Genomic DNA, 240,898 nt, shown 5'->3' on the forward strand with positions numbered 1-240,898 from the left:
TTACTTCATTTAAATTTTATTTCATTTATTTTTGTATTTATTAGAAAATTTGAACAAAAAACTAATATCAATATCCTTTTTTTATTTATTTTTACTTACAAACTACTTAAAGTTAGGTCCTTAAATAAAACTTAAAACTAACTTAAACTACCTATTCTACCTATAAACTACTTAAAACTAGAACAACCACAGCAGCAAATCTAACGTTTTCGTTTTTATATTTTATTGTCTTTTTTGTACGTTTTTTAATTTTTTTGTATTTTTTTGTTTTTATTTTTTTATATTCCATGTTTTTTTTTTTTTTAGTTTCTTTAGTTTTTTTTTTTTTTTTTTTGTATTTTTTTTTTTTTTTGTGCCACCATGCCTATTCTACTTAAAACTAAACCCTAAAACTATAAAACAAGTATGTAAGCCGGCCAAGGCTTAAAACCCCATCCCGACTACCCATTATCAAGTGCCGATTGAAGCCACCAAAACTGGTTCTCCTGCTTCACCCTATCAGTTCGGTCCCGCTCGGACACAGCCCTACTGAACCGAAGGAGCTCTGCTCCGCCTTGTGCCATGACGTCCCGATTGTACAGGAGTCGCCTATCCACGGTTCTTCGTCTGACGTGGTAGATTAACGGAACTGCCAATCTATCCTGTATCAGACCGCATTTATCTAAAAAGAGGAATGCCTCTGGGGGAATGAAGCCGCTCAAGCGTGCACTCTCAAAATACTCGTCGTTCGGATAGAACGCCCCGAAAATTAAATTGTTGGTCGAAGACATAGCTCTTGCAATGTGACCTCGAACGAGTTTTATCACGAAATTGTCAATTCTGTTGATTCGAGCCCCGTTGTATAGGACCTCGTTTGAATAGTAATGCACATAAGAAGATTCGGCTGTTCGATATAAGCCGGTACAGCGTCGTAAACACTGCCGCTCGAACACCCGAAACTTCTCCATCTGGGAAGGGGCAACGTTGAACCACACCGGACAACCATAAACGATCATTGGCCGTATGAGGGCCATGTAGCAAATTACCTTCACTCTGGGGTCAAGCCGACTGCTAAAAAACAGCCGTTTCGTCAGAGCGAAGGCTCCTCTGGCCCTGGTCAGAGCAGCATTTATATGTCTGTCGAAATATAAATACTGATCTAACCAGATACCGAGGTACTTCACTACACTTTTGCTCGCTAATGGCTGCCCGTGAAGATCAACGATGACCATCTTGCGCCAATTTTTACACGTATCCCTCGTGGCCCTAGCCAACGGAGTCCGGAACAGAATTGTCTCTGACTTCTGGACATTTATTTTCAGTTTCCAGTCGTCGCAATATCGCTGAATCTTGTCGAAATCACGCTGCAAGAGAATTCTAATAACCTCAACCTTTCGGGCCGTTCTGTACGCAATTAGATCATCGGCGTACGCAATTGCCTTTGTAAGACTACCTATCAGATCGCTGGTGTAAATGCTGAAGAGAATCGGCGAATTCACCGCTCCCTGTTGAAGACCATTTTTAATTGAGAATGTTGTGGTAGAAGTTACATTGCCACTTTTGACAACAAACTTTCTACCGTTAAGCATATCATAAAGTATATACAACAATGGCTTGCTTATGCCAAGCCTGCTCAGTTTTAGGTAAAGACCCTCTAACCATACGGTGTCAAAGGCCTTCTCCAAATCAACCAGAACAGCACCTGTGCATTGTTGTTTTGATTTATTCCATTGGATATCAGAAACGAGTTTAGACGCAGCATGAATTGTGTCATGACCCGCCTTGAACCCGAACTGTTTATCCGGAATTATTTTGTTGTCCGCAGCCCACTTAGTCAGAGCCCTATTAATGATCTTTTCGAAAACTTTGCTGATGCTCGGAAGAAGACTTATCGACCGAAGATTTGACGGGTTGGAGTTGTCCTTTCCCTTTTTCGGGAGAGGATGAACCACAGCGGTCTTCCAATGCGCTGGATAATATGCATTATTCAGTGCATTATTGAAGAGCGTGGTGTATATGTCAATTGCTTCCATCGGTAAATGTCTTAGTACAACGTTGGATATACCATCGACACCTGCTGACTTTTTGTTTTTTATTGAATTGAAGATGAGCTGAAGCTCAACCTTCGTCACTAACAAGGGACTTGGTCCCGTTTGCTCGGCGATTATGGCATTTGCCAAGGAATCGTCATTGAACCGCATGAAACCGCGGTTCTCAGATCGCCATTGTGTCATATCATTTCGAAGGTAAAAGTGATTAAGTAGGGCTCTGTTTTCCAGGTCGTGGTTGGGGCGAATGCTAACATTCACCTTGTACACTTGCTGGAAAGCAGCTCCCACCGCCTCCACTTTTTCCTTCGGGTCTTCAATTATATAAAAGTCATCGTCAAGGATGGCTTCTTCTGGATCTATTTGCGCTGTCATGAGTACGTCTCTGTTTTCTTCGGTTCTTTGGAGTTTCAGACTCGGAAGGTCATTGTCGTTCTTTTTTCTGAATATCTTGTTGATTTTAGGGAACATACTAGGGTCGCTCGCATTAACTGACCGGATCTTGCGGTCCCAGTACTTGTTAATTGATAACCTGTAGTTCTCGTTAATCAACAGATTGACATTTTTTATTGACGACTTCAGTGTCCTAACCTCCAAGTCGTGTGGGTCTGTAAGTCGTCTGTACAAGTTTTTGAGTCTTGTCAGTAAGCCACTCTTGTGCTTTCGCAGTGCGTCAATTGTCGCGTTTCTGTAAGCGTCCATTTGGTCCCGTTCTCTGTACTTTGGAATTGTCCGTTCCATCGTTCGTTTTATTGTTTCGTCCATCTGTTGTAAATGTTGGTCAATTTCTGTATTTGTCAGGTTTCTGTTGTTTGGTGGGGCTATGTCACTCGAACGAAGTTCTCTCGCTAAGGCGTTGGTGAAACGAGGCCAACGCATCTTACTGTAATTGTAAGAGTGCGTTGCCACGTATTCCTCCAACTCCACGCGTTCGTTCGGAATCTGCATTACAGCCGCCAGTCCGCAGTGATCACTGTCGTACTCGACTGTCTGTAAGCAGTTTCGAGGGTGATTACCCACTTTGTCTGTTACTGTCAGTCTAGTGTCGTACAGCAAAAGATCCAGAAAGGAGCCGCTTCTTGGATACGATGGCTTTTCGGTAGCCAGCAGGTCGACGCCATATTCAACGCTGTAAAGATTCATCAAATTAAAAAGATGATTACCTCTGGGATTACTATGTTGATTTCCCCAATCTTCATGTTTTGCGTTCAAATCACCGGCCAAGATGAAATAGTTTTCTTCCAAGCTCAGTTTCAGTTCCCTAAAAAGAATCTCGAGCTCTGAAGCAAAGTAAGTAACCTGCGGAGCTCCAGCCGCATAAGCCGCAATCATATACATCCGCTTCCCTTGAGTGAGAGAGATGCATACAACGCAAACTTCTAGCGTCTTGAGCTTTCGCAATTCATTGTTGTATATGACTTTATAATTAATGCCTTTTCGTATAAAGAGAGCGACACCGCCCCCTTGAGTGGAGTCGGGCCGGTCTCTTCTTACGATATTGTAATTTTTATGAGTCAATTTGTGTTTGTGGTTTAGCTTAGTTTCGCTAGCCATAAACACATCGGGACTGTAGTCTGTCAACAATTGGAACATATTGGCTCTTCGTTCAATCCTAATCAGTGAATTTACATTCACAGCTAGGACTTTAAGGCGCGTCTCCGGCAGCGCGCCCATTATGATCTAAATTGCGCCAGGCCAGGCAACAAAGAGTAGAGATGATCTACCCTTTTGCCTTGCTCCTTTATCTGACTTTGCAGTCCTGTTAGTTGACCTTGAATGCTCAACAACAAGGCTACAATGTCAGGCTGCACCTCTGGTGCCTTAGGCACAGGGGCCTTTGGGGCAACCGTTGGTGGAGCCTGTCTCGTGTTTCCACTCCCTGACACCATTTGGGCGTAAGAGAATTTGGGATCCACGAATTTTTGTGTTGGAGCCTGTCGAACTGTTCGACTTCTTTCGGCTTTTTGACTGGCCTGTTTTTGTTTAATTTCTTGGACCTTAGGGCAACCCCTATAACTAGCCGGGTGCCCTTGGTTTCCACAAAGGACACACTTGAGCAGGGTCAAATCCTCAACCCGCTCATTCCCCAGCTTGCACTCTCCTTCTTTGTGGGTTTCTCCGCACCTCACACAACGCAGCTGCATATTGCAGTTGGCATTGGCATGGCCAAACCTCTGGCACTTCGTACATTGTAGAATGTCGTCGTGCCTTTTTAATGTCTCCCAACGTACAGTTTGATTGTCGAGAGATTTGATTCCCTTGACACTATTAACACTGCTTTGGGGCGATAATGTTACGAGGAACATTGGCAGTCTATAACCCCCTCGTCTGGACTTCACCGTAGTGAAAGGCTTGACCCCGATAAAATCGAGATCGTCACTAGCTTTTTGGCGGAGCTCAGCTAAGAGCTCCTCCGGTTCCGTGCAGGAACTTATGCCCTTCAGAAGGACCGTCTTAAATTTCTCACATTTGGGCGTGAAGCTGAAGAACTCAGCTGTGGCCTCTTTTAATAACTCTTTCACTAGCTTGTATTCGGCCAGTGAGAAGCACTGCACCGAATACCGCTTTTCTTTTTCGTTCAAAATATTTAGTAAAAAATTCCCCTTAGTGGCCGACTTACATACCTGTTTCAAGTCCTGCAGGTCAACCTGATAGGTTCTAATTGGTGGCACCTTCTCCTTGGGCTGTGGTTGTTTCTGGTGTTGCTGCTGCTGTTTTTGCTGCTGCTGTTTCGGCTGCTGCTGTTTCGTTTGCTGCTGCTGCTGTTTCTGCTGCTGTTGTTTTAGCTGTTGTTGTTGCTGCTGTTTGGCCTTAGCCGACGTCGATGGGCCCTCAGCAATTGGGCCTGTCGCTGCTGCTGGCTTCTTTTTATTTTGCTCCGCTCCTGTGTTTTTGGGAGCGGGCTTGGGTGGTGGTTGTTTTTGCTGCTGTGGTTGTTGTTTTTGTTGCAGTTGGCGTTGCGCTGCCACTTGCTGCCGGCGCGCTTCCTGCTTGAGCTTAAGTTGACTGAGGAGTGGCTCTATTTCCTCCTTTAGTTTTTTCAGGCTTTCTTCAAATTTACTGATGGCGGCCTGTTTAGTTTGCAGTGCCTCCATCAGTTGTTTCTCTTCTTGGAGGATTTGGTCCACCTCCCCCTCCAACGCTTTATTTGTTGGCGGTTCTGGCTCCGATAGGATCTTGTTCCTATATTTCGGAGACCTAAACTGCCCTTCTCCACCCTCTGAGACGTAATCTGGGCTCCCAGAGTCGTCACTCTCTGATGTTTCGTGCTCTGACGTCACACCTTTCGTCTTTTCTTCCATTTTTTTTTTATTAGCGTTCCGCTTGGCTGGATTTGTACGCTTTACCAGATTTGGAGATTGCCTCTTTCTCTTTACAATGGCCCACTGGTCCGTTGAATGGTCAGATGTTGTTTCGGTGATTTTTTGTACCGCTGCTTGCACCACAGTAACATCACCTGATGTATTGGCAGAGGTATCTTTCGATACCCCTGCTTTCCTCTCCTTCTGCATTTGCTTTTTTTCCCAATCTATAAAATCGACGATTTCACGATTGTGAAAAAAAGCTTCAATATTTTTGGTGCGCTCCGCCCGGGATTCGAACCCACGACCCTTGGAGTTGTGTTCGGACGCCACCTCCACTAGGCTACCAATTAGTTAATAAAAACTGCGGCACAATGCCAACTTAGCAAATGCTCAACACTTTTTAAATTTAAATTGCAAATTGAAAAAAGATTAATGCACACTTCTTCACTCGCTGGAAGTCAAAGAACGAGAACCGATATTTTCATCGTGGTATGGTCGTTGGCGAAAACTTACCTACCTGAGTTCCACCTAATCAATCCTTATCAATTACCTTTTCTTAGAAGTATCTTTTACTTTTCGATTTCCCAGACATGGTTTTCCCACTGAAAACACTATTCTACCTGCTTACCTGTACGAAAATACAGACATTCAAAGCAATAAAATCACTTTTTTACCTGTTTACCTGTAGAAAATATAATTTTTACCTGTGTTTGCAGAAATTCAAGGTAATTTATGGTTTTTCAACTGAAAAAGCTGTCTTACCTGCCCATCTGTAGGAAAACCCGTGTTTCACCTGTATTTGCAGGAATTAAGGACATTTTCAACAAAACGTTGCATACCTTGAGGGGCACTGATAAGGAAAATTCAAAATTCATTTTTTTCACCTTTTTAGACCCTAATGTACACAAAAACCTCATATTTTCAGTTCCCATAACAACATTCATCGTTTGATAAGATTTCCAAAGCCGCAGTACCATGTACTCGCACACAAAAAAAAATACCTACAAAAATATTTTTTTTAATGTTGAAAAAACACCATTTAGCGTCGCTGGAATGAGGCCGGAATATTTTTTATATGCAAAATACTTGATTTGGAAGGTTTAAAGTGTGTGCAGAAGACCTTTCTGCAGCAAAAAGGCACGCGTGCCAACAACACGCGGTGTTCCCAAGCGGTCCCCCATCTAAGTACTAACCGCGCCCGACGATGCTTGATTTCGGTGATCGGACGAGAACCGATATTTTCATCGTGGTATGGTCGTTGGCGAAAACTTACCTACCTGAGTTCCACCTAATCAATCCTTATCAATTACCTTTTCTTAGAAGTATCTTTTACTTTTCGATTTCCCAGACATGGTTTTCCCACTGAAAACACTATTCTACCTGCTTACCTGTACGAAAATACAGACATTCAAAGCAATAAAATCACTTTTTTACCTGTTTACCTGTAGAAAATATAATTTTTACCTGTGTTTGCAGAAATTCAAGGTAATTTATGGTTTTTCAACTGAAAAAGCTGTCTTACCTGCCCATCTGTAGGAAAACCCGTGTTTCACCTGTATTTGCAGGAATTAAGGACATTTTCAACAAAACGTTGCATACCTTGAGGGGCACTGATAAGGAAAATTCAAAATTCATTTTTTTCACCTTTTTAGACCCTAATGTACACAAAAACCTCATATTTTCAGTTCCCATAAGAACATTCATCGTTTGATAAGATTTCCAAAGCCGCAGTACCATGTACTCGCACACAAAAAAAAATACCTACAAAAATATTTTTTTTAATGTTGAAAAAACACCATTTAGCGTCGCTGGAATGAGGCCGGAATATTTTTTATATGCAAAATACTTGATTTGGAAGGTTTAAAGTGTGTGCAGAAGACCTTTCTGCAGCAAAAAGGCACGCGTGCCAACAACACGCGGTGTTCCCAAGCGGTCCCCCATCTAAGTACTAACCGCGCCCGACGATGCTTGATTTCGGTGATCGGACGAGAACCGATATTTTCATCGTGGTATGGTCGTTGGCGAAAACTTACCTACCTGAGTTCCACCTAATCAATCCTTATCAATTACCTTTTCTTAGAAGTATCTTTTACTTTTCGATTTCCCAGACATGGTTTTCCCACTGAAAACACTATTCTACCTGCTTACCTGTACGAAAATACAGACATTCAAAGCAATAAAATCACTTTTTTACCTGTTTACCTGTAGAAAATATAATTTTTACCTGTGTTTGCAGAAATTCAAGGTAATTTATGGTTTTTCAACTGAAAAAGCTGTCTTACCTGCCCATCTGTAGGAAAACCCGTGTTTCACCTGTATTTGCAGGAATTAAGGACATTTTCAACAAAACGTTGCATACCTTGAGGGGCACTGATAAGGAAAATTCAAAATTCATTTTTTTCACCTTTTTAGACCCTAATGTACACAAAAACCTCATATTTTCAGTTCCCATAACAACATTCATCGTTTGATAAGATTTCCAAAGCCGCAGTACCATGTACTCGCACACAAAAAAAAATACCTACAAAAATATTTTTTTTAATGTTGAAAAAACACCATTTAGCGTCGCTGGAATGAGGCCGGAATATTTTTTATATGCAAAATACTTGATTTGGAAGGTTTAAAGTGTGTGCAGAAGACCTTTCTGCAGCAAAAAGGCACGCGTGCCAACAACACGCGGTGTTCCCAAGCGGTCCCCCATCTAAGTACTAACCGCGCCCGACGATGCTTGATTTCGGTGATCGGACGAGAACCGATATTTTCATCGTGGTATGGTCGTTGGCGAAAACTTACCTACCTGAGTTCCACCTAATCAATCCTTATCAATTACCTTTTCTTAGAAGTATCTTTTACTTTTCGATTTCCCAGACATGGTTTTCCCACTGAAAACACTATTCTACCTGCTTACCTGTACGAAAATACAGACATTCAAAGCAATAAAATCACTTTTTTACCTGTTTACCTGTAGAAAATATAATTTTTACCTGTGTTTGCAGAAATTCAAGGTAATTTATGGTTTTTCAACTGAAAAAGCTGTCTTACCTGCCCATCTGTAGGAAAACCCGTGTTTCACCTGTATTTGCAGGAATTAAGGACATTTTCAACAAAACGTTGCATACCTTGAGGGGCACTGATAAGGAAAATTCAAAATTCATTTTTTTCACCTTTTTAGACCCTAATGTACACAAAAACCTCATATTTTCAGTTCCCATAAGAACATTCATCGTTTGATAAGATTTCCAAAGCCGCAGTACCATGTACTCGCACACAAAAAAAAATACCTACAAAAATATTTTTTTTAATGTTGAAAAAACACCATTTAGCGTCGCTGGAATGAGGCCGGAATATTTTTTATATGCAAAATACTTGATTTGGAAGGTTTAAAGTGTGTGCAGAAGACCTTTCTGCAGCAAAAAGGCACGCGTGCCAACAACACGCGGTGTTCCCAAGCGGTCCCCCATCTAAGTACTAACCGCGCCCGACGATGCTTGATTTCGGTGATCGGACGAGAACCGATATTTTCATCGTGGTATGGTCGTTGGCGAAAACTTACCTACCTGAGTTCCACCTAATCAATCCTTATCAATTACCTTTTCTTAGAAGTATCTTTTACTTTTCGATTTCCCAGACATGGTTTTCCCACTGAAAACACTATTCTACCTGCTTACCTGTACGAAAATACAGACATTCAAAGCAATAAAATCACTTTTTACCTGTTTACCTGTAGAAAATATAATTTTTACCTGTGTTTGCAGAAATTCAAGGTAATTTATGGTTTTTCAACTGAAAAAGCTGTCTTACCTGCCCATCTGTAGGAAAACCCGTGTTTCACCTGTATTTGCAGGAATTAAGGACATTTTCAACAAAACGTTGCATACCTTGAGGGGCACTGATAAGGAAAATTCAAAATTCATTTTTTTCACCTTTTTAGACCCTAATGTACACAAAAACCTCATATTTTCAGTTCCCATAACAACATTCATCGTTTGATAAGATTTCCAAAGCCGCAGTACCATGTACTCGCACACAAAAAAAAATACCTACAAAAATATTTTTTTTAATGTTGAAAAAACACCATTTAGCGTCGCTGGAATGAGGCCGGAATATTTTTTATATGCAAAATACTTGATTTGGAAGGTTTAAAGTGTGTGCAGAAGACCTTTCTGCAGCAAAAAGGCACGCGTGCCAACAACACGCGGTGTTCCCAAGCGGTCCCCCATCTAAGTACTAACCGCGCCCGACGATGCTTGATTTCGGTGATCGGACGAGAACCGATATTTTCATCGTGGTATGGTCGTTGGCGAAAACTTACCTACCTGAGTTCCACCTAATCAATCCTTATCAATTACCTTTTCTTAGAAGTATCTTTTACTTTTCGATTTCCCAGACATGGTTTTCCCACTGAAAACACTATTCTACCTGCTTACCTGTACGAAAATACAGACATTCAAAGCAATAAAATCACTTTTTTACCTGTTTACCTGTAGAAAATATAATTTTTACCTGTGTTTGCAGAAATTCAAGGTAATTTATGGTTTTTCAACTGAAAAAGCTGTCTTACCTGCCCATCTGTAGGAAAACCCGTGTTTCACCTGTATTTGCAGGAATTAAGGACATTTTCAACAAAACGTTGCATACCTTGAGGGGCACTGATAAGGAAAATTCAAAATTCATTTTTTTCACCTTTTTAGACCCTAATGTACACAAAAACCTCATATTTTCAGTTCCCATAAGAACATTCATCGTTTGATAAGATTTCCAAAGCCGCAGTACCATGTACTCGCACACAAAAAAAAATACCTACAAAAATATTTTTTTTAATGTTGAAAAAACACCATTTAGCGTCGCTGGAATGAGGCCGGAATATTTTTTATATGCAAAATACTTGATTTGGAAGGTTTAAAGTGTGTGCAGAAGACCTTTCTGCAGCAAAAAGGCACGCGTGCCAACAACACGCGGTGTTCCCAAGCGGTCCCCCATCTAAGTACTAACCGCGCCCGACGATGCTTGATTTCGGTGATCGGACGAGAACCGATATTTTCATCGTGGTATGGTCGTTGGCGAAAACTTACCTACCTGAGTTCCACCTAATCAATCCTTATCAATTACCTTTTCTTAGAAGTATCTTTTACTTTTCGATTTCCCAGACATGGTTTTCCCACTGAAAACACTATTCTACCTGCTTACCTGTACGAAAATACAGACATTCAAAGCAATAAAATCACTTTTTTACCTGTTTACCTGTAGAAAATATAATTTTTACCTGTGTTTGCAGAAATTCAAGGTAATTTATGGTTTTTCAACTGAAAAAGCTGTCTTACCTGCCCATCTGTAGGAAAACCCGTGTTTCACCTGTATTTGCAGGAATTAAGGACATTTTCAACAAAACGTTGCATACCTTGAGGGGCACTGATAAGGAAAATTCAAAATTCATTTTTTTCACCTTTTTAGACCCTAATGTACACAAAAACCTCATATTTTCAGTTCCCATAAGAACATTCATCGTTTGATAAGATTTCCAAAGCCGCAGTACCATGTACTCGCACACAAAAAAAAATACCTACAAAAATATTTTTTTTAATGTTGAAAAAACACCATTTAGCGTCGCTGGAATGAGGCCGGAATATTTTTTATATGCAAAATACTTGATTTGGAAGGTTTAAAGTGTGTGCAGAAGACCTTTCTGCAGCAAAAAGGCACGCGTGCCAACAACACGCGGTGTTCCCAAGCGGTCCCCCATCTAAGTACTAACCGCGCCCGACGATGCTTGATTTCGGTGATCGGACGAGAACCGATATTTTCATCGTGGTATGGTCGTTGGCGAAAACTTACCTACCTGAGTTCCACCTAATCAATCCTTATCAATTACCTTTTCTTAGAAGTATCTTTTACTTTTCGATTTCCCAGACATGGTTTTCCCACTGAAAACACTATTCTACCTGCTTACCTGTACGAAAATACAGACATTCAAAGCAATAAAATCACTTTTTTACCTGTTTACCTGTAGAAAATATAATTTTTACCTGTGTTTGCAGAAATTCAAGGTAATTTATGGTTTTTCAACTGAAAAAGCTGTCTTACCTGCCCCATCTGTAGGAAAACCCGTGTTTCACCTGTATTTGCAGGAATTAAGGACATTTTCAACAAAACGTTGCATACCTTGAGGGGCACTGATAAGGAAAATTCAAAATTCATTTTTTTCACCTTTTTAGACCCTAATGTACACAAAAACCTCATATTTTCAGTTCCCATAACAACATTCATCGTTTGATAAGATTTCCAAAGCCGCAGTACCATGTACTCGCACACAAAAAAAAATACCTACAAAAATATTTTTTTTAATGTTGAAAAAAACACCATTTAGCGTCGCTGGAATGAGGCCGGAATATTTTTTATATGCAAAATACTTGATTTGAAGGTTTAAAGTGTGTGCAGAAGACCTTTCTGCAGCAAAAAGGCACGCGTGCCAACAACACGCGGTGTTCCCAAGCGGTCCCCCATCTAAGTACTAACCGCGCCCGACGATGCTTGATTTCGGTGATCGGACGAGAACCGATATTTTCATCGTGGTATGGTCGTTGGCGAAAACTTACCTACCTGAGTTCCACCTAATCAATCCTTATCAATTACCTTTTCTTAGAAGTATCTTTTACTTTTCGATTTCCCAGACATGGTTTTCCCACTGAAAACACTATTCTACCTGCTTACCTGTACGAAAATACAGACATTCAAAGCAATAAAATCACTTTTTTACCTGTTTACCTGTAGAAAATATAATTTTTACCTGTGTTTGCAGAAATTCAAGGTAATTTATGGTTTTTCAACTGAAAAAGCTGTCTTACCTGCCCATCTGTAGGAAAACCCGTGTTTCACCTGTATTTGCAGGAATTAAGGACATTTTCAACAAAACGTTGCATACCTTGAGGGGCACTGATAAGGAAAATTCAAAATTCATTTTTTTCACCTTTTTAGACCCTAATGTACACAAAAACCTCATATTTTCAGTTCCCATAAGAACATTCATCGTTTGATAAGATTTCCAAAGCCGCAGTACCATGTACTCGCACACAAAAAAAAAATACCTACAAAAATATTTTTTTTAATGTTGAAAAAACACCATTTAGCGTCGCTGGAATGAGGCCGGAATATTTTTTATATGCAAAATACTTGATTTGGAAGGTTTAAAGTGTGTGCAGAAGACCTTTCTGCAGCAAAAAGGCACGCGTGCCAACAACACGCGGTGTTCCCAAGCGGTCCCCCATCTAAGTACTAACCGCGCCCGACGATGCTTGATTTCGGTGATCGGACGAGAACCGATATTTTCATCGTGGTATGGTCGTTGGCGAAAACTTACCTACCTGAGTTCCACCTAATCAATCCTTATCAATTACCTTTTCTTAGAAGTATCTTTTACTTTTCGATTTCCCAGACATGGTTTTCCCACTGAAAACACTATTCTACCTGCTTACCTGTACGAAAATACAGACATTCAAAGCAATAAAATCACTTTTTTACCTGTTTACCTGTAGAAAATATAATTTTTACCTGTGTTTGCAGAAATTCAAGGTAATTTATGGTTTTTCAACTGAAAAAGCTGTCTTACCTGCCCATCTGTAGGAAAACCCGTGTTTCACCTGTATTTGCAGGAATTAAGGACATTTTCAACAAAACGTTGCATACCTTGAGGGGCACTGATAAGGAAAATTCAAAATTCATTTTTTTCACCTTTTTAGACCCTAATGTACACAAAAACCTCATATTTTCAGTTCCCATAACAACATTCATCGTTTGATAAGATTTCCAAAGCCGCAGTACCATGTACTCGCACACAAAAAAAAATACCTACAAAAATATTTTTTTTAATGTTGAAAAAACACCATTTAGCGTCGCTGGAATGAGGCCGGAATATTTTTTATATGCAAAATACTTGATTTGGAAGGTTTAAAGTGTGTGCAGAAGACCTTTCTGCAGCAAAAAGGCACGCGTGCCAACAACACGCGGTGTTCCCAAGCGGTCCCCCCATCTAAGTACTAACCGCGCCCGACGATGCTTGATTTCGGTGATCGGACGAGAACCGATATTTTCATCGTGGTATGGTCGTTGGCGAAAACTTACCTACCTGAGTTCCACCTAATCAATCCTTATCAATTACCTTTTCTTAGAAGTATCTTTTACTTTTCGATTTCCCAGACATGGTTTTCCCACTGAAAACACTATTCTACCTGCTTACCTGTACGAAAATACAGACATTCAAAGCAATAAAATCACTTTTTTACCTGTTTACCTGTAGAAAATATAATTTTTACCTGTGTTTGCAGAAATTCAAGGTAATTTATGGTTTTTCAACTGAAAAAGCTGTCTTACCTGCCCATCTGTAGGAAAACCCGTGTTTCACCTGTATTTGCAGGAATTAAGGACATTTTCAACAAAACGTTGCATACCTTGAGGGGCACTGATAAGGAAAATTCAAAATTCATTTTTTTCACCTTTTTAGACCCTAATGTACACAAAAACCTCATATTTTCAGTTCCCATAACAACATTCATCGTTTGATAAGATTTCCAAAGCCGCAGTACCATGTACTCGCACACAAAAAAAAATACCTACAAAAATATTTTTTTTAATGTTGAAAAAACACCATTTAGCGTCGCTGGAATGAGGCCGGAATATTTTTTATATGCAAAATACTTGATTTGGAAGGTTTAAAGTGTGTGCAGAAGACCTTTCTGCAGCAAAAAGGCACGCGTGCCAACAACACGCGGTGTTCCCAAGCGGTCCCCCATCTAAGTACTAACCGCGCCCGACGATGCTTGATTTCGGTGATCGGACGAGAACCGATATTTTCATCGTGGTATGGTCGTTGGCGAAAACTTACCTACCTGAGTTCCACCTAATCAATCCTTATCAATTACCTTTTCTTAGAAGTATCTTTTACTTTTCGATTTCCCAGACATGGTTTTCCCACTGAAAACACTATTCTACCTGCTTACCTGTACGAAAATACAGACATTCAAAGCAATAAAATCACTTTTTTACCTGTTTACCTGTAGAAAATATAATTTTTACCTGTGTTTGCAGAAATTCAAGGTAATTTATGGTTTTTCAACTGAAAAAGCTGTCTTACCTGCCCATCTGTAGGAAAACCCGTGTTTCACCTGTATTTGCAGGAATTAAGGACATTTTCAACAAAACGTTGCATACCTTGAGGGGCACTGATAAGGAAAATTCAAAATTCATTTTTTTCACCTTTTTAGACCCTAATGTACACAAAAACCTCATATTTTCAGTTCCCATAAGAACATTCATCGTTTGATAAGATTTCCAAAGCCGCAGTACCATGTACTCGCACACAAAAAAAAATACCTACAAAAATATTTTTTTTAATGTTGAAAAAACACCATTTAGCGTCGCTGGAATGAGGCCGGAATATTTTTTATATGCAAAATACTTGATTTGGAAGGTTTAAAGTGTGTGCAGAAGACCTTTCTGCAGCAAAAAGGCACGCGTGCCAACAACACGCGGTGTTCCCAAGCGGTCCCCCATCTAAGTACTAACCGCGCCCGACGATGCTTGATTTCGGTGATCGGACGAGAACCGATATTTTCATCGTGGTATGGTCGTTGGCGAAAACTTACCTACCTGAGTTCCACCTAATCAATCCTTATCAATTACCTTTTCTTAGAAGTATCTTTTACTTTTCGATTTCCCAGACATGGTTTTCCCACTGAAAACACTATTCTACCTGCTTACCTGTACGAAAATACAGACATTCAAAGCAATAAAATCACTTTTTTACCTGTTTACCTGTAGAAAATATAATTTTTACCTGTGTTTGCAGAAATTCAAGGTAATTTATGGTTTTTCAACTGAAAAAGCTGTCTTACCTGCCCATCTGTAGGAAAACCCGTGTTTCACCTGTATTTGCAGGAATTAAGGACATTTTCAACAAAACGTTGCATACCTTGAGGGGCACTGATAAGGAAAATTCAAAATTCATTTTTTTCACCTTTTTAGACCCTAATGTACACAAAAACCTCATATTTTCAGTTCCCATAACAACATTCATCGTTTGATAAGATTTCCAAAGCCGCAGTACCATGTACTCGCACACAAAAAAAAAATACCTACAAAAATATTTTTTTTAATGTTGAAACACCATTTAGCGTCGCTGGAATGAGGCCGGAATATTTTTTATATGCAAAATACTTGATTTGGAAGGTTTAAAGTGTGTGCAGAAGACCTTTCTGCAGCAAAAAGGCACGCGTGCCAACAACACGCGGTGTTCCCAAGCGGTCCCCCATCTAAGTACTAACCGCGCCCGACGATGCTTGATTTCGGTGATCGGACGAGAACCGATATTTTCATCGTGGTATGGTCGTTGGCGAAAACTTACCTACCTGAGTTCCACCTAATCAATCCTTATCAATTACCTTTTCTTAGAAGTATCTTTTACTTTTCGATTTCCCAGACATGGTTTTCCCACTGAAAACACTATTCTACCTGCTTACCTGTACGAAAATACAGACATTCAAAGCAATAAAATCACTTTTTTACCTGTTTACCTGTAGAAAATATAATTTTTACCTGTGTTTGCAGAAATTCAAGGTAATTTATGGTTTTTCAACTGAAAAAGCTGTCTTACCTGCCCATCTGTAGGAAAACCCGTGTTTCACCTGTATTTGCAGGAATTAAGGACATTTTCAACAAAACGTTGCATACCTTGAGGGGCACTGATAAGGAAAATTCAAAATTCATTTTTTTCACCTTTTTAGACCCTAATGTACACAAAAACCTCATATTTTCAGTTCCCATAACAACATTCATCGTTTGATAAGATTTCCAAAGCCGCAGTACCATGTACTCGCACACAAAAAAAAATACCTACAAAAATATTTTTTTTAATGTTGAAAAAACACCATTTAGCGTCGCTGGAATGAGGCCGGAATATTTTTTATATGCAAAATACTTGATTTGGAAGGTTTAAAGTGTGTGCAGAAGACCTTTCTGCAGCAAAAAGGCACGCGTGCCAACAACACGCGGTGTTCCCAAGCGGTCCCCCATCTAAGTACTAACCGCGCCCGACGATGCTTGATTTCGGTGATCGGACGAGAACCGATATTTTCATCGTGGTATGGTCGTTGGCGAAAACTTACCTACCTGAGTTCCACCTAATCAATCCTTATCAATTACCTTTTCTTAGAAGTATCTTTTACTTTTCGATTTCCCAGACATGGTTTTCCCACTGAAAACACTATTCTACCTGCTTACCTGTACGAAAATACAGACATTCAAAGCAATAAAATCACTTTTTTACCTGTTTACCTGTAGAAAATATAATTTTTACCTGTGTTTGCAGAAATTCAAGGTAATTTATGGTTTTTCAACTGAAAAAGCTGTCTTACCTGCCCATCTGTAGGAAAACCCGTGTTTCACCTGTATTTGCAGGAATTAAGGACATTTTCAACAAAACGTTGCATACCTTGAGGGGCACTGATAAGGAAAATTCAAAATTCATTTTTTTCACCTTTTTAGACCCTAATGTACACAAAAACCTCATATTTTCAGTTCCCATAACAACATTCATCGTTTGATAAGATTTCCAAAGCCGCAGTACCATGTACTCGCACACAAAAAAAAATACCTACAAAAATATTTTTTTTAATGTTGAAAAAACACCATTTAGCGTCGCTGGAATGAGGCCGGAATATTTTTTATATGCAAAATACTTGATTTGGAAGGTTTAAAGTGTGTGCAGAAGACCTTTCTGCAGCAAAAAGGCACGCGTGCCAACAACACGCGGTGTTCCCAAGCGGTCCCCCATCTAAGTACTAACCGCGCCCGACGATGCTTGATTTCGGTGATCGGACGAGAACCGATATTTTCATCGTGGTATGGTCGTTGGCGAAAACTTACCTACCTGAGTTCCACCTAATCAATCCTTATCAATTACCTTTTCTTAGAAGTATCTTTTACTTTTCGATTTCCCAGACATGGTTTTCCCACTGAAAACACTATTCTACCTGCTTACCTGTACGAAAATACAGACATTCAAAGCAATAAAATCACTTTTTTACCTGTTTACCTGTAGAAAATATAATTTTTACCTGTGTTTGCAGAAATTCAAGGTAATTTATGGTTTTTCAACTGAAAAAGCTGTCTTACCTGCCCATCTGTAGGAAAACCCGTGTTTCACCTGTATTTGCAGGAATTAAGGACATTTTCAACAAAACGTTGCATACCTTGAGGGGCACTGATAAGGAAAATTCAAAATTCATTTTTTTCACCTTTTTAGACCCTAATGTACACAAAAACCTCATATTTTCAGTTCCCATAAGAACATTCATCGTTTGATAAGATTTCCAAAGCCGCAGTACCATGTACTCGCACACAAAAAAAAATACCTACAAAAATATTTTTTTTAATGTTGAAAAAACACCATTTAGCGTCGCTGGAATGAGGCCGGAATATTTTTTATATGCAAAATACTTGATTTGGAAGGTTTAAAGTGTGTGCAGAAGACCTTTCTGCAGCAAAAAGGCACGCGTGCCAACAACACGCGGTGTTCCCAAGCGGTCCCCCATCTAAGTACTAACCGCGCCCGACGATGCTTGATTTCGGTGATCGGACGAGAACCGATATTTTCATCGTGGTATGGTCGTTGGCGAAAACTTACCTACCTGAGTTCCACCTAATCAATCCTTATCAATTACCTTTTCTTAGAAGTATCTTTTACTTTTCGATTTCCCAGACATGGTTTTCCCACTGAAAACACTATTCTACCTGCTTACCTGTACGAAAATACAGACATTCAAAGCAATAAAATCACTTTTTTACCTGTTTACCTGTAGAAAATATAATTTTTACCTGTGTTTGCAGAAATTCAAGGTAATTTATGGTTTTTCAACTGAAAAAGCTGTCTTACCTGCCCATCTGTAGGAAAACCCGTGTTTCACCTGTATTTGCAGGAATTAAGGACATTTTCAACAAAACGTTGCATACCTTGAGGGGCACTGATAAGGAAAATTCAAAATTCATTTTTTTCACCTTTTTAGACCCTAATGTACACAAAAACCTCATATTTTCAGTTCCCATAAGAACATTCATCGTTTGATAAGATTTCCAAAGCCGCAGTACCATGTACTCGCACACAAAAAAAAATACCTACAAAAATATTTTTTTTAATGTTGAAAAAACACCATTTAGCGTCGCTGGAATGAGGCCGGAATATTTTTTATATGCAAAATACTTGATTTGGAAGGTTTAAAGTGTGTGCAGAAGACCTTTCTGCAGCAAAAAGGCACGCGTGCCAACAACACGCGGTGTTCCCAAGCGGTCCCCCATCTAAGTACTAACCGCGCCCGACGATGCTTGATTTCGGTGATCGGACGAGAACCGATATTTTCATCGTGGTATGGTCGTTGGCGAAAACTTACCTACCTGAGTTCCACCTAATCAATCCTTATCAATTACCTTTTCTTAGAAGTATCTTTTACTTTTCGATTTCCCAGACATGGTTTTCCCACTGAAAACACTATTCTACCTGCTTACCTGTACGAAAATACAGACATTCAAAGCAATAAAATCACTTTTTTACCTGTTTACCTGTAGAAAATAAAATTTTTACCTGTGTTTGCAGAAATTCAAGGTAATTTATGGTTTTTCAACTGAAAAAGCTGTCTTACCTGCCCATCTGTAGGAAAACCCGTGTTTCACCTGTATTTGCAGGAATTAAGGACATTTTCAACAAAACGTTGCATACCTTGAGGGGCACTGATAAGGAAAATTCAAAATTCATTTTTTTCACCTTTTTAGACCCTAATGTACACAAAAACCTCATATTTTCAGTTCCCATAACAACATTCATCGTTTGATAAGATTTCCAAAGCCGCAGTACCATGTACTCGCACACAAAAAAAAATACCTACAAAAATATTTTTTTTAATGTTGAAAAAACACCATTTAGCGTCGCTGGAATGAGGCCGGAATATTTTTTATATGCAAAATACTTGATTTGGAAGGTTTAAAGTGTGTGCAGAAGACCTTTCTGCAGCAAAAAGGCACGCGTGCCAACAACACGCGGTGTTCCCAAGCGGTCCCCCATCTAAGTACTAACCGCGCCCGACGATGCTTGATTTCGGTGATCGGACGAGAACCGATATTTTCATCGTGGTATGGTCGTTGGCGAAAACTTACCTACCTGAGTTCCACCTAATCAATCCTTATCAATTACCTTTTCTTAGAAGTATCTTTTACTTTTCGATTTCCCAGACATGGTTTTCCCACTGAAAACACTATTCTACCTGCTTACCTGTACGAAAATACAGACATTCAAAGCAATAAAATCACTTTTTTACCTGTTTACCTGTAGAAAATATAATTTTTACCTGTGTTTGCAGAAATTCAAGGTAATTTATGGTTTTTCAACTGAAAAAGCTGTCTTACCTGCCCATCTGTAGGAAAACCCGTGTTTCACCTGTATTTGCAGGAATTAAGGACATTTTCAACAAAACGTTGCATACCTTGAGGGGCACTGATAAGGAAAATTCAAAATTCATTTTTTTCACCTTTTTAGACCCTAATGTACACAAAAACCTCATATTTTCAGTTCCCATAACAACATTCATCGTTTGATAAGATTTCCAAAGCCGCAGTACCATGTACTCGCACACAAAAAAAAATACCTACAAAAATATTTTTTTTAATGTTGAAAAAACACCATTTAGCGTCGCTGGAATGAGGCCGGAATATTTTTTATATGCAAAATACTTGATTTGGAAGGTTTAAAGTGTGTGCAGAAGACCTTTCTGCAGCAAAAAGGCACGCGTGCCAACAACACGCGGTGTTCCCAAGCGGTCCCCCATCTAAGTACTAACCGCGCCCGACGATGCTTGATTTCGGTGATCGGACGAGAACCGATATTTTCATCGTGGTATGGTCGTTGGCGAAAACTTACCTACCTGAGTTCCACCTAATCAATCCTTATCAATTACCTTTTCTTAGAAGTATCTTTTACTTTTCGATTTCCCAGACATGGTTTTCCCACTGAAAACACTATTCTACCTGCTTACCTGTACGAAAATACAGACATTCAAAGCAATAAAATCACTTTTTTACCTGTTTACCTGTAGAAAATATAATTTTTACCTGTGTTTGCAGAAATTCAAGGTAATTTATGGTTTTTCAACTGAAAAAGCTGTCTTACCTGCCCATCTGTAGGAAAACCCGTGTTTCACCTGTATTTGCAGGAATTAAGGACATTTTCAACAAAACGTTGCATACCTTGAGGGGCACTGATAAGGAAAATTCAAAATTCATTTTTTTCACCTTTTTAGACCCTAATGTACACAAAAACCTCATATTTTCAGTTCCCATAAGAACATTCATCGTTTGATAAGATTTCCAAAGCCGCAGTACCATGTACTCGCACACAAAAAAAAATACCTACAAAAATATTTTTTTTAATGTTGAAAAAACACCATTTAGCGTCGCTGGAATGAGGCCGGAATATTTTTTATATGCAAAATACTTGATTTGGAAGGTTTAAAGTGTGTGCAGAAGACCTTTCTGCAGCAAAAAGGCACGCGTGCCAACAACACGCGGTGTTCCCAAGCGGTCCCCCATCTAAGTACTAACCGCGCCCGACGATGCTTGATTTCGGTGATCGGACGAGAACCGATATTTTCATCGTGGTATGGTCGTTGGCGAAAACTTACCTACCTGAGTTCCACCTAATCAATCCTTATCAATTACCTTTTCTTAGAAGTATCTTTTACTTTTCGATTTCCCAGACATGGTTTTCCCACTGAAAACACTATTCTACCTGCTTACCTGTACGAAAATACAGACATTCAAAGCAATAAAATCACTTTTTTACCTGTTTACCTGTAGAAAATATAATTTTTACCTGTGTTTGCAGAAATTCAAGGTAATTTATGGTTTTTCAACTGAAAAAGCTGTCTTACCTGCCCATCTGTAGGAAAACCCGTGTTTCACCTGTATTTGCAGGAATTAAGGACATTTTCAACAAAACGTTGCATACCTTGAGGGGCACTGATAAGGAAAATTCAAAATTCATTTTTTTCACCTTTTTAGACCCTAATGTACACAAAAACCTCATATTTTCAGTTCCCATAACAACATTCATCGTTTGATAAGATTTCCAAAGCCGCAGTACCATGTACTCGCACACAAAAAAAAATACCTACAAAAATATTTTTTTTAATGTTGAAAAAACACCATTTAGCGTCGCTGGAATGAGGCCGGAATATTTTTTATATGCAAAATACTTGATTTGGAAGGTTTAAAGTGTGTGCAGAAGACCTTTCTGCAGCAAAAAGGCACGCGTGCCAACAACACGCGGTGTTCCCAAGCGGTCCCCCATCTAAGTACTAACCGCGCCCGACGATGCTTGATTTCGGTGATCGGACGAGAACCGATATTTTCATCGTGGTATGGTCGTTGGCGAAAACTTACCTACCTGAGTTCCACCTAATCAATCCTTATCAATTACCTTTTCTTAGAAGTATCTTTTACTTTTCGATTTCCCAGACATGGTTTTCCCACTGAAAACACTATTCTACCTGCTTACCTGTACGAAAATACAGACATTCAAAGCAATAAAATCACTTTTTTACCTGTTTACCTGTAGAAAATATAATTTTTACCTGTGTTTGCAGAAATTCAAGGTAATTTATGGTTTTTCAACTGAAAAAGCTGTCTTACCTGCCCATCTGTAGGAAAACCCGTGTTTCACCTGTATTTGCAGGAATTAAGGACATTTTCAACAAAACGTTGCATACCTTGAGGGGCACTGATAAGGAAAATTCAAAATTCATTTTTTTCACCTTTTTAGACCCTAATGTACACAAAAACCTCATATTTTCAGTTCCCATAACAACATTCATCGTTTGATAAGATTTCCAAAGCCGCAGTACCATGTACTCGCACACAAAAAAAAATACCTACAAAAATATTTTTTTTAATGTTGAAAAAACACCATTTAGCGTCGCTGGAATGAGGCCGGAATATTTTTTATATGCAAAATACTTGATTTGGAAGGTTTAAAGTGTGTGCAGAAGACCTTTCTGCAGCAAAAAGGCACGCGTGCCAACAACACGCGGTGTTCCCAAGCGGTCCCCCATCTAAGTACTAACCGCGCCCGACGATGCTTGATTTCGGTGATCGGACGAGAACCGATATTTTCATCGTGGTATGGTCGTTGGCGAAAACTTACCTACCTGAGTTCCACCTAATCAATCCTTATCAATTACCTTTTCTTAGAAGTATCTTTTACTTTTCGATTTCCCAGACATGGTTTTCCCACTGAAAACACTATTCTACCTGCTTACCTGTACGAAAATACAGACATTCAAAGCAATAAAATCACTTTTTTACCTGTTTACCTGTAGAAAATATAATTTTTACCTGTGTTTGCAGAAATTCAAGGTAATTTATGGTTTTTCAACTGAAAAAGCTGTCTTACCTGCCCATCTGTAGGAAAACCCGTGTTTCACCTGTATTTGCAGGAATTAAGGACATTTTCAACAAAACGTTGCATACCTTGAGGGGCACTGATAAGGAAAATTCAAAATTCATTTTTTTCACCTTTTTAGACCCTAATGTACACAAAAACCTCATATTTTCAGTTCCCATAACAACATTCATCGTTTGATAAGATTTCCAAAGCCGCAGTACCATGTACTCGCACACAAAAAAAAATACCTACAAAAATATTTTTTTTAATGTTGAAAAAACACCATTTAGCGTCGCTGGAATGAGGCCGGAATATTTTTTATATGCAAAATACTTGATTTGGAAGGTTTAAAGTGTGTGCAGAAGACCTTTCTGCAGCAAAAAGGCACGCGTGCCAACAACACGCGGTGTTCCCAAGCGGTCCCCCATCTAAGTACTAACCGCGCCCGACGATGCTTGATTTCGGTGATCGGACGAGAACCGATATTTTCATCGTGGTATGGTCGTTGGCGAAAACTTACCTACCTGAGTTCCACCTAATCAATCCTTATCAATTACCTTTTCTTAGAAGTATCTTTTACTTTTCGATTTCCCAGACATGGTTTTCCCACTGAAAACACTATTCTACCTGCTTACCTGTACGAAAATACAGACATTCAAAGCAATAAAATCACTTTTTTACCTGTTTACCTGTAGAAAATATAATTTTTACCTGTGTTTGCAGAAATTCAAGGTAATTTATGGTTTTTCAACTGAAAAAGCTGTCTTACCTGCCCATCTGTAGGAAAACCCGTGTTTCACCTGTATTTGCAGGAATTAAGGACATTTTCAACAAAACGTTGCATACCTTGAGGGGCACTGATAAGGAAAATTCAAAATTCATTTTTTTCACCTTTTTAGACCCTAATGTACACAAAAACCTCATATTTTCAGTTCCCATAACAACATTCATCGTTTGATAAGATTTCCAAAGCCGCAGTACCATGTACTCGCACACAAAAAAAAATACCTACAAAAATATTTTTTTTAATGTTTAAAGGGGGACGGGGGACCGCTGTGACATCGGATTTTAAAATTATAAATTCTTGATCTTAAAAAAACATGTCCGTGAGAAGACTGTGACATTTATTTTTAAAATAATAAAATGTGTATTTGGATAACATTTTCATGGGACCGCTGTAAAAATCACTAATCTCTAAAAAAGGATCACTTTGCCATTAATTTGAAAAAGGAATAAGAAACGATAGTATCTCTGGTTGCCAATGATGGCATGGAATAATAAGTCTTGTGATTGTTATTTAATTGTTTAAACGTGTTTTATTAACTTAACTCAAATGATTTTCGATACAATTTTACTTTTTTTGTATTGTTGTTCTGTACCATACTGAAAGAAACGTCATTATATCATGTTAATTTAAAAATTACATATTATCCTTAACAAGTATTCTATATTTGTACCTCCTCTTACCCTTTCAAAATATGTTATGGCTACCATTGCGTCAATCCCAAACTCTCAAACTCTTTAATTAACATTTTTACATAGGAACCAAAAAGATAATGATATTTAATCGTTTTAGTCCAAGGTGTATTCTGTCCGTTGATTTTGTTACCTATAAAATTGGAACATGGGATCTGAAATACAAAAAGAAACATTTAGTTTTATGATCAAAACCATTATGAACTATTTAGGGACTACATCTTTGATTTTAAGTCCAAGTCCAGTTCCAAAAACAAAAAAATATTAAATACAAAAAAATTAAGTGTAGTTATTCCGCTTCCACAATTAAATTTTCATGACATTAATTAGTCAAATATTAAATTAAAAATACTAAGAAATACGATAGTACTGCATAAACACAAGATTGCAAGAGGCATGGTGGTATCTTGCGAATACAAGGGCGGGCAATAACTCCGAGAGTCAACTCCATCAAAGCAAATCCCCTTCTATATGAATCACTCCTCCAGCTTATCGACAGATTGAGGTCACGACGTCTATTATTTTATTTAAATCTTAGATACTACAAGTTGCTAGAAGAGTCTAAATTTATTCTGCATGCAGGTAAAGGGTCTCGTCATTATGTAAGGCGCTCCACTAATACTGAATATCCCAGATACACCATAGAGAGGGTAAAACAACAAATATCATTGTTTGGGGCTGCTTTTCCTACACATGCGTAGAAATATTAAAATATTACGGACTACTGTGCTACGAGGACATGTTACTAAAACGGACATTCCAGCATGACAACGACACGAAACATACCAGTAAGTTGGCAAAGGAATGGTTTAGGGCGAATGGAATTTAGGTTATGGAGTGGCCAGATCAATTTCTTGACATCAATCCCATTAAAAAACCTGTGTGCAGATATTAAGGAAACAGTTTGGCATGCTTGGCCCAAAAACAACAAAGAGCTTTGGGATGTAGTTCAGCACGCATGGCAGACATTGAAGGGATGTGAAGATCTTATAGGCTCCATAAAAAGGCAGTGTAAAGCTGTTGTGGTAGTGCTATTAAATATTAAGTTTATTTATAAAAATAATTAAACAAATATTGTTTCTTTTTTAATAATGTACATATTACACTGCTCTTTAAAGTTAAGTTTAGTTGTAACATTTTTTCAATTTGTTTGTTTTTATTTATGAAAATAGTTGGAAAATTAACTACTCTTTCGAAATGCATTAATGATAAAAGACTTTTGTAATTTTACCCAGATCAAAGGTAAATGCGATTCCAGCACCCACTAATATTTTACTGCTCATTTGTGAAAAATCTGAAAAAATAAATGTCAATATTTGTACGCCCTGATCCACGAATTCTCGAGATGGAATCAACGGTGGCGTCTACAGTTCCAGTAAGGTTGAAGTACTTAGTGAACACCTTATAGGGCTTCTTCGACACATTCGGAGAGACAACAAGCCTCGGATACGGACGGATTCACTGTTGACAACCCACGCAAACGAAATAAGGACAACGAACTTCCGATATATACGTGGAATGTTAGGTCCCTTAACAGGCCACGTGCAGCCGAAGAATTAGCGTAAGCCCTAAACTGCTGCAAGGCAGATATTACCGACATCCAAGAAGTGCGATGGGATGGACCGGGCAAACGCAAATTAAAATGCTGCGATATATACTACGGCGACTACTACCGAGAACAAAGACAGCGTCTATTTGGGTGTGGATTTGTTTCTGGAACTAGACTCAGGCGAAAAGCCTTGAGTTTCAACAGTGTGAGCGAGGGCATCACGACAATCCGCATCAAAGCTAAATTCGACAACATAAGCCTAATATGCGCGCATGCCCCAACAGAGGAGAAAGATGAAGACACCAAAGACATATTCTTCGAGCTCTTGGACAAGACATATGAGCAGTGCTCTGGCTATGACATTAAAATTGTCTTAGGAGATTTTAATGAAAAGCTAGGAAGAGAAGACATCTTTGGTGGCATAATCGGGAGATACAGCCTGCACGACACCACCACCGACAACGGATTCAGGCTGATCGATTTCGCTGCGGGGCGAGACGTTCTGGTAGCTAGTACGCAGTTCACGCATCTCAATATCCACAAGGGGACATGGAAATCTATTGATCAATCAACCGTCAACCAGATTGACACATTTCGATCGACCCACGACACTTCTCCGAAAATTTCGCGAGGCCAAAACAAGGAAGTACTGTGAGAAGATTCGACGTTAGGCGGCTACAATCGCAAGAGACTGCCATGTCCTTTTCCGATCGAGTCTCTAATAACCTCCTAAGGAGTCCTATGCTTCCTGCATTAAGCATTGAAAACCAGTGGCAAAATTGCCTTGCAGCCATCAGAGATGCCGCCTCTGAAGAGCTAGGTTTCACACGGCCACCACAGCGAAACCCCTGGTTTGACGACGAATGCCGGCAAGCGCACGCAGCGAAACAAGAGGCATACAAAACGGCGCTGCACAAAAGGACTAGAGCTGCTCGCGAGCTCTACGAGCAGAAGAGGAGAGAGAAACACCGGCTTCTTAGACGGAAAAAAAGAGAGCATGAGAAGCGCGCGATCGAGGAGATAGAGGGATGTAACAACAGGAATGAGGTTCGTAAATTTTACCAAAAGGTAAAAAAAAACCTCCCAAAGGTACCAGCCACGAACCGAAGCCTGTAAAGACGATCAGGGGAACATTGTAGTAGAACCGCAGTCGATGCTGAGAATATTTAAAGATCACTTCTCCAAATTATATAACGGCGATTACGAACCGAATTCCGCTGTAAGGGAGATAAAACCACTCAACCTCAGCGACGCAGATCAACAATTCCGCCTTCCCGACCTTGACGAAGTGAAGATACCTATATCTTTTTTTTTTTTCATGCGACGTTGGGATCCACGCAGGATCCATCAAGTGGTCATACTGAATTGTGCCTGATACGCAGGCAGCACGTAAATAAACTTAAGGAAATTGAAATGAAGGATTTAACCCGGGTCAAATCGTCTGGTAGACCAGGTAGCTTCATTGAAAATCCTGAAGTACTTGGTAGTTCCTATTAAAACTCTAGTTGAAATTAGAGCTGTGTCTTTCTTTTTTGATCATGCCTAGATCAAGGAGTTCCTGCACACTTCTTTTTGACCAAATACCCCTCCAATTAAGTGTGGCCGACGTAAATACGATTTCATCAACATCTAATAGAGATCTAATTTCATTACTAACTGATACTGTATTATATTTCGCTATTTTATTCCTATGACCCAGATCTAGCGAATAAGAATCAGAAATCACCTGAGTGTCGATGACAATGGGTTGATTTCCGTCCTTAACCACCAGATCTGGTTTCCTAATTCCTTCGTTGGTAAGCACTCTGGGTTCTATTAGAGTGGTAAGTCCCCTTGTGTTCATACTACGCTTCAGAAATTTAACTACTGAGTCATGTCTCTCGATACGACTGGCATGGGTTCTTGGACATTGCTGAACCACATGGTTAAGGGTTTCGGTCCAAGGACAGCCTGCTCTGCATACACGTTCTAGGTTTAGTTTTACACGAGATGTGCGAGATCTCGTGGGTAACGCATTCATTCTTGTTTTTATGCAGTGCAGGAAGTCTCTACTTGAAAGGAGCAGTGTAGGCTCACCAGCCCACCGATGTGATTGCTCACAATCAGAAGCACCACTTAATCCAATTCCATCAACAGAGTTGTGAAGTTTGTTGGACCAGTAAGTATCGAGATCAGATTTACTTTCAATATTGATACTGCCTAAATTTAGTCTTCTTTTTGCCGCATCTATTTCTTTAGCTAAGAGTGTGTTGGCTTGTATCACATCTTCCAAATTAGGAAGCGTAAGCCGATTTAATCTATTAAGCCTTACAAAAAGAGCCGTCAGTCTCACAGCAGGAATGCCGAGACCGCCCTGTTTGACGGGTGAATGAAAATATGCTATGGGCGTGTCATTCGGCAAAGCAAGCCATCTTCTGACCTCGACTCTGATTCTCTTATCAATCTTATTAAGTGCATTAATATGTGCACTTCCTAACGTCAATTTGTGATAAAGCTGGGGAATAAGAACGGTGCGTACTATATGTAGACGTTGCTGGGGCTTCAGCGGTGCAGTGGTAATGCGTTGAAGTTTTGCATCTAATTCATTGTGGGCCTCTATTTTGCATTTTCCTTTAGGCGAAAATTCAATACCTAAATATTTTAGATGATCTGAGCGCTTAAGCGCTGGTAGTTGTTGATTATTAAGCTTGAAAGCCCTATTTTCTATCACTGTGGTTGTCTGCTTACCTTGTCCCTTAATGCTGATGGTGTTACATTTAGCGACGTTGATATGCATTCCACATGACGAAAGAAAGGCCTGAGTGTGGTCAAGCAGGCTTTGCAAACCCCGAGGAGTAGAGGCACACAGAATAAGATCGTCCGCAAAGGCAAGCGCATTAACCCTTGCAGACCCAATCTTACATGAAATCTCTTTGGGAAGAGATTTCAGAAGACGGTCGGTACCCGGATTGAAAAGTATCGGTGACAGTGGATGACACTGTTTGACACCATTTCTGGCGTGAATGGGACTCGAAGTCCAATTGTTTGTTGTTATTCTAGTCGAAGCCCTACTATAATACTCATCTATATATTTAACGAAGCTAAAAGGTGGAAAGGAAAGGAACGTAAAGTCCCTATTATGGTCGGGTAGGACACTGAATCAAACACCTTGGCGACGTCGATTGAAGCTAAGTAGCAGCTAGATAGTAATTGGTGTAGAGATCTTAGTAGTGGATCAAGCAAAGTGGTGTTGATAGCACATCCATCATCAGAAGCGACAAAGGCCTGTTGTCTTCGGTCAAGTACCACACCATTTGAAAGCCTTTTGGCCAAGATGTTGTAGAACTGACGTAGGACAACAGACGAGACCACAATAGGTCGAAAGTCGCCCGGATCTGATGCATTGGATGTCTTAGGAATTAGAGTCGTTTTAGACTCATAAAGGTGTTGTGCTACTTTACCACACCAAAAGAATAAATTAAATATCATTGCAACTACTTCCTCAGGAACACGGTTCCAAATTTTGGATGTGAGTCCATCAGGACCTGGAGATGTACCAGTCGATAATCTAGATCTTTTTATTTCAAATGTAGTGATAGGCATTGTCAAAGACAATAACGAGTCACCACAAGTTCTGTCAGGTGGTTTAGACAGCGAAGGATGTTCCATGACATTCTCCCAATAAGGGATCATGATTTCTTCAGGTGGCATCTGACTTTCGTCAGGGCCAGCAAGAATCGACTTGATACATCGGTCTTGATGTTTCGCCCAATTCCTTTGGGTAGCGCGATATTCATTTCTTCTTCTTGTTCTATGGTTGAGGCGTTGAGAGACAGGTGTAGGTTGTCTAGCAACGCGATTCGGCCTATTGTTAATCGGAAAAGTTTCGAGAAGAAAAATTCCAAGTCGTGCTATAACATTAATTGCTTGAGAGGCAATTTCATTAAGGATGGTGGTATTCACTAAGTCAGAATGACGAAGAGATTGGGAATTTAGAAGGTGAGTGTGTAACTCATTCACCCGTTCTGAATCAGATGGGGTGGTTATCGATGTTTGTGAAAAGGCATCAGAACCAGTATCAAGCACGTCTGAAGCCATTCATCAACAACCTGATTGGTCTGAAGCCACACTGACTTCAGACCAGGAAAGTCCACTATCGACCAAATATTCACACTACGGCAGATCTTGGAAAAAACCAAGGAGCTTGAAATCGATACCAACCATCTCTTTATCGATTTTAAAGCCGTGTATGACAGCATCTATAGGGAAGAGCTCTGCCGAGCAATGTCTAGTTTTGGCATCCATGTCAAACTTATCCGTTTGTGCAGAATGACGATGGAGAATGCACGCTGCTCTATCAAGATCGGAAAAGATCTTAACGATGCATTTGATGTCAAAAAAGGTTTTAGACAAGGCGATGTACCATCATGCGACTTCTTCAACATCGTTCTGGAAAGAATTGTGCAAAACTCAACTGTCAACACCAGAGGCACAATGTTCCAAAGGTCCATCCAATTATTTGGATATGCAGATGATATTGACATAATTGGAAAATCAAAGCGTGATGTCAGTGGAGCGTTTTTGAGCATTGCGATGAAAGCGAAGAAGATGGGTTTAGTGGTAAATGAAGGCAAGACCAAGTATATGCTTTCATCAAAAAAGGACATTGAAAAACGACGTCTTGGACAAAACGTCACCATGGACAGCTATAACTTTGAGGTAGTTAAGGACTTTGTCTACCTAGGCACCGCTATTAATACAGACAACGACACCAGCGCTTAAATCAAACGAAGAATAACTCTTGGAAATCGCTTCTTCTTTCGACTAAGAAGGCAATTGAGTAGTTATAGTCCTCTCTCGAGCATCTTAAATCACCATCTTTATGACACTCATCATCCTAGTTCTCATTTATTTCGCTGAGGCCTGGACCCTGTCAAAGAATGATGAGAGCGTCTCAGGATGCTTCGAGAGAAAAATTCTTCGGGTGATTTTTGGTGGCATAGATAGAGAATGGAGGAGAAGATATAACGACGAACTGTACGGGCTGTACAGGGACACTGGCCTTGTTGGCAGAATTAAAGTCCGACGGCTAAGATGGCTAGGTCATGTAGGGCGGATGGACATCAACGCTCCAGCCCGGAAGGTCTTCGAATTCAATCCCGAGGGACGGCGGCGCAGTAGAGGAAGACCGCGACTCAGGTGGCGCACCCAGGTGGGAGATGACCTCAACCAACTTGGCGTGCGAAACTGGAGACAGCTAGCTAGTAACCGAGCTGGCTGGAGACGCATGTTGGTTGAGGCCCAGGTCCGCCCCGGACTATAGCGCCACCAAAACAGAAAGTTAAAGGATAGATTTTTGTAAAAGAATTTTATCTAAAGAAAAGTTGTTTTGAATAAAATCACCCTGACAAAGAAAAGCCCTCCGGAAAAATGTATTTAGACGACATTTTCAAAATAGTATGGGTAAAATGATTTTTTTTAACACTTCAGAATTTCAGAAAGTGGTTAGCTTATAGCAAACTTCAAACCACGATCAGAGGCTCATCATAAGACCATGTGTTAGTTGTTAGTAAGATAATAGTTAGTATGATCATGGGTGGACTTTATAATCTTACTTCACTTGAACGTAGACATGACGAATGTACGTCGTTAATACACAGGATGAACAGAAAAGGGCCAAGATGACTTCCCTGGGGAGCACCAGATTAAGCAACAAAAGGTTCTGAAAGACAATTTCTAAATTTTAAGCAATAGGATCTGTTTTTAAGGTATCATTTGATAGAAGTTAAGAAAAATGGTGGAAAACCAATTGGCTATGTTGGTCAAAAGCTTTGGAAAAGTCAATGTATACACAGTCAACTTCATAACCTTGTTCTAAAGCGTTTGAACATATGTTTGAGAATGTAAGGAGATTAGTAACGGTTGATCTTTTTTTCAGAAAACCATGTCGCTGTTCGCAAATGAGATTTTTACTAAAAAATGCTACACTTTCACAAACAACTTGTTTAAACAATTTAGGAATGCAAGAAAGCTTTGCAATGGGCCTGTAGTTTGTTATATCCGCCTTGTTACCTTTCTTGAAAATTGGTGTTAGAAATGATTTATTGCATATTCTTAGAAATTTGCATGTTTTTAGAGAAAGTTTGAATAAGAACGTAAGGGGTTCAACTAAAGCATTACTACACTTTTTTAGTACTATCGGGGGAGTACCATCATCATTCAACGCAGATAAAAGATCAAGGTCAACTGTAGCACAGGGATGTGACGACAGCTAGTTTGCGAAAAAGAGTGAAGATTATGAAAATATGCTTTATCAACTTCTTCAGGGCTATTAAGAAAGGACTCACGGAAATTTGTCGCAAAAGCGTTACAGATATCAACAGTTTTATCTTATGAAAGGTTTTTGTAAGTGAAGTTAACTGAAAAGTCATCAGATTTTTTCTTTAAGTTTACAAGATTCCAAAATTTTTTCAGATTATCTTTCAAAGAAGTGTCCATATCAGTAACATAACAAGCGTATAAAAAATTAGAAAGAGACTTAAATTCATTAAAGAATTCAACATAAACAGAGAAGTTGATTGGAGACAGAGTTTTGAGAGACAAGTTTTCCATGCCTTATTTCTTTGGTTTCGAAGTAAACGCAATTTTTTCGTGTTAAAATTAATATTTCTTGATATTCTTAAAGGTAGATTTTTTTTAAATCAATTTTTAAGGATCTTAAAAAAATCGATGAAGAAACATTTTAAAACAATTCCGGCTCTTTTAAAAATTTGCCATAACGTTCCAAGTTTCCACTTAATTTTAAAAAGTATGCGTCAATAACTTAAGTTGGAAATAACTTAAGTTGAGATAAGAATTTCTGCGGGATTTTTTAATCCCTTAACTAAATTAAAGTTTTCTAAAGTTTCTAACGCGTTTAACTTTTTTTCAGCTTAATTGAAATATTGAAGGCGCTCAACAAAGAGTTGGAGTCAACTGCTCTGAATTCAAGTTGGGAAATAGGCGTTTCTTTTCATAAATTTGCTGGATTTAAAAGTTGTCAATACTACTTTTTACCCCTGAATCCTTGTTCCATAGTTGCTTGTGGTGTTATGGAACAAGTAAACTAAACCCATTGTTATGACATATTGACTATTTTTGCGATTAAACCGTATTTGATTGGCTGATCAATGAAATAGTTTGACAAAACTGTCAGTATGGAATTGCCATTCCAATTAACAACTGAAATTTCGTTTCCCTAGTCAAATGGAAAATCGGTTGATCCTCTACATTTTTGCTTTACTTCTTTTGGGCTTTGGGGGATTTTTTTGACATTATAAGTTGGATTATTTTTGTTCACGTTCACCTATACTACCTATAAATCTAATATATAAAATTCTCTTGTCACAGTGTTAGTTGCCATACTCCTTCGAAACGGCTTAACCAATGTCAATGAAATTTTGAATATACATTCGGTAGGTCTGAGAATAGGTTTTTATCTATTTTCTTAAATTCCCAAGTGATATTGTTTAATTGCATCAACATCGTACACGGTGCAACGATCTTACGATAGTATTTAGTGAAGCTGTGTATAATGAATCATTGATTGCTATATAGGGTATTTTGTATAGCCACTGTATTGAATCGTGAACTACAATACAATACTGGAGAAATGGCAGCGATTGTTGCCCCACTAATGAATGATGAACAAAGAACCATTTATGGCGACATCATTCTCGCAATTTCGGCAGGACAAGCCCGATTCCTTTTTTTGAATCAATGAGGTGTAACCGGAAAAAACATTCCTTATTTCGATAATTGTTGGTAAAATACGATCAAATAATGGTATCGCATTGGCTATTGCATCTTCTGAGATAGCGGCAATTTATTGGAGGCAACTCAGTTCATTCAGTATTGCCATTCAGCTCATTTAGTACTGTCAACAAATATTCAGAATAACCCAGACGCGGTGTACAATATACAAAAAAAAACAATAATTCATTGCCACAGTGCTAAAACAGTGTACAATTAGCATCTGGGACTATGGTACACAAACATTCGCTTGAGGAGTTGAACAGGACATTCAAAGATATAAAAAAGAACGACAGATAATTTGGCGGAACTCTTTTCAGGTGATTTCACTTCCCGTTATTCTGCTTTCAACGAACGCTAATGAGATCAACGCGTGCTTAAAATCATCGCCACTGTGGCGTAATGTTGAAAAATTACAACTGAAAGTAAATATGCGTGTTCAAATGCTCCGCTGAAACATTCTCATAGCAAGTGTTAGATATACATAGGCGACGGAAAAGTTGCTACAGACGAAACAGTATAAAGCAAGCTCATGGATTCACAAGATGATCTCATTGACCAGATATTTCCCGATGTACACAGAGAAAATACAGATCATGAGTGGTTGGCAGAAAGAGCAATTTTAGCAGAAAAAAATGTGGATGTCAACGAATTAAATCTAAAGATATAACATTTGTTACGAGGAGACTGACACCAAGTCTCCTCTATCTATCGATACAATTTGTGATGCTTCCGAAGCTGTAAATTATCCAAAAGAGTTTTTGAACTCATTGGATTTACCAGACATGCAACAGCATAATTTACAACTGTATCTGGATCTCCGGTAATTTTGCTGAGTAATTTGAACCCACTACAGATTCCGAGGTGAAAATAAATAAAATTACCATGAATCCCTATTATTTGGTGATTTGTTATTTTATCTATGCGATGCCTCAAGCCATAATCACTTCTATACCACATCCTTCCACACCTACAATAAGTTAGTTATTTATTTCTAGGAAACTATTCTCTAGACATTATTTATATGACAACACAATGTTTGTCGGGTCAGCTAGTTAATAATATAATTTATTAAATATTTTAATTTTGAATATTATAAATATTGTAAACTTACTGATTTTGACAAAAGTTAATCGTTCCGCGGTGGTTTTGGCACGTGCGTTGTCGTCGTACTGGAAACATGGCGATGCTTTTTTATGTTGAAATGTCAATTTGAGATATTGATACGCTGTTTGAAATCATTTTCTTTTTCCTGTGGCTTTTTAGCACGTATGTGCTTAAACAAATTTGCATTTAAATTCCATTTCACCACCTATAAGCTGAACACTATCACTTAATTTGTTTATCACGCACAGCATCATTTTTAGGTTGGGAAATTATAAATTTTAATTCCACAGCACCATTTAAATTTGAATTGGTTTCGTTTTCTAAGTCTGAAGTTAAAAAACTTTTTTGCAACACACATTGTTATTTAATTTAGATTTAAAAAAATCTATTGCTGTTTTTTTTTAATACCTACCCGAACATTTCCGAAATTTTTGTTTTTGAAATATGGATCCAAAATTGTTTCGATTCAAATAGTTCAATTAAATTTCGAAACATTTTATAATTAATTTAAATAAAATACAGATAAAAGAATTGTATTTAAAATTACTTTTTAATTATGATTTTTACTTTTGAATTTTAAAAGCAACGTAAAAGGAACTTGATACTTCAGAACTACTGTCACTAAAAATTATTCAGAACGAAATACAAATAGCAAAAATTTGATGTTTTGTTTATTTTCCGTATTTTTCACAGCCGATCTCAACACTTAAAAAACTTACACTGAATGCAACCGAAACCAAAAACAAAGCAATTTAGTGAAATAGAAGTATGATTTGTGTCGGTCCCATCATTTATAATTCTCGGTCGCAACTAATGTGGTTGTTGTTGCTTTTTTTAAAAATATCGCTGACCTGAATCGAACCCTTTTGGTGCGATCGTTGAGTTTTTCGCGGTCCGCTACCTAAGTTGTTGTTTTACATTTAACCTTTTGATGCGCTCCTTGGACTTGATCGCAGCCTCTTTATGTGTTTTAGCTCGGCAGCCAACGTCTTTAATTTTTGAAAGATTTGTTGATGAATGAATTGATTTTTTTCGCGAAGTTTTAAAGTTAGAAAAACCACAACAACGATTGCCTGCAGGCGCACAAGTGGGGCATGAATTTATAGTTAGTTTTAAAGTCTTTATAAATGATTAGCTTCTTCTTTTAAATATTGTAATTTGTAAATGTCTGATGTATGCTGATAATATGAAATTATTCACAGCAACATATTCACTTGAAGAATGATTATTAATGCAGTTGTGTAATACAAATTACAAAATGTTCTTAAATGGTGCAACTACAAGTACAACCATCTTTAGGAGAATTACTCGAACTGTAAAATTTGTAATGTATCTAAATCTTCATCTCTTGATGATTTTGAATATACAATTTAAGATATGATTTAAGTCTTGCGAGGCTAAATAAAGCAAATGATCCTGTTGTGATTTTTGATTTAAAGCTTGACTTAAGATCTCACGTTGATTACATTGTATCTAGAGGTAATTCACTTTTAGGTTTCTTAAAGCGGAACTCAAAAAATTTTAAGGATGCCTATACTTTGAAGACCTTATTAATATTTGTAGTTCTACCGATTTTAGAATATTGCAGTATCATCTGCTCTAATGTTTTGAAAACAATATTTTGAAAATAGGAACAGTTCAGAAAAGTTTCACTCTTTATACACTTCGAAAACATAACTGGATCAGGTCCTTGCCAGATTATAAATCAAGAGGCTTTTTTATAGATTTAAAAACGCCTAAATATCTGAATCAGAATAATCTCTTTTGAGATGTATTTAACAATTCTATTTCCTGTTTCATCAGGAGTTTTTTTGCAAACATAAATGAATTATTTTATCTTTCTTTTTCTAGAACTAATTAATTTCTAAATAAACCAATAACGCTGTCCCTATATATATTTAATACCTACGGTTTATAGTAAAAATTACCTTGTATGAATAGAGATTGTTTAAAAAAATAAATATGAAATATGTAATTGATTAATTATTTAATTAAAATATAAAACTAAAATTCTTTGTAAATATGTAGGTATAATATATTACATGGAATTTTAGTTTTAGAATTTTACTATTTTTTTTTGTAGTTGTTTTGTAACAGCAGTGTCACGGTAAAAATTACCGCGACAAGAACCATTCTCTCCGTCATCCAAATACTTGTTCCTCCCTCCTCCATTCCTACAGGTGTTTCCTTCAATCTACTGAGAGAGAGAGGGGCAGCCATGGTCCATCAGCCATCGGTTCACTCTCTCAGTACTTTGGAAAGAAACATAATCATTGATGTCGATTTTCTACTTTAACTAAGGTGACAGACGGGCGGTCTTGTCAAATACTAAGAACGGGTGACAGCCAGTCCCCAAAGAATGAGCATAATTACCACCATAAGTGTCAGACGGATGGTCTGACTGCAGCAAACCAAAATTGGCACGGTCGACACTTGTCTCCAAATGCCGAAGTTACTCCATGGGAGAATGGCTTCAAGCCCAACTTTTACACCCTCATTATAATTAAATGTACAAGATGGAACGATAACGTAAGTCCCTATTTCCCAAATCTGCGCGAAAGTCAAACGAAATAACTTAAAAACGCGTGTAGCAAACTTCTGCCACATTTCTCTTCCCACAATTGGTTTTAATCGAAACTTATTAATTTCCATCAAGTTTCCACAATTATATTTGTTTTTCTGGGAAAGAGAAAATTGGTTAAGGAAGGAAGGGAAATCTGGCAGGAGAAATAAGCTAAGTATAATAGTTTGGTTTATTTGATTAAAAAAAAAAATTTTCCGTTGAATCACATTATTTCGTTGTCGAGACATTGTTCAAAAAAAAATTATCGTTTGGCTTTGGCTGTTCGCTTTATTTCCGAAAATTACGGAACTCGTGACCCGCTTAAAATAAAACCGTTAACATTTTTTTTCGGGACTAAACGTTACCGGTCCATCTTATCTTTCCTGAATAACGATTTGTTTCTTTGTTTAAAAGATCCTGGGTTTTAGCCCTACTTAATTGCAAGGTTTCCCAGGCAATTTACTTAACAATAAATATTTTAAAAAATTAATTCCAAGACTTAATCTTTTATTGAAACTTCTTTCACCGTCGGTTTCGCTCCGAAGGTTTGCAATTTCCTTAATTATAAAAAAAAATTGCTGGTGCCCTATTTCTCAATTTCAAGATAGACACCCCTGTGGTCACCAACATTTTTATATTCTCATCAATTTAATTGATCTCCTACGATATCATCTCAATTATGGCTGAAACACATACACGCTTCAGTTTCGGCTTCGTCTGCGTTACGTTAGGCTTGCTTCGAGGTTGCTTTGAATGACATTTCTATTATTTCATCCCTCCAAAGAGCAAATATATTGTTTGTTGACATTTTTTTAATGCTGATGAGCTGTCAGGCAAAGCAAATGTTCAGAAAATTGAACTAGAGCTTCCGTTTGGAGTCACATTACGTTACATTACATTCTTTTTCTTACGATTTTCAAACAAAACGTGAGGTCGAAGCTACATTGTGATAGCATGCATTGAATTCCTATGGCTGAACTCGTAAACGTCAGGCGAAGCCGAAGCTGAAGCGTGTATGTGATTTAGCCATTAGGATATCAATTTATTCGCTGAACCCACCCTAAGCTGAGTGGCCGGAAATATCAGCATCATACGTGCTGAATGTGCTAAATTTTTTTCTACGACCTTCTTTACGTTATAGGTTCTAGTCTTCGTCGTAGGTTCGTTCGAGATCGTCGTGGTCGTAGTCGTGGTCGCCGTCGTCGTCGTCGTCGCGTCGCGTAGAAAAAATATAGCAACAGCAGATCTTCGATCAATTGATGAAATAAATAAATAAAGTTGAAAACAAAAAACGAGCTCACATGTCTAACATGTACATATATACCAAAAACCTTTTTGGAATGTTAGTTGGCATTGTCTTGAGAAAAAAACCGTGACTGCCACTTTTTAATTTTATTATTTTAAGCTTTATTCACTCATTAATTCATTTAAGAGGTTAGTAAAGGGTGTCCCAAAATTAACGCAAGATTTGAATTAAATAGAAAACGCCGTTTTTAGTCTTTTGATAGTTATATTTTCATTGACTCGTAAAGTACATAGGATAGGGTTATGTATGGGATAACACATCGGATAAATGGACTCCACGGCTTTGCATGCACATGCGCACTCTTTTGTTGAAATTTTCCATGACCATTCTGCATAACTGTGGCTGAATTTCGTTCATGCAGAGTTGAATCTCCTCCTTTAATGCACGGGTAGTTGTGAGCTTGCTGACATAGACTTGTGATCTTAAATAACCCCATAAAAAGAAGTCTAATGGTGTTAAATCACAATATCTAGGAGGCCAATTTTGATCACCGAAACGAGAGAGTACACGACCTGGAAATGTCTCATGCAGTAATTGAATTGTTTCACGGGCTGTATGACATGTGGCACCGTCTTGTTAAAACCACATATTGGACACATCAATATCATCCAATTTTGGCAGAAAGAACTGTGTAATCATGTCGCGATATCGAGCACCAGTAACAGTCACTGCTTGGCCAACATCATTTTCAAAAAAATAAGGCCCAATTATGCCTCCAGCCCAAAATCCACACCATACAGTCACGCATTGTGGATGCATTTGTTTTTCGACAATCACATGTGGGTTCTCCGAACCCCAAATGCGGCAATTTTGGCGATTGACAAAGCCATCAAGATGAAAATGTTCTTCATCGCTTAGGATGATTTTGCTCGAAAAATCAGGGTCCATTTGTTGATGTTCAATAATCCATTCAACGAACTCTCTTCTCTGTCCATGGTCATTAGGCTTCATTTGTTGTGTTAATTGAATTTTGTAAGCATGATGACACAGATCTTTGGTGAGTATACGCTGTAGAGAGGTTCTTGAAATTTGCAATTCTTGTCCACGACGTCGAATTGAGGTTCCTGGATTGTCAGCAACATTCTCACGCACTGCTTCGACATTCACATTTGAACGGCTTGTTTTTGGACGACCAGTGTGTTTGGCGTCTCCAACGGATCCAGTCTCCATGAATTTTTCAATTAATCTTTTCACATTTGACGAAGTTAAAACACTATTTCGACCATATTTTGTATAAAATTTTCGAACTGCAGCCGCCAAGCTTTCACTATTTTTGAAATATTCTTTAATAATGAAAACACGTTGTTCTATCGTGTAACGCTCCATTTTTAATAACCCTATACTGTTAGCTGTCAAATTGCTTTTTTTCAGGGTTGCCAACACTTCACTGCACAAATGGCTGCAAATTCAAATCTTGCGTTAATTTTGGGACACCCTTTAGTACATTTTTTGTTACATTAAAGATGGTCGATGATTTTTAGCGGCGGAAAATTTGAAAGTTTAAGAATTTTATTACAAATTTAGGATCTAGACATTTTAAGCTATATTCGAAATGATTTTTTATTTACATGTTAGAATGTTTAATTCAAGTTTAGACTTTAAGTTTTACATTTAAATTAAAGTTTAAGTATTAATAATATCAAATTGAAAATAATATAAGTTTTAAGTCAAAAGTTAATTTAAATATAGATTTTAAGTGAATTCAAAAAAATAGTTTAAAAAAATTTAATAATAGATTGATGAACTGCTTGTGATTCAACAGTTTATTTAACTAGTATTAAGTATTTATTCCTTTATATAGGCGAAGGCAAGTAAAATATGTGTTAAACAACCTTATTCGTAAAGAATAATATTTTAAAATTATATATACAAAAGTACCAAGATATTAATCCCTGATAGACACTTTAAAATAGATTGTTGATTAAACAATTCATATTCGTTAATCCGATGCAGTGGCGCATAGCATAGTTACAATAGTTATAGTTATAAAAATACATAAATATGTACCAAATGCATTAATTTGGATAAAAGATAGGAATGTTATTAAAATTTTGTCAAAATAATTTACTTTGAATAAAGTTAAAATAATTAAAAAAAATATTTTAAGATTCAAAATTTTACCCAAAAATAAATTTGCCTTCAAAAATTTAAATTCCATTTTATTAATAAAAAACCCTTGATTTCAAATTTTTTTTTTATATAAAATTTTTCAATTTCGTTCTAAAAATATTTTTAGTATGCAGTAACATTATAATATAACGCTATACATTTGAATTTCGTAAAAAACTGTTGACCCGTTTTTAAGATATCGAATTTTGAAAAAAAAATTCAATATTTTTTTAGAAATCCAAACAATAAAAAATTACAATTCTGATAATCAAATATTATTAAAGCAATAAAAGAGCTTATTCAGAATATAAATATTGAAATCAGTTCATAAGTTGCTGAGAAGATTAAAAAACAAAATTAACGGTTCTATGAGCGGTACCATTCCTAAACAAAACAAAAATATGATTTTCTTATTAAAAGAAGCCAAGTTCAAAAATAAAATTTTAGAGAAAAATAAAAAAAAAATCTATCGGTTTGTTTTTGAGAAAATTCGAATTTTCGTTTTTTGACCCAAAAAATGTATGGGGGCCACTGTTAGTTTTGATCTTAAAAAAAATGAAAAAAACGCCTAACGCGAATCTGCTTAAAACCTTAACTTCCAAGTTTGAACCCATTCGACCCAATAGTTTTGGCTGTAGGAGCGTCGACTTGTCTACCATCGTAATATCATGTTTGATTAAAATCTCTAGTTCGAAATTTTGCACGAATGCAAAACTTGCCATATAGTTCCTATATGTCGCAAGTAAAAAATTATTCATACTATCCTGAGGGTCATAAGTTAAGGCACGGTGTTCTTAGCTGAGCTCCATCAACAAGCAAATGACGATCGGGAGTTTATCGGGGTCAAGCCCTTAACTACGGTGAAGTCCAGACGAGGGGGCTACCATTGTTATTCGTCACATAATCGGCCAAAGCAGACAAGTCCCAAAGTCGTTCGAAAAATACCTTTTCTAACACATCAGGCGATGTTACTGTGATACCTAAAACCACCGCTAGAACACCAGATCAGGCATCTGACCAGTCAACGACAACAACACGCTAAAGTGAAAAGACATAACTCTGTTGAGCGGCGCGCTTTGCGGAAGAAGATGGTGGAGAAAGGTAATGAAGTGATAACCACAGAAAGTGAGTTCACAGGTAGGAAGGTAGAGAGGAGCTCTACTACTGGTCTAGAGCCGTCTATAAATAAACCTTTGCACGCTCTTTAAGCAGACAGGCAGCCATCAGCCAGTTTGAGGAGAGATTAAAGAAACTAAAAGAGGAAATTGAGCACCTGCTCTGCTAACTGAAGATGAAACAAGAAGCTCAAAAAAGAAGAACCTAATTATAAGAAGTGTTTAAGTTGTTTAAGTAAAAAGATATTAAAATTATTTTTTTTTTAATTTTCTATCGAATGAATAAAATTGAATTAAATTAAATTAGCTAAGGGTCGAAAGGGATTAGTATTAATTATTATAGTTTAACTTAGAGTGTCCGTATGTTACCAGCAAGTTAGTTGCAAGTTATGGTTAATTAGTCTAATATTACGAATTTTTGTCTAGTTTTAAAACAGTTTTTAAGAATGAATAAATAAAAATTATCACAAAAAAAGGGGTGTCCGAAGACAAGTCCAGATGGAGGGGGAAAATATTTTTACTTTTTTCCATAATCGTGAAAAAGTAGATTTTATTGATTGGGAAGAAAAGCAAATGGAGAAGGATAGAAAAGCAAGGGTATCGAAAGATACCTCTGCCAACACATCATCATCATAAGGCAAACAACCTCAGGTCAGGCATCTGACCAGTCAACGGCTCGGAAATACAAAACAAAGCCCAAATAAGGTTAAAAGAACCAATTCGGCTAAGCTGCAGGCGAACAAAAATGGTGGAGAAGGGTAAGAAAGGAATCAACACGGAGAGTGAAATCTCAGACTACGCTGAGTCTGAGAAAACAGAATATGTTTCCGAAGGCAGAGAGGGGATCTACAGGTCTCCGAATAGGTATTTAATCCTGTCGGAGCCGAGGAGGATGACCTCCAAGAGGAAACAGAACTGGTACAGGCCCTGCAAGCCAAACACGCAGCCATCAGCCAGTTCGAGCAAAAACCTCAATAAGCTCAAAGAGGTAATAGAGCCCTCCCTCAAAACACTAAAGCTGAAACAAGAGGCGCACCGACAACAAGAGACAGCTCAACGGCAACTGCAACAAAAACAACAGCCACACCAGAAAAAATCACAGAAGAAACGGGAAAAATACCACCAATAAGGGCCCTAAAGTTGACTTCCAGGACATAAAACAGGCAACTAAGGGCAATTTTGTAATAAATATTTTGAACGAAAAAGAAAAGCGGTATTCCGTACAGTGCTTCTCACTGGCCGAATACAATTTACTGGAGCCCAAGGACATGTACAGTTGGTAACCGATTTGCCAAAGATTAGTACATCCAGTGACGTTGTTGTTCGACTGGCGAGAACTATTCCCGACGGATTCAACTACAAATTATTCTTTGACAACTGGTACACGTCCTTATCGCTGTTGACTTATCTTGCAAAGAAAGCGATTTTACCGCTAGGAACAATAAAAGCCAATCGGATTCCGGGATATAAAGTTCCTACCGAAAAGGAATTGAAAAAAAAGGAAGACGTGCAACTGTGGAAAAAGTGGTGACAGTTGATAACCTGGATATTTCTGTAGTAACATGTTTTGACAACAGAATTGTGAACCTTGCTTCGACATATGTCGGCAGCAAACCGTCTTCTGAAGTCCAACGCTTCAACAAAAAAGAAAAGAGCTACCAAACTGTATCATGTCCAAAGGCTGTCATGGCATATAATCGGCATATGGGTGGAGTTGATCTGTTGGATGCTCTTCCTGGCTACTATAGAATACAAAATAGATCAAACAAATTTTACCACAGAATATTCTTTCACATGATCGACATGACAGCCGTGAATGCGTGGCTATTGTACAGACGAACGCTTGATATTTCTGAGGCGTGGCTGCCACTAGCAGATGTTAAGTGCGCGGTAGCCGAAGATTTATACCATGCCAGCAAACCAAGTACTACAAACAAACGTGGGCGACCCTCTTATGTCATGGAGAATAATCTACAATTGAAGAAATTGAAGGGACCTGTTGCCATAATGCCATAGCAGGACGTTATCGATTAGGTCAATTAGATCACCTTCCTGTTTGGACCACAAGATAGCGGTGTAAGGTTCGAGACTGCCCTGGAAGATCTTATGTGGAGTGCCAAAAATGCTAAGTAAATCTTTGTTTGAATGAGAAAAGAAACTGTTTCGCGATATTCCATACTACATAATTTTTTGAATAAATAGTTGATTTAATTTATTGAAAAATGTTTTGTTTCATTTCTGCTCAATGTGAGATATATGATCCAAACCGGAAATCTAAATTCCTGAAACACGTGTTTTTCAATTATAATTAACTATAACATATATTTTTTTCATGAAGAAAAAAAAAATCATGCAGTAAGGGGTTAAAGGAGTGCTCAAACAGGCCACCGCTGAGTTCTTCCTTGTGAAGGGCATAAGTTCCTGCACGGAACCGGAGATGCTTTAGCTGAGCTCCGTGAAAAAGCCACTCACGATCTCAATTTTATCGGGGTCAAGCCTTTCACAACGGTGAAGTTCAGACGAGGGGTTTATAGGCTGGCAATGTTCCTCGTTACATTATCGCCTAAATCTGTTTTGGTATTGTGAAGAAAATCAAATCCCTCGACAATCAAGCTGTACACTGGGACACATTACAGGGCTGCAAAGTCAGAAAAAGGAGTAAGTCCAAAGGTGAGATCATCTCTACTCTTTGTTGACTAGCCTGGCGCAATTTATACCATAATGCGGGCGCTGTTAGCAAGTGGCCACTGTTTCATGTAACTCATAGGTAGCCCAGTGGAGGTGGCGTCTGTAGACAGATCCATGGGCTGTGGGTTCGAGTCCCAGAAAAAGAACACTCATTCTTCTATCTTTCATAACCGAGGAATTGCCAAATTTATCAATTGGGAAAATAGGCAGATGGAGAAGGAGAAAAGAGCAGGGGTACCGAAAGGTACCTCTGCCAATACATCGGGCGATGTTGCGGTGATGCCACAAGCAGGAACAACTAAAAAAAGAGGAAGCTGAAGAAGCATAGCCCAAACATAGTGGAGAGAGCCAACTCCGCTAACCGGTGTGATATGCGGAAAGAAATGGAGTGGGGTAGAGGAGGAATTACCATATAGAGTGAATTCTCAGACTTCGCCGAGTCTGAGAAAACCGAGTATGTGTCCAAAGGTGGAGAGGGGCTCTTCAGGTCTCCGAATAGGGATTTAATCCTATCGGAGCCAGAGCCAGTCCCGTCGACAAGGAAGGCTCTGGAGGATGAGACAAAACTTGTAAAGGCCCTGCAAGGCAAACAAGCAACAATCAGCTAATTCGAGGAACACCTCAGAAAGCTCAAAGAGGAAATAAAACCCGTCCTCAGTCAGCTAAAGAAAGAACCGCGCCGGCAACAAGAGGTAGATCAACCAATTATGGCCTACCGGGTTGACCTGCAGGACTTGAAACAGGTGTGTAAGTAGGACACTAAGGAAAATTTTGTAATAAACATTTTAATTGAAAATAAAAAGCAGGTGCAGTGCTTCTCACTGGCCGAACACAATGTACAAAGAAGTGCTAAAGCAGGCAGGCCACTGCTGAGTTCTTCAGCTACACGCCTAAAAGCGAGGAATTTAAGACTTTCCTTCTGAAGGGCATAAGTTCCTGCACGGAACCGGAGGAGCTCTTATTAAAAAGGCACAATGACATTTTACAATGTACGAAGTGCCAGAGGTTTGGCCATGCCAAAGCCAACTGCAATATGCAGTTGCGCTGTGTCAGGAGCTCAGAAACCCACAACGAAAGAGAATGCAAGCTGGGGAATGAGCGGGTTGAGGATTTGACCCTGCTCAAGTGGGCAATGAGCTTGTTGATGATTTGACCCAGCTCAAGTGTGTCCTTTGTGGGAACCAAGGGCACCCGGCTAACTATAGGGGTGGCCCTAAGGTCCAACAAATGAAGCAAAAACAGGCCAGTCAAAAAGCCGAAGGAAGTCGAACAGTTCGACAGGCTCCAACACAGAAATTTGTGGATCCCAAATTTTCCTACGCCAAAATGGGAGCCTCTTTATTTGACTGAAAATTCTTTTGCAGTCAGATAAATGATAAATGCAAGACGAAATTGTTAATGATCAGAAGCGTCTCTTTCCTGACAATATTAACCCATTTCCGGCTAATGTTGCGAAAACGCGACGTCTCACGTTGGGTCTCCAGGGACTTAATTGGTACATTTTTTATAGCGTTTTAAAACTAATATTGGACGTTTATTAAATTATCTAATCGACCTGTTTTTGGATTTAAAAAAAAAATTGTTTCTGAAGTTTTAATATCTTCAAAATTTGCAATTTTAAAAATTTTTAGGTAATATTTTCAAACTTAAAAAAAAAAAAATTCAAAAAAAAACTTTACAAACATATAAACAAAGGTTGAAATTATATTCTAAAATTAAATTGAACCAATTTTTATGGGTAATTTGCCTCGCAGGTGAGATTAAACCTCTGCGTTGCGTTTACGCAACATTAGCCAAATGCAAATAATATTTTTCTTTTGTCCATTTTTGATATCATTAGATAACCAAAATGATTTTTTTTACAATATTAAAAATTGATGTGTGTGTAAAGCAATCACATACATGTTAGTGCCATAAAAAAATTCATTCACCAAATAGGTAAAACCCTTTGGAAAAACCGTTTAACCCATCCGCGCGAGATAATTCTTAGAAATGATTATAAAGCAGTAAAAATTGATTCCTTTTTTTCAAGACATAGTGTGCATTTTTATCTAAAAAAAATCATTCAACAATTCCAGGTATATTTATTGGAAAACCCTTTTCCCATTTCCTTAGATTTAGCACACTTTTTGTATTTACATTATAACCAGGTATAAAAAACGGGCTGCATATTAAAAAATCTATAATGTTGAAAATAAATATTTCGGGTATATAAGTACGTGTGACTCGTTCTAAATTTCACTTATTACGTAAAAATCGTCAGTTGTGCAAACAAGTGTTTTTATAAAAATATCTGTGTTTTAAAGTTTAAAAAAACTATTATGTATCGCCAGAGGTTTTTGTCGGCTAAAGAACTAGAAGATTTGTTAATGAATCCAAGTTCAGACGAAGATGATGAATTGAACCAGAAAGTAGATAAAGCTATTGAAACAAACGTGATTATTTTGCCTCCAAAAAATGATGCTTTGAGTGACCATGAAGAAATTGATGATAACGTCCAATTATTGGAAGACGTGAACATATTGCCAAATGAACTAGCCGGTGAATTAGAGCTGGAATGCATATTAGACGATCTACAATGTGAGCCAAATGATTCAGAAAATGCATCAACATCACAAAATATTGCATCAACTTCTAAAAAGGAATCGACGTCTTTTCAATATAAATTACCAAAGTGGTCAAAGAGCCATCGAGTTGGCTTTTCAAATACTCCAAAAGACGTATCAAGTGAAAAGATTCAAGCGATCTATAACAAAATAGGTAAGTTTAAAATAAAAATCACTCAGAACTTCCTAAGTTGAATCCAATCCTTTTTTCTTGTAGGCAGTTTCAATCCTCTTCAAATTTTTGAATTATTTCTTGATAATGAGATTATCAATTTCATTGTTGAAAGCACCAATACGTATGCTAATGCGGATAGAAATAATTTAACATTCAAGACAAATTTTAATGAAATCCGTACATTTATTGGAATAATGTATTTTTCTGGATTGCATACAGTTCCACAGTTGGATTTATATTGGTCCAATCAACCAGTCTTTCGCTGCAATATAATAAAAGAAGCCATGAGCCGAGACCGCTTCAAACCTATCAAATCGTTCTTACATGCCTGTGATAACAGTACAATTGATCCTAGCGACAAGTTTGCTAAAGTCACAACTCTAAACAACATGCTCAATAAGAATTTTATGCAGTTCGGAGTATTTTCCCATCACCTTTTAATAGACGAACAAATGATACCCTACTATGGACGTCATTCTGCAAAAATATTTATAAGAGGGAAGCCAATTCGTTTTGGATACAAATATTGGGACCTGTGTTCTCACGATGGATATTTATATCAATTCATTCCGTATGGTGGTGCAAGTGCTGATAATTCCCCTGGATTTGGCTTAGGGGAAAATGTTGTTCTGAGACTTCTTTCTAATATCGATGTTCCAGACCAACACACAGTTACTTTTGACAATTTTTTCACGTCGCACAAACTGATTTATCGTCTTTCAGAATTGGGTTACTTCGCAACAGGTAATTTTAACTTACCATTTATTTTTACTAAAAAATTAATTTCTTTTATACCAATCTATAGGCACTGTTCGTGAAAATAGAACTGGTAAAGCAAAGTTGACAGAACCCAAACAAATGAAGTAACAAAATAGAGGAACTATGGATTTTGCATTCGACAAGGAAAATGGAATTGCCGCTGTTCGTTGGAACGATAACTCCATTGTAACAGTTCTTTCAAATCATTTGATGGACCAACCAATCACTCAAGCAAAACGGTTTGATCGAAAAAAAAGGAAACACGTCAACATTCTCATGCCCAATGCAATCCATAAATATAATTCCACGATGGGAGGAGTGGACTTGTTTGATAATGCTATCAGCAATTACCGGATACGGATTCGAGGAAAGAAGTGGTACTGGCCACTTTTATCAAATGCATTGGATGCAGCATTGGTAAATGCTTGGAAAATTCATGGCATTTGCAAAAAGTTTGCAAAGGAAACACCAATGTCACAACTTGAATTTAGGACATATTTTGTAGACTCCTTACTGCGATCATCAAATATTCCGCCAACACATCAAAGGGAAGGAAATCCCAACGAAATGGTTCGATTTGATGACACAAAACATACTATAATAAAAATGGAAAAGCGTCTTCGATGTCGAAATTGTTCCAGTCAAACAATTTTTTGTTGCAAGAAGTGTAAGATCCCAATTCATCCGAAATGTTTTGATACATACCACACAAGGACCCATTCTTCATAATAATATGTATCATCATGAAGTTTAAAGCACACAACAACTAATAATATTTCCAAAAAAAAAATATTCAGAATAAAGCTTTTACCTAAATTTTAAAACAAAAAACTCGAAATTTTTTATTAATTCTGCTACCCCTTTCGGCTAATGTTGCGAAAACGCAACACGAATTTTCCGGAAAACTAGAAGGTTTTAAACTTTTTTTTCAGATTTCACTAAGTTCAGATATAAATAGACAGCATATGAAATTTCAAGCTTCTAGCTCACCTGGAACTAGTAGCCGCCGGAAATGGGTTAAGATCATAATTGGTGTACAATTAGAAATGTCCCAACAGATTATAGCTGAAACACAGAAATACAGAAAGACTAAGACTTTTCTAAAGGGTAAATAAAATTAATTTAATTTTTTTTTAATAATGTTAATTCAAAGAAATAAATAAAAGCAACTAAAAATATACCAGTGGTTTGTCTCGCAGACAAAATACAAATGAATCATAAATTACTTGGGTTCCGAGAAATATGTTGAATATTAAAAATAAAATATTAAATATATTTTTTGTTGTTTTTATTTTTATTTTTAATTCTGGAGGAAAAATATTAAAATAAAAATAATCTCGTGTCCCCTTTTATACAAATATTATTTTTATGACGCATAAACTAGTATTAAAAATATGGAAAATATTGAAATGTATAAATAAAAGGGGTAACATGTGCTACTTCATAAAACTTCCTGACAATCTTTTGTTCTTTTAAACTATTTCACAGCAGAGGTGAATATCGTCGGGAAAAAAGTCCAAATTGTGAAAGACTTGTTAATATTAAATGCATTTGTTGCAACATTTTTAAAAGGGAGTGATGTGTTTTTAGTGTATCTGGTTATCCATTTTGCGGCTTCAAAAGTAAACGTAGTACATAAAATACATAAAATATTTTGTTCATGATATTTCTTTTTTAATATAAAGTTTGAAATTATGACTTAATCCTTTTAATAACCACACGCATATTGTTGCATTCTTTTCGATACTTTTGAGGTAACTTTCGACCACATTTTGACACATATTGGAGTATGTCAGCCATAGCTTGACGAATGTTATTTTTTAAGTGGTCAAGAGTTAAAGAAAAAAAAGTGGCCTCTCTTTAATAAGTTGAGGTTTTGCAGAACCCCAAATGCGACAATTTTGTTTACTAACAAACCCACCGATTGAGAAATGTGTAATACATCAGGTGACAATAAAGAAGAAGAGGCATACTCCCAACTTGGTCAATCTAGCCAATACTGCTAAGCGAGGAGCCATGAAAGAAAAGCTGCAGCAAAAAACAAAAGACGTAACGTCGTCAGATACTGAAACCTCAGAGGATATCGGCTCTGAGACCTGAGAGCCCCGATTACGTCTCAGAGTATGAAGAATGGCGGTTTACGTCTCCAAAGAATAGAAACAAGATGCTATTGGAGCCAGAACCGTCGGCAAATAAGGCATTAGAGGTGAACGAAATCCTCCAATACGAAACCAAACTCATGCAGGCCCTGCTATGAGCTTAAGTAAACTAAAGGAGGAAATGAATCCCCTCCTCAGCCAACTTAATCTTAAGCAAGAAGGGCGCCTACAGCAAGAAGCAGCGCAATGGCAACAAAAACATCAGCAAGGGAAGCAACAATTCACAGTAGGTGAGCAATTTTAAAAGGAACCACCAGCAACAGCAGGCCTTAGTGTTGAGGACCCAACATCCAAACAACGGTTACAGGATAAAAAATAACTTGTAAGTCGGCCACTAATGAAATTAATATAATAAATGAAATACAAAAGCGGCATTTGGTGCAGTGCTTGTCACTGGCTGAATGCAATTTAGTTAAAGGGTTACTTAAAGAGGCCACAGGTGAATTCTTCAGTTTTACGCCTCAAAGTGAAGGGTCGTAGTTCCATGGTGGAGTCGACAAAAAATATTATTGCTTTTTTCACAACAGAAAAATTGTGGATTTTATAAATTGAGAATAGAAAAAAATGGAAAAGGAGAAGAGCGTAGGGGTACCGAAAGATACCTCTGCTGACATATCGAGTGATGCTACAACCAAATAATAAAGAAGTGATGACGTCACATAGTGAAGTCTCTGAGGGTGACGAGCAGTCGAAAAAAAGGTGTTTGAGTCGCATCTCCAGTGCTTCTCACTGGCCGAATACAATTTAGTTAAGGAGGTACTAAAAGATGCCACATCTGAATTTTTCAGCTTTACGCCTCGACGTGAAAAATTAAAGACGGTCCTACTGAAGGGCATAAGTTCCTGCACGGAACCGGAGGAGGTACTCAAAGCTGAACTCCGTCAAAAAGCCAGTGACCATCCCGAATTTGTCGGGGTCAAGCTTTTCGATGCGGTGAAGTCCAGACGAGGGATTATAAACTACCAATGTTTCTTGTAACATTATCGAAAGAAGCCCAATTGCTGAGGGCCCATCCACTTTGGTTAAGGCAAATCGGCAACAACAACAGATAGAACATAAGCCGCAGCAGCAGCAGAAACAGCAACAGGAGCAGCATAAAAAGCAGCAGCACCAAAAACAACCATAGGCTGGAAAATTCTGTAATATTGAAAAAAAAAAATTCGTCCACAAAGGGAAAATTTCTCATAACAATTTTAAACGAAAAAGAAAAGAATTATTCGGTCCAGTGTTTCTCACTGACCTAATACACGTTAGTGAAAGAGTTACTAAAAGAGGCCACAGCTGAGTTCTGCAGCTACACGATTTAAGACGGTCCTTCTGAAGGGCATAAGTTCCTTCACGGAACTGGAGGAGCTCTTAGCTGAGCTCCGTCAAAAAGCCACTGACGATCTCGATTTTATCGGGGTCAAGCCTTTCACTACGGTGAAGTCCAGGCGAGGTGCTTATAGGCTGCCAATGTTCCTCGTAACATTATCGCCCCAAAGCAGTTTTGATAGTGTGAAGAGAATCAAATCTCTCGGCAATCAAGCTGTACACTAGGATACATTAAAAAGGCATGCCGGAGCCAACTGCAATATGCAGTTGCGCTGTTTCAGGTGCTCAGAAACCCACAACGAAGGAGAATGCAAGCTGGGAAGTGAGCGGATTGAGGATTTGACCCTGCTCAAGTGTATCCTTTGTGGAAATCAAAGGCACCCGGCTAACTATAGGGGTTGCCCTAAGGTCCAACAAATGAAGCAAAAACAGGCCAGTCAAAAAATCGAAAGAAGTCAGTTCGACAGGCTCCAACACAAAAATTCGTGGATCCCAAATTTTCCTGCGTCCAAATGGTGAGCCCCTTTATTTGACTGGAAATTCTTTTGCAGTCAGATAAATGATAAATGCAAGGCAAAATTGTTATTGTTCGGAAGTGTCTCTTTCCTGCCACAATTAGATCATAATTGGCGTACAATTAGAAATGTCCCAACAGATGAAAGCTGAAATATAGAAAGACTTAGCCTTTTCGAAAAGGTAAATAAAATTAATTTAATTTTTTTAATAATGTTAATTCAAAAAAATAAATAAAAGTAACTAAAAACATACAAGTTGTTCGTCTCGTAGACAAAACACAAATGAATAATAAATTATTACGAGTAAATTACTTGTGATCCGAGAAATTATATTGAATATTAATTATAAAATATTAATATAAAATATTTGTCTGATTGATGAATAAATAAATAAATAAAATAAATAAATTAAGTAGGTATATTTTTTGTTGTTTTTATTTTTATTTTGGAAATAAAATAAAAATTATCTCGTGTCCCCTTTTATACAAATTTTATTTCTATGGCACTAAACAAGTAGTATTAAAAATATGAAAAAATATAGAAATGTGTATGTATAAATAAAAAGGGTTAAGGGTGCTACTTTATAAAACATTCAGAGTATAAGGAGTAGGCTGGGTTAAAGTGGCTGTTCGTGATGGAGTAGGACACACTTTGGGCAATTTAATGGGCAGTTGTTGTAAGACATGAATCTTGGGGCTTTCTGCGAGGTCAATGAAAACAAATTGAATTCTTTAAACGTGAAAGACAAATTGAGCTTTATATGTTTAAGATTGTTTCAATTGTTATTGAATAATTATCCTAGGATAGCTTCTGCAAAAGTCATTTAAGAATACGCCTAGCGTAGTGTTTAGTAAATTTTTAGTTATCTTATCTTAAAATTGATTGGTTAATTATTTTTAAAATTGTGATTTTTATTTTTAATTAAGGATGAACTATGAATCTTTATCTCAGATTCGCGCGAAAAAGTAACGTTCTTTCCGCGACAGACAAAAAAAGCAATAAATTATTCAGAGAAATTCTGGGAACTGAAAAGTTCTTTGTGGTCGTAGGGTAAGCATTTTGTATGTAAAATTTTATTTTAAAAATTTTAAAATGTAACTTAATTGTATAAGCGGTCGTTATACCAATAGCCTTTCTGAAATATCTAATAGATAAATTAAAAACAATTAAATGCATTGCATATATTTGCAAATTTTGTGTGTTTCTCAATTTCCCGGGGAGACACAAATTTTTCAAATAAATTAATAAATTTTTTGGTTTTAGAAAATTACTGTAAGCATTCAAGTTTTTAAAATTTTCGTTTCTTCTAACACTTTAAAATTTGATCACGAAGCACATTTAAAACTCTTAATGAATTTGCAAAAAAAAATATTTCCAGAGCAGAATTTTTAAATTAATGTTTTACCACCACCTCGTCGTCGTCACTAATCATTACTTCTGAAGACATTTCTTAGTTTGGTAGTTGATAGAAAACTCAAATTATTAGGAACAACGAAATAAAACAAATTATTTGTACAAATTATTTCCAACATATTAGAAAATGCTATTTATCTATGCAATGCCGTTGAGGGGAGGACGACCTTCATTTATTTTGAATTCCTGAACATTGATATGATAGGGAAAGATAGGGCTTGGCAAAGCATTCCACATTCGCATAGTACGGCCGAAGTTGGGCTCAAGGGTAAACTGATGGGCATTCCTAGAAGTGCGAGTATTACGGTTAAATTGTATAAGGGGGGAAGCAACTGGCTATTTCATAAGAGCAAAGTCCGTTAAATAACGTTAAAAAAGGGTAAGGCAAGAAACTTTACGACGATGTTCGAGTGGCGTAATCGTCTTGTTGATGTTAATGTCAGCAATCATTTTAATAGCTCTTCTTTGAATACTGTGCAAGATCCTTAAATAAGTTGGCGACATCGTGCATGTGATCGCTTAACAAAAGCTGGTTGCTGATGCACATTCTTAGGATGTCAAGATCTTCAGTTTCGTTGATGCAAGTGCCACTCATAGGCAGGAGCAAAGAGGGTTTATCTCGCTTTAACGATACAGCAATGGGTTTTCGAAGCATTAAATTCCCCACGGTTTTTATTCCTCATAGTACAATGGGGTTTAGGTCGGTATTTAAAGAGCTTATCATATTTTGCCTTTGCAGTTCCACATCCGAAGAGGAGGGTTGTGAGCCTGGAAACGAATATGAAAAGCAAAGAGTGCTATCGTCAGCAAAACAGTGTATTGGATTAGAAGTAGCAGACGGGAGATCATTTATAAAAATGAGGGTCGGAGACAAAACGGAGCCCTGGGGCACACCAGCATTCACTTTATGGGCTTCAGACTTGAATCCGTCCAAAACAAATTGTATTGAACGGTTCGAAAGAAATTTTCTAATTCAACGAAGAAGAGATTCGTCAATACCAAAAGCACTCAGTTTTAATGAGAGAGCAAGATGCCAAACATTATCAAATGCTTTTGAAATATCAAGTGGCATAATCTTACTTTTTCCAAAACGATGTAATGATTTGTTGCACAGCTCGGTGAGATGAACCATGAGATCACCAGTATACCTATAGCTACGAAAGCCGTATTGCCGGTCATTAAGCTGATAATTAATAAGCGGTTCCATGACCTTATAAAGAAGGGACGTTAGTGTTATTGGCTGACTACTCGGAAGGAGCCCCAGAAGAATAGAATAGATGGAAAAGCTTACGCAGTGGTTGTGCTAGCGTAAAAGAACACCTCTCCAGAATATTAGCGGGGATACCATCCAGACAAGCGGATTTATGAATGTTGAGATCTTTACGATACGAATACGAAAATAGATTGGTCCCATAGAATTATTTATGTGTTCAAGAAATGGGGGAGCCATGACACTGGTAAGATGGAGTTTTTGGCGAACTGCTTTGTAAACAAGTTAGCATTATCAATAGAGCTAACTAAAGGAGTGTCATTGACAACAAGCGTAGGAACCGAGGAAGAGGAAGAATTCCTCATGTTTTTTACAAATGATCAAAAATTACTGCCTTGGAATGGAGAAGCAACGAAGAATTGTGAACATTGAAATCGCCCGTAATAACGATTTCAGTGTGAAAATGCAAGGAGACAATTCTAAAATGTACATATAAAATTTTATTTATAGCAGCAAATTTAAAAAGTGATACATTTTGTTTCATTCCGTTGCTACAAATTTATTCCAAACAATACGAAAAACTTTGTAAATCAAAAATAAATAAAATTAATTTTAATATTTAATTCATTTTGTGGGGCTCGAGTAGAAACAATTAAAATTCTTATGATATATTTATTTATCTGTGAGATTAAGGGCACATATATTTTATTAAGTTCTTATAATAAGTAGAGTAATTAGGGTTCACATATCATTTTTTTGTGTGTCAGGCTTTTTTTCTCAAAGTTGGAATTTTTTCTCTAAGCAGTGCGGTCGGGGAGCTTTAAAATCTCAGGAATCGAAATAGTTTGGCCAGAGACAAAGGAAAAAAAATGTATGTAAGTTTAAAAAAATTTATTTTATTCGTGAAATAAAGCTCTAAGAAAAAGAAAAGAACAAAAAAAAAATAAAATTGAAACAAGGGCTATAATGTAAATTAAATTATCCATTCAAATAATCTATATACCCAACTAAAAGTGTCGGAGTAAAATTGTAATATTATACAAATTTCAATAAATTAAACCAAAGAAAAAATAAAACAAAATATAGTGGTGTTATAATATAACCCATACATAAAAGTGCTTGTCCTAAATCCCCCCCCCCTGCTAGACGAAAAAATTGAGAAAAAAAAGCTTGACACAAATGACTTAACCTACAAAAAAAAGGAAAACCATTTTAAAAACCTGGAAAAAAAATAATAAAAAAACTTATAAAAATCCCTCTACCCGAAGTTACTTACCTGAAGTCCTAAATTCGTAATTAACTGTAATACCGAATGAACCTAGACCTGGAGAATACAATATGAAAATACTTACCAGAGCAACACCCCTCTTCCTTCCTACCTCTTGAGAGCAAGCAAAATAAAAAAAAGTATATGAATATATGTAAAGTGTCCAAGTGTAATTAATAATGAAATAAATGAATAGGTAGATAAATAATGGTTTTTTTCAAAGTAGAAATAAAAAAATTATAAAATAGAAGAAAAAGATTTTGATAAGAAAAAAAAAGAAAAAAAAATTAAATTACATATCAAAACAAAACAAAATACTCTTAATAAAATTACAGCAATTCATCTATAGGATAAGGACTCCAAAGTGGTGCACCTCTTTGGTTGAACAACATTCGGATGGCAAAGTAAGCTTATATATATTTTTTCAAACACTATACTTACCCTTAAAACATTTTTTTGATTTGTTTTGTTACACGTATTTAAGTCAAGACTTTTTCAAAAGAAAAAATTGAATAGACAAAATTATAGAAATAGTTTTAATAAGGTGGCGCAACAGCCCAATGAGGACTAGGGCCTAGGGCCTAGGGCCAAGGACCTAGAGGCTAGCGACTTAAAAATCTCAACTATTCGTGTGTGCGAGTTATGTTGTCAGGGACGGAGGGGACCTACAGTTTTAAACCGAACTTGAACGGCTTATTTAAGAAAGTCCTTTTTATAACAACAATTATTCTTGACGGATTTGTTTATTCCTCGCAAACGACATAACCAGTGACAAGAACTTTTTAGATGGCATGACAGTCCTACGCTACGCACTAACCATCACGATACTTTCGCTATTTTTATTTATTTAATTAGCTTACGTTGAATAATTGGTTTGCTCTTCCTTATTCATATCAGTGAATTTGCAGTCAAATCTAGGGCATTTAGGTGCGACTCCGCAAGGGCACCTATTATGGTCTAAGTTGCGCTAGACTTGACCTTGTTTTTTTATCTGGCTTTGTATTTGTTAGTTGGCCTTAAGTCAGCAAAAATGCTTTTCCTCTTTTGCTATAGACCCAGGGGCTTGTAGTAGAGCTTTATGTGCCGCATTTGCATTCCTTAACATCATGATATGACATTTAAAAACCTCGCCCTACCTTTTTTATGTCTCAGATTATTATTAGAGGCTTAAAATGTCTCTCAGGCTTTTAAAATTAATTTGGGGCGATAATGTTATGAGGAACACCCTGGACTCCTGTAGGAGTGAAGCTGTAGAGCTCAGCCGTCACCTCTTTTAGAACCTTTTTAACTAATTTGTATTTGCCCATTGAGAAGCACTGTACCGAATATAATTTGAATGCAAAAATTACCATTAGTTGCCGACTGTTTTATATAAATCAAGGTTTTATGTCCTAATTGGTGACAACTTTTCCTTTTTGGACTTTTGCTGCTTCTGGTGTCGATGAATCTGTCGTAGTTCTTGCTTTTGCTTTTTTTGTTGCTCCAATTGACGGGCTCACTTTTTCCTGCTGCTGCTGTTGGCACTTATTCTACTGCAGCAGGGACTTCAAGCTTCTTCTCTTTTTAGGATAGAGCTTTTTTTGCTTGAGATGTTAAAGGAGGGTCTCCATTTTATCATCTGTCGTTTTTTTTTTAAATATTGTTGTTGTGGTCGTTGGATGTAACAATTTTTAAGGAATTTTGTTTTTATCAAAATAATCTTTAAATAACCGTTTAAATTCATTCAACTCACTAATTTAGCTCATCGAATGATTGGAGTAACATTTTAAACGATTTAGTAAATTGGTAAACCCATTTCTAGCGTTTTACTGGGCTAAAAAGGTGATTTTGCTAATTTCAACATCTTACTATCTCTTAACAGTTGTGTAAAATTAGAAACACGAAATCGTTACTTTAACTTTTACCAATTTTGCTTTTTCAAAAATAAAATATACTTTTTATGTTTCCATTTCTGTTAATGCAAAGAACGCTACATGATATGAAGAACTATCGGGCGTTTTTTTCATTATTTTTTTCGAACTCAATTTTCGGGAGTCTATTATTAATATCACTATCAGTCTGCTTACTCGCATTTTGATCTTAGTCAAAAAAACTTAAAAATGTTTGAAACTTGAATTTAGCCATGAGTTTAACAAAAGTGTCACTTTTGCTGTTTTTGGGACGTTTATGTTATTGAAATTCGTGTTTAAATCTCAGTTCTAGAGCATCCAAAGCAAATTCACTACAGAAGTAGATTATTTAATTTAATTTAAAATCTTTTGTATTGATCAGCAAATCAATTTTGAAAGAAATAAAATGCACGACTGGGGCGCTAGAACTTGCTAATTTCTTTAAAGCAAAGTCTGCTTAAAAATTTATTACACCAGCATTTATTTTATGAATTTCAGACTTGAAACCATTTAATGCAACTTGTATTGAACGGTTAGAAAGGTAATTTCTAATCCAACGAAGAAGAGATTCATCAATACCAAAAGCACGCTCGATAAGAGAGCTTGGTGCCAAACTCCATCAAATGCTTTTGAAATATCAAGTGCAATAATCTTACTTTCTCCAAAACGATGTAAAGATTTGTTCCACTGTTCGGTGAGATGAACCATGAGATCACCAGTAGACCTATTGCAACGAAAGCCATACTGTTGGTCATTGAGAAGCTTCCGTTCTTCAAGATATTTCTTAAGCTGATAATTAATCAGTGTTTCCATGACCTTGGAAAGCAGGGACGTTAGTGCAATTGGACGATAGTTTAAGGGGGAGGAGGATTGTCCTTTTTTTAGGGATAGGCTGGACAAATGCTATTTTCCATCCACTCGAGAAGAGTTCTGTAGAATAGGACAGATGGAAAAGCTCACGCAGTGGTTTTTTCAGCGTTGAAGAACACCTCTTCAGAACAATAGAGGGAATACTATCCAGGCCAGTGGATTTGTGTATGTTAAGGTCTTTTAGTACTCTTGCATCTGCACGAGTGCGAAAGAAGATTCGTCCCAAACAATCATTTACGCTCTCAAGAACAGGAGGACTCATGACAATTTACGGTAGCGTCAAATTAACAGCAAAATGTGCTGCAAGCAAATTGGCTTTATCAATCGAGTTTACAAAGTTTCGTTGTGGACGAGTTTTGGAACCGAGGATGATGTGATGTTTCGTACGTTTTTTATAAATGATAAGGCATTTTTACTACCTTTGGGACGATGTTGTATTTTTTGCCTTAATTTCTGATCATGCAAAAATTTGGTTCGACAAATATGACCATTGCATGTCTTTCTAGCTTGTTTGAACTTATTCCGGTTTTCCTCAGTCGGGTTGGCTTTGTAACAACGGAAACTTACATCTCTGAACCTTATAAATGTACATTTTACATTTTAATTTCGTTAACAAATGCTGACCCCTGAAATATCGAGTTTTTTAAACAAAATTAATATTTTGTTTTAAATAAAACAAATTTAATTTTTGATTATCAAAAATCATTATAAATTGCACAAAAAGAGAAGATTATTGAAATCGGTCCATTAGTTAATATGTTTTTCTTGTAGAAAGAAGCCAAATTAAGAGTACCAAATTTAGGGAAAGTTTTAAAAAAAATCACGTATGTTAACAAAAAAATTGTATTTGAAGTGTTGTTATTTTTCGTATTAAAAAATAAAAAAAAACGCCTTACGCTAATGGGCTTAAAAACCTTAACTTTAACCGTTTGAATAAAACTATAAAAAAAAATTAAGTTTTAAACGTATTTTATTATTTATATTATTTAAACAAATCACATAAAAACAAAATAAGCAAGAAATAATTTTTAATTAATGACATAACCTTAGAATTTAAACTTATTTTTGTGTCCAAAATTTGGCATTTCAACTTGTTTTTAATAAAGCCATCTCTAGAAGTAGGTTCAGTTACACTCTGCGATGCCTCTGTTACCAGTTTAACACATCTTTCCACAGATTAGGTGTGACAAGGTAAGTCAACAATTTCCAAACTCTTATCTTTTGCCATGATGTGAAGGTCTTCCAAAGAAATATGTCGAAGAACCGGGGGTGATGTTACCTGACATTCGTTCCACAAAATAATTTGGGTATAATCTTTAGCAGAGAGGTTGACCTTTGGTGATTTATATATCCTGCGTTTGTTGATATTTTGATCTTCCCTAGTTTTTTTTTATTCTTCGCAGTGCCAGCTCCCGAATGTGGTCCCTTTCATCAAACAACATACTGATAAGCTTTTCTGGATGTGCAAAATAAGCATTTCTTTCTATAACAGAATCCACAACACATCTTAAATTTTCGGGTAAATATCGAGAGTACATAATTAATTGGAAAATATGTTTGGCTCCATCCTTAAAAGGCGCCTATCGCTTGATTCCGAACCAAATTGGAGTGTATACTTTGACGACGTAGTTGACAAGCAATAGAAAATTCTCTGATGGACTCAGTACCAGCCACTGAACAACAGCTCACGGTGGTTCTACTTTCGCAATCAGCTAATTGCTTCCCAATAGGGCCAGAATATTCTCTAGGACCCGAAGTGCGACCATCTAATGTCAAGAATAAATGACGAAGAGGTAACTCATTGGAGTGAAGCATGCAAATACACCATTGCAGCGGTCTCTTTAAGAACTCCTCTAACTATTGAATGACGCCTCCCTTCCAACCAGTGTTAGTTGCAGTTCCGTCACATCCAAAGCAAAGCACGTCATCTAATTTCCAACCTTGAATCTCTAAAAAGGTTGTGATGGAAGGAAAAATCCCTTTCGCGGTGCCACGACCTGGTGTTGTGTGTTCCAAGTAAATTGATCCAGGTTCTGCCAAAAATTGAGATGTGTTCTTGAAAAATTTCTTTAAGGTGATAACGCGCCCCTATTTTCTCATTTATCAGGGTCTTCCTTCAAAATAAATGCTTTTTATAGCAATACCTCCAATATCTTTTAAAGCTTCTTTACGTGATTTCGATATATCTCGGTTGATCTTATTTTTGTCTGTAACAAGAGTTGATATTTGGAAGAAACCAAGCCGACATCAGCTAAAACAGCAGAAGCGACAGCAGCAGCAGATCGCGTCGATAAACCGTATCGATCACATACCTTGGCAACTGTTGGCAACATCAATCTATTGCGATAAGCTCTTGAAGTCGATGGTACCTCTGTCAAAGGGGGGTTTGTTGGGGCTTGTTCACTATTTATGTGTGTCAAAAAAATAATTAAAATAATAATTGGAGGCTAGTTTTTGGAATTTAAAGGCAACCTGACTTGTCAAATTGACGATCTCTTATTCAAGGTTTCTTCTTAAGAACCTGAATATTTGCTCTTTGCGTTAGAAACGAATTTTATAAAAATAATTTAAAGCATTACTAATATTTTTTTAAATTCTAAATTAAGTGAAAACACAAATTTTAGTTGTTTTTGACAGCAAACCACATATTGGTGAGTGTCGTTAAATTACTTACAAATTTTTAGATAAAATGGCTCAGCCATTTCAACAGTTGGGAATTACAATTAATACGTCCGTTTAAGTGTGTTCGCTTCGTTTATTTTTATGAACTGTCACTTTTTAGGCATGTTTGGTAGTTTGTTTTGTTAAAAAAGCCAATTAACAATTTACTACTTAGCTAATGTTTAAAATCTTAGTAAATTGATAATTATTTAGCAAATTGCTAACTAGTAAATTATCAAAACCCTTGACAATAGGTTTTTTAAAATTTTGCGCCTCTGTGTATAGAGATACAATTGAAACAACTTTAATTTAAAAATCGATTTTATTTAATTTTTACTCTAAAATAAAACATTTCTTTAGGTCAAATGTAATAATTATAATAATACAGCTGGTGGTGACAATATGAATACATATTTCTTATGAAAATATAGTTACGAGTTATAATAAGTGCTGACAATTTTATTTGTTTTATATTCATCTCTATTATAAATTTTGTCTAATTTAAAATAAATTCTTTTAGTCCTAATTGTTTTGATCTTACATAGTAATTAATAGAATTTATAAAGACGAAATTGTTCATGCATGCACTACAACTACATATCATATTATTTACGTTCTTAAATAAACTATACCAATATTTACACCCATCTGATTCTAAGGTACATTTAACAGTGATATCTTCCTTATTATATAAATATATATATGTAGGTAAAAAAGAAATTAGCTTATTTTTAGAATTAACAAATTTTTTTGGAACGCATCCATTTCTAATTTATTGTAATTTACAATTGAGATGAAATCCTGTTCCCTGAAAAATTCTTATAAATTTTCCTATAAACAATTTGGGCTTATACAAAGGTATCTACTTTATAAACTTATGTTAACTTTAAAAATTTGTCATTTATAACATTGATTTTATACTCCAATTTAAACTTAACTACATGATTTGATTTTGTTTTTTAATTTTTGTGGTCCATTTTTACAAATCTACATTAAAGTGCAGTTTAAAATTCTTTCTTAAGTAAAAACTAAATAAATAAAATAAATATCTACAATTTTTGTGCCTATTATGGATTTGATGAGGTTTTTGGCGAAGGGGTCCTATCAATGTAGTCCAAGCTTTCTGGTTGTTCCTTCGAACATGAGGGTACTTCACGTTCTTTTATTGGAGCCAAACTGTTGACAATGGAATTGGCCATTGCCAATTCGAGTTCCTTTTGCCAGTCGTTTTCTTTCTTCTCCATAGCTTTTCGTTTTAGTTCCTTATAACGATTGTAGACTATGAACTCCTTGACTAAGATTGTTTCTGGATCACTATCTCGTTGAGCGGAACGCTGTTTAGCTAGACGCTTCTTCTTTTTGTGCAAAGGTCTGGTCTCGACAATCATCTCTTCTAATTCCAGACAAGGATCGCAATTAAGATGGTCTTCAGGTGGCTTAAACGGTGGTTTGGCTTTCTTTTCTAGGATTTTTTTGAAGTCAATTTGTCGCAGCAGTGGAGTTTGTTGGAGTTCTTGTTGGGAGCTTATTCGACCACCAGGATGAACGCAAAGGAGCTGCAAAAATAAAAAAATGTTTTTAATTAAATGTGAAGCGACAGTTTTCTGCTTAAAATATATTTTTTCAAAGTTCAGGTGCATGAATTTCATAATTATACGCCTGGCAGTTTTGGACTTATAAAACCTCAACAACTCATTCAAGTGCACATTTTCCTTTATGATGTTATATCAAAGGGACTTCCTGTAATTTGTTTCTAGCACATTCGTTAAATCTGAAAATCCCTTGAATCCTTTAAGCTTCAAAAGTTATTCCATTCAACTTTGCCCTCTTTATGGACATCACACAGCTGATGCCACAAGCTAAAACTTAAATAAGTTTTTATAATTGTTGAATCAAAAATAAAAAAAAAAATATATTAAAAGTTGAAATCCCAAATCAAAAGTTGAAAAAGTGCTTACAAAGAAGATTAAAAGACATCGCATGAGGCATTTTTATTCAACTTTTGCCATATTAAGTTAGCCCGCACACAAAAACTTTTCCTTTGATGCTGATGATAAATAAATAAAACAAAAAAATAAACCTCCAGATAGGTACAGAAATACGAAGTGAACACCACCTCCGTTGAATATAATTAAATTTTAACTTTATCACGTGGTGACTGACTGACCCATCACATGCTATCTATAAAATTTTATTTCAAAAAGATCTTTTGTCAGATAAGGTTATTTTTTTAGTGCAGTAAAATAAAGTATTGCACATCACAATGAGAGTGAAAATTGGAAAGTTGGAAGTTCACTTCAAAAGTGTTAACTGATAAAGAACTAACTTTTAACTAGCTTAACCTTTCTATCCCATGCCGGGGAATAATTTTGGTTTCGTGATTTCCAGGAAATCTTAAGTATACCTTATCATAGGTGAAAAAATTGTCGGTTAACTTAGGAAAACTTTGACAGATAAAACGAGTTAACTAGGTAACATTTTAATAAAGTAAATTCATAAGGTTTTAGTTCTAAGGGTTGTTTTGTATTTTCAGTTTTTTTTTACATTTGATGATATCTGCTAAAAATAAAATGAATATAATATAAAAATGCAAAATATGATAAGAGGACTACAAATATTTCGAAGACTTTTTTGTACGCGGTTTAGCTTATAGCAAAATGAATGCGAGGGTATGAGGTTAAATTGTTTAAGGAGAGGAATGCAACTGGCTATTTCACTAGAGCATAGGCCGTTAAATAACGGTAAAAAAGTACCAGCCCAGAGATGAGAGTTATATTCAAGTTTCGGACTTATTGTTTTGTAGATTGTAGCCAGATCAGACGGAGGGAAAACTTTCTTCCAAAGTCTAAAAAAATCTAGAAATCTTGCAGCATTTTTGGCGATATCGCGTATGTGATCGCTCCACAAAAGGTGGTTGTTGATGCACATTCCGAGGATATCAAGATTTTCAGTTTCGTCGATGCAAGTGCCACTGATAGATGATGGCAAAGAGGGTTTATCTCGCTTTAACGATACAAGACAGCATTGGGTTTTCGAATCATTAAATTCCACACAGTTTTTTTTTTCCCCATTGTACAATGCTTTGTAGTTCGGAATTTAATGAGCTTATCATATTTTGCCGTTGCAGTTCCACATCATAAAAGGAGGGTTGTGCTTCTGGAAACGAATATGAAAAACTAAGAGTGGTATCGTCAATGTATTGGATTAGACGCACGAGACAGGAGATCATTTATAAAAATGAGGAAAAGGGTCGAAAACAAAACGAAGCCCTGGGACACACCAGCATTTATTTAATGGGTTTCAGACTTGAATCCGTCCAAAACAACTTGTATTGAAAGTTTCTAATCCAACCAAGAAGAGATTTGTCGATACCGAAAGCACGCATTTTCGATAAGAGAGCAAGATGCACTTTATCAAATGCCTTTGAAATATCAAGTCCAATAATCTTACTTTCTCCAAAACAATGTAAAGATTTGCTCCGCTGTTCGGTGAGATGAACCATGAGATCACCAATGCACCTATTGCTACGAAAGCCGTATTGCCAGTCATTGAGAAGATTCCGTTGCAAAGGTATTTCTTAAGCTGATAATTAATCAGCGTTTCTATGACTTTGAAAAAGAAGGGACGTAAATGCAATCGGTCGGTAATTAGAGGGTGAGGAAGATTCGCCTTTTTTGGGAATAGGCTGGCCAAATGCGGTTTTCCATCCACTCCGAACTAGAACTGAGGAGTAGGACAGATGAAAAAGCTTACGTAGTGGTTTTGCCAGTGTTGAAGAACAACTCTTCAGAACAATAGCGGTTATACCATCCGGACCAGCGGATTTATGTATGTAAAGATTTTTTAGGAGTTTAAGACAGAGGGAGTGCGAAAAAAGATTGGCCCCATTGACAACGAGCTGTCAGTCATTCCACAATTATTTGAATATCATGTCTGTGACACCCTTTCTTTTAATTGCTCTTCTGCCTTCTGTGATAATCCGCCTTGTTTTTTTTTTAAATCGACAGTAATAAATCTTTTTGAATATCCACATTTTGCATTAACGGCTGCGAAAAAAATCTACGAGTTGACTGCTTAATTACGGATTAACTAAGCTATACTATGTTTTTAAAAAAATTGTAGCAAATTTGACACACCGACAAGATTTTTTCTCGGATGTTATCAAGCTTAAGTGACAGATATTACAGGCTTTTTTTTGGAAATTTTCAGTGAACTCTGATGTTCCACAGGGAAACCAACTTAGTCCACTGTTATTCGTTTTATTTATAAATTACCTTCCTTCCATTTTAAAGAATTTAAAGAATTGTTTCGACCAGTAATATCTTAAACTAATTGTGAACTAATTCAAACCGACCTTAACTATGAGAATGGTACAGTACTAATCTTTTGCACATTGAGAAGTGCAAAACGCTAAATTCGACAAAATTAGAAAAAAACTTACTATTTTTTCGGACCTAGACCTATGAATTATTTAAGATCAAAAATTAACTTTTACTGACCATTTTAGTCACATAATAAAAATGGTTAGTAAAATATTAGGTTTTATTGAACGATTCATTGAAAGTGGTTGTATTATTTGGGTCCTTATTACATGATACATATAAATAGACTAGGTGTCGAAAAAAGATTTCTTAGGTTTGTTTTATGTTTGTTCCAATAGAAAAATGTTGCCACCTTCTGATAGATTTTAACTTATTGGTTTCCCTTGATTGGCCGATCACAAAGAGTGGGAATCTTAAATGGTCGTACTATATAATCCTCATAAGTCTTGAATCGCTTTAATGTTACTGTTGGCCTCGTTTAGGGATTTTTAGAGTATATGGATCTTCAAAAGATTTAGAATTTCTAAATATAAGCGAAAAACTCATTTTATATTCAAAGAAAACTCCAAGATCTTTTTGCCTTGCCTTGTAATGGATTATTATCAATTTTGTAATTGTAATTTAATGGATATAGTATCTCAAGAAATGTAAGCACCCCTCATTTTTTAATATTGAAAGATAAACTATTAATAGTACACCAGTTGACAATTCAGTCACTATCTGTTTGGAGATCTTACACAGCTAAAAATCTTGAGATCATCAGCATATAAGAGACACTTTGCATAAGAAATATAATTTGTGCAAAACATTAATAAAAAAAATAAAAAGGAGTGGCCCAAGGTGGCGGCCTTGAGGAACACCTGAAAATTGTTTTATTTTATTTGATAAAACAACACCAATTTTAACATATTGACTACATCCAACCAAATAACTTTTAATCCAATCAAGGAGAGCAGAGTGCAACCTAGCAGCTTAAGTTTTGAGGTCAAAAGCCTCCGACAAATTGGTGTAAATAACGTCGACTGCAAGCGATTTTCTAAACTACAAAAGACAATAATTCGTAAATAATGATAAATTGGTTGCTGTCGATCTAAGACTCACAAAGCCATGCTGATGCTAAGAAATATGATTTAGAACTTAATTATACAGTTCATTTTTTACAATTTCTTCAAATAATTTTGGAATTAACTGAAGTTTAGCAATAGATCTATAATTTTCCACACATGCGTTTGATCCAGACTTATGCTTGAGAAGTAATCAGAGAATGTTTCCAAGCATTTAAAATTATAGCTTGTCACAAAGACATGTTGAAAATAGAACACATAGGAACTGCTAAATTGTATTTACAAAATTTTATAAGAAGTGGAGGAACATTATGTGACGCAGAGGAGAAACTGTTTTCCAGAGATGATAAAGCTAACAACTCATCATCTAAGCATAAACAAAGTCTACGAGCATTTATATTAGAATTAAAATTATTAAATCTTAATCATAATTAATTCCCAAATCAGCAAAGTTTGATTGAAAAAATAAGGCAAAATTATTACAAATATCACTTAAGTTCCCTGTTGTAAGATACAATAGGTGGAACCCCAATTAATTTTCTTTTAGTATTCAAAAATGACCAAAAAACTTTTAAAATACTCTTTATTTTCGACTCCAGAGACCTAATATACTGTCTATAAGTAAATCTTTTTAAAAATTCATAATCTTTCTATTTCTATTAAATTGTTCGCGAATTGAGACAGAAATTTTACTTTTTTTTATGAAGTTCTGTTTCTTTTCGCCAGTTAAATTTTCTATTTAGATTTCCAATTAATGAAAAATAAAAATCAATTTATTTTATACTTCGTTATAATTACTTTAATTCAAAATTCGTTGGTATTTCAAAAAGTGGTGTCGTGTTGAATATAATAAGAATCAGAATTAGAATGACCTTCTTTTTATTCAAGAAGGTTAAAAGATAACGTTTATAATTATAACATTATCAATTAGTTTGACAAGAAATGTCACATTGGACTAATATCATATTGGGTAGTTCACAATAGTAGGTAATTTTCATTTAAAATGTTACACAGATTTAATTTTTTTTTGTAATATAAATATAAATTTATAACATATATGTATATGTTAAACAAGTTCAGTAATAACATTTTAACGCCTCGATAAACTTTTATTAAACCAAATCGGTCTTTTTGAATTTTTAAATTTCTTTGTGGGAACAAAATAAAAACAGCCTGATCCAATATATTCCGAAATATTTCACTATGTTATCTCCAAGTTATTGCAATTTAAAATTATTTCCCAATTTACAGATTCAAAACATCTATTCATAGAAACAAAATCAGCATTTTTAACAGAAAAATTAAATTTAATCTCAAGTGCTTAATCACGTAAAATGTCATCTGCTAACTTTAAGCTCATCTAATTGAGCTTCGAGATTTTTAGCAATAAAAACTAGATCTAAAATATGTCAAATAAAATTACAAATTATATTAATTTGAAACAAATTCAAAGCCATTAAACTATCTATTAAATTATACTCAAATTCTTTAGACAAGTTATAAGGAAAATTGTTTTTCATCATTTGTAAATAACTATTTTACATTAAATAAATTAATAATTAATAAAAAAAAAATTAATAATAAAAAGGGGTCTTGGGTTCAATCCCTGCCTGTGCCACCTTAATTTAAAAAAAAAATCGCGGGTACTGCCTCTTGCGAGGAATTGACAAATCCTTCAAGAGTAATTCTTGTCATTAAAAACTGCCAACGGAAGTTATTCTAATGGGTCCGATTTGTCAAATTCATTTCTCGACGTTTCAAGGTCCCTAGAGTCGAAATAAAAGATTTTTAGAGAGATGTCTGTGCTTGCGTGTGTACGGAATTTCGTACTTCCGTACGTTCGCGAGGTTTTTTTCGTCGTCCATAGCTGAAGAGCCAGAAAAGATATCGATTTCAAATAAATTTTGTTATACAGATAATAAGGCAGAAAGATGCAGAAAGGGCTCTCAAGAAAATTGCGTGGGTGTTTTTTTTTACTATAGCAGATTGAAAAAAAGGTGAAAATCTTGGTTAACCCTAAATATCTTACGAACCAAAAACGCTAGAGACTTGAATTAAATTGTATATAATATATTGTAACGTGATATTAAAAAAATACATTTAAACTATTTTTTTTAAATCAAAAAAACTGAACAAAAATGTGATAAAATTTTGAGAAAAATCGAATTGACAGTTTTTTTTTTATAAGAAATAAAAATCTAAAAAAAACATTACTGCAAGTTAGTAAAAATTGAATATCGATTCAAATATCTTTTCAAAAACTTGAAATGAAGGCTTCAAACTTATTTATCTTATAAGAAATATTGTTTTTAACATTCCGAAAATCGAATGGACATTTTTTTTACAAAAATAAAAGCCTAAAAAAAAAATTCATAAAAGTTGATAAAAATTGATTTTCGACTCAAACATATTTTCAAAACTTTGAGATATTGGCTTTAAACTACTTTCATCTTTCAAAAAATATTGTTGTTAACATTCAGTAAAATTTTGAACAAAAATCGAATTGACAGTTTTTGTACAAAAAATTAAAAACCTTAAGAAAAATTTAACAAAAGTTGGTAAAAATTGATTTTCGACTTAAATATCAGTATTGACAGTATTTTTTACAAAAAATAAAACTCGAAAAAAACCATACTAAAACTTGGTAAAAATTTACTTTCGACTCAAATAGCTTTTCAAAAATAAAAAATATTGGCTTCAAACTTATTTTATTTCACAGAAAATATTGTTTTCCATATTCAGTAATTTTTAATATTTATAAAAATCCAACAGTCCGTTTTTACATAAAAAATAAAATCTACAAAAAATAGTACGCAAATTTGGTAAAAATTGATACGAGTACAAATAGACAAACTTTTAAGCAAGACAAATCGATAGACGGGATCGGAAGTTATCAGTGTGGGTCACATCCCAGCCTCTTTTTGAAATTCTCCAAGAATTACAATAATAATAATCATTAATATTTTTTATGTGAGCATCAGAAATTGAACATTGAGATAATGGGGAAGAAAAAAAATAAATATGAATATTTTGCTAAGATAAAATAGATAAATCTACACATATGTACACACATTTGTTCAATATTAGTATTAGATAAAATAATTTCGCTACTTATACAAATATCAGATCGAATAGCAAATTAAACACCTCCTCCTCTATTTTTATCCCGTCTGTACGGAGCAGCGATCTTTTCGAAAAACATATAATCAGATGTGAAAAATTCGGTTGAAAGAAAACTCATCATTTAACCATGTCTCTGTTAGAGTGACAATATGATAACAACAATCAGCAACAGAAATAAAAAAATTATTCGATTTTGTTCTCATACTTCCAACACTATGGTAAAAAATCGTAAACGATTCATTTTTTTAATAATAAACGGGCACTCAAGGGGTTATTAATACCCTTAAAATGTTGAAAGTTTAAACACAGTACGAGCGTTAGGATTAAAGAAGAGATACCGATGCACATTGGTCTAAAAAGTTTTGAATATCAAAATTATAGAAAAAAACAGATTTGGGTAAAGCATTCCACATTCTCGATGTGCGGTTAAAAAAGAATCTCTATACTTGACAGTACGTCCGAAATTGAGCTCAAGGTTAAACTGATGTGCATTCCTAGAAATACGAGTATTACGGCTGAATTGTTTTAGGGGTGGAATGCAACTGGCTAATTCGATAGAACACTGTTTGTAAAAATATTGGTAGAACAACGAAAGGCATGAAACATTGCGGCGGTGTTCAAGTGACCTAATTGTTTCGGTTGTAGTTCTATCGCCTATCATTTTCAAAGTTTTTTTTTGGATCCTATTCGAGATACTTAAACTTGTTTTAGGGGCTCCTGCCCAAATATGCGAGTTTTATTCAAGTTTTGGACGAATGAAGGCTTTATAAATTAGAGCCAGATCAGAAGAGTTGAAAAATTTCTTGCATCGTTGGAGAAATCCTAAGCACCTAGCAGCATTTTTTACAATATTGAATATGTGATCATTCCATAAGAGGTGATCAGTGATATTCATACCGAGTCCTGAAAGTTTATTAGTTTCCTGGATGCAAGTGCCGCTCATGGATAGCGGCATCGGGGGTGGGTTACGCTTTAACGACAGGAGACAACATTGAGTTTTCGAAGCATTAAATTCTAGACGGTTTTTTATTCCCCATTATACAATGCTGTCGAGATCAGAATTTAATGAGCTTATCATACGCTGTCGTTGAAGTTCCACATCCGAAGGACAAGGATGAGAATCTAAAAATGAATATGAAAAGCTGAGGGTACTGTCATCAGCGAAAGAATTTAGTGGTTTAGAATTTTCAGACAACAGATCATTTATAAAAACAAAGAAGAGCGTCGGAGACAAAATGGAGCTCCTGGGCACACCAGCATTTATTTTGTGAATATCAGATTTGAACCCGTCCAACACTACTTGAATTGAACGGTCCTAAAGGTTATTTCTAACCCAACGAAGAAGAGATTCTTCTATACCAAAAGCACGCATTTTTGATCGGTTTTCTTCTGTTTGTTTGGCTTCAAAACAACGGAAACTTACCTTCTTGATCCTAATAACCTCTTTACAGCTTGCATCGAACCATGCGTTTTCCTAAGGTCTGATGCTTTTAACCCTGTTCTCATTCCCAAGAGAATCAAACTTGTGATCATACTCGTATATGCGCTGGCGTCAACGTCACTATCGAGGAAGCATAGTGACCAGTTAAAGATCCTTAAATAACCGGCCCAGTTGGCTTTCTCGTATTTCCAAACGGTTCTCCTAGGAGCTCTTTCCTTAACTGAGGAGTTTTGACACGAGAAATTTGCAGATATAACATAATGGTCAGATGTGCCTAGAGGAGATAGAACACTAATAGCGTACTAATCAGGGTCAATGGTAGGAAACAAGTCAAGTCGTTCTAACAACGAGGAAAGGACGAAACAATTCTTTGGATGGAATCAGACAAAGCATCAAATTCACGAGAAGTTTGATATTTGAAAGCCGTTAAATTAAAAAAAATATCGTCATAACAATGAAAATGGAGGAGAGGCTGGTCGTTCTAGTGCAGAAGGAAAGATAATTTAGAAAAAACTAAATGCATATAGCATTTTTATGAATCAAATTTATTTTAAACGTCAAATGTACCAACGCCCATGATAGTTTAGTGCTCAAGTTGTTTCATAATTAACTCTGAGAGCTCTGAAAATACTCTGTTCAGAACTCTACTCTACTCAACTCTACTCAACTCTACTCTACTCTGTTCGCTCAGACCCTGCTCAGAGCTCAGCTTTGAACTAACAAAGAAAAACGCCAATAGATGGGGGGATCTACAATTTTAAGCCGAATTTGAAGGGCTAATTTGAGAAAGAACTTTTCATTTTTCAATTCCTCAGAAGAGGCAATATTGGTGCAAAAACTTAATATGTCTGGTTTGAACGCAGTCCAATACCCTAAATATCACTTCGCAGAAATTCATATATAAGTGTCTACAAAAAACTTTCGGTTTTTTTGATAGAATCGACGATTCCATTGACAATACTATGCGAAGACGCATTGGAGGGCAGTCAAAACAGTAGAATACAATCATTCAAGATGACAAAGAGTAGGGAGACCGCGAAGCATGTGGAGTAGAACAGTTCAGAAAGAATAGTGCTTTGTCCGACAAGTGGTCACCCATGGACGTAATAGACCTGGAGAAGTAATATTTTAGTTTTCAGAGCGCATTAATTAGCTTAATAAAATGTTCGAGTAATTTATCTATTGGAGAATACCTGTAATTATTAAGAACTGCTTCTATATCACTCTGCTTTAAATAAATTGATATTAGATCTTCGTTAATTTAGAATTTATGGTAAACCTTAATACTTTTCATAACATACTTATATCTGCAATCACGTTTCACAAATTGAGTAAATAATTTGATTTTATTATTATTATTTTTTTTCAAGTACATTTTTAAAACGTAAATAAAATCAACACATAATAAAATTAAAAAGAAAATTAAATTAAAATTAATCAAAAGATAAAATTAAAACACATTTTATAAGCACAATTTTATACCAATGAATCAGGAAATTATGTTTTTTCAATCGATTAAGGTCATTAATAATTTTAATTATTTGTTTTCATTAAACAAACAACGAAAAAGCAATTATTTAGAGTTTTATGCATAAAAATCAAATGTTTTTTTTAATTAAAATTTGTTTTTGTTGAAAATCAATTAAAAATTCTTGTGAAGCTTATACAATTTTTGTTCAATTAAAATAACAACATCCAACTTCCGACAACATAAGTAATTCACTGCTTTAAGAGTCTAATATTATCAACAGTTGGAGTAACAGAGTGAGGCTCTGTCTTATCAAATTTGGATTTGCTCGTTTTCTATTGTTTTCTTCGTGTTCTCTTGGTCTTGTCTTCAAAGCTCTTCTAGTCTTTCGTATGAAGGTTAGAAGTATTGCAGTCTTTTTTATAAACACTACATAGTTCAAGTATAGGTATAGAGCCTTTAGTGGAAACAAGAGATAAACGAAGTTTGTTATTGAATGCCTTTTTAACCTTCTTGAATATTGGTATCAGTTATGATTTTTTCCACATAAGGGGCTGTTTTAGGCAAATGTTTGAATATGAAAGTGAGGCCTTTAACTAAGTTATTTCTATACTTTCTTAATACTATTGAGGGACCGGCTGAGCAGTCATTAGTCAACATGCTAATTATATCTAGCATCATACTCTGTGGCACCGACCGGCGCGGCGGCATGTGACTACAGCTACAAAACAAAAATATTCTTTTAAACTAAAGGGTTTTGCAATAAAGGCGGGAAGTGAGGAATAAACAAAATTATTTTTTATTTGAAAGGCGTACGTTGAAGAGTCGACTGCGAAGGGCCACCACGTCTAAAAAAGTTTTCCAAAATTTTGTAGAAATATCTTGAAAATGGTGCTCGTATCAGTGCAATAACTGCAATAAAAATTCATAAAAAAATTCAATATCGAAAGAGAAGTTACTAAGAGACTGATTTTCGATGTAAGTTTTCCTGGCTAAAGTCCCTAAATATTTTTTTATGAAAACGCTTGTTCAATATAATGTATAATATTATAACAATGAAATTACAGAAATTAATAAGGCATCACACTCTAACTAGACACTTTAATTTCTGAATCCAAAATTCTAAACGAGTCAAAGAAATTACTGTATTCAGTAAGGTGATTATTCCAAAGAAAAAAAAATGGAAAAGTGGGGTTATCAATATTTGTTATCCCTGATCTACATTCTTCAACACTTGTAAAAATAGTGTCAAAAAAATACAAGAACTATTTTAGAACTTGGGTGCTGTAATTCAGTAAAAAGACTTTTAACGAGAAAAAATGGTTTACATTTTATGGGTACGAGAACTGAGAACACCTCCACTCAATTACTGTGCATCCCTTTTTTTTATTTTCGAAATTGCAATTTTCTGGCTTAAAAGTTTGAACAGTATAATTAGAAATAAATTTAAACCAATTTCAACTTTACTGTTTTTGTTTTTCTAAGTTCTAATTTCAAATCTATCAAATATCAAGACAAACTTCATTTTGTGATAATAAATTATAATGGAGCTATCCAAGTGATCGCGTTGGTTTTTGCTGGTAAAATGAAAGATTCCAAGTCAACCAAAAGCTCTCAATGCCACAAAAGAATTGTCGGCAATAACAAAACTCTGAATAACAAATTAACATAGCGATGCAAATGGATTAACAAAATTACCTAAAACAAACAACAGGGGATTAAAAGATTATAATAGATAAGGTATTATAAGATATGTTTGGCGATTGTAACTAACATTATTAATCACAAGTTAAGAATTAATAAATAAAATATTCAATTTCCTTTTGAATAATATTTACAACAAATTTATATTGGAATTTAAGGATAATTATACGATTAAATCTTTGTACTGCAGTATTGTGCGTCCTGTTTTTAAATATAAATGTGTTGTCATTTTCATAAAAAGAGAATTGCAAATTTTCAAAAAAAATTCTTAGATTTGCCCTTCAAAATATTTTTGAAAACAATGTAGAAGGTTTAAATCACTGTTGTAGTTCGAAATGCCTATTACTTGGAATACAGCAAAAAATTTATTCAAATTTACAAACAAACACAAAAAAAGAAGCTGGGATGCGACCCACACTGATAACTTCCCATCCCGTCTGTCAATTTGTCTTGCTCAAAAGTTTGTCTAGTACTCGTATCAATTTTTACCAAATTTGCGTACTATTTTTTGTAGATTTTATTTTGTATGTAAAAACGGACTGTTGGATTTTTATATAAAAAATAATAAATATTGAAAACAATATTTTCTGTGAAATAAAATAAGTTTGAAAGTAAATTTTTACCAAGTTGTATTATTTTTTTTTTTTTTTAGAATTTTAGTTTTTGTAAAACAACTGTCAATTCGATTTTTTTCAAAATTTTATCGAATGTTGAAAACAATATTTCCTGTAAGATAAAATTAGTTTGAAACCAATATTTCAAATTTTTGAAAAGATATTTGACTCGAAAATCAATTTTTACCAACTTTTGTTAATTTTTTTAAGATTTTTAATTTTTTGTACAAAAACTGTCAATTCGATTTTTTTTAAATTTGACTGAATGTTACCAACAATATTTTTTGATAGATAAAATTAGTTTAAAGCCAATATCCCCAATTTTTGAAAAGACATTTGAGTCATAAATCAATTTATACCAACTTTTATACATTTTATTAGGTTTTTATATTTTTTGTAAAAAAAACTGTCAATCTGATTTTTCTCAAAATTAGTCCTAATGTTAAAAACAATATATTTTGTAAGTAAAAATTATTAACAAGCGATTATCTCAAATTTTTGAAAACATATTTGAGTCGAAAATCAATTTTTACCAACTTTTGTTAATTTTTTTCGGTTTTTAATTTTTTGTAAAAAAACAGCCAATTTGATTTTTTCAAAATTTTACTGAATGTTGACAGCAATATGTTGTGAAAGATAAAATAAAATTTAATCCAATATCTCAAAGTTTTGAAAAGATATTTAAGATATTTGAGTCGAAAATCAATTTTTACCAACTTTTGTTAATTTTTTTTAGGTTTTTAATTTTTTGTACAAAAATTTCTCAATTCGATTTCTCTTAAATTTTTAGAATATTGAAAACAATATTTGTTATAAGTTAAAATTAATTGGAAGCCATAATCTTAAATTTTTGCAAAGATATTTAAGTCGAAATTCTATTTTCACCAACTTTGTATAATGTTTTTTTTAGGTTTTTATTTTTTATAAAAAAAATTGGAGATAAAATCTTTTCGTATTCGTAAAATTTTCGAGGTGAAAAATTTTTTTCCAGTTTTTTTGATTTATAAAAAAACCATTAGTTGGATTTTTTTTCAAAAAATATACTTGTTCGGTATTACGTTAAAATATATTATATACAATTAAATTCAAGTCTCTAGCGGTTTTGGTTCATGAGATATTAAGGGTTAACCAAATTTTCCACCTTTTTTTTACAATTGGTATGGTAAAAAAACCACCAACGAAATTTTCATGAAACCCTTTCTCCATCTTTCTGTTTTATTATCTGTATAAATTTCTTAAGTCTGGTTCTTGAGCTTTGGACGAAAAAAAAACTTCGCGAACGTACTAACGTACACGCACGCACAGACATTTATCTAAAAATCTTTTATTTCGACTCTAGGGACCTAGAAACGTTGACAAATGTCAAAACTATCAATTTGACAAATCGGACACATTACAATAACTTCCTATGGGAAGTTTAAAAGAGGCTGGGATGCAACCCAAACTGATAACTTCCCATGTCGTCTGCCGATTTGTCTTTGCTTAAAAGTTTGTAGGTTTTCGTGTTGAGTTAAAAAGGTTGTTAGTTGAATTATTCTTAAAAAATTTAAAATTACCAACAATATTTTTCATATCAACAAATAGTTTAGTTTGATGATCTAAATGTGTTAAATAGATTTTTAGTCGAAAACAAATTTTCAACAACTCTGCGTACTATTTCTTGTAGATTTTATTTTTTATGAAAAGTTTGAAGACAATAATTTTAATTTTTGAATAGCTATTTGAGTCGAAAGTAAATTTTTACCAAGTTTTAGTAGTGTTGTTTTGTTAGGTTTTTATTTTTTGTAAAAGAACTGTCAACTCAATTTTTCTCAAAATTTTTCAGAATGTTGAGAACAATATTTTTTATAAGTTAAAAGCAGCTGGAAGCCATAATTTAATCAAGTTTTAGGGGTGAGTACGATAACTCAGCGACAAAGTTTAATGACGGATTTGTACAGTTAAAAACAAGCATTTTTTACTTGTGGAGATGGGGGTCTATTTTCCCCCGATTAGGCGGTAAGGGCAGTTTAAAAAAAATATGAACGTAAAATGGAAAGAAATTATTAAAAAGAAAAATAATTAAATAAAAATATTTGTTTGTGGTTATTTTCACAAAAACTGAAAATCATCTAGTTTTCAGTTTTTGATCAAAAACAAATAAAAGCAATTCATTCTTAAATAGAAACAATAGTAGATAACCTTCAAGTATTGAAAAATTACACTTTAAACCTTTTTTTACTCAAATTTTGAATTTAAAATTAAATTTTTAACAACTTTGCATAGTTTTTACTTGATTTAAAAACTGACTAATAGAAGAGAATGTTGGCCTTAAAAAAATGTGTAATATTTAATTGCAAGTATTACCGTTAGTACTTTTTTATTTTCATTTTATTTACTTACGGTGGCACTACAGTCCCGTGTTAACTAGGGCCTCACCCAACAAGTAATAATTTTTTCATTTTAATTTTAGGTAATGATTTTTTTTTAAATAGCCCCTGCTGCCTAAAAGGGAGGAGATAGACCCCCTTGAATGCTTGTTTTTAACTGTTCTTAAAACATCCGTTGCAATATCTTGTCGCCTGAGTTATCGTACTCTTGCCAAGTTTTAGTATTGTTTTTTGTAAGGTTTTTAGTTTTTGTAAAAAATGTTAATTAGATTTTTCTCGTAATTTTTCAGAATATAGAAAACAATATTTCTTATAAGAGCAGCTGGAAGCCATAATCTTAAATTTTTGAAAAGATATTTGTGTCAAAAATTAATTTTTACCAATTAATTTTTGTAAGAAAACTGTCAATTCGATTTCTCTCAATTATTTTTAAATGTTGAAAACAATATCTTTTGTAAGTTAAAATTAATTGGAAGCCATAATATCAAGTTTTTTTAAAAGATATTTGAATCGATATTCAATTTTTACCAACTTTGTGTAATGCTTTTTTAGGTTTTTATTTTTTATGAAAAAAAGCTATCAATTCGATTTTTCTCAAAATTTTACCAGATGTTAGAAACATTATTTTTAGTTGCACAAAATTGTTTTGAGGATCATTTTTGTATTCGTAAAACTTTCGAGGTGACAAATTTTTTTCCAGTTTTTTTGAATTATAAAAAATCCGTTAATTGGATTTTTTTTTTCAAAAATATATTTGTTTGTTATCACTTAACAATACATTTGTGTTTTTAGTTCGTAAGATATTTAGGGTTTAGCAATATGTTCACCTTTTTTTTAAACTGCTATAGTAAATTAACCTCAAACGCAACTTTCTTGAGAGCCCTTTCTGCATCTTTCTGCTTAATTATCTGTATAACAAAGTTTATTTGAAGTCGATATCTTTTCTAGTTCTTGAGCTATGGAAGACGAAAAAACGAAGCAAATGATTTCTAAAATTCCTTTATTTCGACTCTAGTGACTTTGCAATCTCAAAATTTTCAATTGGACAACTCGGACCCTTTACAATAACTTCCTATGTTAAGTTAAAAATTAAATTAAAATAGTAGTTGTGGATATTTTCAATTTCTCAAAAACTAAAAGACATAAAGTCATCTAGTTGTCAATGTTTGATTGATCATTAATAAGAGTAACAAATTATTGGAAAAAAATTATTTATAAACTTACAGTTTTAAAATATTGAAATTTAAAATTTTTAAAACTTTTTTTACTCGAATTTTAGTTAAAAATGGAATTTTGCAAAAACTACGCATAGTTTTGGCCTAATTTAAAAACTGGCTAAAAGAACAGAATGTTGGCTTTAAAAGAAAAAAACGTTTAATACCTACTTACTTTAAAGTATAACCGTTATTTTTTTTAAATTTTTTTTCCATTTCAAGTAATATTTTTTTTTAAATTGACCCTCCTGCCTAAACGGGGAGAGGTAGGCTGTTAAAAAAATCGGTTGTAATAACTTTTCGCCTCTGTTATTGTACTCTTGCCAAATGGTTTCAATATCGAAAATAGTTTTAAAATTTTCTACGAAGTTAATTTGAAATTACTCAATCATCATTCTGAGAAAAGGATAATTGAATAATGTGTGGAAAATTATTAAACATTTGATTTTGTTTTCCTAATTTCTTTACTTAAAAGGTCTTATTTTATGATTTGGTGTAAAATTACAATAGAAGAATAATGGATATCCACCGGGCGTATACACACTTTTTTAAAACTGAATTGTATTCGCCAGTGTTATGAAAGTTTATAGACGCACGTTAAAAGCTGAGAAACGTCTGCAGGTCCTTTAAGGCATCTTCATTTATAAAAATTTTAATGATGAAAATATTAAACAAATAATTGAGCTACCTGCATTTTCAGTGTAGAAGTATTTAATATAATTCATCCATTGAACCCATAACCCAGAATTTTCCAACTTAAATATTCGTCGTCGTCGTAAAGTTAATTACATTCAAAACGTTTTGAATTTGAAATTAGCAACACCAACAAAAACAAAAATATAACGATAAAAAGTAAACTCTCTCACCTTAGTAAGTAGGTCAACTAAACTGCTATTCCAATGCCTTGGATAATGCAGAGGACTATGCAGGATATGTTTTACTTCAGTTAGTGGTGTATTTGAGTGAACGATAAAAGGCCGGGAGCCAGATCTCATTTCGTATCCCACAACACCCAATGACCACCAATCGACCGGAAAACTGTAACCAGCTAGAAGGATAAGTATACATATATATTTACGAGTAGAGTACAAAAGGTAATATGGTTTAACGGCTTAATAATTAAATACAAACGGTGGGGACTTCACACTGCCGATCGATGCCCCCAAGTTCCGATGCTAACTTACCGATTTCATCCAAAGCGCACATAAAGATCTCTGGCGCCATATAGGGTTTGGTCCCTGACATACTACAAGCCATTCCGTCCTTTTGCAGTTTCGTCGCTATGTTAAAATCAGTCAAATGTGCGTGACCTGTTAAATATATTATCCAGATGGTTAGCTTTATATTTATGTTTATGACATATGTTTTGGCTTGAAAGTAAATATAAATGGGAGGTTGTTTAAATGTTAAAACGTGCAAATTCTGAAATAAAATGGTTGTGGCAAAACTTTTCAACTTTAATCAGGCAAAGTATGTTCGTTGTTTCGTTGCTTCGTTGAATTGTTGCTTGCCATTTATTCACGAATTTTGTTTAAAAATGGATCCTAAACACGTGATAAGTTAGCGTCAAACAGAAAAAAATAACATGACATGACGACGATGAACGAAAGAGTTTATGGGAATTTCGTTCATTCTGGCACGTTTTGCAACAGTTTAAATTATGGCTCTTAAGATTTCTTGTATATTTCTATCTTTTTAGCTAGAGTCATGCAAATTTAGGGCAAAATAATATTAAACAGTTAATTTGATATGTGAAAACGCATTTAACAAAACGAGGTTAGCTACAAAAAGTTATTTATTTTTGTTGTGTTGTATCAACAACACGCACGATTCAAAAGCACTTCCTAATAGGACGCCAACACTACCAAAATAAATTCAGCTGAATCAAACTCGGCCCTTAACCAGAAAGATGTGACAAAAACAGGAAAATAAAAGGTTAAATAAAAACTTTACGACTTTATCGCAACGCACGTGCTTGTTTGTTCCAACTATCGGAAGGTATTAAGTGTCAACTACATGAGTCAAAGTATATAAATGATAAATAAGAACTGCCAAACTTTGGCAGTTTATAGCGGTCATATTGTTGAAACTTCAGATGTCAAATTGGCTGTCATTTATCTTTTCTGTTTTGCCAAAATATAAAATGACATACACATATAATGTTCAATAACACTTGAATATAATAAAACTGTTATTATCAAAATGGGTGTTCTGGGTATTAAATGCACCAGTTATCAGAACAAATAGCTGTGTGATGGATGTATTTTGGTTTATCAATTCAATAATAGAACAACCAATATTTGCTCATCAACGAAATAAAATAATTATACGCCGTAATACCATACCAATACCGATGGATGCAATAGTCGTAAGTAAAGAGTTCAGTACTAAGGATAGCAGTTTTGAGGTTGGTTTTGGTAAGGGCAAAGATGTCATGAGGAAGGTTTTGCGAGCTATTAAAGACGGCAGATGTTTTAGACCTAGACATTTAGGTTTAGTCGTGTTCACGTTAGGAGCGATAGTATTTCTTCGTATCTGCATATCAGGATTTCAAATCCGCATTTTTGGAAATGAGATAATCGTTTTGAAAAGATAAAGGACGCAAGAGAGGTTAGGTCTTCTCTCACTTTTTGAGGAGAACTTTCAAGGCCATCACGCAAACTAAAAGACTGCGATATATACTACGGCGACTGCTACCGAGAACAATGACAGTGTCTATTTGGGTGTGGATTTGTTGTTGGAACTAGACTCAGCAAAAATCCTTGAGTTTTAACAGTGTGAGCGAGCGCATCACGAAAATCCGCATCAAGGCTAATCGCCAACATAAGCCTGCATGCCCCAACAGGCATAAGACAAAATTGTCTTAGGAGATTTTAATGGAAAGGAAGAGGAGACATATTTGGTGGCACAACCGGGAGATACAACCTGCACGACACCACCTCCGACAACGGATTCAGGCTGGTCGATTTCGCTGCGGGGCGAGACGTTCTGGTAGCTAGTACGCAGTTCATGCAGCTTAATATCCACAAGTGGACATGAAAATCTCCTGATCAATCAACCGTCAACCAGATTGACCATATTGAGATTGACGCACGACACTTCTCCAGTACACAGGACATCCGAAAATTCCGAGAGGCCAACATTGACTCGGACCACTACCTTGTTGTAGCCAAGGTACGGCTACGGATATCCCGATCCAAGCCAAAACAAGGAAGCACTGTGAGAAGATTCGATGTTAGACGGCTACAATCGCAAGAGACTGCCATGTCCTTTTATGATCGAGTCTCTAATAACCTCTTAAGGAGTCCTATGCTGCCTGCATTAATCATTGAAAACCAGTGGCAATATTGCCTTGCAGCCATCAGAGATGCCGCCTCTGAAGTGCTAGGTTTCACACAGCCACCACAACGAAACCAGCGAAATAAGAGGCATACAAAACGGCGCTGCACAATGGGACTAGAACTGCTCGCGTAATGAGGTTCGTAAATTTTACCAAAAGGTAAAAAAAACCTTCCAAGGGTACCAGCCACGAACCGAAGCCTGTAAAGACGATCAGGAGAACATCGTAGTAGAACCGCAGTCGATGTTGAGAATATGGAAGGATAACTTCTCCAAATTATATAACGGCGATGACGAACCGAATTCCGCTGTAAGGGAGATAGAACCGCTCAACCTTGGCGACGCAGATCAACAATTCCGCCTACCCGACCTTGACGAAGTGAAGATAGCTATATCTAAATTTAAGTCAAACAAAGCTGCTGGAGCTGACGGCATCGCTGACGAATCTCAGCATAGTGTGCCCGATACATAAGAAAGGAGACCCTCTAAACTGCGCCAACTACAGAGGCATCAGTCTCCTTAACATTGCGTATAAGATCTTCTCTGCCGTATTATGTGAACGTCTGAAGCCATTCGTCAACAACCTGATTGGTCCTTATCAGTGTGGCTTCAGACGAGTAAAGTCCACTATCGACCACACTACGGGAGATCTTGGAAAAAACCCAGGAGCTTCAAATCGATACCCACCATCTCTTTATCGATTTTTAAAGCAGCGTATGACAGCATCAGGGAAGAGCTCTTCAGAGCAATGTCTAGTTTTTGCAATTGAGAAGTAAAGTCCTCTCTTGAGCATCTAAAATCACCATCATCCCGGTTCTCATTTATGGCGCTGAGCCCTGGACGTTGTCAAAGAAATATGAGAACGTCTTAGGATGCTTCGAGAGAAAAATTCTTCGGGTTATTTTCGGTGCCGTACGCATAGACGGAGAATGGAGTAGAAGATATAACAACGAACTGTACAGCTCGAATAACAAAAGAATTAAAGTCCAAGTCCATGTAGAGCGGATGGACATCAACGCTCCGGCCCGGAAGGTCTTCGAATCCAATCCCGAGAGACGGCGTAGTAGAGGAAGACCGGGACTCAGGTGGCGCACCCAGCTGGGAGAGGACCTTAACCAGCTTGTCGTGCGAAACTGGAGACAGCTAGCTAGGGACCGAGCTGGCTGGAGACGCATGTTGGTTGAGGCCCAGGTCCGCCCCGGACTGTAGAGCCACCTTAAGTAAGTAAGTAAGTTTCAAGACCATCATGAAATTTCAAGAATATTTCCATAAGTGCATCACGTTTGGTATGGAGGTCTTCTTGGGAGATTAAAACCTTTATGTTCGTATTTGTTTTACCTTCAAAGCAAACAGGATCTGGTTTGTCGTGCAGGAAAGCTAGGTAAAGACAAACATTATTGTAAATTTAGTGGTCTCTAAGACGGGACATAACATACCGATCATTAGTATTGGCCTCAGATAAATGTTTAGTTAACTTGACATTTGGATGGATCATTGGGTTGAGGAATCCTTGTGGTTCTTGGGAAACTGATGAAGAAGAAGTAGAGTTAAGAGTGTGAGAATGGATGAAATTTAAATACTCGGTTTTTTTGGCAGGAGGATCAACCATCGGAGGGCGAACACAAAGACCCGGATGAGAAGGGTTAAAAGAAACTCGTTTGGATGGAGGCTTTACAAAGGTAGGTGAAGTTTTCCGTTTAAGGGACGAAAGTTTGTTAGAGAGAGAAAAGTTTGGAAAGATTTGTGTTTTAAGAGTACAGTTGGTTTCAATATTTTTTTGGAATTATGTTTGGGGTTAGGTTTGGAAATACGTTTGGGATTATTTTTGTGTTTGTTAGACTTAATTAAATTATTATTGTTACTCATTTTGGAAAGCCGCATTCGACCAAGTCGTATATATCTTCTTTGGTGATGAAAAATCTAGTTATATTTGGATGGAATCAGGAACTTGAATCTTCTTCCAGTCAATTGAAGATATTCGCAGATATTGACACAGAATTCTCGTTTAAAATAGGAGCATCAGCATATCCGGGACAATTATTCAGCACGAACCATGTGTTGTTAGCAGATTCAACCCTGCTGAGTCTCAAATTCCAATCGAATAACTTGCAGGAATGGCCACATTTGTTGATTTCTTCGTCCGCAATGGTATTTACTGAGGTGGTTCGTTGAAGATGTCGTAGAGAAGCGATTCAATTTTGTGTGATTTAAGATTTAGGCTTTCAAGCTCACGATACACACTCGTATATTTCTGTTCTTGATTGCTTATATCGTAAGCAATAGATATTAGTGCGGTTGAAACCCGAGAAAGTATACAATTAATAAAATAACGAGTTTAACGTTTGTAACATCACTCAATTGATTGGAAGAGGGGGAGAGCCGAGATGACGAACTTTGCAAACAGCAATCAATATCCGATTTCAGTAGGTTTAACTGGTCAGACAAGCTTTTTTCAGATCGTTTGCCGACCAAGTTAGCACCTTTAACTTATCGTCAATGTCTAAACGAAGAGAATTCAACCCACCGATGACGTCACAGTATTGTTCTTCCAGAGAACATATCATGGAAAGGCACTGAGTTGACGATTGTTGACATTGGATGCTTGAGTCCTCAACAGTGTTGCAGACGTGATCAAATTTCTCGGAGAGATTAGAAATTTGATCTTGGCAAACGGAATGTTCATTAGACAGGGATTCCCTAAGACATTTAATTGCAATCATAATATCCGACACGGATATTTTATTGCATTCATCGCAATTTCAGGTATACACTTGCCTTTCTGGCCAAGCCAACACAAGAGGGGTGAAGGTATTGCTCACAAAGGCCACTGCACCTTAATAGTTCCGTGTTTGATTCAACGATGACACACATTTTATTAGCGCACGACATACATAATTAATTATTTCAGCAAAAAAATAAAAAAATATGTTTTTTTGTTTAGGTTTTTAATTTGCTTTTTTCAGTTATTTTTAATGTTTTCTATAATTTTAATACACAAGAAGAAATAAAATGCACGACTGGGTCGCACGAACTTGCTCCTGTATGCAAAGAGTCTGTTTAAAAAAGTACTTATATGAATTGTCAAAAAAACCGAACGATCTTTGTATATGAAAACCATAGTACTCTCATGAGCAGAAATTTTTAGGGCGACCAGATGCCGAGTCGTTGGCGTGGCGTTAGTTTTGAAAGTAGAGAAATTCAGCGGGAGCGAGAGAAAAATATTATTCCCATTCCCATAAGCAGCCAGCAGAATAAGGGAGATAATTAATTTTCGACCCAAAAAGTCATCACAATTTCCTTCATTTTATTTGAGTCTATCCTCATATATGTTTTCAAGAAAAGAGCTTCCATATGAAGGTTGATAAATTTGTTTTTGTTTTATTTATATCAATGTACTTTATATAACAAACAAAATGGCTTCATATTGTATCTAATAAGGGGATGAAACAAACTTTTGCATGCTTACGTCAGCTGTTTAGGATCTTTTACCGATATTTTTTTTTTTTTTTACATTCACAAGTCTGCTTTTACTTGTGTACGATCTTTGTATATGAAAAATGGTTTCTATTATGTATAAAGCTACGATGCGATTCATATAGATTCAACTTGTTCCTTAAAAGCTTTTTTCCTTTAGATAACTTTATTGTAATTTCATATTAGAAGAACCAGGATGGAAAATAAATAAGATAAGAAAGAGGCAGACCATGAATGTTTAAATTGTAAGGCGATCGCCTATTGGTTGTGTAGTTAGGTAGCAGGTAGATGTCTAAAACGACCATAGAATAGTTCACTTGGCGTGCTTAGCTTTATGCAGATAGATAGATAAGGACATGTTTATGATGATAATAAAGGAATGTTATTGGTGGCTAGAAGGTATATACTACATTCCTTCTTAAGTTTTCAGCGCAAACATGGAGTTATTACGTTCAATTTATTTTTTTCACTAAAGTTTTAAAAAACAAGCATACGAACAAGTACAAGAAATTGCTGTTCATGTGTTGTTAACAGTCAAGCTCTTGTGAGTGACACGTAAGCAATAAGCAGTAGTTGTAGAAGTTGTACGTAATACCTTTATAAATAGGTACAATGTGTATGCGTTGAAAAAGTGATTCTAATAGAAAATACATATTCTCTCTCTGGCCAGTTTCTTTAACTTGTAGGTACTAAGTATTTATTTTTTTATATAGGCGAAGGCCAGTAAATCATGTGGGAAACAACCTTATTCGTAAGGAATAATATTTTAAAATCATATATATACAAAGTTACCAAGATAATACTTCTTGATAGACTCTTTAAATGTGTACCAAATGCATTAATTTGGATGAAAGATAGGAATGTAATTACAATTTTGTTAAAATAATGCGCTCTTTCGGGCTCATGCACACTAAAAATAATTTAAAAAATAATATTTTAAGATTCAAAATTTTACCTGAAAAATAAGTTTGTCTTCAAAAATTTAAATGCCATTTTATAAATAAAAAAACCGTTGATTTTTCAAATTTTTATTTTGAAAATCGTTAGAGCGGTTTTTTTTTAAATTAATTTTTTATATATAAAATTTTCCAATTTTGTTCTAAAAATATTATTGGAATGCAGTTGTTTAGTGATTGTAAATATACGTCTTAAGTTTGAATTTCGTAAAAAATTGTTGACCCGTTTTTGAGATATAGAGTTTTGAAAAATAAAAATTCAATATTTTTTAAAAAACCCAAACAATTAAAAATTGCATTTTTGTTAATCAAATATTGTTAACGCAATATAGGAGCTTATTGAGAAAAAAAATTATTCAAATCAGTTTTTAAGTTGCTGAGAAAATTAAAAAACAAAATAACGGTTCTATGAGAGGTACCTTTCCTGAGCAATACAAAAATATGGTTTTCTTATAAAAAGAAGCCAAGTTAAAAAATAAAATTTTAGAGAAAATTTAAAAAAAATCCATCGGTTTGTTTTTGAGAAAATTCGAATTTTCGGTTTTTGACCAAAAAAATTGTATGGGGGCCACTGTTAGTTTTGATCTTAAAAAAAAAAATGAAAAAAACGCCTAACGCGAATCTGCTCAAAACCTTAACTTCCAAGTTTGAACTCAATCGACCCAATGGTTTAGGCTGTAGGAGCGTGGACAGACAGACAAAACCGACCGGACGGAATCGCGGGACCCACTTTTTTCGACTTCTCTACCATCGTAATATCATGTTTGATTAAAATCTCGAGTTCGAAATTTTGCACGAATGCAAAACTTGCCATATAGTTCCTATATGTCGCAAGTAAAAAATGGTAGTGTAATGGGAAACGGCCGGCGATGGGCAGTGAAGTGGGTCGGGTAAGTAAATCACACGCACTGCGTGTAAATTGATAGTTTTTTTATTTGTATGATAATTGTTTATTTGGGGTCGATAAAAAGGTGGCAAAGGACAACTGCAAAGCGAAAAGAAAATGCGACTGCACTTGACGAAGGTTGTTCCTTATTATTTTCATTATTTTATCATAAATGATTTAACTTTTATGTGAGACAGGTGAAAACTTATGACGATTTTTGGAAATACTTTAACTGAATTTTAAAGATATAGACTAAAGATACGGAAAACCATAACGAATGTCATTGAAAAACAAACTTTTCAATGAACGTTGCCTCAAAAAGGATTTTATAAGTTGATTTTTCGAACTTTGAAACGTAATAATATTACGTTTACTTTGAATGAAGACTCATAAAGCCCATCGAAAAAGTAATTTTAACGTTAGGAAAAAAATATTTTCGACCAGTTTTACATGTAATTATTAGTAATTACAAGTGCAAGTGATTGCAATTTGATTGCAAACATTAATTAATTATTAATCAAAACAAAATGTATTTACAAATTTATTTAAGTCAATTACATTTTACGCGATATTATAAAATAATTTCTTTAAGTGCTTAATTAATTCATAGGAGTTATTTTAAATTACTAAAACTATATTTGTATTGTTTTTATAAAGTTTTTGAAAATGTATATTTGTAGTTTAAATTTCTCAACTATTTTTTCAATAGTTACGTTTTATTTAATTTAAAATAAGAGGCTGGAACTGACAGTTCCCATTCTTTTTCGTCTGTCGATTTTTCTTTTAAAAAAATATGAAAAGCAACTTTTGTGTAAAATAAAAAAGATTTTATGTCAATATCATTTTTTGTGCCAAAGAAAAAACAATTTTTTTCAATTTTTAGTTGTTTTTGCAAGTTTTAATTTTTTTCCAAAAATAACTGTCTGTCAATTGAATTTAACAAAAAGAGGCTCGGATTTGACCCACACTGATAACTTCCCATCCCGTTATCTATTTGTCTTGCTTAAAAGTTTGTAGGCTTTCGTGTTGGGTTAAAAAAGTTGTTAGTTGAATTATTCTTACAAATTTTTAAATTACCAACAAAATTTTTCATATAAAGAAATAGTTAAGTTTGAAAATACAGTTTTGTTAAATAGATTTTTAATCAAAAAAAAATTTATGTAGCATTTCTTAAATTTTTACAAATTTGATGAATTAAATGATTTTGAGGGATATCAAGAACCGAACATCAATTTTTACCAAATTTGCGTACTATTTTTTGCAGATTTTATTTTTTTATAAAAAAAATACTTATCGAAAACAATATTTTCTGTGAAATAAAAAGAGATTGAAGACAATATTTTAAAGTAGTTTAAAGCCAATATCTCAAAATTTTGAAAAGATATTCGAGTCGAAAATCAATTTTACCAACTTTTATTAATTTTTTTGTTTAGGTTTTTATTTTTTGTCAAAAATCTGTCAGTTAGATTTTTCTCAAAATTTGTATTAGAATGTGGAAAACAATATGTCTTGTAAGTTAAAATAAGCTGCAAGCCATAATCTCAAATGTTTTAAAAAGATATTTGAGTTTTTACCAACTTTTGTTAATTTTTCTTTTAAGTTTTTAATTTTGTAAAAAAAGTGTCATTTCGATTTTTCTGAAAATTTTACCAGATGTTACAAAACTTTATTTTTCGTTGCACGAAATTGTTTAGGACATAATATCATTTCTTATTCGTTAAATTTTCGACGTGACAATTTTTTTTTCAGTTTTTTTGATTTATAAAAAAACCCGTTAATTAGATTTTTTTCAAAAAATATATTTGTTTTTGATATTAAGGGTTAACCAAAATGTCAACCTTTGTTTTAACTGCAATGGTTTATCGAATTGAAAACATCTTTTGACGTTTCGAGGTCCTAAGAATCTAAATAAAAGATTTTTAGATTGATGTCTTTGCGTGTGTACGTGTTTGTACGTTCATCATCCATATCTCAAAAACTAGTGGAGATATCGACTTCAAATAAATTTGGTTAAAAAGATAAAAATGAAGGAAGCACTTGCAAAAAAATGTTGTCACAATGTCTCACGAATAAATAACGTTTTTGAATTGAATTAAAACTGATATAACATTAAAACAAAACTCAAATAACGGTTTCTTTCTTTAAAAAAAAAACTGTCAAATTTTATTCACCTCGAATAATTTTACAAACAAAAAATGATGTTATCTATAAAATAATTCTATACGTTATTACGAATAACATTTTTGACATCTAGTCAAATTTTGACACCTAGAACAATCGAACATATACAAAACATTACTTAAAGTCTGTAAAAATTGATCTTCGACTCAAATATCTTATCAAAATTAGGAAAATTGGCTTCAAACTAATTTCATTTTAAAGAAAAATATAGTCATCTACATTCAGTAACATTTCTATAAAAAATTGCCAGTTTTTCCATTTAAATTAAAATGTACAAAGATTATTACAGCTAATTGGTAAAAATAATAGAATTCGATTATCAATATCTTGTAAATAAATGGAGGTATTGCCTCTAACACGATTTCATTATGTGTTAAATTTTGTAGTGAACGCAGATATTGTTCTTAGAAAAATCTAATCTGTATTTGTTTATAAGAAATAAAAACTTTCAAGAAATGCTACAATCATAAGTAAGAATTGTTTTTTGAATAAAATCTCCTTAGCGTTAGATTTTAAAATCTTTTAGAAAATTCGACTGACAACTTTTTTTGAAAAACACGAAAACCTAAAATAAACATCAAGTAACTTTTTTGGATTAAATGTAAAACAAAGTAAGATATTGAACTCAAATTATCAATCTTATACAAAATACTGTTATAAATATTTTGTTAAAGTTTTAAACAAGACAATTCGAAAGACGCTTTTTAAGTCTTAATTGTTTGTAAAAAAAACTGTCACTTCGACCTTTTAAACTTTAAACCTTTTACTTTTGAATAGCGTTCCTTGATATATGACAGGACTTTAAATTTTGAACACCCTTTCTATATTGGGTTGAGAACAACATTGTAGTACTGAAATCATGTTGAAGCTCAAGGCCTACATTAAGCAACGACTTTAGTTAATTGGAGAAACCAAAGCCACTACGAATTTAACCGGTTAATTTTATGAACTTCTGCTACCCACAATCCACAGCGGTTATGGTTATAAATTAAAGACCTATTTAATAAACATAAATATATGCATAGATTGATGCATAAATGGTTATTTATATAAAACACTTTTATGCTTGTTTGTGGTATATACTCCTCACTTCAATATTTTACCAGACGGAATTATTAATAATAATTATTATTAATCCATTGACTTTGTTAATTTACGTCTCTGCTTCATTTGTTCATACACAAAAGGGAATCGTAACATTTATGTTTGGTAATAAATTACTTATAAAAGCTTCGGTTAGCCGCAAAATTATTTTTTCGCATTATAAAATCCGCATCTTTAAATAAACCTTTGAGTTTATATTCGAGTAATACGTACAGATAAAGAACATACTAAGCCCATAATTTTCAATTGTTAAATCGATATTTAACATATATTTTGCTACTAAATAAACTCACAATTATTAAACATGTGACAAATCCTTTGGTAAAGAATTTATTTGTGATTGAAAGTATATTTAAGCCCCTGATTAACAAATATACGGATATATTGTGAGCCTTTTTCGACTTCGAAATTGAGGTGTTTTTAGACGTATCATCATCAATTGTTTGCGGGAGGTAATGTAACTGGCTAATTCTGGTTTTCTTCAGTCGGTTTGGCTTTATAACAACGGAAACTTTACAACTCTAATCAAACCATGAGTTTTAATTGGGCTTAATAAACGGTGATATTTTAAGAGCTTGAGAACTTAAAAAAAAAAAAAACGCATACAATTTGCAAAATTTCATCGATTCTTTATTTGAAACGTTAGATTGGTCCATGGCATTTACTTTTTGAAGATAATTTCATTTAAATGTTGACCGCGGCTGCGTCTTAGGTGGTCCATTCGGAAAGTCCAATTTTGGGTAACTTTTTCGAGCATTTCGGCCGGAATAGCCCGAATTTCTTCGGAAATGTTGTCTTCCAAAGCTGGAATAGTTGCTGGCTTATTTGTGTAGACTTTAGACTTGACGTAGCCCCACAAAAAATAATCTAAAGGCGTCAAATCGCATGATCATGGTGGCCAACTTACCGGTCCATTCCTTGTGATGAATTGTTCTCCGAAGTTTTCCCTCAAAATGGCCATAGAATCGCGAACTGTGTGGCATGTAGCGCCATGTTGTTGAAACCACATGTCAACCAAGTTCAGTTCTTCAATTTTTGGCAACAAAAATTTTGTTAGCATTGAACGATAGCGATCGCCATTCACCGTAACGTTGCGTCCAACAGCATCTTTGAAAAAATACGGTCCAATGATTCCACCAGCGTACAAACCACACCAAACAGTGCATTTTTCGGGATGCATGGGCAGTTCTTGAACGGCTTCTGGTTGCTCTTCACTCCAAATGCGGCAATTTTGCTTATTTACGTAGCCATTCAACCAGAAATGAGCCTCATCGCTGAACAAAATTTGTCGATAAAAAAGCGGATTTTCTGCCAACTTTTCTAGGGCCCATTCACTGCAAATTCGACGTTGTGGCAGATCGTTCGGCTTCAGTTCTTGCACGAGCTGTATTTTATACGGTTTTACACCAAGATCTTTGCGTAAAATCTTCCATGTGGTCGAATAACACAAACCCAATTGCTGCGAACGGCGACGAATCGACATTTCACGGTCTTCAGCAACACTCTCAGAAACAGACGCAATATTCTCTTCTGTACGCACTGTACGCATTCGTGTGGTTGGTTTAATGTCCAATAAAGTAAACTGAGAGCGAAACTTGGTCACAAACGCATTAATTGTTTGCTCACTTGGTCAATTATGTAGACCATAAATCGGACGTAAAGCGCGAAACACATTTCGAACCGAACACTGATTTTGGTAGTAAAATTCAATGATTTGCAAGCGTTGCTCGTTAGTAAGTCTATTCATGATGAAATGTCAAAGCATACTGAGCATCTTTCTCTTTGACACCATGGCTGAAATCCCGCGTGATCTGTCAAATACTAATGCATGAAAATCCTAACCTCAAAAAAATCACCCTTTAGATTTTTCCAGGATAAAATTTCGCAATCTGCAAAGAATTAAGTTTTGAGGCGTTGGTGTTGCGTTTGCAAAGAAAAAAAGTTTACGTGAACGTTTTTGTGTTTGGGGGATGATGTAGTAAAGCTATGCTAGTGAGTGACGATGATAAATTCTTCAAATTGAAGACGTTTTGAAGAGGCAAAGCCAAGCGACTTAATAATGTTCAGCACGTCTACTGATACCAGTGAAATAAGCAAGCTAGAGGGTGATTTTTTAGCTATTATCTTTTTGGCAACACTGGTTTAAACAGCTGACATATGTTTCATGTTTTGTTTTACTATCAAACATCTACAGTTTGATATATAATTTAATAATGAATCGTCTTACAAACGAACAACGCTTGCAAATTATTGAATTTTATTATCAAAATGTCTGCTCTGTTAATTAAGTTCATCGCGCGCTTCTTCCATTTTATGGTCAGTTTAATCGACTCACTGAAGCGGGTGTTCGGGCTTTTGTGACTTAATTTTACACCAAATTTACATTAAACCACTAACACGCTTACGTAGAGTGCGAACTGAAGAAATTATTGCAACAGTTTATTAATGACCACCAATTCACTAGTTTACACTACATCTGTTGCCAAAGAAATTTTAGTTTTTGCTCACTACACATGATATGATATTTCAAAAATATAATTAAAATATTTGTATCAGCTCTAGTTTCTGCGATTCAGCTTTGTAGGTATCAAACGGAAAAAACACTCATATATTAAAAAAAAACTTCATTAGAAAGAATTAATCGTTGAGTTCTAAAAAACTTAGTTTTAAAGCTTTTCGGTGATGTGTAGACTTTGTAAAGTGAAGTGAATTACCAACAATAGTCGGACATCATGTTCTTATACCAGAAACCCTGGTACCGCTCTTCCATGACGCGTAAGTCTTAATTCATATCTCATATCTCCTAAATTTTTCCGGAAACCTGTCCAGCTGACTGTAGAGCAAATGGAGTTTTATGCTCATAGTGCACCCCATATTTTTTAACTGTAGAAGAAGGTCTTCTACGAGTTCAATATAGTTTCCGGATTTTTTATTTCCGAGAAAATTTTGAAATACAGAGACGAAAGCTGTGCAAGCCTTTAGTTCTAACTCAGTCATAGAATTTATAAATTGGGTATCTTCCGTCAGTTGTCTGATTTGGGGGCCATCAAAAATACCGGCTTTAATCTTTTCCATAGTGACCGAGGAAATTTTTGGCAGATGAAAGCAAAACATATCCCGTCTTTATCTAGTGATTTAACAACCTGTTTCATGATACCCAGTTTTATATGTAATGGTGGAAGGATGTCCCAAAGACATATAAAACAGGGAAATTTAATAACCACTTTGTTGACCGAGAAGAATGTTCAAAATTTTTAAATCGACACAAATTTGGCAATTATGGTCATTGTATTAAATTTTGTTCAGGACTAGCGAAATGTTAAAATATTCTTCCTTCAACTTGGTACTGTGGGCAATAAGTACCCCAGCATATTTGTTTCCATTATGTAAAAGAATACATTTTAGGGTTCGTTTTGAGTTGTCAATGAATAAACGCCAGTCTTTTGGTTCGTATTTTTCAGCCCATTTTTAACAATAAGTTTTTGATATATGTACATATTCTTCGAAAAAATAACCCCGTAATTCTTTATCTCTCTCACGATTAAAAGTTTTTTTAGTATCTGAGGAAAGCAAATTTTTTTCTTTCAATCTTAATGCTAGCAGTTCTGAAGCTTGTTTAGACAAACTTAAATCTCTTACAAGATCATTTAACTCCTTTTGGGAAAAGCATTTTGACTCATTTGACATACCTTGAAAATCAGCATCAGTATCATTTTGTGATGAGCTTTGGTCCTTCAATGTCTTGTTTTAAGGGTTCAGGTATATTTTCAAGCACTGAATAGTCAGGTGAACGCTGCCCTGGACGTTGAACACAACTAGTACCGTGTACTGGCATTTAGCTCAATTTTTAGTGTTTAAACCGTTTATATTGACGCTACAAAAATAACAGACCTCGAGATGATTTCGTCGAGCTCCCCAAGTTGTCGGTGTTTCAAACTTGAAAGCACTTCTTTTACCACTTTTTCATAAACTTAAATATTCTACACACGACTTACAAACAGAATTAAGAGCCCAACACTTTTCATTTTTATCCAAGACTATGCCAAAATACTCAAAATAGGTATTTTTACCAAACTCTGATAATATCAGATATGTGTAGCAAAAATGATCTGGGTTATTTAAAGAACGTCTTTTTGAACTACTCATGACGCAAAAACTTGAAATAATAATCTAAACACCTTACAATACGTCTACTATCGATTAATACACAGGCTTCAATGATAAAAATCAGAACCAAAGTCACGCGAGCTGCTAAAAAATTTTAACGGTACATTTGAAACAAACAAGTCATAAGTAAGTACTTTCGACTACAAAATTTGCGGTGACAGACAAAAATATAAATTTTGTAGACTATCGATTCGTCGCCGTTCGCAGCAATTAGACCTCTGTTACTCAACAACGTGGAAAATGTTGGGAAAAGATTTAGGTGTGATGCCTTTCAAAATACAGCTGGTTCAAGAATTGAAGCCGAACGACCTACTGCAACGAAAAATGTTTGGTGAATGGGCTCTTGAAAAGTTGGCCGAAGATCGACTTTTTTTTTTACCGAAAAATAGTTCTCAGCGATGAAGGTGATTTTTGGTTCAATGGGTTCGTAAAGAAGCAGAGTTGTTGATTTTGGAGTAATTATCAGCCAGAATCAATGCAAGAACTACCAATGCATAAAGAAAAAATCTCAGTTTGGTCCGTTCTTCTTGAAAGATGATGAGAATCGTGAAGTAACTATGATTGGTGAGCGCTACCGTGAGAGACATCCAACTTTTTTTTTGCCCAAGATGAAAGAGCTTCACTTGTATGACATATGGTTTCAACAAGATAGTGCCACATAGCACGCGCAAAAATGGGCTTATTGAAAATTTTGAATAACACATTGAGATGAGTATAGTACGATGCATAAATCCAGCAAATCAGCATTAGGAAAAGAGAAAAGGGTTGGGTAAGTGTGGTTTAAATTAATTGTACATTCGTTTTGTACGGCTAAAGAATGATTATCTGTGCTTCAAAGTACGAAAGAACCAGCCCAGATATGGGAGTTATATTCAAGTTTTGGATGTATATAAGTCTTTTAAATTGTATTCCGATAAGAATGAGAGACAAATAACTAATATATTAGTGATTGTGGCACTACTCAATGCTCAAAAATAAACCATTTAAGTTAGATCAGTTTGAAATTTTTGTCAAGGTCTTCATTGATATTAGAAGAATCATGGCTAATGAGTCTAAAAGGACAAGTCGTCGGCATACAGTTTTTGATCAATCTTGGAAGCTCATTTACGACATAAATACAGAATAGTAGAGGACCCAATATCCACCCTAGAGGAACACCGAACGAAGTGTGTGGGTAAAAAACTGGACAAACATTCAATAATCCGAACTGCTTGTTTCCTGTTAGTTGAATAAGAATATACAAAATAAGCGGAACTTGCAGAAAAATACAACTGCTGCATAAGTTTTGTACACATAATAACATGGTTGACAGTGCCAAAAGAGTTAGAATAATCGATCAAGACTAAGAAAGTTACATCGTCCTTATCCAGCGCTTGTTACATTTCTTCAGTCACGCAAAGGAGTGCTGTTGTACAGCTGTGCTTTTTCCGGAAGCCAGATTGATTTGGAGTACGCAAAGAATTCTTGAAAGGTCCGAAAAAACTCAAGACATCAAAATAATATTTAATGCATATGTAATGTATGGCAGCAAAAATTAACAAAATCATTTTGAAAAATGATTACAACATCTGAAGAAGGTGAGGGATGTGAATCTGATGAAATGATCAAGAAGTTTGGAGACAAAATGGAGCACTGAGACAATCCAACATTTATATAAAGTGTTTTAGCTTGAATCCGACTAACGGTTTGAAAGAAAATTCCAAATCCAACGAAGATGGAATTTGACGATGCCAAAAGCATGCAGTTTCAATAAGAAAGCAAGATAGCTTGAAAATACAATATTCTTACTTTTTTAAAACGATGTAAATATGTGTTTTACTGTTCGATGAAATGAACCTACCGCAACAATAGTTGACCTCTTGATACGAATGCCATACTAATGGCAATTAAGAACCTTTCGTTCCCCAAAAGGTTTTTTAATCTGGTTTAAGCAGGGTTTTCGTGGCTAAGGAAGGAAAGGACGTTAGTGAAATCGTTTCTGCGAAGAAGATGCACCTTTTTTGGGGATGGTCGAACAATTGCTGCTTCCAGCTATTCTGAACGAAACCAGATGATGGAATAGTTTACGCTAAGTTTTTGCTAGGGTGGAAGAACACCCTTTCAAAATAATATTAGGGATACTATCTGGAAAAGGATTTATGTACACTAACTATCAGGTAACGTGGAATTTATGGCAAATTGCTTTGCAAGGAAATTAGCTTCCTCAATATAGTTAGCTCAAGAAGTGTTATTGACAGCAAGCGTATGAACCAAGGAAGAGGAAAAACTCCTCATTTTTTTACGAATGGTCAAAAATTCTTACGTACCTTGGAACTTATTCGGATGCTCCGTTATTAATTCAAATAATTAGAAATATGCTAGTTAATTGCATAATATTTAAGAATTAGTTCTTTCAAACGTTTCTTGAGATCTTACATATTCTTTTAGGTTCCTTTTTGCTATAGTCCAATGGAATGTTAACACTCTTTGTTATTTTTCGTCTCTGTGTTCTTTTTTTTTTTTAAATAGGCCATTCTTTAAGGTTATAAAAGCAATACATTTTTCCAGAAATCGAGTTAAACTTTCAAAGAAAAAAAACACACAACTTTAAATATTAATACAAAATTTTAAGAATTTTCAAAATGAATATTTAAATAATTGGATTAATAAAATTTTCTTGATATCGAAAACAGCACTTTTGTAGAAGTTTAAGCATGTTTTTCATATTTAAAGTCGATATAATTATAAAAAATTAAAAATGTAAAAAAAAACACAAAAACTTTGCGTCTGTTGAAGGATTCATAGTTCAATTAAATTAGTTCAGTACAAAAAAACGTTAAACGTAACCCTTAAAATCAGTTTCATATCCCTTTTACCCGTTAAAACAAATCACACACAAAGTTGAACCGTCGTATAAAGGGGGGCTGGGTCGTGAATTTAAAGATTTAGAAGGAAGGCCCATTACATTTTTGAGTGTTAAATGATGACGACGAGCGACGACGACATCGTTAAACTTTTTTAACTCTTTTACGTAATAAATTCTTCTGTCATAAGATCTTTACAACAAAAAAAGGAAGTGAGGAAAGAGGAGAAGGAATTTAAGAAAATTAATCTTGATTTTAACTCACCAGCATCATCCAGAAGAATATTGTCTGGTTTGATATCCCTGGAAATAAACAAATTTAATGAGTAACTTTATATGAAACATTAATTCTACGAAATGAAACCCAAAACCAAATTTAAATTTTAAATTTTGTCAAACAATATTCAAACTCTGTTAAAAAAAATATTAGCTCTGACTATTGGAGAAACAATCAATTTTGATACTGTTTCGGAATAGTAGAACAGAACGGTACGAATTTAACTGCATTTCCGGAATTGTTGTAACCCAAAACAAACATGTACCTAGTTCTTGTATTCCAAATGGGGTCAGGAGCTATCAGAATGTCCATTCCATGTCATCATATAAAATGATTAGGAATGCTGCATCAACGTAGTCGATACTTAAATGCTTTCCCATAACAACCCAATAAACAACAAGGTGATGTGGTGTTTATAAGAATGACTGTAATTTAGCTCAAAAACGTTCCAAAACACTGACCAAATCCATCGATTTTAAGTCAATATGTTGGAAGTCAATGTAGAACAAGTTGTTCCCATTATGTTCTTAAAATTTCTATAGCTAGCAATTTTATTACCTGATGTGATGTACATTTAGGTCATATGAACCATAATTTTCTCAAAACATTGATGGCAGGTCATGGTGTGAATAAGGTGATGAAGTAAAAACCACGACACGATTCAAGGGAATTTGTGTAGTTGGCAGTTTTACAACGTCCCTTTAGTCAGCTAAAACCCTTCTGACATATTTAGTGTAAAACTTTTAAACACCATACCTATATGGAGATATAACTAACTTTAAATGAAATTCTCATTAAGTAATTTAAATTTTTAATTAGCCTGTCACTTCTGTGCATAGTTTAGGTTTTTAGACTTTAATACGTTTCACTTATGTATATTTCATCATTTCAAAGGTAAAATTCATTTAGTTACAAAATAAAAGTTAAGAGGAAAAATTTAAATTGCTTCACAAATTTAGTAAAAAACATAATTTTTAGGCTAAGCTGATTTTTTATTTGAATCCTATTTTGTTTAAAAAATATGTATGTCTATAGTAAATTAGTTTTACCTTTGGATCGACGAAAATATGATGAAAATAAATTTACCTATGTACTACTCTTTGTTTTTGTAGATATTCTAATGCTGAACCAAGTTCACATATTAATAAGGCAACGCTTTCCTCAGAAAATTCAACCTGTAATTAACAAAAATATAAAAGAAATTTAATTAAGATATTTGCAAATATATTTCATAACTTAGACTATAAGTTTTATTGTATTTTGTGGGCTTATAGATTAAATTTTATAATTAAAAAAAATCAATTTATTTTTGATTAAAAGCTGTCAACACGCAGATTGTGTAATTTTGTGTTTTTATATCTATTAACTTTATTATAATGGGTGGCAAAGAGACAAAGTAAAGATTTTTTGAACAAAAATAATATTTAATTATTGTCCCATCAGAAGCAAAGTAACACAAAAATATCAGTTAAATTTTAAACTTATATTAAGCTTACAAATAATGATTAAATTTAATGAAAACAAAATAATGCTTTTTAAATTCAATGGAATCAAAGAAGAACCGATTTTAAAGTGACCAAACAAAATGTACTTTTGCCACTATAGGCTTCTGAAGGTATTTCCAACCCAAAGAAACATTTCAGAAAGATTTGTTTTTAAATCATATCGTTTATAATATCGCAAACAATTTATATATGTTTTTAAAATATTTTTTTTTTTTTAAATAGGAGACATTTCAAAACAAATTTTTAAACACTGTTTCCTGTGTGGGCACACTCTAAAAAGGCTATAAACTTTTTGTTTTTGACTGTGGTTTTAGTAAAAGTAGGGTGTACAACAAAGAAAAACTCTTGTTTCAAAGAGAAAACATGGTAAAAATGTAAACAACTTACCAATTCTATTAATTCGTGCAAAAAAGGCTACATAGGCAAGTTTAACTTACAAAGTTTTTGAAGATTCGGTAAGGATTAGACCGTTTTTAAAATTGAAAAATTTACTAGGCAGTGTAGAAAATCTTCTAATTTTATTGCAGATTTGAAGGGGACAGTTTTCGGGTGGGGAACAGTTCATGTAATTGTGGGAAACTTTCAAGTAATGGTGAATTCATAAGAGCTAGTGTCATAAAACCGTGGATATTTCATTTAATTTTTTTATTGTTCTTGTTGATATTTAGCTGTGGAAAAATTTCACTTTCACTTTCGATTTCTATTTATTTTTTTTGTCTCAAATAAGTTCTGTACTTAGTATTTGTCTTCTGTGACGCCCCCATATAAAAACTATTCACATTAAAATGAATTTAGCTCGAAAACTAATTATTTTCTTAACCAAGGCTAGTCGGGCCTGCGGCATGGCAAATCGGGTAGTGGGTGATTGGCTTAAACTTGGCTTAGGCCAGCAATGCAGCTTTCTTGTCACTATATCGAAGTTCTTGCTTTACCTCGTCGTGGTGGCCCGCGTGCAATGATTTGTATTTCCCTATATACATAAGTTAGCTAAAATTGCAAAGGCGAAGTTTCCTGACTCTTCAGGATAGGTTACGGAGATTAGCACTCTTCGTAACTGAACTGCATCCCGCTATGGAAACCGAAAATGCGGCTCGGATAATTATTGATAACTCTTTGACTACTTTTGGCTATTGTACCAGCACAAGGACTGGTTTCTGGTATATGAGGATGCTTTTAGACGCATAATGCCAGATTCCTCCAACAGGTATAGGAAAGATATCTTAGGGTTAAGCAAAGTGCCATGTTTGGGATCGGGCAAATACAAGTCACCGTCGGGTAACACTGTCATGCTCGTGGAACCACTCGGAAAGCTAGAGTTGGGTTCCTCTTTACAAAAACGGCAATTAGGAGCCTTATTTCGTGGGAGCCCGTTGGGGAAAGGCTTATTAAAGTTAGGTTTCAGAGTAGAGTATGGCCCGTCACCATTAAACACTGTAATACGCCCCGACGCGACGGAGCTCGCATCTAATGAAGAGAAAGAATGTTTTTACAATTAACTAGGATCCGCCTACAACAACACACCCCGTGGAGATATTATTTGGGTTATGGGAGACCTCATTGCTAAGGCTGGCAGTAACAACGTGGGACTATAAGGCATGTGATGGGTGTTCACGGAGTCGGAGGCTATGGCAATGACTTCTGCAATGACAATGGCCTTGTGATTGGTGGCACTATGTTTGAAACAAACTGTGCTATAAAATTAGCTGGGTGTCGACGGACAGGCAAGCGCCTTAAAACCAAATTGACCAATTCGCAATTAGTGGACGCTTAAGAAGCAGTCTCTTGGATGTCCGAAACAGAAGATGTGCCGACATGGGACTTGGCCGTGACCACCACTTTATGATAGTTCGAAGATCTAACTGAATAAAACGAGCCCAAAATTTAACATCTCTTGACTAAAGGATCTCAGGACCCGTCAACAATTCCGGGACCACCTGTCTCACGAAATGACAACAATCAGTAGCACAGTACATGACTACATCGAAGACATTGGAATACTGTGAAAAATGTTTTCATTTCAGGTGCTGGCAAAAAAGTCGGTCAGAAAGAAGGAAGCACCTGGCTTTCAGAATAATCTTGGGCAAGGATCAATGAACGCAACCAATTAAGGGCTCGAATAACTGCTTTACAAGGGTGAGAAAGAAATGAGGAATCCTCGTACCACATGAAAAAGAGAAAGGTTCACTGCAGTATGCACCGTAACAAGCGTAACTACATCAACGCATTGGAGCAAGAAGGAGAAGATACTGCATACAGATGCCACAGCAGGACCGTTTACAGAATAATTAAAGAGCAGAGTAGACGGTACTTTGCTTAGTGCGGTAGATGAACAAGTCATAAGGTGAAAAGAACACTTTTCCTCGGTTTTAAACCGCGTGTTTGCAAACATCGTGCAGCCGAGGGCTTCTGAAGCGCCCCTAAAACTAATCCCCAAATCCGCACCGAACTTCCTAGTAAAGATGCGATCGTTTCCGCAATTAAAGCACTTAAGAACAACAAATCGGTAGGACTTCATTGAATTCCCGCACAGTTTTTGCAAGCAACGCCAACGTCATCAAGCGAACTGCTTCATTTGCTCATTAAACAAGTCTGGACCAGAGAAAGATTCCCCGATGAGTGAAAAAAGGGAATGATCGTCATGCTCCCAAAAAAATGGGATTCTTAAAAGTGCGAAAACTGTAAAGGAACTTGCGTTCTACCTGACTTTGCCAAAATAGCAGCAAAAATCATACTGCAATGCATCAGAGAACACCTTGATGCCTCAGAAAGGATGACGCGCTGGATCCTCCTGTATTGGTCATATCAACACCCCGCGGATCATTATTGAACAGTGCGTTGAATATTGAGCACCACTACACCTGCTGTTCATTGACAATATATGACGTTCTGCACGTTCAGAGGATTTTGAAATCCATAGCGGAGTCAGACAGGTCTGTATTCTGTAGTTTTTCTTGGTGAAAGTACTGCGTGCAGCTTTGTCCGGTAGTGGTGGGATCCAATGGACTTTGACATCCTATTTAAAGCACTTGGATTACGCGGACAATGTTTGTTAACTCTGTCATAGAATCATTGGTCTCCATCAAATGAAAACAAGTGTGGAGAGAGAAGCTGAAGTCGTGGGGCTGAAAATTAATTGCAAACAAAAAATAATCAGCCTCAGAACCCGACCATCCACTCAAATAAATATTCCCTCGCAGCAGTTGAAAAAAGTAGAGAGCTTTTAATACCTTGGAAGTATCGTCTCCATTGAAGGCGGAATAGAAAAAGACTTCAAAGCAAAAGTGTCGTTCGGTATGCTGTCAAAAATTTGGTGGAATGACTCTATTAGCCTCAAAAAAACTGACTGCGACTTTCCCACAAATGTCGAATCTGTGATTTTGTATGGGTGCAGCACCTGAAAGGTTGCTTCAACCATTACAAGAAAGCTTCAAACCTTCGTGAATAGATATCTTCGAAACATCCTAAGGATTTTCTGGCCAAACCGAATATCTAATGAGGTTCTTTAAAAAAGGACAGTTTAGCAACTTATAGACTCTATTATACGAAGGCGTAAGTGGCCAAGCAATGCTCTAGAATCCGCTCACACAAGAAGGAAGAAGAGCTGGATGACCAAGAAGCACATGACGCAGGACACTCGAGGCATCAGTCCGGAAAATCCACCAGCTTTTATCAAAACAAGCAAGACTGGTGTAACTTCATTTGAGGGAATTTATGTATCTCAGAAATGACCAAAGAAAATGAGTTCATACAAAATTGATTGTAAGACCTTTGGGACATTTTTTGGACCGTTAAATTTAACAATATTTGTGCTTTTAAAAGTGTTTAATTTGCATTAGATCAGTGCAAAGGCAGGTTTAATTTAACTTAAAATGATGAAAGAACTCATGATCATTGCCATAACCTCTTAAGATATATATGTAGGTTCAAAGTCTTTGTACACAGAATATGAGGTTCTCAGGCCGTATTTACACAATATAAACATTTAATTGCCAAGCTTGCAAGTATACAAAAGTAAGCTATAGGGCTCATAGTATTGTCTATATTATGTCTCAATGGAGTTTTTTTTTTTTAATTCAAAACAACTTCATTGTTATTTTTCGAAACTTGGTGAAAGCTGTTATCGAATCTGCAGTTTTTTCCACAAAAAAAGAAGTAAAATAATCTTATGGAATTTAAAAAAGGACTGCATACGAAGTAAGAGCTAAGGCATCTTTCCATACCCCTGAAAATAAATCAGATGATGTTGATGGTGTTTCCATATCAGCGGTATATTCGAACACCGAAACAACATCTTCGAGTACAACATAAAAATTAATTTAAAAAAGACAATTTAACTTAAATGGGTTCATAAGAGGGCAGACATTCAAGGTTCAAAACATGGTCCATTTTTGTAAAACGTCCGTTCGTCATTCATAATAAAAAAACTCCATAAGTTTATTTCTCTACAACAAGGATAAAAAGAAAATCAAAGTTCTGAGAAACTTCCAGAATCATATGCTACTCCGTTTTCTGATTGCATAGCAAAAGATTAGAACTCCCTTTTCGCTCGAGTAATATCTATATAACTATTATTATATTTAAGTTTATTTTGCAAACTTTATAAACAAAGTTCAAAAAAAGTAATAAAAGAACAAAACGCACAAATTGTTTAGCAGCGATGGAAAATCATTACTTAACATTATAATACCACTTCAAAAGCCTTTTTATTTTTGTCAATGTAGTGGATCTTAATTTAGCATTAATAAATGAAATTAAACCGCTCTATTCAATTATTAAATTTCTAAGAAATTTATTTTTGTTGTTTATTTTACATCAGACTTACCCTTTGTTGAAGGTGATATCTGAGATCTCCTCCAGTGAGTAAGTCACTCACCATAAATAAGTCCTCCTCATCTAAAAAATGCAAAAAATAAATAAATAAAAAATCATTTCTACCATAATTTCACTTGCAGAAAAACTGAAAACTGAAAGTATTAAAAATGCAAATATTTTCTGTGCTCATTTGAAACTTATAAATTCTGTAAATATTCATATAAGTTCAAGCACAAATGTTAGTACGTAGGTGCTCAACTGAATGACTTTCTAAGCACAATAACACTTCAAAAATATTTATGTGAATTTTTTTGCAACTGTATAATATGATGCATAAGAACTTGACTTATGTATGTACTTTACGACAGTTTAGTATAAAATGAAAATATAAAGTATACAAAATTCTTCTTTAAAGAAACAACTTACCTTGAAAAGAAAACCATAAATTCACCAAAAAAGGATGCTCCAATGACGAAAGTAATTCAACCTCTTTGATAACACCACCCAAAGCCCCGCGGTTCTCACAAGCTCCTCGACTTACATATTTCATTGCATATAATATTCCAGAATCACGTTTCTGTACGATACAAACCTGTTGACAGAAATATACAAAAATATAAAAAACATAAATGTAAGTCACATGTACATTGTACAAGTGAAGGTGAGGCAGGAGGTAGGTATGAAAGGTATGCTCTTAAACTGTTTCATCATTTATTTTGAAAGGAAAAATGTCCCATATATATACATAGCTATTTGCTTGAACTGACTCTTTTTTTTAATAGGGGCTGTCGACCTGGAAACAGATTTCAAGGCTACAGGGTTGCCAGATGATGGGGGCATATGCATGGATGTTTGTATTATGTATTATATTTGGAGCGTAAATAAGAATGGTTTCTCTTTAAAGGGGACCAAAAATAGTGACAATTATAAAGAAACGAGCTTATGTGTCGTATAAGGACTTGGTAATCACCACCCCACGGGTTTCATGAACCAGAAAATATTTTAAAAGACGAGTAGATTTGTTTTTCATAAATTACACATCGGTACAATAACGCATTATGGTGAATTTCTGCAGAACTAGTCTTTTATGTTTCCGTACGACCCATCTATGGATGGGTCGTATATGTGAAATGACGAACTCACTTTATCCCATCAATCAAGATGGAATCGGGTTTGACTTAGCGCAATACGGATTAAACCAGTATTCATAACACTGAAATTCTGTGAGTCTCTTCAGTATCGGCCCTGACCTTTAATTTAAAAAGAGGCTGGGATGCGACCCACTCTGATAACTTCCCGTCTGTCGATTTGTCTTGCTTAAAAGTTTGTCTATATGTACTCGTTTCAATATTTACCGAATTTGCGTACTATTTTTTGTAGATTTTTTTTTTATGAAAATACGGAGTGTTGGATATTTATATAAAAATTACCGAATAACCAAAACAATATTTTCTGTGAAATAAAATAAAAAGTCGAAAGTAATTTTTTACCAAGTTTTAGTATTGTTTTTTTTAGAGGTTAATTTTTATAACAAAAACTGTCAATTCGATTTTTTTCAAAATTTTATCGAATGTTGAAAACAATATTTCTTATAAGATAAAATTATTTTGAAGCTAATATTTCAAATTTTTGAAATGATATTATAGTCGAAAATCAATTTTTACCAACTTTTGTTAAATTTTTTGTACAAAAACTGTCAATTCAATTTTTTTCAAAATTTTACTAAATGTCGACAACAATATTTTTTGAAAGATAAAGTAGTTTAAAGCCAATATCTACAATTTTTGAAAAGATATTTGAGTCGAAAATCAATTTTTAACAACTTTTATACATTTTTATTTTTTGTAAAAAAACTGTTAATTCGATTTTTCTCAAAATTTGTCCTAATGTTGAAAACAACATTTCTTATAAGTAAACATTAGTTAAAAGCTATTATCTCAAGTTTTTGAAAAGATATTTGAGTCGAAAATCATTTTTTACCAACTTTTGTTATTTTTTTTTCGGTTTTTAATTTTTTGTAAAAAAAGTGTCAATTCGATTTTGTTCAAAATTTTACTGAATGTTGACAACAATATTTTCTGAAAGATAAGTGAATCGATATTCAATTTTTACCAACTTTTAAGTAATGTTTGTTTTTAGATTTTTATTTTTTATACAAAAAACTGTCAATTCGATTTTTTCAAAATTTTATCAGATGTCAAAAACATTATTCTTCGTTGCACAAAATTGTTTTGGAGATGAAATCATATTTTAGTAGTAAAATTTTGGAGGTGTCAAATTTTCTTTTTCAGTTTTTTAATTTATAAAAAAGAACAGTATATGGATTTTTTTCAAAAAATATATTTCTTTGATATCACGTTACAATATATTATATACTATTTAATTCAAGTCTCTAGCGTTTCTGCTTCATAAGATATCTAGGGTTAACCAAAATATTCACCTTTTTTTCAAACTGCTATGGTAAAAAAACCACCTACGCAATTTTTTTGAGAGCCCTTTCTGCATCTTTCTGCCTTATTATCTGTATAACAAAATTTATTTGAAATAGATATCTTCTTCTGGTTCTTGAGCTATGGACGATGAAACAAATTTCACGAACGTACGTACATACACCTGCACAGACATCTTACTAAGAATTTTTTATTTCGACTTTGAAACGTCGAGAAATGTCAAAATTTTCAATTTGACAAATCGAACCCATTACAATAACTTCCTATGGGAAGTTAAAAACTAAATATTCTATTTTGATTCCTTTCATTTAGCAGCAGACGGGCCACATTTAATTTCACTTAAAAGCATTTTTGGTAAATATTGTAATCTTAATTACTGCATTTTTAAGAATAAGTTGGAGAGAAATTAAATAAAAGAAAAGTCAAGGGTTGGTCGTTTCTGTCTTTTTACTTGCGACATATAGGAACTATATGGCAAGTTTTGCATTCGTGCAAAATTTCGAAATCGAGATTTTAATCAAACATGATATTACGATGGTAGACAAGTCGAAAAAAGTGGGTCCCGCGATTCCGTCCGGTCGGTTTTGTCTGTCTGTCCACGCTCCTACAGCCTAAACCATTGGGCCGATTGAGTTCAAACTTGGAAGTTAAGGTTTTGAGCAGATTCGCGTCAGGCGTTTTTTTCATTTTTTTTTTAAGATCAAAACTAACAGTGGCCACCATACAATATTTTTGGGCAAAAAACGAAAATTCGAATTTTCTCAAAAACAAACCGATAGATTTTCTTTAAATTTTCTCTAAAATTGCTCAGGAAAGGTACCGCTCATAGAACCGTTATTTTGTTTTTTAATTTTCTCAGTAGTTTATAAACCGATTTCAATATTTTTTTTTCTGAATAAGCTCTTATATTACTTTAACAATATTTGATTATCAAAAGTGCAATTTTTTATTGTTTGGATTTTTAAAAAAATATTGAATTTTATTTTTTCAAAATTCAATATCTCAAAAACGTTTCAACATTTTTTTACGAAATTCAAACGTATAGCGTATATTAACAATCTCTAAACAACTGCGTACCAAAAATATTTTTAGAACAAAATTGAAAAATTTTATATATAAAAAATTAATTTAAAAAAAAACCGCTCTAACGATTTTCATAAAAAAAATTTGAAAAATAAAATGTTTTTTTATTTATAAAATGGCATTTAAATTTTTGAAGACAAACTTATTTTTCGTGCGAAATTTTGAATATTAAAATAATTTTTTTTTAATATTTTAACTGTGCGTGAGCCCGAAAGAGCGCATTATTTTGACAAAATTGTAATTACATTCCTAGCTTTTATCTAAATTAGTGCATTTGGTACATATTTATGTATTTTTATAACTAAAATTATTGTAAATACCAACGATGGCCGCCCATGTAGCGCAACTGTATCGGATTAACGAATATGATTTATTTAATCAACAGTCTATTTAAAAGTGTCTATCAAGAAGTATTATCTTGGTAACTTTGTATATGTGATTTTAAAATATTATTCTTTACGAATATGGTTGTTTCACACATGATTTACTTGCCTTCGCTATATAAAAGAATAAATACTTAGTACAAGTTAAATAAACGGGCCAGAAAGAGTATACGTATTTTCTATTAGAATCACTTTTTCAACTTATAGGTACACATTATACCTATTTATAAAGGTATTACGTACAACTTCTACAACTAATGCTTACGTGTCACTTCATAACTAAAATCCAAAACGCACAAGAGCCTGACATCTACCTGCTACCTAACTACACAACCAATAGGCGATCGCTTTACAATTTAAAAATTCATGGTCATGCCTCTTTCTTATCTTATTTATTTTCCATCCTGGTTCTTGTAATATGAAATTACAATAAAGCTATCTAAATGAAAAAAGCTTTTAAGGAACAAGTTGAACCTATATGAATCGCATTGTAGCTTTATAGGTAATAGAAACCATTTTTCATATACAAAGATCGTACCCAAGTAAAAGCAGACTTATGAATGTAAATAAAAACAAATATCGGTAAAAGATCCTAAACAGATGACGTAAGCATGCAAAAGTTTGTTTTATCCCCTTATTAGATACAATATTAATCCATTTTGTTTTTTATATAAAGTGTATTGAAATAAATAAAACAAAAACAAATTCATCAACCTTCAGATGGAAGCTCTTTATGTGAAAATATATAAAAGGATAGACTCAAATAGAATAAAGGAAATTGTGTAGACTTTTTGGGTCGAAAATTAATTATCTCCCTTATTCTGCTGGCTGCTTATGGGAATGAAAATAATATTTTTCTCTCGCTCCCTCTGAATTTCTCCACTTTCGATACTAACGCCACGCCAACGACTCTGCATCTGGTCGCCCTAAAAGATTCAGCTCATGGGAGTACTATGGTTTTCATTATGTACAATTGTACATAATGGCATTTATATCTTTGAAGACAAACTTATTTTACAGGTATGTATATTTTTAAATCTTATATAAGTACTTTTTTAAAAATACTCTTAGCATACAGGAGCAAGTTCGTGCGACCCAGTCGTGCATTTTATTTATAGTGCGCTTAAACTTAAACTTAAATCTGGCTGCGGATACAAAAATTTAGATTTTTTCGAGTATCGGTTCTCGATCGGTGAAAAATTAAATTTCTTAGGATGGTAACTCGGTTCACCGGGTAACTCATAAAATCTCGAGGGCTATGTTCGCAGAGTACAACACACTTTAAGTGCGTTCTTTTATTTAAGTTTATTTTGAAATAATATTGGAACGCACAAATCAAGGAATGTGTCACACATAGTTGTTCTATGGTATTTAATATTTTTCGTTTTATATTTGCGAGATTGAAGATATAACTACAACGGCCACTTTTTGTAAAAAGTGGGAAATTTACAAAAATACACTTTTTTTTCTTTTGTAGCGCCATTTGAATTTAAAAACAAAAATCACAAAAATAATTTTTGACGTCAAAAAATAAGCTTTCGATTCGAGTCAAATTTGAGAATCTGCAAGGTGGTAAAGTAAGGAAAAAGCGGAAAAATCTCAGACTTCATGATCTATTTGAGACTTGAGATTCAAAAAAAATAAAAATTTATAGTTATATTTTCATCGGACTGAAAAAAAACAAAATATTTTAAATAGAAAGTAAGCAATTTCATTTTTATTTACTTTTTATCTTAAACACACAAAACGAAAACTTTTGACAAAATAAAACATAAATTAGTAAACTTAAAATGAATAAGTCCAAAAATTGTATATTTAGCCCAATTATGGATATCAGTTTTCCCTAAAAAGAACAGCAAAAAATATTCATGAAATAAAATGTTCTTTGGGCAACTCTGCTTTAAACGTCAAACAATTCCCAAATCTGCAACCACACAACATGGAAAACACAAATAAACTGTAGGTAATTTGTAATCTAGCTCGTATTATTCATCAAAGTTGATTTGATTTTTAGGCCAAGAAGAATCTGGAGGGCAGAAGATACCAAAACGTTTCTAGATGCTTATTCGAAAAGAAAATTTGAGTTTGAAAGTGCCAGACTGAACAAATTTTGTTTTGCTTTATTTTGAAATGTCACTTTTTAAACAACGAATTTGACACTGCTACTAACCTTTCAATAATAATATGATGATCCAATTCTTCCACATTTTACATACGAATTTCAATTTCGATCTTTTGACCCAGCATATAAATGGGTCACCTATAAGAAATTTTCATGAACGACGACTTACTGCGAACATATACCCCAATGTGTCAAAAACTTATCCGAAAGCAAAACTTAAGTAACAAATCAATGTTTGAACAAATGCAGATGGATGTACAAATGAAAAATCAGGAAAAAGGTGAATTAGCATTTATTTAAAATTATAAATCAGTTACATAATAAAATTCTTTCTTAAAATATGCAGCAGCAAGAAAAAAACCTGGACAAATGAGGAGAAGGAGGCCTTGCTGGACCTCTACGCTTATTTTCTAACAGCAAGACAAGTCTACCAACTTAAAATAAACTAAAACAGCTGCAGAGAGTGTTTTTCGGGAAATTGAATTTGGCAGCAGGTGGCGATTTCAAAAAAACACGCCTTGTGTTGACGTTCAGTTGCGTGTGCCATACATAATGTATAGATTTTAAAAGTCTTTGTGATTTGCAGCTTACTCGTAAGAAATACAGACTTCAGAAAGCTCAACAAAATAAAATCTAAGGTTTAATAGCAAAAGCTACCTTATTTTCAAGATACCTGAGTCAAAACCTATTTTTTATCTGTTTTATTATTTTTGTAAGCTTTGGTTTTTTTGTAAAAAAGTTGTTAAATATTTCGTTTATTATAAGAATTCAAGTTCAATTCAATATCTATTATATAATAATATCAATTTTGAACAGTTTGTAGACTTGCGACATATATGAACTACAACTATGGGAAGTATTGCATTCGTAAAAACTTTTGAACTCGAGATTTTCATCAAACATGACATTACGATGGTAGAGAAGTGGTCAAAAATTGTATTATTTTCAAAAACAAATCGAAGGATTTTTATCAAAGTGTCTCTAAATTTTGTTTCCTTAGTTTGCTTCTTTAAGTTAAAAACATATTTTTGTTTTGCTCCAGAAGGGTTCACGAAAAAACTCATCCTATAGACAATTTTTTAAGTCAAATAGTCAATTTTTAGCCGATAATCGCGATAGTCAATAGGACAATTTTCGGCTGTCAATTTTGGAATCCGCAATTTGTTTACAACTTGGTAGTGAATATGACCACTGCATTTTTAGCTTCCACATAAGATCTTTGATTGTAGTATGGAACCTTACACCGCTGTCTTGTAGTCCAAACAGAAAGGTGATCTAATTGATCTAATCGAATGTCCTGTGATGGCATTTTGGCAACAGATTCTTTCAATTTCTTCAATTGTAGATTATTCACCATGACATACAATTGCCATGCATAAGTTTATTAGTTGCACTTAGTAGATATGCTAGCATGGCATAGATAATCGGCTAGGTTAGGTTAGGTTGGAGTGGCTATCCAGATGTCATTGACGCACTTAGACCTCAAGGGTCCATTGTGATACCTCTAATGAGGTTACTCATGGGAGGGTAATGAACTTAAACAAACCATTTCGTACTTTTAATAAAGTTAGAGAGACGTTTTGTGTCAATCGTTGCCAGTTCACTGGTGTTATCTAAGAAGGGATTACTGAGAAAGTTATTCCTTCTAATGGAGAGTGCTGCACATGTACATAGAATGTGTTGGACCGTTTCCTCTTCCTCCTCGTCCATGCAGCTTCTACAGAAGTCATTTGTGTAGACCCCTAGCCTCAGAGCATGTCTTCCTATGAGGCAGTGTCCCGTTATTACTCCAATTGTAGAGTTTATACTTTGTCTGCTCAGTGATATCAAGCCTTTTGACCGTTTTATGTTAATACTTGGCCATATTTGCTTGGTTGATAGGCAGGTGGTACTCTGTGAATATCTAGCATTTGTTGTTTCTAGAGCATGTAGCAAGTGGTTATGTTTTTGTCTAACATGAGGCAGAAGTGTTCCGTTTTTGGCGAGCTCATCGACTTTGCAATTTCCCGGAATGTCTCTATGGCCCGGCACCCAAATGAGGTGAATGTTAAACTGTTCCGTCATCTAATTCAGAGATGATCGAAAATCGTGGACTGTTTGAGAGTTTGTGGACACAGACGCGAGAGATTTAAGAGCGGCTTGGCTATCTGAGAAGATTAGCATATCCTTACAAGATATAACGTTTTCTTTGAGCCAGGATAGTGCTTCTCTAATCGCCATTACTTCGGCCTGAAATACACTGCATTGATTAGATAATCAGCTACGGCGGACTTGAAATATGTCTCAGAATCATTAAGCGATCATGTGGAAGAACATTCTATGGTAAATTTCTTGTATCTGATTTTTATTCTATAACATAACATCCAAGCATCCAACAGATCAACTCGACCCATTTGCTGATTATATGTCATGACTGCCTCTGGGTACCTCTTTTTTTTTGTTGAAACGTTGGACTTCAGAAGACGATGTTCTGTCGACGAATGTCGAAGCAAGGTTCACAATTCTCTTGCCAAAACGTGTTACCGCAGAAATATCCAGGTAATCAATTGTTATAGAATTTTTCAAAGTAACACCTCTTTCTATTTTTATTTCAATTCCTTTTCATTAGGAGCCTTATAACCCGGAATCCGATTGGATTTTATTGTACCTAACGCTTTTTTTGCTAGATTAGTCACCAGCGGTAAGGGCGTTTACCGGTTGTCAAAGAATAATTTGTAGTTTGATCCTTCGGGAATAATTTTCGCCAGTCGAACAACAATGTCATTGGATGTATCTACTAACCTTTGGCAAATCCGTTAACAACTGTACATGTCCTTGAGCTCCAGTATAAAGTTCAAAATCTTAGTTGAACTTAGGGCTACAACTGAGAACAAAATTTGTACATCCCCATTTCTGTGGTTTTTCTGAGTTGTGTTGCCGGTTGCTATAATTTGTTCATCTACTGCTATACATGCTTCTCTTGGGACAGTAAGGATTTTTTCCATTGTTTGGTCCAATAATTGTATGAACCTTTTTATTTCTTCGAACCGGTTACATGCAGTTCCAACAAAACCTAGTTGATGGGAACTGTACGATGGATATGTAAAGGCATATTCCAAAAAATTGTTCAAGTTCCATTGCCGCAAACTTTTTTGGCACTTTTTTTCACAGGAGTATCTGATTATTTCTTGGTCTATATTTTTGAAAATTTCGTCCGTAAACAAGTACTTGAAGAATTGTATTGGGGTATCCAAGCTCCCTTTTTTCTCAGGTAATGTCGTTCAACCTGTGAATACGGTTTCATTATCATCTTTTTCCTTAAATCATCCCGCTATCGGGATTTTTCAGCACTCGCACTTCTACTTGAGGGCGGTACCATCTTTAGTAGAGGGATCTTCTAATTCCCAATCGGATTCATCAGACTCTGGAATATATAGGGTAGAAGTATAGACTTTTTGGATACATGAGCTAGTCCAGCCGACCCAGTAGTTTATTTTAATTTGTTGGGTTTTTATATAATTTGTTTTCGATGTTCTTACAAATTTTATCTGATTTCAAAAACGTTACCTCACGAAGTGTTGTCACGTTTTTTCAATTTTTTAGTTATCTTCATTTTTTCGAATGTAATCAAGTTTCTTATCACGACGCAAGGTATCATATTATAAAATTTGATTGAAGTCGCAAGCGTTATTGGGTTGGGTTGAGAGATATTAAGGCCTAAACGAATTTTTTCCTTTTTATTTCAAATTGCCAACGAAAAATACACTAACTCAATTTTTGTAAAGTTCTTTCTACATCTTTTGATGTTATTATTTGTAAACAAAATTAATTTAAAGCCCCCCCTCCTGGCTCTTGCGATATGGCCTAAAGCTGAAGAATATAACTCTACTGGTTCTTGAGATATGGCCGACAAAAGGAACTTACAAAACGAACACACTGACATTTCTGTGACAAATCTGACGGATGACGGTAATAAAGGAAGTTATTTAATGACAGACAATGTGACTGTGTTTTAAAAAAAATTGTGAAATTTGTAAATATTATTAAATATGTTAAGAGAAATTAAACAGTAACTACGTATTAAGCGAAGTTGGGCTTAATAATTAATTTAAAAATCGATTCCTGACAGTGTTATTGGCAAAAGCATGACAGACCCTTAATGGCAACGACTACACTACAAATTAAACATAATTTCATTTGTTAATTTTTGCATTTGACTTTAAATTAATAGTTGTCCTAATTTAAATTTCTGGTCGTCACCATCGGCTTCTCTCAAAAAGTATCCATTGTGACTTATAAAAAAGGTCAAGGATAATGTTTATAATTTTTAAAAAATAAGAACACTATACCTTTGCAACAGCAACGACAAACAAAAAACGTAGAAGAGGACGACATCGACATCAGAACTAAAACAAAAGGAATTAACGAAAACAGCTCACTTCTTACTCTTCTTATAACAAAAAGCTGTTAAAATGACATTTACACGTTTCATTTCTTCGTTTTATTTTTCCAGCGAAAATCTGCGACAAAACCTCCATCCGCATTTTGTGCTTTGTTTTTCTTTTTTTCGCTTGCATAGAAGATTATTTTTAAGAGGGTTGATGTAGAAGGTACCTTACCTAAATGTAGTGTAAGTTAGGGTCGGAACACAAGTAACGAAACGAGGAGGGATAAAGTAATTTTAATGTCTATCAGCATCACCCTATATAGAGTTCAGTTCGGTTTGGTTCAGTTCGTTCGGTCGGCTGGTTGGTGGGAGAGAGAAGAAAAGCAAAATAATATGATTATTTTCTTATTTCCTCTCTCACTCGCTCTTGAAGTGATTTTACCTCTCGACAAAACTCAAAAGCACTCTCGCAAATGAAGAGATTAATAATTAAATATAGGAAAAGACTGTGTTGAGTGTTTTCACTTCACTTACCTTGCCAAAGCTTCCCTTTCCGATGGCTCTGAGAATTTGAAAATGATCGAAATTGACTGAAAATGAAATAGACAAAAGAGATAAATTAGATGATAATATAAATTGAAGCACATATTTTTAAAATTTTATTTTTTCAGTTTAAAAGACTTAGATGGAAATATTCGAGGGTGCTGTAATATGATTTAAGGCGTTATCCTTGAAAATGCGAACATATATTATGTTAATAGACTCACAGAATTAGTAACGTCTCAAGGGAATCTCCTTCTTTTTTCCTTACATTGAATTATGGATATAAAAATGTTGATTAAAGCTTTTTATTTAAAATATCCTCCATCTCATGTCTTTCGTTGAAGGTTATAATAAAACGTGTCTCAATTATTAACGTCAAAATTGATTTGGCGTCGTTTGGATAGTAAAACGTAAACATTTGAGAACTGACTGTTTGATTTTCTGCCATTTTGAAATTAATATGGGTGCAGTAATAAGTAAAATAACATTTTGACAGCCTACTGTCATTTTTTGAAAAAATAAAGCATTTTGGGAGGGTACATATTTAGTTTTAAAACAGTATTTTCTTCAAAATTAGGCCAACAGTACTAAAAATAAACCATACAAATCTGTAAACAGGGTGCTCATTTAAACCTTAAAGAATCTGGTAACTCTTGGAAACATTGTATTTATAGTTTAAGGAGGTTGTCTTAAGTTGTTGTCTTAGTTGTCTAAGTGAGGTACTATTTAAACAAAAGTGAGACATTAAAACTATAATATAAATAAACTAAAACATCAACAGCCAAATAACACTCGAAACTCTAAAATGTATTTCTGTACAACCCAAAAAATATTAATTTTTAAATGATTATAGTAAATTAATGAAGTTTTTGTCAATGTGAATCAAATGATTTGACAGATGAAAAAGAAACCATATTTTGGCTTACTTACTTAAGGTGGCCCTACAGTTCGGGGCGGACTTGGACCTCAACCAACATGCGTCTCCAGCCAGCTCGGGCCCTAGCTAGCTGTCTCCAATTTCGCACGCCAAGTTGGTTGAGGTCTTCACCCACCTGCGTGCGCCACTTGAGTCGTAGTCTTCCTCTATTGCGCCCGTCCTTCGGGATTGAATTCGAAGAACTTCCGGGCTAAGCCGTTGGACTTTAATTCCGCTAACTATAGGTCAGTGTCGTTATATCTTCTCCTCCATTCTCCATCTACATATGCATTCGGGACCAAAAATCACCCGAATAATTTTGCTCTCAAAGCATCCTAAAACACTCTCATCTTTCTTTGACAGTGTCCAGACCACAGCACCATAAATGAGAACTAGGATGATGATAGTCTTATAGATGGTGATTTAAGATGCTCGAGAGAGGACTATATTACTCAATTGCCTTCTTAGTCCAAAGAAGCAGCGATTTCCCAGAGTTATTCTTCGTTTTATTTAAGCGCTGGTGTCGTTGTCTGTATTTATAGCGGTGCATAGGTAGACAAAGTCCTTAACTACCTCAAAGTTATAGCTGTCCATAGGGACGTTTTGTTTAATGAACTGCATACACGATTCAATTTTATTTTCAATTTAGTTGTCAACTAAATTGATGCTTCGCCACGCACTACATAAACGTTGTTGAAAGACTTCTGCTTCAACTGTCATATTTCTCTTCTTCTGTACATTTTCTATTTGAATTATCAATTGAACTGGTATGTGTAAAGATAATGGAACAGACTAAGAGTATTTTCATTTTAAACGTTTATAATCCTCCAAAAAGGTTAGAGTCTGTTTATAACGAACTCTCCTTAGCATAAGACTTTGTTATCAGTTTGTCCTGCGCTGACACCAATATTTTACTTCTAGGTGATTTTAATTTAGCACACAATGACTGGATTCCACCGGAAGACGAATCTTGCATCGAAGCCTCTCTCTCTTCTTCACAATTGGAACTAACTTTTCTCGATAAAATCATTCTTACTGACTAACGGCAAACAAGCTGCATTAAAACTCAAAAAATCGATATATCGATTTAGTATTTTCTTCTGGCGAAATCTAGATCAGGAATTACTAATATTGATAAATACTACCCCCCTTGGACATTTTTCTTGACTTAAGTAATCACCTTACTGAACGCAGTAATTCCTTTGATTGCTTAATTATATAATTTTTACTTTAGAAGACCTGATTTCCAGTTGTTATCTGAAGATTTAACCATTTCTAGAATTGCTGATACTTTAGAATTTTCTATTATTGACGAAGCAGTTTCAATTTTTTATAAGATCCTAAATAATTGTTTAGAAAAAAATCTACCTTTTAAGAAATCAAGAAATACTAACTTTCACCACCCTTGGTACACGAAAGAATTGCATAACAAAAGAAATAAGGCATGGAAAACTTATCTCAAAACTCTGTCTCCAATCAACTTCTCTGTTTATGTTGAATTCTTTAATGAATTTAAATCTCTTTCTAATTTTGTGTACGCTTGTTATGTTACTGATATGGGCACCTCTTTGAAAGAGAATCCTAAAAAATTTTGGAAACTTGTAAACTTAAAGAAAAAATCAAATGGCTTTCCAGTTAACTTCACTTACAAGAACCTTTCATTAGATAAAACTTTTTATATCTGTAACGATTTTCATAATCTTCATTTTATTTCGAAAAATAGCTGTAGTCACATCCCAGTGTTACAGAGTACGGTTCTTGATCTTTTATCTGCGTTGAATGATGACTGCTCAGCCGGTCCCTATGGTATTCCCCCGATAGTACTAAAAAAGTGTAGTATTGCTTTAGTTGAACTCCTTACGTCATTTCCAACACCAATTTTCAAGAAAGTTAACAAGGCGGATATAACAAACTACAGGCCCGTTGCAAAGCTTTCCTGCATTCCTAAAGTGTTTGAACAAGTTGTTTGTGAAAGTGCAGCATTTTTTAGTAAAAATCTCATTTGCGAACAGTAACATGGTTTTGTGAAAAAAAGATCAACCGTTACTAATCTTCTTACATTCTCAAACATATGTTTAAATGCTTTAGAACAAGGTTATGAAGGTGACTGTGTTTAAACTGAATTTTCTAAAGCTTTTGACCAACTTAGCCACAGAATTACTTAAAGCTCTTGGTTTTCCACCACTTTTCTTAGATTGGATCAAATAATACATTGAAAACAAATCCTATGAGGTAAAATTTAGCAATTGGCTTTCAGGACCTTTTGTTGCTCAATCTGGTGTTCCCCAGGGAAGCCATCTTGGCCCTTTTCTGTTTATCCTATCTATAAACGACGTACATATCATCATGTCTACACTCAAGTGAAGTTCTCATTTTTGCTGATGACATGAACTTTTTTAAGATTATAAAGTCCACCCATGATCGTATCCTTTTACAAGCCGACATCGATAGTTTCACATTTTGGTGGAGGAAAAATAGCCTTGCCCTCAACCCTTTAAAATGCCAAAAGATAACTTTTACTAAAAAAATAATCAGTAGCGTATTTGACTATTGTATATCACCGCAAAAACTTTGTCGCGTCTCCACATTTAAAGATTAAGGTTTTTATTTCTGTTTCAACATAGAATTTACACATCACATTAATTTTATTGTCAATAAGGCAAGTTCTATGCTTGGTTTTATAAAACGCTGGGCAAAGGAGTTCAATGATCCCTATGTTACTCTTTCTTTGTACAATTGCCATGTTCGTCTTTAATATGTATCGCAAGTATGGACTCCTTATTACGAAATTTATAGAAAACGTATTGAATCAATTCAACATAATTTCATTAGCTTTGACCTAAAGAGTCTTCCTTGGGAAGATCCTTATGATCTGCCTCACTATGAACATCGTATTCAGCTTCTTCAATTGCAATCTCTCCATCAAAGGCGTGTTAATAATGATTTAATATTTCTTCATCAAATCATTAACAGTGAAATTGATGGACCTTATCTTGGGTACATTTGAAATACCGAGGTGGAACTCATCACCTGCGTACATTTGATTTTATAAATATTGACTTCCATAGAACTAACTATGGGAAAAATTAAGCTTTTAGTCGAATGAGCATTTTACATAACTTAAACTGTTCATCGATAGATTGTTAGGCTTTAATTGTATTATTTTCTTACTAATAACTAACACTTGCACTTATGATGAGCCTCTGATCGTGGTTTGAAGCTTGCTATAAGCTAACTACCTTCTGAAATTCTGAAGTGTTAAATGCAATCATCGAGAAATTATACCCAACAACGATATCTATGATAGTAAGCAGCTTTAACTTTGAGGTATGTCTATGATTTAATCTAGGAAGCTCGTAAACTCGGGCAGCACTGTTCGACAGTTCTTAAATCAAACAGACAGTTTTCCATTGTTTCATAGATATAAAGTTCAGAGGAAATTTGACTACCCGAAGTCCCTAATGTTCAACCAACACTAATTTCACTTGTGTGATTCTTCGTTTTTACTGACTGTCATTTGATAACTTTTTTGGTTTTATTTAGAGTTCCTTAAGGTCACACAAAAGTAAGAATAACTTTAAAGGCTTATTATAATCATAAAATGTAATTTTTTGTTATGAAATGTACCTCTAGACCCTCGTTCTCAAAGCCACCAAATTTTTTTTTTAAATAATAAAACCAAAGCACATAATCAAAGCCCAAAAACAACTTAAGGCATTTCGTGAGGATGTGCAGTTACAATGCACATCCTCACGACAAGAGTTATGTGAGTATCTGTTTTTGAAAGATATAACAATTTTTTCTAAGTGTCATTGCCTGTCAAATAAAAACTTTACCTGGATACAATGAAGGTTATAAAAGACTCTTGAAAAAAATCAAATTTCCTGACTTCAAGAAACATTGAGTAGGTGCACTTTAAAAAAAAAAATATAAATATTTTATGTTATCGTTAAAATGTTATGAAAACAACTTTGGACAGCGTGTTGTGTTGGGTCAATGACAAGTTGTGTACATGATCTATAAACTTCCAAATAAAAATATAAAATACCTATCAATTCCAAGAACGAACAACCAATCATTGCATACAAAGTTCATAAACCTACACCAGTAGCTTTTAAGATATTTATTTTTGCAAATAAAATGTTTTTATCGCTAAGGGTTGTATGATTTTTGAAAAGGTCGTCGAAGATAAATACATACAAATGCAAAAATATGTAGGTGAACATTTTTATAATCAATTTTTCAAAATATTCTTATTTTTTTGTATCATACTTATGAAATAAAATTCCAATGAATTTTTTCCATGCAATCGAAAATGTGTAATGTAAGGCAACAAAAAGTAGCAGTTAGTTGCACATGAAAAAATGTGTTCATTTAAATGTTGGGGTTACAGTTATAAATGGCCCGGTTTGGAGTTTTTGCTGCTCAAAAATGTAATTTCACCAGAATGTAGGTGTCAATTCCATTCATTCAATTGAACTTAATTAAAGTGAAACCATATTTTTTATTTTCATTGGAAGAAGTTGTTAAATGTTTGTATTTATAATCTTAAGTAAAAAAATGCATAAATAGTTTAAAGCATCGTTTTTTAAATTTTATCCATACAGGGTTGGCACACTTAACTATAAAAATTAAGGCAACATTAGATATATAACATGTATAATTTAAGTTACAATTAAAGTTCTAAGCATTGTTAAAATTGGTTCATGGTTTTAAAAATCTTTTAAATAAAAGCTAAGCTTTTCATAATTTAGTAATGTTTTACTTTCGAAGACTTTTAAGCAATACCGTTTTGTTAAAACAAAATAACCTAAAACTAGGGAATGTGATACACTTCATGTCATGAATTTTTTTATTTTCCGTTTTTTTGGAAAAACTCAAATATGGAATTGATGTTTTAAGATTCTGAACAGTAATAATAAAAATTAGAACAATTTTATAACGATAAATTAAGCTTAGCATTTCAACACCCCCACTAGATTTGTATACTCTTATACCATTTAGGTAACAATAGTTGTTATGTTTTGTAGCAGGGAGTCCTTTGGTTAGAACATCAGCAGGCATCTCTTCAGTTTTCAAATATTCTACTTTTAATTTATTATCTTCTATAAGATATGGAATGAAATGATTCTTTATATCGATGTCCTTTGAACGTGTGTGATAAACGTTGTTTTTAGATATGTTTATTGCACTCTTGTTATCGCATTGCCAAAGTGCTTCTTGAGATGTTGAGTCTAAGCCATATACTCAGCCTTTGTGGTGGAGAGAGCGACAGTAGGTTGTTTCTTTGCATTCCACGAAATAGGTCCTCCTTGGTATTTAAAGAGATAACCTGTAGTTGATTTTCTGTCATCTGAGTTACTAGCCCAGTCAGCATCCGAACATCCTTCTAAACATCCTTCAATGTCTCGAGTGTATTCTATCTTGTAATTTATTGTTGCTTTTATTTAACGGAAAAGTTAAGTTTAAACGCTATCCAATGAGATTTTGAAGGATTATTATTAAATCTTGATAAAGCCCCCACTGCAAAGGATAATTCTGGGCGACTTACTTGTGATGCATATAAAATGCTTCCAATAGCTTCTTGATATGGAACGGTTTTCATGTAATCAGTTTCGTGTTTACTTTGTTGATGTGTTTCTTTTATAAGCTCTTGGTTAATATCTAACGATTACAATCCTCCATGTTGAATCGCTTGAGAATATCCTTTAAGTATGTCCGTTGGTCTATCCATAACTTTCCCTTTTCTCGGTCGCGAGTTATTTGCATACCAAGCACAAATTTAGCTTCTCCAAAATCTTTCATCTCGAATGACTTAGCCAAATTTTCTTTGATAATTCCTTTTTTCATTTTTGTTATTTGTAAAAATCAGTATGTCGTCTACGAAAATAGCGACGAAAGTTTTACCTGTGCTGCTTGTCCTCTAATAAACACACGGATCGGTTTTTTGATATTTTAAGCCCAATTTTCTTTAAAGTTTCATCCAATTTCTTATTCCAAACTCTGCTAGCTTGTTTGAGACCGTACAGTGATTTCTTGAGTTTACATACTTTATTTTGAACATTATCAAAACCTTCAGAGAGATTCATTTAAATTTCTTTGTTAAGTTCACTTTGCAGGAAAGCAGTCACAACATCCATTTGATCGATATCCAAATCATATCGTACAGCCAACCTTAAACGTACCCTTATGGACGTGTACCTTACGACGGGAGAAAATATTTCTTGATAATCATTCCGAATACCCCTTTACGACCAATCTAGCTTTATATTTTTCGACATTACCACTTGCATCTTTTTTCGTCTTAAATGTCCATTTGGAATATATGGCTTTCTTTCTTTGGATCTTCATCATTGTTGCGGGCCACGTACGATAGATAACCGTATCTTTCAGGTGGATTTCTTATTCTGGTAGATTGTCTTAACCCTTAATCATTCTTTCTGCCAACCCGTTTTGTTGTGAAGAATATGGAACCGTTGTTTGATGTTGAATGCTGCATCTGCTGGAATCTTCTTCATCTTAAAATTGCAATATTCCTTTCCATTGTCGCTTCTAATGGCCTTTATTTTGTTACCAGTCTGATTTTCTACAAAATTTTTGAACTCAAGGAACTTTTCATCTACCTCATTCTTGCTTTAAATGAAAAACAGAAAGAATTTTCTTGAAAAATCATCAATGAATTTGTTCAATCGGAACACGAAGGTCTGTGTGTACTAGCTCTAATATTGATTCTGCTCTAGTGCCAATTGAGTTAAACGGCAGGCGTGCCATTTTACCTTTGATACACGTGATGCAATTGATTTTTGAACTATATCGCAATCATTATTCTGCACCACTTTCCGAATCATAGCTTGTGTGGTTTCAATACTTGGATGTCCAACACGCTTGTGCCAAAGTTCAAAGTGTGAAGCTATTTTTTTTTTAACATATGCACTTTGGTGGTCTGTTGAGTCGGAACATATTGTTCATGAAGCTTGCAGTTGCAACAACATTACCCCTTTGGTCTTTCACTAAACATCTATTCTTTGAAAAAATCATTGAAAAACCCTCCTGAACAATTTTCCAGACAAATAAAAGATTAATGCATAAGTCAGAAACGTGAAGGACTTCTAAAAATTCAACCTTACTTTCTTTGAATTTTCCAATAGACACCTTCATATCGACTTTACCTATACCTTGGACTTGCATTTTTGAATTATTTGCAGCAATTACTATGCACTATTTGAGCACATGTGAGCTGACGCTCCCGAGTCGAAATACCATTCTTTTTTGTCAAGAGCCGTGATGGAAAACATCCTAACATCGCATTCTTCTTTTTTTGATGGTTATATTTTCTTTTTTGGACATTTAGCAGCAATATGGTTAGATTCGCTGCAGTTGTAACATTTAGGACCTTAAACTTCTTATTCCCAAAGTTTTTCTTGTTCTTGCCAACAATAGCAGTATTTTGACTTGCAACCAAATTAAGGTCTTGAAGAAGTTTGGTTTTAATACTGTCTCCTGTAATAAGAATCCCAGAACTTTGGATTCCCATTATCATTGGCTTGTATTCTTCAGGAAGACGAGCTAAAAGCATTGATCCTATCCATTCTTCATCTAGGTTAACACCAACAGGACTGTGCTTGTACGATGTATTTAAAACGTTACGTTAACGTACGCATCCACGATAGAGAAATCTTTCAATTTTGTAGAACAAAACTTTTGGATGAGCCGAACTCTCCTCACAAGACCAGAATTTTGAAACATTTTCTGAAATCTCCTTAGCGATTTTGCAATTTCTGAGGATAAATGGATCTTTCAACAAACAATATAAGCTCTGATTTTGCGTTTAAGAGCTTCGTTGCATCCTTCTCCGTCTCACTACCATCAGAAACAGCCTTCCAAAGTCCTTTCATTTGGAAATAAGCTTCAACTTAAAATTTCCAGTCTTCGAAATTTTCGCTACCCTCAAGCTTTTCAATACTGAATTTCGTTTCAGACATCTTTTCTCAATACAAATTTCCTTATTATTTTATATTTAGATCGTGATAAGGCCCATAACCTGATGTTTTAAGATTCTGAACAGTAATAATATTTATTTTCAATACATCAAACATATAAAAATTAGAACAATTTCATAACGATAAAATAAACTAAGTATTTAAAAAGTACCTGATCTTTTATGGCACATCAATAGTTAGTTACAAGATCGAAATTTGCCTATTAGCGTCTTTTAAATCCGGTAGAAGGATACACTGATTGGTTGGGAGCCTAGTACGAGTAATAATTTCTTAGATTCTGGAAGTATGGGAAGGGATAAGAGTCTAACCAATAAGGAAATAAGCCAAATTCAAGCTTAGTGGGATATCGGCAAAACCATCCGATTTATAGCCAGCAAAATTAGAAGAACTTCAAATGTTGTACATACAACTACCTCAAGGACCCAGAGAGGTATCGAAAAAACCACAAACGAATAGTCAAAATGCCACATAATTTCATGAAAGATGGTCGATAGTGAGAGCTGCTTCAAATTCACGACTTTCCAAAAGCAAAATCAAGGCAGAAGGTGAGGTAAATGCTAGTAGATTGATATAGAAGTGAGTGATACAGATCGCAGGCCATATACGACACCGAAAAATGATGAAAAATTAAAATTTAAATTTTGCAACAAATCACATCAGGTGAATTTGAGCTTGGCATACCGTCGTCTTTTCCGATGGAAAAGAATTAATTACAGCTAAATCCATCAGTTAGCTGCTATTTTCATAATTTAAGAAAGGAACAAATCTATCTTATCAAAGGGAACAGCAAAGGAGGCTGTGTAATGGAATGGAAAGCAATCACCTATCACGGGATAGTGGAGCTGGATTTGTAATGCTCTAAAATGAGGGCAATCACTCAAAATCGATTCAAAATTTAGACATCACACATTTCCAATTTTTTTTAATAAACTTAATAAAATCAATGTTATTTAAATTGTTAAAATTATTGTTATTTAAAATAATCGTAAAGGCAAATTTAAATCTTGTTCCTCTCCATGCGACAAAAAGGGACTTTTCATAATCTAAGGGTTTAACAAATATCGGCAAATAAAAAACGAAAAAAGCTTGTCCCTATTCATGTAACACGAAGAGTATGTCAGAAATAACTTTGCAATTTAACAAATTTGAGATCTTACAGTTTTAAGAGGTTTAACGATGCTTTTATTATTTTAAAATAGCAAAGTCATCAATTTACCTTAGTTACTTGCTAAAACGGTGTTAACATCAAGCTTAGTTATTTACAATTTTTTGTCAATTACTGAGAAGAAGAAATTTTGTTTAGAGGGATCACAGATATCATAAGGATTCATAAAGATACTAAAAGTTAGAGTAGCCATTACATGCTTTTAACATTGTAAAAAAGTAAGGAAATAGTAAGATATTCAAATCTTTTAAAATTAGCTATTTTTAACTTTTTAGAATCTCAATTTAAGCGTTCAGATTTGGCATTGGAATTGTAGTTCTACTCAATCCCTGACTCGCATACAGAAAAGTTCAGAGTTGAAAGTATTTTTCAATGTTTTTAAGACACTTGATCCTGCAACGTCAGGAATCCGAGTTGGTTCGTTGACTAACTGACCCAGATGGTTTAATTCAGACAAAATCTCAACATACCTTCCTTCGGATTTTACTTACTTAAGGTAAGGTACTACAGCCCTCACCCAACAAACTTCTCCATCTAGCTCGTTCCCTAGCTAGATGTCTCCAGTTTCGCGTTTCAAGTTGGTTTAGATCACTTTCCACTTGTGCGCTCCATCTGATCCGCGGCTTTCCTCTAAGCTATCCTGTGGGTATGGATTCAAAGATTTCTGCGCCAAAGCATTGGTTTCCCTGTGCTCTATCTAAGTCATTGGACTTTTACCCTTCTGGATAAGACTTAGTCGCTGTACAGCCCGTACAACTTGTCGTTCCATATTCTCTCCCACTTCCCATCTATGCATATGGGACCGTAGATCACACGAAGAACTTTTATCTCGAAATGGCCCAAGGTGCTTTCATCCGCTTTTGTCATAGTCGACGCTTCTGCACCCTATAGCAGGACGGAATGATGAGGCTCTTATATAGAGACGATCTGATCACTCGACAACTGGATTTGCTACTCTATGGCTTTCTTAGCCTCAAGAAACAGCGGTTAGCAAGAGTTGTTCTTCGTTTGATCTCACCGCTGGTGTTTTATGCGTTCATAGCGGAGCATAAGTAGACGTCGTCTCTACAGATGTTGTAGTCTTAACCGAGACGTTCGCCTTGTGAGTTCTTTCTTGACGAAAGCATGTGCTATGTTTTGCCCTCATTAACCGTTAAACCCATTTTTGCCGCCTCTACCTCAATACTCACAAAAGGCCAAGGATTATGTAAATGTCATCAGCACATGCTAATAATTTGACAGACTTTTGAAAGATAGTGCCTCCAGTGTTGACTTGGGAGCTCAGCAATATTCTTTTAAGAACAATGTTAAAAAAATCGCATGACATTGTCTAAAGCCTTTTTTGACATCTGCTCCAGCGGCTTTGTTAAACTTCAGCTTAGATAAGGCAATTTGTATATTGCCTAAGTCGGAAAGACGGGATTTTTGACTTTCGTCGTCTATGTTGAACGGATCAAACTGCCTGACAGCGGAATTCAGTTCGTCGACGCCGTTATACAGTCTGCAGAAGTGTTCCTTTCACATCCTCGGCATTGAATGCGGTTCGAAGCACATATTCCTGGTGTTGTCATCCTTCTTTTCTGTGGAGGTGTGCGCGCAAATAAGGCTAATGTTGCCGAATTTAGCCTTCATGCGGATGGTCATGAGGCGCTCGTCAATGCACCAAATAAGTGCTGTCGGTTTTCTCGGTAGCAGTCACCATAGTAAATATCACAGTTTTTCATCCTCTTTTTGCTCGGCTCATCCCATCGTATTTCCTGGTTGGCAGTGTTCGGTTGCACGTGGTCCAAAGTTCGTTGTCCTTAATTTCGTTTATTTTTCCAGATAAATATTAATCAGTTCTAAGAATCCATTATTGGAAATATTTTTGTTTTTCAGAACAAAATATTTTCAACGTCTGTCTACTTGTTGACAAGTTAGTTATATACACAATCCTTCAAGGAAAAAAATAAAAAAATCTATGTGTAAATTTTTAATGATGCTTTTATTTTTATATGATATTTTTATTCCATTGAATTGTTTTCTTCTGAATAACACATATTGACAGAAACATAACAAAAGGTGAAATAAATTTGCAAATTGAAAAGTGTTTACTATTGTGTTAAGGTTTCAGTTCCTTGTTTTTATTTTTACAAAATACATTCTATTTCATGTGAAATAAGTGCTTTTTCCATTCCATTTAATTTGACCTTAAAAAACAACACTATACTTTCATTGATATTGCGAATGTGTTTTTGCTATTTTGAATTTTAGCATACATAAGTGTATGGTATACCAAAACTATAGAATAAAACAAAATCTATTGGACACCTGACATTTTAGGAGCACGTAGGTCGAACAATTTGTTATTAATCAAAAATACTAAAGGTTAAAAAGATATGATGTTCCTGGAATGTTGTGCGGCTTTTAATATCAATTTAGAATATTTTAAATTAAAAGTATCGATTCCATCTAATTGAATTGTTTTGCATTTTTTCAAATATTGTTGAACAGTTTCAATCACAGGCTTTTCATATCATTACACATTTTTTTTCAAGCACTAGCAATCCTCTATGGTAAACAAAATCTTGTAGCGTGGCAGGTAAACTAAGTTACTCGCGTAATTATAACTTGTTAAGTATAGTATACCATTATTTAATTTATCTAAACCATGGAATGGCTTCCTGAAAATAAAAAAAAACCTCAACTTCGACTTCACTTTTGTTTACAGGGTGCTCAATGGTCCAAACTGATTATGATGAACGGTCAGGTCATGAACTTGACGTATGAAGTCTTAAAATTGTAGCGTTTGAAGCAAGTGTCAAACTACGATCAGAGGGTGCCTGTGTTAGTTGTTAGTAAAAAAATAATACAATTATAGCCTAACACACGCACAAAATACAAAACATAATTAACATTTAACTATTACAGATTCTTGCCATAGTTAGTTCTATGGAAGTCCATACGTATAAAATCAAATGTACTAAGGTAATAAGTTCCGCCTAGGTAATTCAAATGTATAGAAGATAGAAAATAAGGTGCATCAATTTCACCATTAATGAGTTGATGAAAAAATACTATGTCATTATTAAAACGCCTTTCATGGAGAGATTGCAATTGAAGAAGCAGAATAAGATGTTCATAGGGAGGCAGATCATAAGGATCGTCCCAAGGAAGACCCTTTAGGGCAAAGCGAATGAAATTATATGAAATTAATTCAATACATTTTTATAAATTTCGTAATAGAGAGTCTATAGCTGCGAAGCATATTCAAGATGAGCATGAACATGATAATTGTACAAAAAAAAGATTGAACATATGTTTGAGAATGCGAGGAGATTTGTAACGGTTTATCTTTTTTTCACAAAACCATGTTGCTGTTCGCAAATGAGATTCTTACTAAAAAATGCTACACTTTCACAAACAACCCCTTCAAACACTTTTGGAATGCAAGAAATCTTTGCAATGGGCCTTTAGTTTATTATATCCGCCTTGTTACCTTTCTTGAAAATTGGTGTTAGAAATGACTTCTTTCGTATGCTGGGAAATTTTGCCTGTTTTTAGAGAAAGCATTAAGGCATTACTACACTTTTTTAGTACTATCGGGGGAATACTATCGGGACCGGCTGAACAGTCATCATTCAACGCAGATAAAAGATCAAGGACTGTACTCTGTAGCACAGGTATGTGACTACAGCTAGTTTGCGAAAAGGAGTGAAGATTATGAAAATATAGTTTATCAACTTTCTTGGGACTATTAACAAATGAATCAAGGAAATTTGTTACGAAAGCGTAACAAATATTAACAGTTTTATCTGGTTTTTTCTTTGAGTTTCCAATATTTTTCAGGATTCTCTTTTAAGGAGGTGCCCATATCAGTAACATAGTTTATTGGAGACAGGATTTTGAGGAAAGTGAGATAAGTCTTGTTTTAAATATTTAACTGAATATTAGTTTTCGATAAATTAGTCTTGAATTACAAGTGTTTTTCAGTCAATTTTTCATTTAAAGAGGCTGGATTGCAACCCACACTGATAACTTCCCATCCTGTCTGTCTGTGTTTTGGTGTCAGTTAAATTATTATTATAATTTTTAAAATTATAAACAATATTTTGTATATGATGAAAGTGTTTCATTTTAAAATCTAAATAAAATGTACCACAACAAGCTTCACTAGCCTATCTAATATCCTTTTTCCTTTTTTAACCTTCCTTTCGTCATTGCGGCTCCAAAATATTTTGAGAGTTCAGCTGAATCCTGCTTTCCATAAGTAAGTGTGATGATCTTATTGTATTTCGAAAAAGCAAACAAAACAGGTTTTTCAGTGGTAATGCGGAGTTGTGTGACGGAAGGTCCAAATTTTATTTTACTTTAAAAATTTGTGACGGGTGGGCACAAAATGCATAATTGTGTGACGGACGGTCACAACGACGGTCTGCACGGAAGTCTTAGGGTTTAAAGTTTGCCATTCTCCAGGCTTTGGGAATATACCTCAACCTTAAACAGCTTGTCAAAATGATTTCCAATGGTGGAATGATCATGTCTGATCTTTTTTGTAGTTCGCCGGAATGATTCCGTCTGGTCCTGGAGATTTATATAGATCAAAGCTGTCTACGTCCCATTGCAGTTTTCCCGCGTTATTAGATCAACTAAATCGCTTGTAGAAGCTTGAGACTATGGCGTTAAGTCTTTGAGTATGTTAGAGCTACCTGGAAAGTTGGTGTCTAATAACAGAGTAAGAGATTCATTGAAGGCTTCGGTGAGATGATTCACAGAAAGGTCTAGCTCATCTTTACTGGAGAAACTTTTAAGAAGGTTGTGATCAAGCAGTTGTGCTAGTACCTTCCGTATATGTATTTGCCACATCTTTGAGCTCAAACTGAATGTATCTGTGGTCAGAGAAGTAATTCTCTTTTGAGACATGCCAGTTTGAAATCAGATTGTTCATCGAGTCAGAGGTAAGTGTAATATCAAGTATCTTTCCTATTCTTGGTTACCAAAGCGGGTTCATTACCAATGTAACTTATGAGTAGGTTAGTGTTTAGTTAGTAATCAAATAAGGACTCAAACTGTAGAAGAATCAGTGCACTTAAAATCGCTCGCAAAATATTCTCTGCCATTATATGTAAACGTTTAAAGCTTATGATCAACAACCTGATAAGTCCTTATCAGTGTGGTTTATAACAGGGAAAGTCCACAGTCGTATTCACATTACGGCAGGTCCTGGAAAAAGCCCAAGAACGTCAAATCAACTCCCAGTATCTTTTTATCGATTTCAAGGCTGAACATCGTACTTAAAAAAATAATGCAGACCTCCCAAGCCAAAACTGGATGCACTATCAAAAGTCTGTCCAATTACTAGAATATGCTGCTGACATTGACATAATCGGAAGAACTCAGTGTGATGCCAGTGGGGTATAAATAGCAAACAAATTCTCTAAAGCCAGTACTAAGCTGATTGCAAAATATATACAAAAAATACATACAACATTTTTTATCTCACATGACAAGACGAAATAACTGTTTTTAATTATTATAAAGATTTATAAAACTAAAAAATATAAGAAAACCCACAATTTACCCAGGCTATCAATTAAATTCCACAAAAGTAAAATCAATAACCTAACCTTGAGAAATGTTTCTTCCTTAATACTTTTTCCTCAACAAAAACCTCCTTTTTCTTCTTGACATAGTTTCTTGCATTTTTGTTGTTGTTCTTCTTCTTAACTGAATTGAATTGAATCTTTGCCAAAAACTTTGAGTGCGCTGTGGCAATGTTTGAAAGTCTGAATTATTTTCTGATGGGTAAATCCTTAATGGTACATTTAATTTCAGAACTGAAATAAACTCCGTTAAGTTGAGGTCAGGAAATGGTGGTGGTAAATGTAATGCTTCTTATTTTGGTTATACTTTAGAACAACGCAACGCTTTGGTAATTTTGGTCGTGCGTTTTACATCAACATTTTGGTGGGAAGTTTCAATCTCTTGCGTACTTTTGTTTTTCTTCTTTTAAATCTTTTTTTAAAAACATTCCTAACTCCCTGGGTGGTGATAAACGGGCATCTTATGCCACCTACTGCTCCTCTGAGACTATTATAAGTTATGAGCTTTTTTTTGGCATCATTATGTATTACTGCGTGAAGCAGGATTTGAATATTCACAATAAGACAATCATTTTGCCCCTAATTGCTACATTATGCATGCCAGACTTTAAAGGTCGCTTATTTTGTATTTTTTTGTGAATGTTTATTTCTTTTTTCTTTTATCATTAAAAGTTCCCAAGGTTCCTTTGAAAATTACAAAGTTATTTGCAGTTCCTAAGTCAAGAGCATGAAACACCATAAGCTTTAAGCAGATTTTCTTTGTGCGTCATTTTCATAGACCATGAATTTTTAAAATTGCTAAACGAAGCGCAAATTTTGCAAAACAACGCATCCTTTAAACAGCAGACGGATATATGTTACAGGGATTATAAAGGGTATGTATATTGATGGTTCCCATAAACCAATAAGACCTTAAGCTCCCTCAGGATACAAGGGTAGCTATTTTAACTGAGAAAAAAACTATTATTAAAACTATCTCTTTTTGAATGTCTTTGCTGGAAGGAGGTGGTGTCGCCTGTATCTATAAATAGGTCTGTAGGTGAACCAGAAAGCATTTTAAACACAAGAACAGTTTAGAATGGTTCGCAGGAATAAGTCGGAAAACGGGGAAATAATCCCTTTTGTACACAACACGTTTTCTGCGTATCGTTGCTTATGTTTGGATTGCTCTAACCTCACCAGCCACGCCATCACCATACCGATTCGGAGAAACAGTTTAATCATTTGTATTTAAGTGGAGGTGTCGTGGTCGTTGACGCTATGCTTTATTGGGATTGTTCAAGACTCACATCAGCTGGGAAGATTGGTCCTATTTCACTGAGTTTGTATTGTTATAATTTACACTGTATCGAATTATGAAAGTTTTTGTTCCTCCTTATTAAAAGCCTGTTGAAAAATTTAAATACTGAGAAAACCCCTTTTCCATAAATACCCTTATATTTGTCATCCATGTCAAACTGAAAAACCATAGATAACGATGAAACGATGGAATGGACCTGTAATTTTCTATTAAATGAATAAAGTTGCTGGTAATTGATCCCCAGACATCAATCTTCTACTCATTAACCATTTTCTACACTGCAAAATAGAAGGAAGGTTTTATGTATATTAAGCTTACCATCTTCATCGGAAAGTAAACTGGCGTCCGTGCGAGAGGATGAAGTTGCTCCCATGGTGCATTAGTTCTTAGTTTTTTATGTATTTTTTTTATTAGAATGAAACCTTCAATTATTATTATTATCCACTCGTTTTTGTGTTTTTGTTATAGCTGAACAAACCATCATCTTCATCAGCGAGGCCGATTGGTTGCAAAAAAATAGCGCTGCTTTCTACTTGCAGTAATGATACTCAACATTGATGCGGCTTATTTTAGCAGCTATGATCTCATTACGTTATTATAATATGCTGCAGGATATCAAGGAGTAGAACTGAAATAATAAAAAAAAGTATGTTATTATATTTAATAGGTAGTATGAAAAGAGTAGGAAAATATCTCCTTGTTGGTTTATATAATTTGCTTAAGGTATTGTATAGGTAAGGTACTATCTGCGGGATGGTTACTTCGTTCATTTATCATGTGCAATTTGCTTGACTAGAATGATTTCGAATATATAATTATGGATATGTATTGCTTCTAGATTTAATCTGCATTTACACGGACTGCATTTTTTCGGACTTTGAAAAGAATGCAATCTTTTGAGAAAACAATCTTTTAAGACTTCATTGTTTTTACTGAAAGATTGGCACTTACAATATTGCAATACCAATTATTTGAACCTTCACGCATTTTTTGTATTCACTTGAAGTCTTTAAATTTACTTGAAATCTTTGGATTCTCTTGAAATAACGATTGCAAGCAAGGCCCTGATAAAACTCCACCAATTATTTTGAAGAAATGTGCACTTGCTATATCTGAGCCCATTTATTTCATTTTCAATGCCTCTCTTGGGAAAGGTGAATTTCTTTCAGTGTGGAAAAAATCATTTCTTTCTCAAATTCATAAAAATGGTCCTAAGCAGGAAGTAAATAACTACCTTCCTATTTGTAAATTATCAAGTATGCCAAAACTCTTGGAGAAAATTATGTGAAAAGTTGACATTTCTCCTTAAGGAGCATATTTCACCTTTTCAACATGGCTTTATTGTAGGAAGATCCACTACCACTAATCTTTCTATCTTGTCCAATTTGGTTTTCACTCAAACATGTTGAAATGGTTGGAGTCATATCTAAGGGGTCGTGTACAATTCGTTTGTATTAATCAAGTGCTCGCTAGTCCAATCATTGTTACCTCGGGTGTCCCGCAAGGAAGCCATCTAGGTCCCCTTCTTTTTTTAATATTCATCAACGACCTGGCTGAAATCTTCTTTAATTCTAGTATTTGCAGATGATTTAAAATTTTTAAGATGCATACATTCTTTAAATGATTGTATTCTTTTGCAAAATGATCTCCAAAAGTTAACAGAATGGTGAACAACTAACCAATTATTCTTGAACGTTAAAAAATGTCAATTTTTTTCTTTTTGTCGCAAATTTTCGAAAATTTCTTTTGATTACAAAGTTTATAACTTTGTTCTTGAAAGAGTTTTGGGGAAAAAGAACCTTGGCGTATTGTTTGATTCAAAACTAAACTTTAGCAAGCATATAGAATATATTGTAGCTAAATCCAACTCAATGCTAGGTTTTATTAAAGGTTATTCAAAAGACTTCAAGGATCCTTTTGTCCTTAAATCCCTATTTAACTCCTAGGTTAGATCAAACTTAGAATACTGTTGTGTGATTTGGAATCCTTACTACAATATTTATTTGAATAAAATTGAAATGATAAAAAAAATGTACAAGGTTTATAATTCAGAAATTAGGTCGTACTCGACTAGATGTAAACTTCTTGGAACTCAGTCACTTGAAAATAGAAGGAAAATTTTGTCAGCAATGTTTATAAGTGACATTTTGTCGCATCATATCAAATGCCCTTTCCTTTTATCGTTGATAGATTTGTATGCTCCCTCGCGTCAAATAAGAGAACGTTGCTTATTCCGAGAAAAGGAACATAGGGTAAACTATGCTTGCAATGAACCTTTAAGTCGCTGTGTTAGAGAAACTAATCTCATTTCAAATCATATTGATTTTAATTTTCATATGAACAGATACTCTTTGAAAAATAATATATTTTTTTTTCTTTTCGAATTAATTAATCAAACCATGTTTATATAATTGTTATTTTAAACACTTAATGTTTTGTATTATTACGCCTATTTTGTTTTTTGGTATAAATGATTATTTATTTCTCGACCCTTTGTAATCTAATTGTAGATGTAAAGATCTCTAATTTATGTGAATAAATAAATAAATAAAGTCTTTGAATTCACTTAAAGTCTTGGCTTTTGTTTGCATTTTTTAGCGAAATGACACTAAACACTTTTGAAATTTAAATCAAGGATTTTAGGGAGATGTGTTTGTAGTGTATCCGTACGTTTCGTCGTCCATTTTTCAAGAACTAGTAGAGATATAAAATTCAAACAACTTTCGTTATACAGATTACACAGAAGGATGATTTTTTACGATAGCAATTTTAAAAAGGGTAAATTTTGATAGACCCAAAAATATTTCACAATCAATAGTGAAATTTTGTAATATAACGTATTATCCGTTTTAAGGTTTTAAAAATATTTGGCTGGAATTTGATATCTGTCAAACTAAATTAGTTAACTACTTTTTAAAAGTTGAAAGTCTGAAATTTACGAGAATTTGTCGCTTAACTATCGCACAACGATGAACATTGCGGTGGTGTTCTAGCGATGTAAATGTTTCGATTTAAGTTCTATCGCCAATCATTTTTAAAGCCCTTTTTTAAATTCAATCCCAGGGTTTTAAACTTGTTTTAGGAATACCTGCCCAGATGTTCGAATTATTTTTAAGTTTTGGGCCGATGAAGGCTTTGTTAATTAGAGCCAGAACAGATGAGGTGACAAATTTCTTGCACCGTTGGTTTAATCCTAAGCACCTTGCAGCATTTTTGACAATATCGATTGTGTGATCAGTCCATAAGAGGTGATCTGTGATACATATTACAAGTACTTAAAGTTGAATAATTTCCTAAATGCAAATGCCACTCATAGATAGCGGCATTAGGGATATGTTATGCTTTAACGGCAGGAGAGAATATTGAGTATTTGAAGTATTAAATTCTACACATTTCACATGCTGCCAAGATCAGAATTTAATGAGCGTATCGTAAGCTGCTTTTAAAGGACAATAATGTGAATAAAGAAACGAATATGAAAAGCTGAGGGTGCTATCATCAGCGAAATAATTTAAGGGAATAAATTTAAATTTGAAGATAGTTCCAGCATTTATTTTATGAGTTTCAGATTTGAAGCCATCCAATTCAACTCGTAATGAATGGTTAGAAAGGTAGTTTCTAATCGAACGAAGGAGAGATTAATCTATACCAAAGGCATGCATTTTCTATAGAGAACTTTTTGCTAAACTCTTTCAAATGCCTTTGAAATATCAAGTGCAATAATGTTACTTTCTTCAAGACGATACAAATATTTCTTCCACAGTTCGGTTAAATCAACCATCAAATCACTGGTGGACCTATTGCTACGAAAGCCAGTTTTTTTTGGCAACGTTATTATCCGGGATTTGTGAACATCAAGGTCTTTCAGTGATCTTGCAACTTGAGTGCGAAAGAAATTTTGTCTCATAAAATCTTTGAGGCTCTCAAGAATAGGACAAATAATGACAATTAACAGCAAACTGCAATCAAATTGGTTTGTCACTCAAGGTTCATGAGGACTTTTATTGTGGATGAGAATTGGAACCCAGGATGACTTGGTGTTTCGTACAATTTTTATAAATTACCAGAAACTTTGTCTATACCTTTGGGTGATTTAGAATTTTGTCGTTATTTTTGGTCATGCAAACATTTGGTCCTGATCTTTTTACAGTTCCCTTTGGATTTGATGGATTTTATTCTATTTGGGATAAAATTGTTTATTCCATAAAGAATTTAACGTGTAGCCATATCTGCGCTGGAATCCACGTCACTATCAAGTAAGTATAGTGACCAGTAAGAGTTCCGAAAGAATTAGGTGAGACCTTTCCAGTTGCCTCACTCATACTGCTGAACGGTTCTCATAGGTGTATTATCTTTAACTGACATAAGGAATTAGTAGATACGATGCAAACGGCTTGATGTGTCTAGCTGCGTTAATACTCTGTTTGCGTATTTATTAGGTTAAGTCTAGGTTGTCGCCGGATTGAACTGCAACGTCAGAAATTCAAGTTAGCTCGTCCACAAATAAAAAAAATGTCTTAAATGTTCAAAGCAAGAAAGAGTTGGCTAAGTTTTGTTCTTGTAAAAGCATACATTTACTTTTCCAAAGTTAGTAACAAACGCTTTCCTTAGGCTTCAAATAAACTGTTAAAATCCGTTTTACACGAAATACAACTAAGGTGGAAGTATTTTCCAGTAAAAAAAAGAAAATTTTTTGAAATTTAAATAGAATGTTTAACTTATTAATATTTCAAAGTGTAGTATAAATAAATTAATAATCGTCATTTTGTTTTAGAGACATCTATCAAATCTTTTGCCTTTCGCAGACTTCAACATGGCGAATTTGCCATCGGGACTTGAGCATACAACAGTACAAGATCCAACTGACCTAGGAGCTTAAAGTTCATGTCCAAAGACAATGTTTTTTGTAACCTGACTGGGCTTCGAATCGTTTAGAAGAAAAATCATCTTTAGTGATGGCGTGTCACATTTTTGGATGAATGGTTCTGTCTTGACAAGCAAAATTGTCGTATATGGGACGACACCAAACCACATGAGGTTCACAATGCATCCTCAGAAAGTTACCGGTTGGTGTGGATTTTGGGCCGGCGTCGCAGCGTAATTGGTCCGCACTTTTTTGAAAACTACGTTAGTGCGGAGGTCACCGTCAACAGCAAATGATACATAAGGATGATAACTAATTTCTTATGGCCCAAATTGAACCAAATGGATTTATGCGACATGTGGTTCCAGCAGGACGGCGCTAACCATTGGCATTTGGCATGAACGATTTGAGGCACGGGTTATGTGATTTGATCACCAAGGTCATGCGATTTGATCTCGATAGACTTTTTTCTATGAGGTTTCTTGAAGTCGAAGGGTATGCAAATAAACCACAATAGAATGGTGCCCTAAAGGTGAACATCTCACTGGGCATCGCTCAAATTCAGCTGGATCTATGTGGAAGAGTGATTGATTGATCCGTGCCACCATAAGAAGCTGGAGCGGGCATTAGAATGATGTCATATTCCACATTTAATGGCATACATGCGCCTTTCAAATGAAAAAAAAAATTATTTTGTTAATACATATCTTGTTTTATTCCTTTTAAACATCTACCCGCCCTTATTGAAAAATCCTTTAAATAACTTAATTTTTAAAGTTCAAACTTTCCAATTATTAAAAAATGTGCTAAGATTATAAACAAAATGTAATTGACAAGCAAATCTTATGTAATGCCAATTGAAAGTAGAAGTGCGAAGAAGAAAAAAAAGTATGGCACACTTAGGCGTATACGTACTTTTTTTAATATTATTTTTTATTAAGTATTAAAACACTTGGTGCAAAATTTCATCAAAGTTAAAGAAAAAATTTAGATAAATACGATCTAAAATTTTCATGTTAAATACCTACAGTCAATTCAATCTTTATATGAGTCCAATGAAACAAACCTCCTTCCGCACTCCACTGACAATTATCCATTTTGTCATATTAAACAAATTTCACAACGAAATCAAATGAAACTTTTTGTTTAACAAAATAAATTGCACTGAGACCACTTATTGTGTGAAAAAAAATTACATTTAATGTAAGTTCTTATTTATTTTTCTTTCTTTATACAACAATAAATTCTGAGTTGTTTTTAACTTCTTTTTGTTTTATTTTTATTTTGAATAAATGTAACTTGTAATGTTGGTGTGTTTTCTCAAGCATTTCGTCGTATCTTATTGTTAAAGTTTTCGCTTCGCATCAGGAGCGTTTTACTTGGCTTATGAAGATTTTGAATATACAAAATACGGTTTGAGTGAAATTTTCCCATGGGTGAATATACATTCATAATTATCAGTGAAAATAAAGTAGAACAGGGCTGTTGACTATATTATTTAAGTAAATTGCTCATGTAAAACGAGAACTTACGGTGTTTTCCCACTGGAGACGAAAAATCTTATTTGGAATACAAATTTAAGTGCTTTCACGAAACCTGGAAGGAGTTTTAATAAAAAAAAACAACACAACTTAATCTAAAATAACCCTTTCGACACTAAATTAACTGTCGAGGAAATTTATTGTTTCCAAAAAATCTATTTTTCGACTTTCTTAGAATACTGTGCACAAACATAGAAACGAGTTGGAGTCGGATTCCAAAAAAAAATCAAAATTCAGAAACCTAACATTCATATAACATAACCGGCATGGATGTAATATACACTGCTAATTTTCTATTCGTGCCAGCCTGTCGATATTTCTAAAAGCTTTATAAAAAATTTTGTTTCGGCTACAAAAAATTTGAAGTCTGCACATTTCTTTTTTTTGATAACACTTGAGTCTAAACCTATTAATTAGCAGTTTTTGTTGTTTTTCCAAGTTTTTTTCTCTTGTGAAAAAATTGTACATGTATTTTTTCTGAAAACTTAGTACAAAGTTAAAGTTAAAGTTACGATCAAACAAATTTTATTTAAAGATGTTTTCTAGTGTTTTTGTAAACCAGAAATCCATTTGGCCAAATTGTTTCTTTCTAGCTTAAAGCAAATCTACGACGAACGACGAACTGTACGGGCTGTACAGCGACGTAGATTTATCCAGAAGGGTAAAAATCCAACGACTAAGATGGCTATTGGCTAGGTTACGTAGAGCGCATGAAAAGCACTAATCCGGCCTGTAAAGTCTTCGAATCCACACCCACAGGATAGCGCAGTAGAGAAAGACCAAACTTTGAGCGCAAAACTGGAGACTTCAAGCTAGTTACCGAGCTAGATGGAGAAGTTTGTTGGATGAGGCATTAGTTCACACAGGACTGAATCTGAATTTTCCATTTTTTCTCACACAATATTTTGTGCTCAATAAATAATTTGAAGTTAATACATTTTTTTAGTTCTCCTTATACTTGAGCATTATATATATATTTATTTGTATATATATATAAAATATATATACAATAACTTGAGTCAAAAACCATTTTTTATCAGTTTTGTGTCGTTTGTGTAGGTTTTTGTGATTTTTGGGAAGGGTTGGCATTTGAATTTTTCTAAAGAAATTACTAGAAATTATCAACAATATTTTAAACATGATGAAATAGTTTGATTTCATAATTTATTTTTGCTGACGAGAAATTTAAATTAAAACCAATTCTTACCAAGAACTGTCAAAATTTTCAATTTGACAAATCGAACCGATAACATTAAATTCCTATGAGAAGTTTAAAAGGTAGAATTAAAAATTATGGGAAGTATGTGATCCAATATTTCAAAAAGATTTGAATAAAAACAAGCTTTTAATACTACATACATACTTACATTATTATGTATTTTAAATTTATTCGAGAAAAGTGAAATCTAGAAAACCGAAGTGAGGCAACTCTTAGCAATTAAATTTACTAAACGTTATTACTTACGTAAAATTATGCCCTGTTACTGATATATTTATAAAAGGTTCAGAAGATGACTATCTTTAGTGTTATCATGCAAAGATTAATATAAGGTTTACCAAAAAAACAATTCAGGCAAAGTGGTTACATAAAACACTTTCATCTTCTTTTTTAACGAGGATTTATGGCCTTAAGTTTCTAACTTGGCCCAGGTGAAGGATACACCAACCAATTTGTAAATAAAAACACATAATTTAATATATGTATAAATATTTGCTCTTGTCCAATAAATATTATGCTCATTTCGTAAACGTTAAGATTTAAAAAAATGTATGGAACGGAGGCTTTTAAATTCCCCGTTGTATTGGTTTAATATGTCATACTTGAATAATTCTCTTAAAATCATATTTTCTTGAATTGAAAAATTATCAACTAATTCTTGAACACAAAGAAAATCTTTATCTTTTATGTATCTTCACATTATATTAATTCAAGACACGCTTAAATAATGTTTGTTTTTTTCTGAAATGTTGAGTTGAGTGGATTCCTTGAGGCACTCTTGTTCAAAAGCTAAAGACATTTTTCCATTCCTTTTTTGTTTTGGGGAACTTGGAATTTCTTATAAATGTAAAAAGAATATATAATACGAAACAATCTGTGTATAGGCATCAGGAAGGTGAAGATATCTTGTTTCCAATTCCATTGTCGTTCATTTATAACTTAGATATACTTTATATTATATGTATGTACTCGTCTTAGGTACCTTTCTTCAATCTCTTACTTTTGTTACGTGTCAGTAAGTACGAAATTATATTTTGTTGATGGAATGCTTATAACTTCATTAAATGAATGTTATAATAATTATATTAGGTTCTGCACTCCTGCCCATGCTCATATTACATACCTACTTACTTAAACTTATACACAGGCAGAACTTTTAATTTTGGAATTTTTGGGACGAACGCTTTATTTTTCAATTTCTTTTTCAATTTTATATTTATTTAAGAGGAAGTGTAGTATTCAACACGTTAGAATGTGAACGTAATAAATATAAAATACAAAAATCTTTAACTTTTATAAGAATAAAGAATAAATGAAAGGAGTTTTTTAACGAATGGAGGGAATATTCCCTCGCTTTTCTTGTTATACACTTCAAAGCATGGATTTGGAAAAGTATTTTTTTAACAAATTTATCTCCCAGTCTTCAATGTCATATGTTTGTTTGTGTTTTCGATATCGTAAGTATAAAAACCATAAAAAATTACAAAACACTTAAAATTTTCTTAGTGGCGCTTAGCCTAAATGTCCAATTTTCACATGACTCTGGTTTAAATTGAACCATTGCATGAGGAATGTTGGATTTAAGGGCTGTTATGATTCGTGGTTTATTATCATAAGCCTGCGAGTTCAAAAGATCTCGGTGGAATCATTTACATTTAAGATGAACTACACAATATAGAGACCATTTCGGCATGCATTTACCTTTCTTGGGTCTTATAACTGTACATTGGTATCGTTTGAAATTAAACAACTGTGTTAATTTCCCTGATTGTCTTCCTGCCATTTTCAATTTTTTTCTATTTTAATACATCTATCTTACTTACTTACTTAAGGTGGCGCTACAGTCCTGTGTGAACTAGGGCCTCACACAACAAAATTCTCCATCTAGCTCGGTCCCTAGCTAGATGTCTCCAGTTTCGCGCTCCAAGTTGGGTGAGGTCACCTTCTACTTGTGCGCGCCACCTGATCCGCGGTCTTCCTCTACTGCGCTGTCCTGTGGGTGCGGATTCGAAGACTTTCCGCGCCGGAGCATTGGTTTTCCATGCGCTCTACGTGACCCAGCCATCTTAGTCGTTGGACTTTTACTCTTCTTGCTAAGTCTACGTCGCTGTACAGCCCGTACAGTTCGTCGTTCCATCTTCTCCTCCACTCCCCTTCGATGCATACGGGACCGTAGATCACACGAAGAACTTTTCTCTCGAAGCGACCCAAGGTGCTTTCATCCGCCTTTGTCATGGTCCATGCTTCTGCACCGTATAGCAGGACGAGGATGATAAGGGTCTTATATAGCAACACTTTGGTCCCTCGAGAGAGGACATTACCACTCAATTGCTTTCTTAGTCCAAAGAAACAGCGGTTAGCAAGAGTTATTCTGCGTTTGATCTCAGCGCTGGTGTTGTTTTCTGCGTTTACAGCGGAGCCTAGGTAGACGAAGTCCTTGACTACCTCAAAGTTACGTCTGTCGATTGTGACGTTTTGACCAAAACGTCGGTGTTGTATCTCCTTTCTAGACGACAGCATGTACTTTGTTTTGCCCTCATTAACCGTTAAACCCATTTTTGCCGCCTCTGCCTCAATACCCCGTATCCGAGGCTTGTTGGTGCTTCGCAACTTTGAAAGCTTTTACGTGGCCAGGAAGTCACCCCGACGCACAACCCCTAACCTGGAGGGCCAGATAATACACCTATCTAAAATTTTTCAATTATCACTATCTCAAGGAACATTTCCTAAAATATGGAAAAATCTTTTAGAACTCCAATTCTCAAGAAAATTGCTAAACTTTCTCAAATCCTGAATATTTTTGAAAGCATTCGATATGAACTCCTCAGCTTCCGTAGAAGTCTTCAACTACCCCAGCACAGCACGTCACGAAAATGAAGTTAAAATGGTTTCCACTGACTTCAGAAATGCTTATGACAAATTTTTTTATAATCTTATAGCCTTCAAATTCTCTTCCATAAGTTGTGAAGCTTTTTTTTCTGAAATGGATTACTTCTAATCTGAAAATCATGAATTTAAAATTCCAAGGTAATCATTTAGGTCCTCTCCCGTTTATCTTTACAATCAATGACGTTAATATGTTCATTAAGCATTGTCAAATATGATGAGCGATTACGTCACTTTACGTGACATTTGTCCGACCTCAGGTTTTAATATATTTTTAATTTTTGAAAAGCTATTTGAGTCGCAAGTAAATTTTTACCAAGTTCTAGTATTGTTTCTATGTAAGGTTTTTGTGTTTTGTAAAAAAAAACTTTTTAACAATATTTTTTAATAAATAAAAGTAGTTTTAAGTCAATATATCAAAGTTTTGAAAAGATATTTGAGTCGAAAATGAATTTTTACCAACTTTTATTAATTTTTTTGTTTAGGTTTTTATTTTTTGTAAAAAACAGTCAATTCGATTTTTCACAAAACTTTCCGGAATGTTGAAAAGAATATTTCTTAAAAGAAACAATCAGTTGAAAGCCATAATCTCAAATTTTTGAAAAGATATTTGAGTCGAAAATCAATTTTTACCAACTCTTATTAATTTTTTTGTTTTCAATTTTAATTTTCTCAATATTTTACCAGATGTTAAAAACGTTATTTTTCGTTGCACAAGATTGTTTTGGAGTTAAAATCAATTTGTATTTTGTATATTTTCGGGGTGACAATGGCTATGGTAAAAAACCACAGACGAAATTTTCTTTAGATCCCTTTCTGCATCTTTCTGCACTATTATCTGTATTAAAAAATTTATTTGAAGTCGATATCTATTCTGGTTCTTGAGCTATGGACGACGAAAAAAACGTACCGAACGTTCAGACGTACGAACGTACGTAAAGTACCCAAGCACACACAGACATCTTTTATTTCGACTCTAGAGACCTTGAAACGTCGAGAAATGTAAAAAATTTTAATTTGACAAATCGAATTCATTACAATAACTTTCAATGAAGAAAGAAGTTAATAAACTAGAATTTCATACAGAAAAATGCTTTCGGCTGGAACTTTAAATCATTTGACCACTATTTGTAAATAGTTTTAGCTATCTGGTATTCACGTGCCGGTATCAGAGTATTCCAGTATTATTTTTAATACATTTTAACTTAAATTGTTAGTTTTTAAAAGGAAAATTTCAATAAAAAAAAAAAAGAATGTTGAAATTTAAAAACCAACTATTGGAAAATGAAAATGACAGCTGACTTTAATTTCGAAATTAATGTTTATTTTTCAAACTCCATCAGACAGCTTTAGAAATAATTCTACTTAGTTATTACAGTTCTTCTATAGTACAACAGAATCATTTATTTTTCAGAACTATCAACATTAAATTTCCGTTGAAACTGAAATCTTTTACTCTTAATGTTTGTATGCACTTTTTTGTTTTATGATTATATATTTTTGTTATTAAATAAATAAAGAAGAAAAATTGCTAGAATGAAATAATAATAGATGTGCTCAACTATTCAGGAAGGAGTTTCATTTGCATTAATATTTTGTTCGCAGATAATATTGCATTGCAAACTTAATGATAAAGTGTGAATTTAATTTAAAGAAAAATAAATAGTATTACTAAAATATGAATACATTTTGTTGGGGATTTTTTTAATGTAAGCAATACCTTTAAAAATTTAAACCTTAAGTTAAACCTCTTCTACACAGAAGAAAAAGTTGTCATATTAACAATCGTCTAAATAGTCAATATGGCAATCGTATTCTAAAAATTGACTAAAGAACAATAGAACAATTTTTGATTGTCAATTTTGGGTCAGTATGACAACGAACGTAGCTAATAGAACAATTTCGATAGTCAATATAACAATATGGTCAAATTAAATTACGATTTGTCATATATACTACCACATGTGTCATATTGACTACTGCAGTATTGAATACCGCAGTTGTCGTATTGACTATCACATTAGTCAATATAACAACCGTAGTTTTACGAAGTTTATTTCGTCGTAAATAGCTCAAGAAATAGTAGAGATACCGACTTCAAATAATTTTTTTCATTCAGATTATAATGCAGAAAGATGCGGAAAAGACTCTTACAAAATTGAGTGGGTGGCTTTTTTACCATACAATTTAAAAAAAGGTGAACATTTTGGTTAAAACAATATATATTCTACGAACCAATACATTTTTCGAAATATATTTCAAACATAAGATGATTTTATCTCCAAAATAATTGTGTGTTTTTAACATCTACTCAAATTTTGAGAACAATCAAATGGAAATTTTTGTTTATAGGTTAAAAATAAAAACCTAAAAAAAACATTACTAAGAGTTGGTAAAAATTGATTTTAGACGCAAATATCTTTTCAAAAACTAAAATATTATCTTGAAACTAATTTTTACTCACAGAAAATATTGTTTTCGACATTCAGTAATTTTTTTATAAAAACCCAACGCTCAACATTTTCATTAAAACAATAGTACGCAAATTTTGTAAAAATTGATGATCGGTTCTTGGTATCGCATGAACAATAGACGGTTTTGACTTCAAATTAATTTCATTTTTAAATTTGCATTTGTTAATAAAGAGTGATTTCTTAAAAGCTATAGAAAAGATGTTAGAAAAACACATACAATTCAGAAAAGTGCATACAATCTTTATTTGAATCGATTGTACGGTCCATATAATTTAATGTTTAAAGATTATTTTATGCAAAAATTGATCTTGACTGCGCTTCAAATCGTCACTCCGCTTAATCCAATTTTGGCTTACTATTTCCAACATTTTAGCCGAACTCGCCTCTCAATAAGTCCGTTGTTGCGCGCGTTGTGTGGCATGTGGTACTGTCTTTTTGAAACCACATGTCACGTAAGTCAAGCTCTTGCATTTTGGTGGCGCTCACCTTTAAAATAACGTTACGATTCGCATATCATCTTTGAAAAACTACGGTCCAATGATTGCACCAGCCCTTAAAACGCACCAAACTGTGTCTTTTTTTTGATGCATTGGTAGCTCTTGCAATGCTTCTGGCTGATTTTCACTTCAAAATCGACAATTCTGCTTATTTACTTACACGTTGAGCCAATAATTAGCTTCGTCGCTGAACACAATAAAATGGAAAAAGTGCGCGATGAACTTTTTTAACATTTTGATAATAAAATTCAATAATTTGCAAGTGTTGTTCGTTTGTAAGACGATTCATGGTTTAATTATAGGAAAAACTGAAGATGTTTCACAGTGAAAAAAGACACGAAACGTGCGTCAGCTGTTTCAACCAGTGTTGCCAAAAAGATAATAGCTAACGAACCCTGTATAAGAAATAAAAACTTTTAAGAAATGCTACCAAAATTGGTATTGGGGTAAAAATCTCATTAACAAAAATAGATTTTAAATCAAACTTTTTCATTACATGCAAGAAATTGTAGGTAATTTTTAAGAATAATTCAACAGAAAACTTTTCAAACAAAACACGAAAACCTACAAACAAATTGACAGACGGAATGGGAAGTTATCAGTATGGGTCGCATCCCAGCCTTTTTTTATTCTTGTTTTCCAATAAAAATTACTTAAATCCTCGATGTAAAATCTAGTGAAAAGTACTCTAGATATAGTAGCAAATGACTTATTTAAGTGACATCCTTAGTTCCAAGTCAGAGACAATTTCACAAATTATGAAGCCTTGTCATTAATCTGAACCTCCATGTACAACTTTTATCCTATTATGAAGACCTAAACTAAAACATCGACTAATTACTTCAAACCCAATTCAAGCAATATTAATTTATGAACATTAAATGATGTTAAATGCTATCTCAGTGATATGAGTATTTTTGCTGTTCTGTATGTACGTTTGAACTTATCATGTATTAATTACCTCTCGAGCTATGAAACATTAGCCCTTTAGCTAATTCGTGTTGCACAAATGATATTATTATGCTTATTCAGATTCGAAATACCTATCCATACAGACAATATGTCGATGCTTATATAGCAAAACTTCCATCGTTAACGAATATCCCAATCCAATAATCCTTTCGTTATACATCATATTTGCAGTATTCAAGGATTGTTTGATTTGCTAAAACCAACATTACGTTTCCATTGATGTTCCTTTATTTTCCGTTTTTACAGACATATATGATGTTAGACACACATCAGGCCCTCTGGCGGTTTAATTTGAATAAAGTTTTGTTCATGCTTTTGGATTTTTGCAGAATGAAAAAAAAGTAAAAGCCTAGAAGCCAGACATAAATTCAACAAAATACGTAGAACAGGAAATCTACATATGAGAATTATATAAGAATTTGAATACTTTACTTTGTCCTTGCTATTAGGAATATTGTATGTATTGATTTACCTTGTAGCAGGATAATAAAACAACAGGAGCGTAACAAAAGGGGTTGGGCGTGTGTTTATCATGTATTAAATATCATTTTTTCTTGAAACTTGAAATGTATAATTTAAAATTATTTATCTTTGTACATTTAAGTGACTTTTATATTTATAGCTTAAGAACAATGACTTTTTTTAAATTAAATCACTTGCTATGTACTAGTTAGTTGGTTAGTAGTTCGATAAACGTTGTTTTCATTTCTCATATAACTTGTTTTAAATTCAATATTTCAAGAACTGTCAGAATATTTCATTGACGAATAACACTAGCTACTTCAATTACATTTTATAAAAACAAGCTGGCGAGAATAAAATTTCTTCATGACCACATCAACTGGACCGTTTGAAATGGAGGAATATACTCTGTTCGGACGAGTCCAAGTTCAATTTCAAAGGTTCACATGTTTTCCGTCGTCTTCGCAGAGTCCCAAATCTACGTTATACCTTGAAAATATAATGCTGCCATAATCTGAAGATCAGTTGCCTTAGAAATGAACATTTCAGCAGGACAACTACCAAAAGCACTCATTTAATACGGTTAAGACGTGGTTTAAAAAAAATACGAATTAACGTGTTATAATGGGCAGCACTGTTCTCAGATCACAACACCATAGAAAATCTATGGGATATTGTAGATCGACTAATTTTAAGGATTTATTGCAAAAAACCGATCTGCTTGATCAAATTTAATTGAGTGGGGAATGTTTCCCAAACAGCATTATAAGTAATTTAATTGACTCCTTGCTTCGAAGATGTGATGAAGTGATTATAAACGATTGCTTTTCTACCAAATATTAGCAGTATTTTAGTAAGGTTTAAAAAATACATGTATTTTTTAAAAGTTGCTTTTTTGACCAGGCTAATAATAACTAATTGTGCTATATTTAATGAACTATTACAAAAATGTTTTTTATTTTCCATTAGTTCCCATTGTAAATATTTATTTAAATTTAAAAACAAAACAAAACTGTACAGTAATTGAATCATAAATTTGTTTTTTGATTTTTTAATAATCGAGGCAATTGAATTTGCTTTTTTTTTTGCTAACATTACCCCGAATATTTTTCGAACAAACATTATATTGCCTCCAAATAATCTTACGAGTATGTATAAACGAATCACGGTTTTGAAAAATTTTAAGAGCGATCAAATTGACAATTTAAAAAAAAAATAAAAACCTAAAACAATACGACTAAACGCTTTTAAAAATTAATTTTCAACCCAATTGTAGAAATTGGCTTTTAACTTTTTTTTAACTTCCCATAGGAAGTTATTGTAATGGGTCCGATTTATCAAATTGAAAATTTTGACATTTCTCGACGTTTCAAGGTCCCTAGAGTCGAAGTAACAGATTTTTAGAAAGATGTCTGTGGGTGCGTGTGTACGTACGTTCGTACGTCCGTACGTTCGCGACGTTTTTTCGTCCTCCATAGCTCAAGAACCAGAAGATCGATTTCAAATAAATTTTGTTATACAGACGTCCGTACGTTCGCGACGTTTTTTCGTCCTCCATAGCTCAAGAAACAGAAGATCGATTTCAAATAAATTTTGTTATACAGATAAGATGCAGAAAGGGCTCTCAAGAAAATTGAGTGAGCGGTTTTTTTACCATATCAGTTTGAAAAAAAGGTGAAAATTTTAGTTAACCCTGAATATCTTACGAACCAAAAACGCTAATGACTTGAATTAAATTTTATATAGTAAATTGTATCGTGATATCAAAGAAGTATATTTTTTGAAAAAAAAAAATCCATTTAACGGTATTTTTTATAAATCAAAAAAATTGGCACCTCGAAAATTTTACGACTAAAATATGATTTCATCTCCAAAAAAATTTTGTGCAACGAAAAATAATGTTTTTGACATTTGATAAAATTTTGAAAAATCGAATTGACAGTTTTCTTACAATAAATTAAAAACCGAAAAAATAAAATTAACAAAAGTTGGTAAAAAATGATTTTCGACTCAAATATCTTTTCAAAAATTTGAGATAATAGCTTATAACTAATTTTTGCTTATAACAAATATTGTTGTTAACATTCGATTAAATTTTGAAAACAATCGAATTGAGAGTTTTTTTTTACAAAAAATAAAACTCTAAAAAAATGTATAAAAGTTGGTAATAATTGATTTTCGACTCAAATATCTTTTCAAAATATTCGCTTCAAACTATTTTTTTCATATAAGAGATATTGTTTTCAACATTGGATAAAATTTTTAAAAAAATCGAATTGACAGTTTTTTTACAAAAAATAAAACTCTAAAAAAAACAATACTAAAACTTGGTAAAAATTTACTTTCGATTTAAATAACTTTTCAAAAATTAAAAAGATTAGCTTCAAACTTAATTTATTTCACAGAAAATATTGTTTTCGATATTCAGTAATTGTTATATAAAAATCGAACAGTCCGTTTTTTCATAAACAATAAAATCTAACATATATCCAAAGAGTCTGTTAAAAAACAGTAACTTTGTTTTAAAACTGAAAAATGTACCTGCAAAATAAGTTCTTCTTTAAAAAGTTAAATGTAATAAATTTATAAAAAAACCTTGATTTATCTTTTTTTTTCAAAAATCGTTATATTATTTTTCAAATATTTTTGCATTAGTAAATGAATTTTTTTCAATTTTTCAATACACTATTCACATTTAAATTTTGTCCAAAAAATATGAAATGTTTTTAAGATGTCGAATTTTGATATTATTTTCACATCATAGGAGCTTGTTTTGACAAAAATCACTTCATTCGGTTCTGAAAAGATTTAAAAACAAAATAACTGTTCTTTGCGGTGTACCCTTCTAAAGAAATACAAAACTATATTATTTATATTGAAAGACTCCAAGTTGATAAAAAAAATTGTATACAAATCTATTCGTCGTTTTTCGGAATGTTCGATTTTTCACCCAAAAAATTGACTACTATTATTTTTTGTCTTAAAAAATATACCAACAAATGAACGCCTTACGCAAATCTGCTTCAAATCTTAATTTCCAAGTTTAAACTTGGAGTCGTGGGGACCACTTTTTCGAATTCTTAAAATGTAATTTTTAACATCCCCTAGAAAGTTATTGTAATCGGTCTGATCTGTCAAATTGAAAATTTTGACATTTCTCGATGTTTCAAGGTCTTTAGAGTTGAAATAAAGAGACTAATTATTAATTAATTAAATTTTATATAATGTATTGTAACGTGATACCAAACAACGTTCATTTTTTATAATAAAAATATTTGTCATCTTTTCTTATAAAAAATAAAATCCTAAAACAACCATTACTGAAAGTTGGTAAAAATTGAATTTCGACTTAAACGTCTGTTTCAAAATTTGAGATTATTTCAACTAATTTTATCTTTTAAGATATATTGTTTTCAACATTTGGAAAAATTTTGACAAAAATCGTATAAAATCCTAAAACATAAATTAATAAAAATTTATTTTCGACTCAAATAACTTTTCAAACCTTTGTGATATTCGCCTTAAACTAATTTTTTTTTTAAATATTGTTGTTAGCTTTTAGTAAAATTTTGAGAAAAATCGAATTGACGAATTGTTAACATTCAGTAACATTTTGAGGAAAACCGATAGTTTTTTTTACAAAAAATTAAAAACCTAACAAAAATTAACAGCAGTTATTAAACATTGATTTTCTACTCAAATGTCTTTTCAAAAATTAAAAATCTTGGCTTTAAACTAATTTTATCTCACGGAAAATATTGTTTTTGACATTCATCAATTTCTTATAAAAATCCAACAGTCGGCTTTTCCATACAAAATTCAAATCTACAACAAATAGTTAGCAAAAAATGAAAGTTGAAATAAATAAAGTTAATTATAGTGTATACACTTAAAAAATAACGCGAAGTCTGAAATAAATAAAATTTAAAGGTACGTATACGCCCTGTGTACCATTCAAATTTTTTGCAGTGAATTTTCTAAAGGTAAAAATTCGTATGTTCCATCACAATTTTATTTTGCATGAATATTGTAACACCCTTTATTTACTTAACACTACTATTATTAATTTCTTAGAAAGGTATTACTCTGCCATGCCTTTGAGGTATCACAAATGGTGTGCTTAACAAAACAATACATTTATTTTTGTGTTTGACAGAATGACATATGGGTCATTAAATTCTTTTGCCTCAAGGTATTTGGGAAATCCATCAAGAATGTCACTCGATTTATTTATACAGTATTAAATATTATATTCTATATGCTCCTAGTCGAGATAGGAATTTAATAGAGTGTGTGCTGTGAAATGGAATATATACAAATAATTTTTAATAAATGAATGAACGAATCGACCTTAAATTTCTCAGACTTCATTCTATGACAATAGAAGTTGAAAAAAAGTATTTTTTATTAATTTTAAAATGACACGCCTAAGAAATTTTCGGAACGACAGATAGAATTCATAAGAATTTATGCGACTTTATACCTTGTGATTGAAAAAATCCAGAATATGCACAGCAAAGTCAAACGTAATAATCTATACAAAAAATTGTGTTATGGGGAAAATCTGAACACGAGCCCAAATACGTATTTTCTCATTTCTGCAGTATTATCTATACATAAAGCTCCTTGTGACGTCAGAGATATGATATTCTTTAAAGTCTACTTGAAGTCTACTTGACATCAAAAATTAAATTTTTTAAACCATTTTCTAGTAATGTCACTCCATTTCATAATTCTATTCTGTGGCATAACTCAATATTCATCGGAGAAAATATTGGTAAACAAATTTTCCTACAACTCCAAGAATTCAAAAATAATAAAACTGGGGCCCTTTACCAGGAACTCTTATTTTTTTTTTGTGAAATTTTCAATTTGTGATAGTTCAAAGTGTACTGATGTTGCCGACACCGACAATAAATATGCTATATAGGAAAATCTGGAAAGTCACATTTTTTAAACATAGAAGGGATGAACAATGTTATGGAATTCGGGAATAAAAATTCGTGCTTAACAAATATTTGACTACCTTTTAAGTTGTGTGATGACAGTTCGATGGAAGAACATTTAAAAAAAAAATACTACATACATTTTTCCTCTTCAGGCCTTTTACATCATATGCAGTAAAATTTTATCAAAATAAAAATTTGTCGTTTCTTTTGAACTTTTGCGATGTTATTGCAGCCTTACATTTGAAAAAAAATTATATGTAGTTTATTTTTATTTGCAGTTAGTTTTCCAAGATACACATTAAAGTGATTTGAAAATGGAATTACTTATTGGGCGCTTTTTTATGAGCTTGAGAATTTTAAATGAAAAGAGGCTGGAATTCGACCTACACTCTGATAACTTCCCATTGATGCCTTTCAGGTCGATACTTCTACAAAATATTAATAACTAAATTGTTTGTAAGATGTTGAAGTAAATATCTTTCTATGTTCTTAAGATACTTTTTTCGAAAACCATTTATTTAGTTGTTTTTGTAGGTTTTCATTTTGACCTTTCTTTAAGAATGAAAAGTTATCCAATAAAATTTTCTAAAAAATTGCTTAAGACTTAACAAAAATATTTTACATATGATAAAAAAAGTTGGATTTGAATATTTGCTTCTTTTTAACCTCTGTTTTTTCAAAACGTTATTCATTTTAATTCATAGAATTTTTTGAAGATTATTTTGTATAGAATTAAATAATTTTGAATTCAATACAAAAGAAAAGGATCTTTGCTTTCGATTAAATACCTTTTAACCTATACATCTGACCGTATGGTGGCAATGATGCAGTTAAAAATTGACATCCAATGCTTCAAAAGTTTTTGGATTGTCTACGTAAGGCAATGAATTGTTGGAAACCCACACAAAATAATTGAGAGGCGTTAAGTCGAAGAAGGAGGGAGCAATTAACAGAACCACTTCTGAACATTAAGTTGTCACTTTGCATGAAAAGGTTTCCAAAACCAATGCCCATGTTTAGTTGATTTATTTTTGGAAAGAAACAATCAAGCAGCCTTCGCTATTGACCGCTGCTTTCTCATCCTGGAAAACATAAGGACCAATAATTCTAGTAGCTTGTAAGCCTTAATTCAGTTTAATAGACACACTTGTAAGTCCTAAACAGTTTGGGGATGGTCCTTAGTCGAAATGCTGACATTTTGTTTATTGATGAACCCATTTAAACAGAAATAAGCTTGTCACTAAACCCAATTGATGGAATATCGAAAATTGTTCACTATTCATCAGTATTAAGTTTGTTATCATATTCATTACCATAAACTAAACTTTCCTCTCATATTGGAAAACCTGATCAGATATATGAATTATTTCGTGGATTAATTCATAATACAGATAATTGTTTCAATAAGTATTAAATATCAATTTAATGAATTAATTTATCACGCTTTGCATAATTATAAAATTATAGTGATTCCGTTTAGCAATATTATAATTGAATCATATTCTCATCATCAGTGCGCCAAATAATTGCTTATATCAACTCACAATCCACATGATATTAATGCCAAAGTACATCATGAATCCGTTCTGTATTATGATAACAAAAAGCTTGGATAGAATGACTAAAAACTGATGTCATAAAAGCAAATAGTTTCTTCAAATGTAATTCTAATAAGATACAAACATAATTACCAAGAGCATTACATTTATGAAAAAAGGGTTCCGCGTCGTGTTAATATTCCTCAAAGTCTTAAAAAATAATAACATCAACATTTTGTGTAAGACAAAAAGAGTTTGAAGTCAACTATGTATGTATATCTTTCCTTATTCTCAAAGTTACAAATCTTGTTTTGTATAAAATAAAACTACACGTTTTTAACTTTAAATAAGTTTATTTTTCTACTACTAGAAAATTACACACTTACAACACTTCGATATGAAATGGTCAGCTTACAAGAATCGACTAGACTTAAAGCTATGCGACTGTACCAAACATCGCTTGTTCTTTTTGATTTCAATCAAAGACTTGATAAGAGCTCTCTCTTGTTCAGTTTACGGTTAATGCCGTTTTTTTGTCATTTACCAAATTTGCATTTATGGAATTAAAATCAAAGCTGTTTCTTTGAGTGAAATCATTGAGAACAAATAGAAATAATGATTGGGGTGACCAGCTGTCATAACTTTTCCCCTTTTTAAATGAAGACGTCCTCGTCTTTATGTTTAAATAATTATTGTACACTTATAAAAAAAAAATGTATAATGATAATGACATTGGTTTTTAAAGATATTTTTCAAAAATTTGGTTTATATATTTTAATATTTTGATTTAAAAAAAAATTAATAGATACTTCTTGTTCTTAATAATTGCGATTAGAAACAAATTTTAAGTTGAGAGAAAACAAAATAAATAGAATTTTCGCCTTAATATTTTAATCAAAAATATTTTCACTAAACAAAAATTGTCATCATCTGTGAATTTATCAGATTTATCTAATAAAAAAAAATTAATTAGAGCAAGGATCTAAACATTTTAGCTCTTTCATGACCAGCTAAATTTCAACTTTGAACAAAACTTTTGATGAACACCTATTAACAAACATCTATCTCAAATTTTCCTTGTGAACCAATTTGCCGTCGATTAGAACCTTTGTTCCCAGATCCTTTTGAACTATTTTTTTAATAAACAGTTTGCGAAACTTATTTCCAACTCGCTTATTTGTTCTAACGAAAACTTCGTCACCGGGATGATAAGTCAAAGTAAATCTTTTTTTGTTATGATAAACGAGATCTTTCCGTTGAGTCTCAGATATTCTTTCTTTAATTTCTTGTTGTAAATGAGGAGAAATAGAGTGAATTACATCAATCGGTCGATAGGTAGTTACTGAGTGAATCGTCCTATTGTACTTGACCGTGGCAAGTAAAAGGAGTTCAGAAGTATCAGTAATATCCTTTTCTAACTTTATACACCTTGCTATCTCAGATAAAGTGTTATGGAACCTTTCTACCTGTCCATTTGTAACACTGTGAAAAGGTGGTGTATTATACATGGTTATTCCAAAGTGATCTCTTAACAGTGATGTAATACTTTCAAAAGTGAATGCTTTTTCATTGTCACAAACAATTGTTTTTGTATCCTTAAACAAATTTAAAATTTCTAGGATAGGTTCTTTTACATCAATTATTGCTCGTGATTTGATTCGTTTTATCACAGCCAATTTGGAAAACTTATCTACACATGTCAAGAAATGAGATCCCGCTGTTGAGTAAATATCGATGTGAATAATTTCACCTGTATAGGTAGGTAGAGGAGTTTTCCCTATTTTCGGTTTTGGTGGGTATCGCTGGTACTTTGCCTCCTTACATATCGCACAACTAGATACAATTTCCTTTAGTCTTTTACGAATGTTTGGAAAATAATAGTCGGTTAAAATCTGGCACTCGTTTTCACGAGCAGATCTGTGCGCTCGATTATGTTTAGTCGAAAGAATTTCCGCCTGATCATTTGGGTTGAAAATGTCATTAACCATTTTCTTGGTGTGTACAAATTTTACAGACGGAAACATGGATATAAGTTTGTCTTGAATTTGACCGAGTACAGGCAAGTCACAATGGATGGCATTGACACAATTGGGTTTTATTACTTCTTTCAACAAATTAATTAGATTTTCCATATTGTTAAAAGTGATGGAATGCCTCAATTGAGTTTTAAAAATAATTTTTGTCGTTTTAAGTAGGTCCTTACTTACAATTAGCTGGTTGCGAAAACAGTTGAAAGGGTTTTTGACACAATTTATTGTTTCAGTACAAGAGACTTCACTATGAACTGTTGATGCATTGGAGTTTTCTGGCTCTTGAAGTGTGTTTAAATACTGCCTGGACAACGCGTCCGCAACGAAATTTTCTTTGCCTGGCTTGTAATGAAACACTGGTGAAAATTCTTCTACAAATGCCCGCCACCTCTTCAGTTTTGTGTTTGGTATTTTGTCCGATATAGCGAAAGTCAACGGCTGGTGGTCTGTGTAGATGTTAAGTCGATTGACTCCGTACAAGTAGTGTCGCAATTTTCGCAACGACCAAACAATGGCTAATAGTTCTCGCTCGTTGGTAGCAAAACTTTCTTCCGTAGAGGAGAGAGTTCTAGAGATCATAGTGATTGGCGTACCATCCTGGGATAGGACAGCTCCAATCGCAAAGGACGAGGCCTCAGTAGTCAAATCAAAAGCTTTGTTGAAGTCGGGATATAAAAGCAAAACGTCTTCTGAGGCCAATATTTGTTTAACTTTTTCAAAGGCCTCAAGTGCTTCGGCGTCCAACTCAACCTTTTTATTTTTTGACTGATTTTTACTAATATTGCCATTCTCACCCCGTAAATACCTTGTAAGAGGCTTTGTGATTTGAGCATAGTCACGTATAAACCTTCTGTAATACCCAGAAAGTCCAAGAAAAGACTGCAAACTGCGAAGGGTTCTAGGAGTTTCGTAGCCGACAATATCTTTTACCTTATCAGGACAAGTTTTAATGCCTTTGCTTGAAGCCTAAAAATTCTACTTCCTTTTTGAAAAATCTCGATTTTTCTGGTGCAACTCGCATGTTGTCCTTGTAAAGCAATTGTAAAATGGTTTCTATGTCTCGAAAGTGCTGCTCTTTTGTTTCTGAAAAAATTATAACATCGTCTATGTACACGTGACAACATTTCCCAATCTCTTTTCTCAAAACATCATCTATTGCTCTTTGGAAAATGCTGGGTGCATTTTTGAGTCCAAATGGAAGCCGACAAAATTCATATTTTCCGTTATTTATAGAGAAACCTGTTTTTTCTCGATCAAGCTCACAAAGATTTATCTGATGAAATCCCGATTTCAGGTCAATAGTGGTAAAAAAAGAAGCCTTCCCAAGATTCGCTAGAATACCAGCCGCATTTTCCTTTTTCCATTTTCGTCATTCCCTTTTTTGTCAACAACCCACACGGGATTGTTGTATGGGGATCGCGAAGGTCTAATGATACCGTTCTCTAACAAGTTTAAAATTTCTTTATTTACAAACTCGGATGCTGACATGGGATATGGATAGGATTTGGAATAAATAGGGTAATTATCGGTGGTTCGGATAGTAGCAACAATACTGGTATTAAATGGTAGAGATTCATTGGCGTTCTTAAAAAACTTTGGAATTTCGAGTTAATAATTGGGAAAGTTCATTTTCATCCATAGGAGTATCTCTGTCTTGTGTACTATTTACGTCTCTACAGTAGAGGTACAATCATTTTTCTTCTCCCCCATTATAAAACAAAATTCCCTTAGACACGTTTAGTTTTGCTTTTATTTCGTTAAGAAAATCAAATCCTATAATGCCATCGAATGTTTCTAGCGTGGGAAGCACAAAAAAAGTTGCATTCCTATTAAAAATATTCACAATACACTTCGACGTAACATGGCTCGTCCCATGAATGGATTTTACAGCAAAAGGTTTATTTATAGGTACGATACCTTTCAGTGAATTGATATTTCGAATATAATTTTTTGATGCACCTGTGTCTACTAAGAGCTTTACTTCTCTACCTGCCAGGGTGCGACCTACATAGGGCAGGAGAGATTTTCCTCTAAAAAATTAATTTCATCGGATGACTCTTGATTGCAACACACCTTGTCATAACCCGTCTGTTCATCTTCATTTTCCGACAACCCGTTTCCGTAATGGTTTTCAAAGAGATCATTATCATCATCATACTGTGGCTCTGAATCATAATCGTATGCATATGCTCGGCTTTCTGCACTAATTGTAGGCCGACACTTGTTTTGGTGAATGTGATTAACTCTTTGAAAATTTGGTTGTGTTTGTCTGTCAGAATCGCGATGTCTCTTTAGTTAGAAACATTTAGAATTTCAGTTTGGTAGTTGTTGAGATCGTGCTTGATTATTGTAAGCCATTCGGCCTTGGGATGAAGCTTGATTTTGTAATGAAGGTGTTATTATATTGCTTGGATTTTTATAGTAGGAAATAGTCGGATCTAATTCCATTTGAGTTGGTTTCGATTGCAAGTGGCTAGAGGAAGAAGGCTTATAATGAGGAGAATTAAATGAACTATAGTTGTTGGCATTGCTGTATTGTCATGGTGGGAAGTTAATTGAGCATTCATTTCTGTTAGAGAAAGAGCTCGCGAACACATATCGCGCTTGATTTGACTCTAACTCTTGTGCTAGGGCGAGAGCTCCTGGCATATCAGTAGGCTGTGATGAAAATAAAATGTCGCCAATTGGCTTTCTTAACCCGGAAATAAAAATTCTTAACACATCTTGGCGATATTTCTGGCTAAGTGAATCAATTAAGCTTGTATTTCCTTGGTGAACCATTATAGTTTTGTTAATAATTAATGTCAATTTCTTTTCTACTTCGTCATAAAATTCTATTATTGATAATCTTCCCTGACGTAAGGTTGACATTTCTTGCTCTATCAAATATACCGGTCTCTTGTCCGCATATGTAAAATCTAATCGGGACATAATTGCTTTAAAATTTAATACAGTATTAAAAGAAGACAAGACTTGATCCGCAGATCCAACGACCTTATTCCTTATAATAGCAAATGCCTGGTAGTGCTTCGAGCTTCCCTCAAACCTCTCAAACAATTTATAAGCTGCAAAAGCAGCTTGACGCCATGAAATGTATCTCACCTGCTCCCCTTTGAATTCAGGTAAAGACTTTACGAGGTCTAACGACTCATCACAAGTTTTTCCTGCCTCAATCCCTACTGGTTGATAAACTTCTACGGCTCTTGGTGTTTCTAGCTGCCTAAGTCTCACTGTCAGTTCATCAATTGTATTGTTAAAAGTCTGCCTCGTTTGCTCTGTCGCAGCTTGGACAGCAGCACTTATGATGGCATTCATTTATTCAGAATTCATTTTGGCACAAGTTTTAGAATTCATATATTCAATAATGTAAACAAAAAATTATTTAGCAATTTGTTATATTATAAGTTATAACCATAGTAAAATTAAAGAAAGGTGGGAAACGAAATAGCAAACCAAAAATGTATTCTTAAACTAAATTATGAGCTAATTTTTAAATATTCGGTTAGTTACAAAATAGATAATTTTTATTTTTTTTTAAATTACAAGTAAATAATTTATAATTATTTTAATTAGTTGTTTAAGTCAATGTATGGATGTGCTACGCTCTTCTCTTTTTATCTTCTTAGGATTGTTTGCTGCACATCAAATTTTCTTCACGCTTTCGCTGGTAAATTTTGTACGATTCTTTTACTTTTAGAACTTGAATGAGCTCTTACTCATTTCTCCATCAAGTTCTCAAGCGTTAGAACTCTAGGGTAGTTCGGCTAAGGTAATAATTGACTATCATATTTTTGATATTCAAAATGACTATCATTTTCATTTCGTCTGTGTTAGATAATTCACCTCAATTCAATTCGATTAAACAATTTCAGAATATAATTGTCAAAATTCATTGTTGCCATGGTGAAATTTTAAATTGATTTCTATAACTTTTCTTAATAAAAGTATCAAACTGGCTGTGCTTCATTAACATTTTTACTTTTCTGGTGTTTTTTCGAATGTCGTTTCTACACGAAAATAGGTAAAACAAACATTTTCTATTCGTTGGAAAATGTTGGAAAATTACAATCAAACTTTTTTTTGTGACAGATCAAATTCGATTATTGTCATTTATCAATAATCGCCTTAGCCGATTCAATCCCTGATTTATGTCTCAGTCTGAAATATAACTTTGATTTAATAGACCCCCAACAATGTTTTTACTTGTACGAGATAAAAGTTTAAACAAATCTGTTTGTAGAAGATAAGACGCCTGTTTTGACATTATGTGTAAACTTTTATCAAAAATGTTTGCTTTTCTCATCTCGACAATAATCTTTTTATTGAATCTTTCTAACACACGATTTCTTGAATGGTGGCTCTTCACAGTCGACTCTTCAATGTTTGGTGGCCAAATTTAAGACAACCGATCTAGTAAATTATCAGCCAATACCCGGACGTTTAAGAAACTTAAAATCGGACGGGAACATCGCCGCGGTCCATGAAAGTGTACAACAGAACCCGAGCCAGTTTATTTTTCGCAGCACCGTGAATAAGAATTCGGCCTTTCGCAGACTTCAACTTGTCGAATTTTGCGATCGGACTTGGGCCTACACTCGTACAAGATTCAAAGTCTAATAAATAAAAGTTTTCACCTCAAAAAATACAATTATCTTTGAAGCAATTTAAATTTTTGTTTTCAAACTTTAATATGTCACTTTCTGTAAATTGCTATAAAAGAAACGACTTCCGCAAAATAAAACTTTATAAAATATAAAACTGGTCTTTTATTCCTCACGTTACAACTTGCCCCCAGCCTGTTACAACTAGCCCCAATCACGGGGTAAGTTGTAACACTCGTCATTTTTTTTTTAAATCGTTTCTACAAAAAGTCGTTACAGGTTTGATTACATTTTTTTTTGAAATCGATATTTAAAAAGTTGTAAATTGGAATGGTATTGCTAGGTTTCCTAAAAACGAAACAAGTAAGCTTTCAGAGCCAAAAAACAAAAAATTGTTACAACTAGCCCCCCGCTCCCCTACTCCACATTTTTGAAAGGCCTTTTTGATTCTTTTGATGTTATTATTTGAAAAACTAAATTTATTGTAAAACGGCTCTTAAGATTTGTCCGACTTAAAAAGGCATCTTTTAAAAGATATTGCTACAAACTTTAGATTCTTAAACTTTAAAACATCGAGAAATGTGAACATTTGCAATTTCACAAATCGTATCGACTGTAATAACTTCCAAAACTATGTTAATATTATTGAAAACTTATTCAACAGATTTTAATTACACTAAAGAATAATTCACCTGTTATCAAAAATGTTCGCAAATGTTGATGATTCTTAGTTATTTAATTTCATTAATTAATTAAATAAAGCATTATTTTTGGTACATGTTTTAGTTCGAATAAAAGTGAAAGCCAAAAAAACACAAATGTAAAGAGTTCTCCATCATCGAATATTTATTTTAATTGAAAAGCCCGACAAACAAAGTCTTTTCGCCACACCCTATACAAGTAGTTATAAGAAGATAGATGCTGAAAAAATGCATTTCCAGAAAACCAATTTCATGCTCATGCATTTAATATCCCGCTGCATGTTATTTGATGAATTCTCTAGATTTTAAAATCTTCATTGCGTTATATATGTATGTATGTAAGTACCTTATAGATATAGTAATAGTAGTCATCAGCATCATCATCATCATCATCATCATCATCATCATCATCAACTGGATAAATAATATTTCCTTAAAAAATATACCACAACTTGTAAGTATGCCATTCAATTTCGATTCTTCGTTATTGAATTCGGAATTGAAAATGTAATCCTTGAACGTAGAGTATATATTCGTTTCGTTTTCGTAACTTACCTACCGACACACATACATAAATACATAATATTATATCGATTGATTTATCCTATGCACCATGTAGCTTTCCATTTTTCATATCAATACGTCTTGTCAGTCAATGTTGATTTCACATTTTTCATACTTTGGTTGGTACCTTCATCACAGAAGCTTCTATAATGTAATATAAAAATATGAAAATGTACGTATAAAAAATACATCTTATCATAAAATATGAATGGAAACCCTCTCTTGGGTGTTAAATTAACATTCAACTCACTCACTCAAGTGGAAATCGTTTTTCAAAAATATAAGACTACCAAAAAACGTAACTGTCATAAATTCAACAACGTCAACATAAATGCTTCTGACAATTTTCTTCGGTGTTTTTACTTTTTACTTTTTGTTTTTCAAATAAAGTAATATATATTACTTTATGAAATCAAAAAAATTCTCAAAACCTATAAAACCATGATAGAAAATGAAGTTGATATGAACTTATGGAATAAACATCCATACAGCGTACTTAAAGTATGGATAGATAAAGGTTTCAGTTTCTATTGTTTTATTATCCTCAAGTGAATCGATTTTTGATGTAAATACAGATTTATTTCTGATTTATTCTTGATTATGGATAAAATGAAAGGATTCAATCCTTTATCGTGTTGTTTTTTCTGTTTTTCTTGTTTCATCTGATAAAAGGATGTTCATGTTGATTGTGAAGATGAAACAAAAAAGTTTTATCCTTTGAACAGTTTTGATTTCAATTTTGTTTTTGTTGAATGAGAGTAAACCGCCAAAAATTCAAATGAAAAGTTGTCAGTAGGTAGGCAAGGTACACGTATTTTCCGTGGCGATATAAAATTACGTAGACAATTGGAAAAAACCCAAAAGTTGAAAAGAATTTTCAATTTTTTGTTTCGGTTCTGATATTGATTGCGTGTACAATTGTTTGACTATTTGAATGGAGGAGAGTAGGTCTAGGTCTTCTTTCCCTATATTTTTTGTTTCAATCACATAAATTCGATTAGGTTCGTATGTATGTTCGGTAGGTCTCTAAGTTCAATATTCTTACTTTACATGTAGGGAGCTTATGAAGTAAAAAGATACCTGCGAAATGACAAACGACTATGAATGTGACAGTGACAAGCCTTTCAATTCAATTTGATTTGATTCCCTTTACATCTTAGCAAAGTTTATTGAATAGAACATGAAATGGAATTTATTTGAATAGATTTTAATAGCTTGAGTATTGGAGGTACGCGTTTGGACTTTGTAATTGTTAAGAACATTCATAAATTCAACAGATTCAATTTTAACGTTAACAAGAAATTTTGAGGTAAGAACTATGACATACAAAAATATGAAGATTCTTATTTAAAATACTTAAGTATATTACTTCATTAGCTTCTTGTAGAAAAAATAAGTAGAATTTTCGTTACAATATGTTTCTTAATTTGGCTTCTTTAAATATACAAAAAAATTTTCGTAGTGCTCCAGAAGGTTAGCCCCCATAGAACCTGGTTTTCTTTTCTAAGTTTTCTCAATGAAATTGTTTTTGTTTTAGTTTTAAAAAAAAATAAGAGGCTAGGATGCCACCCAAACTTATAACTTCCTATCTAGTTTGTCAATTTATCTTGCTTAAAACTTTAATAAAATGTAAACAAAAATATTTTGTATAAGATAAATAATTTGAAGTCAATATTTGTCTTTGTTATCTTAAAACTTGAGTCAAAAACCATTTTTTATCAGTTTTTTTGAAGGTTTTCGTGTTTTGTTAAAAAAAGTTGAATTTTTCTAAAAACTAATTCTTGAAATGAGCTTCGTCGCTGAACACAATTTTTTGACAAGAGAAGTGGATCTTCGATTAATTTTTCAGGAACCCAACTCGCATTTGAGGTAGATCGTTCGGCTCATAACTTTGCACCAGTTGTATTTTGAAATGGTTTACACCGCCATTTTGTTGCTGGTTAGTGGAGAGGAGAGGAGCGTGAATAAAGCAGTGAAACTACCATACCGTCACAGGAACATCTGGAAAAGAAAAGAGGAACACCAGGAAAAAGGGAAAGAGTGTCTTCTCCTGAGAACGTGGACTTCAGCTCGTCGGAAGTGGGGGGGAGGGGGATTTTGTTCCCGGAATTAAACGTCACCTGCAGCCAAAAACATAAATCAGGCCGGTTAACTAAAAACAAATTTCAAAATTTGACGTGGACGGACGTTAAGCACCCCAAGGGCACTGCCGATGTTAGTGCAGTGTGGCCTTTACCCACCAACCATGAAAATCCTTCGGAGATTTTCATAATTGCGTTGTCGTTCCAGTGGAAATCAGGTTCTTACCATCGTTGAAAATCGGCTACCATCTAGACCCCTGAAAATTTCTTCAGTGAACCATCGTTTCATTCAGGTGAAACAGAAACAAAACCTAAATAGGAGTAACAGAGGCAAACGGCTCCGAATTGAGAATTCACCGGAATTGCCACCTCTGCTTCAATTCTTACAAACGCCCCACTGACATAGCACTTAGTTCTTTAGATTATGTCATTAGCATTTGCTAGTAATTGAACGGACTTTTGAAAGATAGTACCTCTAGTTTTGACGTAGGAGCTCTGCACTATTCTTTCAAGGACAATATGTGAAGGAAATCGCATGGAAGCGCACCACCTTGTCTAAATTCTTTCTTGTCATCGAAAGGATCTATTAAGTAGTTTCCAACCTTAATGGAGCAGCCCAAATTTTTCATGGTCATCCTGCACTAATGGACGAGTTTGTCATGCCAAAGCTTAACATAGCTCTATAAAATTCGTCTATGTAGATGTGTTCATATGCGGCCTTGAAATCGATGAAAAGATGGCGTTTGTCAATTTGATGTTCTATTGTTTTTTTCCAGGATAAGTTTTCATGTGAGAATTTAATCGACTGTGGACTTTCCAGTTTTAAAACCACAATTATAACGACTTGTCAGGTTGTTGAAGAATGGCTTTAGACTACACATATTACGGAAGAGAAGATTTTGTAAGCAATGTTAGGTATGTAGATTTGTTCAGTATCTGGCAAAAAATACTTAGGTTCCATTTATCAGGCATGCTTTCTTCCGAACGTATTCCACAAATCAGTTGGTGCATGCGTCTAACCAAATTATCTCCAGCTGCTTTGAAAAGCTCTGCATTCAAGTTTATCTGGTTGCTTTGTTAGGCAGTTTTTACTTCGACTTAGTCGGGAAGACGGGATTGTTAGCTTTCATCGTCTATATTGAATGGAAAATCCTTCCTGACAGCGGAATTACGGTTGCAGAAGTCTGCAAAAGTGGTCCTTAATTATCCCTAACATTGACTGCGGTTCTACAATGATGTCTTCACTTTGGGTCTTCGCAGTTTTCGGTTCAAAGGCTATTTGCATCTTGGCAATGTTGCCACTGGTTCTCCAATCTCTATGTTGGTGGCAAAGAACTTCGAAAGAGGTTAGTTTTGATGTTGGTGGCAAAGAACTTCGAAAGAGGTTAGTTTTGACTCGATTGGAGAAGGATTTGGCAATGACTTGTAGTTTTTTGACGTTGTATCGTCTCCCAGCATCTTACTATTGTTCCTCGGGTCTGGAAACCCAGAGTGCTAGGATGGCAACAACAAGTCAAGGCGATGTTAGCTCCTCAAAAGAGTTCGAACATCTATGAAGCTGGGAGAACTCCAAGTTCTTTTGTGGATGTTGAGGTGTGGAAAACGCGTACGTGCTTTCATGACCCGCAGCAAATTCTATGAGATTAAATCTGTTATCGGAAGTGCTGTCGTTCAGGCTGTTCTTCTGATTTCAAAATCAGTATTGCCAAAAAGAATGTAGCAAAAATAACCTATTAGTTTAAATACAAAAATACCTTTTTTAAGGTTACAGCATTTTTTTGATATAAAATTAAGATAAGCAAGTGATATTTTGACATTAATTTTTTTTCTTGTACAGCATTTGATGTACAGTATTGTAAATTTGCAGTGCTTAGCCTAATTTATTTAATCAAAGACTTACAGCATTATAACCAAAGAGTATTCTTCTGAAAAACATTATTTCGAACCCTTTTCTTTAAATAATTTTTCTATAGCAATCTCGATTGACCGTAACATTTTGCCCTGCATCGTTTTCAAAGTAGAACGGTTCAAGTCAGGCACCTATAAAGCACTACTTAATAGAAGGTTTTTGAGAATGTACCTGCGTCTCACCATACATTTCAGAATTATCACCACTCCAAATATAGAAGTTTTGTTTATTGACGTCCATTAATTTCAATAATCGGTGAGCCATTTAAAAACTATCTAAACTCTTGAACTTTTTAAGATGTTAATAAGTAATTCTTATCCTCTAATTTTCGGCATATTCGTAAATTAAAATTAACTATGTTAATATTTTTGTAATCATTGAAAGTCATTACATAAAGATAAGTAAATATTGGGTTATGAAAGCTTTTTACATTAGAGGCTCTCAGTCGGCTTCTCTGAATATGGGTGGCAACAATGACATATACACAAGCACAGTAAATAGTTTTCCTCAAGATGAAACATTAATTACGAAATGGAATTCGCATCCAAGTTAATTTCCATAAAATTTATTTCCAAAATAATACTAAAAGTGTTTGCTTCAAAAAGCTTATAAACTCGTGTTAAAGAAGATTGAAAATACATAAATGAGTATAAACTTTCTATAATTGTGGCTGAACATTTTCTTCTTCAGTGACTATGCGATGTGACCTGAGGGAACACAATAAACAGAAACTAGTACCACAAATACCATGAATTACTTTTTCCCCTTTAAATATTTTAAGAGAGGTTGTTTAAAATCCGCTTAGGGAGTGTACTGAAACTATTGGAATACTCTATGTTATGCTAATTACTAAATTTAAACGAAAATCGATGTAAATTCTTGGTTCTATTTAGAAAGGATTTTCAATTCATATTAAAGGGATATTTGTGTAAACGTTTTTGGTTGTAAATTTATCAATTTACGATGTAACAGAAAATAATAGTAGAACTTGGAAAATAAATCATATGGTTCAAGGATGGATTAAGAACATGAACTGTTTTAACATATATGGTATTTTTAATGTTTTTTGATCGCAATAAATAAATGTATCTTCTAAGTAAAACAATTACAATCTTTGTTTGAATAAAAAAAACTACTAATGTTTTACTATTCTATGATTTTAAAGAAAAAACAAACACATGCCAATTGTTAATAACTAGAAGTTGTTCTTAGCATGTGGTTAACAGATTTAAGCTATGCTACAACTAGTGCTAGATTTCTGTGGCAACTTGGCCTTCACTCAACAAACTTCTCCATTCAGCTGGGTGTGTAGCTAAGCTAGATGTCTCCAACTGCGTTTTTAGTTGGGTGCGGTCACTTACAACTTATGTTCACCAATGAGATCTATTTTATTCACATTTACAACTGCTACAGGTGACAATTAATTATTTTACAACATGATGATTGTCAAAATTTGTTCCATAAACAATTTGGAAATTTGTAGAATTGTAGAAAAATACGCGACAATTGTCTTCTTTTAGTTTCATAAAGGATTTTCAAGTATTTTCTCACAGTTGTCAGGAATTTTTTGACAAGTTCTAAATTTGGTCTCCTTATAATAAGTCGCAGTGCCGGTGGTATCGAAACGACTTAGAATCGTTAATTAGCCTTATTTGGAGAATTAGGTTCATGTACAAATTATCAATTTGATTAAATTTCATACACGTCACTTTTCAATAATAAAACACTGCGTTCTGTTATTTCTAACATCAAAAAAATTGGTCGGGCAACGATAAAAATTAAAACAAAATGATCGTTTTATAGTCACAACACATTTCAAGGCTATTAATTGAAAAATTGTAACAACAAATTTCTCCGTAATATTGGTAAGTATGTCAAGTATTTGTCATGGTATTTGTCTGCCAAACTTGTCACCAGTCCATATTTTCGAAAATACGGTTTTGTCAGACAAGAGTGACAAATTTGTAGAACAGTCACCTGTCAATTTTTATGAAATAGGGCCCTGATTTCTGGTCTTCGTCTGCTGCACTATCTCATGGGGGTGGATTCAAAGACCTTCCGGGCAACGTGGGTTTAATTGCGCTCTTTGTAACTCATCTATCCCAGGCGTTGGTTTTTTTCGTCCTTTTGACTTAGTCTACGTCGTTGTACAGAGCGTATATCTCGTCGTTTCATATTCTTCTTCAATCATATTATTCTACACATCTTAGATACCTTAGATCACGCGAGGAACTTTAGTCTCAAAACATCCTAAGGTGCTTTCGTCCTGTTTTGTCATAGTCTATCTTGATGATGATCATGGTCTTTCATAGTAATATTTTGGTTGCTCAAAAGAGGGCTTTGCTACTCAATTGCTTTCTAGGCCAAAAGAAGCAGTGGATAGAAAAAGAGTATAATCTCAGTTTGATCTCAGAGCTGGGTCCCTTTTTACTAAACACTTTTCACTATGCATTTTTGCCATTACCTTTCACTAAATGCAAATTTGCAAAGTGGAAATTATTGAATTGAAAAGTTTTCCACTTTGCAAAATACGTTTTACAAAGTTTTGTTATTTTGTCAAATATTTGTTCGTTTTGTTTCACCAAACATTGCAAATTATGCTTAGAATTTTGAAAAGAAAATTGTAATTTGTCCAATTTACCGTAGAACATGAATTTTTAATTTTAGGGTTAACGTGTTGTTTTATCTTAATTTCAAAAATATCTGATTTTGTAGGTTTTTTTTTTAACCCATAGACATCGTAGCCATTTTTCAATGGAATTTGTAGATAAAATCAAGAAGAAATAAAACTAAAAATTAAATTTGATACCAGAAATGATTTTGCGACAAAAGAAATTTTCGATTATCGAAAAGTACCATCAAATGTATGTTGTCTTAAATTATAAATAAACTACAATTCAATAGAGACAGGAATATGTGTTAAATTCCCTTGCAAACACTTGAAATGACGCCAAATATCACGTTGTTGCATCGGAATAAGCAAAGCAAACATCTTCAGAGAAGTTCATCGTCATTCATGTCACAAAATTGTTTAGACATAGCCTCACAATATTTGTTTAAGAAGGATCTTAGTAAACACAATCCAAGATTTAATTTGCTAATTTTTAAATTGCGAAGTTGTATTTTAAATTGGTGAAACACTTATACTTTTCACTTTTCAAACAAAGTCTGAAATATTGAAAAGTGAAATGTCTTTTAACTTTGCATTTTATTTTGCGGGATATTATTTTTTTGCAAAGCTGCAAAGTGAAAAGTGTTTGGTGAAACAGGCTAATGGTTTCGGCAGAGAAATTACCTCACGTCACGAAAATATCTACGTCTGTAATAACAACACGTTCTTTGTTCTACCCTAATTAACCGCTAAATCCATGTTTGCCCCTCTGTTTTAATGCTGATAAAAGGACCATTGACGTCACACTGTGCTCTTTCGATAATTTTAATCTCCCTAGCATATGCGAGCTATTACATTGATTTAAAAAAAAATTGAATTTATTTAATTTTTAGTCAAACAAATCAAACAAATTAAAAGTAAAAAATAGAGACATTTTTCTACGGTACTGTAATTTCCGACGGATGTAGCTTTCGAAAGTGAGATTACAAAAGAACGTAGGTGACAAGAATAGCACAATAATACTAAGCAGTACTTTCACCAAAACTGCGTTTTATATAAAATAAAATGCTTCTACTGGATTTGATGACAATGCAGCCTCATAAGGGAATAAAATAAAAACTCATTCATAATTTATTTTCATTGAGTAAACAAAAAAAGAATGGATTTTTTTTTTAAATTCTATGTCATTTAACTTTAACGCTGCCATTTGATATAATTTTTTTTATCATATTTATCGATTGAAGTAACAGGTGAGTACATATATTTGTAAACGATTTATTAAATACACAAAATCAAGTTTAACTTTCACACACAGTTTTGTTAATGCCTCATATGCATAATACTCTGTATTTATTTTGTACAAATAAAACTGAAAATTTTTTGGAAATAAAAACTTATTGAAATATTTAACATAAAATCTGCACCTAATCCCGGTCATTTCAATGGCCAGATTCCAAAGTGAAACCGCGAACCAAATCTGAAAAGCTTTAATTTTATTTTTTTCCTTTACAACTTATGTTTCGACACAACCCACAATGTACAATATTTTTTCATTGATGGTTTTTTAAATATAGTTCGCAACTCATATAGCAAAAAAGATGTTTTAACCGTCATACATAGATTTGTATTTTTATATTACATTACGGCACCGAGGACTGGGCCACGCCAAGCTGAGCCGAGTACCGACCTTTCATTTTTAATTTGTATGGTATTTTAACGTAAAAAAAAAACCAAAAGACCTTGAATCAAGGCATCATTATATGGTATACGCTCCCGCTCATAACTTCTCTCGCTATATTCCTCCGGCTTCTTAATGAGAACATTCATAACTTATCAATTCATAATTTTTATTTCTACGGCAGCTATACATAAAAACGTAGTAATGGTGTAAGCCATAGAAATATTTAATCATCCTAATTGGTTCCTGTAAAATATGCAAATTTAATACAAATTAACATATTTATTTGTTTCCTGTAGGTGGTGAAATCAAATGAATGTAATTTTAATTCAGTGTTTCTGTTTTGCTCTTTGCAAAGTAAAAAATAACAAAAACAAGAAAAATAAACGTAATTTTGAAAACAAGTACGTAAATTAAACTTAATTTATGTATGTATGTTGATTCAATTAGACTGTAATTGTAATAGATTTGTATGAGATTTTGAAATAATGTTATTAAGGTCTGTTGTAGGATAGTCCTGTGTGAAGTAAATACTCTGGCCAACAACACTTTTTAGTTCAGGGGACGCAGGATGTTTGTGTTTTAATCAGTTTGAATTATTTATTTTGTAAACATGTTCTTATTGTATTTCATTTATCATCGAAAGGTGCAGTACTACATGCATATATCAATTTGTTATAATGATTTTATTTTATATTTTGAAGGAACTTTATTTGTTGCATATAAGATTTGTTTATTAATGTGAATTGAACTTTTAACTCTTCTTAAAATTCTGTTTGTTTAAAACACTTCACATTTCACTTTTTTGTGTAGGATATTTTCTGAATGAGAGGTGTCTATGGATTGGAATTTTAAAATGTCAAACTGTGTTGACATTTCTATTGAATAAGGTTTTGCTATTTATTAAGATAAATCTGTTTGTGAAATTCATAGACCACTAAAAGTTGTTAAGTGATGGAGCTCAAATAAAAAAGCTTGAAATATTTGGATTTTATTCAGATTTGCTTCGTTGGTTATTTTCATATATTATAGGTAGAACCCAATAAGTTCAGATAAATAATATATGCTCTAAGGACATTTTAAGCACGTCATGGGTTCTGCAAAGATGTCACCTTTCAATTATTTTTATTGCTGATATTTTAAACTTCCCAAAGGAAGTTATTTTAATATATCCGATTTGTCAAATTGAAAATTCTTGCCATTTCCCGACGTTTCAAGGTCCCTAGAGTCGAAATTAAAGATTTTTAGAAAGATGTCTGTGCATGAGTGTGTACGTGCGTTACGTTCGTACGTTCGCTACGTTTTTTCCATGTCCATAGATCAAGAACCAGAAGAATCATAATGAAAAATGCAGAAAGGGCTCTCAAAAAATTGCGTGGTCGTTTTTTTTATTACCATAGCAGTTTAAAAAAAAGGTCAAAATTTTGGTTAACCCTAAATATCTTACGGACCAAAAACGCTAGAGACTTGAATTAAATTTTATATAATATATTGTAACGTGATATCAACCAAGTATATTTTTTGAAAAAAAAATCCATTTAACGGTTTTTTTATAAATCAAAAAAACTGAAAAAAAATGTGTCACCTACCAAATTTTACGACTAAAATATGATTTCATCTCCAAAACAATTTTGTGCAACGAAGAATAATGTTTTTGACATCTGATAAAATTTTGATAAAAATCGAATTGACAGTTTTTGTATACAAAATAAAAATCTAAAAAAACTTTACTCAAAGTTGGTAAAAATTGAATATCGATTCAAATATCTTTTCAAAAAGTTGAAATTTAGGCTTCAAACTAATTTTATCTTATAAGAAATATTATTTTCAACATTCAGTCAAATTTTGAACAAAATCAAATTGACAGTTTTTGTACAAAAAATTAAAAACCTTAAAAAAATTAACAAAAGTTGGTAAAAATTGATTTTCGACTCAAATAGCTTTTCAAAAAGTAAAAATATTGGCTTCAAACTTATTTTATTTTACAGAAAATATTGTTTTCGATATTCAGTAATTTTTATATAAAAATCCAACAGTCCGTTTTTACATACAAAATAAAATCTACGCAAATTTGGTAAAAATTGATACGAGTACATAATAGACAAACTTTTAAGCAAGACAAATCGACAGACGGGTTGGGACGTTATCAGTGTGGGTCGCATTACAGCCTCTTTCGCGCAGACATATTTCTAAAAATCTTTTATTTCGACTCTATGGTCCTTGAAACGTCGAGAAATGTCAAAATTTGCAATTTGACAAATCGGATCCATTACAATAACTTCCAATGGGAAGTTAAAAAATATTAAAATAAAATAGGTATTTTCAATAATTAGAAAATGTCGACCAAAAAAAGAAATTCAAGAAAAAAACATCTCCTTCGATAACAAAATACCCACTTGCTTTATAAAATTCGAACCATATGCAAAAGACAACAACAAATCTACCTAACTAGCCATACAAAAAAACCGGTTTATCATGCAACGTTGTTCTATTTCTTATTTCTTTGATTGGCTGCTTGTGCTTGTGCGAAAATATATCCCTCGCTCTGAGAGACAAAAAAGATCAAGAGGCAAATATAGAGTAATTGGAAATTCAAATTTTGAATTTGATAATGAAGAGAGTAACGATCTTTCACTAATACATTCAAATTCATTTACATGAGTTCTGAGTTCGCTTCTGCGGGAGACATACCCTTAATATTGTATCTAATAAGGGGATGAAAGACACTTTTCCATGCTTACGTCAGCTGTTTATGATCTTTTACCGATATTTGTTTTTATTTACATTCATAAGTCTGCTTTTACTTGGGTACGATCTTTGTATATGAAAAATGGTATCTATGTATGTATAAAGCTACGATGCGGTACAACTCCTTCCTTCAAAGTTTTTTTCCTTTAGATAGCTTTATTGTAATTTCATATTAGAAGAACCAGGATGGAAAATAAATAAGATAAGAAAGAGGCAGACCATGAATGTTTAAATTGTAAGGCGATCGCCTATTGGTTGTGTAGTTAGGTAGCAGGTAGATGTCTAAAACGACCCTAGAATAGTTCACTTGGCGTGCTTAGCTTTATGCAGATAGATAGATAAGGACATGTTTATGATGATAATGAAGGAATGTTATTGGTAGCTAAAAGGTTCATACTACATTCCTTCTCTACTATAAGTTTTCAGCGCTAACATGAAGTTTTTACGTTCGGTCTATTTTTTTCACTAAAGTTTTAAAAAACAAACATACAAACAAGTACAAGAAATTGCTGTTCATGTGTTGTTTACAGTCAGGCTCTTGTGCGTTTTGGATTTTAGTTAAGAAGTGACACGTTGTCGTTGTAGAAGTTGTACGTAATACCTTTATAAATAGGTATAATGTGTATACGTTGAAAAAGTGATTCTAATAGAAAATACATATACTCTTTCTGGACCGTTTCTTTAACTTGTACTAAGTATTTATTTTTTTATATAGGCGAAGCAAGTAAATCATGTGTGAAACAACCTTATTCGTAAAGAATAATATTTTAAAATCACATGTACAAAGGTACCAAGATAATACTTCTTGATAGACACTTTAAAATAGATTGTTGATTAAATATATCATATTCGTTAATCCGATAAAGTTGCGCTACATGAGCGGCCATTGTTGGTATTTACAATAATTTTAGTTATGAAAATACATAAATATGTACCAAATGCACTAATTTAGATAAAAGCTAGGAATGTAATTACAATTTTGTCAAAATAATGCGCTATTTTGGGCTCATGCACAGTTAAAATATTTAAAAAAAAACTATTTTAAGATTCAAAATTACGCCCGAAAAATAAGTTTGTCTTGAAAAATTTTAATGCCATTTTATAAATAAAAAAACATTTTATTTTTCAAATTTTTTTTTATGAAAATCGTTAGAGCGGTTTTTTTTTAAATTAATTTTTTATATATAAAATTTGTCAATTTTGTTCTAAAAGTATTTTTGGTACGCAATTGTTTAGAGATTGTTAATATACGCAATACGTTTGAATTTCGTAAAAAAATGTTGACCCGTTTTTGAGATATCGAATTTTGAAAAAATAAAATTAAATATTTTTTTAAAAATCCAAACAATAAAAAATTGCACTTTTGATAATCAAATATTGTTAAAGCGATATAAGAGCTTATTCAGAAAAAAAATTATTGAAATCGGTTAATAAATAGCTGAGAAAATTAAAAAACAAAATAACGGTTCTATGAGCGGTACCTTTCCTGAGCAATACAAAAATTTGTTTTTCTTATTAAAAGAAGAAACGTTAAAAAATAAAATTTTAGAGAAAATTTAAAGAAAATCTATCGCTTTGTTTTTGAGAAAATTCGAATTTTCGTTTTTTGACCAAAAAAATTGTATGGCGGCCACTGTTAGTTTTTGATCTTAAAAAAAAAACGCCTAACGCTAATCTACTTAAAACCTTAACTTCCAAGTTTGAACTCAATCGACCCAATGGTTTAGGCTGTAGGAGCGTGGACAGACAGACAAAACCGACCGGACGGAATCGCGGGACCCACTTTTTTCGACTTCTCTACCATCGTAATATCAAGTTTGATTAAAATCTCGAGTTCGAAATTTTGCACGAATGCAAAACTTGCCATATATGTAGTTCCTATATGTCGCAAGTAAAAATTATTATGTAATCTCTTTCCCAAGGAAAACTATTTGCTCTGAAAAAAGTTCAGAGAGGGTTCACTTTAAATATCTAAACAAATGCGTTGGATCTTTTGTCCAGAATATAACACTAGGTGCCAATTATTTGTCATATAATTTCTGGAATCCCGTGGGAAAGTTCAAAGTGTAATGGGTATAAGAGATTTATACTCTTGTATAACATAAAATGTCCATCACTTCTTTCTTCTTTAATTCAGAAACTAAATAAATAAATACAAAAGTTCCGAGCTTTTACGCTGACGGAATCAACGTTAATTACTCTTTCAAAATGATTGAATGCTATTGAGCCATGCATTTCCAGAAACCCAGTAACTAAACATCAACAATATTTGATTTTACAAATTACAAAATCAAATTGGTAACAACTTTATTTCCCGAACTGTTTCTATCAAGTGAGACTATGTTAAGTTAATAATTTATTTCAACAAATCAGCAACTCTTAAAGCATTTGAATCCAATATTCCATGCCATAATATTCACAAAAACCAAAAATACTCAGTTTTAAAGAATCATTAAAGAGTTTTACTATACAAAACTATATGGGCCTCCGCCACCATATGTGCGAAGTTTGTGGCGCACAAGGACGCCAAACCTCCTAGGGGTGGAAAATTAAGAGATCGATCTAACTCATTTTATAGAGCATGCTCCAAGTCTACGAAAAAAAAAACAATTATTTTGACAAATTCTCCAAGAGTAATTGTTGTTATGAAAAGTGTAGGTCCCTTCCATTCCTGACAACAGTACTCGCACACGGGAATGGTTGATAGATGTAAGTCACTAGGTCCTAATTCTCAACGGACTGTTGTGCCATCCAATTTATTTTATTTATTAGTCCAACGTGTTTACATTTGACCGTTCAGGACGACGTAGTGCTTAAACACAATCTACTAAAAATCTGAATATTTTTTTCAACATTACTTATTTTATCGAAAAAAACGTAAACAAACCTCCTTAACACCTAATTTCTTACATACACTAATACAGATTTGATTTATCCTAGACAAATACCTTAGGTTAACAACAAAATTTAGCACATAATGAAATCATTTTAGAGTCAATACCTTCATTTATTCACGAGATTTCGAAAATGGAATATCAATTTCTACCAATTTTGCGTACTTCATGTTATGTGTGAAATAAAAATTAGTTTGAAGCAAGTATTTATATTTCTTGAAGAGATTTGAGTCAAAAATCAATTTTGTTTTTTTTTTTGGCCAGATGTCAAAAACTTTATTTTCGTTGCATACAATTATTTTGAAGATAAAATAATTTTTCGTTCGTTAAAAATACAATTATTTTGTTTTATTTTTTTTATTTAAACAAAAAAATAATTGAATTTTGTTTAAACTTATATCAGTTTGGTATCACATCAAATTTTATAATATAAAATGTCGCTAGTGTTATTGGTGCGTAAGATATTTTGGGTTGACCAAAATGTCCACAATTTTTTTTAAATTGCTACGTTTAAAAAAACCTAAGAAAATTGCATTTTCACTTAATACATGTTACGTTGCTACAAAACATTACAATTTTTCACAGAATACAGAACTTATAAAAACATTAGATACCGAAATAGATTCAAATCTTCTATGTGTGGTTTGAAAAATACCAACTGTACTTATTATCTCTGTTGCCAATTAAAGATTAAAATTCCTTTACTTTTTGCGATTTCCTTTAAAGGAATTTTGCTATCATATATTTTTCAGTATTAAACAAAAAATTGATCTCACAAACAACATCTTTCGGTTCGTTATGCGTATTAGTGTTCTTTTTGATGTTGTGTATGGTTTTTTTTTAAGAACAAAAAGGTTTTTTTTTGTATCCCGCACGTGAATGTAATACTCTTATAGGAGAAATTAAAAAAGAAAATTCAAAAATAATCCCCACATACATTCAAGGCAACCAAATACATACAACATATTTGTATATATAACATGTAGCTACGTACCCAAAACCCAAAAAGTTGCACAACCTATAAAACCAACCAAGTATTCCAAATCTGCTTACTTTACACAAAATGTTCTCTAAAGAATTTGTGTTCAGCAAAAATGTGCCTAAAGGTGAAAATGAAAACAAAAAAAAAAAAACAAAAGCTGCTATAAAATATTTATAACATAATTGAACTTCTATAGTCTTCACTTGGGTTCACAAATAATTCATTTTATAAAGTACCAAATTACCTAAAAATTGTTAAGGGTTTATGCTGAACAGACTATAGATCGATTAAAATTCATGATTTGGTTTACCCACAAGGAATATTTAATTTTACCTAACATTTTTGGTTGAAATCAGTTCCTATCTGTCCTGTATATCAATAACAAGGACCAAGGATTTGGTGTGCGCTAGTTTCCAGTTCCAGTTGCTGCACTATTAACCCCATTAATTTTTAAACAAGATTTATTTTTGATCCTTTATCTACTTTGGCTAAATGTACGATATAAATGTGTATGATAAATCTTCAAAATTTGAATAATTTAAGGTTGAAAACACATTAAATTTGGGTTAAGTGGTCAGTCGAAATGAATTATTAGATCTAGATTATAATATAGGACCTAGATTTCAGGATGAATGTATACCTACTTCACGAAGGATGTTGGCTATATGAAGAAGGAAGAAAAAGTAAAGGAAATATAAATCATTCTTTGAATTCCTTAAAATATCATGAGATATCTTTTTTGTTAGTTGTTTGGAAATATATAAGCACGCGAATAAATTTCTATAGCGATTTTACTTTCATTTTAAAAATATAACCAAATGTAATATTACCAAGTATCTTTTATCCAACAGACCGTGAGTAATTAAAAATTACTTAATTTTACTTAGTCCCAAAGTTTTGAGTTTGATATTTCTTTTGTCTTTATATGTTTAAAGTTAAATTATAATTGAAAATTGTAAAAAGCATTTCATTCCTTTATTTAAATAAAAAAAGATAATAGAAACAAAAGTAACTAGATGAAATAATGAATATATTTTAGTCAGAGATTTTCTAAAGTTGCATTCAGATATTGACATGGAAAAATCTAAGAAAAATTTAAAAAATATTCGTCCAAATCGGATTCTTTGTTCGAGTAAAAACAAACAGACGGATCTGCAACGAGCTATACGAGTAGAAAAAGTATGTCTTACCAAATGCAAAGGCTTGAAGCGTTGAAAAGAACTTCATACGACAGTTTTTATATCTCACGACACGAATTAATTTTTAACAAGCAAACAAAAAAGCAATGACACAGAATCATACTCTTTTTTATCATTATAATCGAAAAACACAAGAAGAATTGAGAAGAAAAATAGTAAAAAAATAAAAAAAAAAAGATAATAACTACATCAGTACTGTTTTTATTATTTAATGGCAAATTTAATCCTAGAGCAAGAGCATGCATCCATAACCTTATTTAATATGCATAAGGTAGCATAGTTGAATGCTGCTGTGCGACCCTATGGATGGTTAAATTAAATTTCAAACTAAAAATACGTATAGCTCCTACGAATAGCTTATTTCACAACTCTTTAAAAGAGAAATAAAGAAACAGATGAGACAATTAATATTTATATTTTACTTGAAGCGAGTTCAGAAAATTAAAAATTATAATGGCTGATAATTATTTGGTCTCATACTCCAATGGCGCTTTTTCATGATGTGCGGACATGATTGTTTTCTAGCTTGAAGTGTTTTTTTTTAAATGAGTCATCAAACTAAAGGTCAACTCTTTAAGCATAAGTGAAACCTTCTTTTATTATATTTTGAAACTGAAAATTGACACATGGAACAAAAAAGTGAATGTATAAAATCAAAGTATACCATTGGCGTTTTTCTTTTTTAGTATAGAGCAGAGCTCAAACTGTCAAACAAATAATTGTGTTTCTTTTGAGCTCTGATTGTTCAGAGCTTCAAATTTGTGTTTCTTTTTTAGTTCTGAACATGTTCAGAGCAAACGGAGTAAAATGCTGAGCACAAAAAATTTGATATTTGAAAGCCGGGAAATTAAAAAAAATCATCTTCAAAACAATAAAAATGGCGGAAGAGGCTGGTCGCTCTAGTGCAGAAGGAAAGATAAAAAACTAATTGCATATACATAGCATTTTTATGAATTAAATTTATTTCAGGCGTCAAATGAACCAAAGCTATGACTGTCTTATTTAATAAATTTAATTAAAGAACATTTTGAACGATTTCAAACAGACGACATTTGAAATTATGACAGTTTAGTGCTCAAGTTGTTTCATAATTAAATCAGAGAGTTCTGAACATGCTCTGCTCAGAAATCTACTCTACTCTGTTCCCTCAGAGTCTGCTCAGCTCTGAACTAAAAAAGAAAAACGAAAAATAACTAAAATCTATGAAAAAGGTACGTATACGCACGAGTTTACAATTATGATTTATTTGTGAGCAATATGATATTCATTATTATTCAAATTTTTTATTAAAGCATCAAAATCGAATTTAATAAGAACATTTGCAAGATTACTTTGAAATTGTAAAATAAGGCTTTAAAAACGTTAGCAGGATATCAATATAGGTATGAAATAAGAAAGATAAACAATTTGCTTCTAATGTTATAAGCTGTGAGTTAAGATTTGAAATACAAACTCATGCTTTGTTTTGCCAATCGTGCACTCTGGTGTTTTTGGTACTCTTTTTTTGGAAAAGGAAAATGGGGTTTTAGAAAACGGTATCTGCAGTAGTAAAGCATTCGACATTCGCATGGTACTGCTAAGGAACGTATATTTGTATCTGAATAAACAATAGAAGTTGGTGTGATTATTATTTCCGGAGGTGCGAGAATTACAATGCTCGTAGGTGTAATTAGCTGTTAAACGGATGCACTCAGCAAATATTAGTTTGTGTGACAATAGAATCGAGTATATAGTTTAAACCAAGTATATTTTTTGAAAGTAAAAACGTCCTCACCGGGCAAAGATAACGTGGGGTTTTGTAAACCGAGACTCTATATTGAAGTTGTTGCAATCGGTCCGATTTATCAAATTTAAAATGCAGACGTATCTCATAAACAATTTTTACAAGAATTTCTGTGCGTCTCTGTGCTCGGAAAGCTATTTTCGTCGTCCATGTCTCATGAATCAGTAGAGATTTCGTCTTTAAACAAATAATGTTATACAGATAATAATGCAGAAATTTTCAGGAACGACTCTCAAAGAACTTAAGTGAGTATTTTTTTATCATAGTAATTTAATCTTCGGTCAACACAAAATATCTCACGAACCAATGCCAGCATCTTGACTGAAATTTTATTTTATATGTTGAGACGTGATACCAACAACAATATTTGGCATATGATGAAACAGTTTAATTTCAAAATCTTTTTTTAACTTCTTAAAGGCTGCTTCGAGAGAAAAATTCTTCAGGTGATTTTTGGTCCCGTACGCTTAGATGGAGAATGGAGGAGAAGATATAACGACGAACTGTACGGGCTTTACAGCGACACTGACCTAGTTAGCAGAATTAAAGTCCAACGGCTTAGATGACTAGGTCATGTAGATCGGATGGACATCAACGATCCAGCCCGGAAGGTCTTCGAATCCAATCCTGAGGGACGGCGCAGTAGAGGATGATCGCGACTCAGATGGCGCTCCCAGGTGGGAAAGGACCTCAACCAACTTGGCGTGCGAAACTGGAGAGAGCTAGCTAGGGACCGAGCTGAATAAATGAATAACTCCAAAATGATTTCTTTCTGTGCTTAATTTTGTTTTTGACGTAAAAGTTCATTCTGAGAAAAATCCAATTTGTATTTGTTTATAAGAGATAAAATTTGTTTAAGAAGCAAAATACACTTTGAATTGTTAGCAAAAATTGATTTTGAAATCAAATTACACACGGGATTTGAAGCAATAAATTTTAAATTTAAAAAATAGACAGTTTGGAATACTTAACATTAACGTGATCATTTCAGATAAAAATACCATAAACATTAAAGAGAGCCAAACGTAGCAAACAAAGACGATAATATAGTTAAAATTCATTGATCCACGACCACAAAGTAAACAGAATATCCAAATACTTAGGCAGACGATAATTTGCCAATTTTGAAGTTGTAATCTTTTGAAATGTAGTACCCGTGGCATGATGGTAAGTGCGTTTGACTGTCATGCAAGGGGTCTTGGGTTCAATCCCTGCCTGTGCCAGCTTAATTTAAAAAAATAATTATCGCGGGTACTGCCTCTTGCGAGGAATTGACAAATCCTTCAAGAGTAATTCTTGTCATGAAAAAGTGCTTTCTCAAAATAGCCGTTCGGATTTGGCCTTAAATTGTAGGTCCCTTCCATTCCTGACAACAGTACTCGCACACAGGAATGGTTGAGTCGTAAGTCACTAGGCCCTGGTTCACAACGGACTGTTGCGCCACCCCATTTGATTTGATTTGAATCTTTTGAAATTTGACACGTTAAACCTACTCCACTGCAAAAATATGTACTTTATAAAAACAAAAATATTGACAATTTTGCAGTGATAGTTTGCAGTTGCCAGTGTTGTTTCCTGAAGAGATCTTGTTATTAACACCTTTAAACTACTTTCTCTGGAATTCTTAAATATATCGTTTAAAAAATTATATTTATTTAAATAAAAAACATATAAAGCTGCAAACGTATTCGTGTGGGCTATTGGTTGATATGGTTTTCTATTGTCAATAGAATACTTCTTACACTTAAACATCTATTTTATATATTAAAATAAATTTCCTCCGCAAAACCCTGAATGTATTCTTAAAAACAACCAATTGTTAGCATTATATAACAATTTAATTCATAAAAATGGAAGCATGCCTTTAAAGTTTTATTTTTTTTTTTGCAGACCAGACCAAGCGGGTTCTTATTTTACGTTTATGTTTTTGGGGGGATATGATTTGTCCAATAAAACTCACAGCCTCTTTCAAAGAAAAAAGATGTTTCGAACATATTTTCTCCGTAAATAACTATTTTACGGTAAATTACCAATAATAATTTTGTTTGAGGTGTTCATACAAATAATTTTAGTTTATGATTTGTTAAAGCTTAGTGAGACAACTAGATCCTTAAAAACTAGAAGAAACTTTTCCACTACAGTCTCAAATAATTGTAAACTTCTCTAACTACTCTAAGACTACAGAGATCAAACCAGAAGTGATGATTTTGATGGGTCACAGGCAAACTGTTTGATTTTTGTTAAGTAATGGCCACAAGTGATGGTTAAATAGGTAGTTTGATTTTCATTTTTATTTCAAAAAACATTCCTGTGACTAAAAAATTTTTATACAAAAATATGAAAGAGTAACGATATTATAGATTATCATTTAGAAAGTTCACTATGGTAATCATATTAGGACAATTTTTAAGAAATATTAAAACACAGAATGATAGCTCGGTGATAAATCACATTTGGCCATCAAAACTTTGACACGCCACTTATCACTATAGCTGATTCAACACCCAAAAGTAATGCTTCGAACGAAAAGGAATTCAGAGAAATAATATAAATGGGTTTCGAAGTGAAAAATAAAAAAATTATTTCTGTCTTGAAAGATATACACTTATCTATTTTTACCATGTCACCTTCTTTTTCTTTTTAAAAATAACTATAAACGGGTAAAGTACCTACATTTTACAAAAATATTCACCTTTTTTAGCCTATCAATCTTTTTAGTCTTGACATTTCAATTACTCTGAGAGTCAACTAAATTAAAGGCCATATAATTCTGTCAATTTGTTCCTTCATCAATATTGAGTGAAGAAAAAGAATCATTGTTTTTTCTTTATAATATTTCTAATATATGTAAGAGGATTTCGTTCACAAAAGCCATTAACTTGTCATTCAAAGTGCCTTTTCGATCTTTTCGAATGGGAATCTCCTATCTCTTGTGGATAGGAAAAACCGAAATAATAAAAAAAAACCTTTAACTTAATTTTCTGGACCACAGCAATATAAATATAGCATAGGTCCATAGGTACCTAAATCGAATTCTATCTATCAATTGGGTAAAAATAAACGTCAGGTGGATATCGATATCGACTTGTGAAAAATTGTTGTGGTTCTTTTTAATTATAATATGAATCAACCCTTAGCCTCTGGGTGGATTTCTCAGGTGGATTTGGAGTTTGTGTTCCGAGTAACTCCTGGATTAAATAAATGGTATCCACGTAGGTTGGCAGTGTTTTTCTGGCATCTGCCCCTCTGGAAACGATTTGTATTCATTGTAGATCTTCTTTTTTTTACTGTAGATTTTATTTGCAGACAAATAATTTAACTTGTAAATTTTATTTTGTTTTCAATTAACTTTTTTGTTTTATTTTCATGAACAAACAGGTGCTTTTAGGTAGAATATTATTTAGTGTTAAAATGCTAAGTGTGCAAAAAGAAGTGTGCCGATTTGTACCTTACCTCATCAATAATAAACGATAGTAATGGGAGATTTGGCATAGTCCACTTGAATAATTAAGAATTCAAGTGTTTTGAAAAGAAAAACAAGTTGAACAAGAAAGTAAATGGATAAAATAAAGATTAAAAACCATAATTTGTGTGGATACAAGAAAGAGTGAAAGGGTTAATATTTTGCTCTTTAGAACACTGGTTTGAACAAAATTCTAATTCACTCAATAAACAATTTTGTATTTCGAAATTCTGGTAAAAGTTTCTGAATTTTTAATGTTAGAGTTTCTTGTATTTAAAACCTAGGACATTTTCATTCTGCCTCTTAATGTTGCATTAATATAATTTTACTAAGCAGAAATGTATGTGTAAATTTTGATTTCTTTGCATAACTTCATATTCATATTTTTTTTTTTCAAACAATCTACTCCCAAATCTAAGTTATTTTTGGTATTTTTGAAAGTTTATGAAATATAAATTATTGATAAATAGAATTTTTTTTTTCAGTGAGAATTAATTTCCAAATAATTAAAAAACGATAAAAGTCAAAAAATGTACATATTTTTATTTATTTCCTTCAGAAGAAGTAGTATTATAATTTCGTTAGAATTTATATCAAATTCACTTTTAAACAAAAGCAATGATACATTTTTCTATGAAAAGTGAAATTGTTATACTTGTCAAATATTTTCAAATTCAATGATTAAGATTCTTAGGCATTTAAAATTGAACTGGGAATACCAAATATCTAATAAATTGCTTTTATTCGTTGTAGGATTTTTAAAAAACAACACTCATAGTATGAAGAATAATAATGAATATATGTCACAAACGTGATGGTTGTAACTCTTTCTACAACTGATAACAAATTAGACTCAGATAAATGGTGTCATAAATTTTGTTTGCTAAAAACTTAAATCGTGATTAAATAATATAATAGGTAATGTAAGGTTACAACATCCACTTTTCAAATATTTGTATATTCGAAAACTATATCCAGTGATATGTTATAAACTACACCAAATGATCCTAAGCAATTCTCGTAGTTCATTTGTATCACACTTCAGAATATTCTTCTAAAAATAAAAGAAGTTGAAATATGACTAACACTGATAGCTTACTTTAAAATTGTCATTTAAAGATCTTAATAAGAAGGTTTTTATTTTTGGTGAAAAAAAACTGTATATAATAATTTGAAGTAAGAATTTGAAAGTATTGGACTGGCGCAGCACCAATTAAAAAAATTGATCCGATTGAAACGCTTAGGCAGAAAAGAATTTGGTAAAATTATATGTTGTAGATATGCGATTTTGAAAAAACGTTTTTCTCATTCGTAATTGTTCACTTTTCATGGTACGTACTCTCGTTGGTAACAAAATTACGAATCACTAAAAAATTCACCACATCAAGGGCGCTGTATGGATTTTTTCATGTAAGAAAATGAATGAGAATCAACAAGAACGAAGTTTATAACTATAATACTTGAATATTAAATTTGAAGAAGACCGTTAATTTTTTTAACTTCCCATAGGAAAATATTGTAATAGGTCCGAATTGTCATTTTGAAAATTTTGACATTTCTCTACGTTTTAAGGGCCCAGTTTAGAAAAAGATTGACATTTTGGTTAACCCTAAATATCTTACGAACCAAAAACGCTAGAGACTTGAATTACATTTTATATAAAATATTGAAACGTGATACAAAATAAGTATATTTTTTTGAAAAAAAATCCAATGAACGGTTTTTTTTATAAATAAAAAAAAATTGGCACATTGAAAATTTTACGAATACAAAATGATTTTATCTCCTAAAAAATTTTTTGCAACGAAAAATAAAGTTTTTGACATCTGTTAAAATTTTGAGAAAAATCTTCAATTATTTTTATAAAAAATAAAAACCTAAACAAAATATTACTCAATGTCGGTAAAAATTGAATTTCGGCTCAAATATCTTTTCAAAATTTTGAGATTATGGCATCCAACTTATTTTCACTTATGTAAAATATTGTTTTTAACAACGAGAAATTTTGAAAAAAATCGAATTGACAGTTTTTTCTACAAAAAAAATAATAAAAGTTGGTAAAAATTGATGTTCGACTCGAATATCTTTTCAAAAATTTGAGATTATGGATTCAAACTAATTTTAACTTATAAAAACTATTGTGTTCAACATTCAGTACAATTTTGATAAAAAATTTTGTAAATGGACAGTTTTTTTACAAAAATTAAAAACCTAACAAAAAAAAACAATACTAAATTTTTGTAAAATATACTTTCGACTCAAATAGCTTTTCAGAAATTAAAAATGTTGTCTTCAAACTTTTTTTATTTCACAGAAAATATTATTTTCAATATTCCGTCCTTTTTTATATAAATTCAACAGTTCGTTTTTTCATAAAAAAAATAAAATCTACAAAAGATAGTATGCAAATTTGTTAAAAATTGATGTTCGGTTCTTGATATCTCTCAAATTAATTTCATTCATCCAATTTGTAAAAATTAAAGAAATGCTGCCTAAATTGGTAAAAATTAGTTTTCGACTAAAATCTGTTTATTAATACTAGATTTCAATTTAACTATTTATTTATGTGAAAAATATTTTTGGTAATTTTTTAATTTTTAAGAATAATTCAACTAACAACTTTTTTCACCCAACACGAAAACCTACAAACTTTTAAGGAAGACAAATCGAGAGACGGGATGTAAAGTTATCAGTGTGGGTCGCATTCCAGCCTCTTTTTTAACTAGATCTGATTGGCAAAATGAAGAGCACAAATTCGCGAATAAAAAAAAAGGTATACAAAAAATATGTATTTCGAAAATAATTCAATTCGTGCAAGAAGTCTTCATAAAAAGATAGAAACTTTTAATTTCAATTTGCAGTGTCAATGCTGCGTTTTTCGTTGTGTTGGGTTACATACGATTGGGTAAAGCATACAGTAGGTTCGTTTAGGAAGAGTTGATGGTTGTATAATTTTTTCCTTTCTGTATCTTTTGATGTACTTATTTGTATTATTTGAAGTCAATATATCCACCGGTTCTTAAGATATGGCTGAATGAGTTATTATGAACGTACAGCCTAACGGACAGACGGACACAGACATCTCTCTTGAAATCATTTTTTTAGATTCTAGGGACCCTCAATCACCGAGTAAATGTCGACATTTTTAATTTGAAACATCAGACCGATTACAATAACATCCCATGAGAATTTAATGAAATGATTTTTAAAGTTTTTTAAAAAATATCTACAAATATGCGATTTAAAATTTTAATCTTATTTTAAAAGGAATATCATTGAAATATATGTATTTATGTTAAATATTTAAAAATGTATTTCATTGAGTAACAAAAAGTGAGAATTGCTTTAAAATTCATCAGCACAGTTTACAGATTAAATTCAAAAGTTTCTGGGAAAAGATGAAATTTTCCACGCAATTTTAAATTAAAGACAAATATATGTAGAGTACATGCTATGAGAAGAAATTGAGTGGGGTTCATATCATAAAAATAACAGTAACAAGATCCTTAAAGTTATTTTTTCGCTTTAAGTTTAATGTTTGCATATAAAGCTCGTTCGCATTAATTTCTTCTTGGAATAGGTAGATTAAGTGAAATAATTGGATTTAACAGCTTTGTACTAGTACACGTACGTGTGGAGTACACAATTTAGGTGATGATGTTAATGTATGTATTTCCAAAAAATGTAATATTGCATACACCTTAGATACAGTAAGGAATGGTTTCGTGTTTAGATTGTTATTTTTAATAAATACACAATTCCATTACACGAACTAAGTCCTTTAGTTCAGAGTGGACCAGTCAAGTTTAGAGGAGCTATTGTTAAAAATAAAATATTGTTTTTTTATATTAAAAAAAATTGCGATTTCTGGTACCGTAATGATAAGTGCGTAGAAATGTCATGCCAGAGGTCTTAGGTAACGCCACTTGCGAGTTATTGACAAATCCTTCAGTAGTTATTCTTGTCAAGTAAAATGTTTTTTCAAAACAGCCGTTATTTCTCGCACACAGGAATGGTCACTAGGCCCTGGTTATCTACTATCTATTGCGGCACCCTTAATTTACTTATATTATTTAATGGTAGCTCTTGGTCTCAAATAAGGCAATTTTGTTTATTAACATATACATCGAGCCAGAAATGGGCGTCACCACTGAACAAAAAATCACTTTATAACACCAGTATTTCAAAAAGAGGCTGGGATGCGAACCGCACTGATAACTTCCCATCCCGTCTGTCGATTTGTCTTGCTTAAAAGTTTGTCTATATGTACTCGTATCAATTTTTGCCAAATTTGCGTACTATTTTTTTGTAGATTTTATTTTTTATGAAAAAACGGACTGTTGGATTTTTATATAAAAATTACTTGAATATCGAAAACAATATTTTCTGTAAAATAAAATAGTTTTCAAGCCAATATTTTTAAGTTTTGAAAAGCTATTTGAGTCGAAAGTAAATTTTTACGAAGCTTTAGTATTGTTTTTTTTTTAGAGTTTTATTTTTTGTAAAAAAAAACTGTCAATTCGATTTTTTAAAAATTTTACCAAATAATGAAAACAATATTTTTTTTATGAGATAAAATTACTTTGAAGCCAATATTTAAATTTTTTAAAGTGATATTTGAGTTGAAAATCAATTTTTACCAACTTTTATAAATTTTTTTTTAGGTTTTTATTTTTTCTAAAAATCCTGTCAATTCGATTTTTTTCAACTTTAATTTTATGTTGACAACAAGATTTTTTGAAATATTAAAGTAAATTAAAGCCAATATCTCAAAGTTTTGAAAAGATATTCGAGTCGAAAATCAATTTTTACCAACTTTTATACATTTTTTTTTAGGTTTTTATTTTTTGTAAAAAAACTCTCAATTCGATTTTTCTCAACATTTTTCAAAATGTTGAAAACAATATTTCTTATAAGATAAAATAAGCTTGAAGCCTAAATTTCAAGTTCTTGAAAAGATATTTGAATCGATATTCAATTTTTTACGAACTTTGAGTAATGTTTTTTTTTAGATTTGTATTTTTTATAAAAAAAACTGTGAATTAGATTTTTCTCAAAATTTTATCGGATGTCAAAAACATTATTCTCCGTTGCACAAAATTGTTTTAGAGATAAAATCATATTTCAGTCGTAAAATTTTTGGGGTGACACATTTTTTTTTCTTCAGTTTTTTTGATTTATAAAAAAACCCGTTAAATGGATTTTTTTCAAAAAATATATTTCTTTGGTATTACATTACATTATATTATATAAAATTTAATTCAAGTCTCTAGCGTTTTTGGTTCGTAAGATATTTAGGGTTAACCAAAATTTTCATCTTTTTTTTCAAACTGCTATGGTAAAACAAAACCACCCACGCAATTTTCTTGAGAGCCCTTTCTGCATCTCTCTGTCTTATTATCTGTATAACAAAATTTATTTGAAGTCGATATCTCTTCTGGTTCTTGAGCTATGGACGACGAAAAAAACGTCGCGAACGTACGGACGTACCGACGTACAAACGTACGTACACACGCACGCACAGACATCTTTCTAAAAATCTTTTATTTCGACTCTATTGACCTTGAAACGTCGAGAAATGTCAAAATTTTCAATTTGACAAATCGAACCCATTACAATAATTTCCTATGGGAAGTTAATAAGTTTTTCCAAAAGCTTATTTACTGAAAATACGATGAAATGTCAAGTCGCCTACCAAAGGATATGTCAAATAAAGACTTTCAAAAATTAAATCCCAGGATGAATTATTTGTTGTAGTTCACTGAATTCCTAACAAACAAATATTTTAAAGCATTTTCATAGGATTGATAATTCTCAAACCATTTTTTTGTATCTCAACTTTTTTGTTGTGCTGTTAAAAACCTTTATGTATGTACATGAAATCATGAATATTTTTATTTGCTTTCGTTAAAATTGGTTAACCATCTTTAATTCTAGCGCAAGACCTATATTCCACTACCCTTTTCATAGTCTGTGTGTTTTTCAAAACACAAATCTTAAATCTTAGAAATTACACTTTGAATTAGATATTCAAAACAAACAAACTTCAAGAAACTGTGTTCATAGTATTTGGCAAAAGTTTACATGTGAATTTCATTTTACAATCCAACTTAAAATCTTAACTTCAATTACTACTATTTGTTAAGCTTCTCATCAGTAGGATATATTTACATACGTACGAGTATATCAACTTAAATAAAACTTCTGTAAAACTTTCAAGTCAACTTCAGAAACTAATATTTTAAAAACTAATCGGTACTAAGTTTTCCATACTAAACTTTAACTTCTCAGTTTAATCTACAAGGTTCTACAAGATTTACCAACTATGGACGTTCCTCATATATATTTATAAGCGATGCATTTCCGAAAAATGATTTTTCTTCTTGAAATATTAACACTATACTAAATTATGTTGGCTCACATATCCCCAAAACTTTATTGTTTTAACACGTTTATCGTACATGTGTTGGTACTTATACTTTAGAATATAATACAGGAAGGGCGAGGAAAGACGTACATATATTTCACCTACATAATTTATAACATGTCTTGTCTTTATCTAGATAAAAGTTTAAACTTTTCCAACGACGACGATGTTCTCAGCTCTTTTGAGATCAAAGTTTTGTGTGAAAATTCTAAAGTAAGGAACTTCTACTTTTGTTAAGATGGTCCATAAATGTTGAACACAATGTACCAAATCAACTGAACTGAATTCGTTACCATGTAAATTAAGACATTTTATAAAAAAAAGTAAGTATTACAAATTTACATCTTAAGAACGAAGGCACAAACAAATAAGGTACACGTCTTCAAGATATCCTCACATTATTTTTTGAAAGAAATCATTCAGAAGTTTGTATCATTTTGAACATTTCTTACAACAAAATATTTGATAAACAAATAATTATATGTGATTAAAGATGTATACCTATTAAAAAAACTTAATACCCACAGGAACCGCTTATATGAAGGTTTTATTTTGAGAGCTTATTAGAGCAGGTGCTTACATAATCAATAATTTTCATACTGCTCTTACATCAATGACTGTTTTATTTCTCAAGCTAAAAATTCAACTTACAAAACAGACAGAATTTATAAAAAAACCATTTCAATAATTCCCAAGTTAAAAAAAGCAAAAGTAGGAATCACCCTAATCTACACACATTATTATGTGAGTGACAGCCTGCGTGGTAAGTAGGATACTTGAGCAAAATAATTTAAATATAATTACTCATTTAAGATGGAAGCTTGTGACGTGTTCCAATAGATCTTAACAGAAAACTACCGAAGGTCAAAAGGGAGTTCAGTAGTGCTACTTATTTCCTTTCTTATCAATGTAAGATTTTATAGATGAAATAAACAGTGATGGTGTCTCTATAAAATAAAATAAATTATCCTGGCAAACACTTACGGCAATACGGTCTATTTAAGTTTATTCAGAGTTTTTATAAAGGTTTTCAAAAAGTGACTCATAGAATTTTCAACTCCTTTCCAAGGATTGAAGAATAATCCATGTAAAGCCTTGGATTGAAATAGAATTGCAGACGATGGCTTTTAACCAAGCGTACGAAATAAAGTTACATGAACATTTGAACAATCTTGTAGTTGCAAGCCATAGCTTAGACTAAAAGCTTAAGTTGAAAATCGCTAGATTTTTATTTACCTGGACGACATAAAACAGGTATATGTAAGTCGGTCACTAAGGGCAATTTTTTAATTAAACCCTTAAGCGAAAAAGAAAAGAATTATTCGGTCCAGTGCTTCTCACTAGCCGAATACAAGTTAGTAAAAGGGTTGCTAAAAGAGGCCACAGCTGAGTTCTTCAGCTACACACCCAAATGTGAGAAATTTAAGGCGGTCCTTCTGAAGGGCATAAGTTCCTGCACGGAACCGGAGGAGCTCTTAGCTGAGCTCCGCCAAAAAGCCATTGAAGATCTCGATTTTATCGGGGTCAAGCCTTTCACTACGGGGAAGCCCAGACGAGGGGGTTATAGGCTGCCAATGTTCCTCGTAACATTATCGCCCCAAAGCAGTTTTGAGAGTGTCAAGACAATCGAATCTCTCGACAATCAAACTGTACACTGGGAGGCATTAAAAAGGCACGACGACATTTTACAATGTACGCAGTGCCAGAGGTTTGGCCATGCCAATGCCAATTGCAATATGCAGTTGCGTTGTGTGAGGTGCGGAGAAACCCACAAAGAAGGAGAATGTAAGCTGGGGAATGAGCGGTTTGAGGATTTGACCCTGCTCAAGTGTGTCCATTGTGGAAATCAAGGGCACCCGGCTAACTAAAGGGGTTGCCCTAAGGTCCAAGAAATGAAGAAAAAACAGGCCAGCCAAAAAGCCGAAAGAAGTCGAACAGTTCGACAGGCTCCGATACAAAAATTCGTAGATCCCAAATTTTTCTACTCCCAAATGGTGTCAGGGAATGTTAACACGAGACAGGCTCCACCAACGGTTGCCCCAAAGGCCCCTGTGCCTAAGGCACCAGAGGTGCAGCCTGACATTGTAGCCTTGTTGTTGAGCATTCAAGGTCAACTAACAGGACTGCAAAGTCAGATAAAGGAGCAAGGCAAAAGGGTAGATCATCTCTACTCTTTGTTGCCTGGCCTGGCGCAATTTAGACCATAATGGGCGCGCTGCCGGAGACGCGCCTAAAAGTCCTAGCTGTGAATGTAAATTCACTGATTAGGATTGAACGAAGAGCCAATATGTTCCAATTGTTGAAAGACTACAGTCCCGATGTGTTTATGGCTAGCGAAACTAAGCTAAACCACAAACACAAATTGACTCATAAAAATTACAATATCGTAAGAAGAGACCGGCCCGACTCCACACAAGGGGGCGGTGTCGCTCTCTTTATACGAAAAGGCATTAATTATAAAGTCATATACAACAATGAATTGCGAAAGCTCAAGACGCTAGAAGTTTGCGTTGTATGCATCTCTCTCTCTCAAGGGAAGCGGATGTATATGATTGCGGCTTATGCGGCTGGAGCTCCGCAGGTCACTTACTTTGCATCAGAACTCGAGATTGTTTTTAGGGAACTTAAACTGAGCTTGGAAGAAAACTATTTCATCTTGGCCGGTGATTTGAACGCAAAACATGAAGATTGGGGAAATCAACATAGTAATCCCAGAGGTAATCATCTTTTTAATTTGATGAATCTTTACAGCGTTGAATATGGCGTCGACCTGCTGGCTACTGAAAAGCCATCGTATCCAAGAAGTGGCTCCTTTCTGGACCTTTTGCTGTACGACACCAGACTGACAGTTACAGACAAAGTGGGTAATCACCCGCGAAACTGCTTACAGACAGTCGAGTACGACAGTGATCACTGCGGACTGGCTGTTGTAATGCAGATTCCGAACGAACGCGTGGAGTTGGAGGAATACTTTCCAACGCATTCTTACAATTACAGTAAGATGCGGTGGCCTCGTTTCACCAATGCCCTAGCGAGAGAACTTCGTTCGAGTGACATAGCCCCACCAAACAACAGAAACCTTACAAATACAGAAATTGACCAACACTTACAACAGATGGACGAAACAATAAAACGAACGATGGAACGGACAATTCCAAAGTACAAAGAACGGGACCAAATGGACGCTTACAGAAACGCGACAATTGACGCACTACGTAGGCACAAGAGTGGCTTACTGACAAAACTCAAAAACTTGCACAGACGACTTACAGACCCACGCGACTTGGAGGTTAGGACACTGAAATCGTCAATAAATGAAATGCACGACTGGGTCGCACGAACTTGCTCCTATATGCTAAGAGTCTGTTTAAAAAGTGCTTATATAAGATTTAAAAATATACCTGTAAAATAAGTTTGTCTTCAAAGATATAAATGCCATTTGATTTGTCAAAAAACCGCACGATCTTTGTATATGAAAACCATAGTACTCTCATGAGCAGAAACTTTTAGGGCGACCAGATGCCGAGTCGTTAACGTGGCGTTTGTACCGAAAATGGAGAAATTCAGAGGGAGCGAGAGAAAAATATTATTTCCATTTCCATAAGCAGCCAGCAGAATAAGGGAGATAATTAATTTTCGACGCAAAAAGTCTATACAATTTCCTTCATTCTATTTGATTCTATCATTGTATATGTTTTCACATAAAAGAGCTTCCGTATGAAGGTTAATGAATTTGTTTTTTTTATTTGAATGCACTTTATATAAAAACGGAAAAGTAAAACAAAATGGCTTCATATTGAATCTGATAAGGGGATGAAAGACACTTTTTCATGCTTACGTCAGCTGTTTAGGATCTTTTACCGATATTTATTTTTATTTACATTCTTATATCTGCTTTTACTTGGGTACGATCTTTGTGTATGAAAAATGGTTTCCATTATGTATAAAGCTACGATGCGATTCATATAGATTCAACTTGTTCCTTCAAAGCTTTTTTCCTTTAAAAAGCTTTATTGTAATTTCATATTAGAAGAACCAGGATGGAAAAAAAATAAGATAAAAAAGAGGCAGACCATGAATGTTTAAATTGTAAAGCGATCGCCTATTGGTTGTGTAGTTAGGTAGCAGGTAGATGGCTTAAACGAATAAAGAAGAGTTCATTGGCGTGCTTAGCTTTATGCAGATAGATAGATAAGGACATGTTTATGATGATAATGAAGACAATCCAATCACATTCCATCTTTCCTACAAGTTTTCAGGGAAAACATGGAGTTATTACGTTCAATTTATTTATTTTGTTTAAGTTTAAACAAAATAAAAAGCATACGAACAGGTACAAGGAATTCCATGTGTTGTTTACAGTCAGGCTTTTGTGCGTTTTGGATTTTAGTTATGAAGTGACACGTAAGCAGTAGTTGTAGAAGTTGTACGTAATACCTTTATAAGTAGGTATAATGTGTATACGTTGAAAAGGTGATTCTAAAAGAAAATACATATATTCTTTTTGGCCCGTTTCTTTAACTTGTACTAAGTATTTATTCTTTTATATAGGCGAAGGCAAGTAAATCATGTGTGAAACAACCTTATTCGTAAAGAATAATATTTTAAAATCACATATACAAAGTTACCAAGATAATACTTCTTGATAGACACTTTAAAATAGATTGTTGATTAAATATATCATTTGCGATACAGTTGCGCTACATGGGTGGCCATATCGTTGGTATTTACAATAATTTTAGTTATAAAAATACATAAATATGTAACAAATGCACTAATTAATTAATTGAATGTAATTACAATTACAATTTTGTGAAAATAATGCGCTCTTTCGGGCTCATGCACAGTTAAAATATTAAAAAAAAACATTATTTTAAGATTCAAAACTTCGCCCGAAAAATAAGTTTGTCTTCAAAAATTTAAATGCCATTTTATATATAAAAAAAACATTAGATTTTTCATTTTTTTTTTGAAAATCGTTAGAGCATTTTTTTTTAAATTAATTTTTTATATATAAAATTTTTAAATTTTGTTCTAAAAATATTTTTGGTACGCAGTTGTTTAGAGATTGTTAATATACGCAATACGTTTGAATTTCGCAAAAAAATGTTGACCCCTTTTCGAGGTATCGAATTTAGAAAAAATGAAATTCAATATTTTTTTAAAAATCCAAACAAATTAAAATTGCACTTTTGATAATCAAATATTGTTAAAGCAATATAAGAGCTCATTCAGAAAAAAAATTATTGAAATCGGTTCATAAGTTTCTGAGAAAATTAAAAAACAAAATAACGGTTACATGAGCGGTACCTTTCCTGAGCAATAAAAAAATTTGTTTTTCTTATTAAAAGAAGCCAAATTAAAAAATAAAATTTTAGAGAAAATTTAAAGAAAATCTATCGGTTTGTTTTTGATAAAATTCGAATTTTCGTTTTTGGACCAAAAAAATTGTATGGTGGCCACTGTTAGTTTTGATCTTAAAAAAAAAAATGAAAAAAACGCCTAACGCGAATATGCTCAAAACCTTAACTTCCAAGTTTGAACTCAATCGACACAATAGTTTAGGCTGTAGGAGCGTGGACAGACAGACAAAACCGACCGGACGGAATCGCGGGACCCACTTTTTTCGGCTTCTCTACCATCGTAATATCATGTTTGATTAAAATCTCGATATCGAAATTTTGCACGAATGCAAAACTTGCCATATAGTTCCTATATGTCGCAAGTAAAAAAAAAAACATTGAGTTTTCGAAATATTAAAATATATTCGGTTTTTATTGATGTCGATATACTAATCCAAGCTTTTTATACGTCTTCATTGGTATTTCACATCCATAATAACAAAATTTTCAGAAAAAAAGATGATTGGTAAAAATAAGGAGGACTAAATGGAGGCCCAACGAAGAAAAGATTTTGCATAAAAGAGCACAATAGCAAGCTCTAACAGATAACTTTCAAATATAAAGTGAAATAAACTTTAATTCAACATAAGTTCAACTATTCGGTGATGTAAACTTAGTAGTGGCAATGTGGAATTAGTAGTAAAACGAGGTTCAGACGACTTGGATTTACTAATCCAGCATTTGACAATTTTTGTGTTAACTGCTGTCCACTAAACTTACAAGAAATGCAATTGATTGACACATGGCATAAGAAAGTCAACGGAAATTCTGATAATGTCAAAAAGCCGGGACTTGAAAGTAGCAATTGTGTGTAGACGATAACCCCTAAAGACTATCGAAATGTATTTTTTGTCTATTCTATTTGAACGACTCAGATCTTTTTCGTTACGTGCTTATAGTTTTGTCCACTATGGGACGTTCTACTGCAAAATCTTGACTTAAGTTAATTGAAATTTCAAGTTAAAATATTTTTAATGCATGGACTAGTTCTAGCCTTCTAGACAGTGGTACAAGAATTTTAATAGTTTTGTTGCATTTACTTTAATTTATTTTTACATAAATTGAAGCTTGAGATAAGTTTCCTCTGTTTTAGTAAAGCTAGGATAAGAAGACTATGTTCTTGCTAGATAGTTCAAGCTTTATTTTATGCACCAAAAACCAAGCTTCTGCTTTTAAATCGAAGTTTTAACGAATATAAGACCACATTAAAAACACACTTGACACATAACAAGCAAGGGCTCCACAGTAGATCTTTCTGTGTGGCCTGATTAACAACTTGCAGATAATAATCGACAATTCAACACACCTTCCACTTTACGCAGTAGGTTCGTGCCGGATAAGTTCATTACTTTTGTCAAGGCTACATTATGATGAATCCCAATATCACTGTTTGCATATAGGAAAGTTTTCAGAGGAATGAGTTGAGTTCCTTTGGGCTATTAATGACAATCGCCTTTGTCGAATAGAAATTGAAATGACTCTTGAATCTCACTTCAAACATCTGGCTTATCCGGAAGATATATTCCACTTCTCTCATAGGATCATGGATCTCCATCAAATGACAACACGGGTGGAGAGAGGAGAGGAAATCGTGGGGCTACAGATCAACTCGTTAAAAACTAAAAGGATGTGTTTTGGGACTTCGTCATCAATCTAAGTTAATATTTTTGAACAACCTGCAGAAGATTTTCAAAATATTGTAAGTACTGTCTCTACTATTGGCGTAAAAGAACTAGAAGTAAACATCAGTATCAGAAAAACAAAAACTGAGTTTTGAAATGTTGTTGAAAATATACTGTAAGGGATTTTTAAGCTTATATACCAAGCTAGGGCAAGGTCTAGCTCCAATTCTGAATCTGTGTTGCTTAATAGATGCAACACTTAGAAATACATAGACAGTGTCACCGTTTGCAACATCTTTTGATGCGGTTTTGAGTATGCAGACAAGTAAACAAGAATGAGCAAGACTGGGGATGATTTGGAGAGAGTGTGAAATATATGTGCAGAAATTGCCCTTTGGCCTGCTAAAAGAACTTCAAGGATGTTGTGTGTCGGAGGACATAAGAAAGTAACTCTTGAGCTATAATGGTTCAGCTTAATGTTCATGACTTAAGTATTTTAGAGTAAAAGTGATACTTTAGAAACAAGAAAAGTATAGAAACAGTGCGTCGTCGTCTTAGTTGTAGTTTGAAAAATTTGTATTGTCTCACTCATACTAATTCGGCAAAATGTACCGAAACAACTGGTCTTAGGTCTTAAATTTGGTAGGGTTGAACCTTCTTGTACCTTTTATTTTAATATTTTAGCTTAATTTATATACCTTCATTAGTTTCGCAAATACAGCTTTCGCTATTCGTCATAACTGAACATGATCCTTACAAGGGTGCAAGTGCGCATTTCCACAAGAGTGATTAAAATAATCTTGTGATCTATCTATCTATCTGATAGGATAGAAACAAATGTGTACACACAAATACCCAAAGATAGAAGGGATGGAAATGTGTATTCTATTTTTATTAGTACCTTATCTTATGTTCCTTAGATTTAAGTAGGTATAAATAGTTGTAAGTAGGGTAAACACAATTGAGTTGAAATAAACATTCACAATTGAGACGTATTTTTAATTTCTTTCCAATAATATTTTCCAATAATTTTTTCATTGTTTTTATTTACTAAACCACATTCTTTGCAAGATTTTTTAAGTTAATCTTAATAATAATCTAAATAAAAAATTATGATTTTGGTATTATTTTTCTTTATTTTCTCATATGATAGTAGGGATCTTTAAATATAAAAATTTAATTATCAAATTCACTTAGCAGAATTCCCAATTATTATTGAAGTAAGAGAAGAACATATAGGATTGTTAAAAATTAATTCACTTGAACTCATTTTCATTCAATCAACAAACAAAAAAAATAATAACCTTATTCAACAAAACGTCAGACAGACGTTAAGGAAAAATCATATTTTTTCGATGGGTTTTATTTTATCAAGGTTTTCCATAATCTCATTATACATATCCATACCAACATAAAGCATTGCACATATTTTATACATATATATCCTTATTAAATTATTATTTTCCCTCTTGATATCATTGAATTCATTGTTAAAACAGATGTTTCCCTTAGCTACTATTTATATACCTTCTATAATAACTTGTACAATATGACGAGGGTTGGCTCAAGCTCAAATTATTTACGAGGCATTCACATTTGTTATGAAATTCATTCATTCATTCAACATTATAAAAATTATCACGTAACAATTCATATAATAAAAACTTCGGACTTGGCCCCCACAAAGGGATCATCATTGTGGTCAAAGGTTAAATCTAGGAATGACTTTGGTATTCTGTTTATGCAGGATTTGAGGTTTCAGGCATAAACATAGAAGTACATGTGTACCTACCCACAACATGAGTATCTATGTTTTTGTTTTGTCGGAGCTTCGAGGGAATTAGGGTTATCTTCCTTTAGAGTTTCCACTCCTTTCAAAGTGTAAGGTGTTATGAGTTATTAAGATGGGACTGTTTTCGAGTTATTATCGTATCTCCATTGGCGCATCCATTTGTAAACGTGTCACTATGGAGTGACTTGAAGGATTAAGGTCAAGGTTCAATCTACAATACGGGTGTATTTACCCCATAAAATAAAAATATGACACTCATACAATAATAAAATTTACACATTTATGGCAACAAAAAGTGGTAAAAAGGATTAATGAAAACAGTATAACACCTTTCCTTTACGGTATTCAGACTAATGCCCATAAAAAAAACACTCATAGAGAGCTTTTATGGTATGAAAATACATCACACGTTCATAAATATTCCTATTCGTCTCTTAAAGTGTGTACCTACATATGGGATGAAACTGTCCATTATCCTTTATTTCTTTTTTTCCTTCTGAAGGATTTATTTTCAAGAAGGTTTTCAATTTTTCCCACTTAAATCGAAATGCCAAAAAAAGCTTATCGGAACCTTCTTTTACTGATTGAATGAAATAAGCTATTGAATAATTTATTTGTTAGCATTTTGTGAGATATGTATACATACTTTAGGAAGGAATTAAGTCCTTTAAATTGTATATCTGATGGAAATTGCATACGAGTATATTGGGTTATTTTGTGTGATGTGGTCATCCAGAAATATGCTTTTCAAATGCATATGAGAGGCAATGTTTTCAACGTCTATTATTTGTTATTCAAAAAAAAATTTCCATCAAAAAATATGTCACCATGGTTTTTCACCAAACTGCTGCAGGACTACGTTGAAGCTTTTCATAGCTAAGTTTACTCGTATAAGCAAGAAAACTACTTATACTGCTTGGTAATGTCATGAACAGGACATAGGTAAAGGTGAGTTGAGTGCATCTGAAAATGACGGTTCTCTTTTCATACGCGATGACACTGCAATATCATGCAATGTGGATTTACTGGTTTCCTTTATGAGAAGGCGAACCACAACACATCAGTTTCAAGCTCTGAGTGACTTGAAAGCAGTTGAAATTATCAGTTAAAGTCTTCACAGCTAAAATAAAGAAAATAGTTTGCTTTATTAACGAGAACAAAAAAACAAATTCTATTGCCTTGGGAATGACTTTAAATCGGGTGATTTCTAGGAGTTTCAGAACTTTGATATAGTAATAAGGTGTTTTTCAATAAGAGCTGGTGAATATTGAAATGGAATAAAACCAGCTGTCTGGGCTAGGTTAGGTTGAAGTGGCTGTCCAAGATGGAAACGGACACACTTAGGCCTGTTTCATGGCCCATTGTGATACCACATGAATCTTGAGGTTTCCTCTTCCTCAATCCGTTTGAGTCCCCTACGAAACGTGAGAGGCTGATTATGCTGGTATGATTTATATCGTTAAAGAAGAATTCTCCTAGGTAAATATTGCGTTTTCGAGCCAGAGCATGTACAGAGAATACGAAGAACTGTTTCCTCCTCTTCCTCGTCCATACAGCTTCTGCAAAAGTCATTTGAGAATACGCCTAGTCTCGTAGCGTGCTTTATTATTAGACAGTGTCCGGTTATGACACTTATTATCGAGCTTACATGCGATCTGCTTAGAGATAGCAAGCACCTTGAACGTGTTAAATCCAGTGTGGGCCAGATGCTTTTTGTGACTTGACACGTGGTGATGTTGTTTCACCTGGTGCCTGCCCTCCTCACAGCGTCCTGCATTAGCAACAGTTTACAAGTAGCAATTGGTATACCAGTACTTCCCAAACGTGGTAGGATGGACTGTACTGTACCGTCCCTACCGAGTTCATCCGCCTTACAGTTACCTGGAATGTCTTTAGGCCCGGCACCCAGCAAATATTAAATTGTTGTGCCATCTCCATTAGAGATGATCGACAGCTATGGACTGTTATAGAATTTGTAGAGACAGAGTCCAGAGGTTTAATAGCTGTCTGGCTATCTGAGAAAACACGGATAGCAGATGTTGATATCACGTTTTCTTTAAGCCAGGTCTAGGCTTCCTTTATCGCCAAAAGTTCCGCTTGGAACACGCTACAATGATTGTGAAGTCGAAATGAGAGACTTAATTTCAGTCGTTCAGAGTACATACCTCCACCAACCCCTCCTTTTGTTTTTGAACCATCTGTATAAAAATGGATTGATTGATTGAAATTTCTGTCGAATAATTTTATATAGGGAGTGTTGACAAATGGAATTTTGTATCTCCTTAAAATGAGACTAAATCGGTTTTTGTGTGGGTTAACACCTACACCAATCAGCCCAAAGTATTAGTATGTCTATGATTCTTCTATCGTGCCCCAGAAGGATAGCCAAGAAGATCGCTTAGATTTCCTTAGTGCCTTCTTTTAAATTCTGGGGGATTCTTTATAAGAGTCCCAGTGAGAGGCTAGTCTTGCGGCTTTGTTGGAGGTATAAGCAAAATAATTTTTTTATTTGACATAATTCAAATGCCTGCCTTGGCTTTTTACGGTGTTACGGATCCGATTGGTCCAATTTTCAATGACTCTTATGCGTAGAACCGACTGAATTTAAGCGATGGCCTGGGTTATGTTCACCTTTCGGGCATCGGTCGATTGATGTTTTTTTTTGCATAGAACTGCGACATCAAGTAATCATACAGGAAAAGGTCTAGCATGAAGTTAACAGCCAATTCACATCATCCCTGCTAGAGATAACCTTACCCTTAAAACTTTTATGCAAAATGTCGATCGTGGCGTTTGCTGTGTCGTACTTAGCGCCGCTCCATCCTATTGAAACCACATGTCGTGTCGGCCCATATGGTTCAATGAACCTCGCGTGGGTTGGCGTCGTCCCATATAAAGATTATTTTTTCGGCCAAAATAGGGGTCCTGTTCCAAATGATTCGAAGCCTTGGCAGCGATCAAACATCGTTGTGTATGGTCATTATCTTGTACGGATATAGGCCCAATTCAAGACACAAAATTCCCCAAGTTTAAGTCTACGAAAGGTCGAGTTCTTGTGTACGGCCGGCGGCGCGCGGTGCGGCGAGAAATAGACTGCCTTGGGTTCTGCTGTACACTTTCACAAACCGAGCGATGTCCTCGGCCGATATTAAGTTCATTAAACGTACGGGTGTTGGTTGAATGTTTGCTGAACCAGTCGTTTTAAATTTGGCCACCTAACGTTGAAGAGTCGACTGTGAAAGGCCACCACGTCTACCTTAAAATGGGCGCAGTGCGGGCATTATTTGCGTATACAAATACCTCATACATATTTTAATCAAATATTATTATAAATATTATGGACTGATTTGTTACATTAAAAATGTTGACATTTCTCGGAGTTTTAGGGGCCCTAGAATCTAAGTCAAAATGTAACCTAATGTTACCTAAATGAAGAAGTGAATTTTTGGTTTTGATAAATCATTAATCGGGCCCTTAAAATAGTTTGAATGAATATCATAACCCCCAGTTAATAAAAATGGTATAAAAAGTTTATTCTCTGACGCAAAAAAAAAGAATCACTGTATTTCCACATCAATACCTTGTCTCCATTAAATCATTTCGAGCTCGTTAAATAACAGCTCTGCTATAAAAATATTCCAGAAATCGTTCTCCCATCTTTTCCTATAATAAACCCTACTCGTGTTATGTTACGTATACAATATATGTTGTATCTTTATCTGTATCTGTCTCTGCGAATATAATTACAACTTCGATGTTGTAAAGATGAGAAGAAAAGCGTGTAATGAATTGTAATTATAGAGGGAGGCAAAGGTTTAATGAGCTAGGTTGGATAATGCAAAATATTATTATGATCCTATAAACATAACGTTGCTATCGTACATATACACTTGAAGTCAAGAGTTTGAAGACATAAAAGAAGCTGATTTTAAAAAAATGTTAAATCACAATAAATTTAATTCTTCAAATCACTCTTAGCTTTCTCTTTCAAACTTCCGAATAATCGTCATCATTTTCCTTAGTTTTTGTTTCTGTCATTTTTTTTTTATTTTTGTACAGGTACTCTGCTTATCGTGATGTAGACAAATACAACAATTATAAACAGTATCATATCAATGACCAACAAAATTTTTTCTTGCCAATGAAATTAAACTTTTTCAATTCAAATCCAACTTCAAAATTACTCTACTACTTCAAGTTTTGAGATATTACTTTTTAAAGTTCATGTATACTCTTTTTGATGCTTTCTGAATATATGGTGTTTTTTTCTCAACTAAATCGGTGATGAGTTTTCAAATCTTAAAGTCATTCTTCAATATTTATTTGAAATAAGTATAAAATTTCATAAAATTTTCGAAACATCTTCTTTAGATTTCCCCTGTTTCTCATAAATCTCAAAGAAGCGTCCATCAATTTTGCTTAAACAATTTTTAAAGAGCAAGGAAAAAATTGTTTAAAAGTATAATTTATTTTTGCAACGAATCTATCCTATTGACAAGGCTACATATTCAAGCTTTTGAAATTAGTTAATAAAATATAAAAAACGGGTACTTTTAAAATTAGAGTAGATCAGAAAGTTATAATCGAGATTTGAATTCGAAATCATAACTACAATTGACTACCAAAACATATTGTTTGCTATGAAGCCAAACTTGTCACAGTGAGTGTTTCTTTGTAGCATGTAAATGAATTAAAAGAAAAAAGTCTTTGTACATATTTACCTTAAGACTTAAATTCTTTCATTTCATACTATAATAAGTTTCTTGCCTTATATTGCCACTATTGCCAATCATCGATTACCTACGCGTGTACTAACGATAATTAAAATTACTTAAAAAGAATCTAGGTCGATTTAAATTGAAAAATATATAAAGAACAAAGCTGTGCTGAATAAAACAATATGAATACAAATAAGATTTGCTTAAATTAGTTTGAGATGAAGTTTTGTAAATTACTTATCTAGCAGCACAAATGTTTCCAACTGTTAAATTTTGTCAACAAATGCTGAAGTATTTTTAAATTTAGAAATAAGTTTGTATGTATTTAGGTCTCAATCTTAAAAGCATTTTAGCAGACGAGAAATGTTTAAACTATTAAATTATTCATTATTTATATTTGTTTTTGAGTGTACCATTATAGTTTGTTCCATTAAATTTCAAAGAACTAAGGGTTTTTGTTTTGTGGAGTGACTTGAACTTTTCTAATTAATTTATGTTGTGTCTTGCAAAAATGTAATTGAATTGGTTTTCTATTGATTTATGCCTTTTAACTTGCTCGATTCTTTTTAAATGAAATCAAAAATTAAACATGGTTTCGTAGAAATTAATGAAGTGCACGGGATACGAGAGGGTCATACATTTCTTACTTAAGTTGATGTGAATTTAAGTTTTCAAGTTTATATGTTTTCGATTTTAAACATTTTAAAATTTATTAATTAAGCTCAACGTTATAAGGTTGGGGAATGTTGAATCTAGTATGATGGAAACTCAAATCAGCGCAATATTTTTAATTTTATTAAACCATGATCCAGAATTATTTTTAAAGTACAAAATTAAAAAAATTTTCCACGTGGAAGTTAAAGGTTAATTCTCTAAGCAACATCAAAAGGATTCTAAAAATACTCCGATTAAAAAGTTTTAATGTTCAATAACATTGACTTTGACTTTGGCGAAGAGCCAAAGATTTTTTTAGTGAATTTTGATGATACTTTGGCCTATTTTAAGAAAATATAATGCTGATCCTATGCAGCTTTTTATTTCCCAGTGAAAGGACAAGACGCGTTTTTAGACCCAGTGGGTACAAAAATGAATATGATTTGAATACCAAATAATAGCCGATTTAAGGATTGGTGATTAAGATATTTGGGTATAAGATTTGTATATCAAAAATCAGTTCATTATTTTCGAAGTATAATTTTTTCAGCAATTGAAAAATATGAAAACAATAACATTAACAACAACTTGGTTGTGCTACCCAAAAAGCTGTATTTACATACGTTTCACGGATGCCAATAAGTAGGTTTAATGTTGCATTGTTCCGATTTATTTTATATCTTGGTAATCAGAGATATGTATTGATAAAGACGTTTTAAATTATCTATATTTTTTGACCAAGTTGAATGTGGTGTCATGATGATGGTTAAATGAAAAATTATATCATATCCTTTTACCCAACTTTTTGACTGTGATTGCTGTCTTCGTCAGGGGAAATATTTTGGTATAAGAAGTATTGTATAATAAACAAACACTTAAGTGAAATAACTTATAAATATTAGTTTAAAGATCACCTTCTACAAAATGTATGAAAGTTATTGGCATACTTGACTTGTTCCTTTTTTCTAAAGATGCTGTACAAAAGGTGGATATTTCTCTAGAGCATAAAATATTAAAGAAACGTTGAAAAAATTGATAAAAAATACTTTACGACGATGTTCAAGCCACGTAAAGAAACCAATATAATTTAAATGCTCAAATATCAATACTGTTCAAGAGGCATGAGCACCAACCCAGAGATGGAAGATAAACACCCAGCATAAATGGGAAGAAAATGTCTTGCAACGCATTATGGAGCCCAAACATCTTGCGATATTTTTGCCAACTTCGACTTTGTGATAGTTACCCATTGTTGTTCAGTATCTTCACACTGAAATCGTCATTGCGGACGATTTCAATGTACACGGCCAGTAAAAACTAGAAGGAAGGTTTTTTGAGGTTTTTGCTAAGTTAAATCAATTTACTCAGCTTGTCGATGAGCCAACTCGAATCCCTGACGTTGCAGTCGATTCGCCAACACCATAGACTTGTTTCTTACCTCTGACCCTAATAAATACACAATAAGTGTATAAAGCCTCTAGGCACATCAGAGCATTGTATCGTATCTGCAAATTTTTCATGTGTGAAAAATCCAGTTAAAGAAAAACCATTATCATAACCGTTTGGCAGTATGTGAAAGCCAACTAGGACGATCTCAATAAATTCTTCACAAACTTTAACTGGTTACTATTCTTCCTCGATAGTGACGTGGATTTCAGCGCAGATATAGTTACAAACTTAATTCTTTGTGGAATGAGAAATTTTATCCCGCATAAAGTTAAATTTATCAAAGCTTATGAGAACTCATGGTTTGATTCGAGTTCTAAGGAGGTTATTAGGATCAGAGATGTCAGTTTTCGGATTTATAAAGCAAATCCCACTGAATAAACAGGAATAATTTCAAACAAGCTAAAAAGACCTGTAACGGCCATATTCGACCAATCAAATTTTTGCATGGCCAGAAATTAAGGCAAAAGCTACTACAATGTCCTAAAGGTAGTAAACATTTCTGGTCATTTAGAAAAAAAAAAATACAAAATACCACCGGTTCCAAAGCTCGTCTACAATGACATTCCCTATGTAAGCCAGATTGATAAAGCCAATTTGCTTGCAGCACGGTTTGCTGTTAATTCGACGGTTCCAGAGAGTTTCTTGAATTACTCTGTTCTTCAGAGCGTAAACGACTTAATGGGATACATCTTTTTTCACACTCGTGCAGTTTCAAGAGAACTGAAAGACCTTGATATACACAAATCCGCTAAACCGGATAGTATTTCCCCTTTTGTTCTGAAGAGGTGTTCTTTAAAGCTGGCAAAACCACCGGCTTTTCCATCTTTCCTAATCTAAAGGTCTCTTTCCGAGCGTAAATCATGGGAGGTAAATCCTCGTCCCCCATTGACCATCGTTCTACAGCACTCACGTTTCTTCTTTCACAGGCCAAGGCAACGCCGATTAATTATCAGCTTAAAAAAAACGGAAGTTTTTTAATGAATAGCAATATGGCTTTCGTAGCAATAGGTCTAGTGGTGATCTCAAAGTTTATCTCACCGAACAGTGGAAAAAGTAAGATCGGTTCACTTGATATTTGAAGAGCATTTGATAGAGTTTCGCACGAAGCTCTCTAATCGAAAATTCGTGCTTTTAGAATTGATGAATCATTTTCCATTGGATTAGAAATTACTTTTCTAACCGTTCAATACAATTTTTGTTTTAAGGTTTTAAGTCTGAAATCAATAAAATAAATGCTATTGTCCCCCAAGGCTCTCTTTCTTTCTTATATTCATAAACAATCTCTGTCTTCCACTTCTAATCCATTAACTGGTTTCGTTGACGACAGTCACAGTACCCTCAGCTTTTCACATTCGTTTCTAGATTCACATCCATGTCCTTGGGATGCGGGACTTTAACAGCAGAGTATGACAAGCTCAATGAATTCTGATCTCGACAGCATTGTATAAGGGGGAATCAAAAACCGTGTAGAATTTAATGCTTCGAAAACTCAATGCTGTCTCCTGTCATTAAAGCGCCACCCTTCCCCGCTGCCACTATATCCATGAGCGGCACTTAAATCCAGGAAACTAATCAACTTTTAGGACTAGGTATATGTATCACAAATTAGCTTTAATGGAATGATCACATGTTCGATATTGCCAAAAAAGCTGCTAGGTACTTACAATTTCTCAGGCGATGCAAGACATTTTTTACCCCTTCTGATTTGACTTTTAATTCAAAAAAGCCTTCATTTGTCCAAAACTTGAATATAACTCACATATTTAGGCAGGTGTCCCTTAGACAAGTTTAAGTATTTTGGACAGAGCTTGCTTATGATAGGCGATATAACTATAACCGAAACAATTACGTTATTCGAACACCACCGCAATGTTTCATGCCTTTCGTTATTCTACTGATATTTTTTATAAACAATGTTCTAACGAATCAGTCAGTTGTATTCACCTCCTCAAACAATTAAGCCGTAATACTATTTCATCTAGGAATGCACATCAGTTTATTCTTGAGCTCAATTTCGGACGTACTGTCAAGTATAAAAATTTTTTTTTTAACCGAACTTCGAGAATGTGGAATGCCTTACCCACTTCTGGTTTTCCCTATGATTTTGGTTCTCTTTGTTCCTTCTCTATTTTCCTAAAGCTCGCACTGTGTTAAAACTTTAAACATGTTAAGGGTATTAATAAACCCTTGGGTGCCCTTTAATTATAAAAAATAGGTGGTTGGTGACACATACCAAAAATTCGAGATGTTCAGTCTCATTGATAAAAGTACCATTCGTCGATAATGGCAATGGGAGTATACATCGCTTTAACGATACAAAAAATCGTTGGGTTTTCGAAGTATTAAATAACACTCTGTTTTTTATTCAAATTAAACAATGCTGTTAAGGTCGGAATTTAATGAACTTATGAAATTTTGTCGTTGTAGTTCCAAATCCGAAGAAGAGGGATGCGAGTCTGAAAACGAATATAAAAGGCTGTGAGTACAAACATAATATCATTAATAAAAATGAGAAAGAATGTTGGAGATTGAACAGAGCTCTGGGTCACACCAGCATTGTGGTTTTCAGACTTGAACCCATCCAATACTACTTGATTTGTACGGTCCAAAAGATAAATGTTAATCCAATAAAGGAGGAATTCATGAAAACCGAAAGCACTTATTTTCGATAAGAGAACTTGATGCTAAACCCTATAATATCTTGAAAGGAAGAATCGCTTTTTTTGGCAATGGGAAGAACAAATGCTGTTTTCCAACCGCTTGAAACGAGTCCTGAGAAGTAGGACTGATGAAAAGGCTTACGCAGTGGTTTTGCCAGCGTTGAAGACTTCACTTCTTCAAAACAATAGCGGTAATCCAGACGAGTGGATTTATGAGTGCTACGATATCTAAGACCTTTTGGCACAAAACGAATGCGAAAAACATTGATCCCAAAGAATCACTAACGCGCTCAAGTACAGCCGGGGACATAACAATCAATGGTAGCGTTGAATTGGCTCCAATTTACTTTCAAATGAAGTGTCGTTGACAACGAGCGTAGAAAGCGAGGAAGAATTCTTATGTTTTTTACAAACGTTCAAAAATGTGTACTGCTTTTCGGATATTGCAGTATTTTTGAATATGGACGTTGCAAGCCTATATGACCTTTTCTGGCTTTCCTCAGTAGGTTTGACTTTACAGCAACGGAAACTTACTTCTTTGGCCCTAATAACCTCTGTACGGCTAGCAACGCCAACGAATCATGCGTTTTCTTTAGGTCTGATGATTTTAACCCTGTTCGGGTTAATATATTGGTCAGATGTTCTTGGAGGATATAGAACACTGATAGTGCACTTATTAGGGTCAGAAGTAAGACAACAAGTCTTTTCTGTTCGACCAAGTCCAATCTTCGAGTGGGCTCGTTAACCAGTTGGGTAGGGTGGTTTAACTCAGCGAAGACCTCAACACACAATCTTCCGTGTGTTGTCTGGCCCGAATCTTGATTTACATTTGAAATGAAAATTTCAAGAATAAGTACCAGGACTTATACGACGTATGATTTCAATCCTTTTTTACATTTTCAGAACTTGGATTACTCGCAATTCTTTATGTACTTGAATTCAATACTTTCAGTTTTGTTTAAAGTACAATAGTGATTGATGAGAAATCAAAAAACAATAGTAATTCAAATACTACTGTTAGTAGACCACCTTCTTTAACTTCAATAAAGGCGTAGATATGCTAATCAAGATATTCCTTGATTATATTCTGTATTTACATTATAAAAATCTCTATGAATTATGGACCAGTTGTACAGGTACACTTAAACATTAAAACTTATTTAATTTTTTGAACAATGATTTTCATCAATTTTGTTTACTTTCCATTATAAATTGCCATTTCAATTTTCTTTTTTTTATTTATAATAACAAGAAGTGACACGAAGTTTACTCATTTATTTGTTGCGTGGGATAAACTTTCTACACCAGTCTCTGGAATTATTTCAAAAACAAGTTGTTTTTTTCCTTTTACAACCTACACATCAAGCGCACTGATGCATAAGCTCTTTAAATGACTATAAAATCTTACGCTCAAATGATTTTAAAATCTTTCTATAAAAGATATATCAACACATCCATAGTTTTAATTGATTGCATCTGCAACACCATCCAAACATCAATTAAGGATCAAATTACAGCTTTTATAAAACTGTTTGTTTTCTGGATTATATATGTGCTCTCAAACGAACGATTTCATTTTAGAAACGTGTACTTTAAGTAGGTTCATAAATATATCTTTTCTATTTACTCTTAATCCTTTGGAATTATTAAATAAATTTGTACTTATCCTTGCTTTGGAATCTTTAACAAATCCAGTGGTTCCTAAGTTAAATTAATTTATTTCTCATTATGCTTGGGTTGATTTTAAATAATTTTTCAGCAAACAATTTTTAATCCATACCATACACGCTGTTGTTATAGGTTATTAATTTATTTTATATAATTAAATTTGTTTTATAAACCACACGATAGCTTGTACATAATTTTCGAGCGAAGTTAGCTATGTTTTACACACGAAACCCTTAGCTTGCCTTCATTTTCAGAATATTTCGATAGAATTTTGAAAACACAGCAAACAATGTTTTCCCAAACTGTACAAAAATTTATTGTTCTCTTTATACAGTTCTTTAAGTTAAATCAAATGTTATAACTTGATCAAAAGTTAGCATCAAAGAAATTTCCAAAACATGGGTGAAATGTTCAGCAAAAAAATATTTGATTTTAGCTTAAATTGTTCCATGAATCCAAACAAGAACTTTAACATTGAAATACCCTGTTGTAGGAGTAAACGAGTGCTACGCTATGGACTATGCTTGGACCGTAGGAATCATAAGGAAAATGTTGTAAATCTACTCAATTTACAGGAACCTATATACTGAATGCATGAATTCTTAGCATAGCATACCTATTAGCTACCTACGTTCCAGTACCAGTTCCAGAGGAATAAGGAGATGGAGGAGGGTAGATTTAACTGACAGGATTCTTTTTGTATCCTTCGTGCAACTCTGGGCATCAGGAAGGCTTACGACAAAACGACCATCGACCATCAACCATGGACCATGACAAAAGGACTCAGTTTTCATCGACCGAATATAAACTCACACTCAGCTTTGGTAAATGCGTCCAACGAAGGATTCATGTTGCAGCTATATTGATGGTCTTCTGTGGAATTTTCTCATGTTTGCGGAGTTCTTAATGTTTCGTCAACTTATGTTTACCACCTTTTTTCAACCTGGTGTTTGCTTACCAACGTTACCGTACCGACCATAGCGTTGTACCTTCCGTCGTTCTGGGTGAAACAAAAAAAAAAAAAAAAAAAAATTCCCAACCCACTTCTTTCGACCGTTTAAAATCGTAGTTCAGAAAATAAAAACACAACTCTGTTTTGAAATTTTTTCGTTTAAGTATGTACATATTTTAAAAGAAAACAGAATTTATGGTCTGTCTTGTATTTTTCTTGTTTTTATAGAGAAAATAAATTTGAAAATAGCAAAACAAAAAACAGAATAATATCTTTTTCTCTAAAAACGAGGTTGCCATGCAATTAAGTCTTAAAACGAAATTTTTTCAGTGCAACACTTTCAAAACTGCAAAAGAATTTAAAATGTATTGCATTCATCCAATTTTACCAGGATGAGTTTTGGGAGTAAAAAAAAAATATACTAAAACCGTTAGAAGGATACCTCGGGAGCCAATTCGCATGTTAACACAATCTTGTGAAGAGTTCAAGGAGTTCAAGTTGAGCTTTCACTAAATTTGCGGCACTGTCAAAGTTTGAAAAGAATCAAAAAAGAGACAACAAAAGTAGTTAAAATAGCTTAAGTTGTCAAGCTTCCAAAAAAGGAGACCTGATAAAGTGCAAAAATTGGCATTTTTGTTTTTGTTTACAGACGCAACTTATGACAATGAACAATGGAAATTCCGTCATTTAACATTGCGAAAGCTTTTGACAGCGTTAACAGGTAAACTTATTTCTACTTTTAAGTTGACTTATGATGACTCCAAATGTGACGACTTATATGGAGGTAGGTTGAGAGGAGAGTTTAAAGTCCAAATTGGAGTCAGACAGGGCTGCATAGTCACCAGTTCTGCAGTCAGTAATCAGAGTTGTGCTTAATAGCAACCTTGACAGGAGCGAATGCAAAAAATTGACTATAAAAACTTAGCTGAAACACTAAGACTACACAAACGATGTATGCGTGCTTGCAACAAGGAGAAGTAGACATCATTTCCTTGGAAATGAACGCGGGACAAACTTTGATGTTAAGTCATGGAACCTCTCAAACATCCTCTTTGATAAAAATGATCGACAAAATAACGTTTTTGTTCTGTTGCACAAACAAGATGTCCCTAATTCCAATCTCGCATTTACATTTTTCAATCACATTTGGTTTTTAAAATGTCCTCCTTGAAAAAAGCTTACAACAACAAAAAACAAGTTGAAACTCAAAATATCTCTTAAAAATAATTTTATGATGATTTTAAAAGAGTACGAATTTTTCTCTTTTCAATACGGTTTAAAGCATTTTTAGTACCTAACTTAGTTTCTGGAAATTATGAGTTTTTATTTGAATCTACATGAAGTTTCAAGAGTAACTTGAATTTGATACCTTAGTAGTATTGGAAAAAAAGTTTTGGACATACATAATTTCTAATGCTGTTTCGGATGCAAACTCTTATTTTAACTATTTCCTAAAAAACTTGAACTGCTCGTTCAACAAATTCGTTACAAATCTTGCTTCCGAACCGTTTTTCCCATTTCTGTTCCCTTTAGATTTTTGTAAGACAGGTGAAATCAAACAACTTTTGAAGCTTTTTTGAATACTAAATGGAGTACTATAATTTTAACAGAATATTAAAGATTTGGAAAACCATCACGGATTATATAGGGAAAAATCTACTTCATAAATTTAAATAGCCTGAAAAAGCCGTATCTATTTTTTTTCGAATTTTAAAAAGTAATACCTAAGTACTGAAGCGTTGTTGTTGTACGCAACGGGTTATGTGTGTGTATGCAACGAGAGAGTTTCGAAGACCAGGGTGCTCCAGAGCTAGTCGACCAAAAGAGTTCAGCTATTTCCAAACTATAGCAGAGCCAAGCTAACAAAAGATTTCAGCTTGTCTACTGACCAAAAGAACCAATACCAATACGGCCCAAAAGAAAAAGAAAAGTAACTAATATCTATTGTTGTATGTTTACTCATTTAATTTATTCGAACTTATGCTTCTTGTTACAAACAAATCTGCTTCGCCTTTTATACTCTGAGCTCGAGTTTTTACTGTCACAATTTTGATTTACAGTGATGTGAAAAAAAATATTCTACGATGAAAACAATGTTGTCCAAAAAAATGATTATAACATTTATACATTATTTCAAAATTATTTTTATTAAAAGTACATGCAAGCATGTAAGATGAATAATATAGATGTGAGATTGATGTTACTGTACATTTATTTCAAATTCGAAAGTGCAATTTTAAGAAAACTTTGTCGACTAATGTAATCCTTGCTCAACAACAGCAGAACGAAATTCAGGAGTTTGCTGTATTTTAAAAGTATTTGTCCATCGATATTGGGAAATCTAAGACAGCGTTCAGGATGCGTCCAACCTGTTTCGCTAAAACGTCGAATCAGTATGTGTTATACTGATGCACTTTCTGGAAAATAACAACAACGATTAGCTGGAAACTTCAAACCTTTTTTAATAGGTAATAATACTTCACGTTTTTTCTAGTCCAATATATACTACAAAATGAAGAACTGTATAAGATAACTGGTTAGAAACCCATTGAAACTATGGGAAGGCGGAAGTAGCAGTGTACTGAATAGGTGCTTCGAAAAGGTAATGACTGCATTGAAGGACAGGCAAGCACGCCAAGAAGAGCAGACAAGGAGTAATCGTTAAGATTGTGCACGGACTCCAGTTAGCTCAAACATAATGCTGGAAACCATATACGATGGCGAGTAGGAGTTGAGGCCATATGCCTCGCTTTTAAATATTCAACGGGCTTCATAGGCCTGAGGACCTAAGTACATATGTAAGTAAGTGATTAAAGTTACATAACTTTAATTTAATATTTTAATGCGTTCGTTCAAATTTTTTAATTGGGTAAGCTCAAAACACGTTTCATCATTGTAGAAAAACTAAGTTAGATAACATAAACCTTCCGTTGGTACATCTTTCGATTTTTTGTATTATAATATTGAGTATTAAAAATATAGATTTTTTTAATTAGAGGTTTCATTTTAAATAGCCAGAAGTTTAAATCGACCTATAAATAGAAGTTATAAAAATTCACTACAAAAATTGAGTTATGCAATTTTTTTTTGGAGAAGTGATCACAATTGGTGACTATTTTTTTTTTTTTAGATATAGTGTTACAACCAAAGCCTCGACGGGAACTAGACTAATATTGTTTTTGAATATTTATGATATATCTTTTTCTTAAAACTAAAATATAATAATCATAGATTTCACTTTTTTATATCAAAATTGAACTTATATTTCTAGGCTGCAGTTTGCAAGTGAATATCTCGAAAACAGACCGCTTTTAATTAATGATCTTTTAGATATTGTTTAATATGCCCAGATAATTTCTAAAAGTCCATCTGTAAACGCTAAGTGGACCAAAATACCGCTTACAAGCATTCAAAATTGTTCCAAAATCCGTAAATTAGTAAAATTTATAGGGAAATGCTGGCTAAAATATTAATCGACAAATCGTGTGTGAATTGAGATGATTTTTGTTTACCAATTTGCTAATAACTTTTGTTAAAAGGTTTTCTTTTTTGTTGCATTAAAACGCTATGTAGGTTTTCTAAAAACAATAAATTCGGTTGCCATACAAAAATGTATCTCTAAGTATAAGTATGCAAATGATACTCGTTGAAAATACTTTTTTGTGAATTTTTATCCATTAGCCAACTAATAGTTAGAAATCCAACCGACAAAACCATTTAGATAAAATAACTGATGAGACATTCCTAATATATTTTTACATTCTTTTAATTTTTGTATATGCTTTTAATTGAGTTCAAATGGAATAAAATTTTTGCTGAAAACAAAATACCTATCGTTGGTTTTTCAGGATTTTTAAATTAAAAATGCTTAGAATTAATGATGCAGAATTTTATGTTTTCATTTCAAAAATAAACATAACATGCATACTTTTGTAGGTTGGGTACATAATATTATATATTTCAAAATACACAACATGTATAAATTTTACCCCCTTCCACTGAAAAGTACGTATAAAGTACCTATAACTATGTTTTCTGCTATCTTAAACCTACATATCTGTGTATTTTTGCAAAAAATGTGATAACATTCATGTACTAACTAGAAATATGTATTGTTATTTCGGATGTAGTAAGAACTTGATTTACCCATGTCTTTACTCTAAAAGTTCAACTTTTGAAAAACAACTTGTGTTTATTCATCTGTTTTCTGTTTTCATGCTCTCCTTTTGATTCTGCATTCCAGCCGTTAATTTACAGTTAGTTTATCTTTACGAAATTCCTTGTAAAAATAATATACAGACTCATAAAAACATAAAATACATCGGTGCTGGTTTGAAAGGGCTGCGATTTCACTTGCATCAGTGTCTACGGAAAATTTTGATGTGTATTTCAAGAAATATTGCAAAATTGTCATTTTTAGATGTTGTATATGATGTATAGAATTTATGTTTATAATCAGAATTGAAAATGGTTTTTTCAGTAGAAACAATTTTTGAGAAATATATAAAAAGGAAAACGGAAAAGGCTCTCAGACAATTTGTGTCATGAGATGAATCTGAACCAGGAAAACGGGTAACGTTGAAGGTTTAAAACTTAAAAATATAAAAATAATAAAAATAAAATATTCATAATGGGATAAATAATTTGGCGTTAATATCTTTCTTTCTTCTAATACTTGAATTGAAAACCATTTCGTATCAGTTTTTTGTTGTTTTTGTAAGTTTTCGTATTTTGTTAGAAAAGTTGTCAGTTAATTCTTTCTAAAATATTATGAAAAAGTTGGATTTAAAATCTATTTTTGTTTACTAGATTTTTAATCGAAAACCAATTTTAGAAGCATTTCTTGAATGAAAAAATTAACTAAATGCCAAAACTATGTTTTGTTCAAGATGAAATAAGTTTTAAGACAATATTTGTATGTTTAAATCGAAAATCAATTTTTACAAAGTTTTAGTAATGTTTAAGGTTTTTATTTTTTGTAAACAAAACTGTTTATTCGATTTTTATCTTAATTTTACTGAATATTGAAAACAACATTTTTTATAAGATACAATTAGATTGAAATCAATATCTTTAATTTAAAAAAAAAAATATTTGATGTTTATTAAGTTTAAGTAATGTTTCTTATATTTGTTTTATATTTTTGTAAAAAAAACTGTTGCGTCGATTTTTCTCAAAATTTAACTAAATGTCGAAAACGTTAATTTTTGTCGCATAAAATTGTTTTGGAGATAAAATTGTAAAATTGTTTTGTTTGTAAAATATTCAATGCTATAAAAAAAAAAACATTATATATATAAAAAAACATTATATAATTTGTTTTTCAAAATTATATCAGTATATTAAAAAAATACAATATTTAATTGAAATCGTTAGCGTTATTGGTTCCTGACATATTTTAAGCTAACGGATATTTTAAATGTTTTTTAAATTGCTCTGGTAAAATACCCATCAACTCAATTTTGTGATAGTCCTGTCTTTATCTTTCTTTATTATGCAGTCGATATCTCTACTGGTTCTTGAGATATGGACGACTAAAAAAGCTTCCCGAACGTACAGTAGTACGAACGCACTCACAGACATCTCTCTACAAATCTTTTATTTAGATTTTCGGGACCCTGAAACGTCGAGAAACGTCAACACTTTTAATACGAAAAAACGGACCGATTACAATAACTTATTATAATAAGTTAAAATATGGTGGTGCAACAGTCTGTTGCGAATTAAGTCCTATCAAATTACAAGTCTCAAACTCTAGTGTGTGCGGGATGGAGGATAACCTTAAGAAATGTATGGTTTATCAACCTCAGACTAATAAACAGTAAAGTATGACTACTCGTGAAAGATCAACATTTCAATTTGAAAAAATGATGACAAATTTTTGAGATTTCTAAAAAAAAAGAGGCTGGGATGCGCCCACACTGATAACTTCCCATCCCATCTTTCGATTTGTCTAGCTTAAAAGTTTGTCTATATGTACTCGTATCAATTTTTACCAAATTTGGGAACTATTTTTTGTAGATTTTATTTTTTATGAAAAAACGGACTGTTGGATTTTTATATAAAAATTACTGAATATCGAAAACAATTTTTTTTTGTAAAATAAAATAAGTTTGAAGCAAATATTTTTAATTTTTGAATGGATATTTGAGTCGAAAGTAAATTTTTACCAACTTTTGTAAAATTTTGTTTAGGTTTTTAATTTTTTGTACAAAAACTGTCAATTCGATTTTTTTCAAAATTTGTTCCAATGTTGAAAACAATATTTCTTATAAGCTAAAATTAGTAAGAAGCTATTATCTCTAATTTTTGAACAGTTATTTGAGTCAAAAATCATTTTTTACTAACTTTTGTTAATTTTTGTTCGGTTTTTAATTTTTTTAAGAAAAACTGTCAATTCGTTTTTTTTCAAAATTTTACTGAATGTTGACAACAATATTTTTCGAAAGATAAAAGTAAATTAAAGTTTTTATTTTTTGTACAAAAACTGTCAATTCGATTTTTTTCAATATTTTTCAGAAAAGTTTTGAAAAGATATTTGAGTCGAAAATCAATTTTAACAACTTTTGTTGAGTTTTCTTTTAAATTTTTATTGTTTGTAAAAATAACTTTTTATTCGTCTCAATGTTGACACCAGTATTTTTTAAAAGAAAAAAAGTAGTTTGAAGCCAATGTCTCAAATTTTTAAATAAGATTTTTGAGTCGAAATTAATTTTTACCAACTTTTGTTAAAAATTCTGTTAAGTTTTTATTTTTTGTAAAAAAAACTGTCCATTCGATTTTTCTCATATTGAAAACAATATTTAAAAAAATTAAAGTGCCAGCCAATATCTCAAAATTTTGAAAAGATATTTGAGTCGAAATTCAATTTTTACCGAATTTTTATTATTGATAAAAAAACTGTTAATAAGACTTTTCTCAAAATTTTAATAGATGTTAAAAACTTTATTTTTCGTGGCACAAAATTTTTGTTTAAATAAAATTATTTTGTATTCGTAAAGTTTTCGAGGTGGCAATTTTTTTTTTCTATTTTCTTTCATTTATAAAAAAAAGTTTATTGGATTTTTTTCAAAAATATACTTGTTTTGTATCACGTTTCAATGTTTTATATAAAATTTAATTCAAGTCTCTAGCGTTTTTGGTTCGTAAAATATTTAGGGTTAACCAAAATGTTCACCTTTTTTTCAAACTGCTATGGTAAAAAAAATACCCACGCAATTTTCTTGAGAGTCCTTTCTGCATCTTTCTGCCTTATTATATGTATAACAAAATTTATTTCAAATCGATATCTCTCCTGGTTCTTGAGCTATGGACGACGAAAAAACGTCGCGAACGTACGAACGTATAAACGTACACACGAACTCTTTATAAAAATCTTTTATTTGGACTCTAGGGACCTTGAAACGTCGAGAAATGTCAAAATTTTTAATTTGACAAATCGGACCTATTACAATAACTTCCTATGGGAAGTTAAAAATGAATTATATTTTCGATTGTCAAATATTATTGAGACAGAATATGAGCTTGTGAAGAAAAAATATTATTGTAAACAGTTAATCAGTTTATTGAGAAAACTTAACAACAAAAAAATGGTTGTACGCTTCTGGAACAATACAAAAACAATTTTTTTATAGAAAGAAACCAAATAAAATTAATTTCAAATTTGAAGGCAATCGATCCAATGGTTTGCTACAGGGGCTAGCAGAGACAGGAAGACCGCCAGATAGACGGACGGAATCGGGGGGTCTCACTCTTTTCGACTTTTTTACCTTCTTTATGGCATGTTTCTTTTTCTAATACCCGTGGCATGATGGTTAGTGCAATGCACTGTCATACGAGAGGTCTTGAGTTCGATCCCTGCCTATGCCACCTAAAGTTTTTTTCACGTGTACTGCCTCTTGCGAGGAAATAACAAATTCTCCAAGAGTAATTCTTGTCATGAAAAGTGCTTTCTAAAATTTCCCGTTTGGATTCGTCTTAAAACTGTAGGTCCCTTCCATCCCTGAAAAGAAAACTCGCACGCAGGAATGGTTGAAAGTTTTCAGTCACTAGGCCCTAGTTCTCAAACGGCCACCCAATTTAATAATTTAATGCCATGTTTTATTAGGATCTCGAGTTCGAAATTTTTACGAATGCAAAGCTTGTCGTATAGTCCATATTTGTCGCAAAAAGTAATAAAACTAACTTCTTTCTCACTTCTTATCTCATTACAATTATAGCAACCTAATTTCTAAGAGAATTAATTAGGGCTCAAAAGCGTAGTCTACGTCTTAAGTTAATAGCCGCTCAAATGCGTTTTTATTTAAAACATTATCGCTGTATTTTATTTGATTGAAAATAATAAATTATTTGTTTCATTCTGCAGTTCTTTTTTTTACTAGCTAAAGGAGGAGGAACTCTTGTTTTAATGCAAAAATCTAAATTTAATTAAATACTGAAAATGACTACTTAACATAACTATATGGTTTGTTCACGGGTATTGTATGCAAATCATCTATAATGATGGTGTTAAAACTCGCAAATATCTGAAACCACGCAAACCATTTCAAAGAAATTATGTGGTGTTTTTTTTTGTTTTATCTTTGTATAATTTAAATGGAGGTTAAAATAAAATAACTAGAATCCGATTACATTTTTCGAAAACTTTACAAATCTAAGAAAGTTTAAGATTTTTCGAAAGCTTTACAAATCTTAGAAATTATTATTAAATACATTTTAATTATTTTAAATCTAGTTTAAGTATCTGTAAAAAAAGAAAACATTAAATTGTTATAAAAATGTGTGTTAAGAATATTGCCTTATCTTAAAAGTACTTTTTTTTATAATTTTAAAGAGTTTTGTATTTTTTAATACAAAATTATATTTATGAAAAAGTCAAGTCGTGTCTTATTCAGTCAGGTAGTAGGTACCTTTATATCATTTATTTTTCACTTATAAAGGGTGATTTTTTTGAGGTTAGGATTTTCATGCATTAGTATTTGACAGATCACGCTGGATTTAAGACATGGTGTCAAAGAGAAAGATGCTCAGTATGCTTTAACATTTCATCATGAATAGACTTACTAACGAGCAACGCTTGCAAATCATTGAATTTTATTACCAAAATCAGTGTTCGTTTCGAAATGTGTTTCGCGCTTTACGTCCGATTTATGGTCTACATAATCGACCAAGTGAGCAAACAATTAATGCGATTGTGACCAAGTTTCGCACTCAGTTTACTTTATTGGACATTAAACCAACCACACGAATGCGTACAGTGCGTACATAAGAGAATATTGCGTCTGTTTCTGAGAGTGTTGCTGAAGACCGTGAAATGTCGATTCGTCGCCGTTCGCAGCAATTGGGTTTGTGTTATTCGACCACATGGAAGATTTTACGCAAAGATCTTGGTGTAAAACCGTATAAAATACAGCTTGTGCAAGAACTGAAGCCGAACGATCTGCCACAACGTCGAATTTTCAGTGAATGGGCCCTAGAAAAGTTGGCAGAAAATCCACTTTTTTATCGACAAATTTTGTTCAGCGATGAGGCTCATTTCTGGTTGAATGGCTACGTAAATTAGAAAAATTGCCGCATTTGGAGAACAATTCATCTCAAGGAATGGACCGGTAAGTTGGCCACCAAGATCATGCGATTTGACGCCTTTAGACTATTTTTGTGGGGCTACGTCAAGTCTAAAGTCTACACAAATAAGCCAGCAACTATTCCAGCTTTAGAAGACAACATTTCCGAAGAAATTGGGACTATTCCGGCCGAAATGCTCGAAAAAGTTACCCAAAATTGGACTTTTAGAATGGACCACCTAAGACGCAGCCGCGGTCAACATTTAAATGAAATTATCTTTAAAAAGTAAATGTCATGGACCGATCTAATGTTTCAAATAAAGAATCGATGAGATTTTGCAAATTGTATGCGTTTTTTAAAAAAAAAAAGTTTTCAAGCTCTTAAAAAATCACCGTTTATCTATATGAACAAATTATGTTGTAATTATCAGCTATTCCGTTATATGCATTTAATACACATAGTTCTATTTATATTTTACTCTATTTATATTAAACCTAAGTTAGAAGGGAGATACCTTCCTCTCTGTTTAAATAATTTGACCATGCTCCTCCTAAATATTGTTAAACATTTTGTTGATTTTATAAAAGCAAAACTTTAAAGATAAATATTTTAGATTTTAATTTAGAAAATGCGTCTATGTGAGTATAGGTATATAAGTTTGTTTGTTTTCTAAACCACAAAAACCCATGTTGATAAAAATAAAAATGAGCACATTCCTATATAGCATACCAATGCATGTTATCCTACATTGTTTGAATTCTTTCTAAACCTACATCAGTTTTTGGTTCAAAGTATAACAAAACTAAGGCACACGGAAGGATATATCACTTACTACGCCAAACAATGGTCTTTTGAAGTAAAAGAAAATGTACATACCTTTCATTCTACATACCTACTCAAGCTCATATCCTTTCATACTAACAAGGACACCTTTCAACAAGGTATGTTCGGTTCGTAGGTACCTTTCATATAATAAAAGCCGAATGATAGGTGAAAAGCAAATAAATGGATATTTGATGTAAACTATAGAATTTATATATACAGACGGAAAGGGATATACCAATTACTTGAACCTTAATGGAAAAAGGTAACGGATAGGATGTATTCCTTAAGATTATTTAATTGTTATAAATGAAGCCGAGATCTAATATGAATTTGAAGCTTACACCAGTAAGAAAATTAATATGTGTTAGGTTTTAGATACATACAATTTATTTAATAACCCTAAAATGGTATTTTGTTTGTCTTGGATACTGAAAAATCGATAGGAGAAAGGGTAACCTTTAAATTGATATGATTTTAGTCATAAAATATTTAATGAAATACTCACATATGAAGGTACACAAATATTTGTTTGAATTTAAGAAATATTCAGGAAGACTTACTTCTAAGAAACTTTCCTTGAATGCAAGTTCATCTAAAAATACTTCTTCAAATTCTTTCTTTTGAATTTTTTCCTTAGAATTTATATACGAGTAATTTGCAATGGGTGTTTCAGACTTTAAGAGTGCTTGATATAATTTTGAAGAATTTGAGCTGAACTAAATAGAATCATTTTATACGGAAATATTGATGTGTACTTTAAATATAAATGAAGATTATTATTTTTAATATTAAAAACACTACTAACCCTGGCAAGGAAACTGACAAATTTCTATTGTTAACTTAACATTTTAGTTTTCTAAATGTAATCGGGTCGATTTGCTTTAGTAATAAATGTGACAAGATCAATCTCTGCTTGTCCTTGTACTACCTTTAGTTTTTGTTTCCACTGATATTGCCTCTTTCGAGGAATTGACAAATCCTTCAAAAGTAAAAATTCGTTTTATGTAAAGTGATATCTCAAATTAGCTGTTTGGGTTTGGCACACAATCGTAAGTTGCCTCCATTTCCGGCATTACTCGCACCAGGAATTTTAGAGTATTGTAAGTCACTAAGTCGTGGCTCTTTGATAGCTATTGTGCCACCAAATATGTTCGTTTTTAAAAATATTATTCAAGTCAATATTTAAATTTCGAAAAGATATTTAAGTTGAAAAATATTTCTTACCAATTTTAAATAGTATTACCTTAATGTTAATCCAAACTTTCTAAAAATTATAACGCGTGATTTTTTAGCATTAACTTTTTAGCAACACTGGTTTAAACAGCTGACACAAGGTTTGTCAAACTGTCAAACATCTTCAGTTTGGTCTATAATTTAACCATGAATCGTTTTACAAACTGACAACGCTTGCAAATTATTGAATTTTTTTAACAAAATTCAGTTTATTCGACCCACTGAAGCGGCTATTCGGGCTATTTTGACTAAATTTCGCACCAAGTTTACATTGTTGGATATTAAACAATCAACACTCTTACGCACAGTGTGAACTGAATAAAATATCGCATGGCCATCAATTATCGATTCGTCACCGTTCGCAGGAATTGGGCCTATGTTACTCAACAACGTGGAAAATTTTGCGAATGAATTTAGGTGTGATGCCTTTCAAAATAAAGCTGATGCAAGAATTGAAGCCGAACGACCTACCGACACGTAAAATTTTTGGTCAATTGGCTCTAAGAAAGTTGGCCGAAGATCCACTTTTTTACCGAAAAATAGGTTCAGCGACAAAAACAGGTTTGGCAATGGGTACGTTAATAAGCAAAATTGTCGATTTTGGAGTGAATATCAGCCAGAAACAATGCAGGAGCTACCAATGCATCCAGAAGTTTGGTGCAGTTTATGGGCTGGTTTCATCAGCCTTACTCCTTCAAAGATGATGCGATTTGTAACGTAACTGTAAATGGTGAGAGCTACCGTGGGATGGTATTCAACTTTTTTTTGCCCACAATGGAAGAGTTTGACTTGCATGGCATGTGGTTTCAACAAGACGATGTGAAATGCGACACAGCACGCGCAACAATGGACTTATTGAGATGTAAGTGGACATTTTATTTCACGTTCGGTATCGATCAATGGCCGCCTAGATCGTTCAATTTAACACTTTAAGACTATTTTTTGTGGGGCTATGTTAAAGCTCATGTCTGTGCAGACAAACCCGCTTTAATTGACGCATTGAAAACAACATTGACGCATCTATTCGTGATATACCGGCCAAAATGTTGGAAAGAGTATGCCAAAATTGGACTAAACGGATGGTCCATTTGAGATGCAGCCAAGGTCAACATTTGTATCAAATAATCGTCAAACATTAAATTAAATGGGCCATACTATCGATTCAAATAAAGATTTCATGCATTTTTTGAATTGTATGTGTTTTTTTAAAGTTTCCTACAGCTTTTAAAAAATCACCCTTTACCAGATGTTAAAAACGTTATTGAGCGTTCCAAAAAAAATGTCCTTGTTACATAATAATTTTGGATACAAAAAGTATAGTTTAAAACTGTAAAGATTGATTTTCTTTTTTTCCAAATTGGAGGCCCTTTATAACACAATTTCCGTGGTTCTGAAAATGTGATTATTTTACAAATCCGGTGTTTTTTTACAGCTAGTTTACTTTAAAAAAGAAGCTGGGTGCGACCCACACAGATCTGTCTATTTGTCTTGCTTAAAAGGTTTGTTGGTTTTCGTGTTTTGTTAAAAAGAAGTGTCAATTGAATTCTTAAATAAAAACAGTAAATACCAACAATTTTTTGCAAATGACGAAATATTTTGTTTTCAAAATCTATTTTAGATAACGTGATTTTTAGTCGAAAACCAATAGAAACAAAATGATTACCCTGTTTTAGTATTGTTTTTTTAGGTTTTTATTTTTTGTTAGAAAACTGTCCATTCGATTTTTCTCAAAAATTTTACCGAATTTTGAAAACAATATTTCTTATAAAATAAAATTGGTTCAAGGCCATAATCTTAAATTCTTAAAAAGATTTTTTAATCGAAAATCTATTTTACCAGCTTTAAGTATTATTTTTGATAAAAAAAAGTTGTCAATTCGACTTTTCTCAATAGATGTAAGAACCAGAAGTTAAAAAACGTTATTTTTCGTTGCGAAACAATGTTTTGGAGATAAAATCATTTATTGTCGGTATAACAACATTTCATATCACTCAAAAATTTTGTTTAAACATTTTGAAACATTACACAATGTATGCAAACCACTGTCTTACGTTGGGCTGTCCTATTTATTCATTTTGTAGAAAAAGGTATGATGCCATAAGTTCCCTGATAGCCCAGAAACGTGTATCAAACTCATAAAAACTTTTATCATAAGAATAATATTGTTAACACGTAAATCGCACACGCACTATCTGTATCAGACAATTTATTTAACCTTGACTCGAAGAAAATAATTATTCGCTCAAAGAGTGTGCCTTATAATTTACCTCCTACACGACATCAAAATAATAGAAGATCCAAAAATTTGGAACAGTATAAATACAAACACGTTTTTCTTCTTAAAATACTTGAATTCTCAAAAAGCATACAAAAGAATTAATAAATTAAAATTGTGTTCCTGTTTTTTTTTTATTTTCTTTTTAATTTGGAATTTATGGTTCACAAGGATAATTTATCGAACTCTTAGTCAGTATTAAACAATCGTGAAATTAAAATGAATAAAATTGAATAAGGGGATAATTTGTTTGCATAAAGAAAAAAAAAAGAAAGGCAATGAAAAATGTCAAAAACAGTAAAAGAAATTAATATTAAAAAGTAAGATAAGTAAAATTATAAAATCAAAAAGAATTATAAAATCGGCTTATTGATAAGAATTCAAATTAATAGAGAAATGGCATAAAAAACTTGATTCGAATTGGTTATTTTCATGTGAAACAAATTGGTTAAAAAAATGTTCAATTCATTCATTGACAACCTTTTCAAAGTAAAAAATACGAAAAATCACTTAAAGCCTTCGACTACCTCGGGATTTCTTAAAATATTTTGTTAGTTTTACATGATCCTATATTTGATCTTTGAAGTGAAGTCCCAAAAGCTTATTTCCGGGAAAAAAACTTTTAAGTACTTAGTTTTAAAATTATATAATTAACACTATTGCACAATTATTCACGATTTTGCACTATTTCAAATGAAAATAATAGTCTGGTTCGGCAACCGCATCGAAACAATCAATTTATTGAAGGAAGCTTTTGCTAAGCTAATTATGTCGCGTCGTAGACTTTTGTAGTGGCTTCTAGCATCGTGTGATTAAACACCTCTGGACTGTTTTTGGAATAGAATATTTGAATATTACTGACATAAAAAATGTCAAAAATTGGGCCTCTAGGCTGGAATTTATTCGAACCAGTCTTGAGTTATCATCTTAAAAACATAATGGCAAATCCTTGTCTTGATAAGAAAACTAAATTCTTGGCAATACAATAAAAGTACATGTATTTTATTACTTCTTAAAAATCAAATATTATAATCATAATAAAGTCATTAAATTATTATACAAAAAATAACAAGAGCTATAAGTCCAGTTGTGATGCGAACCCTTAAAAAAGAAAACCTCATCAAAAAACACAGTCGCCACTTACAAATGAATAGTTTCAAAAAATAATAAATGATTCGCATTCTTAATTTGATTTAATTTGAATATAAAAAAATAAATAATTATTTTCTGCCCTATAAGAAAAGATTTCTTAGTCCAAAAACTTGATTTGGTTTGAATAAACTTTTTTTGTAATACAAACCAAGATATAATAGAAGGTCACAATCCTTACTGAGTTCTATTAACTTTTATTGCAAGAGTTATGGTATGTAAATACCTGGCTATTGACAATAATGAGAATCATTTTTTACCAAATGATTATTTGAGACAAATACTAGAAGTGTTTATTAAAATACTCCTAGCTAATGGGAGGCAGTGAAGAACTTGATAAAACCAAAAATAATGAAATTAAAATGTACAATTTTATAAATAATTAACAACAGCCATAAACAATTGCAATTCTTTTTTAATACTTATTTATTATGTTTTATTAAGCTCTTTTGGTCTTTTTGTTTTTTGGAATGCGAATAAATAAAAAACTTTATTCCATTCTTTTACCCAACGTTTCAGGGGATTTTTTGTTCTTTATTCAATCTGTTACAAATATATAAATACAAATAATACATTTTAAATTTTAAAATATTAAATACTAAAATTAAAAAAAAAAAGGATTAAATTTATGAATTAACAAATAATGAACATTAACAAATAAGATAACGAAATAAGTAATAAACCTAACAAATAACTTTATTTCAGAAAAATAATGAAAATTTTCAACTTAAAATTTTAGTAAGAAAAAGTAAAACAAAAAATTTCAATTTCAATATTTCAAAACCATAAGATTATAAATAATTTTTGTTTTAATAATTTGTTGTTCTTATTAATTTTCAATAAAAAACTGAAAATTTATTGTAGGTATGTCTTTTAGTTTTTGGGAAAATTGAAAATTACTGAAAGAAATATTATAGTTAAATTATTTTGTATTTGCTCAGGTATTTAAGTTGTCTTATATTGATAGAATTAGTCGAATATGGATTAATTAATTTTTCTTAAAAATTACTTATACTTCTTTTAGTAATTTTCAACTCCTTCAACAACTATTTAAAAGACGCAAAATCATCTAATTTTCAGTTATTTAATAAAAAAAAATAAGAGAAATTAATTCTAAAATAAAAACAATAGCAAATATTCTTAAAGTTTTGAAAAATTACACTTTAAAACTTTTTTTGAAAATTTGAACCCAAATTTTGAGTTTCAAACAATTTTTTACAATAGTTTTGACTTGATTTAAAAACAAATTTTTAAATTGCCCCTCCCCCTTAAACGGGTTGAGATAGACACCTCTTCTCACGAATTAAAAAAATGCTTGTTCTTAACTGTTCTATACAAATCCGTCATTAAACTTTGTAGCCTGAGTTATCGTACTCTCTCCAAAATAATTAATTGAATAAATAATTTTAATAATTAATTTAAAAAAATTATTTTTAAATATAAATTAGGTGTCTATCAATGCTTTATCGATACAATTACAATATTAAAAATTTGGTGGATTTTTTCTGTCGAGAAATCTCGCAAAATTCTACACTATTTTCAAAACTTTGTGTTGACTTATTCTTAATCTACGAGTTTGTATATCACTAAATAATGTTTCATTTAGATTGATGAAAGTGTATTAAAGATTTATTGAGATCCTTTTCACTAATTATTGCACATGAAAGCCAAAAGTAATATGTAGCTTGACCACAACCACGCGTTCGGTAGCGCCGACTTTGACAAATAGAATAGACACGATTGACTTTTATGAGGCAATCTGAAATGTTACCTCGGGCTTTGCCCTTAGGTGACGCTTTGACAACTGCCAACTGTTTTGTCATTGCAATGTGTAGCGGTAGTGTTTCACTTCTGTTCTTAAAATTATAAAAATAAACGCTGGGATCCGATCCACACTGATTTAACTACCCATCCCGTCTTTCGATTTGTCTAAAACGTTTAAAAACGGTTTATAACTATATTTTGTGTGAATTTGAAGTTTTTGTTCTCCTAATACTTGAGTCAAAAATCATTTCTCATTAGATTTTGTTAGTTTTCGTGTTTTACAAAAAATGTTTTAAATTCAATTTTTCTAAAAAAATGAACTAAAAGTTAGTAACAATATTGTGCATTTAATAAAATAATATTGATCTCAATATCTGCTTAAACTCAGGACATTTTTTGTTGAAAACTGATTGTTACCAATTTTAGAAGCTTTTTTGAATGTTTTTATTTCTTATATAAAAAATACAGACTGTTTTGAATTAAATACTTTCGTTTCTTCACGATAATTGCACATCCATTTTTACCAATTTTGTGTAATTTTATGAAAACACTGATTGTATTACAATTTTACTAAACGTTTAAAGCAACATTTTTTGTTGGATGAAATTATATTTTTAGAAAATCAATTTTTACCAACTTTAAATATAGTTCTTTTAGGTTTTAATTTTTTGTAAAAAAAAACTGTTCTTTTGATTTAAATAAACATTTTACCAGATATCATTAACGTTACTCTGCCTTGCATGGAGTTATCTAGGAGGTAAAATTATTACTTGTTCATAAAATATTCTAGGTGACAAATATTTTGTTTCCAGTTTGTTTGATTTCGAAATTATATTAATTCGGCATCACGTCACATTCTATGATATACAATTTAACTTAAGGCTAGCTACTAGCCTTGTTGGTTCGTGAGATGTTTTGGATCAACTGGTTCTTGAGATATAGACGACGCGACGAAAAATGATATCCAGAACGGTACGTTTACTCTTTCTAAAAATCTTTGATTGAGATTATATGTAGAGACCTCCAAACTTCGAGAGATGTCAAAATTTTATAAAGGAAATAGATAAATTAATTAAAAAAGTGTAACCAAACTTAAGAAAACTTTCTTCTCAACGAGGTTGAGGGCTACATGACGTAAAGGGTGTCCCAAAATTAACGCAAGATTTGAATTTGCCGTCATTTGTTCAGTGAAGTGTTGGCAACCCTGAAAAAAAGCAATTTGACAGCTAACAGTATAGGGTTTTTAAAAATGGAGCGTTATACGATAGAACAACGTCTCTTCATTATTAAAGAATATTTCAAAAATAGTGAAGGCTTGGCGGCTGCAGTTCGAAAATTTCATACAAAATATGGTCAGAATAGTGTTTTAACTTCGTCAACTGTGAAAACATTAATTGAAAAATTCATGGAGACTGGATCTGTGGAGACACCAAATACACTGGTCGTCCAAAAACAAGCCGTTCAAATGTGAATGGCGAAGCAGTGCGTGAGAGTGTTGCTGACAATCCAGGAACCTCAATTCGACGTCGTGGACAAGCATTGCAAATTTCAAGAACCTTTCTACAGCATATACTCACCAAATATCTGTGTCTTCATGCTTACAAAATTCAATTAACACAACAAATGAAGCCTAATGACCATGGACAGAGAAGAGAGTTCGTTGAATGGATTATTAAACATCAACAAATGGAACCTGATTTTTCGAGCAAAATCATCCTAAGCGATGAAGCACATTTTCATCTTGATGGCTTTGCCAATCGCCAAAATTGCCTCATTTGGGGTTCAGAGAACCCGCACATGTGATTGTCGAAAAACGAATGCTTCCACAACGCGTGACTGTATGGTGTGGATTTTGGGCTGGAGGCATAATTGGGCCATATTTTTTTGAAATTGATGCTGGTCAAGCAGTGACTGTTACTGGTGCTCGATATCGCGACATGATTACACAGTTCTTTCTGCCAAAATTGGATGATATTGATGTGTCCAATATGTGGTTTCAACAAGACGGTGCCACATGTCATACAGCGCGTGAAACAATTCAATTACTGCATGAGACATTTGCAGGTCGTGTGCTCCCTCGTTTCGGTGATCAAAATTTTCCTCCTAGATCGTGTGATTTAACACCATTAGACTTCTTTTTATGGGGTTATTTGAAATAACAAGTCTATGTCAACAAGCCCACAACCATTAAAGGAGGAGATTCAACGCTGCATCAACGAAATTCAGCCACATTTATGCAGAATAGTCATGGAAAATTTAAACAAAAGAGTGCGCATGTGCATGCAAAGCCGTGGAGGCCATTTATTCCATACATAACCCTATCCTATGTACTTTACGAGTCAATAAAAATATAACTATCAAAAGACTAAAAACGGCGTTTTCTATTTAATTCAAATCTTGCGTTAATTTTGGGACACCCATTATAACAAATTCTTGGGTCGCGCTTTATGACACAAGGTATAGTAAAATATTGTAAAAATGTTAAGAAACCTGTCAAAAGCCCGGGCGAACTAACAAGTGGAGTGATTGTGGTTATCGAGTTTCACCCCAAGTTATTTTGAGTTTGAATGTTAATCTTAACTAGTATATACCGCAGATAACTAGGATGTTGCTTCACTAAAAACAGATTTTAGTTTTTTCAGTAAGAGTGTTTTTGAAACGTTAATTTTGATTTTTCATGGTTTTCTTAATAAAGAAAAGTATTAGTAAGTCTCCATTTTATAGCCATCACACTTAACAGATTTCAAAAAAAATTAGGTGCCAAGAGAAAAGGAATTTTTTGTAGACTTTGCGAATTGAATTGTGATTTAATATAAATTAGTAATTTTTTGAAACACTTAATTTTTTACTATAATACAAATATAATAATTTGTGAATAAAAGACAGGGAAGTGTTCAATTGAAAGAACATTTTTTACTTTAACAGTTTATTTTAATGTGTAAGTTGTTTGTTATGTATAATTAATTAATTAAGCTAAATGAATTGTATATGATAAAATCCTTATAATATTAGATATCAAAAATAAATGAAGCTTATGCGAGATACGTTATATAGCGGGAGGCACTTATTTCGGGAGTACTACTTTTTTTTTATATTTCATTGGTCTCCTTCAGCATGGATATGGCTCCAAATTTAACCTTATCGACATTTATTATTTTTAAACTGAAATGTTTATAGCATTTCATCATTAATTTTTAATCTTTATACCTGAGAATTTTCACCTGTACTGTTTACTATTTTTTCCTATTTTATTTATCAGCATTTTTTTATTGTCTGGACGCCACCTTAAGAAACGTAATTTCTTCAGCTTTTTTGTCGCACTTCGTATACAAAACACAGCCGGTATATGCAATGTACATGACTTTGAATTTAATTTAATTTATTGAGAAATGGTTTAAGGTGATTTAAAAAAAAAAAAACAATCATTAAAACAACACCTTTCAAAAAACAGCATCACATTTCAATTAAACTGGTTATCGTTAGCCTGGCAGTCTATATACCGACCTATCAATTATTATTGAACTTCCCGTAGGAAGTAATTTTAATCGGTCCAATTTGTCGAAATTAAAATATTGACATTTCTCGACGTTTCAGGTCCCAAGAGTCAATTTTAAGAGAGATGTCTGTGCGTGCGGGTGTACGTACAGATAATAATGAAGAGAGATGCAGAAAGGGCTCTGAAAAAAATTTACTGAGTGGTTTTCTTTACCATAGCGATTTAAAAAAAAAAACATAGGTGAACATTTTGGTCTAACCAAATTATGTTTGTGACTTAAATTAAATTTTATTTTATATATTGTAAGGTGATAACAAACAAATATATTTTTGCAAAAAAAAAATCCAATTGACGGTTTTTTATATACCAAAAAAAATTATTTGTCACCTCAAATATTTTACGAACACAAACTGATTTTATCTTTATAATTTTTTGCAACGTAAAATAACGTTTTAGGCATCTGGTAACATTTTGAGAAAAATCTAATTGACCTAAACAAAACATTATTAAAAGATTATAGGTAGTAAGAATTGCCTTTCAACTCAAAAATCAAAAATCTAAAAAAATTAGCTTAGAACTAATTTTATCTCACAGAAAATATTGTTTTCGACATTCGGTCATTTTTTTTTTAAAAGCAAGACAAATCAACAGCCGAGATGGGAGGTTATAAGTGTGGGTCGCATATCAGCTTCTTTTTTTTCCATTGAATTACTCCAGTGGATACAACGAAAGCAAAACTTTTAATCAGCTCCTTTTTTTAAAAGATTTTATAAGGGTTTTCTACGTTTGCACTGAGTTTTTGTAGTACCTATAGCCACAAGTTTTTGTTTTTAATATTCAGGGTAAAACCCAAGTGCAGAAATAAACAAACTGCAAAAAACAAAAATAAATGAAAACCAATAAAAAACAAACGAACAAAAAAATAATTTATGCCAACTCGATCTTTTAATGCATTTCCTTTTTTTCACCATTATCTTAATTGATAATTCACTCTCGCTGATTAAAAAAGAAAAAAAAAACTGAAATAATGACACACATTAAACTCTTCATTATCCTCCCATTACCTATGAAACAAGCACCTACTCTAGCTGCCCGACCCAAAGTCGCGCCGCCTACGCCGCCACCTAAAATATAATTACTTCTCCAACGCTAAACGATTGACGAAAATCTCAATTATAGTAATAAACACATTTATTGTATAGCCATCCACTTTATTTGAATTAATTAAATTGGCAAGTGGCATATTATCTCCGCTTTTATCAAAGGCTGAAACTTCAATTTAAGCACCCAATCACGTTGTGGGTTCTTCTTCCGAACCGAAACCCTATTTTACACGTGCTTTCTGAATGTTCCACCCCCATTAGTCATAGCCATCAGCTATCAGCTATACCCAATCCATGTCGACGTTTGCCGTCGTCGTCGATGATATTGCCTATGGCTTTACAAAGGACTCTTTAAATAAATCCCTCAGATTGCCCCCGTCTAACATAGATAAGAAACTTATTTGAGTTCTTCGTTGTCGTTTCGTGTCGTAGTAGTGGTTTTTAGTCCTTTTTGTCTCTAAATTAATTTCATAGTAATGAGGGGATTGACACAATAAAACCAATAAATACAAAACCATAATTGTATACTCTTATCCTTCAGACACATCAAACTTCAACACAAGACATACCTTTAACAAGATTTTGTATCTTGAATGGTGACAAAAGCGTATCCAATTAGATCTGTTTACACAACAGGGCAAGGACCTTTGTGATATAGCACAAGAAGATCCAACTCGAATTTGAAAACGTGGTCGTAGCAAAAACTCTTTTATTATATTCGTACTCGTCCCTCGTATAGGTATCTATCTATCTATGTATCCACAAGATAAAAAACATTCACTTCGAGCTTAGGCAACAAACCCGCACATTTCAACTTTCCTGAAGAGGTCAATGTAGCAACAACATTAACAAAGAATTCCGAACGAATTCCCAGCGAACACGAGGACGAAAACAGAAATATTAGAAAATAGGGGGCGCCACAAATGCCACGTTTACACTTCTTATATATACTTTACACTCAGGTATACCTAACTACCGTTTGTTTGTTTATAAAACAATTTTTTCTTTTTTGAGATATTTTTGCGGTCAGAACACAATTTTTACGGTTTACCAGAATTGTTGTTAGATGATTCCTGTTTTATGGATGGAAGAGAGAAAATATTAAATTTCATTTGGTCACATGTTTTATCGATTGTATGACGACGTCAACAACGACGGGGTTGACGATGACGAAGTCGAACAAAAATGCTAACAAATTCGAACGGTTCGTGTTGGAATAACGGTAAGGGTGGTATAATATTAAATAAAGTGGGTGGTTGTATACATTGGATATGAGTTTGTTTGTATGATTGGCACAATTTTATCGAATTTCCATCAACAAAAAGCCGGCACTTTAGACTAGACTAGACACAACGTCATAATAGAAGGAGACTTGGATTTCAAAATTGACACAAACGTTAATCTAGTGTCGAACAATTCAGATTCACGTCGCGAAGTGAACTGAATTCGGAATGAACGAGAACAGGATATTTAAAGGAGCGGAAGCGCTGGGATATTTCGAAGCAATGTTTTGATAATTCTTGTTGAATGTTAGGGACTTTTTCGAGTGAGTATTGTGGATGATTCAGTTAAAATGAGTTGAAGTCCTAATGCGCATGAATATAAAATGGAAAGGAGTTGAGTTTTGTGAAGAATGCAACTGGTTGGATTTTAACAGAATATGTTAAACTGTTAACATTGTTGTACTCCCTTAAATTTAAGAAACTCGTGGCAGTGTTATGTTAAATGTTAACTCAAGATATATTTTGTATTCAAAAAATGCATATCATGAAAGAAAGTAATGAAGTAAGTAATTCATATATTTAGATGAAGTAACAAGCATTTTATACAATATTTTAAATTTAAATGTTATGGCTATGCCGTCAGACAGGTTGTGTTTTTGAATTTAATTAAATTCTGTTATTAATAACAATCTATACTTGTAACTATCTTTCAAAAATGGACTGAATGTTTTTCAATCATGTTAAGGGTATATATAGTCTCTTGTATGGTAAGAGTATTTCTCCCGAAAAAGGAGTGTATTTGAGTGTTGAATATTGGACAAAAATAAATGAAGTGTAGACAATCTTTTCTTGATTTTAAAGTGTCGTGAGTCCTTCTGTTCTTGAGGGCGTTAACGATTCTACGAGACGAATTTTTAGTCGCACCGTGTACAGTTGCAAGAGTACTGAAAGACCTTGATATTCACAAATCCGTTGATCCCAAAAGTATCTCTCCAATTGTTCCAGTTCCTAAAACAAGCGTATCCTCTTCTCTCTTCAAGTTGTTTCTAAGATCATGGATAAGGTTATTAATTATCAGCTTTAGAATCATCTTGAAGAACGGAAGATTATTTATGACCGACAGTATGGCTTTCACATCAATATATCCACTGGTGATTTTATGGTTTACCTCACCGAACAGTACAACAAATCCTTATATCGTTTTGGAGAAAGTAAGATTATTGCACTTGATATTTCAAAAGCATTTGATAAGGTTTGGCACTAATCTCTCTCATCGAGAATTCGTGCTTTTGGTATTGCTGAATTTCTTCTTGGTTCGATTAGAAATTAGCCTGAAATCCATAAAATAAATGCTGGTGTCCTTCGAGCTCCGTTCTGTCTCCGACTCTCTTCCTTATATTCATAAATGTTCTTTTGTCTGCCACTTCTAATCAATTAAACTGTTTCGCCGCACGACAGTACCCTCAGTTTTTTATATTCGTTTCTAGATTCACATCCTTGTGGAACTTCAACGGCAGCGTATTATAAGCTCATTAAATTCGGGTCTTGACAGCATTATCCAATGGGAATGTTTCAAAAACGCAATGCTGTCTCCTGTCATTAAAGCGCAATCCTCCCCCAATACCACTATCCATGAGCGGTACTTGCATACAGGAAACTAATCAACTTTCAGTACTCGGTATGTGTATCATAGATCACCTCTTATTAAATAATTACATATTTGATATTGCCAAAAATGCTGCTAGGTGCTTAGAATTTCTCCGGCGGTGCAGTAAATTTTTCACCCCCTTTGATCTGGTTGTAATTTAAAAAAGCCTTCATTCGTTCAAAACTTTAATACAAAGCGCATATTTGGGCAGGACGCCCTAAAACAAGTTTAAGTTTTTTGCACAGGGTCCAGAAAAAAGCTTTGAAAGATAGGCTATAGAACTAATACCGAAACAATTACGTCATTCGAATTCGAACTCCGCCGTAATGTTTCATAATTTTCTTTGTTTTATCGATATTTTTACAAACAATGTTCTGTCGAATTAGATAGTTGCATTCCACCCCTTAAACGATTCAGTCGTAACACGCGCACTTCCAGGAATGCTTATCAGTTGACTTATTGATTTTAATATCGGGCGTACTGTCTTTCTTAAATCGCACATCGAGAATGTGGAATGCTTTGGCCAACTCTTTATTTCCCTCCCATTTCGATGTTCAAAACTTTAAGACCAATGTGCACCGGTATCTCCTCTTAAATCCTTCCATATTTTCCTAACGCTCGCAATGTGTTTAAATACAAACATATAAAGGGTCCTAATAACCCATTGAGTGCTTGGAAATTATTAAAAAAAAAAATATTTTAAAAGTTAAGAGCTTCACACCTTTTTTTACATATTATGGATATCACTTCATTACTCAGTGAATGTTTAAAATAATTTCTGGAACCAACATTATAGTTGAACTGACTGTATATTATTCTACTGAATGAGTCTTGAGCTTCTTCTATCAGTGAACGCCGAGTTATATCCTCATTTTTTTTATGACGCTGTACATTTGTTCTTTCGCATAATTTACATTGCTGAAATCATCATCCAATCTCACTCCAGATTCACTCCAGTTCTTGTGCTTTGACGGTTGCTGCAGACTTTGATAAAGTCAGCTTGAGACTTCAAGGTGTCTGTTAAAAGTTTTGGAAGTCATGTTTCTAAATATATGGTATGTCTAGTTGTATTCAGAGGCAGGTTGAAAAGTTTCTAAATAAAATTCCTATAACATTTTCGATTTCTTCATATTCTTCTGATCCCCAAAACTGAGCTTCATACAAGAGAGTAGATTTCACTACTGAATTAAATATTTTGTGTTTTTAGATCAATATATTTGTCCATGTTAAATTTATCAAACTTTGTGAGCTTTGGGCTTTCTCCGAAATTTAATGTTGGGTTCAATTTCAAGCCTAGATATTTGATATCTTTTGTTAACTCCAGTAGCGTTCCATTAATAACATTATATTTCCAGCTTCTTCTATTATAAGCGCTTTGCGTACAATCAAATACCAATATTTTGGATTGATAGTTATTCCCCATCTGTTACAGTATATAGATAACCGATTGATCATCAATTGTAAACCTTCGGTTGATTCTGAAAGTATAACGAGGTCATCGGCATATGTATATTAACACCTTCATGGTCCAGCTAGCTATTCTTATTATTCCAGGAAGTTCATCTGCAACATTATTTATAAATAACGAGAACAAAAGAGCGCTTAGTGGGCACCCTTGTTTGATTCCTGTGCTGGTGCTAAACCGTTCTGAAAAACTCAATGCATTCCAAACAGCAGCCTTCGTACCCGTGTACATCTCTCTAATTAGTTCCACAACTTTTTGCATATACCAATTTGTGTCAGCTTTAAAGAAACATTTTTTTTTTTCTGATAACTGTCAATTTCATTTAAGCATGGCTACGATTTCGATGTATAACAAAAACATCCACAAAATGAGATATTTTTGAAATTGATATGAATCAAGCATTAACCATAAAATTAAAACCTTGTGCGTTCGAAAACAAATTTTTACCAATTTTAGTAGCATTTTTAAATTTCTACAAATTAGATGAATGAAATAACCGAACGGAACATCAATTTTTACCAAATTTGCGTACTATTTTTTTCGGATTTTTATAAAAAAATACTGAATATCGAAAAAAAAATTATCTTTGAAATAAAAAAAGTTTGTAGACAATATTTTTGTTTTTTGAAAAGTTTTATTTTATTTTTTGTAAAAAAAAAACTGTCAATTCGTTTTCTTATCAATTTTTTTCCAAAACCTTGAAAACAATATTTCTTATAAGATAAAATTAGTTTGAAGCAATAATCTCAAGTTTTCGAAAAGATATTTGAGTCGAAATTCAATTTTTACCAACTTTGGGTAATGTTTTTTTTATGTTTTTATTTTTTGATATTTTTCAAAATTTTTCACTGCACAAAATTAGTGTGGAGATGAAATCATTTTATATTCGTTAAATTTTCGAAGTGACAAATTTTGTTTGCAGTTTTTTTGATTTTACTTTCAAACGAGTATCGAGGTGTTTGACAGTTTTAAAAACAAATACAATTTATAATACAATTTTGGGCAAGAATAATTATTACAAAATTGGGCACCGTTGGAATTTGGTTTTATTTGCAAGGAAATGAAGAACGGTACGAGCAAATTGAACGCAGAAGAATAAGAGACAAAAAAAAAAAACTTCACTCGCAAATATATTTGTTGTAGAGTGATGTAGAGTGATTATTTTCGATTTTTCCTTGTTTTGAATTCTAATTTCGAGTTACGTAGTTCCTCGTTTTTCGAAATTTCTTAAGTATATAGTAGGCACTACTAGAACTATTCGTTTCTCGTTGGTTCGAAAGTAGTCAATTAGATACATGGTACCAATCCGAGTTACATAGTAGGGGACCTGGTTTGATATCACAATACAATATATTATATAAGATTTACTTGCAATCTCTGTCGACATTGGTTTGTGAGATATTTAGGGTTAACCAAAATTTTCACCTTTTTTTAAACTGCTATGGTAAAAAAACATGACACACGCAATTTTCTTGAGAGCCCTTTCTGCAACTTTTATGAACCTTGACCTTCGACCTTGAAACGTCAAATGTCAAAATTTCCAATTCTACAGATCGGACCCATTACAATAACTTCCCATGGGAAGTTAATAAGACTAGGACCGTTTCTAACACTTTAAAAGTGCTGTAAACAATTAAATAAATTACTAAATCTTTTAAATTTATTTAGCTTTGGAGAATTGGATGAACTTATTGAAAACCCTTGAACAGAATTCAAAGGTACTTAAAACATACTGTGACCAAGTTCGCGAAGAAAGTTTTTTTTTTAGTGTATCATTAATTACTAAGTTTTACTTAAACATATTCAAAGAAATGTCTCTTCGGTTATCGTGGCTTTTGCAATATACCAACAAGGGTTCACATGTATAGGGTTTTTCAATAAGGGCGGGCAGATGTTGTGGCGTTTGAGGTGTTGCACGTAGCGCCGCGCCGTCCTGCTTGAACCACATATCGTGCATATGGTTTAATTTGGGCCATAAGAAATAAGTTATCATTAAATTCGTTATGTAGCGATTGCTGTTGACGATGACCGCCTCATTAACGTCGTTTTCAAAAAAGTACGGACCAATTACGCCGCTAGCCCAAAATCCACAACAAACGGTAACTTTTTGAGGATGCATTGTCACATGGTGAACCTCGCGTAGGTTGGTATCGTTCCATATACGGCAATTTTGCCAATTTTGGGTTCTCTTCTAAACTATTCGAAGTGCAGTAAGCGAGCAAATGTCGTTGTCTATAGATAAGAACTTTAAGCTTTTGTGTCAGTAGGATCTTGTACCCTATACAATGCATGTGTACATATACTTTTGAGCTTACTAACTTTAATTGATAGAAAAACGCGGTTAGGTTTTGCCTATTTTTTTAAACACGACCAATCAATTAAGTCTTCGGGTTTAAGCTATTTGTATTTTTTTTGCAAAACTCTAAAAAATGTATATAATAAATTTTCTTTTAAAATTGTTGTCAGTAAAATATTAATTAATTATTGAAAGGTTTGGTATTTAACTTATAGATTTCTTATTTAAAACGATTGCAGCAAATTTCCACCCATAACTATGCAATGATTCAAATGAAATAGCTTGGTTGAATATTTATTTATGCAAAAATGAAGCGTTTAGTTCATAGATTTACCGGGGGACCAAGGACAGGTATCTTTAAAACCCAACACTTTAAAAGTGTCTGCGGGGCAAGACGTTCTGGTAGCTAGTACGCAGTTCACGCATCTTAATATCCACAAGGGGACATGGAAATCTCCTGATCAATCAACCGTCAACCAGATTGACCACATTGCGATCGACGCACGACACTTCTCCAGTATCCAGGATATCCGAACATTCCGAGAGGCCAACATTGACTCGGACCACTACCTCGTTGTAGCCAAGGTACGGCTACGGATATCCCGATCCAAGCCAAAACAAGGAGGTACTGTGAGAAGATTCGACGTTAGACGGCTACAATCGCAAGAGACTGCCATGTCCTTTTCCGATCGAGTCTCTAGTAACCTCCTAAGGAGTCCTATGCTTCCTGCATTAAGCATTGAAAACCAGTGGCAACATTGCCTTGCAGCCATCAGAGATGCCGCCTCTGAAGTGCTAGGTTTCACACGGCCACCACAGCGAAACCCCTGGTTTGACGACGAATGCCGGCAAGCGTACGCAGTGAAACAAGAGGCATGCAAAACGGAGCTGCACAAAAGGACTAGAGCTGCTCGCGAGCTCTACGAGCAGAAGAGGAGAGAGGAACACCGGCTTCTTAGATGGAAAAAAAGAGAGCATGAGAAGCGCGCGATCGAGGAGATAGAGGGATGTCACAACAGGAATGAGGTTCGTAAATTTTACCAAAAGGTAAAAAAAAACCTCCCAAGGGTACCAGCCACGAACCGAAGCCTGTAAAGACGATCAAGGGAACATCGTAGTAGAACCACAGTCGATGCTGAGAATATGGAAAGATCACTTCTCCAAATTATATAACGGCGATGACGAACCGAACTCCGCTGTAAGGGAGATAGAACCACTCAACCTCGGCGACGCAGATCAACAATTCCGCCTACCCGACCTTGACGAAGTGAAGATAGCTATATCTAAACTTAAGTCAAACAAAGCTGCTGGAGCTGACGGCATCACCGCCGAACTATTCAAAGCAGCAGGCGATGACTTGGTAGGGAGCATGCACCAACTCATCTGCAAAATTTGGTCGGAAGAAAGCATGCCCGATGAGTGGAATCTCAGCATAGTGTGCCCGATACATAAGAAAGGAGACCCTCTAAACTGCGCCAACTACAGAGGCATCAGTCTCCTTAACATTGCGTATAAGATCCTCTCTGCCGTATTATGTGAACGTCTGAAGCCATTCGTCAACAACCTGATTGGTCCTTATCAGTGTGGCTTCAGACCAGGAAAGTCCACTATCGACCAAATATTCACACTACGGCAGATCTTGGAAAAAACCCAGGAGCTTCAAATCGATACCCACCATCTCTTTATCGATTTTAAAGCCGCGTATGACAGCATCTATAGGGAAGAGCTCTACCGAGCAATGTCTAGTTTTGGCATCCCTGTCAAACTTATCCGTTTGTGCAGAATGACGATGGAGAATGCACGCTGCTCTATCAAGGTCGGAAAAGATCTTACCGATGCATTTGATGTCAAAAAAAGGTTTTAGACAAGGCGATGCACTGTCATGCGACTTCTTCAACATCGTTCTGGAAAGAATTGTGCAAAACTCAACCGTAAACACTAGAGGCACAATCTTCCAAAGATCCATCCAATTACTCGGATACGCAGATGATATTGACATAATTGGAAGATCAAAGCGTGATGTCAGTGGAGCGTTTTTGAGCATTGCGAAGGAAGCGAAGAAGATGGGTTTAGTGGTCAATGAGGGCAAGACCAAGTATATGCTGTCATCAAAAAAGGACACTGAACGACGACGTCTTGGACAAAACGTCACCATGGACAGCTATAACTTTGAGGTAGTTAAGGACTTTGTCTACCTAGGCACCGCTATTAATACAGACAACGACACCAGCGCTTAAATCAAACGAAGAATAACTCTTGCAAATCGCTGCTTCTTTGGACTTAGAAGGCAATTGAGAAGTAAAGTCCTCTCTCGAGCATGTAAAATCACCATCTATAAGACACTCATCATCCCGGTTCTCATTTATGGCGCTGAGGCCTAGACCCTGTCAAAGAAAGATGAGAGCGTCTTAGGATGCTTCGAGAGAAAAATTTTTCGGCTGATTTTTGGTCCCGTACGCATAGATGGAGAATGGAGGAGAAGATATAACGACGAACTGTACGGGCTGTACAGCGACACTGACCTAGTTAGCAGAATTAAAGTCCAATGGCTTAGATGGCTAGGTCATGTAGAGCGGATGGACATCAACGCTCCAGCCCGGAAGGTCTTCGAATCCAATCCCGAGGACGGCGCAGTAGAGGAAGACCGCGACTCAGGTGACGCACCCAGGTGGGAGAGGACCTCAACCAACTTGGCGTGCGAAACTGGAGACAGCTAGCTAGGGACCGAGCTGGCTGGAGACGCTTGTTGGTTGAGGCCCAGGTCCGCCC

General features: G+C 33.5%; 2 protein-coding genes and 23 non-coding genes across 25 annotated transcripts; 1 reads left to right on the plus strand and 24 right to left on the minus strand.

Annotated features, from left to right (window-relative positions):
• Positions 1-6,476: 6,476 nt before the first annotated feature.
• On the minus strand, positions 6,477-6,595 carry LOC129943543 (5S ribosomal RNA). Its single transcript, XR_008781269.1, has one exon. It is a non-coding gene; the product is annotated as a 5S ribosomal RNA (ribosomal RNA).
• A 641-nt stretch (positions 6,596-7,236) lies between these two features.
• LOC129943545 (5S ribosomal RNA) lies at positions 7,237-7,355 on the minus strand. The gene has a single exon (XR_008781271.1). It is a non-coding gene; the product is annotated as a 5S ribosomal RNA (ribosomal RNA).
• Positions 7,356-7,996: 641 nt separating this feature from the next.
• On the minus strand, positions 7,997-8,115 carry LOC129943546 (5S ribosomal RNA). The gene has a single exon (XR_008781272.1). It is a non-coding gene; the product is annotated as a 5S ribosomal RNA (ribosomal RNA).
• A 641-nt stretch (positions 8,116-8,756) lies between these two features.
• Positions 8,757-8,875, minus strand: LOC129943547 (5S ribosomal RNA). Its single transcript, XR_008781273.1, has one exon. It is a non-coding gene; the product is annotated as a 5S ribosomal RNA (ribosomal RNA).
• A 640-nt stretch (positions 8,876-9,515) lies between these two features.
• LOC129943548 (5S ribosomal RNA) lies at positions 9,516-9,634 on the minus strand. The gene has a single exon (XR_008781274.1). It is a non-coding gene; the product is annotated as a 5S ribosomal RNA (ribosomal RNA).
• A 641-nt stretch (positions 9,635-10,275) lies between these two features.
• LOC129943549 (5S ribosomal RNA) lies at positions 10,276-10,394 on the minus strand. Its single transcript, XR_008781275.1, has one exon. It is a non-coding gene; the product is annotated as a 5S ribosomal RNA (ribosomal RNA).
• Positions 10,395-11,035: 641 nt separating this feature from the next.
• LOC129943550 (5S ribosomal RNA) lies at positions 11,036-11,154 on the minus strand. The gene has a single exon (XR_008781276.1). It is a non-coding gene; the product is annotated as a 5S ribosomal RNA (ribosomal RNA).
• Positions 11,155-11,796: 642 nt separating this feature from the next.
• Positions 11,797-11,915, minus strand: LOC129943551 (5S ribosomal RNA). The gene has a single exon (XR_008781277.1). It is a non-coding gene; the product is annotated as a 5S ribosomal RNA (ribosomal RNA).
• Positions 11,916-12,557: 642 nt separating this feature from the next.
• LOC129943552 (5S ribosomal RNA) lies at positions 12,558-12,676 on the minus strand. The gene has a single exon (XR_008781278.1). It is a non-coding gene; the product is annotated as a 5S ribosomal RNA (ribosomal RNA).
• Positions 12,677-13,317: 641 nt separating this feature from the next.
• On the minus strand, positions 13,318-13,437 carry LOC129943569 (5S ribosomal RNA). The gene has a single exon (XR_008781295.1). It is a non-coding gene; the product is annotated as a 5S ribosomal RNA (ribosomal RNA).
• A 641-nt stretch (positions 13,438-14,078) lies between these two features.
• Positions 14,079-14,197, minus strand: LOC129943553 (5S ribosomal RNA). Its single transcript, XR_008781279.1, has one exon. It is a non-coding gene; the product is annotated as a 5S ribosomal RNA (ribosomal RNA).
• Positions 14,198-14,838: 641 nt separating this feature from the next.
• On the minus strand, positions 14,839-14,957 carry LOC129943554 (5S ribosomal RNA). The gene has a single exon (XR_008781280.1). It is a non-coding gene; the product is annotated as a 5S ribosomal RNA (ribosomal RNA).
• A 639-nt stretch (positions 14,958-15,596) lies between these two features.
• Positions 15,597-15,715, minus strand: LOC129943556 (5S ribosomal RNA). The gene has a single exon (XR_008781282.1). It is a non-coding gene; the product is annotated as a 5S ribosomal RNA (ribosomal RNA).
• A 641-nt stretch (positions 15,716-16,356) lies between these two features.
• LOC129943557 (5S ribosomal RNA) lies at positions 16,357-16,475 on the minus strand. The gene has a single exon (XR_008781283.1). It is a non-coding gene; the product is annotated as a 5S ribosomal RNA (ribosomal RNA).
• A 641-nt stretch (positions 16,476-17,116) lies between these two features.
• On the minus strand, positions 17,117-17,235 carry LOC129943558 (5S ribosomal RNA). The gene has a single exon (XR_008781284.1). It is a non-coding gene; the product is annotated as a 5S ribosomal RNA (ribosomal RNA).
• A 641-nt stretch (positions 17,236-17,876) lies between these two features.
• LOC129943559 (5S ribosomal RNA) lies at positions 17,877-17,995 on the minus strand. Its single transcript, XR_008781285.1, has one exon. It is a non-coding gene; the product is annotated as a 5S ribosomal RNA (ribosomal RNA).
• A 641-nt stretch (positions 17,996-18,636) lies between these two features.
• Positions 18,637-18,755, minus strand: LOC129943560 (5S ribosomal RNA). The gene has a single exon (XR_008781286.1). It is a non-coding gene; the product is annotated as a 5S ribosomal RNA (ribosomal RNA).
• Positions 18,756-19,396: 641 nt separating this feature from the next.
• LOC129943561 (5S ribosomal RNA) lies at positions 19,397-19,515 on the minus strand. Its single transcript, XR_008781287.1, has one exon. It is a non-coding gene; the product is annotated as a 5S ribosomal RNA (ribosomal RNA).
• Positions 19,516-20,156: 641 nt separating this feature from the next.
• On the minus strand, positions 20,157-20,275 carry LOC129943562 (5S ribosomal RNA). Its single transcript, XR_008781288.1, has one exon. It is a non-coding gene; the product is annotated as a 5S ribosomal RNA (ribosomal RNA).
• A 641-nt stretch (positions 20,276-20,916) lies between these two features.
• LOC129943563 (5S ribosomal RNA) lies at positions 20,917-21,035 on the minus strand. Its single transcript, XR_008781289.1, has one exon. It is a non-coding gene; the product is annotated as a 5S ribosomal RNA (ribosomal RNA).
• A 641-nt stretch (positions 21,036-21,676) lies between these two features.
• On the minus strand, positions 21,677-21,795 carry LOC129943564 (5S ribosomal RNA). The gene has a single exon (XR_008781290.1). It is a non-coding gene; the product is annotated as a 5S ribosomal RNA (ribosomal RNA).
• Positions 21,796-22,436: 641 nt separating this feature from the next.
• On the minus strand, positions 22,437-22,555 carry LOC129943565 (5S ribosomal RNA). Its single transcript, XR_008781291.1, has one exon. It is a non-coding gene; the product is annotated as a 5S ribosomal RNA (ribosomal RNA).
• A 641-nt stretch (positions 22,556-23,196) lies between these two features.
• LOC129943567 (5S ribosomal RNA) lies at positions 23,197-23,315 on the minus strand. The gene has a single exon (XR_008781293.1). It is a non-coding gene; the product is annotated as a 5S ribosomal RNA (ribosomal RNA).
• A 23,494-nt stretch (positions 23,316-46,809) lies between these two features.
• LOC129941293 (piggyBac transposable element-derived protein 3-like) lies at positions 46,810-48,136 on the plus strand. The gene is made up of 3 exons (XM_056049887.1): positions 46,810-47,248; positions 47,312-48,013; positions 48,075-48,136. The coding sequence occupies exons 1-3, from the start codon at positions 46,810-46,812 to the stop codon at positions 48,134-48,136; spliced, it is 1,203 nt and encodes a 400-aa protein (XP_055905862.1).
• A 13,552-nt stretch (positions 48,137-61,688) lies between these two features.
• LOC129942084 (serine/threonine-protein kinase 32A) lies at positions 61,689-232,919 on the minus strand. Its single transcript, XM_056050884.1, has 10 exons — positions 232,067-232,919; positions 132,417-132,726; positions 115,127-115,182; positions 104,615-104,780; positions 104,199-104,269; positions 98,958-99,046; positions 97,860-97,897; positions 79,830-79,955; positions 79,512-79,693; positions 61,689-62,882 (listed from the first exon to the last, which is right to left on the minus strand). The coding sequence occupies exons 2-10, from the start codon at positions 132,469-132,471 to the stop codon at positions 62,394-62,396; spliced, it is 1,272 nt and encodes a 423-aa protein (XP_055906859.1). The 5' UTR covers positions 132,472-132,726; positions 232,067-232,919; the 3' UTR covers positions 61,689-62,393.
• Positions 232,920-240,898: the final 7,979 nt, after the last annotated feature.

This window comes from Eupeodes corollae, chromosome 1 (genome assembly GCF_945859685.1).
Source record: "Eupeodes corollae chromosome 1, idEupCoro1.1, whole genome shotgun sequence".
Classification (NCBI taxonomy): Eukaryota; Metazoa; Arthropoda; class Insecta; order Diptera; family Syrphidae; genus Eupeodes; species Eupeodes corollae.

Excerpts from the sequence above, each read along its gene's own strand:
- LOC129942084 (XM_056050884.1), bottom strand. The coding sequence starts at position 132,471 with ATGGGAGCAACTTCATCCTCTCGCACGGACGCCAGTTTACTTTCCGAT. Across the intron at positions 104,781-115,126 it reads GAAAGGGAAGCTTTGGCAAG|GTTTGTATCGTACAGAAACG; the intron begins GTAAGTGAAGTG and ends TTCTGTCAACAG. Across the intron at positions 97,898-98,957 it reads AAACAAAGAGTAGTACATAG|GGATATCAAACCAGACAATA; the intron begins GTAAATTTATTT and ends GTTTATTTCCAG.
- LOC129941293 (XM_056049887.1), top strand. The coding sequence starts at position 46,810 with ATGTATCGCCAGAGGTTTTTGTCGGCTAAAGAACTAGAAGATTTGTTA. Across the intron at positions 47,249-47,311 it reads AGCGATCTATAACAAAATAG|GCAGTTTCAATCCTCTTCAA; the intron begins GTAAGTTTAAAA and ends TTTTTCTTGTAG. Across the intron at positions 48,014-48,074 it reads ATTGGGTTACTTCGCAACAG|GCACTGTTCGTGAAAATAGA; the intron begins GTAATTTTAACT and ends ACCAATCTATAG.